Source organism: Lynx rufus, unplaced genomic scaffold (assembly GCF_022079265.1).
Source record: "Lynx rufus isolate CCGP_SWC_20201006 ecotype Redwood Valley unplaced genomic scaffold, mLynRuf1.p SCAF_9, whole genome shotgun sequence".
Classification (NCBI taxonomy): Eukaryota; Metazoa; Chordata; class Mammalia; order Carnivora; family Felidae; genus Lynx; species Lynx rufus.
In genome coordinates this window covers 67,817,234-68,105,591 of record NW_025814897.1, presented here as the reverse complement: position 1 = coordinate 68,105,591, position 288,358 = coordinate 67,817,234, and the positions used below count along the sequence as shown (strand labels likewise).

General features: G+C 47.4%; 1 protein-coding gene across 1 annotated transcript; it reads left to right on the top strand.

The window, feature by feature from the left end:
• Positions 1 to 62,209: 62,209 nt before the first annotated feature.
• On the top strand, positions 62,210 to 241,304 carry GALNT18 (polypeptide N-acetylgalactosaminyltransferase 18). Its single transcript, XM_047071201.1, has 10 exons — positions 62,210 to 62,377; positions 80,299 to 80,465; positions 138,792 to 138,975; positions 140,489 to 140,686; positions 145,293 to 145,407; positions 179,522 to 179,707; positions 187,860 to 187,997; positions 193,604 to 193,699; positions 224,977 to 225,141; positions 240,914 to 241,304. Exons 1-10 carry the CDS (start codon positions 62,283 to 62,285, stop codon positions 241,058 to 241,060), a joined length of 1,491 nt encoding a protein of 496 aa, XP_046927157.1. The 5' UTR covers positions 62,210 to 62,282; the 3' UTR covers positions 241,061 to 241,304.
• Positions 241,305 to 288,358: the final 47,054 nt, after the last annotated feature.

Genomic DNA, 288,358 nt, shown 5'->3' with positions numbered 1-288,358 from the left:
TTTTCTGGACCCTGTAGATATTTTCTTGATTACCTGCCTTGCTTCCCTTAGTGTTTTCTTTACTTTACTCTTGCTGATAATATATTCTGACATGTTGAAGGTCTGTAAACTACCACTCCCATTGACTTACAGTTTTGGTACATTGTTCCTGGAAGTTGTCCCCTCTCACAGTGTCTAAGAGAGCTAGGCTGCCATGTCATACTTTTACCAGTAGGTGTCACTAGTATCAACTTAAAAATTCTCTGATGCTTCAGGATCTAGACAATATATCAGTAATTTACCTTAATTAATTCTGTGAGCTAAAATTCAATTAATACACTTATTTAAAACCAAAGAATATTTTTAGAGAAATTGCAATTAATATATGTCACACCCATAGTTAACACCAGGGGATAAGTGTAGCTTCTGTGTAGGACACAGAGTTCTTTTGCCCGCATAGTGTGCATGCACGCAACAGCATTATTACTTACTATTACTACTACTGTTGGTTATTTCTACTTTTACTACTACTGACTATCCGTTACATGCCAGATACTGTATTAGGTACTTTACAATTATGTATGTAATTCTCAGAAAAATCCTATGAAGTGAATGGTGTTCATTTATGTTTTATAAGTATAGAGACTGAGGCTCAAAGAAGGTAAGTAATTTGCCACAAACACATAGCTGGAGGCAAATGCGGAACCAGGTTTTAAACCTTACCAGTCTGACTGTAAAGCCTGTGCTGTTTTCAAGTTTTGGTGATCCCAATATGTTCACCCTTGCAGGGAAACTTGGCATTTGTACTGTTGATCACTAAATAAGACAGGAAGGGCTTTCATTAAAGGATGTTTAGGCAGTTATAGAAGATAGAGGACACATTTGGGGACAGTCCTAGAAGTGGTTATCTACTTGATACTTACAGGTCATAAACAGGGATGGGGGTCCGGGTGTACAATCTGGAAGTGTTAAGGAATGGGAACCGGCTTAGAGTCTGCTGGGGGAAAGATCAGAATTCTGCCCTGCACAACAGCTGAGTTTGCACTTTGTGAATTCTGTGTTTTTGCTTTTTAACCATTCTGGCCATTATTAATTATCCTCAGGGGGTTCTGTCCATATGTGACCTGAGAGCAAAGGAGAGGAGAAGGTCAGGGGGTAGTCGTACATGAAGAGATTCCTCTCTGTCACCTCTTATTGGAAACTCCTCGTCATTTGGTCCTAATCCATGTACAATATTTAAACTCCCAAATCTGCTCTCCTGGATTACAATGTTCTTGTTATCCAAATCTCTCAGTAGGCAATAAACACTGAACTTTTCCTTGGAACATAAGGTCCCCAAACACACCTTTGTTCTCCTCTCACCCATCAGTTCCATTATGATCTCGTTTCTACCCCCTTCCCAACTGACACTACTCTAGAAATATCTCTGTAATCTCTACTTCCTTCATCTCTGCATTACTAGTAGCTACTGCTAAAAGTGTGGGTATGATCAGAGCTGGAAGCAGGAGGATTGGTTGAAAGTTAATTTAAGAAATAGTTAGGCTCTCCAGTCTCCTCTTTTACTCTATGGGTTCAGGTAAATCAATGCTGCACCCCCCCCAAAAAAAAATTTTGACAGGAGACTGGAAATTTATTCTTTTAGCAGAGTAAAACAGATGTTGTATGCTGATGGACATCTGACACAGAGTGAGCTACCGTACTAAAAACAACAGGGTTAATTGAAAGCCTGTGTCACACTGAATGTGGAGACTTCTCCAGCCATTGTCTTCCTCTTGGTTCCTAGAACAGTGACAGCCATATTTTTATACTCTAGAGAGGTGATAAGATTCTTCTTTGGGGAACCTGATCAGCCTTTGAAAAATTCTAAAGATCAGTAATCGGTGTTTTTACTAAAAATGGCCCAGCCAAATTACTGTGAGGCCATAGTCACAAAACCCCCTACACAGAGTCTCCAGTGAACCTTTTATTGCCACCCCCTAAAATAAGAGATGGTCAAAGATCACCAGACATCCAAGATGATTGGCAGAGAAACAATATGGAAGACAGAGACATAAAACAAATGAGAAAAAAAACAATCTAATGGAAACAGAAAATCCAGGGAAAAGAAGTTTTAAAAATTGTTAGATATCCTCAGAGAGATAAGAGTAGAAATTGCATTCAGGAAGAAGATCCTTTCTAAGAAAGAAAGGTCACAATCAGAGCCCTTAGGAATTAACAAGGTGTTAGCAAAAATGAAACACCTGGTGAATTTGTTGGCAGGTAAAATTGAGGTAGTCTTTTAGAAAGTAGAGAGAAAATAAAAAAGATATGGAAAGTAAGAGAAAATGCAAGTCTATTAGAGCATCAGTTCTAGAGGCCCAATATCCAAATAATAGGTGTTCCAGATAGAAAGCAGAGACAGACAGTAAGGGAGAAAATCATCAAAGAAATAACTCAAGACAATTTTCTGTAATTTTCCTGAAGTACTTATCAGGACAGAAAGGACCCACTGAGTGCTTCTCATCATGAATGAAAATAAACCCACATCAAGGCATATGAAAGTGAATTTTCCGAACACTGTGGACAAAGTGAGGCTCTTGTAAGCTAACATACAGAAAAAAAGAGTAAGAATCTCAGTGGCCTAAGATTCCTCAAAAGCAGTGTTGGAAACTAGAAGAAAATAGAGCAATACCTTTAACATTTTGAGTGAAAATGCTTTTCCAACTTGGAAGTCTATACCCACCTAAACTATTAAGTCTGGCTGTGGAATAAAGTTATTTGCATAAATGTGCATCTGGAGATGGGCGGGAGAGGAGGTGGAGTATGTTTGTGAGAGTTATACCTTTATCTTCTATTAGGGAAAGTCAATAGACCATGCTTCAAACTGAAGAAAAAAAAGGAAGAAGTAACATAAGCATGTTACAGAGAGACAGGCAGTACATGCTTGGAGAGAAGGCTGGGGGAGTTGAACACAGTTCAACTTAGGGGAGTAGGAGATGTTGGGAGCTGGGTGTGGAACAAGGATACTCCCCCCAGGAAGGCGACTTCCTATGAGGTTTGTAGAAGCAGTTCACCCTTCAATCTTTGTGCATGAATAGGAGAAACTGAATGTTTTGGGGGAGCAGTTGAAGCAGAAGAGGAATAAGAGGAAGAGAAGCATGAGGAAGAAGAAAAAGAAGAAGAAAAAAAGGAAAGAACATTGAGGCTAGTGGTTGGAAGACTGACTCAGTTCAGGCTTTTTCTTTGAAACTCAGCTTCCCGACTGATAAGGTGGGGGAACTATATCTTCGTTGGTGGGCTTTTGTGAGAATTAAATATTCTGGTATAAAGTAAGTCTTTAATACATGTTTATTTCAATGACTTCTATTGTTTTGAATATATGAGAGACTTGAAAATGTAGAAATTCTGAGTGATGGAAAAATTCATCCATCTACACATCATTGTCCATCAAATACGAGTGTCCATATGGTCCTGAATAACAATGCCAAGGCAGCCAGCCTTGGACCACAGGCCATTTTTACCCCTGTTTGTTTACATTTTCAGTTCCCCAGTGTATGGGGAACAGCCTCTGAGAAGGAGATGCTTTCTCAAAGGTGCCCTTTCCTTTGGAAGCATCCCTGACAGGTTGTGTCCCATATGTCTCCTTGCCCGAGACACCTAGTGTGGAAGATGTAGAAGCAAAAGCATGGCTAGGAAGGGACCACGCAGGGTAGTCTGACTGTCTGAATGAGGACCAGCAGGCCATTTGATATGACTGGCTCTCCATCTTCCTCTGCAGCCAGAAACCTCCAAAGACACCAGGGTATACCTGCCAGCATTCTAGCCTGGTCTGCCTTGGGTCTTCTGAGCATTTTCTTGCCCACTGACCAGATGCTTCATCCACTTGGTATCTGGAAACAGCACGGTCTTGAGAGTTTCTTCATATATCTTCATTTTCATAACACAGTTCTTTCTCCTAGTTCATTTTTAATTAATCTAAGACAAATGTCCCTCTTTCTACCAGAAAATAACAATGACAGGAATCAATAGTGCTGGCTGATGCATGGTCAGCGCTGCTCCAGAAAGCCTGAGACTGAGACAGCCATTCTCTTCCTGTAAGCTTTCTGGGAGTCACATCCTACTCCAAATGCCTGAACCACTAATTGGCCAATGATCGTCATTGCTTTCTTGGTGTCTCCTTGGAGCTATTTGGGGAAATAGTCATCCGGACAAGGTTTAGACAGAGGGTTCAGCATCCATGCCTGATCATCCTGAGTCTAAAGTCATCTCACTGTAGGAAAAATATCCCACATATGTACTGAACCCACATTAGATATTTTGTTGTGGCAGCTTTTCTTTCACAAAATGCATGAATGATATAGACCAGGGGTCAATAGCAAATCCATGTGGGGTTTTATAGGGTGTGTGTATGTGTGTGTGTGTTGCTTGTACATTTTTTATATTCACTTGCTAGAACTGCTGCGTGCTGGAGCTCTGGGACACAGATCATTTGAAATCAATAGATAAACCCTAAACTTTATTTCAGCTGGTAGCTTCTATCTTCTCACTCAGCTGAGTCTTCCATCACTGAAGCTTCCAAGGACTAAATCAGCCAGATGGTTCTGGGCATTACAAGTTGCTGCAGGATGAGTGGAGGAGGCTTCAATAATCCATAATTTTGTCCCCAAAAGCTGAGCCAGCTTTAAACACTGCCAACTTGCACTGATAAGGAAGGCCGCAGCGGGATGACTCCCTTTTGGGGTATGTGAAGTTGGATGGCTGACTTCTCTGACTCTGAGTTACATCAGTAAGGCCTGGGCTAGAGTGTCTGCCATGGACAAGAGCCAGATCTGACACAGTGGGAAGGAAATGTAGATAGAACTTAAAGACATTAGAAGAAGGAAAGAGAGATGATACTCTAGATTCGTGAAGGAGGAGGCAAGAGTTTCTAGGAGGGAGGGAGTGTGGTATTTAATCAGAATGAGGACTGTGGAATCTGGTGAGGAGGAAGGTAATGGAAAGCTTAGAGAGAACAGTTTCAGCGGAATGTCTGAAGCCAGACTGTATGGCATTTGTGAGGCAGTGGAAGCTGTCGTGTGCAACCCAGGATGATGCCAAATCCTATTGCTAGTAGTGATTGCCTCGAGTTCTTTGTGGAGCAGGATCGTGAGGTTGTTCCTGGGTGAATCTAGGAGGAGTGCTATGATTGATTTCTAAATATCTGTTGTAGGCATAGGAGCGGTCAGTGTTGGCCTGCATGACACATATGTACCATCCTTAGCAGAGGTTAGATGTTGTAGGAGTTGTACCTCACCACTATTCCCTGAACATGGCCTGCCCTTCTTTTGTCTTCCTGCTTTTATTCAGGGTGGATGTTCATGATCTCTCACAACAAGCCCATGACTAATTCCAGCAGACACTGGCTGTAAACGACCAGTTGCCCATGCTCATGCATCCCACCAAGTATCAGCTCTGTTGTTATTCGTGTTGTTTACTCAACCTGCAGAATGCTTTCCTTGTGTTGATCTCATGAACCCCACTCATTCTTCAAGCCCTCTTCAAATGTCATCTCCTCCATGTAGTATTTCCAATAAACTTTGATCCTTTTTCTATGTTCCCAAGGTACTTGTTATATATCTGAATTATAACACTTACAACACTTTAGTATTTCAGTTGTTTATGTGCCTATATCTTCCTTCAGCCTAGAAGCTACTTGTAGGAAGAAGTGGTACCTGATTAAATTCTGAGTCATCAAAGGCAAGCAGAATGCCCAGTACATAATTGGCACTCGGTAAATCACTCCCTTGCCTAGAATTAGAGTGTAGGCTTTCATTAAATGTTTGATGACGTCATTTATTTGTGGTTGGTTTTCATTTTCTTTTTTTTAAAATTTTTTTTTTTCAACGTTTATTTATTTTTGGGACAGAGAGAGACAGAGCATGAACGGGGGAGGGGCAGAGAGAGAGGGAGACACAGAATCGGAAACAGGCTCCAGGCTCTGAGCCATCAGCCCAGAGCCTGACGCGGGGCTCGAACTCACGGACCGCGAGATCGTGACCTGGCTGAAGTCGGACGCTTAACCAACTGCGCCACCCAGGCGCCCTTCATTTTCTTTTTAATAAGGAAAATGTGAATATGTTTGAAGGCAGAACAAAAATGCCTGGTACTTGACAGAACTTCAGTGAATCAGGATTGGGCCCAAGGCTGTCCCATCCAGATGAACAAAATGACCCAGGAAAGAGGCATCTGATCTAACCTTCCTTCTAAAACCACATCACCATTCTCCCTGCCCTGACCCTGTTGAATATGGCTCTCCATTTGCTGAGATGTGTTGATTATTGATGGATCTGATGTCATCATTCATTGACTCAACACATACTTACTGAGTACCTACTGTGCACAAGCACTAGAGGCACATGCCCTGACCCTCAGGGGCTCATTGGAAAAATAAAACTATGTCGAGGCAAGGCTTCATGATAGAAAAGGAAACCTTTTCATTGTTTGCCTTTCATATGCTTGACCTATGTGAAAGCAGGACAGGAGAGTGAAGAACCCAGTACAAATAATTTTCTTTAAAGATAATGCCAAAGTAGTAAAACAAGCAAAATGAATGTATGCTGCTAAAATTCAGCAACCCAGCTACCCTGGGCTGTAGCGGTGGGAAGGGGGAGCAGGATATCTGGAGCGCTGGTGATGATCTTGCTCTGGGCGATGGTTATCTGGAGGTGCTCAGCTTGTGACAATTCATCAGGAGGCACTCCTCTGTGAGGTGCACTTCTGTATGGGCATCAGACATCAACCAAAAAAGGGCAAAAGATGATGCCTGGAAATTAAGTTGTAAGTGTTGCAGAAAGTAGTGAGGTTTTCTCAAAATAGTTTTGACTCAAAATTAGGAAATCCTTTCTACCGAAATCACTCACAGATGAACTCAGCTTTTCAGGGGACTGGAGACTGAGTTTATTGGCTGCTGTACCCATGGTGCCCTGCACAGGGCCTGGGCTGAGTAGGCCAAAACTGTGTCTTTGTGAAATGATGGGATGGGTGAATGCCTGCAGCTGCTAGCTTCTCTGCAAGGCTTCAAGAAGTCTGACCGGAAATTGCAGTGGAGATGGGCACCCTGATGGATTTGCTTCAGGATGATGAGAGCAGCAGCTCTTCTTAAGAAACTACAGTGTGTCAGGTCATTTACGTGTGTCCTCCCCAGGCTTCCTACCAGTCCCCCTTAACCTGGAGGAAACAGAGGCTTGAAGGAGAAATGATTTATCCAAAGCCACGCAGCTCCAGAGTCTCCTGCTTTCTCATATAGCACATTACGTCTGATACCTTCAAAGTCTAGTCCCAATCCTGGCCTTCTACAGTTCTAGAGTCTGCCTGCTTCCTTAGAGGTGGTGTTGAGAAGAGAAACCTGTTTTCTTCTGCACAAAGGTGGAAGTGAGGCTGTCAGTGGGTGGGGGCCAGGACCTCCTTTTCATGAGGTGTTTTCCTGGCCCATGCATTGCAAACATTTTGATGGGGACTGGAGTCTAGACCAACAGGGTGCTCGTGGGTTAGACCCGACACCCAAGACTGAGTGACTCTGCTTCTGTCTTAAATGTGCCTCTTGGGCTGAAATATCTGCTTCCTTCAGAGAGAGGGACTGAAGCTGGGGAGAAATTCAGCTTGTGAATTTCTCTGAGACTATGCTGCGCCCCTTATGACTGGCAACTTATTACAAATGTCACAACTTATTTGCAGCTGGAAGGATAATTTAGCAAGCTCTGTGTCTGCCAAATAAGGATGTTTGCGTTTCATACCAAGCATCCTGTTCATGTGCTAACAGAAGCGTTCAGAAGAGTAAGCCTCGATCAAACAAACAAATGATTAACCTTAAAAACAGACACATAAACAGAACCACAATGGATGAATTATGCAGCAGGCTGTCCCTGCTGCTGACACCAGCTCACATCTGGTTTCTCTGCTCAGGCTGTTCCTATAAATGACTTTCCTTTCTTTGCTCCCTTCCTGGCTCCCTCTACCTGTTTTCCTTTACACAGAAGCCAGCAGAGCATGTCACAGGCCTCCCCGTCTGTGCTCCCAAGCAGTCCTTTTCCGGAGGGGCTCAGGGACCAAGGCTTCTCAAAGGCCACACATGCTCCCGCCTGCCCATTCAGCCAGTGGGATGGCCCGGGAACACTCCAGGCAGACACAGGGGCCTTTTACCCCACCTTGTGGAGCCAAGTCAGTCCACAGAAGAAAGGAGAGTCAGGTACTGTTGGTTTAAGCTTGTTTGCAAGGGACCCCAGGAGCACATAAATCATGCAAGCCTCACCTTGCCTTAGAGAGACATCTTATTTATACGGTCTGAGTCTGGCTTTATGAGGTGCTAAGCTGAGCTCAGGGGAGGGTACTTTATCCTCAGACAGGCTCTCCACTCAGAACAGTGGGTGTGTTTTTGCAGAACTTCCTGCTTTGGGCTCAAAAGGCATTTGGAAAGACTCCTCTTGGCTCTTTGCAGCTGAGAGCCTCCTGGTTTGCGGCTCCCACAGAGGATCTGGCAAGGATCTGCAGCATATGGGGGAAAGTGAGGCAGCGGGCAAGGGAGCAAGATCTTGGGAGCGAGATCTGGGGCCTTGTTGGTGTGCATTTGCTCCTACCTTCCCCGGACTAGAGAGTCTGTAAGTTGAGAAAAGGACAGGCATCTTAGCAACTCGGGAGTCCGGGATCCAGAAACACAAAGCAAAACCTCATCTGTTCTGCCCTGTGGAATTTGGAAATTATGATGGCTAATACCAACAATAGGGGCCAAGGTTTGTCCCAGGGCTTCCAGCTCTCAAAGCACTTTCCCCTGTGTTCTCTCACACACTCAGGCAAGGTATAAACAGGCCTTACCAAATACAGGAATAAGAAATAAGTAGCTTCACTTTGGGCTGTCTCTGTGGAAGATGCATTATATAATATAGGCAGATTGTGTCTTGGAATAGTTTGTTCATGAAAGAGTAACATACAAAAAAAGTACTGTGCTTCGGAAACTCAATGAATCATCTCTGAAGCCTTAATAAAGAGAGAGTGAATAATAGAATAATATTAGCTTTTCCCACTTTATCAAGTGGGTATTTTCACCATTTAAAATGAGGCTGGTCAGATTCAAGATTCTATGAGATTTAAACATCTGTTTCTCTTGCTTACTTTTTCATTCTCATCGATGTCTTGGTTGAATAGTTACAGGGCCGGAAAAATAATAACATTGAATTTTTTTTTTAATGTAGACCATTAGAGTGCCGCACACACCAGAGTCCTAGCCCAGTACGTGCTGAATAATTGACTGAAGGAATGAATTCTGACTTTTACCTTCTGCATATGAGATTGCTGTCAAGTCTTGGAGAAACGGTGCACCCTGGGCCCAACTGGATGGTCATTTTTTTTTTGGTCCCTGCTCATAGGTCCCTCTCATGGCATTACCCATGCCCAGCCTTCCTGTCTGAGCTCAGCTTCCTCAGAGCTGCTTTTCTGTCCAGTTTCCAAGCTGAGGTCGGTGTTGCACAGAGGCCTCTGCTCCAGTCAGCTAACAAATCTGTCCTTTGTACATCCCTGCTGTGTGCCTGGCTTCCAGCTAGACACAGCTCTGCGGGAAGAACAGAGAGATAGGAGGTGCCAGGCACTTTGTTTGGCACTTTTCCTTCTCCATCTCTATGGGAGATGCAAGGGAAGGAGATCCTGGCCCTTCCCTGATGCTATGCACTGTCCAGAAAGAGGAGTGGAGAGAGGAAGAGGTGGGGAATGAATGTTTGCTGATCCCCGCTCTGTACTGGGCTTTGGACAAGTTTCTTGATGCTGGCATTTGGGCTGAATCATTCTTTGTCATGGGGGCTGCTCTGATCGTTGTTGGATGATTACTAGTTTTACTAGCATCCCTGGCTTCTGGCTTTTACTCACTGGTGCTGGTAGTATGCCTCCCTCCGTCCCCACCACATGTGACAACCAAAGTTGTGTGCAGACATTGCCACTGGTTTAGGTACCAGGCCTGTATTAGCTCATATAAGCCTCAACAGTCCACAAGGCAGGTGTTACTAGCATCATTCTATACGTGAGGAAATGAAGCCTTGGAGAGGTTAAGACACGTACCTAAAGCCATACAAAGGGGATTTGAAACCCACGTCTGCCCACCGGTGTCAGAGATCCTGGGAGGCCAGCCTCTTGCAAGTTCTTTGTAGTGGGTACCTCTGTCCAGATTTCTGCTTTTCTAGGACCCTGAACTGTGACTTTTCTTCCTGTAGACCCGCGGCATCCTCATCCTGGCTTTGAGATCCTACTTGGCAGTTGCCAGTTAAGTCTTTTTGTAGAAGAGAATAAGACGAGAACAAATGTGGTGAATATGTCAAGTTTTGACAATGCTCAGCCTTTCTTTTGGCTTTTGTGTCCTTTCTCCTGAACCCTTTTCTGTCTCTGTCTCTCTAGGTCAGAGTCTTAATCTCTCTGATAACTTGGAGTGGTGGAGTCCTTTCGGTTTGGGGGCTGTTGAGAGCTAACTGCTGCCATCACTGGAAGGGTTCCATCTGTCTGAAGCTGCCACCAGGACTTTACCAGTACCTGGTGTTGGAGTACCCTCTTCCCATATACATTCCCCACTCCCTGTAAACCCTCTCTCCCAACAATTTCATGTGCTGTGTGAGTACTAAATTGGGGCAGTAGAGGTCTGTGTCTCTCTGGGTATCACAATGGGGACTCTGGGTCAGATCAGACATTGGGTCACAAGGCTATAAGGCGTGGCTGTGGGAACCATGCAGAACAAGGATGGACACAGGATAGGCCATGTGGTGGGCTGTGCTTCTTGGAGGTCAGGGCTGGAATGGTGCAGAAACCCAGGTGGATAAGGGCCGGCAGAGGGAACACAGGCAGCAGAGGGCAGAGTAAGAAGACCACAGTCCAGGGAAGACAGCCTCCAGGAGGGAGGTGAGTGATGTAGCCATCACCACAGAAGAGATATGCTGATGAGGCTGCATCTGTTCCAGGATGGGGTCCTGAGCCCAGAGGTGAAGGAGATAGGCTACAGCCTGCAGCCAGGAGCGAGAGAGCAGTGGGGGAGGCCAGACTGATGAGGAAAGGCTTTATTTCTGATTAACTTGCAAAGCAGAGAGCTGGACAGTGACATAAATGAAGATTTGGTCCTGTTGAAAGCTCATGGACTTGACACCCTGCCAGCTCATGGAGATGCTGACTGCATTGGGTGACTTTGTGGGCCAGAGGAAGGAATGTAGTATTGGGACGGGGACCTGGGGCTAAACTTAGGGGAACACAATCACACAGTCATAAAGGTGGGCACCTTCACACCTGCCTTGCAGAGCAAACATGAGGGCAAGAGGTACCATGTAAGTTGCTGGCATAGAACAGGAGCACTAGAAATGGTAACTGTCAGCACTATCCTTTGACTCCGCCAGGATCACAATTTACTCTCTGCTTCTGTGAAGTATTATTTATGATGGTGTCAAAACTTGAAAGATATGGGAAATTGTTAAGAGGAATATTAACAGCCTACCAGAGAAAACATTTTGGCATATTTCCATTTAATCTTCCTTGACGACAACTATAATCATTGCTATTGACAAGTTCTTATACTATAATGCAATCTCTTTTAACCCATCTCTACTTAACCAACTCAAATTCACCAATGTCCTCCATTGTCTTCCTTCTGTAATACCCACTGACTGAGGGCCACGACCTGCTGGACATTCACAGCACACAGGGACCCATACTATTCCTATGAACATTGCCCCCACCATTTTGGTAAATGCTTACTAAGGGTCAAAGAGCTGCATTTTCACCCAGTCCTTCTTATGCTGGCTGAATGTGTTATTATAAGAACATAATTTAATTAGAGATTAAGTGAACCAGTGAAATATGGGTGAAAAGAGAGTCATTTGTTAAGGAAACCAAGCTGCAAGCATTGAATGGTTTGATAAGAGTCAGTCGATGTAGGCTGTTAGCTTAGTTGTGGGCAGGGCAACTGATGAAAGTTAGGAAAAATTTGTACATAATTCTATAAGAATTTTGCACTCAGATTGTTTCGTATGTGAGGTTAAGTTCCTTCTCCATTCTAAAGCCAAATCTGGGAACCACAGATGATATATAAAAGGCATGAGCTCTCAAAAAAAGGAACACAGAGATTTCGAACTCCAACCTGGAGACCTGTCTCAAGTAGAGGCCTTAGTTCTACATCAATAGACTAGCCAGAAATGTTTCAAGTTGAAATAGTGTCTAAAGTTTGTATAGTATATATGTACAATATTAGTGACCCCTATTTCATTCAGATTTTTTGGATTAACAGATTGGCTCATCCTGATAATACCAGATAAGAGAGTCATAACTTGAAATACTGTGTTTTGATGTGCCAAACCTTCTGAAAAACTCTAAATATATAACTGTCTCATTTAATTCTTACAAGAACCCTTAGGGGGTATTCTTTAATCCAGCAAAAATTTATTAAGCTGCTGTTTTGTGCTGAACACTGTCCCAGGTGCTGGAGGTATAGGTGCAGAAAGGCCAGGTGTCTGCTCTCATGGAGCTTGTGTGTATGTGTTGGAGGAGGAGACGCAGAACATGAATAATAAACAAGATAACTTTAAGTAATAAGTACTATAAGGGAAACAAAACACAAAGTTATGATAAGAGTGGCTGGCGAGGGAGCAGTTAGGGGTGATCAAGGAGGACCTCTCTGTGGCAGGCAACAAATGAGCTGGGACTTGAATGACACGAAGAGTGTGGTCCTGGGGTCTCAGCATTCTTGACTGAGGAAGCAGGAAGTGCAAAGATCCTGAGGTGAGAATGAGCCCTCAAGAAGGAAGCCCAGTGCTTCTGGAACATGGTGAGTGAGAGGAAGGGTGGGATGAACAGTAGCAGTGAAGTCCCTACAGACCAGAGTGAATAATTTGAATATTATACTAAGTGATAAGGGAAACTATTGTTGAGTTTTAAGTGTGGGAGTGATGTGATCTGATTTATGTTTTTAAAAGTTCACTGTGGCTACTGTGGCTGATGGATTGCTGGGTGCAAGGGGACTGGTATGGGAGTGGTTAAACTAGCTAGGAGGCCATTACAGAGATCCAGGACAGAAATAGAGTGTAGACCATCACAGTGAGAACAACAGAGTCAGAGAGGTAGACAGAGTCAGGATAATATGGGATCTGCACAAGGAAGCTCAGTGTCTTCTCCAGGCCACTCCACAGGGCCCTCCCTCCCCCCAGGTACAGTCTTTCCTTCTTCCCACCCTCGTTATAATAACCTTTCATCTACTCCTCTGCAGTGTCTATCAGAACCCACAAAGAGATAGTAGGCTGCCTGTTCTTTAGAAAAGTGTAATTGATAAAGAGGAAAGCTCTTCCTACGTAAGAACGGTCTCCTATTTTGTTTTCCTGGCATGCCCATTATTGAAGTTGATAATGTACTGCTGGGTAAATTTGGGCTGGTGGCTAAACCCAGGAACTGCTGATTGGGCTCCTGTGAATCAGGCAAGAGTTGACTCTTCCTGTAATTGGATCCAGTTTGCAGTATTGTGCCATCTGGAGTGTTGCTGATGGATGGGGAGATCCCAGACTTCTTAGTGATGGATGAATCACAGGGGAGGGGCCTCCCATTTTCCAAGTGAAAGATGACTTTCTAGTAATAAGACAATGTCAGTAGGTAATCACAATTCTATTTCTGTTTTCTACCAACTCTTTTAAATAGGTGGAAAATGTTTGCAAAGACCCTTTCTCCCTATTCATTCATTCATTCATTCATTCATTCAGCAAACTTATAATGAGCTCACAGCTCTAATTCCTTGCTTTGTGTCCTTAGATAAGTTGTGTCCTTAGACTTGACTTTCCTGAGCCTCAGCTGTGAAACAAGGATACTGATAACACATACCTCTTAAGATTATGAAAATGTAATGAAAGAATGGATGTGATGCACTTTGCAAAGTGTCTGGCACATATTCAAGTTGGGGATCTTAGAGAAGGTGAAGGAGGGCTGGCTTGGGAGAAGCACATGCCCGTTTCTTGGTTAAAGCCTTTACTGATGACACTCTTTCTGCCCTGGAATATTTGTAGCAGAAGTTTCCAGTATTAAGGGACCTCTAGGAGCCTCTACTACATCTTATATAACCATGATTGCCCTAACTCAGGGATTCACAAGGACTTTAAGGCCCCTTCCTGGTACGTCTTCACATTTTTCTACTTAGCCTTTGTTTTACACCTTTGGAACACTAGTCCTTTGTACCTAGTACCTTTGTACCTAGCTTGGTCTCTGAGGTTTTCCACTTTGAGGGAAGCTGTTGTGCCTGAATTTCTTTCTTTCTTTTTTTTAAATATAAATTATTGTCAAGTTGGTTTCCATATAACACCCAGTGCTCATTCCAACAGGTGCCCTCCTCCATGCCCATCACTCACTTTCCCCTCTCCCCTACCCCCCATCAAACCTCAGTTTGTTCTCAGTCCCTAAGAGTCTCTTATGGTTTGCCTTTCTCCCTCTCGGTAACTTTTTTCCCCCTTCCCCTCCCCCATGGTCTTCTGTTAAGTTTCTCAATATCTACCTATGAGTGAAAGAAAACATACGGTATCTGTCTTTCTCTGACTGACTTATTTCATTTAGCATAATACCCTCCAGTTCCATCCACATTGCTGCAAATGGCCAGATTTCATTCTTTCTCATTGCCAAGTAGTATTCCATTGTATATATTAACCACATCTTCTTTATCCATTCGTCTATCATGACTACACTTCATTCTCAGCTTCTGCTTATGTGCCTTTGCTCGTAATGAGTAAATGAATATGGCTGCTTAAGACTAGAGCTCATATGGTTTCCTCTGGAAGGCCTAGAGCCCTGTTTTTGCAGGTTCCTTCATTCCTTGAGTTGATGACTCTTGATGTGTGGCCAGTCCCACGAGACATACCCTCTCCAAAGGTTAAATTCATTTGAGGGAAGTTTGTATAGCAAACCCCCTGTTGGAGATTCACATTCATCAGTAGCATAGTCCAGTCTCCGAGAAGTACATCAGTAAGGAAACATATTTAATTTTATTTAACCCTCCATTCCTATTCACACTTTGGAAAACACAGCTCTTCATTTTATTTTGTTGGGTGACCTTAGGAATCAAAGTTGGAAATCTAAGCTTCCAAATCCCAACTCCAAGTGCTCAGTTCAGAACTTCAAGTTGCTAACAAAATTGCTAACCTGATTTCTTATACCTTTCTATTCATGTCTCTTGGGCTGGATCAGATTTTTTATTTAAGATGTAATTTCAGAGTTTATTGACACACTCCTCATCCTCCTTCCCTTGGCAAAACCAAGGGGCTCTTGAATATTCATGTTGGACTTCTCTGTTCATATACTCAAACCACAGAGTGTAAGATTGGCTTATAACTCCACATTACTGCATTTTCCTTTGGTGGAATTAGGCATCTGATTTGTGACATTCCCAGATGATCAGGGTTAGGGTTGTAAAATTAAAATACTTTCCCTCCCCTGAGCACATTAGTCTCACATCAGCTTTGAATAGTGGCACCATAGACTGGATTCATCTCTCTGACTTGGCCACAGTGGAAATGCCCCAAGATGCGGGGTGTGGATACTGACAGAACGGAAGAAGAACTGCTGTTAAATTTTACCCTGATCCCCTACAGAGTTAAAAACAAGAAAGACTGAAGCTGTATAGAAACTGGGAATGTGTGTGTGGTAGATGCCAGAGGGAAGAAAGGAAACTGGCAAATTGTATGAGGCATGACTCTGCATCTATCTCAGCCTAAAGGTGCCTCGTCTCATGTGGCCAAGTTGGGTCTGGGTGGTGGTTGGTGCTGTCGGGAAGATGGTGAGTTTTAGCTGAACTTTGTAGGGAACAAAGATGATTCCAGTTATCTTGGATGTGGTGATCCTGGGCATGCATGGTCCCTTGGAGTCAGTCATCCTTCTCAGACAAGGTAGCTAGTGACAAATACAGACTGCGGGAAACAGATTGTTAAGGCCACATGGGATCCTACACTGGAGGTGCTTATGAAGGGACTGAGTTCCTAGGCTCAAGCGTCTGGCTTATGCTTCCTCTTAATATGGTAAGTTCTGCTGGGAACTTGACTTTCATCTTCCTGCATTTAGATTCTACTCCCGGTACTTTATTCTTTTGTTTCCTCTTATTCCTGATGATGGTGATGATGACGGAGATGATAATGGTGGTATTTGATAGTAGTATTATGATACTGTGATTTACAATAAGAAATACATATTTGGTTTTAACTGTCCCCTCGTGGTACAGAGCTCCTAAAACTCTTGGAGTTTCCTAAGTGATGTGAAATATAAAGGTCTTTTATTATGTTAATAAGATGACTTTTGGAAAGCCCCTAGGTCAACTAGGGATAGGGAGTTGTCATCAGAGAAGCCGACCAAGTGATAATAGAGTTGGAACTTTCAGCCCCACCCACCCCAGACCTCCGTGGAGGAGAGACGGCCTGGAGATTGAGTTCAGTCACCAGTTGCCAGTGATTTAATCCATAATCATTGTATGGATTACATAATGCCTATGTAATGAAGCTTCCAAAATAACCCAACAGGACAAGGTCCAGAGAGCTTCTGGGTTGGGTAACATGTGAAGGTTTGGGGAGAGTGACATTCTCAGAGAGCATGGATCCTCTGAGCCCCCTCCCCATGCCTCCCCCTAAGCATCTGTTCCTAGCTGTTCCTGAGTTTATAATAGATTGGTAATCTAGTAAGGAAATGTGTCTCTGAGTTCTGTGACCTGCTGTAGCAAATTAATTGAACCCAGGGAGGAGTTTGTTGGAACCTCTAATCTATTTATAGCTGGTCCATCAGAATCACAGGTGACAACATGGACTTATGGTTGGTGTCTGAAGTTGGGGGCACTCATGTAGGATGGAGCCCTTAACTTACATGATCTGATGCTATCTCCAAGTAGGTAGTGTCAGAATTCTGTTGAGTTGTAGGACACCCAGCTGGTATCAGAGAATTGGTTGGTAGTGTGGAAAAAAACACATTCATTGTAAACATTTGTCAAGCATTTCCTGTATGCCAGGTACTCTGCCAGGTTCTCACAGCAGCCCTTGAAGATATTTATATTAACCCCATTTTATTGATGAGAAAATAGAGGCACAGGGAGGGTAAGTGACTTGACACCCGCGATCTGAACCTAGGCAGTCTTCTACTAGAGCTGGGCTCTGAACCCTTAGGATATGGCTTCTGGTCTGCTGCCACATGCTAGATGGGAGCAGGTTGGAGAAGGAAAGCAAGAAATTCCTACTTACCTTTCGGTTACAACTGGGAGACCCAGGGGTGGGTGTTCCTCATGTGCTGTCTTTGAAATAAACCTTGAGGTATAGACGTCATCATTTCCATTTTGTAAACAACAGCCATTTACTGAACACCACTGTGTGCTAGAAACTGACCTAGAAACCTTCAACATTATCCCTGATTCTTCTAACAATTTTTCAAGAGGACTAATATTATCTGCTTTTACAGATGAGAGAGTTGAGGCTTCTAGAGATTAAGCTATTTGCCGAGTATATGCAGTAGTGTTGAGCTATGTACACAACCATGAGTTTTTAATGAATGAGGAGTTACTGTTTCTTGACTGGTCTCTGGACTTAGGCTGTGAAAAGAAACCAAATAAAAGATCCATCCAGATGAGGAAAAGCCACCCTGTTGAGCCCCAAGAGGCTGGAAAGTCAGGGGAACGAGGTATCACCTCGTCACCTCGGGAGATTTAGAAAGCAGATTCATTACTGCTGTGTGCTTTTGTCTGTTGCTGGCTTGAGGCAGTTCTTCCCTCTGTTCTCAGCTCTCTTGGCTTTTGTGGTGCAGTTGTTGGTTCTAAAGGGGCAACTATGCCTGTGAGACTGTGAGATGAATCAACAAGTGACCCAGAAGGTGGCATCCGGTGTCCACTCCTTTCTGTGTGCCCTACAGCCAGACACTAAGCTGGCAGGACATCCGTGCAGATATGTTGGATTACATGCTTGGTCCTGACACCCAGATGATGCCTGGTGTTACTAGAGCACCGGGATACAATTTGGAGTGATTGTCTCTTGCTATGAAGGACTATTCCACCCCCCTCCATTAACTCATTAATTTTGGTTGAGCCAATAAAACTCATCATACAATATTCATTTTAGATTTTAAAAATCAAATTTTGAGTCAATGCTAAATGGATCATAGGTATTCTTTCCTTCTGTGAGAAATGAGCGTTTCATTACCGATTCCATCTATTTGAATTGCCTGTAACGGGCAGGATTTGTTCCTTGGACTCAGCGTGGCTGTGGATACCCAGAGAGTCTGTCTTGTTTGTGGAGGGGAGGGGGGCCTTGGAAGGTCCCTTCTTCATTTGCTTGTGTGGCTGTAGTGTAGAGGCTCCAGCTGACATGCTGGGGCCCTCCACTCTGCTGCCCTGGCACTCTGCTGTCAGCCTTCCCAGGGCACAGATTCCGGGGTGAGAGGGGGAAGTGAAATTGTGTTGAATGATTAAATGAATATGCATCAGAAGATACCCAGCAAGTGCTTTGAATCATAGAGATTATCAGCGGACACTGCACATAGCCATATGAAAACCAAATCCATCGGGAGGTTTTAGATCTGCTTTGGGAAACGCAGAGAAATGGCTCAGCGGGAAGGGCTCCTGCAGCCTGCTGTTTGCTCCTTTGAGTGAATCAATCGGCTTTTTAAAACCCAGGCTTTAATTGGTTATGCCCAGGGAGAGGGTTTTCGATACATCCCCCATCTGGCAGGACTAATTGTTCTTTGCGTTCAGTGAATAGATCGGTGCCCTGAGCCTGGGAAGGAGGCCTAGAAGGTGTTCGTGCCTATAAATGTCATTGCTCATGGCTGTTTGATGATAGTGAGTCTTTTCTGCCATCTGACTCTTGCAAATGATTTCTAGGATATATCTTATATCTGAACAGCTGCCACAGAGCTCCTGGGATGACAAAGAGCTGAGGTGCCCTTGTATGGCCAGAACATCTGATGGAGAGCCACCTGGCATCACAGGCCTGCCTTCTGACCTGCCTGGTGATAATGGCCCTATGAGAACCAAAGAAATAAGCAAGGTGGACAACCTCTCTCTGGACATCTGCTAGGCTCCCACATCTGGCCTCTGTGGGTGCTCCTCCCTGACTCAGTGGAAACTCTACCTATGCCCCCTTGTTACCCATGTCCCCAGTATCTGCCAGAGCCCACCTTTAGGGTTTGGGTATTGACGTCCAGTGAAGATGGCTCTGCCAGAATGATAATGCTATTTGGATGCCTTACCCAATTTTGGATACACCAGATAGACCCTCCAGCAGCCCATGTTGAGCTGTCTCAGTTTCCTTGAGAACTAGTACAATATAGCATGATTTGGAAAGACAATAAGTCAAAGGCCTTATAAAACTTCTTGGTGTGTCTGCTGCGAAGGACCTTCAGGGCAGGGCTGCCCCTGACACACAAGTCAGAGATGATCCCACAGAGGGCTTGCATTCCCTCATAACTCTGGCCACACGATCAACCATTCTGGAAACAGCAGTACCTATGCATGCAGGTCCCTGGACTGTGCTGAAATGCTCCATCACTGAGCCCCCATCCATTGGTTAACTTGTTCAGATGTTTAATATTTATTATAGCAGGTATATGTTACATATGAGCATTAAAATACATATTACGTAGATATTTAATTACTAGCATCCCTATGAGGTGAGCCACATTGTGAGGCAATATTGAGTAGTGGCTGGGACCCCTGGGGCTAGAACCAGACCATGTGTATTCAAATCCCAGTTCTGCTCACCATCAGCTCTGTGACCTTGGGCATGTTGCTTAATATAACCTTTCTATGCCTCAGTTTCCTATCTATATAATAGGATAATACCTACTTCATAGAGTTGTTATAAAGAATAAGTGTTAACACATATAATGCTTGTTGAACAGGGCCTGGCACTTAGTTAATTCCTATACGAGTGTTCGCTATTATTATTGTTATCATCGTCTTACAAATGAAAAGTCTGAAGTACAGAGAAACTAAGAACATTCCTTAAGTCACCAGTGTTTACATGGAAGTTCCAGCATTAAAACCAGCTCTGGATGGAATTGGTTGCATCTTCTCTCTAGGGAGAGACCTGCCACAGGGATTCCATATTCATGTGGGTTCTGTGGACAGTGGGGGAGACAAGTGGACATTTGTCTCCTCATGAAATACTCTTGTCTACATCTCTTGCCCACGCTGTTATCTAAGTGAGGTTCAGCTGAGATGAATACGTTTCAACTTTCTGCATTTGAATCTCCTTCTATTACCATATCCTTGAGACGTACCCCCACCCCAAGTCAAAGGATGGAACTTCAGGGGTCCTACATCTCTTGCTCACCTATTTGCTAACAGTGGCCTCTTTCCACCCATGTGCAAATACCTGCTCATTTCATTTTCATTAACAATGCTCCCACATTTATTTGGCTGGGGGATCAAATAAGATAAATACCATAAAACTCAGGGCACGGCATATAGTGAGTGCTCACTAAATGTTAGCTACTGCTACTATTGTTATAATTGCCAAGTCTTCTTCTTTCCAAGTTTGGGGCATATTTCACTTTGCCTACATAACATAGCAGTGGGTTCTTATTTTTCCCCACTTCTAGGGCAAACCAATCCTCCCTTCTTTCCTTTCTTTATATCCCCAAGGAGAAGCACCAATGTGGGTCAAGGGTGAGGGCATGTTTGGGCTTTGGGGCCTGCAATGGAGCATCCTTTGTGAAGAGCAAAGAAGTTAAAGCTCTTACCTCTTAGGGTGGACTGTCTTTGGTCTTCACTCTGCAGCTTCTTTCTGGGGAGCATGGCCTTTTAGGAATCCACCTGATGGTCTGGACCCAGAGTTGTCTCCCACTTGGAAGTGACCCTCTCACCCTAAGAAGGATGCCAGTTGGGTCCAAGAGAAGGGATGCCTGGGCTAAATGGACCAGACTAGCTCTACTGTGCAGCCCAGGGCCAGGAGTTCACGTATGATTTGGGACCAAATACAAAAATTTCCAAGATTTATTGAGGATTTATGATGTGCCAGGTATTGCTTCCTGGATCTTCCACATAATCCTTTGTGGGAGGAAGAATGATGGTGCCCAGAGATATTCACATCCTAATCCTCAGAATCTGTAAATATGGTCTATTACATAGCATGAGGGAGTTCATTTTGCTAATCAATTTACCTTGAGATGGATTGTCCTGGATTACCTGGGTGGGCCCAATGTAAACACAGGTCTTTATAAGTGAAAGGGAGAGGCACAATAGAGTTTTTCAATGTGAGAAGTACTCAACTCACCCTTTCTGACTCTAAGGATGGAGGAAGAGAACCATGAGTCAAGGAATGGGCGCAGCTTATAGAAGTTGGAAAAAAGCAAGAAAATGGATTCTCTCTAGAGCCTCCAGGAGGATCATGGCTCTGCTGACACCTGTTTAGCCCAGTAAGACCCATTTCAGATTTTTGACCTCCAGTATAGTAAGACAATAAATTAGTGTCATTTGACATCACTATATTTGTGGTAATTTGTTCCAGCAGCAATAAGAAACTAATGTACCCTATATAATGGTATAATTATTATCTCTCTTTTATAGATGAGGGTCCTGAAGTTTAGAAAGGGTAAACTTGTGCATTGTCACAGATAGTAAGGCTTAGGGCTAGGACCTATGGCCAGATATTTGATTCCAGAGCCTGGGCTCATCACCATTATATTATCCTGCTGCCTGACCCCAGATATCATATAGAGCATGATCATTTTTATCATCTTTGTGTACTTTTCTTTCAGGAATTTGCACTGGGGGCAGGGGGTGGCCATGGAAATTGGGATTCAACTCTTGGCTGCTTCTTTATCTCTTTGCTTTGGAAACATGAGCTTTATGTACGGTAGAAAGGAGGATGGAGGCCTGGCTTGCAGAGGTGCTGGATGGCCTGGCCCACTCCAGTCCCGGCTGCAGCTCTTGCATTTGTGTGATAGGGTTTCTGGACAAGGATCTGGGTTTGCTCTGCCCTTGTTAGCAATCAGTGTGTGGACACCTTCAAGCTTAGCCACTGATGTAACACTATGTGGGGACTCACATGAGGGGAGAGGAAAAATAATTTTGATTTGTACCCAAAATGGTTGGAAGGATAAATGAGTATTTCCAATGGATCGAACCTTTACATACTTACTAGATATAATTTGTATTAGCATTTCCTGAAGCCAAATAATATTCATGCGATATAAAACTCTTTTTACAATAATGCTGTGAAGAGAATCTTTCACAGGAGGAAGGATGTGGAGTGGTTTTTAAATAGGGGGTAGAGAAGATAAAGAGCATTTATTGACTATTTACTGTGAATAAAAGCACAACAGAGAGTAGCTTAAGGGAGCAAAAGACAAGAAGGTTGAAGAAGAATGGAAAGAAGTGGGGATGTGTGAGCTGGGGTGGGCAGACAGGTATGAGGAGGGCCAAGGCAGCTACCAGCAAGGTGCCCCCAGTAGCGCTGTCCTGTCCTTGTGGCCAGTAGCTATGTGTGGCTGTTGAACACTTGATACGTAAAGTCCAAATTGAGATGTGCTCCAAGCATGAAATATACAACCAAGTCAAAGATTTCAAATGGAAACAATAATTTAAAAATAACTCATTCATCATTTTTAGGTTGATTGTATAGTGAAATGATATTTTAGGTATGTTGGTTTAAATAAAATACTTATTAAAATTATCTTATAAAATAAAATAAAATAAAATAAAATAAAATAACTTATGACTTTTTTGCTATTTTTAATGGGGATACTAGAACATTTAAAATTACACATGTGACTTGCATTCTATTGGTATCAGACGGGGCTGGCCTCATGGGTAGAAGTGGAACCTATGGCATAATATGCTAGGGAGGCAATTTGACCTTGTTGAAAGAAAGAGCTTCTAATCAATGGCCATGACTAAAGAAGAGAGGCAGGGACACCCCATCATAAGTAGTAGGTAAGCAGAAATAGAGGCCAAAACCTTCTTCACAAGGCCTTTGTGGGATTGCTGCTTTGAGATCAGGGATAGACCAGGTCACTCTCAGAGTTCTTCTGATGTGTAAAGAACTGTGAGTGTGTTAGTGGATTTTTGTGTAGTAATCACATTTTCCCCGTTTTATTGTTTGTACTTTTCTGGCTATTCTGTCTGGCCTTGAGAAAACACAGCAGTATTCTTTCAAAAGTCTAGAGTAGGCAAGGGTCTTTGTTCAAGGATGTTTCCTCCATGCTCCTGAGGCCTTTGGGGCCCTGTCAATGTCAATGGCAGACCCTAAGTAACTTGGTTCAGAGCAGAAACTGTGTGCCTCAGAAGGGCATCCTGCCCTAGGACAGCTGCCCAGTCACCAGTGAACTCCTGCAGGGGCACAGCTTGGGGAATTTTCATTCCCTGAAAGTCTGCCCTGCCCATCCCTCTGTGGCCCAGGGGATGTGCACATTTCTGGAGCAGCAGAAGGGCTGGTGTGAGATCCCCAGAGGCTGGGCTCTCTGTTGTCCCTGCCCAGCCCAAGAGGTCTGTGACATTTGCCAAGCCAGTGATCAGTATAAGCTACTCCTAGCAGCAAGGAGAAACTTGAAACCCTGTAGAGAAGAAATGTTTGTAGGCTTTGGAGCAGAACTCATCTGCGTGATACTCTAATTACACATTGGAGACTAGCACAACACTCCCCACATTCATTTGATTGCATGTCCTTGGAAGGAATACTCTTGCATTTCTCTACAAACAGGCTACTGCTCTGGCTTCCTGCCAGCTTAGACTGGCTTTGCCCTGGGTGTTCCTCTACCTCAGGCCATTGGGCCATCAGGGCTGCCTAGAATCATACCACCTGAGCCAGGCAGGATGGGGGACTCTACTGTCCTCTCGGGGCAAGGAGTGGCACACAAGAAAGCTCCTGTATTCTAGGACAGCAGAGGATATGCAAGCACTTCACATGTATTATGTTATCTGATCCTTCCAACCACCTAATGGGGTGTGTATGTATATGTGTGTGTGTCCGACACACACAGATTTGTCCCATTTCAGAGTCCCAAATATTGCCTACCTTAATCTATCATTTCAGAGACTTAGTGAAACCAAGGAGGTCAGAGCCCGTGGAATCTCCAGATAGAGGTAGTAAAGACAGAGTGGGAAGAAGGAGAAGAAGGTAGAGAAGAAAGTGATATGCTCATTCATTTATTCACTCATTTGTTCATTATGTTTTGGCCTTTGGTAGGTCAGATACTGAAATTAGTAAAGACAAGCTCCTGCCCTGGAGAAGCTCATGGAGTAACAGACAGTTGTGCCGAGTGGAACTGTGGGCAGTCTTCACGTGGTTCTTTAGGGTACAGACTAGAAAACACTGGGTTCTTCCACAGGGAGCCTATGCATAGAGGAGGAGGCATTTGACTTAGACTTTAGGAGGAATCATGCATTCAGTACAGAGGGAACCACATGAGGAAAGGCCCAGAGGTTGGGGGTACATTGGCTTATTGGGGGGTGATGACTGGTCATTCCCTGGGTAGGACTGTAGTGGTAGGATGAGGATGGATTAGGAGGGGCCTTGGCTGTTATAGCAGGTCTTGTGGTAGGGTGTGGCAGGACCATTCCTTCTTCCCTTCATTTACTTATTCAACTACCTTTACATATTGGTATCCACCATTGTTAGCAGATAGGGGGTCTTGGCTGGGTTAGGATGGGGCCATCAGCTTGAACAAAGGCATCTCAGGACTGTTGTTTCCCACTCAGTTGGATTTGAGGAACCTGATATCAGAGCACAGTCCCAGGAACCAAAACCATGCTGAAATTCAGAGAAAAGGCAGGGACTCCTGTTGGCTGTCAGACATATCTCCATGGAGGGAGTGGAGATTTATTGAGTGTTAAATGTCAGTATCGATGTAATAAAGATGGTGCACTGTAAGTAATAAGCACTTTCCAGGTGAGGAACCATTTTCAATAAGTTGTCAACCTGTCTGATACTATGAATTATTTTTTTTAAAAAGGAGAAGACGATGAAGAAACCCCACTTGGAGTTATTTAACTTTCAGATAAGTTCCTCAGCTCTGTCCCTTCTTGACAGGACCATCAGTGTCCTGTGGTACCCAAGGGCCTTGGCGTTTGCACACACTTCATCTCTTAAAAAAACATCCTGATATTCTTCTTGTTTTCTTTCCGGTGATGAGGACAGACTTGATGGGGAATAGATTTGTGACCTTCAGAGGGCCTTGTGACAGGCAGAGAATTTTCAGGAAATGAATAGAGGAGAAAAGGAAGGCAAGAAGGGCAGGGGGAGGTGCACGACACCTGGGATAGTCAAAGCATCTGACAAATGTGGTCAGGTGTTAGCTGGGACTCACTCAACTCTCCCATCATTCCAGATAATTTCACAGCCCCTGGAAGTACAGTCCTCTGTGTAGATTCCTGCTCATTCCCATGAGTTAAGACTGCCCCTGCATCCTGGGTTCCCAACTTTCCATGGGCTACCTATGAGATGTGCTCACTGTGCTCATAGTCAGTGTGTTTTACAAAGAGAATTCATAAAAGGCTCAGGTGCACAGTAGGCCTTCTCTAAACAGATTTAGTAGGACAGCAGCTTTAATTGGCTTCAGGATCCTAGAATACCTGGAAGCCTTAAAACATGTGCTGGCCATTCTACCTCACAGGGTTTCATCACCCACCTTTCATCCCAGGCTCACATCATCTTGTTGGCCTGGTACTTACTGTCCTCCCTTTTCTTTTCCTTTTCAGGAGCAAACTCCCAGTTCTTAACCCTGGTCTCTGAAGTCCAGTTCCTTCTCTCCTCTGACACCTGGGTCACAGCTGGTACCCTGGTCTTCAGGGGAGACTGTAGGTGCTAATCTTTCACATTCCACCCAGCACTCCTCAGATTGGTTTTCTAAGACTTTCCTCTCTAGGAATTCTGCTGTTGGCCCTAACATAGTAAACATTTGTTAATTCTATGGTGTCTTATGACAGGCTCGCCTTGAGATTAGCATAGCGGTCACATGTTACTGATGCCAAGGTCTTATTTTGAGTGGTGTTCCCAAGGGCCCTGCATAGCTGCTCAGTTTCTCCTCACCCCTCATGGTCCCAGCCCCTCTCCCCTTTGCCAGAGTTGCTAAGGGCCTGTCCTAATCCCTTGGATTCTTGTTCTTGTGAGTTGCATGACATTAAACATACTTTGTCTTGTGCCCATTCCATTATTTGAAGGCAGCAGAGAGATGCTGGGGTGCTTTATTAATATTTCACTTAGTTATTTTTGAAGTGAAGCAAATTGCTCAGAATTAGCCTGGATTCCCAGTGGTCAGCAGAAAGTCTGTTGCATTTTGCAGGAGCTCTGCAAAATGTCCTTAGAGATGGCAGGCTCAGATGGTCATCTTGACTCCAGCATTTAGCTGCTCTCTGACTTTGGACAATTTTTTTTAAAACACTCTGAGCTTCTGATTCCTTATTTGTGAAAAGCCAATAATAATGGTTAGCTCACTGAACTCTTGGGAAGATTAAGTGAGAAAATGTGTATAAAAAAACTTAAAGCTCCTACCGAAAAACCATTAGAACTGATAAATGAGTTCAATGAAATTGCAGGATACAAAATTAATATACAGAAATATGTTGTATTTCTATACACTAATAACAAAGTAACAGACAAATTAAGAAAATGGCCCCATTTACAGTTTCACCAAAGAGAATAAAATACCTAGGAATTAATTTAACCAAGAAGATGAAAGACCTGTACTCTGAAAACTATAAGACACTGATGAAAGAAATTGAAGATGACACAAACAAATGGAAAGATATACCATGCTCATGGATTGGAGGAATTGATGTCATTAAAATATCTATACTACTCAAAGTAATCTACAGATTGTAATCCCTATCAAAATACCAATAGCATTTTCCACAGAACTACAACAAATAATTCTAAAATTTGTATGCAGTCACAAACGACCTCAAATAGCCAAACAATCTTGAGAAAAAAACAAAGCTGGGGGTACCACAATCCCAGATTTCAAGATACATTTCAAAGCTGTAATAATCAAAACAGTATGGTATTGGCACAAAAATAGATACATAAACCAATGAAATGGGATAGAAAACCCAGAAATAAACTCCTGCTTATATAGTCAATTAATCTACAGCAAATAAGGCAAGAGTATACAATGAGGAAAAGACAGTCTTTTGTATAAATGGCATTTGGAAAACTGGAAAGCTATATGCAAAAGACTGAAACTGGACCACTTTCTTACACCACACACACACACACACACACACACACACACACACACATCCCTCAAAATGGATTAAAGACCTACATGTGAAACCTGAAACCATAAAACTCCTCAAAAAAAACATAGGCAGTAATCTCTTAAACATCAGCCTTAGCAACATATTTATAGATATGTCTCTTGAGGCAAGGGAAACCAAAGCAAAAATAAACTCTTGAAAATACACCAAAATAAAAAGCTTTTTCCCACTAAAAGAAACCATCAATAAAACAAAAAGACAACCTGGTGAATGTGACAAGATATTTGCCAATGATATATTTGATAAGGGGTTAATATCAACATATATAAAGAACTTGCACAACTCAAAACCAAAAAAAAAAAATACAAATAATTTGATTAAAAAATGGGTAGAGGACCTGAATAGACATTTTTCTAAGGAAGACATACAGGTAGCCAACAAACACATGAAAAAAATGCACAATATCATTAATCATCAGGGAAATGCAAATCAAAACCATAATGAGATATCACCTTACCCCAGTAAGGATGGCTCATATAAAAAAGACAAGAAATAACAAGTATTGGCAAGGATCTGGAGAAAGGGAACCCCTTGTACACTGTTGGTGGGAATGTAAATTTGTACAGCCACTGTAGAAAACAGTCTGGAGGTTCCACAAAAATTAAAAATAGAAATTCTACATGATCCAATAATTCCACTACTGGATATTTACTCAAAGAATACAAAAAAAAAACTAATATGAAAAGATATATGCCTCCCTATGTTTATTGTAGCATTATTTACAATAACCAGGACATGGAAGCAACCCAAGTGTCCACTGATAGATGAATGGAAGAAGATAGATGAATGGATGACTGTGTGTGTGTGTGTGTGTGTGATGGATTATATATATTTAATGGATATATTTAATATATATAGACATGTATAATGGAGGTATATAATACATATATATAATGGAATATTATTGAGCCATAGAAAAAAATAATGAAATCTTGCCTTTTGCAACAACATGGATAGACCTACAGGGCATTATGCTAAGGGAAATAAGTCAGACAAAGGCAAATACTGTATGACTTCACTTATATGTAGAATCTAAAAAAACTAAACAAATGAGCAAACAAACAAAATAAATAGACTCTTTTTTTTTTTTCAACGTTTATTTATTTTTGGGACAGAGAGAGACAGAGCATGAACGGGGGAGGGGCAGAGAGAGAGGGAGACACAGAATCGGAAACAGGCTCCAGGCTCTGAGCCGTCAGCCCAGAGCCTGACGCGGGGCTCGAACTCCCGGACCGCAAGATCGTGACCTGGCTGAAGTCGGATGCTTAACCAACTGCGCCACCCAGGCGCCCCAATAAATAGACTCTTAAATACAGAGAACAAACTGGTGGTTGCCAGAGGGGAGGTGGTGGGGGAATGGGCAAAACAGATGAAGGGGGACTAAGAGGTACAAACTTGCAGTTATAAAATAAATAAAATGAAAAGTACAGTGTAAGGAATATAGTCCTACTCCTGTAATAACATAGTATAGTGACAAATAGTGACTACTCTTACCCTGGTGAGCATTAAGTAATGTACAGAATTGTTGAATCAATATATTGTACACCTGAAACCAATGTAACATTGCATGTTGCTTATTTTTAAAAATAAGAAAATGTGTGGAGAGTTCCTGGCACAGAGTAGATACGGTTTCCTTGGGGTGAGGGTTACACACTGGACCCAACCTGTCCAATGATGGCTGCTTTGCTCTGGGCCTTCATTTCAAACGGCATCCGCCCACACATAGTTCACATCTTCTCTTTTAGAGCTAGATTAATCATCCCTCCAAAAACACAGGGGAAAGAGCCTAAATACAAACTCGCCTACAGTTATTGAGCTCATTATTTATTGAAGAAACTTTGGTACATCTTGAAGTCACGACCCTGATCCACTTGCCCTCCTGCAACTCATTAGCACCACCAAGGACTGGCTTTAGTGCCTTCTGCCTTTTAGAGTCTTGCCTCAATTGAGAGGGAAAGTGTGTATGTTTCAGAATGGCCGTATGGGGTTGGTACTCTGATCTTTCCCAAGCCCTCTACAGGCCTTCACTCCCAGGAGCTCTGTGTGACAGGCCAGGAGAAGGCTAGGGGCACATTCTCAGTCTTCTCCAGAATGAGCAGGCAATTTTACACTCAGAAAAATGTCCAGTGGACATTGTGTTTTCTTCAACCAAGATGTTTTAAGTGTTTTTGTGAGCAGTTGGTTATATAAAGGTGGCCACACAGCTCCAAGTGTGATGGGAGAGACAGAAAAAGTCAACAACCTGCACAGTTTGACGAAGGTCCTGCTAGGACTGAGGGCAGAGTCTATGGGAAACCAGAGGGTGGTTTCTTACAGCCTGGGGGGTCAGGGCAGCTTCCTGGAAGCTGAATTTTAGAGGATAATTTAGCCAAACCAAGAATGGGGCTGGGAAAAGGAGGGCACTGTGGGCAAAGGGAGTAGCAAGAGCAAAGGCAAGGAAACAAGCCTCTCAGGCACAACGGTGGGCATCAGATTGGATGGATGGGGAAGTAGCCAGGATTTTGGACTGGCAAACCTATAAGCCACTCATGGTTCAAAGAAGAGAACTCTGAGCCATTGGAGTGAATTTTCACAAAGGCTTCTCAGATTTAATGTGCATGTGAAACCCATGGGGGGTTGTTAAAAATGCAGATTATGCTTATAGAGTCTGAATTTCTAACAAGCTTCTAGATGATGCTCATGCTGCTGGTCCACACTTTGAATAGCACACTTTGCATACCCATGGCAGGCAGGATGGGCTCTGTGTGTATGACCTGGGAAGGTTTTATTCCTCATTTCCTATGACTATGCACAAATGGCAAGTGGAAGTTTGGCTTCCACAGCAGCCTTCAACCAATGACTGACAGGAGATGGTGTATAAATATCCCGGTTCTCTCTCCTCATGGGGAAGCTAAGTCGGAAGTGTGTGTGCTATATGAAGATTCCCTAGCAGGATTCAGCCCTAGTCAATGCAGTACTGGTGGGATAAAGCATTCTTTATTGGCTGCCTTCCCATCCTTGTCTCACTTTTCTCCCTTACTAGGATTTTCCTCACCTTCAACTCACATGTAAATGCTTGTCCCAGAGTTGGCTCTTGGGAGAACCTAAACTAAGGCAGTGGAGAAGAAGGGGTCTATGTTTGGAAGGAACAATAGCATGAGTGAAGCACAGAGGTGTGGGAGCACTTAGAGAACTTTGTACTATGCTGTAGCTGGGACGAGGGAGTGGCAAAGACTATCCCTTCTCAAGGGAACTTGAGGAAGGGGGCTGCTTTGGGAGATCCAACTACTCTCTTGGTCCTGAGCTTGCTCACCTAGCTCATATATGTAGCTGCCCAGACCCATGGAGAGCCTGCCACTGTGATCCCTTTGGAATATCCCTCTGGAAGCAATTTGAACAAATTCCATTAGATTGGGAGGTCAGTGCTGAGGAGCGGTGGAATATTACCTGGGTTGTGTCCTTCAAAGGAGGGCTCTCCCATCATGTGAGTTTGCCCAGTGCTATAATTATGCTTTGCTCTTGGAGGTTCCCAGTGTATATCAGAGACCTGAGAAGTCCTGAGTCAGGAATCTTTTTCACTTAAGCGGGACTAACCAGCATTTCCCATAGTTATTTGACCATGGATCTCTATTTCACAGCACTTAATCACTCTGCACAGAATGAAGGTTCTGCAGAGCATGCTGTGGGAAGTGCTGATACAAGATGAGAGGATACATCTGGATAGTCAGGAAAGATTCTGGAGGGCCAAAGCTAGTCTACCAATGTTAGTCTCCTGCTGTCAGTGAGCCCCAGCAGCAATAGTGGCCACTGCATTCTGCAATCAGATCACAATGCCATGTGGTGACCAAAAACTACCCACAGCCTCTCTCTGCCAGAAACTAGAAGCAGAGTATCCAATACATTCATAATGTGCTTCATAGACAGTTGTAGCTTAGAAGGCAGCATGAGAGAGGGGAGAGGCCACTAGCTGGAACTAATTCAGACTCTTAGGCCGATGGAAGATGGATAAGCAACTAACAATGAACAGACAAGAATATCCTGGACCATTATCAGAGGGGTAAAACCTGGAATGAGATAAGCAAAAAGAACCAATAACAGAGGCTGAGCCTGAGCTATGGAGTATGACCAAAAGAGAGAGAGCTCTTCTCTTCACTTATATGTGGCCATCATCCTGACTTATTCTGGGAAGTTATGTTTCAGACCGAAGGTTATTGAATAAAAGAAAGTTGAAGCCCAAGATAGTTAAGGTAACAAAGAACTGTATTTCCCTACCTGGATCTGAAAACCCAAGAGGTGGCTTTGCTATCTCCCATCTGTCTTCTCCAGCCTCCTACTGGGGCAGTGGCTTTGCTCCTTTCTCCTCACCTTCTCCTGTCTTCTTGCCCCCTCCTGGGCCAGGGAGGTGAGCATCTAGGTAACTTACCTATCCGCAGGGCAACTGGAGTTTAGAAACAGTGATAGGAGACACAACTGTTTTAAATGAGTTCAGGTTTCTGGCCTGGGTCCCACTAGATGAGGCTTCACAGAAGGTGAATTTTCAAAAGAGGACATGAGTCCTCCAGGCATGAGCTTCAGGGTGTGGTGGGGAGTTGGACTGGGACCGAAAACCACAGATAAATAAATGTCCTAAAATTTTCACACTGGGCAGAAGGTCAGCTTTGCAAACTATGGGTTAGTGAGCTTAATGTTGTCCTCAGAAACCACTAGAATGAATCAGTATTTTTTTTAAAATTTTTTTAACGTTTATTTATTTTTGAGACAGAGAGAGACAGAGCATGAACAGGGGAGGGGCAGAGAGAGAGGGAGACACAGAATCTGAAACAGGCTCCAGGCTCTGAGCTGTCAGCACAGAGCCCGATGCGGGGCTTGAACTCACAGACTGTGAGATCATGACCTGAGCCGAAGTCGGACGCTTAACTGACCAAGCCACCCAGGTGCCCCTGAATCAGTATTTTTAAAATTATTTTGAATTCTATCAAAGTAGTTTTATACATAGTTAAAAACCTCAAGTAGTACTTATAATAAAATAAAATAGTTCTGTACTTCATCAGTCATCTTCCTACCCTTGACCTCCAAAGGCATTCCATTTAACATTTTTAGCTGTTTCTTCTCAAAACTGCCACCATATTACTCAATGACATGCTTATATCACTATGTCATGATTCATCAATATTAGCCAATATATAATGATTTCCCATTATTCCTTCTACTCTCCACCTCTTCCAAACATACATGTTGTCTCTCCTAATCCTCACACTTTGGGTAAAAACAATAGACAGTGTTTACATTATGTACTGTGAAAATATGTGTCAGTGTTAAGTGGACTTCCACGATGGAAACTTTTGTTTTTCCTAGTTGAATCAGCAGCCAGTTAGGAACACAAATCACTAAGCATTTTAAGCAGAAGAGAATGAATTTAAGGAATTCGTTACACAGGTAATGGAAGAGCTGGGAAGCCAAACAGGGGAAGTTGGTGCAATGAGAAATTTGCAATAGCCAGAAGCTGCTGCCATGTGTAAGGGTGAGGGTGTGGTCAATCTTTCTGGAGCCCAGAATACAAGGGTCACGGGGCAAAAGGTAGAACTGTGGTGGGCCTATCCAGATGGGATCAAAGCCATGGAAGAGGTGCACCTCAGTGGGAGATGCCACACGAAGCAGAGAGAGAGAGGGAGAGAAATACCCTGGTTTCTCCATCTCCCTTCACTGCCTACCATTGGCCACATGCAGACAGAAGCCAAGTGAGAAATGCAGCTTGAAGGCATCAGCCCCCCAGTGTCCTTCCTAACTCCCATGCTACAGAACAGGTCAGAGGAGAGCAAGGAATGGATGGCAAAAAGGAAAATACCAGACACACTAAGATGCTCTTTTTATAAAAAATAATTATGTAAGTATTTAGCATTGATTTTTTTTCTTTGTGCTCTATCACATCTGTTTCACACCGTTAGTATTACTTTCCAAATGTTTGAATATATCACATAATCCATCAGTTTCGTTTTGTTTCCTGGAGCGCTTGATCCTTCTGTTCCAGCCAGGGCTGTTTGCTTATGGCCTACCTCAGTGCTGCCACCTGAGGCTTCAGGGCATCTTCATGTCAGGGAGTCCCTCATCCTCGGTCCTGAGCTGAATCCCCTGTGTTAACCCCACGGCTTCCTCTTCCTTGGTTTGCTCCCTGTTTGTGGAGTGTGTCTTCCAGTAGCTTCCCAAGAATGAGGCCATGGGAAATAAATATTTTACTTATGCATGTCTGAAAATGTCTTTATATTGTACTCACATTTGATTGACAGGTTAGCTGGCTTTAGAACTCTAGCTTGAAAACAATTTTTCCTTGGGATTTTTGATGGTGCTGATTCATTGAGTTGTAACTGCCAGTGTTGTTTTTGAGATCTGGTGCAATCCCAAGTTTTTGCTTTTTTACATATGACCTGTTTTTTCTCTTTGGATGCTTTTAGGATCTTCTAGGTATCCCCAGATTTTCCTTGCAGATTGAGACAAACAACCCCAAATATAGATTTGTTTTGCTAAGAACATAAAGCTACCCCCTCCACAGTGAGGAAAATATCAAGACCAAATGGGATTGAACCTTTCAGCTTAGATAGAGCACAATGTCCCCAAGGGATCAGTTCCTAATTGTAGGACTTTCTGGCAGAATTAGCCATCAACCATAGATGATCAAATGAGTCCTATCCTGCTGCTCTGACTTGGTATATCTGGTACTTTGGATAAGTACTTTGGACCCCTGAGGTGTAATTATAGGAGTATCTTTATTTTGGTATCACTGTCCTTTTAAATGTACTCAATGGGGATGAGTCTTTCCCTGCCAGGGAGTGAAAATTCAAACAAGACCAGGATTTTCTTTTTCATTAATGGGCAAGAATAAGTTGTATGATTAATTTAAACCAAAACACAGTCTCAATTCAGTTATTAAGAGGGCCTGCTGCTATATAATCAGTAAAATTTCAAACTCTATTTGATGTTAATTCTCCTCCAAAGGCTCTGCCATCCAAGGAGGGGAGTGTGGCCCTGCTTTATACTTTCCTTTCTTCTCATTTCCCATTTGCTAGCTGTGTTTTCTCACCATTCTAGCAAGTAGGAGATGGGAAAGGCATGGGGATGGCTCTTACTTGGCTGATCCTGCCCTAAGATGGCTTTGTGCCTTGTGGGTCTGGCAGACATGGAAGGCGACTCTCTATTAGAATTTTTGTGAGTTTTCTGGAGGCTTCCCTGCTGGGACAGGTACTATAACTACCTTGACAGAAGCAGGGCCTCAGCTTTAACTGGCTACTCCCAATCCTTCCACAGTTTCTGACCCCCACAGTGCTTTGAAGGATCCCTTGTCCTGGTAGGCTGCCGCAGGAGGTCTATTAAAATGATGGCACACTAACATTTCCACCTAGGATTCCATGTCTGTGTACCATTGTCCTGCCATTGCAGGGGGCTTTAGTGGCTGCTTTAGCTTTCTCAGCCATAAGTCAGACTCCTGTGTACCCCGGCTTTGGGGAACACATATCAATTCTGTAGGTGGCTTCCACTGATGCTTCTGCCATTAAGCTTGGAGTGGGAGATAGGTCATCCAACCTCTCCTCTCAGGGGAGTCCCCAGCTCAGAAATCATCTTCACAAATCCTCTCCTTAAAGTCTTTAATAAACCAGTCCTTTATCCTCTCAATCTGGGTGAATTGCTAATCAATTTCCAATTACCCTCTTTAAAGTTTCATTTCCCGGTCTGAGAACTCACTGTATGCATCAGGTATCCATCGCATCTTGGTGCCTGGTGAAAATTCCCAGCTTAGCATTCTTGTTACATGAGCATCTTTAAGAGTCAGCCTTCCCCTTGTACCTGTGTCACACTGTGCCGAAGTTGTTATGAAATAGCCATCTTGAATATCTAGATACCTCTGAAGAAAAAGGCAGTGGGAGGCTGGAAATTTAATTCCTTCAGAGAGTTTCCTGAAAAAAGGACATTCCAATTAGTGAGCTGATAGCACAGTCTTGTCACTGGAGCTGTCGATAGTAGAGCAAGAGTGCTGGGTGATGTTTACGAGCCTATAAAGGAGGATGCCACAGCACCTCCAGAGTCATAGGAAACATGTTTTATTTGCGTATTTATTGTCTTTAATTTTATAGGCTATGGGAGAAATTTCTCCCTTCTGAATGTGTCCAATTAGCTCTGTTCACCCAAGAGGAATCACATTCCCTGGTTTTGAGTATTACTCAATAACCACAGAAGAAAACAAAGAAAGAGAACAGAAATATATATCCCTGAACAGTTGCAGGTCCTATTAAGTCAGCTATTACAAGGGCAAGGGTCTGGAATCCCAGGGGAACATGACTCTGAGGGCCACCTCTCCATGCTGCTATTGATGTTTAGATGACTCTAATTCCACTGCTACTCATGAGAACGTTGGCACTGAGCTAGAGTTATCAGCTGATATGGGGGAAGGACTGAGTTAATTGATTTTATTATTATTATTTTTTAGTGTTTATTTTTGAGACAGAGAGAGAGAGAGAGCAAGCAGGGGAGAGGGAGATATAGAATCTGAAGCAGTGAGCTAATTGATTTCTGATTTTCATGGAGCTGGCTGGCAGATATGAAGCAAACATATGATTCTTGAACTATATGTTGAGAGATGACAGTCTCTGGAGGACAAGAAGGGAAGGCTGAACATAGAAGTCGCTTTCAGGTTCTCCAGTCCATATTTCTATCATTATGGGCCATCTCCCTGTACAGGAAAGAGATTCCTGAGCTTAGAGAATGAGATGGGCCATGAATACCATGGCTCCTCAACTCTGTTCCTGGATTCGATGCTTGTTGTTTTCCCTTGCATAGACAGTGGACTCAGGGTCTGCATAGTTTGGAGTTGTATAGAATTGAGATGCCCATGTGTCAGGTTAATGTGGATCCAGAATGCCATTCAGGATTTCACTTGATGTGCCCTACAGAAGGGCAGTTGGGGCTGGGAGATTCAGACTGGCACTTTTCCAGTGTCCTAATGTAACTCTGCCCAAGGCTCAGCATCTTCTGAAATACAATAAATAAATGTTGGGCAGGTACAACAACAGTCTGCATGGTTCCTCTCAGTCTGGCTAGCAGTATTGTTAAGTGTCCTGCTGAGAGCATAAGCACAGGATCGGGTAGCTTCTGGCCAAGTTTTGAAGACTTTGTTTTAAAGTATGCTTTTTGATTTTAACATTCATTATGACTAAAAGGCACAAAACTCAATTTGGGGTCTCGGGAGTTGAAACTCTAAACTCTTAGGATGTCAGAAGCCATGCTCTCAGCTTCTCACCCTGCTGTTTTAATGACGTTAATGATTGTTTTTCCACCGAGCACCTACCTGTGATCTTCATAAAAAAAATGAAATAAATGGCTCACGTGGAGATTTAAAAAGATATCACGGTGGAAAGTGGATGTTAACAGGCTCTAGAAATATGATAATTATCAACTATGTGAGATGCAGTGACTACAATATGATAACGAGATGTATTATGCAGGTAGAAAGCACCCAGAGAAATGACACAAACTAGAATTATAAGAAAAAAGAAAACGGAGATCTTGTTTGGTTATTCTGTTTGTTGTGATAAAAAATGGAACGGGAGAAAGTTGAAATCTACATGCTATTTAGTAGTCCCTTTATATTGTTTGGTGAATGGGTGCAACATCTTTTCCCTGGAAGGGGGATCTCACACACACACACACACACACACACAGTGCATTTAAGGTGTCCACCCTGAAGCCTTGTTCCTACTCAGCAACTCTTTCTGTGGTTGGGAGCCTCCCATTTCCTGATCTTCAGTGTTTGTTGTGAATGAATGAATCCGTCCTTACTTCACTTTGAAGCCAGGTGTTTGTACTTCAACATGTATCTGAAATCCAGCTACCCTTTTCTGTCTTCACCTACCAGCCTCATCCAAGCCACTTCTTGCCTGAACTACTCAATAGCTCTTCACTGGCCTCCTCGCATCCATTGTTGGAGCAGAACAGACTTTTTAATGTACTAATCCGAACATGGTGCTCCTCTGCTCAAGCCCTTCAGTTCTTCCCTTGCTGTTAGAACATTACCCCCACTCCTTATGACAGCTTCCGGGTGCCTGTGGGATCCATCCCTCGCTTCCAATCCCACTGGTCTTGTTTTAGCTCTTTGGACCCACTGAGTGCTTTCTGGCCACAAGAGTTTCATGCTTGCTGTCCTCTTTGCCCTGTGGCTGGCATATTCTCATCTTTCTGATACCAGCTCAAATGTGTCCTCAGAATGACCAGTGCTGACTGTGCTATCTGAAGTAGGGATGACCACCCCGCTAGTTTTCTCTTTACTAGGCTGCTAAGTTTATTCTCTTTGCAACAGTTGCCATAGTCTGCAGGGACCTGCTTTGTTGGATTATTTTACTTCATGTCTGTCTCCATCAATAGAACATAGGCTGCATAGGCACTCTTGTCTAGCAAGTTCAGTTTCAGCCTCAGCATTGGGCACCTGGCATAACCAAGTGAATGGCTTGGTAGTGAACTCACTCCCCTCTTCCCCCAAACACACACACACACACACACACACACACACACACACACACACTTGGGCTGTGTGGAAAGACAGCCCTGATGCTGTTGTCCCTGGAGACTCAGAGATGGTGCTCAGGATGCGGGAAGTGAGGCTCACATATTTCACTCTGCAGACTGCCACCTTCAGGCCTGAAGTCCTCAGGCTTTCTAAATGCTAAATATAAAGAATTAATCAGATCTTACATCTCTGGTGAGTAACTGAGACACCTTTATATTGAAATGCAGATTTCTCCATTGAAAAGCAAATCTTTCATTCCAACCCTCTGAATAAGACTGGGTTTGTATTTATAAAGTAAGTTATATACAAGAGCATAATCTGGGCCCAGAGCACTTTCATGTGATTGCTCAATAAATACATTTTTACTCATCCAACCTCTTGCCTCAGACTATTTTGCACTGAGATAGTTAAATAAGTGACAGTAGCCCTATTGAGTTCCACTTAATTTTATTCCATAATGTTCTGTGTGGTTCCAGGCATTTTCTGGTTCTGTGTGTCCCAGAGATGGGTTGAGAGTGCCTTGTTTGGGGCCAACTGGGTTTTGGGCTTGTAACAGGAGAAGAGGCCCCAAATAGGGGAAGGTGAGCAGGTAGGTGACATGGTCGGCAGCCTGCCCCCTGCTTACTGTATCACTTTTGTTTCTTCATCTATGAAACGGGATAGAAACTCTTACCCCCTTGGGGTTATTCTGAAGATGATATAATGAACATGAAAATACTTAGCACACTGTCTGGCACATAATTGGGGTTTTTATATACATAGCATAGCTGAATTCAATTTAACTATACATCTTTATTAGTTTCATCCCTCCAACCAGACTCAGTTATAAGAATATATATCTGCGCTCTACTCCGTGCATTCAGTAGGAGCTCAGTAAGTACTTAAAGTGTAATCTGTCATTGTTTTCTCATTATAGAACTGATAATCATCATCAAATGAGCAACCCAGGAATAACTGCTAGTATTTTAGTGCCTCTCCCTTTTCTGAATAGGCCCACCTTGAACTGACTTCAGTTGGATTTACTGGGGACAGAGAAGGGCAGCCCCAAGAAATACATCAGCCCAGAGAGAGAAAAAGGGGGAGATTGCCCCTAAAGCACCCCCACTCCTATGCAAACCCTCTTCCCTTCTACCGGGGGCCTGCCCTGAGCCAGAGCCTGACAGCTGGGCTTTGGCATGGGGCCCCATGGATCCTCTCTCTGCTCCAGCCAGGCGGTGCAGAGCAGTGGGAAACATGGCCCATATCCAGACAGCAGAGCCCTGTCCTCCCATCAGATCCAGATGCTATCAGCTGCTCCTAATGTAGGATAGATCACCCATTCTTTCCCTGCTGTACATGCGAAAGCAGCCTACTTGTCTTGCAAGCAAACCTCAAATAAAGCATAGATTGCTTCCTTCAGTGGGTTTCTGCTGAGACCACTGTTGTTCTTATTGCTTAGCCATCGCCCCTGCACTTTCTGGGCTCTCTTAGCTACGCCCTTCATGATTCCCGGACAACTGTGTTGCTAATGGAGGGAGTCAGGCTGCAAAGCTATTTTATTTGTCAAACGGCCATCCCGTCAGGGCCAGAGCAGTGCAGGACCTCAAGAGGCCAATGGGCCATGTGTCAAGCAGAGCCATAAGAAAAGTATCCCAGAGTTTGGCTTCTGGTTATTTATTTTCTTGCTTGGTATCCCCAAGCAGGCTACTGACTCAGTAGCCTTATTCCTCAAGCCTCAGTTTCCTTATTCATTATGGTTCTACAAGGGCTCTCCTTTTATGGGTCAAGCCCTGTGCTATGGATGTTATAAACATCATTTCACTTCGGCTCAAAATATGATGGCAGAGCCATCAGAGAGTAAAAGGAAAGGGGGATCTGAGAGAGGGACAGGGAGTCACAACAAGAAAAAGCTTGCCTGGGATTAATGTTGCCACCCTTGTCACCGGCACCATGATAAGCAGCCAATCACCATCTTCCTATCATGATGGCATGAAGAAGAAAGTCCCAGAATGATGCCATGTCAGAATTGGGCCAGTCCTACCTGCCTCACTGCTTGACAGATGAGAAAATGAGACCCAAAGTGGGATGTGACTTATATGAGTACTGTTGATCTGCTCTTTCATTCATTCTTACATTCATTCATTTATTCATCAAGAATCTGGTGTGCTTTTATCATGTCTAAGCCCCATGCTGTGTTTTGGGGATGCAGACATGCCTTTGAGGGCACAGCCCTGCCCTCAGTGAACCATTGGAACCATGAGAGGGGTAGAGAGCCAACGGTAGGGATGGATATGGAGAAGGCAGACAGTGTAGACTTCTATTACAAGAAGACTGGAATGGAAGAAAGGGGAGAAATGGGGGGATAGGACGAGGGGAACCCAGGTAAGGTTGTATTAGATGGACACAGGGGTCACATCATCACATGGATGATGTAAGGAGGATGAAGATACAGGCAGGAGGATGATGTCCCATGTGCAGGGGCTCTTGGGTGCAGATGAAGAGGAATCAGGAAGTCATTTGGAGGGACATTTGACTCCCAGGCAAAGATTTTTAGGATGGGAACACAGAAGAAGAAAGAACCCCACAGAGCACAGAAGTTGTGTCCTGGGGCCACAGGTGGTTGGAGGCCAAGGATGTGCCACAGGCCCTCCATAGCAGCTGCAGGTCATTCCTGCCTGCCCTTCAGGTGTGGGGACAGGTCTTGTGGGCATGCTGCTGTATGCCAAGTGTAGGGCTCACAGTGGCAGGAAGAAGTTCTCTAGAGGAAGGAAAGGGTCTGAGAATCTGCCAAGGGACCTAGCTAACAGGGTCTGAAGGGGTCTTTCAGTCAATTCCCTGTGAGTGCCAATATCTCAGGCAGCCAAGGAATCATATAAAAATCAAAAGGTCAAAGTTTTGCCAATGAATACTCATCCTGTCACTGTCCCTGAGCCTAGACCAGAGGAATGGTGGGGTCTATCGGGTGGTCACTTAAGCCAGCCAACTGTGTGGAGGACAGTGCTTTCCTCACATCCTAATGACAGGTGTCTTCCCATCTTCTGAGAAGCTGAAAGTTCCCACTGATGGGCCAGGACAGAAACATGAGTCAGAAGCTAGCCACCAAGACACAGACCCAGTGTGCAGCAGAGTTTAAAGGAGAAAGCGAGTTGTTGGGAGATCAAGGAATGCTCCCCAAAGGACAAGATCTGGACCTTGATCGACCCTGTTCCCTGTGCCTGCCTTAGAGATTGGAATTGGTCCCTGCAAAAGATATGATCGAGACAACACATTCAGTAGGCTTGCCTCTGGGGCATTCCTCCTAGTCCTGCTGGTTAACTAAACTGAGCTTTTAGATGAGCTGTGAATGGATCTTTGAGTTCCTTGGTTGTCTGTAGAACCAGATCCCTCAGGTGTTGTTGGGGAAGGGACGCTCACTGTTGCAGTGGGCTGCTGTCCCACTAGCTAGGCTGAAGGGTCACACCTGCCACTCCAGCACATTCTAGATGTGCTGATAATAAAACTGGAGCAAACGCAGCGTTCAACACATATGCAAACCCTTTGTGGCAGAGGGTAAACGTAATTATCACGTCCATCTCAGAGGTGAGGAGGCCGAGGCTCAGAGAGGTTAGGAGTGCAAGGTCATACAGCTCATAGAGGGCAGACCAGGCACTTGTGCTTGGGAATTGGCTTCTCAGCCCGAGTCTTTCTGTGTTTTGTGCTGCCGTTGTTCCACATAGCCACAGTGACCTTAGTTGTACCACTACTATATAACACTGATTGGATGCTTACCACGTCTCAGGCACTGACAGCGCTTTACATGAAATATTTCATGTACTCTTCCCAGCTCTTAGGAAGTAGGGATTCTTTTTCTCCCCGTTTTACAGCCAAGTAAGCTGGGAGCTACAAGAGATTCAGGAACTTGCTCAAAGTCCACAGGTTGTAGTTGTGGAGCCCTAGCCCTGTTGCTGATGGCTGAGTGGTGTGTGGAACCGGATCTCTCAGGGGCTGGTGGGGAAGTACTGCCTGTCCTCTCCGGCCCCCAGGAACAGTCTGGGCCACTGGTGAAGGGGAAGCTGCAGAGGGAAGAGGTGTAGCCTGCATGTTGCCTTGAGGCATTGAACCGCTGATAATGAGGGACAGGTTTTCAGAGCTGTCCTGAATGCCTTTCATCTGCTGCCTCTGTGAAGTCCCTAGGAACAGTCTGGGACCATGGTTTGGGGCCTTCATTAGCTCTGCACTGTCTGAGATATTCACAAAGGCAAGAAAGCAGATGGATTCCTTTGTGTTCATAGCAACTCCGACTGCTTTTCCTGGCTCCTCAGATCCAAAAAATAAAATCCTCAGAGCTGGCTTATTCACAGTGACGTAAAAAGTGCTTAGTTCTGCTGGCCTGTCTCAAGAGGCGGCCGTTGTGCCTGACACGCTCCCTCCCAAACCCTGGCTTCAGCTGTAGGATCATTCATCTGTGCTGCCAGCCTGCCGGGCAGCCCAGTGTAGAATGGTGATACACTGTCAATACACCTGTCTACCTGTCTATCTCATAGTAGCGTGAGGTCGCTGAAGGCAGGGAGCCTGTTGGCTTCATCTTGGTTACCCCTCCTGCAGTAGTAGTTCGGAGACTTTCCCCATCACAACACCCGTGGAATCTGCCACATGCCATCAGTAATAGCTGCTCACTAAGCCAGGGGTTCTTGAAGTGGAGAAGGGCCCTTTGATTTCTGGGGATCCTATTTGAAAAAGCCCCCAGTCCTGAGAATCCTGCCTACAGGTGACTCAGGAAGTGGAACTCAGTGAAAAGCCTGTGAGGCCCTCCATCCTCTAACCTTGCTTTTATTCTGCAGCAACCTCCCTACAGCCTAGCCTCACTGCCCTGTTTCTCAAAGTGTGTTCTGGGGAACGCTGTGTCAGAAACACCCAAAGACTTTGTGGCATAGAGAAAAGACTCAGAATCTTAAAACGAGACTTGGCCATTTCTAAAACTGCATGGTAGGCAGGAAGGAGAATTGGGCCCATCAGCCAGGGGCTGAGGACCACCTCAGCCCAGGTCCTTGACAGACTTTTTTTTCTTCTCTATGAGTATATCAAAGAGCCTTCCATCATTTGCCTTGGGGAGAAGGGACCTTGTGATACTCACATTGGGAAAATGAGATATCATGAATGCCCAAATAGACCTGTAGTCATCAGTTATGAAACTTCTAAAACGCTATTTGAAGGAGGTTATGATAATATACTACTACATCTGAGAGAAGGCATAGTGCTTGTCCAATAAAACATTGATGGTATACAAAGGGATTATGCTATTGGTTCAGGGGATAAAACTTAAGGGTTGCTTGTTATTTGAGGTTTGCAATGGTTTGGATTGACATAAAGTCCTTGTTGATTAATGGGTAGCTAATTTCTTATGCCTATCTCAGAACTTCTGCTCCAGAATCTCTGGGGATGGGCCATCTTGGGGTGCATCTGTGTTTTACCAGACTTTCCAGATGGATTCTTGTGTATACATTGAATTTTGTAAATTATTTCCCCAACCTAGTGATTCTAAATCTTGGATGCACATTGGAATCACTTGGGGAGATAAAGAAGGCAATAAAGAACAACAAAAACAAAATACAAAAAACAAACCCAAAAAACAAATAAACTAAAACCTGGTTGCTATCTCCAGATATTCTGAGTTTATCAGTCTAGGGTAGAGCGTAGGCATCAGTAGGCTCATTGTTTTTTTGTTCCCAGATGGCTTTAATGTGCCATGAGGGCTGGGAGCTTGGGGTAAGCCATAGCCTCGGGGACGGTGCCTGTCTGTGCCCTACATGTGTAAGCATGTAAGAGCATGTGCAGGTGTATCTCTTGGGCTGACTCCAACCCTTGGAGACATTTATGGTCAGCTGGTACCTGGGATCAGTCCAGGACATGGAGTGGTTCCCTTCAAATGCCTCTGTCTGGACATCAGATTGGCATGGCAGCCTCTGCTGTGTAGGGAGAAGTTTTCTGAGAGCCCCCAAGAATACTCTGGCCTCTGCTGTCTGGCTCTGGGTCAGAAAATCCTGTCTGAAGGAGCAGAAGGCAGCAGCTATGGCCAGAACCAGCAGTTCTGGGACCGGCCCTGATTATCAAGTGGTAGGTGATCTCCCTTAGGGCAGCAGCACTTAATGTGGCAGGTGCTACAGAGCCACAAACTTGACACTCAGCATTGGCTTCTGCGTATCAGTGAAATAGCCAACAGAGCCTTCCTCTCTTCCCCACCATGGATACAGGTAGCATACATGGCTGGTGGGCACACACAGGGATACCTGTCTTCTCTCCATCAAGAGCTTTTTGCCTCCTGGGCCCCAGGTTAGGAAGATGCTCTTCTCCAAATACACAGTTCCTGTTCAGAGATGATCAATTTATTTCCTATCTTTTATTAATCAAAGACACATGTAGCTGTTAAGCAAGGCTTCTGACTTTCAGTAGAGGAGACTTTTTCTACCCCGAGTCTTCTAGAAATCTAACCCATAATCAAGAAATTGGGCCCCTTCATTGATCTGTATGTATCCTTATTGCTGGGCCTTTTGGGAATAGTTTGAAGGCTGGGGAATACTACCCAGGTCTTACCTCCTGTCCTGTGTCCCTCTCACTCTCACTTCTGCCCCAATTTTGTCTTTCTGTGTCATCTTCAGTAAGTCTCTGAACCTTCCTGATGGAATGAATGACTTGGCCTCATTCTATCCCCTGGGAGATGACATAGATGAACTCACCAGCTTGTGGGGTTTAAATCATTTTTTATTGAGCCACTGACCCTTCCTTTAAAGGGTTTATATACTATATCTAGTATATAAATGGACTAAATCATAGCTGCTGTGGGAAAGGGGGAGAGGGGGACTTCAGACCTCCCACACCCCCAATCATGGTCCACCCTCCCCTAGGGGTCCCACAAAAGCCATTGTCCTACCTATTTTCAGTGGTGAGCACCTTTTCTCCATCTGTGGGGGACGTCTATATCAAGATCTTGGGACAGTTGGGTTAGATGGCATTTATACTTTGAAAAAGTATATTTCAAATGCCCATTGCTTTTATTTGTTTTCAGTTTGGATATTTAATTATTTTATTTCAAATTTCAAGTAGTATGAAAGGAGGGTTGGGATTTTAATGCTTATGAAAAGGGGGCATTGATTTATAAAAGGTTGCAATCCATTGACCTAGATCAGTGTTTTTCACAATGTCGGTCCCAACCCATTAGTAGGTCATGGAATCAATTTCGTAGGTCATGACCAGCATTCCTTCTTGATAGAATATCATAGAATAAAATAGAACATGGCAGAACTAGTCACACATGGTAAGGCTACAGACAGTTTTATGAACTGTGGTTTCCCTTATGTATATCTGCCTGTGTGTCCTAGCGTGACGTGACAAATGGTTCTCACTATGAGTTAGGATCGGGAGAGACCAAGAGCTGGTCTGGATGGATGTGCTCTGCGGTTCTTTCAGCCTCTGACTTGACCTCACATCTATTTGGGAACCTTCTGACCACTGGGCTCTGTGGTGAGCTGGTGACCATGCAGGGAGATGAGGGCTCAGGAAGGCAAGGCTGCTGGGCAGGGCGCACCCCTCCCCCGGGAGAGCCCAGCACCAGGCACACGGGCAGCCGTAACATTCCTCTTACCAGGCCCTGGCAGAGGTGAGGAGATAACATGGGACTGACCTTGCCCAAGTCCATGGTCCAGGGAGCTAACCATGGTATATCTTGTACAAGGAGAGAGACATGGGTATGTGAGGGAGTCTAGAGGCCTCCCCTTGATTACTCCCTGCTCAGTCTCATGCTCTGGGATGCCTTGGTTTCTGTGATTGCCAACATGTCATGGCCACTGGGTTATGACTCTCAGGAGTAGAGGGCAGCCTGGAGGGTCAGACTCCAAGCTGTAGGAATCTTTGGTGTTTCCCTACAGACTAACTTCCCTGTAGGGTGGGAATCTTTATTTCCTTGACCTGGTTTTCACAGTGTGACCAGCCTGGCAGGAGAAGTTGCTACCTGTTCACCCAACTCCCCAGCCAAGGGGTAATCTGTCTGTATGCAGAGGCCCTCACATTATGGCACTAAGCTGCACTATGCAACGTGACTTTCCTGATTTTTCTTCCTCCCCTGACCTTAGCAGGACTGGGGTAGAGAGCCAGGAGCAGAGACAGACATTTCTTGGGGATCCCAAAGCCCTTCATCCTAGGGTCCTGGGGGGCTCTGGGTCCCCTCCTTCCTTTTAGGGAGGATATAGGAGCCTTGTGTTCTCAGTTACCCTGTGAAGCAGACACTGGTGGGGAAGACACAGAAGTGATAAGCAGCCACCTCAACAACTCCCCCCCCCCTGCAACTACTTCTGTTTACAATTTTATCCCTAACACTCATCAGAGTATCTGACCCATAACAATAGTAGCAATTGCCAATGATTATGTAGGACATAGAATGCAGGAGATTTTGTTATTAATTTACTCAGTCCTCATAATAGCCCCACAAAGAGGCAGATATTATGATTGTCCCTGATTTTCTACATTAGGCAGCTGAGGTGCAGAGAGGTTAAGTGATTTGCACGAGGTCACACAGCTCGTAAGTGGGGAAACTACGTTCCAGACTCTGGCAGTGTGACTCAGGATTCTTATACTTCACCTAGCTAGGTTGGTTGTCTCTCTGCACACCTGCATCTTGATACATAATTAGTTGAATAAGTGAATTAGCTTTCATTCATAACTCCAAATGCATAGTTTAATTTTTGCCTCTCTGTGGGTACTCAGAAAAGGTAGGGTAAGCTAATGTATCTTTTCCAGTGTGTTAGTACCTGCCAGGGAGCTTCTGTTTGAGCCACCCACCCAGAAGAAAGGGCATTAGAACTAAAAGCATTTCTTTTCTGAAGAGAAGGACGTACTCATGAGCCCATGAGAGGCTGTGCATCTGAGTGCCCTCTCTGGTCACCCACCAACCTCGAGGCATGGCACTGAGGTGGAACTTCAGGGCCATACAGTCTCTGAGCAGAATTCTCACCCTCAGATCTGAGCCTGGGAGACTTGGGTCTTCCAGGAAGGCTGCCTTGCCCCCTCATGATCCTTTCTGGGGCATAGGAACGAGCTTTATCTTGCATTTTGAAAATCCCTCAGTAGGGCAAACACTCCTGATTATGAAGTGCCCTGAAGAGATTTCAGACCCTGTGGGTCATCCTGAGACCCACTGAAGTGGCCTTGTCTGACCTTGTGCATGAGGTGTGAGTGTGGATGCTATCCAAAGCCATGGCTGACAGAACCAAATAAGCATGGGACCCCTATTCCCTGTGCCCTGGACATGCTGAGTTTCTTTGTCCAGAGTCTTTGCTTATTTGGTCTGGCTGAATGCCGAGCTCACCTCTTTCCTTTGCCTCTTGCGCCCATACAGCACAACTGGGTTGATAAATTAACAATTTGCCAGATGGAAAGGACTAATTTTTCCCGCTATCAGAATCATAGACTGACTTTTTTTTTTTTTTTTGCACACGTTCCACTGGACACATGCTGCATTCATAATACAGAGCATTGAGACATCATAAAGGTTTCACATCTTTCATGTGATAAATATTTTTACCGTCATGCTCGAGAAATGGATTTTGTTTGAAAATGGCCTATTTCCTTTGATGGCTTCTTTGACATGGATTCAAAGCCTTTCTGGGTCCTGCAGGAGCTGGGGTTTGGGAGGGCTGACATGTTAACTTTTTCGAAGGACAAATCCACTTCTCTTCATTGAAATACAGGCACAGCCGCCAGGGCTGGCAGATTTATGGCCGAGGATGGTAACAAAAAGATGTCCGGCGAGCCAACAGCTGCTAGGAGTGATGGGGCACACAGCCCGGGGACCTCCGAAGCCCGGGCACCCAGGAGCCTGTGAGCAGACCGAGCCCCACAATGCCCTAGCTTCTCAGATCCCTCTCCACTGTAAATTGCAATTAAGGATTCAGATGGAGGCTATTTAACCAGAGTGGAGCCCCATAATATTTCTTCTGGAAAGTTTGTTTTTACAAGTGTTCTCTTGTCTTTGAAATGACATTATTTTTAATGGTCTTGCTATATGTGGTGAGCGGCCCCTTAGGACTAGAGGAATCTGTTTTCAGGATAGGCCTTGTGGGCTGCTGTGACCTTCTGTGACTGTGTGTGTGTGTGTAGCTGTGTGTGTGCCCACATGTGAGGATACAGCCAGTGATAACTGAGCAAACCAGGAACACTGTCCTCCTCTGGAAGCCTGGTTTAATAATCCCTGGATCTTGTGATTAATATCCTCTCCCTCCACACCTGCAGAGCACCTCTTAGCTTTTTGCTCGCCTGACATATGGGTTCCAGGTGCTTCTGTAGGTCTGGATCCAGGCACCAGCGTTGGTGAGGGGTCTCTGTAGGGGGGGTTCACTGGTTTGCCCAAGCCTCAGGCTGTAGGCCTTGGCTGCCTCCAACATGCTGGAAATACTTGGTTGTCCAGCAAGTTGCCTTTTCCCGGAGCTATTTGGCAGAATCCTCATGGGTGTTAGAGGGAGCACTGAGCAGGGAATGAGGGCATTCAGGGGTTTTGCCTCCTTTTCCAGTCTAAGAATCAGCTGCTGCCTATCATTGTGACCTCGGGCAAGTCATTTAACCTCTCTGGACTTGATTTATAAGACAACAGAGTTGAACTAGAGGTAGAAGTGTTCCCTTGACCATTCTAAGTGGAAGCTTCCAGTCCCTGTGTGAGCTAGAATCTGCCACCTGAAGCACCCTAGAATTTTAAGACTCGAGATCATCTTGTCCCACCCCCCTCGCATTTGCCCAGGAGAAAGCTGAGGCCTAAAGAGAAGGGGGCGGGGCTTGCCCATTCACGGAGGGCATGAGCCACAGAGCCAGACCATAAGAAAGCCTGGGACTCCAGTCACCTCTACAGCCCGGTTCTTAGAGAACCGTGCCCCATCCCCCCCAACCAGCAGCCTCAGCATCCCCTGGGAATCTGTTAGAAACGTACATTTTCAGGTTCTACCCCACACAAACCTGCTGCTTTAGAAAGTCCTAGGGTGGGGGCCCCATGATGATCTTGTGGTTTAACAAGCCCTGTGGATGTGTCTGATGCTCACTAACATTTGCGAGCCACTGCATTCCAGCATGTGGCCTGCTGGTCTAAGACCAGAAGAAAGACTGCAAGCCTGCAGGCTTCTGTGGAGAACCTGAGACTAGAGAGAAAAGAGTAGAGTAATATTATGGAGGGAGGTATGTGTACTCTTCCCGGCTTCCTTCCCACTGCAGGTTCCCCAAGGCAAGGACCTCTGTGCGACCCATCCCAGAACCTAGGAGGCACAGCTATGCAGGCATCCGGCTGGTTGGGCTGATCCGGGCCGTCCTGGCACAAAGAGCCCCATTTCCTCCCTGCCGAGCCCAGCTATTCCCATCGCTACAGGAGAAGCATGCCACTTTAACATCATCAGGGTCAGCCAGCTAGTTCATTCCAAGAAATTGATGTGTGGAAACACTGTGTTTTATGTGTGAACAGTGAGGTGTATATTTAGAAGTCCGGGTGCTCGGCTCCAGGCTGTCAACTCTCAGGGAAAAAAAAAAATGATGGTATGTGCTTCAGAGTTCATTATATCTCCTAGGCAGAATCCTAGGTTTAAAGGGTTGTTTTAAAGTAGCACATAATGGCACCTATAAATCCTGGTTCCTAAGATACACACATTTGTCACTCCTTAAAGTGAGTTTTTCACATGTGCTTTATATGGTTGGCTTGGAGCATAAAGACTCGGACCTTTAATGGAAGCTTTCATTCTGCATAATTTCTAATCACGTCCACTTCCATTTCCATGAGTGTGTGCGCACACGCTGAGCTCCGGCTGCCCCTACCTGCCCGGCCCTCTCAGCGGTGAGCTCAGCCACACCTAGGCCCAGACCCCAGCCTGTGCAGGACGGGCAGGGCACTAGAGAAGGTGTGGGATCTGTCTGGCTGTGGGAGGCCATCATACAGTATCTGGAATGGCCTCCCAGAGTCAGACGAATTCCCGTTCCTTGCCTGACACGTCAGACCAGAGAGAAATAATGGTGCTTCTCCCTAGACCGCCCCCAGATCATTCCGTAGTTCTTTGCTAGGACTTGCCATCTTCCTGAATCCTAGCCCACTTGTCTGGGCTGCCTTCTCCAGCCATTGCCAGCCCCTCCCAACACATGGGGTCTGATTTCTCTATCCCCAGCTTTGCCCAGCGTCCAGTTTGCAGGGACTTGAACATCCCAGACCATAACTGCCTTCTGTCTTTCCCAGCCGGGGCTGAATTAGGCCTCACTCAGCCCCAGCCAGGTGGGCTAGGGTTGTGACCCATGAGGCAGATACCAGGGGCTCAGAGGAGCTAGAGAGGCGTATCAAAGCCAGCTTCATGGAGGCAGAAGCTCTTGGCCAGCAGACAGAGCCTAGCTGACACCACCCAGCTTACTAGGTGCTAGGCACTGTTCTGAGTGCTTGACACAGATTTATTCCTACTTTCCTCACTACAACCGTATGAAGCAGTATTGTTATCCTCATTTCCAAGTGAGGAAACAGAGGCTCAGAGCAGTTAAGACCCATCCATCCAGTAGATGGGGCAGCCAGGAGCCATGGTGGCTTTGCTACCACTACCCCAGGGTTTGGCAAACTGCAGTCCACAGGCCAAATCTGACCTGCTGCCTGCTTTTATAAACAGTTATCTTGGAACACAGCTACATCCACTCATTTACGTGGTGCCCAGTGCTGCTTTCTCCCTGCAACAGCAGAGTTGAGTGGTGGAGACTGAGACCACCTGACCTGCAAGCCTAAACTATTTATTGCTGGTCCTTTACAGAAAAAAGTTTGTCAACCCCTGCTTTACATCATATTGCCATCCAGGACTCCCATGAAATTGAAAGCAGATTATTCTGTGCATGTGTCAGTGTGTATTTTCTGGGGAGTGGTCACAGTCTTCATCAGATTCTCAGATGAGAACCACCCCCCTCCACACACACACAAACACAATAGACCTGCAACTTTAGGGGGTTTTGAAAGGCAGAATTTGGGGGTAGCCAAATGCCAATTCCTAGTCCAAAGCACAGCAGTGGAAGGCAAGACCAGTGATCAGGAGCCAGTTGGAAACCAGGATAGTTCAATCAGAGCCAGCGGAAAGAGACAGAGGCAGAACGGTGATTGCCTCAGTGCCTGCCTTGTGCTGTCTGGGGCTGTCCTTTGTTGTCCATTAGCTGGTGTATGAGGGAGGCAGGGCCATGCTGGCTTCAAGGTCAGGGATGACGCCCCTGCACAGTTCATGGCCACCGGCTACCCTCATGTGCACCTGCTCCTTTGGAGAACCTGGCTGTCAGTCCTGCCCTGATAGCACCTGTCATATCCCTGCATGCAGTCTCACTGGAATGTCAGGGGTGAGAGAGCGCTGTGCTGAGGTCAGCGCTAGCACATGGTTGGTGCTCAACAAATGTTAGTTGTCATTCCTTTGCCTCCCTACAACCCTGAGGGCAAAGTATCAGAATCTCCTTTCTATTGATGGCAAAACCCGCAATGATGGAGCTCTTATTGGGGTAAGCAGAATAACAACCATCCCCCCCCCAAAAGGTGTGCACGTGACAATCTCTGGAATCTGTGAATCTGTTACCTTACATGGCAGTGGGGAATTGAGGTTGCAGATGGAATTGAGGTTGTTAATACGCTGACTTCAAAATAGGGAGAGCATCCTAGATTATCCAAGTGGGTCCAGTGTCATCTCAGAGTCCTTAGAAGTGGAAAGGGGATCAGAAGAGAAAGTCAGGGTGACGCCGTGTGAAAAGGACTGAAGCCACTCATGTTGGCAATGGCCATCAAGTAAGAGGGCCTTGGGCCAAGGAATACAGGCAGCCACTAGAAGCTGGAAAGGATTCAAAGATTCAAGGATCCAGGGAAATGGATTCTCCTTTAGAACATTCAGAAAGGAAAGCAGCCTTGTCAACACCCTGATTTTATCTTAGAGAAAAATTTGTGATCATTTGTTATAGCAGCACTAGCAAACTAATCCGGAATGCAGTTCCTTAGACCACTCAGCCACCCTGACAACAGGAAATGAATCTGCTTACCAGGCATCTGAAGGTTTGCTAAACACTTTACTGACCTTCACCGCCACACTTAATCTTTACAGTGATCTAGAGGTAGATAACATTATCCCCATTAGACAGATGAGCAAGCTCAGGCTCAGAAAGTTTCAAGAGCTGGACGGAGGTCACCCAGATAGTCAAGGGCAGAGCTGAGTCCAGAGCCCCTACAGGAAGCCACCCTTGCAGACAGGCCTTGGCCCTGCCTTGTTATGAGGCGTTCTGTAGAAGTCTCTCTCTTTCCCCACAACACCCGTTGGGTGTCAGAGGAAGCTCTCCCGGATTTGCCTTTGCCACAATGAATAAAGTCATTGCGCAGAGGATTTAATGGTGTCAGACTTGAGACTGTCAGGGCTCCTTTCTTTTGATTAGCTCCAAGCTTTTTCTTGTCAGATTCCACTTCTTTCTCTTAGCAGTTCTGAGGATCCCTGGGAGAGAAAGCCTAATTGTGAGGGCTGCTGGCAAAAGACCTTTAGCTCATGTTCTAATGCACCTCCAGAAGCACGGAAGAGGGGAAATACCTTATGCAGAATACTTTATTTCCTTATTATTAGGACTCTTAGCATATCAAAGGGTGTTTTAAAAAGTCTGAGAATTTTCCCTTGGGAGCCCAAGAAGAGGCACACTGTCTTGACATTTCGAGGATAAGAAAAGCACCACGATGATGGGCTTAAAGTTCTCCTTTTTCTCCCAAATAAAACCCAAACACTGGGTCCATCTTACAGGAGAGAAAGGGGACCCACAGTGTAGCAGATTTGTCCAGTGTGGGAGTTGAGGGTCGGCCGAGGCCTCCTGCCTCTACTTCCCACAAGCTCTCTGTGCTTCCCTGTGGCTGGGACTGGGCACAGAGGCTGGCTTTGAACCTCAGAGCTGGGTGTTGGAAGGAGAGGGAGGGGAGACACGTATCCCAGGCTGTGGAGACAGCACAGGGTGTCAGTTCAGGGTTAAATCCTTCCCTGTGTGGTGAAGCGAAGCCGACCTCAGCAGTAGTACCCGGATGGCGGGCCTTGATGGAAACAGCCTGAGCTGCTCTGGCGAGGCCCAAGCACGAGGCTCTTTAGTAGGAATAATGGTGACTTCTCACCAGCGGGAAGCCAGCAGGCAGGAGTTTCCTGAAAGCCGACAAGGGAAGTGCACATTTTTGGATATCCAGTTGCCCTTTTCTTTTTAGCCCCAAATAAAACATGCAGCAAAGCATCTCAAGAGTAAAAGAAAATCTTTCTAAAAATCATTGAATTGTACATTTGAGGTGGGTGAATTTTGTGTTCTATAAATTACCCCCCAGTAAAGATGTGGGAAAAAATGAGTCAATGGAGTGAAAGGAAAGGAAATATCCTTTAAGAATTCTTATCTGGGATAGTGAGCAATGCCCCCTCCATTATTTAATGCTTAGCCTTCATGCTTCCAAAAGCTGACTTCACTGTGGTTCTACATAGCAGCTTGACAGACTGTCCCCATTTCACAGGAGAAGGGGATGGGGCTCGAGGGGCCAGGCTGACAGTCTTGTCCGAGAGAGTGAATAACAACCCCAGGACTGGGGAGAAGGGGGCCCCAGAACATACCGGGAGGAGGACCAGGAGACAGGTCCATCTGGGTCTGTCCCCTGGAGAGACCTTATACACAGGTTCTGGTGCCCACCGCAGGCAGTCACCTGGGACCCGGGCTTGCCTGTCTGTCCCACTTCCCGCTGCCTCCTCATCACTGCATTCTGGATCGTATCACCAAACACCCCAAGCTTTGGCTTTGAGCCTGGCCTGAGGGCGGAAACAGAAATAGCAGTGGCTATAGGACTGGCTGCAGGGCAGAAGCAAAGGCCCCCTCCTTACACACCCTCAAAGCCTTCTGAACTCGGCCTGAAATAGGAATGAATGTATAGTAAAGTGAGTAAACCCACAAGAAACAAGAAGGCTCCCCTGCTTTCCTAGAGGTGCCCAAACTGAGGCACCAGAAGCAAAGCTGCCCCTTCCAAAGAGCACATGGCTGAACATGGGCCACGGGCCAGGGGTGCTAAGTGATGGGAGCTGAGTCCTGGGTGCCTCTCTCTGTCCGCTCGGCAGAGCTTGACCTGTACTGCCGCCCAGTCCTGAGGTGGGAGCCCCAAATCACTTTGTCCTCCAGCGGAAACTGTGCAGTGTGTCCCCTTCGATTGCTAGTTTAGGATTCATCCGAAAATCCGAGAGCCGAGATGGTCTTGGGTTCCTGCTCAGGGGACGTCTGGGCCAGAGCCTCTCCTGCAGCTTCTCCAAATTGCTAGCGGCCCCTCACTAACGTGCACAGCGGGAGGCCGCTAAATGGCTCCGCTTCAGAAGACGGGGTGGCCTGGAATGGGGGCCTGGAGAGGACAGGCAGTCAGAAGCGGATGGGCTGGGCAGCATTACGATGTTTATTTCACGCCCAAACCCATTTTCTTGCCGCTCCATTGTGCAGAGCAAAAGCCGCGGGGCAGGTCCTCATTTGGGCTGCTCACCGAAGCAGCCGCTCTTGCGCAGGTATCCTTCCTGTTTCCAGCATCAGGGGCTGCACGAGCCACGAGAGCCTTGGCAGAGTCTCCAGATGTGCCCTCGTGCCTGGCGGGTGCACCCGTGCACGACCCTCAGAGCTGCGGCTTTTGTTGCTTTAATTGCTCAAAGCCTCGCATGCTGCTTTCCTGCCCCACTTCCCTCCTGTCTCTGTGAATTAGCATAGAGGCTGTCAGGACATGTATCTGTAATTCTCCGTTCTCATCAGTGGGCTGCACATGGGGCATATCTGAGACCATAAGGTGGCATTTCCCGATGCCCCAGGTGATCACTGGTAGAACTTTCTGGAAAACAGGTCATGCACAATGAGAACTGGGCATTCACATGGAGAAACAGATGAGCTGAGTGAAAGGTCTCTGGAAACCCATAATTCATATTCACAGGGGCCCCCTAGGAAGGGTCTGGAGCAAGTGATAGTCAAAACATACCCAACCAGCTAGGGCACAGGCACTAGCCATTTTGCATGAATGCTGGCCACAGTGTGGAGCAAGGTCCTGGGACTGCTGGCCAGACCAGGCATACACCTGTGGTTGCTGGCTGGTGGAGAGACCTGGAACATTCCAAGAAAAGAGCCAGGGCGGCAGGGGTAGCAAGGCCACCTGGAGGGACTCTGGGCAGCAGCTTTTTACCAGCCCTGTGGAAGTATTTCAGTAGTTTAATGCTGCAGTGGACCCGAGCAGACCAACTGAAAGTCTCCCGGGGCCTGAAGTTTCTACAATCTTCAAGCCATTGTGTCTCGCTCCCAACATGGAGGTAGGCTGGGGATACGTCTCTGGGCTGCAGTTTCCTCTTATCTATGATGGGGAGGGTAGGCCCTACATCACACAGCCTCTGTGATGGCCTGGCCTCACCACCTGGCAGGGGCAGGACAGTGGAACTGGGGTAAGGTGTACAGGGGCAAAGGGTTTGCAGTAGACACCCTAGATTGGCATGCGGTACCCTCTTCATTGGACCTCACATAATGCACTTTGCCCCTCGGCACAGTACCTTTGGTGATGGTTAGTATGTTGGGCTTTGGCATACATGCTGGTAGGTTTATAATCTATTTCCAAATGTTATGTGTGGCCAATCCTGGCCTTTAAGACTTGCAGTTTCCTTTATGGTTCTTCCATACATCCTGCTGTCCCAGGCCTACTGAGGCTCCCAGCAGCTTGGCTTCTTCTTCTCCAGTTTCAGCTGTGGGTAGCCATCTGTCCAGAGGCCTTGAGCCCCACACTGTGCTCTCTCCCGCTTCTGCATCCTTGTTCCTGTTGGTCCTGCCCTTGGGGTTCCCTTCCCCAGAGAGAGCTTATGAATCTCACTTGTTCTTCATGTCTAACTCAAGCATCGCCTCCTCTAGGAAGCCTTCCTTGCACACCCCCCTTCCGTCTTCAGTGACCCAGTGGCTGAGCACTGATCACATTCTCTATATGTCTGGCTTTTCCCTAGACTGGCTGCTGCATGGGGATAGGCACCAAGTCTGAGAAGTCTTTATATTTCCAATGCCCAGCAATAGGCCTGGCGCAGCATAAACTTGCTTCAATATTTGTTGATTATCTGATAAGAAGAGTTGACGCCCTCTAGGGCAGAGCTGACAGTGACTCCCAAGGCCCGGCAATGAAAGAGGTGCAGCCTTTATCCCCTTGGGATCAAGCTGACTGACAGCAGTTCCCAGATGCTGGCCAAGGAGAGCATTCTTGGAATGAGAAGGATTGGTTGTTCCCTGGGCCCCAAGGTGGTGGGGGGGGCCTACAAAGGGAAAGGCTGGTTCCTCTAAGAAATGTCAAGGAGGAGTAAGTCAGCCCTTTTCCTCAGTGTCAAAAATGTCATGCTTTACACAGACCCATCAAATGTGCCTTTTCTCTTCAAAAGGTGCAGGGATTAGTGACCTTGAGTTTGGTGGCAGGGATTTCTGTAGCAAGCACCTTAGAGACTGAGCCGGAGATGAGGTCAGGAGGAAGGCTGACAGCCACACGTCTACAGGAACTTTGGGGAAGGTTGGGGACACCTGACTCAGAGAGCTCAGGCTCTCTGAAGCTCTTGCGGTTTGGGTCAGACACTCCCCGAAGGCATCTTAGGTTAGTTTCCTGAAGACTCTGTCTTACCACCTCATTGTCCTCTGCACCAGGGTTTCTGTGACTTTGGAGTCTTCATGTGGTCTTTCCAATGCTGAGCTCTTCCAGGTGAGAGCAGAAAGAGGAAGAGGGAAGAAACCGACACAGCTTTCCCTCCCTCCTTCCTTATTTCTCTACTCCCCATGTTTTTGGGGGCAATTCCTCTGTGCACGGTCTGTCAGGTAATTCCCTGATATAAGAGATTTACCAGAGTCCTGGGACAAAGGGTGAGGTCTGTCTACCAATGACCACATTCCTTGGAATTCCCCAAGAGGCTGCTAAGAGCATAATCTCAAATGGCTTTGCATAAGTGAGCTAGGTAGGAAATTAACTGCACGCAAGTAGAATTTGCTTGCCCTTTACTGGCGTCACACTCCTGCTTGCTGACACAAGACTCCAGTCCCCTTTCAATCCCCTCTGAGGATTTGGGGAGTCCCTGGTGGATAGGGGGCTTACTGACTCCTCTTCTGACCTATTGCTACTGCCCCATTCATTCATTTTCCTGATATTCATTGAGCACCTGTTAGAACAGGCACTGTTCTAAGCACTGGGGGCTCCTCAGAGAACGGAGCAAGTCCCTGACTTTGTGGAGCTCACATTTGAGTCAGGAAAGACAAACAACTAGCAAGACAAATAGAAAAAGTCCTGTAGTGGGTGTGGAGGAAACACTGAAATTGAATGTTTAGAAAAGGCTTTGCTGAGAAAATGACTTCTGAGTAAAGACGGAAAGGAAGTGGGGGCGGGGGGTTAGTCGTAAGGGTATAGAAGGAAGTGCAAGAGCAAAGGCCCTGAGGTGAGATATGCTGAGTGAGTCTTGCGAGGGGCCAAGGGGCTGGTGTGGCTGGACTAGAGAAGACAGGGGAGCAGTGGTAGGGGATGAGCTCTGGAGGCCCTCAGGTTTTGATCCCAGGGAGCCTTGTAGGGCCTTGTTAGTGTTAGTTGGGACTCAGTCTTTCATGCCGAGGAGATAGTTGGCCATTGGAGGGTACTGCGCAGAGAGGGCGTATAGCATGGTAGTGTTTCCCCCAGCCTGTGGGTCTGCTCATGCCCTGTAGGGGGCTCCCCTCCTGCCCGTGCCACAGAGCTCATAGTGCAGGAAGGTGGGAGAATGTCTCCCTGCCTCTGAGTTACACGGGTGCCTATCGGGTCCTATGTGTGGCTGTCTGAGGAAATGGCCTATGTGTTCCCTGTCAGCCCCCTCTCCCTAGGACCCAGACAAGCACCAGCACTGGGAGAGGAATGAACTAGGATTACAGAGTTTGTGCTGTACTCAGAACCCTCTAAACTCTGGCTCTGCCACCAGGCTGAGTTCACTGTGCCCCACTGAGTCTCTGCCTTGAATGAGCTCCCCTTGGGGAGCTCTCAGCTGTCTGGATATATACTTCTTCTGAGTCACCCCTCAGTTGGTCAGGTGTGCCCAAGGAGGTCTAGACCCCAGTAGGAAATGTTATACTCCAGTATAGCCCAAGTCTGCTCCTAAGAGGAGCATTCTGGGCTGACAGACAGCCCTTGGTCTGGCCCATCACCAGATGTGTCCAGATGCCCCGGACCCTGGTCCTAACCTGGGCACCACCCTGAAGCCTCCTTGCCCATCACAACACCATGTCAAAGATGGTCCTCCTTTGCTGAGGACCATGTAGGACTGTTTTCTTACTGGAAAGATAAAGGAGTTGGGTCTAGGACCAGTTAAGGGCAGGCCACTTGTCAGTGGACATGGAAACGCTTCATCTAGGGTCTAGACAGTAACTACATCTTTCAGAGCTGGGGATCTCAGGGCAGGGCCATTTATCTCCCCCATCTGAACTCAAGAGGTGTTGTCAGAAAAGCACCCTAGTGGGGCCATGGGGCTTTGTGGTTCCTTAGTAGCTAACCTTTATGGAGCTAACATTTATCATGTGCCAGGCACTGTGCTAAGCTCCTTACATGGAACATCTCATTGAGTATGCACACGTGTCCTATGAAAAGGTCACTGTTATGATCAATGACACTTTCTGGATGAGGAAACTAAGGTGCAGATAAGCTAGTCTAACTGGTAAATGGTAGATCTGGAGTGTCCCCAGGATTCTGACACTACTTTTTTTTTTTTTTATTTGAGAGCGAGAGTGGGCATAAGTGGGGGAGACAGGTGGGGGGGGGAGAGAGACAGAGAAACAGAGAGAAAGACAGAGAGAGAGGGAGAGAGAGAGAGAGAATCTTAAATAGGTTCCACACTCAGCATGGAGCCCAATTTTTAGAGGCTCGATCCTACGATCCTGGGATCATGACCTGAGCTGAAATCAAGAGTCAGACATTCAACCAACTGAGCCACCCAGCAACCAGTACCCTTAACCAGTCTTTGGATGTCTGGTATAAGATGTAGAGCACACATTTTCTTGAGGGACAAGATAGTTGAGAATTTTCGACTTTTTAGGCCACATGGGCTCTGTTGCATGTACTCAACTCTGCCCTTGTAGCTCTAAAGCAGCCGTAGATAATATGTAAGCACATGGATGAGACTGTGTTCCAACAAAGCATTATTTACAGAATAGGTGGTGTGTCAGCTTTGGCCCTCAGACTGTAGTTTGTCATTCGTGATATAGAGGGAAGAAAGTGAGGTTTGGAGGGAGCCAGACCTTCTTCAATGCCCCTGACCAACTGGATGACCTTGGATTGGTCATTTCACCTTTTCATCTTTGGTTTCCTCATGTCGAACGAATAACTAACCCTACAGGCTACTGTTCAACAAACTTATTCTATCTTTTAAAAAGTTTTGGGGCGCCTGGGTGGCTCAGTCGGTTAAGCGGCTGACTTCGGCTCAGGTCATGATCTCACGGTCTGTGAGTTCAAGCCCCGTGTCAGGCTCTGTGCTGACAGCTCAGAGCCTGGAGCCTGTTTCAGATTCTGTGTCTCCCTCTCTCTGACCTTCCCCCATTCATGCTCTGTCTCTCTCTGTCTCAAAAATAAATAAACGTTAAAAAAAATATTTAAAAAGTTTCATTTATTTATATTTTGAGAGAGAGTGGTGGAAGGGCAGGGGGTGGGGGGGGTGGGGGTAGGCGGAGAGACTCCCAAGCAGACTCTGCACTGTCAGCTCAGAGCCCGATGCAGGGCTTGAACTCACAAACCATCAGATCATGACCCTAGCTGAAACCAAGAGTCAGATGCTTAACCGACTGAGCCAGTCAGGCACCTCAACTAACTTATTTTAAAATGGTATATTGAGCCCCTCACAAGAGCTGTGTACCATGCTGGGGGCGCAGCAGGGAATAAGACAGATGTCAGCCTGCCCTCGTGGAGGGCACACCCATGAGCAAGACAGAGATCACCTTGGGTAAAGACATGGTAAAGACGGTGCTTGGCTCTGGGCAGGAATTCAACGAAGAGGACTTCCTGCTGCTGCCGTGCCCCCCCCACTGGCTTATCATTCGAGACCCACTGCTCTCCAGTTCGTTGTGGTTTATACCCATGCCGAGCAAAAAGACAGGGGCGTGTGGTGGAACCGAGGACTTTAATATGTTTATAATACATTTTTATGCAATGCAGGTCTAATTGTGAATCATAATTTTTTCATTAACTGATCTCATTTTACTTGGTAATATCCATTTAGGTATGTGAGAGCAGTAAAACTCCATTTCTTTTAAATATCATATGATTCAGTTGGCTCACTGGTTTAGGTTTTTACTACCCCAACATTCCACATGAACGAGTCTTACATCTTTTTAGGGATGGCGAGGACCTTGACGATCGATCATGTAAACCCTGTGCTTCCCTTCACTTATGCCTTGTAGGGGAGAGCAAGTGGGCCCTGAGTTCTGGCATGGAACTTGCAGTGGCCACCACAAGTACTAAAAACGCTTGCTCTGTCACAGAAATGCACACGCAGTTCGCATTTTACTCCTTATTAGATCCTAATCTGCTTTGGGTACCTGAGTTTCCTTCCGTGTCTTGAAGGAAAATTGGCGTGCCACATTTGTCTTTGGAACGCATGTGTGTCCCGGCCCATTGCCACGTAGAAGGTGTATGGTGTAGCAGTTAGGACCACCGCCTAGAGAGACAGCCTTCTCAGGACTGACCCTCCACTACTTTGCCTCCTTGTGAGTGAATCAGGGCAAGTTTCTCATCCTCCCCAGGCCTCACTTTCATTACCTGTGAAGTCGAAACAATAATAGTTCCCACCACGCAGGGCGCGATGAGTTGATGTGGCAAAAACGTTCACAGCAGAGCCTGACTCATGGAAAGCACTCAGTGGGGACTAGCCATGATGGTTATCCCAGGAGATTCATGTACCTCCGGTTTGGGGTATGTCTGAGCTTTCCCCCCAAGAGGCGGTGATAGTAAGAACTGTGGTCTGCAGCTCTGAGCTCCTCAACCTCGAAGACTCTGCATTCTTAGACCTTCACCTGTGCCCAGCCTGTGCCTTTAAGTTATCCAACAGAGGTGTTTCATACACCTACTGGCTTCATACAGATGGCTGAGGGGGCATTGGCAAAAGTCCCAAGCCTGCCTGGATGGCTGACAGGTCATTAGTAAGTATCCCAGGCCTGCCTCTTCTGTCCCCAACCTATTTCTGCTTCCTTCTGGTCTCTGTCTCGTTTCCAGACTCCCAGCACCATCTCTCACTTATATCATGTTTATGAGCATGGAGGGCATTGTCCAGTGGGCTTGGCATCTCTGTCCAATTGCTCTGATATCTGACCTTGACTAAATGACCCTTAGAATAAATTCCCAAGTCTTGACCCACCAGCCTATGTCGTGGAAAGACCTACCTTTTGCCCCCATAAAAGAAAGATTTAAATGCCCTGCCAGGCTCCCCTTGCTATGTGTTACGCTGGTTACCAATTATTGTGTACTTTTTCTGAGACATATGCTGGCCGAAGTGCTGTATATACTTTATTGTATGTAATCCTCTCAGATCCTGTGGGGACGGACATGGGTAGATATTAGTATGCCTGCATTACAAATGGGGCAGTCGAGGTACAGAGACATTGAGTGTTTGCTTGAGGCCATGTAGCCAGTGAATGGTGCAGCGGGAATTTCTTTGAATCCATATCTGTGTGAATCCAAAGCTTCTGCTCTTATAGGTAATAATGTCCTCTTCATTTTCTTAGAAAGTTCCAGGGAAACCATGAGCTCTCCTTATCCTAGTGTGGGGGCTGCCCCTACAAAGTCTACCAGGGGTCCAATGAGCAGTGCCAACAATGCATGGGTGACTGGGGATTTTTTGGGCTGTCCTCTGTGCCAGTGATTCCCTATTTGGTAGACACAGGCTGGAAGCAGCAGGAGGCAGTCTGGCTGGAGGTCCTTGGAGCCACGTGAATGGCACTTGGTGGGGCCAGGCAACTCATATCAGACCAGACAGCGGACAGGGAGGTGGGCTGGCAAGAGCTGGAAAGGGGAGCAGAACCTCAGCTGGAGGGCCTGGGTGTGGGGCCAGCCCAGGACCAGCAGGGAGTGGGGTTGCAATCTTGGGAAAGAGAAGTGGAAACCCACTTTGAGGGCTAAGGCTAGAATCTCTGGTGGGGAGGCCGACTGGAAAGGAGGGAGTTCTCACTTGAAGCCATGGGGCATCTGGATCACATCCCTCAGCTTCTCGGTAGACCCTGTAGGATGTATTTCTGTATCCCTTGTGCCTAGTGGTTGTTGGATGAATGAATGGATGAGTGGGTGGATAAATGAGTTTGGGGAAGCATGACGATTGCCGTCTGTCCTCCCCACAGCTCCCAAATACGGGGATAAGATTGTTGTATGCAAGGTGATGGTGAGGAAGGGAAAGGGGTTGTCATGGCATTTGCAGGGGTGCACTCTGACCCACTGTCTCCTTGTCCCTTCTTTCTCCAGAGGCTCCCGCCAAGCCCGAGGAGGCAGAGGCTGAGCCCTTCACAGACTCCTCTCTGTTTGCACACTGGGGCCAGGAGCTCAGCCCTGAAGGCCGGCGCATGGCCCTGAAGCAGTTCCAGTACTACGGCTACAACGCCTACCTCAGTGACCGTCTGCCCCTCGACCGGCCTCTGCCTGACCTCAGACCCAGTGGGTGAGCAGAGTCAGTGGCTGGGCCCTTTTTGACCTGCCTGTGGGGAGACGGGGTCGCCACAGTGCTGGGGATAGAGTCAGGACAGGGCCTTGGGGCTCCTGGGTCCCTCTCCCGCAGGGTCTGTGCCCTCAGCCTCCATTGGCAACTCACTCTCCCCCTCCCTCAGCCTCAGTTTCTCCATCTGCTAAGCAGGGGAAGCTTCTTTCATGAGGCGTTGAGGATTAATAACCTAATTTACTCCCTATGGGCTTTAGAATCATCCAGTATTCTTGTTAATAAGTCATTTTAACCCAATTAGTTGCATTTTTATGAACAATTATTTTTTTCCTATAAATTAGTATTTTAAAGTCTATCCATCTTCCAGGGCTAACAAGTCATTATGCCCGACGCAGAAGTCTGTCTTGACTTCTCTCTTTGTCACAGAAGACATTCCTTTAAGGTTCAGTTAGAGTTTTTATTACTCCTAATTATTAAAAGTGTGGGCACGTACCACAGCTGAGAAAATCTCATTAACTTTTGTGAGCTCCCCCCCATGCCTTCTTTTCCCCTCTTTCTCCTTATTTTTAAAATTTTCTTAAAGTTGCAAACCACAGTGAGCTTGTATCTGGGGTTTTTAGGAAAAATCTTGCTGCTGGGTTTGGAGGCTATGTTTTTCCAGGGAGGAAAGTTCAGTTCAGTTCCACAGACATTTATTGAGCACCTACTGTGTACTGTATAATTGAGTATGGTTTTTCCCTGGCCCAAGGAGAACCTGATTGGGTTCAAGGGCTGAAAGAGCAGCTGAGGATCTACAAGGGGCTAGAAGAGTATATATTCACATAAAGGATCGTTACTGAGCACTTCTTATGTATCAGCATAGTCTAGGCCCAGGGATAGTTCAGTGAACAAAACAGACAGGAATCCTTGCCCTCACAGAGCTTGCATTTCTAGATGGGCAGGGACACATAATAAAATAGGGGCGCCTGGGTGGCTCTATGGGTTGAGCATCCAAGTCTTGATTTTGGCTCAGGTCATGATCTCATGGTTGTGGGATTGAGCCCCAGCATGGATCCTACTTGAGAGTCTCTACCTCTGCCCCTCTCCCCTGTTTGTTCTCCCTCTCTCTCTCTCTCTCTCTCTCTCTCTCTCTCAAATAAAATAAAATAAAATAAAATAAAATAAATTTTTTTAAAGTAAAATATGTACCATGTTAGATGGTAGCAAATGTCATGAAGAAATAGAAAGTTGAAGACAGAGATAGGGATTTCCTGGAATAGAAGGAGGTGTTGAGTTTTTAGTGAGGTGGAGAGAAAGACTTCACTAACAAGGTGACATGTGAGCAAACATCCAGAAGAGATGAGGAAGCAAGCCATGCGGATACCTGGGCAAAAACTTTCTATGTAGAGCAAGTGCAAAGGTCCTGAGGTAGGAGAAGTGTGCTTGGCATGTTTGAAAAAGAAAAAAGAGGCCCATGTGGCTGGACCAGAGCAAGCATGAAGGCAGTAATTGGAGATGAGGGCAGAGGGGCAACAGGAAGCAGATCAAGTAGGTTAGTGGTTCTCAAACTTGGCTACATATTCAACTCATAGGGAGCTTTAAAATAATCTTGATGGGGCACCTGGGTGGCTCAGTTGGTTAAGCATCTGACTTCGGCTCAGGTCATGATCTTGTAGTCTGTGAGTTCGAGCCCCGCGTCGGGCTCTGTGCTGACATCTCAGAGCCTGGAGCCTGCTTCGGATTCTGTGTCTCCCCCTCTCTCTGCCCCTCCCATGCTCATGCTCTCTCTCTCTGACTCTCAATAATAAATAAACGTTAAAATAAATAAATAAATAAATAATCAATCTTGATGCCAGGGCCACACCCTAGACCAGTTAAAGAGTTTCCAGAAGTGACACTCTATCTGTATTGCTTAGAACTTTCATGTGATTCCAGTATACAGCCCAGGCTGAGAATTGCCAGGGAAGGGCTTTGCAGGCTGCTGCAAGGGGTGTACCTTTCACTCTGTGAGATGGGGATCCAAGGGCTTGAGCAGACTAGTAATATGCTCTGATTGTCATTTTTAAAGGCCCCTGTGGCTGCTGTGCTGAGAACAGACTGAAAGGGCCAGGGAGAAAGCAGGGAGTCCAGTTAGGAGGCTTCTGCATAGCCAGGTGAGACGCGATGGTGGCTTGGACCATGATGGCAGTGGGCAGGTGTTGGGATGGGGTTGGATTCTGGGAATATCCTGAAGGTGATTTTATCTCCGCGCCACAAGGTCTCAGCCCTCTGGGAGTGCTGCAGGCACCGTGCCTGGGGCTGCGGAGAAGTAGGTCTGATGTGGGCAGAACCTAGATGCTCTGGAAGAAGAGTCCTCAAGAGGAGTCAGGGCCCCAGGACTTCTGCAGGGGCCTTGGCCTTGATCTTGGCAGCACAGGAGCTGCAGACTTTTTGCAGCCAGCTCTGATGCAAAACTCAGGCCTAGCTCAATGCACGTTTGTTCTACGTTAAAAAGGAAATCAGAAGGAAGCTAAGGAAGGAAAGGGTAGATCTTACAGACTGCAACATGACCATAACAATTAACAGTATTTACATAGGGCTCGACTTGTTGAGAATGCCCTTCCCTGTTGTGGATGGGAACCTGTTGTGGATGCCAACCTGAAGTGGATGGAGGTAGGGAAGGAACTGGCATATTCTTCCCATTCAGGGTTGAGGAAACTGAGGAACAGAAAGTGTAATGAGTGTTATGTCTGAGGTCACACAGTTGGATAAGTAGTTGAGCTGAAACTGTGTATCCAGATGCCAAATCCTGGTCTTTGATGGTAGCCCGCAGCTGTCTTGTTAAGAGCCAACCGATGCCGGAGCCCCTAACCCTTCATTGAGAGAGGTGCCCTGTTGCTGTTCCTTCCTATTTCCATGGGAGAGAAACAGGAAGTTGGGGGGGGGGATGGACAGAGGCCACATGGCCATCCCTTGCAAGCATGCTCTGGAAGAGGCACGTTTTGGGGGCCAGTCCAGCCTGGATTTCCGGACTTTGCTGAGAAACGATCTTTGAAGGACTCCAGGTGGGCAGAATTCTGAGCCATTGGAAAGGAGCAATAGTCCCAACAGAAAGACCTTCCCTGTGCACAAAGCTACAGTTTATGGAGTTTCCACACCTCCCCTGTTGGGCACGGTGACTCTTTATAGAGGAAAAATGGAATCCCTGATAAAAGGTAGCGCTGAGCCTTCTGAGTGCGCCCCCAGCAGTCCTCTCTGCAGTGGCTTTAAGAATGCAGTTCCTCTTTATGCGTCTGCTTGGAGGGGCTCTATCAGAGCCCGTGCCAGACACACGCCAAAGACCCAAGAGCTGTTGGGGGACCACTCAAAACAAGGGTGTGCTTAGGTAAAAGTGCCCCTCTTTGTTAACTTCCCTAAAACCATTCCTGCCTTGTAACAAGGTCATCGCTTAGCTTATCCTGTTTAACTCCGTTTGGAAACATTTGTTTCACTGTCTTTACTATCATCCTATTTCAAATTACATTGGCAAACATTTATATAGCTTGAGCCATGTTTGCAGGGATGCGTCTGGCACTTTTATTTATGTTAACTGTTTGACTCCTCGCAGTAACCTTCTGGAGTAGGTACTTGTCCAGGAAGCACACGGTGTTCTTTGCTCTCCTGCTCACAATACTTCTGACACCAGATGTGTCAGGTTTTTCCACACCAGCTGATTCTGTGACACCAGCTGGAGGCCCTACAATTCCATCCCGTTCTGGCACTATCTACCTCCGGTAGTCAGTCCTACAGGTTATGGGCTCAGTCCCATGACGCTGCCCTCACTTCAGAGGCCAATCACAAGTGTCAGGTTATCACCTATGCCTCTGAACGACTGGCTATAAAGTGAGGTTCCCATGACCCATCCTTGAATTCAGGAACTTGCCTGCAATTACACAGAACTCAGGGAAATACTTACATGTAGTGGTTGATTGTGAAGCATATAATACAGGATATGGATGAACTGTCTGATGAGGAGGTATATAGAGTGGGGCCTGGGAGGGTTCCCGGCACAGGAGCTTCTGTCTCTGTGGGCTTGGGGTGCATCATCCTCCTGGAATGTGGATGTGTTCACCAACCTGGAAGCTCTCTGAAACCCATACTTTATGAGGCTTCATCATGCAGGCATGATCGATTATTAACTCATTTTCCAGCACATCTTCTCTCTTCAGAGGATTGTGTGGGGAGGTTAGACTGAAAGTTTCAAACTTCTAATTATGGTTTGGTCTTTCTGGTGACCAGCCCTCATTCGGGGCCCATCAAGAGTCACCTCATTAGATCAAAAGATGCTCCTATTGACAAACCGTAAGAGACTCTTAAATACAGGGAACAAACTGAGGGTTGATGGGGGGGAGGGTGGGGTTGAGGGGAAAATGGGTGATGGGCATTGAGGAGGGCACTTGTTGGGATGAGCACTGGGTGTTGTATGTAAGTGATGAACCACGGGAATATACCCCAAAAGCCAAGAGCACACTTTACAGATTGTATGTTAGCCAATTTGACAATAAATTATATTTAAAAAAAAAAAAAAAGATGCTCTTATCACCCAGGAAACTCCAAGGGATTTAGGAGCTCTGTCAGATACTACTTTCAGTCAGGAAATGACAAAGTGTTTAGGATCTCCATGTCAGGAACTGGGCTCAAAGACCAAATATTAGCAGAAACCAGGGGTAGAGACCAATATATATATTTCTTATTATTTGACAGTATTATTATTAGTTTCTATTTTACCGAAGAGGAAACTGAGGCATGAAGAGATAAAATCTGCTCGTGGTCACTAGTGGCAGGGCTGGGGACCGAACCCAGGGTTTGTGTTTGTAACTGCCACCAGACTTACTGCCTTGAGGTGTCAACCTGTGACATTCTCTTGGGAGTGAGGACTGCTTTAAAGTATGTGGCACTGGGCTGATCAGTTCGTCTGAGTCAGGAAAGTCTTCTCTAAGTGTTGGAAAATCTGTTTTGGTGAGCATACAATCTATCATCAAGGTAGAGAACAATGCCGTTGTTACAGGTAATGTTGGGATTGGAGGTAGGGTGGGTGGGGCAGCGGCAGCATCTGGAGAGGAAGCACCATGCTAGGGACAGTCTCCAGAAGAATCAGGCCAGGTGGGTGTTGCTTCATTCTCAGTGCCTTTGTCCCCTCCTCCTGTTTGCCCGTGGGGACTTCTGCCCCTGGAGGTGTGCTTGGATTTCACACTCTGCTCTTTGTCCTTCCTCTTGGGTTTGCTCTTCTAAGTCCTAACCCTGACGTTATGCTTGGCTTCATTCCTGGACCAGAAAGTGGGTGTTCCGAATCCTGCCCCACCCACTCTTCCATCATCTCTGGCTGGTCCCTTATTTTGTCTCCTTTCTTGGTGCTGCAGGAGGTAATCTGACCCATTTTTCCATCTGGCTCAAAGGACCATACTATACTCAGTGCCTTATACACAGCAGAAGGAACAAAGTCCAGCCAGCGTGTTGCTAGGCTTCATTAATGTATTCATCCAACAAACGTTTATTGAGCTCCAAGTGTGTGTCAGGTACCCAGTAAAGCATCAGACAGAAACTTCAAGGAGCTAACACTGTAGCGGGAATCCAGATGGAAGGTGGTAGGAGAGCAGGACAGGTGATCAGAAAGCTTGCTGACCATCTCCTGGCCTCCCTGAAGAGGAGTCATTCCTACACGTTTGTAGTAAGTCAGGGGCTGGACTTGATGGCCCACGGAAGCCCTGTTCTTCTGTGTAGCAGGGAGGCAGGACCCAGAGAAGCATCTGCAAGGAGCTTCCCTTTAGGATCTGTGACGGCCCTCCCCTGGAAAAGGAAGGACATGGGAACCGGAAGTGTGGCAGTTTTGTTAGTCTCATCTGGGCAGAGGAAGGATGATTTTCCTCTGGGCTCCAGGACAGTTGGCTTTGAGGGAAATCGAAATGCCATTCATTCTGTCTTCATTGTTGTAACAAGAGCAGAGTAGGCCCTTGGCCATCCAGGTAAGAAGACCCAGGAGAAACAGGGCCTTGGCATCCTCCTCTGGTGGTCCTCCTAGACCTCACCCCGTGAGGGTCCTTTGCTGGATCTGGGCAGGGCTATGCCTTCTTGCTTTCTGGGTTGGAGAGACACCCAGGCCTCAGGATTGAAGGGAAGAAAGGCTGCATCCCACCCAGGCTGGACTTTGCCCCATCCCTTACATCCCCAGGGGCAAGCTCCAAACGTTCCTCTGGCTTTCTCTGTATGCTCCTGCCCCACAGTGCTCACCCTCCTCCTCCTTGTCTGTAGGCTCCAAAATAACCTATGAGGGGCAAAAAGAGAGAAGGGAAAAAACAAGTCTTATTGGGGTGTGGACTACATAGGAATATGCATTTGTCAAAACTCATCAAGTTCACTTAAGATCTGTGAATTTTGCTGCATGTAGATGAAGTATCAATTTTTTGGAAAATGAGGGTATAAGAAAGAGATCAGGGAAATCTTTGCCTGAGGGTTGGAGGGGATGGAGGTGGCATCTTTGGGGAGCCACTGAGAAGATGGGTTGTGATTGTGGGGAAGGAGGATCATGGGGGTTGGAGCCACTCGCCAGCTCAGGGCAGGAAAGTAAGGGCGGGCCCCCACCCCAGTGACAGTGGGTCAAGCAGATGGCATATGGGAGACCATAGTTCCAAAACAATAGGGGCACATCTCATCCTTTTATGCAGGCAGTGGTTGTTATTTCTGAACAGGAGCCAGGAAAGTGTAAGGGATGAGTACCTGATCTGGTGGGCATGTGGATGTGGGCAAGAGAGAGGGAGCTCTGGGTGTCAAGCTTCAAGGCTTGAAGTTGCCATGGCAACCCTATGGCCTACCTCCAAGGTAGTTCAAGGCAGAGCCTCTGGCAGGTACTGCTTCTGGCCTCTTGCTGGTTGATCGTGAGAGACTCCTGAGTCTGTCAGTGATGATGTCACCCTTCTCTCCAATGTCCCCCTAGGTCTTAGTCCCTCCCTCCCAGGAATAGTGTGGACTGACTTTTGGGTTGACTGGTGGGCTCAAGCTTGAGGCCAAGGCATGAGGGGATGATTAAAGGGAGTTAAGACTATTTTCTGCAACCCCAGGAGGGAACAACTGGGACAGATAGGTGCATGGGTGCATACACACACACACACACACACACACACAGCCCTAGTCCTGACCTGGAGAGATCCTGTATGAACATCCAAGTAGAAAGGATCAGGATGGGATTATAACAGAGAGAGAATGCAGCATGGAGCCAGGGGGCTCAGTCCACCTAGGAGCAGTTAGCAAGGTGGCTGTGGGTGTTGCTGCTGTCACTGGGGTGTGGCCACAGGTTTGCATGTATGGATCGGAGGGCTGTAGGGTTCTCATGGAGCAAACTCTAGATACACATCTGAGATCTCTGGACTTTGGGGGCCAGCAGGCCTGGCTTCATGGGTGTGTGAAGTAAACAGAATAATGGTCTCCCAAAGACACCCATGTCCTAATCCCTGGAACTGTTGACTATAGTATGGCACATGGCAATGGAGAATTAAGGTTGCAGATGGAATTAAGGTTGTTCTCGGCTGATTTTAAAATAAAGAGATTATCTTGGCTTATCTGGATGGGCCCAGTGTAATCACAGGGCGCTCAAAAGTGGAAGAGAGAGGCAGAAGAGTCAGAGCCAGGGGGATGGCAGCGTGACAAGGATTCCACCAGCTGTTGCTGCCCTTGAAGATGGAAAAGAGCCATAAGCCAAGGCATGCAGGCAGCCTTTAGATACTGGAAAAGGCAGGAAAACAGATTATCGCTGTGAGCCTCAAAAAAGGAACGCAGTCCTGTCAACACTGTGATGTTAGCCCTGTGAGACCCACATCAGACTTCTGACCTCCAGAACTATAAGATAATAAATGCGTGTTGTTCTAAGCCACCACATCTGTAGTGCTTTCTTCCAGCAGCAATATTCGCATTTAGGAAACTCCTGTGTGTGCAGCCTCTGCACAGGATCCCAAGAAGGCTGGAAAGGCTCTGTGCTTGGTTTAATGCTCTACCGTTACTGTGTTAAAATTCTGAATAACTTCTGAATACCACCAGCTTTTCTTTTTTCACTGGGACCCCCATATTATGTAGCTGGTCCTGGCGGACAAGGGGGAGGGCTCTAGGGGGAGCAGCTGGGATCATATTTGCTAGACCATGTGTGAGTTTCTACCCAGGGGCTGCTGATTTTCACCAAGAGCACCACTTGCCCCCTTCCTGGGTGCCAGGTGCTGTGCAAACTGCTTAACATTCATGTTCTAATTTAACTTGATCCTTACATCTCTAGGAGGTAATTACTATTATTTCTATTTTATTTAGGAGAATACGGAGTATTTGCAAAGGTAAGAAATGTATTGAAGTTCCCATGGGTGGTATGCGGCAGAACCAGTATTTTTACCTGGGTCTTGTGTCTTTAGGACACTGCCTCAGCACCCTGGCCCTCCTCTGCCCCAGTGAGTTTTTCTAGTTTGGGATCTTAGCTCTATGGAGGTGACCCAGAGATCCTCCATGAGGGCTGCCTCAGGACAAGGAGGGAACACCCTTAGTAATGATTCTGCTAGCACCCTGGAGATGTTAAGCACACACAGTTGGGGGGAAAATACTCTTTTACTAACGCACTCGGCGAAAACAGTTCCAGTTCTTCGTGTTAGGCTCCTTATGGGCCAACAGTATCCTGTGGGCTATTCTTAAAGATAATATAATCTTGAGCTATATTAATAGAAATATACTGTCTTAAAAAGGGGAGGTGATAGTTTTGTCTGTTTTGCCACTCAGATCACAACTGCATAACTGGATTTTAAGGGATATAGAGAAAGAAGAGGATGTTCAGAGGAGAACAAGCCAAGAGAGGAAGTGGGTAACATGACAAACAGATGCAGTTTCTGCTTAGATTATAGAGTGCTGTTACGAGATGGTTGACCTCCAGCAAGTTCTCCAGCCTCTCTATGCCTGAGTTTCCTATATGCAAGCTAGAGATAGTAATACAGAGGTTGAATGGAGAGCTCTCAGAACACTGCCTGACCCATAGTCGCTGCTATTTAATTTTTTGTTCCTTGTATCATCTGGGTCTTTGATCTGTAAAAGAGATGGCTTGGGGGACATGACCGTGACTTTAACTACCTGGAGTCCTGCCGTGTGGACAAGGAGCCACGTGGACCAGGCCATCAGCCCCAGCACTAGATGAGAGGAGGGCCAGGCAGATCACATAGAGGGATTTCACCCCAGCTCCAGAGTTCTGGGTATCAGAGGCCCAGGGCCAGCTTTGCTGGAGAGCAGAGATGCCCCATCTTCCTTTTCCTGACTTAAGGGGCTCACCTTCCCCTACCCCACGTTCTCCTTGCCATGGGCCTGACCTGTTTACCAACAGACTCACCACATGGAGACGCTCCGTCTTCTCCACCAGAGCCAGCCTGCTTGTTCTCTGGGCAGCTGTCCATGTAGCCCCCAGGAGTCTATTTTCCCTGGGTTTCCAGTAAGATGTTTTTAGGAACAAATGGTTTCCTGCTTCCTCTACAGGTGTTTACATTTCAAATGACTCTTTTCCCTCTTGTCCTACTTACAATCAACATTTGATATTAGCAGATCCTTTCTCGAAATTGTATAATCACCTGAAAAACATTTGTAGAAGTTCTCCCTCTGGACTAAAGCTGGACACTCTGATGATCACATCTCCTTGGTAGTTGACCTGTCCGTGGTTTCTGTGCCAAAATCTGCACCCTGACCAGATGGGTCTATTTCTCTTGCCTTGCAGACTGGTAAAGCTCTCAGTTCTCAGGTGTCTGCTGTCTCTTCCACAGCTGGGCCAGATGTGGTATCTTGCCAGGTCCCAGAAGCCTCTGGGTATCCCCACCCTGCCTGCCTCCATTTACCCCTTTGGCTTTTTGGAGGATGAGAGAAACTAGATAACAAACGGATGAAGTTTCTGCTTAGGTTATAGAGTGATGTTTGAAACTTGGGTTCCAAGGCCAGGTCTCTCATTTACAAACTGGTTGACCTCCAGCAAGTTACCAGCCTCTCTGTGCCTTCCTTGTAAAAGAACACGTTTGTGTTGTTTTAAGGCCCCAAGTTTACAATGATTTTTTACAGCAACTCTGTTAGTGTTAGGAAACTCATGCAGTCAGGGAGTGAATGTTTGACTCAGTGACTCCTATTCTGTCAGCTCATGGTAGAATTCCCACCCACAGGGCTTTCATGGGTCTGAATTAATTCTACTCTTCATCATTCAAATATTTATTTATTTATTTGTTCATTGAGCCAGATGCTCAATAGTTTCTTCTCTGTGCTGACCATTGTGTGAGGCAGTAGGGATACTGGTGAGTAAAGCAGGTGTGGTCTTACACTTATGCCGTTTAATTTTTTTTTTTAATTTTCTCTTAATTTTAGAGAGAGAGCATGAGCAGGGAAGAGGGGCTGTGTGTGTGTGGGAGAGAAAGAGAGAGAGAGACTGAACCTTAAGCAGGCTCCACACTCAGCACAGAGCCCAACATGGTACTCAATCCCATGACCTTAGGATCATGACCTGAGCCAAAATCAAGAGTCAGGAATTCAACCAAGTGAGCCATCCAGGTGCCCTGACCTCATATGGTTTATAGTCCAGCAGAGACACTGCTGTTTGTTAAACAATCACAGAAAAACACATTGCAATAGCAAATAAGTGGCATGCAAGAAAAGTGAAGGATGCTGGGAGAATCATGGGACATCCAATCCCAGCCCAGGAGTCATACTTGTTCTCTCTTTACTAGGTCTTGTGTGCTCTCTCAGAGCAAGGAACTGAACTCACTCAGCAACCACAGAGGGCTGGGATTCTTTGTGGGTTGATGTTCACACATAGTCATGTAATCATACAATTCGAAGCCATGTGTTCAGGTATGGAAGAGGGCAGTATAGTTGGAGACATCATGGACGAGCTCAAGTCTGCATCCTCCTGGCTCATTGTTAGAGTTCTGTGTCTCTAGTGGTGACCGTCTGTGTCTCCAGCTCACTGACAGTGTCCTATTCCAACTCCATCATTCCCGCTGCCCCAGACTCCTGCCTCCTGCCTTCTTGGGGTATCTCACATTCAACCTCCCCATGAGAAAGAGCTTGATAGGGTTGCTGGTCCTTCTTCAGGATTGCCAGATCTGGCTACACAGAGTCTTGAGTGAGGCTGCTGTATATGCTGACAGCCAGGCTGTTGGTAGCTACTTGGGGCTCAGGAATAGGTCTCTGCTCTCATCAGTTATGAGCCAAGTGATGAAGCCACAGGACAGAAGACCCAGACACCCTTATACAAGGAGTCACTGGGATTGTTTATCCCAATGGGAACAATGCAACAGGAAGAATTTAGGCTTCGGGTGCCCAGCAGTGTTTATATTTGCCCCCATCATCCTACTAGACATACTACACCCGTTCCATCTTTCATCAGAGCTGGCAGCCTGGAGTAACTTATGTTTTGTGCCCCCACCCCCAATCAAGTATCTGGGTCATCACAACACCATTGTTTTGCCAGATGCATCTCTGGGTGAGAGTGAGAAGGAAGATACAGACCCTAGTTTAACAGGGATTATGAGTACAGGCTTTGGAGACAAATGAGGCCAGGTTTAAGCCCTGGAAAATAACTTACTGTCTTAGCCCTAGTTCTCTCATCTATAAAATGGGGATAGATATGTTTACCATATTGGATTGTAAGAAGGAATAAATGGGGGCGGGCAGGGGGAGAGTAAAAATATCCCTACATCTCTTAGCATGGTTTATGACAAATCATGAGCACTCAGAAAATGGAAATTATTACTATTATAATTTCCAAATATTCTACATGGGGTCCATGGGCAGTGGGGGTGGCAAGCTCCATGCAGTCTCTTAGCTACAGAGGTCATGGAGATATAGATGCCAGAGAGAGTAAAAGTCTTGACTGTCCTCATGCTCAGTGAGAATCCCTACATTGACCTATCTTTAGGTTTCATTAAGTCCAGCAGACTGGACGCTGGCAAGCCTGGGAGACTATCTAATCTGGAAAGGTCTAGAAGATGCCAACAGTGTACCCAAGTAAGGCCAGAGGATGATCAAGCAATTCCTGTGGGTGCAGGTGGGAGGGGGGAAGCTGGGGCAAGGACACTGACAGCCTCAAAGGGCCAAGAAAGCAGTGTCCCAAGGTTTATGTTCTAGGTGGTTAATGGTATCTCTGAACCCTCGTGTGCTGACCATGGCTGCAGGGAGGGCTGCTTGGGAGAATCCTGGGAAGGAAGAGGGGCTGGGGACCCTTGGGTACCTAGGTGTGTCATCTTCTCACTGCTTGGTCCAAGAAGGTCTCTTCCCCACTCCCAGAACCCTAGCATGGTGGACCTGGTTACCCCTTGCACTGGCAGCAGCATCAGCAAACATTTGACTTTGACCTTTATTCTGGAAGAAGTCTACCCACTCTCTCACCCTCGGTCAAGCAGCCTCTTTGAATTATCACCAGATGGACTGGGAGCTTGAAGGTTTGCCGAGGTCATAGGGAGGGGAGAATCTACTGATGCCACATGTAGGCAGGAAATCCACTGATGCCACATACAGGCATCTGGCTGCTGTCCTGGGCAGCGCCCGGCCGCCAGGAGCCTAGGTTGGCCCTGCTTACTTGGCCACTGTCCCTCACAGGCAACAGTGGCACTGAAGCTCTTGATATAAATGTGCCTTATGAGCAGCTCACAACAGTCTCAGGGAGCTCAGCCGAGAGGCCCTTACTTAGCTGTTCCCACCCCGCATCGCCGTCTGTGTGCAGAGATCGATAAAGTTGAGTTTATCATGACCATCAATTCCGGCTTATTAGACAGCCCTAGTACTCGCTCTCAGAAATGCCTTGTTTTTATCTCTAGTGGAAAATGGCTCGACTTTGAACAAGAATAAAAGTAAAAAGGGAACTTTTATGGCTTAATTTTATGGAGAATATGCCTCTTCTCAAAATGAGTAAGGAGCAGGTCTCGTACAGTCAGGCTTTCTCCAGAAGCATCAGGAGAGAAAGGCCGGTTAGGCCTGTGTGGCTCCTCTGACTCTCATGTCCTCTGGTCCTTCTCTGGGGAGGTGAGCGGGTGGGGAGCAGGCTCTGGGGGGCAGAGGGTGTGAGGGCCAGACCCTGGAGGATAGAAGTGCTGGGCTGGGGTCTGGAACAATTCTCTTCCACAGCAGTTCTTGAATGTGTATTCCTTTTGAAAGCCTTGGGCTGCCCTGGGCAGGCAGGCTTCTGTCCTGTGTTCGGCAGTGATGATGGTGAGTGTGACCGGCAGGTATGTGGACCTCTTGCCTAGCGTGCTCTTCTGCCTCCTTCTTTATGCCTCCTTCTCCAGCAATGCGAGTTCTGCTTCAGCGTCGAGATGACAATAGGAACCATGACTGTGTGCCGGTGTCTGTGTGTTGGGCACTTTGAAAGGGCAGCGTCAGTGTATTCGGCGGATGCTGACTGAGTGCCTGCCGCGGGCCAGGCACTGTGCTGGGCAGTGGGAGCGCAGTCGTGAGTGAGCAAGCTCTGTTCCTGCCCCCAAGAAGGTTAGGGACACTGTCGTCTACTCATCGGGCAACCTACTGTCCCTCCTTGCTTGGGACTTTCAGGGCTGAAACTGGGAAAATCCTGGGCAAACTGGGACATTTGGCCACCTTGTGTAATCAAGATGGCAGTAAGGGGATGTTTCTTGTGGCATTTAGTGGTGGCCAAATCCAGGTGCTGGATGGGAGGGCGGGGAGGTTTGCAAACTCTTTCCTCAACGAGGTGTCTTCTTTTCACCACATGGGAGGTAGAAGATGCCGAATTTTATAGGGAAAGACACCTAGGTGATCATTTCTTCTGCCACCCTCATTCTAGGATGGGACATACAGAGAAGTGAAGTGGCCCACCCATGGTCACGTGGCAGCTTGGGGCGGAGCTCGGCCTGGGTGGCTTCATCCACCCTCTAACACTCTTTCCCTAAAAACGGGCCCATCTTGTCTTTCTTTTCTTTTCTTTTTTTAAAATTTTTAACACTTTTTATTTATTTTTGAGAGAGAGAGACAGACACAGACAGAGCAGGAGTGGGTGAAGGGCAGAGAAAGAGGGAGACACAGAATCTGAAACAGGCTCCAGGCTCTGAGCTGTCAGCATAGAGTCCGACGCGGGGCTCGAACTCACGGACTGTGAGATCATGACCTGAGCTGAAGCTGGATGTTTCACTGACTGAGCCACCCAGGTGCCCCTCACCTTGTCTTTCTTATCCTGCCCACCCTTCCCCCCTCTCTGCTCAGCCACATCCATATTTGGGGTTAGGTTCAAATAAACTGAAGTGTAAGGGAGCTTGCCTCCAGGTGTAGAGAGAGAGGCCAGGGCAAGGCAGCTGTTGCTGGAGGGACCCTGAGCGGCTCCCAAGAGAGAAAAGGAGGAAGGATTTAAGGAGGTCAGGACGTTTGGCCTGGAGGGATCACTTAATTACAGTACAAAGAAACTTAGAACTGCTGGAGACAGAATGTGAGGAACTGGGGCCATAAGTTTGGGGGAGGAAGGACCCCGCTGGTGGAGAGAGTCCCTGACTCTCTGACCCAGGGAGGAGGTTTGCAGAAAAAAAGGAACCCGCTGGGGTCAGTGGCATGCATATAAAATGTCGGCCTTCTATAAAATAAACAGCCCTGTTAGCTCTGTTTAATTCCAAAAACCTACTGTGTGGGCAGACTCTGGTTTAAGGGTAGAAGATAGCTCAGCAGCAAAATACAGCCCTGGTTCTTGGGGGGCTTGGTTATAGTGGGGGAGGCAGACAATAAACACACACCATTATGATGTATTGCACTAGGTGTTCCATTCAGAAGGGCCTGCGTAGAAAAACCTTATATTCAAAGGAGTCTTTCACGTGGAAATGGTGATCAGAGTTTAGCTTGTAAAAGAAAACATTTCCATTCTGCTTATGGAAAGGCCATCAGGAGTTGACCCATAGCCCTGGGGGTTCAAACCGTCTAGTGGGCCTGGCTGATACTGGGAGAAATTCAACTTGGTCTCCTTGGGAGGGGGTAAATGGGGAAGGGAAGAAGGGAAGGGAGTAGAGGGTTGTTAACCCGCGGCTCAGGAAAACCCCTACGAACCACCTGGATCTCTGGTTAGTGGGGCTCTGAGGAGCCCTCTGGAGAAGTGCTACCAGACACAGGGTCACAGTCTGCACGGCTGGTGGGGTTAGTGGGAAGGATTGCCAACATGTACCACTGTACCCACCTTACTGGGAGCTGTGCACTGCACTTCATAAAAAACCAATGATACAAAGTCACGTGCCAGCAGTTTGGCCATGTATTGTATTATTTTTTAAATGCAGTCAGTGAGTGGGTTGTATCTTGATGCTTTTGTCAGTTTTCATGTCTACGGAAAGGTCAGCTGCTGGTCTTGATAGATATAAATAGGCTCTAGCCAGAGACGCCTGGGTGGCTCAGTCAGTTGAGCATCCAACTCTTGGTTTCAGCTCTGGTCGTGATCTCGCGGTTGTGAGATCGAGCCCCGCGTTGGACTCTGTGCTGGGTATGGAGCCTGCTTTGGATCCTCTCTCTCCCTCTTTCTCTGCCCCTCCCCCACACGCATGCGTGTACCCTCCTTCTCTCTCTCTCAAAGTAAATATATAAACACTGAAAAAAAAAAGAGCACTAGCTAGAGGAATGGACTTTTGGCCACAAACTTTCTGATGGCTGTTCGAAAAATCATTTTCACAACAAGAAAAAATTTTTTTGGAAAGGGTCTTGATGAGCTTAAGGAGGCCTTCCAGTCTTTGTCCTTCATTAAAGTCCCTCCCTCTACCTCCCCACCCCCTTCATCCCTTCACTGCACTTCCATGAGCCAGTTGCTTTTCTCCGGTCACAGCACTATTCCCTCAGCCCCACCAGGCCTTTGCACGACTTGCTTTTTCATACCATTTAAGAGTGTAACTAAATCTGTCCTCCTCCCAGAGCCCTCTTCTGACGACTCCTTCTGGAACAGCTGCCAAGGCATCACGCTGTCCTCTTACCCTGCTTTACTTTTCATCTCAGTACTTATATGAAATTATATCATTTGTTTGCTTCCATGTTGACCTGTTTCCCCTGTCAAAGTGTAAGTGCCGTGAGGACAGGTACTTTGTCCTTGTCCTGCTGTGCCCTTATTGCCTACAATAGTACCTGCTTCATGGAAGAAGCTCAATAAATATTTATTCCATTAAATACAAGAATGAATGCCTTCTACAATGCAAGTCTGTTAACCTGGTGGTTTTATTAACATTTTAAGTATGAAAATAACATAGACACAAAGATGGGGACAAAACATAAGAGCCTCTTAAATACAGAGAACACACTGAGGATTGCTGGAGGGGGGTGGGGGAGGGGGAGGGTCCAAATGGGTTAAAGGGCATCAAGGAAGACACTTGTTGGGTTGGGCACTGGGTGTTATACATAGGGGATGACTCGCTGGAATCTACTCCTGAAATCATTATTGCACTGTATGCTAACTAACTTGGATGTAAATTAAAAAATAAATAAAATAAAATAAGATCAAATAAAATAAAATAAAATAAAATAAATTGTAAGTATGAAACAGATTTGGGAAGAGGCTCAACTCTTTTCCTTCCCCCACCTCTCTTTGGTGAGAGAGAAGGAGAGCTGGAAATAGAATGGGAGAAGTTTCTGTAAATTTCTGGTAACCATAGAGACGGTGATTTTAGTTTATTAATCTCCTGCTCTTAAGCAGGCTGGGGCCCCACGGTGATTTCTCCAAATTGCTCAGCCCTGGTTATCCTGCAGCCTTCCTCATTAAGGAAAAACAGGCCCATTCCTATCCTGCAGCACTTTAATTGCCAACAAGCAGAAGCTCTGTACCATTATGCTCATTATTGCATGTTCTAACCTGGTTGCACCTCCCACTTTGGAGCCATACACCATGGTCACCAGCCCTGAACCCCTGGAGCCTCCAGTGGCAGGTGGTGGGAGTAGACAGCCTCCTCTCTGAGCCCAGGGCCTATAATTGCTGCTCTTTCCTTTTGTTCAACTGTCCTGAAGACAGGAGTCCATGCCTTCTGGAATAATGTTTCGTTTCAGCCCGAGCATGGCACCCACCATGGTTTCTTGCCCATAAAGGTGATGCTTACAGTACTTCTGTGTTCCTCTCCCTACTGGGAATAGCATGTAGACTTTTAAGATTATGCTCCAAGTCGTTTGGGAAAGAGACCTCCAAATGACTTCAGGGTTTCAGGACAGCTCGGGGGGGGAATGAGACAGTTAGAGGTAGTCTCTCCAGCAACCATCTTTCCCTGAGGGAAAAACCAGGTATAGATGTCAGAAGACCATAGTGTGATTCTATCTTGGCAGCTGATTCATGGTGGGGACTCAATCTCTCTGAGCCTTAGTGACCTCCTCTGTGAAATGAGACGAGACCTGTCATTCTGTCCCTCATTTGTGTAGAGACTCTGACTGTAGCTTCAACCTGGTCTGGAGTCTGGTTCCTGGTGATGAATGAGAGGTAGGAGAGGCCCAGGCAGTATGCCTTCTGCAGTGAGACAGAGTGGATTCTGGCAGAAATCACTGGAAGGGCACATCTTTTTCTCCCAAAGAAGATCATCTAAGGTCTGCTCTTACCTAGATGTTGGCTGCCATTTTGAAAAAACAAAGACTTTCCGATGGTTGCATTTTCTATCCTATTGGGTTTAGAAAGATTGAGCCATTCTTCTAACAAACACTCGGTGACTACCTGCTGTGTTCCAGGTACTACACTGGGTGTTTACGGCACAACTATTCAGCTGGGATGATTATTGACAAATCCAGACTCTGTTGTGGTACAAATCCATTTTAATGGTTGTGAGCCTGTCTGTTATATATTTAGGGCTTGTATTAAGTATCAAAGAAGAGGCCCTGGGAAGAATCTGGACTCCTGAGCCCTCCAGCAAAGCTGGAGCCAAGACATGGGGTGGGTCAGTACCTGGGGTGCCCCGCATCTGAGTCACAGACAGATCTAAGAGCCTGGCTTTTCTTCTTTGTAGGTGCCGCAACCTCTCCTTCCCCGATAGCCTGCCAGAGGTGAGCATCGTGTTCATATTTGTCAACGAAGCACTCTCAGTGCTACTGCGCTCCATCCACTCAGCCATTGAACGCACACCTCCACACCTGCTCAAGGAGATCATCCTGGTGGATGACAACAGCAGCAACGGTGAGTGCCTAAACTCCCTTGAGCCCTGCACCCTGCTCTGTGCCTGACATCTCAGCAGAGGGCTGAGCCTCTGTTGGGGGGGCGGTTCTCATTTTTTAAGGCTCTCTACGACTGCTCCTTCAATGAGATGTTGCTTCAGAGATGAGAGATTCTTTTTTTTTTTTTTTTATGAAGTTTATTGACAAATTGGTTTCCATACAACACCCAGTGCTCATCCCAAAAGGTGCCCTCCCAGAGATGAGAGATTCTTGATGGTCACGGCTCTGGAAGGTTCACTCCATAGGTGTACCCTCTCTGCATCTTGAAGGGGCCTGGTTCCTAAGCTTTTCCTCATTGGCTGTCCACTCTCTCCTCTAACATTCTAGTGCAGTGTAGGATAAAGACCCCTGACCCCCACCCCCACCACATGCACAGTGAACATTGCACCACGTGCACAGTGACTCTTTTCTGTGAAGCATCATTTCAGTTTGTGATATCCCTTGGCCTCTTCCTGGAAGATTGTTGGTGTTGTCTTAGCAGTGGTGGTGATGATAGCAGAGGTGTTGATGGTGCTGGGTGTGGTGCTGGTTTGCAGTGGTCTCGATGGTGGGGCTGGTAGTGGGCATGTAACACGGTGGCAGCAACAGAGCTGTAAAAAGTCTGTCCTCTTTGCTGGATGCCCTGCTCCCTGTTCCATCCGGCCTTCGCAAAGCCTCGGGTGGCCCACAAACACTTGTTGAAGCCCTTACCCCTTCTCTCTCCCCTTCTCCAGCCATGCTACCAGCTACCTCTTTCCCTTGGGGCACTTTCTGGGGCCTCTGATACCTACATATACCAACCACCCCATAACATTTTCCAAACTTAGAGACCAGGTACTGAGATGGTTTTAAAACCAGTGCTCTTGATAGGATGATTAATATGGATGTGCTTTGGATAATGCACAATACTAAATACTAGACTGCTAGGGCACGAGATCAGAGAGTCACTGAGCCTGTGTTATCTTTAGTGCTTTCTCTGGTGTCAGGTAGTAAATTTTCCAGTGAATCGTTGCTATAATGAGAAATTCAGATGGGCAATTTGTGTTTTGTTATCAATTAAAGCTGAAACATATCAGATAATTGAAATATATTTAATCTCAATAAGCAAATTTTCTTTTTCATTTTATCACCATGTAGTAAGAAGTGTAGAGCAGCGCTGTGAAGCGGATTTTAGAGCTTTCTGAAGGGCAGTGCTTATGGATCACTTGACTCTAATTGTTCCGTGGTTGTAAAGGGAGGAAAAGACATCAGAGAGTGGTAGCAAACAGGCAGCATAGTTTTAAAGGTGATTGTTAATGCAGGAGACAGGAAGGGGCCCGGCCTCTGCTTCTCACGGCTACTTGCTATTATCTGGCCTGTGTCCATGGAACGGATGCCTGAGCAAGTGGAGAACAGCTTGACTAGCCCACCCGTGCACCCTACCTTGCCGCACCCAGGCCTGCTGGCCCCTCTCCTCTTACATGTGAGAAGGTAAGGGATGAATGAGCCATCCTTTCAAGGGTGAGGACATCCCCCAGTCACGAGGCATCCTGAGGCTCTGTTGTGCTATAGAGGTGGGTATGAGGATCAAAGGCAAGATACTGGCCAGAGAGATATTATGAAGGAAGCATCTTCCGGATCTCTTGACTAATAGGCTATGGGCAGATGAACCAAAGGAGGGCTAGTGAATTATGGCTCAGTTTCAAGCCAGGGTGGCTCTGAGGATGATGGTGCCTTCCCAGGAGAGGGAAGAGGAGGAGCGAAGCTTTCAAACCCTGAGCTCTAGGGAGTATTATGCTGATGGGAAAGTTAAGAATCGTGACTGTGGTGGTAGTTACCCAAAGCTACATGTGACAAAATTGCACAGAACTATATACCCACGCCCAAATGGGTACACATCTTACTGGAGAGATCTGAAAAGCTCCGCGGATGGGGGCAACATCATATCACAGTGTGATATTGGACTGTAGTTATGTAAGATGTTAACGTTGCGGGAGGCCGGGTGAAGGTGTGTGGAACCTCCTTGTACATTTCTGTGTACTTTCCTGTGTTATCTGTAATTACTTCAAAATATAAAGGCTAAAAGAAACATCTCTCTCAGAAGATTCTAATTCAGTAAGTTTGAGGTGGTATCTGGCCATCTCTGTTTTAAAAAGCATTCTTGGGATGCCTGGGGGACTCAGTTAAGCATCTGATTCTTGGGTTCAGTTCAGATCATGATATAGTTCATGAGTTCAAGCCCCGAGTCTGGCTTTGTGCTGACAGAGCAGAGCCTGCTTGGGATTCTCTCTCTGTCTCTCTCTCTGCCCCTCCCCTGCTATGTGCACACACGCTCTGTCTCTAAGTAAATAAACATTTAAAATAAAAATAAAAAAGTAAAAAGCATTCTTTTTTTTTTTTTAATTTTTTTTCAACGTTTATTTATTTTTGGGACAGAGAAAGACAGGGCATGAACGGGGGAGGGGCAGAGAGAGAGGGAGACACAGAATCGGAAACAGGTTCCAGGCTCTGAGCCATCAGCCCAGAGCCTGACGTGGGGCTCGAACTCACGGACCGCGAGATCGTGGCCTGGCTGAAGTCGGACGCTTAACCGACTGCGCCACCCAGGCGCCCCAGTAAAAAGCATTCTTAATGGCTGTGTTGCATAGCTCTGGTTGAGAACCTCTGGTTTAATGAGTAAGATGTAGCTTTGCTCTTGTACACATGAGTTCCAGTCCATGATGTGAAGGGAACGAACTCTGAAGTCTCGAGACATGGGCTGTAGGGTCCTCTCCACCATTGGATGAGTGACCATGACGTCTCAGAATCTTCATTTCTTCCTTTGTAAAATGGGAATAATAATCGTCCCCGTTTGCTTCACCTGCCTGACACAGTCAAGCGAATGACCAAATTGAAGGCCATCAGTGTTTACCCCTACCCACCCCGCCCCCGCATTCCCAGGAGACTGCCACATAGCTCGCCAACTACACAGCTGGAGCTCCAGAGAGGGAACCGTGGGAACGTGAATTTGGAGTCTTATGCACGGAATAATTGAAGCCACTGCCTGGGAGGAGATGGTGGCAAAGAAAAGAGGGAAGAATAAAAATAGAAGCTTGAGAGAATACTGAGCGTGACACATTAAAGAGTCAGGAGGAAGAGGGTTAGCTGGTGAGAGACGGAACGGGAAAGGGCAGGAGAAATCTGGAGGATGACGGATTCCTTGGACAGAGAGAATTCCAGAAGTGAGAGTCATTTATTTGAATGAACCCACAGACAGGTGGGAGGACGCAGAGTCTGGGAAGAAGCCTCCGTATTTGGAAGGTGCAGCAGGAAGCTTTAGGAAAGTATTGGGGATGGGGGCTATGGAAGCCATTTAAAGATGAAGAGCAGACAGGGAGGTAGCTTTTCTCTGTCAGGGATTTTGGCTGCAAGAGAGAATCAGATTCTAATGATTCTGGAGCAATGTTTCTCACTCACACACACTTACACACACTTACACAAATTTTTACCATAATCTATAGTAAGAAATACGTGCACATCATGACCCAGGATGACACACATACTCACACTCATACAATAGCACACGCTATTGAAACAAAACTTTTAAGAAACAATAGTTAGCCTTCTAATGTGTGAAGCACGGTGATATTTTCTATTATAGTCTGGTTTATGTTATTCAGTTGTATTGCACTGTATGGTATGGTATAGTATGGTATGGTGTGGTATGGTATGGTATTGTATTGTATTGTATTGTATTGTATTGTATTGTATTGTATTGTATTGTATTTCTTTTTTTGAAAGGCAGGTTGTTCTCAAGACCCTGACTCCACATTAGAATTGCTCGGGGAGCTTTTACACAATCTGGGTGGCCATCTCTTGGCTCTGGTAATTCCATTGGTCTGGGGAGGGGGGGGGTTGCCTGTGGTCTTTGAGGCCAAGGTGTGGAACAAGGCCTCTGAAGGGGGAGGAGAGGAGGGGATCCCGGGCACAGAAGTGAGGGCTGCCTCTGGGAAGAAAGGGCCCATCTCTGTACCACTCAGGAGAAGCAGATGGGTGAATAGGGAGATAGCTGGAGGCAATGAGGGGTACAAGAAGGGGTTCCAGGAGGCTGGCAGAGTAATAGTGCTCAGTCCCAGTATCCTATAGCTTGCAAGACCTTGGTTGGGTGGGGAGCATGTTGGGAAGGGGACTGGTGGCAGCTGGGGTTGCCCTGTGTGGAATGGGGCAGGGAGGCGATCCGGAATGGGTCTCCTCAAGACCAGTCTGAGCTGAGATGTCAAGAAGGGCAGAAAAAACCCTGGAGACTGTGGCCCTTGAAAGAGGTGAGCCATCATGCTTAGCAAAGGGCTTAAGGACCCTTCAGACCAGACCAGCCCGACTTGGGGGAAGGTGGCTAGGATGATATCCTCCTGCTCAGGCTCCATTTGGGGCCTGCTTCTCTTGGGCATCATCTCGCTCAGCACAGAGCGAGATGTTTATTTCATGTCAGGCCAAGTCAGTACAGTTCCACAGATGTTTATGGGGCACCCAGCCTGGGCCAAGGGCATGACGGGAATCTAGCCCCTGACATCAGAGAGTCCTGCAAATAAATAAAAGGATATGAAACCTAATAGGACTCCTGTTTCTGGTCTCAGGTCTGCCACTTCCTGGCCATGGGTCCTTGCCTTGGTTTTATGTGCCCTGTGGGGATTTCAGGCCCTGCCCTGCCTGCCCCATAGTCACCAAGGATAATGACAATGGAAGTGAGTGACAGTGAGGTAATGGCAGTGAAAGGGCCATGTAAGCTGCAAGGTGTGAAGGGTGCCCCCAGGGTGAGTCTAAATGACAATAACAACAACTTCAACAACAGTAATAATAACAGCTGATGTGTAACCACTACTTAAAGGCAACTCTTGCTTTTCTCTCCCTCCTGAAACAGTATGCTCTGGTGGGAAGAACGCAGAAATGGGCCTTCGGCCAGCTTTTCAGTTCCAGCTCTTTCTAGCTTCTTCCTGGCTACGTGCTCTTGACCTCTGTGAACCCTATTTTTCTTATCTGTAAAACTGGGACGTGGAATTCCTACCTCAGGGGTTGTTCAGAGGCTTGAATGCGATAAGGCATGATGGAAGGGGCATCTGTGTTTGCAACTCTAAATGAAGCGGGAGTATAGAGCCTTCGGGACATCTCCCCAGGCAGTGTCACACATGCGTGTGCTGGTACCTCGTGTCCCCCAAACCCCTCCTCCACAGGCATTTCTTTTGCCTTTTTTTAAAAATTGGTTTCAAGAGTAGAATTTAGTGATTCATCGCTTACATATACCACCCAGGGCTCATCCCAACAAGTGCCCTCCTTAATGCCCATCACCCGTCTAGCCCATCCCCCCGTCCCCCACCTCCCCTCCAGCAACCCTCAGTTTGTTCTCTATAGTTGAGAGTCTGAAGGCATTTTTGTTTGGGGTCAGGCTTGTGTTTCCACAAACACAGGAAAGGGACCGTCAATGACCGCCTTCTTCATCCAAGCCTCTCTAGATCTTTAGCTCTCTCCCTCAGAAGCCAAGGGCTGGAGGCTCTGCAGATGGTCCTTGTATGAGAGTCTGAGTCCCTGTTTTCTGCCTCCTTAGCAATATCCCAAACAAGCTCCACTCTTTCAGGGGGCGGCTCCTGTGTAGGATGTGGTCATTCTACTAATGTGGTCTCAGACTTTAGTATTTGAGCTTGATGAAAAATACAGAGATTCGTGCCAGGCGCATTCTTGCCTCAGGACATTTGCACTTGCAGCTCCCTTCACTTGGAAGTCCTTTACTGCCCCACAGCTTCTTCTTTTGCCTCTTTAGGCCTTTGCTCAAATCTTTAAAATAGCACCCTGGTTAAAGTGGCAGCCCTTACCCCTGTCACTCCTCATCCCTTCCTCGCTTCTTTTCTTCCACAGCACCTGTTACTACATCTGTTATACTGTACTCACTTGGTTACCTTCCTTTATTTATTTGTACGTTCTCACTCCACCCGTCTGTAAGTTCCATGAAGACAGGGACTTGGGGTTCGTTCATTGCTCTGTCTCCAGTGCCCAGAATAGTGCCTGGTACTTGCAGGGATGTACTAAATAGTGATTGAATGAATCAGTGAATTTTGATTCTGTAGGTCTGGGGCAAGGCTTGGAATCTGCATTTTAGTAAACTTTCCAGAGCATTCTCATGCAGTGGGACATTCTCTGGGAATCACTGTTCTAACTGTTGTCCCTCATCTGTACTGCAGCTGAGGACCTTGGGACGACAGGCATTTAAGCTCCCCCAGAGCAAGCCTCAGGCAGCAGGCACTGCTGGGTGGAGTGTTTCTTCCCCCGGTGGGGCCTTTGGGACCTCCCTGCTGCATCCCAGGGAGATGACGTGAATGGCGGGCAGCATGCAGAGCTTCTCTTGCTGTTACCCCCAACCTGGCCTGAACTCAGGTCCTATGCACAGAGTCAGATGGCTGACCCCAAGCCTCCTCCCTTCAATGTTACCCAATGTCTGCAGGCATTCCTGCCAGGGTAGGCCATGCCCTACCTGCCCTGTAGCTCTGAGACAATGTCTCCCCTCCCTGGCTCCTCATCCTGTTATCTCAAGAAATGGTGGGAACACGGCTGTGAGCCTCCTGGTTTTAATTACCATGCTCTCAGTGAATCCCAATAGGCCAATGTCTTTATCTGGGACTGAATGATTTAACCTTTATGGACCTCCAGAGGGAGGGAAGCACCAGCATTTGCAACTGATAGAATCATCCCTGCCTTTGATTCTTGGCATTCACCTGTTTGTTCGTTCACTTCATTCACTCATTCATTCATTCATTCATTCCCCCAACAGGTTTTTGATGGCCACTACTTTGTGCTAGTACTTTAGCACACAGCTAAGCATTTGCCTCTCCCCCATTGTGAGCTCATTCATGTGACACAGGTATTCCAGTGCCTGGCACAGGACAGGTGCTCAATGAACATGAGCCTTTTCAGGTCCCCTCACCGGCTGTCCCAGAGTCACCATATTCCACAATCCAGCCACGTCCACTTCCAAAACCATTTCCTTTTCTGCACTTTATGTGTTTCCTTTTTTAACTCGTGTCCTCTTTTTGATAAACTTAAAAATCATACACCCTTCTTTTCATGCTATTTGAAATTTTAAAATGAATCTGACTGTTGTGACTAAAAGCATATCAAAGCAATGGCAATATCAAATATTCTTTTAAGAATACCATTCCCTGAGGTGCCGGGGTGGCTCAGTCAGCTAAACATCCGACTTCAGCTCAGGTCATGATCTCATGGTTTGTGGGTTTGAGCCCTGCATTGGGCTGTGTGCTGACAGCTCGGAGCCGGGAGCCAGCCAGCTTCAGATTCTGTGTCTCTGTCTCTCTCTGCCCCTTCCCCATTCATGCTGGCGCTCTCTCTCTCTCTCTCTCTCTCTCTCAAAATAAATATTAAAAAAAAAAAAAAGAATACCATTCCCTGGAGGTCTCAGTCTGCTCTTGGTTGGCAGTGACTTGGCCAACCTCACCCAGCCTGATGTGTGTCCTCTTCTGCCCTCCAACAACAGAATGGCCAGTTGCCAGAACCTCACACCCTTGAAGCTGGATGGTCTCTCTCCTGGGTGATGCATACCTTTCGCTCATGGATGCAGCCTTCTCACTGGTCACGTTTGCTCGAAATCTTCAACAAATGTTGGCAGGATGAGTCATAGAACCAGGCAGCCTCCACAGACAGGGTAAATGGGGCTGTCCCTCCCCCACCATGCTGTTGGAGAGACAGACAGAAGACCAGGCAAACCCCACCTGGCTCTTGGGAGGAAACTGAGGACCTGTGTAGGACAGAGACTTGCCAGGGCCCTATAGTATGTGGGTGACAGAGCTGAGGTAGGACCTCGGGTCCTCTGACTCTCATGAGGGCTCTCTCCTCCACCCCATGCTGTGTCCCCACGTGGCCCCGGTGTTCAGTCTTCCTGCTGTCTGCACTCTATATGGCTATGGAAGCCCAGCCAAGGCCAGGCAGGTTTGGTTTCATTATGGTGCTCCGGGCCATTTGCCCTGCTTAGCCCTCTTCTGAGAATGACTGTCCTCCCACAGCCCACCCCCTCCACCCAAATCAAGCTTCAGGGACCGTTCAGGTGGTAGTGCTTCCAGAAAGCCCTCCATCACTCTGCACTCTGCCTGCCAGCTGGATCAGGAAGTTCACCTTAGCACTCACACAGGCTCTGACTGCCTCCCTCACATACTATTTTTACTGGCTATTTACTCATGAAATTAGAGTGAGAAATTTAGCACAGGTTAGCCAGGGTGACCAGTGTTAGACAGGGTGCCACTCATCTCAGTGTCCCACCAACTAGCCCAGTGCTCAGCACATAGTAGTCACTCAATAAAACTGGTTACAAAAGGACATTCACAATCCCTTAGGGAAGTAGGTGTGGTTACCATCTCTGTTTCCGTAGAGGAGGAAGCTAAGTCTCAGATGAAAATAAAAAGTGACCACGGCCCAAGGTCATAGCCAAGCCATGGTTAGATGGGGATTCAAACCCAGATCCCCTGGTCCTGGAACCCATGTCTCTCTACTCGTCACACTGCTAGGAGGCCGGGGGCTTTTCTTTTATTTTTTTGGAGGAGTGAGACTATTTAATTTAGAAATAAGCTTTGGACAGCCTCCTAATCAGAAGGGAGCCTATGAGTCCACTCTTGGAGAGAAAGACCATCATGGAGGTAAGGCCCCCATGTGGGGCGGGAACAGCATGAGAACTGGCACCAGGAGCTGGTCTTGTGCTCAGCTATGTAGACATAGGTTCCTTCGTGTCTGATTTTCCCCTGACAGCAGCCCACCCCATTACTTCTTGCGGAGGGTAGATCAAATCCAGGATGACCCCCTAGCCCCATGCTAAATAAAATGGTAGACCTGTGTCCCAGAGTCTCGCATGGATTAGCCTCCCCCAGACCCCTCCCAGGTACAGGTCCTGGATCTACCTCAGTGAAGGGCAGCTGGCAGATGTGGACATGAGTGGTTCCTCAGGCTGTGTTCCATGCCCCCGGCTAGACCACTGCTCAGTGGGCTGCCTCTGCCCAGGACTGGGCTTTGACCCTCACTTCTCCAGGCATGGGCCTCTGACCAGAGTGACTCCCAGTGCTTCTGGGTAGATGAAGTCCGAATCAGGCAGCACCAGCACAGTGAGCACTTAACATGTGCCAGAGCCTTTTCTAAGGATTTTTTTTATAAATTAATCAGTGCTGTATGATAATGGTAAGAACCATTACGATATCATTCTATATAATAAGGAAATAGGCACAGAGGAGCTAAGGAACTTATCCAAAGTCACACAGACATAGGATTTGAACCCAGGCTGTCTGGCTTCTGAGCTGACTCCCTCGACCATTAAACAGGCTGCCTCTCATGCACTGTGGATCTCAGACTCCAAAAGAATTAATGGAATTTTGGCCTCATTCTTTGGAGAGAGAATGGCATTGGGCAACAGGGCCAGCAAAAGAGGCGAAGAAGGAACTTAAGAGAAGGGAGTGGCTGTCTCCTCAGCTGGAGCTTTGCCCGGGTTCAGTAGGAAGGAGACGTGTTGCATGGAGGCGGCTAGGCTTGTGTCGGGACTGAGAGGAAACTGAAGAGCCGTGCTCAGGTCATCTCGTGAGAGGGGCAGCTTCCTATTTCATTTGAAACGGAGAGAACCTGGCGTGTCTATGTGCGCACGTGTGTGAGTGAGTGGCTGTGACCCGGTGAACGTGCGCTGATGCGGTGTGAACGTGTGTGAGCAATGTGTGCACGCACAGGTGCACCTGGTGTCTTACTCCATTTGGGTGGCTTTTACACCATGTACCGTGTTTTGTACCAAAATACCATAGACTGGGCGACATTTGTTTCCCATGTTCTGGAGGCTGGAAGTTCAAGATCAAGGTGCTGGCAGATTCAGTGTCTGAGGAAAGCCTGCTTCCTGGCTTATAGATGGCTGCCTTCTGGCTTGTCCTCACATGGCCTTTCCCTGCTGCCTGTGTGTGGACAGAATGCAAGTCCTGGCGTCTTTTCTTATAAGGGGGCACTAATCCCATCATGCGGCTCTACACTCATGACCTTATCTAACCCTGATTACCTCGCAAAGGCCCCACCTCCAAATACTATAATGTTGGGGATTAGGACTTGACCGTATGGATCTGGGGGGGTGTGCAGATTCAGTCCATCACACTGGGCTTCTGTGAGCAGTGGCGGGGGAGGGGGGAGTGGCAAGACCCACAGATAGTGGCTGAGCCACTTCCACCACTACCTGGAGCCACCTTCACGATCGTGATGAGTGACAAGTCATTGCACAACTGTGAGTCACTGTTATTTTTTTTTTTATATATGAAATTTATTGACAAATTGGTTTCCATACAACACCCAGTGCTCATCCCAAAAGGTGCCCTCCTCAATACCCATCACCCACCCTCCCCTCCCTCCCACCCCCCATCAACCCTCAGTTTGTTCTCAGTTTTTAACATTCTCTTATGCTTTGGCTCTCTCCCACTCTAACCTCTTTTTTTTTTTTTTCCTTCCCCTCCCCCATGGGTTCCTGTTAAGTTTCTCAGGATCCACATAAGAGTGAAACCATATGGTATCTGTCTTTCTCTGTATGGCTTATTTCACTTAGCATCACACTCTCCAGTTCCATCCACGTTGCTACAAAAGGCCATATTTCATTTTTTCTCATTGCCACATAGTATTCCATTGTGTATATATACCACAATTTCTTTATCCATTCATCAGTTGATGGACATTTAGGCTCTTTCCATAATTTGGCTATTGTTGAGAGTGCTGCTATGAACATTGGGGTACAAGTGCCCCTATGCATCAGTACTCCTGTATCCCTTGGATAAATTCCTAGCAGTGCTATTGCTGGGTCATAGGGTAGGTCTCACTGTTATTTTTAATCGGTGGTAAGAAAATCACAGAGTAGTGACGAAGTAGAATCAGAACTCCCAGATTGCTTGCCACCAGCTGCCGGGTCCCCCTCCACCCCCTGCGGAGACCCCATCATCCCTTGGCCCAGAGGCTGCCTAATCATTGTTTAATGTTTCAAAGATGCTGTCCTACACAAGAGATACTCATTCCAAGCTGTAAAAATACCAACAGCTTTGCATGCAGCTGGAATAATTGCAAAAATAAAAAAAAGCAGAGGAAAAGAATGGTCTGACAGTATTGTGCTTTATGGAGCTTAAAGAATCCCATATAGCTAATCTAATTACAACCAAGGCTCAGGCAGCTTAAAGGTGTTTATACAGCCAGGCACATGGGCTGTCGGCCCACTCAGCTGAAGGCTTCTTGTCACCACCACCCCCATGCCTCTGACTGGTGTGACTAGAATAGCCCACCCATAAGACTGGGAGCAGGCACCCAGGAACCTCAAGATGGAGGCAGCCTCATACTGAATTCTGCAGAGGTCCTGGAGGCTCTCACATTTACCCCGTGCTGCCTGGGCTGCTCTGCCTGCCACACTGTTCGCCCCCAGACTGAGGCTTACTCTTGGCCAGACTATACGGATTCCTGTGCTCAGGCGTTGTCCAGCCCTCTCCCACGGAAATCGTATGACTTGTGAGCTCCTGGCTGCTCTGGGTAGTGAATGCCCACCCCTCCCTGCCCGACTCAAGCCCTGATCAACGCCCACCCCTCCCTGCCCGACTCAAGCCCTGATCCTAGGACTGGGACGTGCTTCGGCCAGTGGCCATGGTGGTGGAAAGGAATCGGGTAAATATTTCTGGCCGTTTCAGTTGTGTCTGTTTCTGATTGATCCTTGTAGAGCCACCACATGTGGTTTTGCGGGCTATGCCCTTGACCAGGGCACCCAGACAAGGGGCAAGTGGGGGGTTTAAATCTAGCCCATGATCTCCGTTCGCTAAGCCATGCATCCTGATATGAGTCTGTGTCAGAAATGCCTTTTCAAACTGGGAGTCTGAGGGGGAATACTTTTCTGTGATGCACATCAAAGGGCCATGTGCTAATAGCCCAGCCAGCGCTGACTCTGCGGAGAATAACAGCAGTGTCTTCTTCCCATGGTGGACGGCATGGCCGTAACAGAGCTGCTGCAGCCTGGGGGTGTCCCCCGCACCTGCTGCCCTCCACACCCCAGCCTTCCTTAACTTCCTCTGAGTTGGTCCTACACTGGACCTTCTGCCTCTGTGCTCTACCAGTCTGCCGTTCCCTCCTAGGATGGAGCCCTTACCCCCTGAGCTGGGCTCTGGCTCCCATCTAGCCTGGCCAACCCTCCTATTTGAGAGGCTTGACCCTGCTCTTGGTACCCTCTGGCTGGGACCCTGCTCCACTAGTCTGATCCACCTGCCTTCCCCTAACATGGGGGCTGAGCATCCTTAGTGATGCCTGGATGTGCCGAGCCCCTGCTGACACCACCTCCTGGACAAGCCCCAGAGCTCAGTCAGTTTCTCCAGCTCCAGTTCTGCCTGTTGCCATCTTCTTCTCTGTCCTCACCAGCCACTCTGCCAGGGTCCCAGCATGCCACTCTGCCAAGTCTACCTGGGTCTCACAGTAGTGTGGGTAGCACATCACTCGTCCTGGGCCCCTTTGCTGATAAAGGAAGCTGACTTAGGGAATCAGAAACTCCCCAACATATTTCCCTGCCTCCCAAGAAGAGCCCCCAGGAGGGCAAAGAACATGCCCTCCTTAGCTCAGGAGCTCCCTGTAAGCAGTCTGTAGCAGGGGGACTTTGGACCATTTTGCTTTACAGACGAGACAAGATGACCAGCATTTGATTAACAGAGCCAGCAGGAACCAAATACAGGAAAGCCTTCTTCAAGCGGTCAGCCGTATGACCATCTGTTGAGGGAGAATTTCCTGGAGTTGGAGCACTGAGCGAGTATGGGAGGAGATCAGGAGCGGTCTCTTCTGCCCCCAGGTGAGGGGCCCTGCTGCCACAGCTGGGAGCCCAGCTGTCTCTGGGAAAGGCCAGGGTCACACTACCCCAGCCCGCAGTGCGGCCCACAGGAGATGTCTCCTTGTCCAGCCTATCTCGCTCAGCAGCTTGTAAAGACAGACCAGTACTGACGGTGTAGGTACCGTGAATGCAGGCACTACGGCCAAGCTGAGATCATCCCTCTGCTTTCACAAACACTTAAAACCACTGCTGATAATAAGTCTTTGGAGTCCGGAATGCCTCCTAGTGAGACTGATTTTCTGAAAGGCAGCCCCAGACCACACAGCAATCCAGGTGTCCTCCAGCAACACCAGGAAAGAAAAGGGAGCGTGTGGACAAGAGTTAGAGCTTGTGGCCACCCCAGCTGCGGTCCAGATATGTCCTGTGTGGTACTTCAGAGCCCCCAGGAGGCTGGTGCTGCTATGGTTTGATGTGATAGTGGAAGGTTCTATGGGAGACACCATTGGGGTGGGGGGGGGTGTGCGGTAGAAGCCAGTGCAGATGAAAACAGCAGGTGTGGACCTGCCTACACTGCACATCACTAGAAATCTGCTCTTATTGTGATTGGGGGGAGAGATTTTTTTTTTTTTAACCAGGGCTCTACTCTACACCTAAGGGCCCTAAATTGGGAACAAGTTCTTTTTTTTTTTTTTTTTTTTTCAGGGACTGCCTCACGTATCTGCTCAGGTCCACAGGGACTTCTGCCTTTGGAGTTTCTGCAGCCATTGACATGCATTCATTCAACAAATGGAGAAGCAGGTTCCATGCTTTTTGCTGGGGAGGCAGGGGTGAACCAGGTGTGGCTCTTGCCTCTGACAAGCTTTAGTCAAGTAGACAGACTCTACAGCCCCCCTTTGGCACAGATGTAGAGATGAGATGAGATGTAGAGATGCCTCATTTCTACTCGTTTTTAGACGCTTATGCCTTGGGAGTTCAAGATGTAAGTAGAATTGTAGGGAGGGAAGCTCTGGAATAGAAAACAACCCCAGGTTTGTCAGATCAGTGAGCAGGAAGGTTTCGTTCGAACCACCACTAATAGAAGGCTACGTTTACTAGACAGCCCCAAGGCTGACTCTTGACTCATTCTGTGCTGCTGAAGCAGGGCGTTGATTTTAGTCTAACCAAAGAGGGCAGGGCCTGGCAAAGGAGACATGTGGCTCCCTTTGTTTTCCCGTCCCTGGTCCCCATACTGTGACTTCCATTCCTTCCCCTGCCGCCCTGCCGGAGGTAGTTCTCCACTCAGCACCCGACCTAGGAACAGGGTGGGTGACCTAGCTCACTTTGTGGGTTGCTCTCCTTGCTAGATGGGCTTCTCTAGTGGGGCATTGGGCAACTTGAAGCAGGCAACCCTAAAATGTAGTGCAAGCCCCTCACTTTACTAGAGGGACAAAAGATCCAGAGAGGGTATGTGAGTTTCCCAGTGGCACACAGCTAGAGAGCAACCCTGCTCCAGCGCTTTGCTGTCTGCACTCATTCATCCAGCAAACATGCACAGAGTGTGTTCTCATTTGTCAGGCATCACACTCAGCACCAGTGATGCAACAATGGGTCGAAACAGTTTCTGTTTCCAGAGAGCTCACAGCCCAGTGCAGATGATATACCATAAACAAATAGCCGTTACACACAATGTGGTGGTAAGTGCCACCAGCCACAGGTGACAGGAGAGAGTGCTGAGGAGCCCCAGGGAGAGGTCAAGGTCATTCTGGGAGGACTTCCTGGAAGAGCTGGCATTTGAGCTGGGCCTTGGAGGTTGAATGGGATTTGGATAATGGATTTGAGAGTGGAGAAAAAGACAGAACTTGCCTCTGTTTTTGTGTCTTTCTAATAGACTTTAGGGAAGGAGTCAGAACGATCATGTATTGGGCACCTACTGTGTTCCAGGCACTGTGCTGCACACTTTTACACACTGTCTTAATTTTTCTGGTATCTCTCTTCATCTTACAGATGAGGAAGCAGACTCGGAAGTAACTTAGCCCTGAATGGAGGCTTCTTCTTTGATTCCTTCTTCTCTCTTCCCCAGGAGGCCTCCCCCAGTGCCTTGTGCCCCACAATAAATGTGATGATTGAACGAAAATGGGCACAGAGAGATGGGAATAGCGAGTTTGCAAAGTCATAGGGAAGGCATCATCCCCCTTCCTTGGACAGAGTGTGGCTGAGCACACAGCTATTTAGGATTTCTGTCATCAGAATAAATGTCTTCCCATGCATTTAATTTATACCCACCCCCAGGCTGGTATAATCTTAGCCTAAGTGAATACTAACAAGAACTTTCCCTTTTTCCAAGCATCTTTGATGTGTTACTTCATTTAACCCTACGACCAACCATGTGAGCTGGGTATTATTATTATCAAGCCCATTTCACAGACAAGAACACAGAGGCTCAGAAAAGTTACCAGTTGCATAGCTAGGAATGGAAGAAACAGCATTTGGGCCCGAGTTGGATCTGGCTGCAGAGCCTGAGCCCTTAACCTTGTGATATTCAGGTGTCCTAGACTCAGTTACCTACCGAGGCTAGATAGATAAGGTGAAAGGTAGAGGTGAGAAAATGAGGACTGGCGGGTCTGCGGTGAACAAGAGAAGGAGTCCCCGCTCAGCCAGAAGGGACCCCACCTCTTCCTAGCCTGCAAGACCGGCCGGCTTGTTTCAAGCTGGAGATCACACTTTTACATCTGGTGGGCCAAACGAGCCACGTGGGCAGGCCAGATACAGTCCTGGGCTTTCTAAGCACAGCCTATGTCGTGCTGGCTCCCAGTGTAAGATGTAGAAGCTTCTCTGGAGAAGCTGTGTATCTCACACAGCCTTGGTGGAAACTTCTCCCTCTTGTCCCCTCCCCCTCTCATGCTGGCTGCTTTCCCACATCTCAGAAAGCAGCCAGTCCACTCAGGCTGAATGAGCCCCTCCTCCGTGCAGCTTCCCTTCATCGTGGGCAGTTGGAGAACTCGACAAGGCACAGGCCATGCGTGCACTTTTAGTTCCACTGATTCAGGGAGGCCCTTCTGGGCTGATCGGCCTTTCAAAAAAGCACACAGTCAGGCAGTTGAGGTATGGATTTTGTGTGCCTGGGTGGTGGACTTGGAGGCTGTCCTTGAGACATCCCTGAGTCTTGAGACCTTGCAACTTGCATCAGGCACCCTGGACCGGGCCAGTAGTGGGGGAGGGGAGGGGCCAGTGGCCAGGAAAGCTGCAGAGGAGGCAGATAGTTTGAGAGTCACTTAGAGCAGCCACATGTCCCTCAGCAGGACATCTCTCAGGGGCAGGAGGTCGGGGAGGGGTAGGGGAGGACAGCAGGAGCTCAGGCCTTCACATGGGCTGACTCAGCCTGCAGGTGCCTATGACTTGGACATACCACAGCTCACCGGGACTCACCCTGGCTGGCCTAATTCTCTCCCCATTTCCTGCACTGACTGTGACCCACAACGCTGAGGGATGGTCCCAGAGTGTGTTTGTGGTGCTTGTGGTTGAAAATGGGGTCGCTGCCATCTAGGAGTGAATAACCACATCATTTCAAAGCCAAATAAGACCCGGGGGGAAAAAAATCCTAGGCCTCATGTTTCTCTCATCTGGGGAAAGAAAGGTGAATTGGAACTTCATGAGCCCAACTCTTTAAACCCTTTCTCACCCAGTAAATTTGATGGGGTGACAGAAATGAATTAGAAATTAGATCAGGGCTCAGCATTTACATGGGTTCCAAGCCAAATGGAAATTAAAAAGAGTATCTCCAGCAGAGTTAATGGTGAAGGCAAGGCTTCCTGCATATATGACTTGGCAGAGTGTTCCGACCTGGGTCTCGGGGGAATTGATGGAAGGATCCTGTTGACGAGATCAGGAGGTGGAGAGAGGGTTCTCTACCCAGATACGGGGAAGGAATTAACTTGTCACCAGTTGACACTCAACTGATGTGACAGAAAATACCACCAATGCGAGGCAGATTTTAATGCCAGGCCGCCCAGTGGCCACATTGACTCCCCCATATCTTCCCTGAGGTGCTTAGACATTGAAGAAAGGAATATTTTCCCCTACATTGAGGGAGGTTTCTAGCTAAGTCCAGTGGACGGGGTGTGTCTGCAAGCTTGTCTGTGTTGTCAAATTCCATTTGGTTTAAACATGAGAACTAATGCAGAGAATCAAGGAAAACAGAGTTGTTTGCTGAGTGTTCCTGACCAGGGCCGCTCAGGCATGAGGCTGAGGTATTACCTAAAGTGATTGTATTTTCTCTGAAAAGAATATTCAAGGTTGTTTAATCTTTCTGGAGTGAGTTTCCATAGTCTTAGGTACTCAACTGCTCTCCTCTAGACCTGCACACTCCGTAGTCCTACAATACGTCAGCCCAGCGGTGGGTGATATGCCTGTTCGCAACTCCTCAATGTTGCATGGCTGGAAAATCCAGTCCTATCCTTCCACTTTCCACTGGGGCTCCTATGTTATGCCAGGTGTATCAATGGGAGAGGGAGGGGAGGAAGGAGGGAGAGACAGAGAGGGAAAGACAGGAAGAGGTATGGATAAGTAGGTGGGTAGATGGATGAATGGGTGGATGGATGGATGGATAGATGGATTCAATCTTTTCCATTCCATGACATAGGTATTTTATGTCCATTTGAAAGATGAAGGAATTGAGAGTCAGAAGCAGTAGTGAATCACCCAAGTTCCCAAAATTTCTCACTGCAAGATGGTGGTAAAGCTGGGGCTTGAACCCATGTTTCCCAGCTTGAATGTGTCTGTCTTTTCCTTTGTCTGTATTGTCCACTAGGCCTTTTTTTTTTTCCAACGTTTATTTATTTTTTTGGGGGACAGAGAGAGACAGAGCATGAACGGGGGAGGGGCAGAGAGAGAGGGAGACACAGAATCGGAAACAGGCTCCAGGCTCTGAGCCATCAGCCCAGAGCCTGACGCGGGGCTCGAACTCACGGACCGCAAGATCGTGACCTGGCTGAAGTCGGACGCTTAACCGACTGCGCCACCCAGGTGCCCCTGCCTTTTTTTTTTTTTTTTTTAACTGCCTGCCTTATATCTAAAGATGGAGTCACATAGGCCTGGACCAGTCATATAGGCTGCTTACACAAATAGATGGTCAGAAAGAGGTCCATTTTTTTTTTTCCATTCAGCAAATATGTAGTGATCACTGTGTTGGCAGAATTCCAAGATGGAGCCCCAAGACTCCTGGCCCCCGGTATATACTTCTTCTAGTTATTCAAACATTAACCTGCCTACCACTATGAAGGGTCTTTGCTGATGTAGTAAAAGTTCCCAATCACTTGGGCCTGACCTAATCACATGAGCTTTTTAAAAGCAGAGTTTCTTCTGGTCAGACGCAGAAAGGTGAGTCACAGACATATGCTGTCAAGGTCTGAAAAAAAAGCAAACATCCATGCTGTGAACTGCCGGTGGGGGCCACAAGGCGGGGAACTGCAGGTGGCCTCTGCTTGCCGAGAGTGGCCCCAGCTGACAGCTAGCAGGAAGACCGGGACTTTGCTCCTACAACTCCAGGAAATGAATTGTGCCAACAATTAGTAAAGTTAGAAGAGGACCCTGGGTCCCAGGTATGAGCTACAGTCCTGGCTGACATCTTGATTTCAGCCCAATGACACCCTGAGTGGAGAATCCAGCCTTGTCATACCTGAGTTTATAACCTCCAGAAACTATGAGATAATAAATTTGTGTTGTCCTAAGCTGCTAAATTCACGCTGTTTGTTACGCAGCAACAGACTACTAAAGTAGTCACCTACAGTATGTTGGCCACTGTGCTAATTGCTGGGAATATGAGACTGGCATGGCCCCTGCCTTCACAGGGCTCACAGTCTGGTGTGAGAGATAGATGAGAAACACATCAAATGATTACAGTGTGATAAATGCCATAAAATATATAAACAGGATGATGTGAAATAAATCCAAGGTAGAAGGGCTTTGCTCCAAGATGAGATGTTAGAGAGGCCTCTGGCCTGAGCACTAATGAATGAAAAGGAGTTAGCCAACCTGAAGAGCCATGGAAAAGTGTTCTAGGCAGAGGGAACAACACATGCAAAGGCCCTGAGGTGGGAGAGAGCCTGACATATTCTCAGAGTCAGAAGAAGGCCAGTATGTCTGGAACGTGGCAAGGAAGGAAGAAGAGGGCTTGAGATAATGTTGAGGAATAGGGCAGGGGCTTCATCACATAGTACCCTGTGGAAGAGAATTCTCAGTACAGTAGGCAACATTGGGGAATTTTAGATGCGGAGAGGTGTGGTCTGACCATCCTTTCTGGAGGATCTGTCTGGCTGGTCTGGAGTGAGTAGTTTCCATATGGGTAAAAGTAGAAGCAGGGAAGTCATTTGGGAGACTATTGGAATACTTCACTCAAGAGATGATGGTGGTCTGGACTATGGTGGCTGGCGGGAGGGAGAAGCAGCTGGATTTGAGATACATTTGGATCTGCTGGTGATTGGATGTAGGGGAAAGGAAAGAATTGGAGATGAAACTTGGGTTCCCAGCTTGAGTAATGGGGTGAGTGACCGTGCCATTTACTGAGACAGGAGGCACAAGCTTGGGGGAAGAACAGGTTTAGGGAGTAAGACCAGAGTGAAGTTTTAGATGTGATGAATGTGAGATGCTTGTGAGATGTCTAAGAGGAGATGTCAAGTAGCTGTTTGGACAGATAGGCCCTGCTGAGCAGGGGTGACGCCCAGGCCCAAGGAGGGGTCAGGACCAGGCAGCCTGGCTTGGTGGCAGCTCCCTGATCATTTCGTTGAAGAAAGGCAGAATACTTGGGTCTACACAGCAAGGCTTTGAAGACCAGGGACCTGGACTTCTGGTGTAGTCTTCCTTCCTAGACTCCCCCACCCCCTGCTCACATGCTGAGTAGCTCCAACATGAAGCTGACATCTCAGCAAGTTACTTCAGTTGTTCTGGGCTAGTAGTAAGGTGCATTAAGCACCAAATTATATAAACTTGAAATTGCAGTCTAATGTTGTTAAGGGGCCTGAGGGAGCCTGGGAAGAATGAGCGTGCTCAAGGAATCATCTCTAGGATGATCAAATCCCTGATTAGAATCACCTCCCGAGATCAGCTGGCCTCTAGAGAAAGCGGAGAGCGCCTCTGAATCCTAATGGGGTGTCGGCACTCTGGTAAGACGTTTGGCCAGGCTTGCCACCTCCTTCCCCAGGGCTCCTCAGTGCAGAAGGGTCTGGTGTGGAAAGAGTTCCCGCAGGGATCCTGACCTTTGGGCTCAGGTGTGTAGCCACACCCTACAGGGGACCTGCACCGTGTGTGGCAGATCTGGCTCTGGCTGCTCCAGCTTTGCCTTGGAGGGGCTCTTCCCCCAGAAACAGACCCAGAAACATGGATTCAAGAGCATGTAGTTTATTGAGAAAGATACACGGGTAGGGTGGGGAGTTAAGACGAGGTGAGGGAAGCAGCAGTAAGAGTATGCTAGCAGGACAGGCACCACTGCAGGCAGGCGGCGCTTAAACCCAGGGGGAAATCCTGGGAAAGGGGGTAAAATACGTGCCTCAGGACGATCATCCCCGAGAGGTGAGGGAGCCGGGGTATTTGTATACCAGCTCCCTTCAGTCATTGGTTCAGTGCTGCTCTCAAGGGTTGTTAATTCCGAGCACTTCAGACTGACGTGTGCTGGGGCAGAGCGGCCTTCTGTGGCTCTAAGCAAAGCCCTTGGGCAGATGTTCTGGGAGTTAAGTGTGGTGGTGGAGAGAGGGGCACTGAGAAAGGGTGAGGCGCCAACGAAATGGGTGAAGCATCCAAGGTTCACGAGGCACGTGTTTTAGATACTTGTAAAAACTGCATTTCCAAAAAGCTACGGTACTGACTCTGTCCAAATCTCTGCAGGCCAAGTTGTAAGGCATGCTGGAGCATCTGCAGCAGGGTGAGACTATCCCTCCAGGTCAAGAAAAACCAGGGTTAGAACCTCTCCTGCCCCATGAAGTCCCATCTGCAGCCCACAGGCAGAGCTCTCAGTGCCTCAAGACCTGGGGCCACATGTTCTCTGTATCTCTGTCTAGTGGGTCCTTCTGACAGACAGAGCACCTGCCAGACTTAGGGTTATAGAGACTCACTCAAGCTAGGGGGGGGGGGGGGTCAGAGACCCACAGCTTCAGCAGGTTTAAAGCACAATCCAGCCAGGGATGGGAGAATCAGGGCAAGATGCAGTCTCTGGGAAAGACTGGTATATTCTAGGGGGGCCAGGCCTTAGCCAAGAAGGGTGTCAGGTCAGTGCTGAGAAGGAGACACAGAAAACTGAGGTAGAGCCACACTTGTGAGGTCTGGGGCTGTGTCAGGGAAGTGGGAAGGAGGCCACAGCTTGACTGGCAGCAGGCATTGAGGGCATTCCCTCAGCATCCCAGATATCAGGCTGGAGACTTAGTGTTGTGGACACTGTTGGTCCCCCGCCCAGGATGGACTGTCACAGGCCAGTCCATCTGTCCCCCAGGTGCCATTTGTGTTGGTGTCCAGAAGCTCAGAGCTGTACCCTCCTCAGTGGAATTGCCCTCTCTGGTGAGAGCTGCCTCACCCAGAAATGCCTGGGACATTGTGCCCCTCCTGCGGGGATGGGCCAGAACTAATGCCAGATCGAGATGGGTGTTTCAAACCCCACCGCTTGCCCCAAGATGGGATAAGCCTGAGGTGCCATTCACGCTCCCTGTGGAGCAGACTGAGCCTAGAGGTCAGCTGAACTCATATCGTTGCCCTGCTCCCTTCCCTGCCCTGCTTCTCTCCTCCCCTACAAGGAGAGCTCGGCCTCAGTTAAGCCATTTCCTCAAGAACCCCCATCGCAGGCTGAGCTCTCAGAGAACCTGACCTAAGACTGCCAATGTGTGAGATGTGGTAGCAGTAGCAGGCTGAGTGGGTAAGAAGTTGGCTAGAGAAGGATGAACAGCGCTCCCAGGGTGCCTGGGACTGTAGGATTTCCCACACTAAACTGGGATCCCTCTGAGCAAACCAGGATGGTAGATCGTCCTCTCGATCAGTGTCTCAGTTAGAATGGATTGAGTTCCTTCCCCGTGTGAGCCCAGAGCTGTGCTTGATTCAGCAGGGACTAAAAAGAAAAAAAAATGTGACTTCCGTGAAATTCAACTAAGCAAGGGTTTATTTCTAGAAACCATTCCCTCTTTTGCAAGGATTTTACTTCTAGTATATTCGAGTCACTCCCTGTGGGTAGATATCTGGGGGGTCGGGGGGAGGGGGCAGAAAAAGGAACCGGAAGTTGGGACAAAGAAAAGGGAATAAGGCAAAAGACAGAATGGGTGAAGAGGTTTTGGCAACGTGACCTTGGGAGAGATGAAGGATATTGAGACAAAAAAAAAAAAAAAAAAAGCCCAAGCTCTCCACTACAGGCAGGCTTTTTTTGGAGGAATAGACAGGAAGAATGCCATTTCCAACATGTCTTGGCCGGAAGCTGCCAAGGAGAGTCTGGGCTGCCCGGCTCCTGTGTATACTGGGGAGGGCGTGACAGAGACCCTCTCGGCTAAATAAGGGTCACTGGGGCCTTTTCATGTAAAGCCTCCAGTGCGGCTGCATTCTTGGAGCAGTGGCAAGACAGGCGGCAGGAGCCACGAGCCCTGGGATTGGATGGACAGTGATACTTGACTGGAACTCCAGACACAGGGGCAAACGCCTCTCGGTGTGCACGTTGTCTGCAACAAAGCAGAGCAAACTGTGTGTGTGTGTCATTGAAAACTGCCAAGGAGAGCGATCTGAAAAAAAGTTTTCGCGAACTAAGTTTGGTAAATGGAAATTAATGACACAGGGCCGGTGAGTCCTCATTTAATAAGATATGTAAAAACACCACGGATGCTCTCTTTCTTTCATTTTCAGGCTTTATTATTTGGGTATAATGGAGGTAGACGTGTGAGTTAGGGCTTTCTTAGGTTCACCTCTGAGCCCCCTCCTCCATCCTGTGTTTTCCATACAGATCTTCAGTCTCCAGACTGCAAGCTCAGATGGCAGGGCCCTGGCGGGAAGCAGGTGGCACTATCAAACTAGATAATTGGAGGAGAGTTTAATAATAGAGACAATTTACAGAGGTGGTATCAGGGTGTGGGGAAACCGTGGGGATAGAGCAAGGCCCCCAGGGCTGGAAACAGCAGGGATCCCTCCCACCCCAGCCCGGAAGGGCCGAAAACACAGGCAACTGGAACCAGATGGCGCTGAAGGGTCCCTGAAAGGAGCTGACCTTTTGGTTCCTGGGGGGACCGACCCCACAGGGAGGTGCTGGGGGGATAAACCCCTTCCCCCTGATCTCCCACTGTCAGGATAAAGGTTGTGGCTGGATGTCTTCCCCACAGGTCAGCCTCCTGGGGCACAGACAGGGTAGAGAAAGGTGGGGCACGGGTGGATGGTACCCAGCACGCCACATAGTGCACTAGCTAACAGTGCTTCAGGACAGAGTCCTCATGACGCAGGTGGTTTGGTTTAACTTCTTGCTCTGGTGGAATTTAAGGGTTCGTGGTGCACTTGTCAGCAGGTGTTAGTCCTTGTTTGTAGGAGGGATCCAGGTGACGTCAGACAAGGAAAGAGAACGAATGCTCATCAGATGTCAGCACCAGAGATTCACAGAGCAGGAGGACACCAGGACCTAGTCAAGAGCCCTTATGTTTCAGATGAGGAACTGAGGCCCAGAGAGGGCAAGTGCCTTGTGCAGGGTCACACAGTGATTTAGGGACAAAGCTAGAACCCATGGCAGTGTTGAATAAAATTCCAGGCATGGTGAGGTGACTGACTGTAAACTGAGAGTCCTGCATGGAGCCGCCTTTGGGGGCAGGGAGAAAGCAGAGCTGGGGCGGCGTGGGGAGGGGGCGTGCAGAGGTAATAGGAGTCTCACTCTGGGGGGTGCTGGGGTCCCCCAGAGGGCCTTGTCAGGCACACAAAGGCCAGGCCAAGGTAGAGATGGAGAGCTGATGGGGCCCAGGAATGTGGCTAGGTGGTGTCTGAGCTTTTTCTAGGCCTTGCCCTATAGCTAGACCAGCTGCTCTGGTCCTGCAACCTGCTAAGCTTGCCCTGGAGAAGGCAGGGGTTATAGATGGCGTTTGAGGAAACCAAGCTCCTGGAACCTAGAGACTGATGAAGCTCTGTTCCAAGGAGGCAAAGCTGCCCTGGGAGCTTGGGAGAAGAGCATTCTGGCTTCACCTCCCTGAGCCAACAGCTGGGAGGGGGCAAGCTGGAGCCAGAGAGCTGCCAGCCTTGCTGCCCATGCCTCAGCAATGGAGTGAGGTTTGTTGGTAGTGGGGGGTGGGGGGGGATGATGCTTTTGCTTTCATCCTGTGGTACCAGGGCTATTTTAAGTTAGAGACATCTTTTTCCCTAAAAATCTGTATTGATTCCTCAGTGCTGCACCATGAGGCCAAAAATGGCAGGCTTGATGATTAGAATATAAATTTGTTTGTGGGACATTGCTGACCTAGACCTGACCATCTAGGTTTGTGTGTCTGCCCTGAGAACAGTCTAGGAATCCAGCCTGTAATTGACCAAAATCAGGTTGTTCCCTCTTAGAGCACTACTATAAGCCAGGCCCTGTGCCACTTTCTTCATTACCTGTGCCTAGCCCTGGTCCTCAAGGAGCTCATGGTCACCGAGTGAAGATAGGGGTTTGAGACACCATATAAACCACTTTGGGCCCATTAGGAACTGTTCGCACATCAGAGCAGTGCTAGAACATAGCAAAATTAGGCTTTCCTCCCTTGTGCCTAGGACATGGGCATGGGTGTCTCACCAGCCACCTACACAGGGTGTGGGGGGACAGACTGTCTTCATTTTTTCAAGATAGTTTTGTTTAACCGGGAGAGTTAGGAATCACAATGGGTGACCCCAAAGAAGTGATGACTCTCAGAAAGAGAATCTTACTCGGTGTTCCTATGGCTGTTTCCATCTGGATCACCTCCTTCTGGAACCTTCTCCACATAGGTCTTGGGTGCAATATGATCTGTCCATTGAGGTGAACAATCCTCTAGGACACATGATAGATAGATACTTTCAAGTTCTTTGCCTGGTTCTCCATGTATTTTTGCACATTTTCTCTGACCAGCTAGATGATAAACCCCTTAGGGGGAGGGCCATGGGTGTATTTGCTCGAGTCGTGAATGGCTGAGGGTGGGCCTCCGCCTAATACACCTAAAGGACAATTGGCACTTCCTGCCCAGCCTCCTTCTCTCTCTCCTCTGGAGCCAGCTTTGGCTTCCAGATTTTCGCTCATGCTGCTCACATTCCCTGGGGGATTTGGTCCCTTTTCCTTTAGCCTACTAAACCTCTGTTTGGACGTGTTCTTTCTTCCACTCTGCCCTCCTCCTAGGTTTATTAAGTTCGTGGCCAAATAAAGCTACGTGCTTCCCTTGTCCCGTAGTGTTCTCTGACTGTGTCTGGATAATAGCGGTCACCGGAAATATCTCCTCTCAGGTCCCATAAATCATCTTGCAGCACTGGCTGCCTACATCACGCAGCTGACTTTGAGAAAGCTCTGCAGTGCTATTTCTGAATAATAATAAATGGAGCTGAAGCCCAGTGGCCTTTGCTATTTATCTCTGGTTCTGCAGAGCGGAGATGTATGTGCGGAAGGGGTGTAGGTTATGTCTCCGGGGTGGTGACTCTCTCGGGGGAAGGCAGCTTCCCTAATTGCCTCTTCATTGTACAAGTTGCCTGGTCTGTTTTCTCAAGGGACAATTTGCTGATTTGAGTGGAGGATGCTTTCAGCTATTCAGCTCCAGCCCTTTGCTTGGTCTCTCAGAAAGCCACAGAAGTACAGAGTAGGGATGGTTGCTGGCTGGATGCCTGGATGCTAGCCCTTAAAGCCATTCCCTGTCCTCCACAGCCAGCCCCAAACATTGCCATCCTCTGGCGCTCCTTCCCTTTAGAGCCTGGGCCTGGACATCCTGCCTCGGCCCACTGAGTGTATAGCATCCCAACCTGCTCCAGTTCCTGTGTTGGGAGTCTGTTGGCTCACACCCACGTAGATGCAGCTCGTCGGCACTGAGCTTCCTTCTGATTAGGTTCTTCCTATAGTGATGCTGTTGGAGGCTGTCCTGGGCCAGTCCCCTCCTAGTCCAACCTGAACCCAGGACCCTCCCTTCAGTACAAATCCCCCATGGATAATAGTACTCCTGGGTTCACCCTCCAGGGAAGGACCTGAAGACCCACACCCATGGGGACAAGGCCCTTGGCTTTGCAAAAGGGAGTGACGGGAACACCACTGGCCAAGGAGATGACTGTGACCTATGTTTTGACAACTCTCATGTCCTTTCTCTTCTGTTGGCTTTTATCTTGGGCACCTACTACCATGAGCTCTAATTTTCATATTTGTTTTGGTGGTTATCATACTAGAGTATGACTTTGGCCATGTTCTGAAATTATTTTGGAATCCTGACCCAACTTTTATTATTTTATAAGCCTATGGTCACCTTACATTCAGTTTCGCCTTTATTGTACCACAGCAACACCTGGAACCATCCCCACCTCTCAACCAGGTTGAAACAGCATATAGATATTGAGCCATTTCTGTAAGTAGCTTTGGAGGTAGAGATCGGGCTGGAAATACCAATGTTTTGTGATGTTTATCAGCCATAAGTGTACTTGGTATAAAAAAATTAGCCCTATGGAGACAGAATATTTCAACGCTTACCTGCAATTTGGTATTGTCCCAAGATTCCAGCATGGAAAAATCAGAAAAGGCATAATAAATCACTGATTCCAGGGGGTGGGAGGGAGGGAAAAGTGGGTGATGGGCATTGAGGAGGGCACATGTTGGGTGAGCACTGGGTGTTGTGTGGAAACCAATTTGACAATAAATTTCATATTTAAAACATTTTAATAAATAAATAGATAAATAAATAAATAAATAAATAAATAAGAGAGAAAAATACAAAAAAAAAAAATCACCGATTCCAGTTGTTACGATAGACACACTGTGGGAGCTGCAGACATCACGACAATTACTCTCCTACTTAATGAAGGAGGGGTCTTTACCGCACACCCAGCAGCTGCTAATCCAGCCTGGATGCGTGGCCATTGTAGGTACTCAGTCAGTAGTGGCTATTATTTTAAGAATGAATGACCTATTCATTTCTTTAATTGATGTGATTTTTGTTAAAATGATAGCATAAGTTACATAGTTATCCACAATAAGAAAGTCAGCTATACTATGGGGAAACATTTACCCACTCATGGCCATTGGGACTTTCATATCTCTCTAATGGAAATCTCTATGGGATGAGATACTAGGCTTCTGGTCTGGCAGGACTGTTGATGCCCTGCTCATTGTAAAGACCACATCAAAGGAGCTCAAAATCAGGTTAGGACTAGTGCATCCGTAAAGCTGCTTGGACAGAGAAAGACAGATAAGCAGGAGTCCAAGCCATAGGATGAAAGAGACACACACCCAGTTAGATAAAAGTCATATTTCTTCCTTGCCAAACAGAACTCTTATCCATCACTACTTAATACTGACTTTTTTTCACTCTTGGGAAATGTTAACTTTCTCTCCCCGTTCTAGTAGCTTCTAGGCATTTAAAAGAGATTTTCCAGCTCATAGATTGGGTCAAAGGAGCCCTCATAGGGCTTCCACTTATACTCTCCATTCATTGCTTCCCTCTTATTTTCCTAAGGAAAAAATATCCTTTCCTGTTCTGAGACGACGGAGGCTTGACCCCTAACAAAGAGCCCTCTTACTTCCATGTGGCTCTTGCTGCTCTAAATCCTAAAAAGTCATGGTATGTGTCTAGAGGAGGAAGAAACCCTAAACCAAGAAACCCCACCCCACCCCTGTCAGTGAAAACCTCTTTGACCCTCTTCTTGTTTACCTTCCCGCCCAAAGTCCAGTCATTTCAAATTCACTTTGAAGATTTGACTGGTCTCTGCTTAGGAGACAGCCATAGTCTTAGTTTTGTCCTGAGAACATTTGAATACGACTGGAACAAAACCAGATGATTTTTAAACAATGATGCAGCTATTTCCTCTGTGTCTCCTTCATAGCCTAGAAAACGAAGACAAAGGAAGGGATGGGGGAAAAAAGATAGTCCCTTATATCCACCTTGCCCTAACCCTCCTCCCTTGACCCAGCACAGAGCAGGCAGGAAATAGAGTGATGGCCAGTGCCTTCAGCCAAGTCCCCTGACTGAGGACACAAAAGCAACAAGTAACCAAGTCAGGATGTTTCCCATTAAAACTTGTCTAAGGAACAAGACAATGTCTGAGCCACTTGAAGTGTACTGGTGTGGGGAGGGTGAGGTAGGAAGGACAAACACAACATGGCAAAGCAGTTCTGTGGCTTAGAGTCTGTTCCCCAGCTACTGGTGAGACCCTTCCACCCTCTGCCTCTGAAACAAGCTGAGGGCTGAGAGGAGAGTCAGGGTCTGGCCAAGGGCTGGGTTAGGTGAGGTGTGCCTGGGGCATATTCTACTGTGTTTTTTTTCCTATTGTGTTCAAGTTGAGGCCAGAGTGGTGGTACAGTCATGTCTGGTGGAGTTGCCAAGGTGTGGTCGGGGTAGGAGTTTGGGGGAATAGCCGGGGACCAGAGGAGATCAAGGTCAAGGTGAAGTCAGAGTTGGATTGAGTTTAGAGTTGAGATAAGGCAGTCATACTTGATTGAGAATAGGGCTGTGGGCAGCAGAGTTTGAGAAGAACTAGGTTAGGTTTAGTGGAAATGATGGTTCTACAGGGTCAGACTCTCCTCAATTCTCTAACACTGCTCCCCTGGGTGCTCTTTGACCCTTAACTCCTTCAGGGCCCAAGGCTCATGCCAAGCTCTGGGTGTTTCAGCTCCTGCTCTTGTCCCTCCTACCCTCCTATATTTCATGGGTATTAGCTATTTCCCCAGGGAGGGCCCAAGAATAAAAGCAGCTGAGTTGAATCCAGCTAATACAGCCACTTCTCCTGCCCATGTGCAGATGGATAGTGTGGGTAGAGGCATGGGCACTGAAGTGCAGGGTTCCCTTGGGGGATCCCGTGATCGAGGACATCCCCATTTCCCGGAGCAGGGATAATTGGCTCCGTGTTGTGCATGTGTGCACTCTTCTTGACACTCACTCCTTTCCAGAAGGAAAAAAAACCCATCTCGTGGGGAGCCCATGAGAAATGGGAGCGCTCTCCTCCTGCTGCCAGGCAAGTGGCAGGGCACTAGCTAATCATTTGCCTGGTGCCTCTGGGCACAGATACCTTGGAATAGCCAGGCTGTCCAGAAGTAACTCCAAATGTCATTTCCTGGATCCTGCTCATTGCACAATACTCCCAGCACCCTCGGCAACTGGGCAGAAAGATGATGAACAGTCTCACCCTCTACAGCAGCCTGCGAGCCTTGTGCCCACCAGACCACAGGCCATCAGTACTCTTTCCTGCGCCTGGCCGGGGTGACAGTCGGTACAGCCATCAGCAGAGACCACACGCCACTGAGACATTAACGCAGGCACCACTCACAGTGAGATGAGACTGCTGTCGGCTGGGTGAGGGGCCTGCCTCAGCACTGGCTGGAATCAAAGCCTGTCTCTACTTGCGCAGAGGGTGGGGGAGGAGGAGGTATAAACCTGGATTAAGACCTCAGGTAGGGACTTCCAGAGGGAAGAAGATGTGACCTGACTTCTCAGGGACCAGGGCTTGCACATGAGGGTGGTTGAAATACTCAGTAATATTCAGCTTCCAGAAGGGAAGACCCAGAATATTCAAAGCAGCTTCATGGACCAAAAGGGCTGGCTTGTAGCAGAGCTCTCCACAGCAAAACTCGGGACCAGTGGCTACAAGTTATAGCAGGATAGGCTTCTTCCCTACTTGAGGAAGCAGTTTCTCTCAGCCAGAGCCATTCAATGGGAGAATGAGCTGTCTGGGAAGGTATTGAGTTTCCCATGACAGGACATGGTCTAGCTGAGCAGAAACAACATATCAGAAATGTGGCGTCCAGGAGTCTGGCAGTGGTGAAGAATTCCATCAGCTGACTGTCAAAGGCTTTCCTGTGGGATGCTCTGAGAAGGAGGTCTCAAGTGCAAGGTCACGTGCTTGACTATATACAATACTTGGCTTTCTGCATACCTGTCTACGGTCCAGGCCCCTGCTTTTTGCCCTCTGTCCTATCATCTCCTCCATACCATGTTTGAGCATTAGCATCCCTTCTGCCCTACAGAGAATATGATTCATTCTAAATGACCACCTTTCTTTCCTGGTTCTGAGGATCACTTTCCTCAGGGGAATGCCTGGGGCAGAGAAGAGAGAAGCACCCACCTCCCAGAGCTGTGCTCACTCCAAAGAGAAACAAGCATCACACTACCCCAAAAGGCACTACAAGGCTTCTTGTCAGATGCCAATGGCACTACAGGAGGCCTTCATATCTTCCCATTTCCCTCCCACCTCCTCTGTTCCTGCCTGTAGCTGCAGGACAGGTAGGTCAGCATGCCACATTTCAGGCTTGGAAAAGAATTGAGACTTAGTTCCCCCAAAGAGTTTTTGGGGTACTGGGACTATCCTTGAAAAGGAGGACTTAGGCCCTGAGATAAGGCCATGTGAAATCCTTCTCAGTGAGAGCTGGGGCTGATGTCCTCAATCTCCCAAGACTCCACGCACCAAGCAGAGGCACCTTGACAAAAGGAGCTCATTATTTTGCTTTCCGCTGCTGCAGAGTTCCGCTCAGTGAGGCAGCCGATCAGAGGAAGCCGCCTACCATCAAAGCCTGGTTCAATGAGATACAAGCGGTGTATGATTCAAGACAAACTGTCATCACGGATTAAAACATGTCTACGCCCCCAATGACAATAGTTATTTTTTCTGAGAATATTGAACGTGTTGCTTACATTTCAGAGATGATGGGGAAAGAAATCTAATTCCACTGGGCTGGATCACTTAAAGGGCAATCTACATTCTATAAACACACTGAAGAGTAGTGTTCCCAAGGTGATATAAAATAAACCATGATTGCATGATTCTTCTGTTGCCTTACATTTAATTTCCAGCCTTTCAAGCCTAATTCTTCTTTACATGGAAAATTCCATGCCAGCCACCTATGAAAACTTCTAATTTACTCAACGTATAAGCCCATTCCATACCTTCCTCTGACTATTCCTCTCACTAGAAGGATATTCTCACCTTTATCAACCTGGCAAACTTCTGTTCATCCCTTAAAGCCCACTGAGATGCCACATCTTCTGTAAAAACCCTCCTTACTCTAAGAGTAGCTGTTGGAAGTCCCTGAGCTATTTTCACTTGCCTCTGGGATAGCACTCACCATTTAGAATGGAGTCTACTTGTCTGTTACCATATCTGTGTCCCAGTGGGCTGGAAACTCCTTGAGACCAAGGGCTATGTCTCTTCAGTTCTTAGGATAGTGCCTGGCCACAGTACATTCTCAGACTTTGCTTAGTCTGTTTTATCTACTGTATGCAATGCAGACTGGCCCCTATCGTTTACTACTTTATTTTTTTGTAATTTTTTAAATGTTTATTCATTATTGAGAGAGAGCGTGCACACACACACACGTGGGGAAGGGACAAAGAGAGAGGGACACACAGAATCTGAAGCAGGTTCCAGGCTCTGAGCTGTCACCACAGAGCCCTACATGGGGCTCGAACCCACGAGCCGTGAGATCATGACCTGACTAAAGTCAGATGCTTAACTGACTGAGCCATCCAGGTGCCCCTTTTTTTACTACTTTATTTTTTTTATAATTTTTTTTAATGTTTATTTATTTTTGAGAGAGAGACAGAGCATGAGTGGTGGAGGAGCAGAGAGAGAGGGAGACACAGAATCAGAAGCAGGCTCTAGGCTCCAAGCTGTCAGCACAGAGCCTGATGCAAGGCTCTAACTCACAAACTGTAAGATCACGACCTGATCCGAAGTTGGACACTCAACCAACTGAGCCACCCGGGCACCCCTCGTTTACTACTTTAAATGGTAATTTTAGACTTGTAAAAGTGAAACATTTGATCAGAAGAACAGAAAGAGCTATTCTCTAGTTGAGGGAGCCTGGAATTCTTATTCCTAGGTGCGTTTTAACCAGAATATTTAAGGGGAGCCTGGAGTGGATCCCCTTTGACGTCCTCCCGAATGACAAAAGGCAGCACAGCTGGGACTGAGGCCTAAGGCTTTAGGACAGAGCGTGGGCTCAGGCCAGCTCAACCATGCCACCCAGCACCAAACTCTGCAGGGACCTCATCAGAGCTAAAGTCACACAATAGCCCAAATCCTCTCTTTGCTCCCTTGCAAAAGCATAAAGGATCCCATGTGTTTGCCACATTCAGGAGGCTGATCTGAATTTGTTTATTTGTTCATTTCTCTTTGGGAAAGGAGATAAGTTTTCTGTACTCCAAGTTCCCAGGCCTGGAGTTTCTGAGGCCAAACACATCACAATGTCTTGATTCTCTTCTGGGTTGCGCAGGCTCTGGAAACACCCTTTTTCCTGATTGTGAGAGCTTCGGAGACCTGTAGTGCATCAGATTGAGATGCTTTTAGAAAGCCAGACTAGTCTGCCTGCTCTTTACTTCCCATGAACTTAATTTCAGCAATCTAAGAGTGTGTGTGTGTGTGTGTGTGTGTGTGTGAATGCGTGCGCACATGCATGTGTGGGTGTGTATTAAACTGGCTCCATGGAGGAATGTGGACAGCTCTCTAATCCTGGAAATGATCTCTTGAGTGTGTTGATAGAAGCCATAGAAAAAATTCGTCTGATATGGGTGAGCGTCAGGCAGTCCCTCCTAGAGATAGGAGTGAACCATTTGTTCTTTTCAAAAAGCCTTTCCAGGTCAAGTTCTCTATGCTAAGTTCAGTGCTAGGCACTGTAGCCATAGCTGAACAGGCTGTGGGCACGGCCCTCAAAGAGCTTAGTATCTAGTGGGGAGATAGACTAGGACACACTGCGGCTCCAGGGGAAGGTTATCTAACTTAGTCTTTGGGACTCAGAACAGGAAAGGACTTTCTGAGACCTGAAATTAGGAGTCATACAAGCAAAATGTGAAGAAGGAGTTTAAGCTTACTGGGAAAACTTTAAACGGCCTGAAAGCTTTGGTCTGTGGGAATTCTGGGACTTTACTAGTCATCTGTAAGACAAGTGCAGCCACCCACTTCCAGTCTGTGTGTCTTCCCATCTCCCAGAATACACCCCATTGCTGGAAGGATCTTGCCAAAGGAAAGCTCTGATCACATTATGCCCCTGTTGAAAACTGTTTCCTATCTCCCCTATTACTTGACAGCCTAAAGCCAGGTGGCCTGGCCTCAGCTCACTACTGCCCTCCTGTGTCCTGTATCCAAGAACTACCTGCATTCCTGCCCCAGCCTACCTTCAGCCATTAAAGAGAGGGGCACTTAGCCCCACTCAGGCACTGAAGCCAGTTCTGTTCCCAGTTTGGGAAAGTTGTTGAAAGCTCTTTACCAGTAACTTGGTGGCATATACTCACAACAAAGTTCCAATAGACAGGAACTAGTAAGAAATAGAACAAGAGCTGGATACCTATTCCATGACTATCCAGCCAGTGTCAAGTAAGGATTAGTCTGGTGACAGCACAGATTTTCCAGGTGACCTCAAAGCCAGGAGTGAGAAGCATATTAAGGAATGGAAATGGGATCCCAGGCTGAAGACTGAGAACTCTCCCCAGGTACTGAATATAGTGAGTCCTCAGTCTGCTTCCAGGGAGCCATCATTATGAGCTTGAGTTCTTCCCTTCCTCCCTTTCCCATTTCACCTTAATGAAGCAAGGACTCTGGGATGAGTTGGAGCATGACAGCAGCAAGTGATTCCAACTTGTGTGTTGGATGTTGGCCTTTGTGACTGAGTTTTCCATGTGACCAAGCCCCTGGCCCCCAGTCCAGGTAGATAGGCCATGCCCCCTGCTGGACAGTCTTCTGTTTGCATTTTCAGCTGATGGCTGGCTGTCAACCTTCCAGGATGGGATCCATGCCATACCCACCTTAGGTACCACCTGCAACCTTAGCTGTGCCTCCCTGATGCTGACCACTGGCTGGGACCTTCAGTCCTTCACTGGCTGCCAGGCTCCCCTAAGGCTACATGTGCCTGGTCCATCTTCTTCCTCTCTGCTCCTAGGACTTTCCCCACCCACTTATCTGAGGCTAGTGGGCATATCTCACCTCAACTGCTGTCCCTTCCCATATGAGCTGCCTCATGACCAACACATACATTTTGCCTCCCACTTCCTGTCTTGGTGCACTTGGCATTTGGGGGACAGGTACACAGCTTCCAATTTCGTGTCTGTCAAATTCCACGTTGTTGGATTTGAGCTATCATTGCCTCTTGTTAAAGTGTTTTTGGATGTGTTACCACTCTCCCCCACCATCTTATCAGTCACAAATTTTGAGACCTTCTCTATCTAAGCTATCAAGAAAAAATATATGTAGGATGGAACTAAAGGAAGAGCTTTTTGCTGGCTGCTAGAAACCCCTTTGTTGTTGATGCTGAGCCATAAAGCAATCCCTTTGGACACAGTCATTCAGTAAGTAACTATTTTTCTTGATTATATAAGCATCTAGTTCAAATATTTTAAGCATCCAGTCCAAATGTTTCAAAATGGTGGCTTTCTGGCAATGTTTTGTTTGGTCTACACATTATTTTTTAAAATCTAAACTCATGTTAAACTTCAGGAGGTTTCTCACCAAAATATCTATATTTCTGGAAAAAGTACTTAATAACAATCAGCTGAAATGGAGTGGCAGCTGTCTTTGTTACAGAGGCACGTGCTGTCTGGTTTGGTATAGTTCCTGATTACTTTACTCATTTATGTTTTGAGTTTACAACCTTCCTAAAGGATACCAAGGGGGACTTTGTGTAACAATCATTGTCTTAGTTATCTATTACTGTCTAACAAATCACCCCATACTTATCAGACTAAAACAACAAACATTTATTATTGCACACAATCTTTGAGGGTCAAGAATCCAGGAGTGTCTTGGCTGGATGGTTCTGGATCATGAGACTGTAGTCAAGATGTTGGCTGGGGCTGCCATCATTTGAAGGCTTGACTGGGGTGGAGGACCTACATGGATCTTTTTTGATGGCATGGCAGCTAGTTTCCCTCAGAGTAAGTGATCCAAGAGAGAATGACCAAGCTGTAATGTTTCTTATGACCTAGTTACAGAAGTGACACACTTCTACTTCTGCCTTATTCTGTTCACTGGGAGCAGGTCGCTAAGTACAGCCCACATTCAGGAGGAAAGGAATTGAGCTCCATTTCATGAAGAGTAATATCAAAGCCCTTGTGAATGCTTTTTTTTTTTTTTTGGCAGTTTGTATTAAGACTTTAAAAATTTTTTTTTTAATTTTTAAATTTTCTTTAAATCCAAGTTAGTTAACATAGAGTTTAATAACGATTTCAGGAGTAGAATTTAGTGATTCATCACTTATATACAACACACAGTTCATTTTGAAACCATCAACAATCATTACATTAGGTAATGCAGGTAAAACTTATAACGCTATGTACTTAATGCCTAATAAGTGCTCAATAACTGTTACTTAAAATAATAGTAATAATAGGTAACCCTGAGTATTTGGTACCTACCAGACATTCTTCTAAAAGCTTTATGTGCATTACCTCTTAAACTCACAACAACTGTATATTACATTATTTATTATTATTATTATTCTCATTTTACATCTTAGAGCACATGCACAGTGAGGTAAAACAAATAACCCAAGTTCACACACTAGTGAACGAGGACATGGGATTCAAATCCTACTAGTGTTCATTTAACTGTTATACTACACTAAATTTCAAAATTCTGTATTGTTACTGTTTATAGTTATTATTGGCATATTATTGTTATTGTTGTTATTATTATTGTCATCATCATCATCATCATTAGTTACATGTTTCCCTGACCTACAGCACTAATAAGCCTGTTAAGGAAAGAAGTGTGATCCATTTACTGATTTGTTCTAATAAAATCTTTGTTGAGCCCCAGGCCTCACCATTTCATGCTGTAGGTACTCAAAACCCACCCCTTTCCAATCTTGCTCCTTGCTCTTTGGATAAAGATGAACCTCTTAAACATGACTTACAGAGCCCCTTCTTCAGGGCTTGCCCCTCCCTCTCTCTCACTCCATCTTACTCCTTCCCACCCTGTGCCCTCCACCCTGGCTGCAGGGGCTTCAGCTAATCTTAAGCACCATACTCTTTCCATTTTCAACATATTTGCCCATGTTAGGCTTATGTGCCTGGTATATCTTTCTTCCTCTCTTAAAAAAGAAATTGTGCCTGTGCTTGGTATTAAATCCTATTGCCTGTACTATGAATAATCCTGTTCCTTTTCTTGAGTTTATAGTGGTTTTCCAGCCCCTTTCTTCGTATTAGTTCAGTGATACAATGTCCAGTGGATCTCAGTGCCCTGAGTTCATGGTTTTCTCAACCACAGACTGGACTGACTAGTGACAATTGGGCACTCTCTTCACATCCATTTTTAGCAGAGTAGTTAAATGCCCAGCACTGAGGTCTGACTGCCTGGGTTCCATCTTTGTTCTGCCATTTATAAGCAGGTAACTTATCCTGATACCTCTGTACTTTAGTTTTCTTATCTTTAAAATAGGAGGAATATGGGCGCCTGGGTGGCTTGGTCGGTTAAGTGTCTGACTTCGGCTCAGGTCATGATCTCACGGTCCGTGAGTTCGAGCCCCGCATCAGGCTCTGTGGTGACAGCTCAGAGCCTGGAGCCTGTTTCAGATTCTGTGTCTCCCTCTCTCTCTGCCCCTCCCCCGTTCATGCTCTGTCTCTCTCTGTATCAAAAATAAATAAACGTTAAAAAAATTTTTAAATAAGAGGAATAATTTAAAAGAAACTTTCCTGGGGCACCTGGGTGGCTCAGTAAGTAAGTTGGGCATCCAACTTCAGCTCAGGTCATGAGCCCACAGTTTGTGAGTTTGAGCCCCACGTCTGGCTCTGTGCTGACAGCTCAGAGCTGGGAGCCTGCTTCGGATTCTGTGTCTCCCTCTCTCTCTAACCATCTCCCACGTGTGCTCTGTATCTCTCTCTCAAAAATAAAAAATAAACATTAAAAAAAAGCTTTCCTGTAAGCTTATGGTGAGGAGTAAATAAATTAGGTGTGGAAAGTGCTCAGGAAGTGCTTATTGGCCTACAGTCAGTGTTTCTTGTAGTGATTATCGTACCCCCTTCCTCCACTTCAGCCAGCTGCCCAGTGAGCTCAGGCACAACTAGCACCAGGATGGGGATGCCCAGGTCAGAGGTCAGTCCTCTGAGATCCTATGATCCTCTAAGATTTAGAGAGAAGGCAGTGGATATGGAAGGAACTCACTTTGCAGAAAGACATGTAGAGATTTCAATCCAGCCTCTGCTCCTGATTAAGTATGCAGTCTTGGACCTGTCGTTTAACACCTCAGTTTTCTCATCTATAAAACGCAAATACCAATAGCTCCTCTCAGGATTGTTTTGAAGATTAAATAATGCCTGTAATGCGTGGAGCACTTGAGTGCAGGAACATAGCAGTTATTTAATAAATGTTAATTTCCTTTTTCTTCCCTTCAAATCGAGCATTACTCTCGCGGGCATAGGGGCAATTGCAGAATGGAAGCCAAGGAGCTGTGCTTTCTCTTCGGCATTTCCTACAATGTGCCTTTGGCCCCCATCATGGGCCCCTTCTTACTCATCTTCTTAATTCCGTTCTTACAGGACCCAGTCAGCTGCAATTTTGAATCTCCTTTCTATTTTCTCTACATGACCTTTTAAAAATATGAGCCTCCTTGAGAGTTCCCCAGGGTCTGATTTTTCTGGGTTTTCTCCCATGTTACTCCTGTTTGGGACCATTGCTGGTTACACAAGCAGAATTTTGGTTCTGAGGGCCTCCTTCTAAAGCCTGTAATCCGTGAAATTACGGTTTTCTTTCCCATCCACTTTTCGAAATCTGTCTACTAAAGCCTGGGCTTTGGGTATACCTGGCCTGTCTTTCTCTAACAGGCCCTGTGAGACCATATGGACATTTTCCCCAAGATTCCTGCATTTCACCAGTTCTTCATGGTTGATGGGAACTGATAAGCCCAGAATAGCAAAGGGTCTTTTTTTAACTATAGCTCCCCCACCATGTATCAAGCCCTGTCACAGCACTAGAAATCAGTAGAGAGAAAAGGCCCATGCCTATATAGATAATATATTTTAGCTGCAGATACAGACATCAAGAGAACCAAATAAGGATTAATATGATTTTTAGACACTTAAAAATCCTTGCAGAAAAATAAGACAGGTAGGTGATATAACATGTAGGGATGGAAGGGAGTGGATTGGAGGAGTGGATGAGATGGTCAGGGAGAGCCTTATCTGAGGTTGTGATAGTTAACAGAAACTGATCCGAGAGAGTGAGTCCTGCAAAGATTAGGAGATCTTTGAGGTAGGAAGTACAATTGCAAAGGCGCAAGGGCTGAGGAAAAAGTGTATTTTAGTCAGAGCCCGTGGAATCCTAGAAGAACCATGAATGGCTATTGGGGACCTGGGCAAAGGGTGTCTGTGTGTTTGCATGTGTGCATGTGTGTGTGTGTGTGTGTGTGAATGCATTTTTTTTAGGGGAAAAGACCTGTAGGTTTCATTAGACTCTCTGAGATCTCTGAGCTGTACGAAGGGTAATGACCATGGCAACCTTCCTTCCAGCCATCAGGGGAGGGAACTGTTAGCTCCACAAGTCGCCAAGCATCCTGCTTTGACTGGAGTGGAAGCCTTCCCTTTGGCATCTGGACAGCAGGACCCTCCCTATGCAGTTTACCTCCCTACCAATCCTGCCCTCTGGGCCAGAAAGAGCCTCCCTCTTGATCCATTGGGTCAGAGCACCAATGGCAGATTAGAGATCCAGTTCTCACCTCCATTCTTCTCCCCCTTAGCCTCACCAAGTGCTTGCACCCTTGGATGAGGGGGTGCCAGGCAGGAGTTAACCCTTCCTGCCCCAGCAGTGCTGTTCACGCAAACTCAAGTCACCCGCGAATCTTCGTGATACCCATGGGATCACCCTGTGCCTGGCTTCCAGCCTGGAGTCAGCTTTGCTTGTAGCTCCTGCTGTCAAGACTGCTGCCTAGACTTCTGAGGAGTAAAGTTCTGTCTTCAGCTCCCAGATCCACAGTTTCCTCATCTGACTCATGCTCCCTCCCACACGTGCTTTCTCTCTCCACCACTCCACCATCCGCACTGTTCTCCATAGCAACTGGTTCACAGATGGATTTCTTCTCTGCTGTGCCTAATCCCTAAGCAAACTCCCTCTTCCCTACCCTCTTCACAAAATGTCGCCTGCTTGATTCAGCTTTTGTGGATTCCAGGCCAGTATCAAGAAAGCCAGACACCGCTTGTGAACACCATTGGCGGATCCAGCTGATATCCTGCCAGTTCTTTGCTCTTTCGAAGTCAGTGGGAAAAAAGCAATAAAAGTACCACTCAGCCATCTGACCTCCTCAGTGTCCCGCCAGACTTTAAAGATGTGTCTCTCTTTCTATGTGGGGTTGTTCAGCCCCAGGTGGTTAACAGCAGAGGGAAGTGGCCACAGCTGGGTGAGGCTCAGATGCAGTGACACCTCTCCCGCCAGGCTGTGTCCCCACAGCAGTAAGCAGCGATGTCCTCCTTGTACCCACTAGTGCTCTGGAATTTGTAGTCAGTCGACATTTGAATCGGGATTAAGGTCAACATACTATGCTTATAGAGCTGGCTTTCCCATCACATTTACCCAGAATTCTGGAACTTCTTTTCCCCCCCACATGGCTTGTTTCTTCACTCAGAGTTTGGTTCCCTCTGTTCAGATCAGTTTGTACTCTCTCCATCCTTCCTTTCTTCTCCTTTTCTTTATGTCATTGTCTCTACTCTATAGGGAGATACCTACTCAGAAGCTGATTTTTAGATTCCTTCCCCTTCCCCCCAAGTGTAGTGACCACTTACACTTGCCATGCATCCAGCTGGGTGTTGCTTCAGGCAGGAAGACTCAAAGCTCTGAGGTTCCTCAAGGTGCCTCCTTGCCTTTCTGCTAGTCACTGGGTCCCAGTCTGCCCATCTCATGGGATCATTGTGAAGGTTAAATGAGATAGTGTAGATGAAGTGCCCAGCCCGTAGTAGGTGCTCAGACAGGCTAAATCCCTTCTTTCTGCTTCCCCTGGAGCCATCTCCCCCATTTATGGTAGACACACTCACTTCACTCTGCCCAGGCTTTCCTCTGTAGCTCTCTCGGCCAGGTGGCACTGTGAGCCAATCACAGAGGCACAGAAACCCCATCTGTACCCAGGGTTCTTCCTGTGGGACCTTGCCAGACCCACATTGGCAGGGACTGAATCTTATCTGAGGATGGGTATCTGGTATTGTGTCCTCCATGGTTTTGTTGAATGAGTCAATGAATGATTCAAAAAAGATGACAAAAAGCCCAGATTCTGAGACTAACACAGGCTGTCGCTATAGGGCTGATTTAATGTGCTGCGTTCTCTCCAGAAGACTGGGTACCATGTCAGGTCCTGCTTGGGGGCCAGGCTGGCCATGCACCTGGGTGACCCATGAGTTGTTTCCATGGTGAAGATCAGGTCTGGCTGCTTTAACTCTGAATTATCTGGGAGACTGAGGAACCTATTACATGCCAGGCATAGTCAGGGAGTGGTCAGGACAGGCTTGAGTGATCCTGGCAGAGAATCAGACCCAGTCTCTGCACCTTCCCTAGTAATGGCTATCCGTGTCCTACTGGCTCAAGCAATGGTGCTGGCCCCTGTTAGAGCCCTAAGACAGGCCTGATTGAGGCTTGGAGCCAGATGAAGAATACATAACCTTTATGGGGGGGGAAAGCAAAATCAAAACCTCACTTACTTGGGTTTCTAGAATGGGGCAATTCTTTTTGCTACTACAGTACATTTTTAAAGTTTTTTTGTTTTTGTTTTTGAGGGTTTTTTTTGTTTGTTTTTTGTTTTTCGTTTTTTTGTTTTTTTTGCCCCTCCCGGCAGAGAGAGAGGATTAGAGAGAATCCTATGCCAACTCCAGTCCCGGTTGGGGGGGTGGGGGGCAACACGGGGCTCGATCCCACAACCATGAGATCACCACCTGAGCCAAAATCAAGAGCCAGATGCTCAACTGACTGAGCCACCCAGGCGCCCCACATTTTTAAATTAACAAATGGATGAAAGGCACTTCCTGACATTTCAGCTCATCTTTCAGAGACTTCTAGTGGGGAGGACTCCAAATAAAGCTTCCTTATGACTTCCTAATACTTTTCGGCCCTTGCAATCTTCCCACCACACATATCCAGCATCCTCCCCCCTCATTCAGTCTGCACCCCACATTCTGCGTAGCCCACTCTCAGCAGGCCTGCCACTTCCCAGACACGTCATGAGTGTTCATGCCTCTCGGCCTTTATGCATGCTGTGTTTTTCTACCTGGGACGCTTTTTTCTGTCTCCTTTACCTTCCTAGCAAAGCCCCCTCATCCATCCATTTGAGACAAACTCAAATATCCTCCTTTAAAGCTTATGCCATCCTGTACTATATTATCACAGCACCATTTAGAACATATTTCAATGCACTAAAATGATCTGCTTAATTATTTCCTCCCACTCCATTGTGAGAGTCTTCAGGACGGAACCCTGACTTACTCCATATGCCCAGCTCTGAGCACCGGTCCTGCCACATGCTGAGTTCTCAGGGAAAATCTGCCAGTCGAACACATGAATGAAGGAAGCACAAATGGGGACACGGAGTGCGGAAGAGCAATGTTTTCAATCTCGAGGGCATATTGATCAGGGAGGTAATATTTCTTGGGTTTTCTGAGGTCTCACTAAAGAAGCATGATGATATATGTTGCTAAAATAGAGGGGTTCTGAAAAAAATCAATAATCCCGAAAGGTCTGGCCAAAAAATATGCCAGCGGGCTTGCTAGCTGGGCAGGGTACAGACTTCAGAAGACGGCTCCTCGGCAAGATGATTCACCCCTGTCCTGGAGTCTCTGGCCAGCAGTTGGAATACCTGCGCTTATCTGCATCCTGCATTGTGATAGCATCTCCAGGCCCCACGGCTCCACCTTTGGAAGCTTTAAGGGAAGAGGAAAGCCCATGCAGGGTGGTCAGGGAAGTTGACGTAGCCTGGGCTGGAGCCCAAGACCTGGCCGATGTTATCAGTCCATGTTGAGATGATGCTGGCAAGGGGCTCTCCTTAGTCTTAGGCTCTAAATTTAAAAAAAATAATCATTGATGCTTCCAGCAGTTGTTTCTTTTTATCTACACTTGGGATCCACCGCAGGCCTCCACAGACTCAAGCATTTAGTGAGTTTTATCCGACACCTTCGCACCCAGGAGCATGAGCCATGATCCACCCAGAGTCCATGCCTGGATTTGAGTCTCCCTCAACCCCGACTTCTCCCAGCCCCTCTAGAACCTAAAGCATGGATATAAGAGGTTTTTGACTTGGAGGGGTCAGTGCTGGCCCTCCCCTTTTCTGCTCCCATCTCTGCTTAGTTTCATGGTTGAAGCTGGGCATCCCTAGGCTAAGAGGGCATGGGAGGGATGTGTGGGGACTAGCCCTATCTTCCAGAGGGGCTGTCTGCTCAGTGTGTGTCTGGACGTACCCTGCTAAGGGATGTGCTCTGCCTCACTTTACTTCTCAGGCCAGGGCCTTTTCCTAAACCCCAGCCCCTTGCTTAGGCCCACCCATAGGCCTAATACTTTGCCCGCATTCCTCCTGAGATCCACAACTGTGTCTCTGGCTTCCCAAATGCCAGCAGCCTCCCCCTCTGTATTGGATAGATGACATCACTGCCCCTCTGTGGTTAATGTTACCCTTGCTTAGGGACCATAGCTGCTAGGTCCCCTCTCCCGTCCTTGTGCGTGCCTCACTCTGCTTGCTTTTTCCACATAGCACAAACTCAATGTCTGACATCATATAGTATACACCCATTTATGTATCTATGTATCGCCTTACTGGTCTTTGAGCTCCTTGAGGGAAGGGAGCTTGGTTTTACTCTCTGAGCAGTGATTGGCACAGAGAGACATTCAGTAGTATTTGAATAGGTGAGTGCCCAGGCAACATGATGTGTCTCCCTTGAGCCAGAGTTCACCATGTCCTGTGAAAGGTCCATGTCCTACAGTACCTGAGTCAGACAGCAGTGGTTTGGATCCAGGCTTTACCACTAGCAGTGTGATATTGGGCTCAGCTATAAAGTGAGGTCCATAATGGTTCTCTCCTCCTAGGTCATGGGCGTGGGGACTTAGTGTGGTCAGTTGCAGAAAGGGCTTAATATGGTGCCTGGGGCATATGTATAACACCCAAGAAATCTGAGCTCTAAAAATGTTTCCAGACACCATGGCCAAGATGGGGGGTGGGCTGAGGGAGTGTGGCCCACGTGGCTTTCGCTGACCCCAAGGAAGCAGCAGATGCTTGTAAGGAAGCCCGGTATGCAGCAAGAAGGCCACTTAGGGAAAGGGTGACACGTTTCCCATTGTTACTTCATTTACCCTCTTGGGAACTGGGCCTTCAGAGGTTCTCAGGAAGGTCAGAAGTGAACTTGAGGAGGGGAGCTGACAAAGCCTGTCTTCCGACCTGCCCCAGGCCTGTGGGGTTGAGTCTGGCCCTGCCATTCATGAGCTCTATGACTTCAGGAAAGAGTCTTAGTGTCCTCAGCCTCCATTTCCTTATGTTAACAATGGCCACACTCCTACTTAACGTGCGGGCTCCCATGAGGATTGAGTGGGACAATGCACGTGAAACAAGCCCAGTGAACCCACGTGTCCACCGTGCATCAGGAACCACATGCTGAAACTTCAGAAAGTAGGTTCTAGACAAAGAGTGACTTTTTAATTCCTATGTGATTGTGAGGTCTAACAGCAGCACCACGGGGTTTTTCTGGGTATTTTCCAGAAGGATCCTCAAACCTTAGTCTAAGGTCTTCTGTTCCAGGTGCTATTCAGCCAACCAACAACCCTCCCCTAATGGCCAGGCTCTGGCTGGACTCTGGATACAAGGATGAGGAAGACCCTATCTCCTTCCTCAAGGAGCTCATAGCCAGGTGGGACATTCAGTACGTTAGCCCCATAAAGGAGACAGGGCCAAAGGGCTGAGAGAATTGAAGAGAAAGAGTCCCAAACTCTTCCTGGAGAGGTTTAAATCTTGGTCATTAGAAAGCATTGAGCCAGGACAGCATTTATTCATTCATTCATTCTTGTAAACATATTTATTAAAACAAAACAGGGGCGCCCAGGTGGCTCAGTCGGTTAAGCATCCAACAGTTGATTTAGGCTCAGGTCACGATCTCACAGTTTGTGAGATCGAGCCCCGTGTCGGGCTCTGCACAGACAGTGGAGCCTGCTTGGGATTCTCTCTCTCCCTCCCTCCCTGCCCCTCCCCTGCTCTCCCTCTCTCTCTCAAAATAAATAAATAAACATTAAAACAAAACAAAACAAACGAACACCAAAGTATGCCTACCATGTGCCAGGCACAGTGAGTGCCTAAAGCCAGGACCATGTAGCAGAGCAGTGGGTGCGGCCACAGCTCTGGCCTAACCACTTGGGAGTGCACAGCTGACTTCCCATTGCCCGCACCTGCAGCTCTTCACCTGGGGGCTTTCTCCAAAGCCAGGGAAGGTTTCTCTGCCATGCACAGAGCAGGCTGGGTGGGCTGGGAACCAATGCTCCCCCAGAGCAGCCCTCAACAGTGCCTGCTGGGGGTTGGTATATGAATACCCGGGCCTCTTCTTCCTAGCTTCGTTATGTTCATTTTTAAAATGGGCCTAAGAGCAGAAAAGGTCCCTGCCTCCCAGGGGTGCTGTGAATGAGAGCAGAGATGGGAGAGCCTTCCTTTAGGTTTTCGTCTGCTTTAAATTGCAAAGTGAGACTGAAGGGCCAGCACAGAGCCATCAGGTGCTTGTTCAATACACCCTCCCACCGTTACTCCCGAAGGCGAGAAATGTGTTAAGAACGTGGACTCTAGGGCTAGACTGCCGAACCCGCCATGTTGGCTCTACCACTTGCTAACCATTTGAACTTGGACAGATTACCCTGTTTATGCCTCAGTTTTTCATCCATACATTGGGTTATCAGTAGTACTTACCTAATAGAGTTTCTCTGAGGGTTAAGTGACTTAATACACGTAAAGCTCTTAGGAGTCCTGGCACACAGGAATGTCCTCATAAGGGGCTGTTCAGTTAGTGGATGACAGGCTAGGATAGGAAGGGGGTTGAGGATCAAATATGAAGTGGCCCCCGAGGAGAAGCAGCAGTGCCCTGGGCCTGGGGAAGCCTCAGGGCAATTTGCTGTAGGCTGGGCTTTCCCAAATAATGGAGGGGAGCCTGCTTCTAGGCCAGGAACCTTCCTTTGAAAGGGAGGAAGGGAAGGGCCCCTGAGGGGCTCGATTAGTTAAGTGTCCAACTCTTGATTTTGGCTCAGAGTCGTGATCTCACATTTCACGAGATCAAGCCCCCCATCGGGCTCTGTGCTGACAGCATGGAGCCTGCTTGGGATTCTCTCTCTGCCTCTTCCCTGCTCATGCTCACTTGCACGTGCTCTCTCTCTCAAAACAAATAAACATTAAAAAAAAAAAAAAGGATGGGAACAAAGGAGTTCAGACTAATGAGCATACAAGAACACCACTCATTAAGTGCTTACAGCATGTCAGGCATTGTCTCACAGAACCCTCGAGCCACTGCAAGAAGTAGATAACATCCTTCCCATCTCAAAGATGAGGCAATTGAGGCTCAGAGAGGTTAAGTCCCACGCCCAAAGTCACACAGCTGATAGATGGCCACAACTCGGAATTAAACTGTAGTTTCTCTCTCTTCTGAGTCCCTGCTCTTTGTGCTCCCTGTGACATCTTTTTATAAAGAAACAAAAACCCAAGGGCTGAGAGCAGAGCACTTGGGGTCTGCCTTGTCATGCACCCCTTCATGGGATTCTTCCCTTTGAGAAAAGATTGCCCAAAGATGTTCAGTGAGCTGAGGAAAATAACACCCAGCTTCCTGATCTGACAAGCACCGACAGTGGATAGGCTGTAAATATGCGTGCAAAGCCCACTGGGTCTCCTGGGTCATGAATCAGCCAGGCTGAGGCTGCTGGTCACACAGCCTAAGCAACGGTGATTTGCAGAAGCGCAGAGCTGACTTACAACCTTTGGGAGCCTTAGCTCTCCCCCTGGAGGACACTCAGGGCTGTGCCGCAGGACTTGGACCTCGAGGCCTGTCGTTGGTCCTCACTGGTGTCCTGGAACACATCAGTGTTTTCAGCGCCCTGTGTCTGTGTTCCAAGGAGAAAAAAAATCCCTCCTTTCCCCTAGCCTTTCCTCTAGTTGGAGAGCTGCAGATCAAGGAAGACTTCCAAAAGAGTCTCATCTGGGCCAGATGGGGCAGGAGGAATGTTCCAGGGAGAGGAAGCAGTTAATGCAAAGGTACTGTGGCCCCACTGAGTTTGGCGTGTTTGGGAATGTGACTTGAGTGTAGAGCCTTATGGAGGCTAAGCAAGTGGGAACCAGGACCTTCATTCAACCCTGCAGGCCAACAGCGATGGGGCTGGAGTAGGGGCCTGGGGGGAGGCTGTTCCTCTGGCATTTATAGAAGCTTAGACTTCCAAGGTCTCAGGATCATGGGTGTCAGTATCCAAGAATCACAGACTTTAGAGATCTCAGACTCTTGAAATTTGGGACTCCTCACAAGCTCTTGTGCTCTCCGTCTTGAGATTTTGGATCAGGTTTCTGAGTTGGGCAGCACTCAGAAATCTTCAAGTCTTGCACAAAAGGAGAATTTAGTACCAGAATTCCAGTTGGCCTCTGGCTTAACTGCCAATGGCAACCGGACGTTCCCAAATGCCCACACTGGACCTGGCCCCTCTGGAATCTCCTTTGTGTGCTGGGACACCAGCAGGGCCTGTTCCCGGCTCAGATTTAACCTGCTGTTACAGGCTGGATGCCAGCATTTCCTGGGGCTTTGAGGTCTTGGTGGTTCCCTCCCCTGAAGTTCACAGCAACGGCCCTGCCCAGTGCTCCTGAGCGGTGGGGTGGGGTGGGGTGGGGGTGGGGGGTGCTGGGGCTGGAACAGTGGCCAATCCACTCTGCCTGGGTGCAGCTGACATTAATCACCCATCATGGCATTTTTAATAAGTCCTGGGATTCCTGCTGAAAATCATCCTAGGAGCAGGAATATTTTATGCCCTGAAAGTAATATCATAGCATTTGGGCCACTGCCCCACCTTTACTTTATGTGAGTTTCCATCTCCACAGCCCCAGGCAAGCTGGCTCTTGTCCAAGGTCATTTAGTCTGCGAAGACAACTGATTTCTATTAGTCCATTATTCTTGTTTTCATCCTCTGAATTACTCATGGTGGATGAATAGAGAATTGGTGGAACAGAGTGCCTGTAGCTCAGGCCCCTGGCAGCGGGGAGGCGGGGAGAAAGAGCTGGATTCTCTTCCCGGTCATGCTGTTACCAGCTGTGCGACCTTGGGCAAGTCTGAGGGTGTCTGGAGCAAAGAGGGTGCGAGCATTCAGAAGCACCCCCCCTTGGAACTGGAGGGTGCTACAGCATGGACCAGTACCCCATGGTGAACACCCAGATTGGTTCAGGCAGCCTTCTGTCCTTGGCCCTTTACTGTGTTTCCCAGCACAATTGTGCCTGAATAGTGCCCGATTGTGAATTCCAAAGGTGAGTAAGGTGTGCTCTAGGAAAGTCAAACCCAGGCCCTCTCCCCTCATTTGTTGGTCTTGCTTGCTCAGGGATTTTTATCCCAGAGAAATTGGATTTGTGTGTGAATACTCTACCAACTCTCCAGTCAAAAGGAAGCTGAGTTGGGCAGTCTAATCCCTTCCCTTGGGCACTAAGGATACACAGTAGTGAGAAGAGGATATTTTCTTTCCGAATTGAATCAGCGATCACAGAACGCTATTGAGGGAGGCCTGAGGCGTGTGGCTCCTTTGGTTGGCTGTGGGGCAGAGTAGCAAACAGCAGTCATTAGAGGCAGACTGATTGGAGTTTGAACTCCCCTGCTCATGCCCTACCATCTGTGTCGTTAGGGGCACGTCACTGAAAGTCTGTTCCTTGAGTTTTCTCTTGTGTCATTTGAAGATAATCACGTGTGGGATTAAGAACATGGTTTGCATCCCCGTCCCACCGGCTTCCAGCCCTGGGACACTGAGCAAATCCCTCCACCTCTGTGTGCTCAGAGTGCCTAATGCATGGACTGTGGGTATAATACGTCACACCTCAAGTAGGGATCATAGTTGTCGAGAGTACAGAATGGGAAATATACGAAGTGGATTTGGAACAGTACTTGGCACGTGGTGAGCTCTAAATAAACATTAGCTATAAATGTCATTGTTTGTAGGGTGGTAGTGAGATTTCAATTAGATGAGTATCTTGAATAATGTACAGTACTTCATACATGCTGAATATATAATTGCTGGGTGAAAGAATGAAGACCGGGATGGGTAGATGTAAAGCACCGAGCCCATCATACATTAAACTGGGAGACGCACCCACAGAACTGCAGCCTTTCTGGCTGGGCATTTGAACCAGTGATCTGGGGCTGACCTGGGTTATCGCCAGCTGATCGTGTACACCCTTCCCCAACGCTGCATGCACAACTCTCCCCAATTCAGGGTCAATGGCATCGCTAAGAGCTTGAAATCAGCTATGGTGTTTATACCACAGATGCTGGAAAATGTTACAAATCCAGTTTTTGGGGGGTTTTTTTGGATTTAAAAATTTTTGTTTATTTATTTTGAAAGAGCATGCAAACACATGAGGACAGGAGGGGCAGAGAGGGAATCCCCAGCAGGCTGTGTGCTGTTTTTGTTTGCTATTGTTGAGACAGAAAGAGAGAGAGAGAAAGATGAAGGGAGGGAGTCGGGGGGGGGAGTGTGGGGGGGGCAGCATTGATTTGCACCCAACACATTCTTGACTGGCCAGGGGACCATTTTTTACACCTGGCACCGCCATCTTCAGAAAGCAGTTCTGACCACTTTATTGCAGCACACAGGATCTTTGGGAAAATAAGTCATTTTGGAGCAGATAAGAAAGTGTTAGTGGATGTTGAAAGCCTGGCTTTGGAGACCCCACTAAGTGAGGAATGCATATTTTTTGTGGGTTTGGTGGTTACTAATGCCTGGCTATGACATGAAAGAATACACCCAGAAACAGATGGTTGGGTCTTTTGGGTGGTAATCCTGGGGATTTCTGTAACTTGCCAAGACTGAATTAATGCTTGGAGCCTCCCAGGAAGATTGTGACACTAAGGCTGGACCCTCCAGCTGTATTTTAAATGCCATATGTGGGTCTCCGAGGTGGAGCCTTTCCCCAAGTCCCGAGTAAGGAGAACCATTTAAGGCCATTCCAAATCTACTTCAGTAGCAATTGACTTTGAAGAAGTACGGCAATTAAAGGAGCTGGACAGAAATTCAGCTAAGTGTAGTGGACAGAGGAAGAAGAAATGCATGCAAGAATTTGTAAGCTGCCCAGAATGTGAAGGCTTGTCCGAAGGATCTTAAAGAGACAGGAAGGCATAAAGCAAGGCTGCTAGGCTCTATTTTAGGATCACCGCTGTCCAAGCCCGGCTCACCATCATTCATCAGCAGGCCTCTCTGGATTCTTTGTGGGGGTGGGGATAGGGGTGGGGCAGCATCTATACTTCTTTTTTAGCTCTTTAGATAAGCAGATGATCAGCTAGGTTTGACAACGATGGCATCCCAATGAATAATCTCTCTTTTAAAATGTGTTGACATATCATTTGTGTTTCGATGGCCCTAAATGGCTTTAGAGGAAAGTCGCTTAATCTTGATCTGAGGAAGACCAGCTACTGTTCGCTCTTGGAAGAATAAACAGAAATGTGCTGTGCTTTTAATCTTTAAATTAGCACTATTGGAGACTAGCAATTATTAGCACTTCTCAGCGGGGGTGTGCACGCTCCCCTCCCAGGCACTGGAGTGGGGGTAGCTACTCCCATGTAGGCTGGGTTTCGGGGACAGCACTGAGCTAGGGAGGAAGGCAGGGCTGGCTCATGTGAACCTGTGGGGCTGGGCAAGAGGGACAAAAGGCAGTGCCCTCTGCAAAGGGCAGCTGGGGAACTTCAGGGGACAGTCCAACGCATGAGATCGAAAGATGGACACACAGAGAAATGAAAACCAACTGGGCAATGAAGGGCCTGTCACTGAAGGTCCCAACATGGAGCCCAGGGGTTTGGAAAAATGAAGAGGGAATTATCTGGGCAGGTACTGGGGGAGCCTTTCTCAGACAGAGTCTGAAGCCTTCTGTGAAGGGCTGGAGCCACACACATTGCAGAGAAGGCTCCTTTTCCCCCCTGTAACAAAACCGGTCTTATTTCGGTTGTTATCAGGCTCAGCTGCCCATCAGAATCTCACTGGGAGCTTGTATGAAATTCACAGTCTCTGGTCCCTGATATACCAAATCAGACTCTGCATAGCGTGGTACCCTGGAGCCTGGGTTTCTACCAAGCTGATTTTTTTTTTAATGTTTATTTTTGAGACAGAGAGAGACAGCATGAACAGGGGAGGGGCAGAGAGAGAGGGAGACACATAATCTGAAACAGGCACCAGGCTGTCAGCACAGAGCCTGATGGGGGGCTTGAACTCACAGACCGTGAGATCATGACCTGAGCCGAAGTCGGGTGCTTAACCGACTGAGCCACCCAGGTGCCCCTCTACCAAGCTGATTCTTGCACAGGCCAGTTTTTATCCTAGAGAGGCAGTATGGAGAGTAAAGAGCATGAACTCTGGGTACAGCTCGGTCAGACTGAAATGCCGGACTTCACCATGTACTGCCTGGGTCACACTGTGCCTTCATTTCCTTGTCTTCAAAATAGAACATTAATAGTAACCACGTCATAGGGTTGTCAAAAGGCTTAAATGAGATAATATATGCTAAGTGTCAAATGCCTGGTACATCATTATTACTATTATTTCCTTTATTGAACATTAGCCAGTTAATGCAGAGATACAGGGGTAGAGGAACTTAAGTCATCATACATATATACATACATCCACATCATATACATTGGGCAAGGGTTGAAAATTCATATGCTGGTGGGGACCATAGTGTCATGGAGAATGTATGGCTTCTTAGTTTGGGTTCCCACAGAAGCAGACGCTGAAACAGGCATTGGGGTTGAGTCATTTGTCATATAGATGACCTCAGGAAACCGTGAGGAGAGAGTGTGGTGTGAGGGCAGAGAGAAAAGTCAACACCGCGGACTTCACAAACAAGCTACCGCTATGGCCTCAGGCCCAATCCCACTGGGAACCACCCAGAGACTGTACAACCTGCCTCAGCTTTGTCTCACCTGGGGGTGAGGAAGCAGGGAGGGACTCATTTCCTAAGGCTGCTGTATCAAAGCAGGGTCAGTCTCAGTGGCCTAAACAACAGAAATTGTCTCAGTTCCGGAAGCTGGATGTGCAAGATCAAGGCGTCCACAGGGCTGTGATGATGGCAAATCTGTTCCATGTCTCTCCCTTACCTTCTAGGGTTTCCCGGCAGTCTTTGGTGCTCCCTGACTCAGAGATGAATCACTCCAATCTATGGCTTTGTCATCACATGGCATTCTCCCTGTGTGTCTCTGTCTTCATATGGCCATCTTCGTGTAAAGACACCCATCATATTGGATTCGGGTCTCCCCTAGTCCAGTATAACCGGATCTTAGCTAGTTACTTCTGCAATGACCCTATTTCCAAATAAAGCCATATACTAAGGTATTGGTGGGTAGGACTTCAACATATGAATGGGGGTGGAGGGAGGACGCAATTCACCCCATAACAGATATTCATCCCCTGAGTCCTACCCCTAACAGATTGAGAGCTATGTCTGTAGATAGGCTGAGTACAGGTGGCCAGAGAAAGCCCTCAGGCAGAGAGAGGATGGTCAGCAGTGTGTCTGGGAAGGTGGGTGCCAAGGAAATGCGGGCAGGAGCATTCAACCATCCATAGTCGGGAGCATTAGGCCGCTTCTGAGTGTGCACCCTGTGAGGACTACTCAGACGGCACCCACGAAGGTGGCCAGTGGACAACACCCGTCACAGAACCCTTCTAAAGCGGCAGTTCCAGCCCAACTCCAGTTAGCACCCAGCAGGAGTGCTTTGCAGGCCAAAGGAATACGTCTCTGAGCAGATGCAGCCCTGGGAACGCTAGTTTTGAAAACTTTGCAGGAGTCCGGGCTCAGATTTCCACGGTGAGGCCTCCTCCATCATTGAGAGCCACATGAGGTTTCTCAGAGTTGGCACCGTTGACATTTTGAACTGGATAATTCTTTCTTGCACAGGGCTGCCCTGTGCCCGGTAGGATATTTAGCAGATCCACGCCCAGGAGCACCCTCCCAGTTGGGACACTCAAAACCATCTCCAGACATTGCCAGATATCTCCTCACGGGGGTGGGAGTGTAACAAAATCGCTCCCCATTGAGAACCACTGGGCTATAGGAAAGTAACAGCAGGGAGATCTTGTAGCTTCAGCCCGTGCCTCTCTGACTTGCCACCAACTGCACCAGGAACTGCTTCTCAGGCCCAGAAGGCCTGTCCTTTAAGAGGCTTTGGTGTCTGTGAGCCCTGAATCCATTTCTGAGATTCTTTTTCAAAAATCTCAACCTTTTTCTCCCTCCTTCTCTCTCTGCCTGTTCCCTCCCTCTGTCTTTCTTCCTCTCCATCCCTCTCTCTCTCCCTGTCTCTCCCCTGCTGTCTCTACCTCCTCCCCCTACTCTCTGTCTCCCAATGAAGTAGATTGCATGCCTTTTTCATCCAGCAGAATGGAAGTTCCATAAGGACTATCTGGTTCACAGCTCTTGCCACAGCAGCTAGTGAGAGCTCGGTATTTGCCAAATGAATGGGTGGGTGGCTCTCCCGTCACTCCTACTTCCCCCAAACCTAGGACAGACATGGAAAGTGGTCATCTGAGCATCGAGGGTAGGATGAGGACCACGTTCCTCCTGGGCAAGGCTGGACAGGCCGTTTTGCAAAGATGCCTATGCAGCTGCCCTCTGAAGAGCGAAGGCCCGTTGGGCATCAATTTCCTGATCATTTATTTTCCTTTATGCCAGAGATAAAGAGTATCTCATTAGGTGTTCAAATCAGATTAACAGCCATTAGTACCAGACTTCTTCTGCTCAGCCTGCATTTTGTTTCTTTTGGGATGACCCTGTGAAGCTAATTGCTTTTTACAAGAACAGCACAGGGGCATATACAGGGAGGGAAGAAAGGGCTCTGTTTGACCAGGCTGGTGAAGTCCACATTTTTATGTGGCTTGCAAGTCTGAAGGAGGGAGAGCAAGCAAGCAGGCTGTACTCAGCAGGGCCCTGAGGGGAGGCACCACATGGGGATGGTGGAGAGTGGCCCGTGCCCTCCCCAGAGGGGATGGCATTTGATGAGCATGGCTTCCAGGAGTGCTGACTCACAGAGGTCGTTCAGATGTCAACAGAGTAGGGATTTGCAGGCAGCAGGGGAGGGCTGGAGGAGCAACAGAAGAGGGATGACACCTGGCCCCATGCAGGGTGCAGATTGTATTTCTCTGTCCATGCTGGCTATCGACAACTCCACCATTGATTCTAAATCTGGCAAAGTCGCAGAGAGCAGATTCCCCACCTCGTCTTTGCCCAACACATTAAAACAAACGTGACCTACAGCCTCCCCCTTCTTTCCATAATTATGCTCCTGCCCTGCTCTACCAAGATACTTTGTTAAAAGTTATTTGTAGATATTTCAAGAAATAGTTAAAGGTAGCTCACACGGGGGGGGGGGGGGGAAGTAAAATAATGCAGACTTTAGAAGTTGAAAATCAAATCTTTTGCAAAGGTAGAGAAGCAAGAATGCTGAACCCTGTGATTAGGCATTAGATTTTTTTCTCTGAGCCTCCTGGCAGCCTTGGCAAAAAGGTAACTATGCGGGGTTATGTATTTGTGTGTAGGTATAAAGAAAATATATTTTTTGAACTAAGTTCTGAGAGGCATTTGTCATATACATATCATATATTACATATAATATATAATAGGCAGTATCTTGGGCGATGGTTTCCTAGCAAACGCAGAAGTGCTTTTGAGATCGTTCTTTCTCTCTTTGGCAACGTAAAAGTTGAAGGAAAACATGAATACCTAATTAGGTAAAGACACTTTGCAAAGACTATGAGCCAATATTGTCTGGAGTATTTCAGGACTGTTTTGATTTTTGATAGCAGCTGTTTGGTCAGGACTAAGGGAATGCTCTCTTCTAATCAGTAGCCAATGTTTGGGATGCAATGGGCTGAGAACAGAATTTCCCTCTAGCTAGTCCACCAGAAACTTTTATCCTACTTCCGTTAACAGGGCGCAGAGGCACGAAGGGGCCAGCAGCTCCTACAAGAAGCAAAGCCTTCTTGTCTCTTGCTGCCACCTTCTAAGTGGCTCTTCTCTGTGTGTGTCTGGCTCTTCACATTTCCTGTGCATCAGGAGTTCACAATCTTACCCGAACCTCAGCACCACACCAGAATAACAGAGCCTGTTTTGTTAGCCTCTGTGTATAACAAACCATCCCAGAAGTAAGTGGCTTAAAACAGCAACCATTCACTGGCTCTCAGTTCTGCAACAAGGCAGCTTGTCTCTGTTCTATGGGGTGTCAGCTGGGTTCCCCCCAACCCCGCGTTTGCAATCAGCAGAAGGATCCGAGATGGCCTCACTCACTGTCTGGGCCTTGGTGGGGTAGCCTAAATTAATGGGGGCTCACTGGGCCTCTCAAGCTCAAGGAGGCTGTCTCAGGCTTCCTTACTTAAGGCAGCCAGACAAAACAATGAAAGTTCAAGCTGCAAGGCCTCCGGAGGCCTAGGCCCGCCACCAGCTCACATCCCTCCCCCCTGCATCCTCTTGCCCCATGGTCAGCCCGGATTCAGCCTGTGAGATGGCTACACAAGGACGTGAATTCAGGAAGGGGGGATTCATGGAGGATCACGGGGTGGCAGTCATCCACAGCCCCATCCCATCAATAAATCCAACAACAGTAGGCAGTGGTTCTCAGCCAAGGGGTGGGGAGGGACAGAAGGGGACAGGTATGTCCTCCCTGGGGGTGGAGAAGGGTGTCATTTGGTACTAGCTCTGTTCTCACTCCAAGTTCCTGGACTCAGCCCTTAACTGCCATTATCAAAAGCCCAAATACCAGGCTTTATGAGTTCTACTTAAAAATTTCGAAAAGGATATATGAGAGGTGGACCTTTGAAGAGATGGAACAGTCAGTGTTTCAAGAGGCCTCCTGGCAGCCACGCTTGAAGACCTTGTAAGCACGGGGCACATTGAGCTATGCCGCTCTATGGCCAACTTCCTGATACTTGCGGACGGCGGCATCCCCAGGCCTCCCCAGCCAGCTGTGTGGTTGGAGATCTCGAGGTCATTTTCACATCAGCTAAAGTGAGAGATACGGCATGTGAATGGCAGCCTGAAAGTCAGCTGAATTTTCTCCAGGATGGAATGAGAACACCTGACCGACCAGCCTCATTGGCCCTAACTCCGCACAAGGGTCACTCTGTGTAAAAGGATGAGTCGAATGACAATAAAGGCCATATGCTAATCACTCTTGCAGAAGCAGGGAAGCTGGAGGGCTTGATAAAGCCATTGGATAACAGAATCAGGGAAGAACATACTCTGACTTCAGAGAAATGGTGTAAATCTTTAAAAAGATGGAATAAAATCAGACTAAACATAAGATCCTAATGGTTTGGCTCAGAGCATGCATACACACACACACACACACACACACACACACACACACACACACATGTACACACACATGCATGCATCCACTTGTGTATGCATCTGTGAAGAAACGGGATGAAGGAAGCCTGACTTAGCAGCAACATGTGAAAAGGATGTGTCATTGTCTGTTCCCAAGAAGCTCAATTTGAGTCAAAAGTAGGCCAAAATTAATGAGACTTTCAACTATATGAATAGGGGTATAGATTCTAGAATAAAGGAGGTGATTAGTTCATTCTATTCTGTATAGCCCAATTTACTCCATAAGTATTAGGCCAATTTCTAGGTGCATAATTTAAGTGTTAAAGAAAAACTAACAGATTTAGAGGAAAGCTGAGCATGATAAAAGAACCTGAACTCACCAGACGTGAGGAAGTATACAGAGGCACTGAAGACATTTGACCTAGAGAAATCCTCAGCAAGGACTTAAGGATGGCCTTTTACTCCAAGTGGTTGTCATGTGGAAAAGGGCTTTGATTCACTCCCCTTTGGCCCCTAAGTAAATCTTGAACCAGTGAGTGAAAGGTAGAAGCACCCTGGCATTTGGGGGGCAAAAGGAAGAAGAACAACATTGGATATTTAGAATGGCCCAGTAAGGAATGGACTGTGCGTTTCTGGTCACTGCAGGGGCTGGATGATCACTCATCAGGATAGACAGAGGCGATTCAAATCTTAGATGGGTAATTGGTTCAAAAGGAACATTAAAATCCTGTGCAACTAACTCTGAGGTCTTGGGATTCATGGGGATTTGCCCAAGGTCACAGAGCAAGCTGATAGCTGTGTAGAACCTGCGTTTCCTGCCTCCCTTTAAGCATTTCTGCCTCTGATGCCCAGTTTCCTCACTTCCATGACGATCACTCAAGCAGGGATGCCTAGGGATGACATCCTACCCATCCAGCCAGCCCTGTTTGTTTGGCCACCATCATGTGTAAAAAGATCTGAAATCGATGTCTATAGGAGGGCACACCAGTTCTGGCAGTAGCCGGCATGCCCCGAGGCCTGCCCTGACCATGAGGTCCCTGCACGTGTTCCCATCTCCTGCTTGGCCGCCAGGGCTTTGCTGCTTATGGACTTCTAACCTAGATTCAGGGCAGAGCAGGAAGAGGTGGTCCTGGACCAGAGCACATGAAGAAGGATTTGCGGCTCCTTCTTCTCTTAAAACTCCCAATGTGATGGACCCGAGGAAGGAGGGAAAGGAGCTTTTTTCTTTTTTTTTTTTTTTTAAGCATCTACAATATGCTGTGCATTTTTCTCACATGTCAATCCCATTTAATCCTCATAACAACTGTCTTAGTTTCCTAGAGCTGCTGTATGAATACCACAAACTGGGAGGCTTGGAACAATAGAAATTTATTGTCTCACAGTTCTGGAGTCCAAAACCAAGTCCAAATCGAGCAGGGCCATGCCCCCTCTGAAGGTGATAGAGAGGGATCTGTTCCAGGCCTCTCTCCTAGCTTCTGGTGCCCTCAGATGGTCCTTGGCTTGTAGGTAACCATCTTCTCTTTATGTCTCCTTACTTATCTTCCTTCTTTGCATCTGTCTCTCTGTCCAAATTTCCTCCTTTTATAAGAACACCAGTCGTGGGACTAATGATCTTGACTCGGTTAAATCTGCAAAGACCCTGCTTCCAAATAAGGTTATATTCTAAGGTACTAGAGGCTAGGCTTCAGCGTATCTTTTTGCTGATCCCTAACAGTCCACCTTGTGGTTCCCCAAAATCCGTGTCCTTACCACACGCGAAATACATCCACCGCCATCCACTACATCCTCACAGACATCAACAACTCGTTGAGGAACAGGCCTAGGATCATAACGCTCCTACCTGGAAAGCAGACTTAAACTGCATCATTGCTGCCTCCAAATACCACCCTCTTTCCACTACACAGGGCTGCTGCTCTGGGGCACGCCTGCCAGGCGCCAGGCACTGTGCTGGCCGCCTCCTGCCCTTTTCTCACGGCAGGCTGCTTGTCTGGCAGGACCCCAGACTGGGCACCAAGGGACACAGAGCTCCTGCTGTCCTCTGATGAGGACGAGGCTCAGCCCAATGGGTCTATCCCACGGCGTGGGCAGGCTGCGCAGGTAGGAGGAGGACTCCTGCCAGGGCGGTCCTGGAGAACACAGGCAAAGGGTGGAAATCGAGTGCTGGGGAGGTGCAGCGATGGCAGGTGGGAGAATGCAGCCCACTAGGGTCATTTTGGGAAAAGGAGTGTCACAGGCTGTTGCCTAAACTGCTGTGGAAAACCCAACGAGCGTGGCTGCCGTGCCGTCTCTGGCTGAGGGGCGAGGGGACCGCAGGACCCATTTACATTTACGAAGTAGCAGGGGAATCAGATGCTTAGCCAGGCACCAGCAGGCGGCAAACCAATGCCAACTGCTCACAGGGCATAATGCCTGGTCGTCCACTTCCCGGAAGGATGGAGATCCAGGCAGGAACGGGTCCCGGGCTGTAATCTTCGCAGATGGAAGCTTTCTTTGGGCATTAGGGGAGAACCAGTGGAGGGCACTGAGGAAGAAAGAGGCCACTGAGCTGATGAGAAGAATACGGCTTTTGAAGTCATTAGACCCGGCTTGAAACCAGCCTGTGCCACTCGCAAGCTGCAAGGCATTGGACAAATTGAGAAACCCTTCTGAGCCCCATTTTCCCGTGGGCTTGTAGTGAAGATTAAATAGACAGTATGTGTGAAGCATGTGACCCTGTGCAAGTTGCCAGGCTCAATAAAAATTGTTTTCGCCTCTATTTTTCCCTTCAAAGCTGAGCGGCCCTGGCCATCCTGGGGAACATTAAGGAGACCTGGGGAGGGAAATGGACCCTCCAGCCTCTCACCTAAAAGGGTGAATGTTTTCATTGCCCCTCCCCACCTCATGCTAACGATGCATTTTCTCCCTTCCAGAGGAGCTGAAGGAGAAGCTGACGGAGTACGTAGACAAGGTGAATGGCCAGAAGCCAGGCTTCATCAAGGTCGTGCGCCACAGCAAGCAGGAAGGCCTCATCCGCTCCAGAGTCAGCGGCTGGAGGGTGGCCACCGCTCCCGTAGTGGCACTCTTTGATGCCCATGTGGAGTTCAATGTGGGCTGGTAAGTGCCCATCAGGAGAGGAGGAGAAGTCCCAGTGTGGTCCAGGGCTTTGGCGCAAATGAGTGCAAAGCATGCTGGGATCTCAGTCCTAGTGCGGGAAAGGAGAGAATTCTTGAAACAGATGAGGTCTGGATGTGTGACTGACACAGGCCACCAGGCTGGCCCTTCAGGGTGGGGGAGAGTCAGGGGCCAACAGGTCAATACACAGTGTCTAAAGGGTATGGTGACATCAGGTGTGACTCTGGCTAGTGTCTTCCTCTAGGAGACGGGATCTGGGAGAGGGTAAATACTAAGGGCAAGGCTTAGAATTCCAGCCCAGCTCAGGACAGGGCTGCAACTGCTGGGCAAGGGACAGCTGGACCAGACATGAAGCAGACAGTGGTGAGAAGGGGCTAAGGTAGCTTGATGTTATCACGGGTGGCCTGGGCTCCCCCAAATGCCAACCCAGACGTAGCATAGAATCTCAGATTCTTCCTATTGGTGAAACTGTGTCTTAGAAAACCTTTCTTTCTCTGGTCAGGGCTGCTGAGGTGCTGTGTGGGGCAAGAGAAAAGGCATATGGACTCAGTGGCTGCAGCCAATCAGGGATAGGACATTGACATCCCTGCAGGGCCAGCGGGGGTGTGCTGTGGCTGGCCCACTGTGTGTGGCTTAGTAGAGACCCAGGGTGAGGAGGGCCCTTTAGCAGGAAGGAGCTGCCGGGCATGCACGCAGCATGACTACATTTGGGCATACTTTTATATAACAGGCCCAAATTAAGGCTGCAATGAAGCTGTTTTTTATAGTTGAAGTCCCTGCTTGCCATTTGTGACTATTTAAAAAGCATTTTCACTGGATTTATGGCCAGAAGAGGAGAGGGACACTTACTATTTCAAGCTGATTTGAATAAACAATTACGCAACAAATGCATTATTAATAAGAAGCTCATCATTCCTGTCTGCAAACACTTTATGTGCCTGGTGCCCATGGGGGCCTCCTGGCTGCCTGGAAGTCCTACCCCCCACCTCTCCTTGGGCAGTGGAGGGCGTGTGGGATGGGGTGGAAGGACTGAAGCAGCATCAAGTAAGTTTCTTCTCACCTCCATGCTTCTGCCACTGTCATCTGCCTTTTCCTCCTGGTTGATACACTGAATTTTAGCAAAATCAAAGCCTGAGTTGAAAGCTTCCCATAGAACCTCGGATCTCCTCCTCTCTTCTTTCTTGGGTCTTGATTTTTTTTTTTCTAGTAGAAAAAGGGAAAGCAAACAGACACAAGTATCTAAGGCACGAAGAATCTCTCAGCTCAGCCCCAGACAAGCTGCAGGAGTGCCCAGGCCTCTTGCCAACCCACAAGTCTAGGGAGAGGGGTGGAGGTTAAATAGGGACTCCTTCCCTGGGGGCAGAACAGCGCTCCTGGAGCAGATGGCCAGGCGTTTTGTTCATTTTCCTGCAGGGGTGGGGGGAGGAAGGAGCTCTAGGGGTCACCAGCTGGACACCTTGGAAGCAGTTACCGTCCTTCCCCTCCTCTCGCTCAGGGCTGAACCTGTGCTCACGCGCATAAAGGAGAACCGGAAGCGGATCATCTCCCCCTCCTTTGACAACATCAAATATGACAACTTTGAGATAGAAGAGTACCCGCTGGCCGCCCAGGGCTTTGACTGGGAGCTGTGGTGTCGTTACCTGAACCCCCCCAAGGCCTGGTGGAAGCTGGAGAATTCGACCGCCCCAATCAGGTAAAGCATCCTTCCCTGCAGCTCTCTCTGCCTTGTCTTCCAGGCAGGGACTCGCCTCCCAGCTCAAACTTGTTCCCCAAACTCCAGCCCCACTGTGGGATGATGGGGTGGGGGGTGGGGCCGGAAGGGAATTACAGATGAGCCCTTCCAAAAGAACTATGGCACCAGCATCCATTCAGAGGCTCAGAGTTATTCATTTGCACACATGGTGATGGGACACCCGCCGGGTACCAGCTGCGGTGCCTGGTGCTGGGGATCCAGAGGGATTAAGACTCAGTTCCTGCCCCCAAAAGCCTGAAGTCTAGTGAAGACAGACAAAATAATTGGAAGAACAAATTGTTGCTGGAGGAAACTGCATGGAAAGTGGGGAAAATCTTTTTCAGAGACTAACGTTTGCACTTGTTTTTAAGTGCATAGAGGAGATTGCCAGCTGGAGCAGGGACCTTCGTATGTGAAGAAGCAGAGTGAGTTTGTGGACACAGAGGAGGTTGAAAGGGACCTTTGGGAGGAGGACCATGAGGAGGCAGCCTCAGGCAATGAGGCTGGAGGGGCAGAGAGGCAAGACCAGACCTCACAGCGCCTTGTATGCCTTGCTGATATTCGAGTTAATCCCGTAGGACTCAGTCAAAAGTGGCTTCAAACTGCATTTTAAAGATTCTGAACTCTTTCTGCCTTTGCCACTGCCTTCACAGACACCCAAATGACTCCACTGTGCAGCCTCTGTTCCATGGGTCAGGACTCCTGAAACAGCCACCCCACCAGCCCTTATTTCTGTCTGGTTAATCACAGATCAGGTGCCTTTATGCTCTCTGCAAAGTCCTGCTCGTTAAACACACAGATGGCACCAGAGGTGGCCTAGGGGACAATTCTTGGAATGAAAGAGGAGATTAGAAACTGATGTTGCTTTGTATTACATGAGGGAGAAAGATTATGAAAAATTTAATTGAAAGTGGGTGGTTAATATCTGAGATCACATCTTTTCTTGCCAGAAAACAAACCATAGTCCTATTTATAACAAGGTGAAAGAGAACCACATAGCTTTCCTGCAGTTACCCCTGTTACCCACCTGTTAGCCCCCGCCACAATTTTGTGTTGTTAAATATATGTTTGGAGGTCACTGTGTGCAAGGGTCTCTTACACACACAGTCTCATTTGCTCCTCATTATAACCTTTTGACAGCTCGTTGGGTCATCCCTGTTTCACAAGATGAGGACAGTCCATAAGATGGACAAAGGAGAATGTCCCTGCCACACAGGCTGTGGGCAGTGGAGCCAGGATCCAAACCTAGGTTGGCTAGATTCCACATCTAGTTGTCATCCACATAGATTCCCACTGTTGAGCTCATAACTGCCATGGTTGAATTCTGCCCCTCGGTGAGCTGAATGCTACTGGAAGGAAGTATACTGTCATACAAGGAGTGTTCTTGCAGAAGACTGCACTGATATTCGCTGCTTTGTTCTGCTCATCTTGAAATGTGTCAACCTGGTCATAGTAAACCTAATTCTAGGTCCTTGACAAAGAATAGGATCTCAAAGTTTTCATTACCTAACTTTTGTCAAAAACTTGGCTGAGAGAAAATTATATTCATGGAAGGTTTTTGGAAGAACAATACTGACTTAATCCTAGATGAATAGAACCTCATAGAAAACTGTGAGCTATACAAATATACCTTGCCCACTTTGGCTCCTGTTTCCTTGGAGCTGTACATCAGTGCTTTGTCCATATGACGTAAGCTATCAAAAGAGCCCAGAGGTATCTTCTATTGCATTCTAAAGTGACGTTTTTGAGATGGTTGTTCACTATGTCCCAGAGTGACCTCTAAGAATACTGACATGAGAAATTTATTTCAAACTGACTGCTAGTCAAAGAAAATCTTATTATCCTCAAGGAATTAGTGTGATATTTTCACATGGGAGCAGTACTTCTTATTCCTAAGACATGTTTGTTCATTTTCACGTTGGCTTCCAGGAAGCTCAGTGTCAGTTTTGTGGGTCTACTTTAATTTTTTTATTTATTTATTTTTGAGAGAGAGACAGAAAGAGTGAGTGAGGGAGGGTCAGAGAGAGAGGAAGAGAATCCCAAGCAGGCTCTGCTGCCAGCATGGAACCCGATGTGGGGCTCGAACCCACAAACCGTGAGATCATGACCTGAGCCAAAACTAAGAGTCGGACGCTTAACCAACTGAGCCACTCAGGTGCCCCCGTGGGTCTACTTTAAAACCTGTGAAGGAGGACCTAACACTGTACATGCATCCTGACTGGCTCCTAATTTGTTGTGAACTCTTGGTCTTTTCAGACATTTATGTATTTTGTATTTCAATGTATTGGACATTTTTTTCGTAAGCTCTTTCTGATCTTTTTTGGGAATGAAGTAAGGTAGAAATCAATAACCCTTCCAGGCTGATTGGGTCTACTTTATACCCTAGCTAGTTAATAAGTAATAGACTGCCTGAGGTGGCCTGTGCTCATTCCACAGTAATTGTTTTAGATTCTGCTGTTTCCCTGAGTGGGTTTGGCCAAATGGGGAAGGCTCCTTCCTGCAGGTCTTGGAGCACCATGTGGAAATACTCAACATTTCAGGAACGTCAAGGAAAAGGTTGAGACCTCACTCTGCTCACTCTCCTGGACTGATGTTTTTAAATCACCAGGAATTCACGGAGGGGATTCTCTTCATTGTGCAAGTGCATCTTTTTAAATGATTTTTAAAGTAACAATTCTGTCCCACAAGTTTTCAAGGTTTTACATTATTTAATTTAATCCTTATGAGGTTCTAGTTGATTCTATTTCATGGATATGGAATCGGAGGCTCAGAGAGGCTAGGGAACTTTTCTCAGTGACACACAGCCAGGAGGGAATTTTTCCCATAGCATGCACCTCCAAGGCCAGGGTCAAAGCATCCTCCACTACAGCAGGATCTCCGCCTGCTTTAGGAGTAGTGGATTGAAGTAGATTGTCCTCCCTGGCTTCCTGTGGTCTGTGGAAGGTGAGCCCATCCAGAACAAAATGCTGTGATTTAAAAGGAGGGGGGCCAGGGACCCGAAGGCACCAGTCCCTGCCTGAGCAGCCTCCTGCATCAACACTGTCTAAAGAAATGGCCTGCAAAATAGCTGTTTCTCCACCTTGATGAGTTTCCAATTTCAAAGATGGGTCCATTTGCATGTGACTGACAGTTTTCTCATCACTGAGGATTCATCATTTCTCTTTTTCTTTCTCTTCCCCTCCAAATCCTTCAGCCACCAGCTGATAAGATGCTATATACAAGGGCTAGAAATGGTAGCAGTGTGCAGTGGAACAATTCAAAGTCATTTGTGTAAGCTAATGCTGTCAGCAGAGAGGCAGTCCACATGTGCTCATGCTGATTCTCCTAATACGAATCACTCCTAGCAAAGTCCTGTGCTTCAGTGAGTGCCTTTACACGGCCTATGAACCCTGAGCCCACACTGTCACTAAGGAAAGACCTTCCAGCTCCTGGACCAATTGGCTCAGGCCTAAGACCCAATTGCTGAGGCCTAAGACCCAGGCCATGTACTAACCCCTACCTGTTGGTTATCTCCCTCCAGTGTCCCACAGGCACCTTCAGATCTGTTTTCCCAGTAGGGAATGCTTCTTCCTTCTGAAGCCAGCTTCTCCATGGCCCACATCGATGGGTGGTCCCCACTCCACCATCATGCAAACCACAAAGCCAGCAGGCATCCAGAGTCCTCCCACCCTCTCTCTCTCTCACACCCGTTCACCTGTTTCTAAGTTCTGTTGATTTACATTAACATGTGTCCTTAAACTGTCTGTCCATTCCTGATACGCTGGTCAAGGGCCTCATCATTTCTCACAGGACATAGCAACAAGCTTCCCAACTGGATTCCTCAGTTTTCACCCAATCACCCCACAGCTGCTGCAGAATTCCTTTTAAAGCACAGATCTGTTTGTTCTCCATATTTAAGAGTCTGGGGTGGGTTTTTTTGTTTGTTTTTGTTTTTTCGGGGGGGGGCTCTCTTTTCTTAGTTCTTTTGTTTCTTAAATTCCATGTATGAGTGAAATCATATGGTATCTGTCTTTCTCTGGTTGACTTATTTCTGCTCCTACCAAAGTCGGATTAAAATTCCTCACTGACACTCCTCTACCTCCAGATAAAATGCAAATCATTTACCGTGCTGTCCAAAGCCCCAGGTAATCTTTCTAAGTGAACCAAGGTTAACACGCAGGACCCAAGTTGGGGAAGGGTGAGGGAGGTAGCATGGGTACCCAGGTAGAAACAGAGACTGGTTGTGCAGCTCAGAGCTCAGGCATCGGGGAAGCTACAAAAGCAGACATGCAGCCTGGGCCCGCAGACTGAGTACACGGTCTCTGGGCTAACACACCATGCAAGTGCCACCTGGAATGATGGCAGGCCCCGAGGTGGGGAGCTACCCACGGCCACCTTGAGGAAACAGCCTCTCTACAGCCTCTGGTGAAGGTGGGCGTGGGAGGGGCCCGCAGAGAACAAGGCCCACTCCAGCTCAGCAGCAAAAGAAGGAAGAGGAACAGATCCTTCTGGTAGGAAGGCACCACCGCTCTGACTCCTCTGGCAGCCCCTCTGCTAACTGCTGGCCCATCTCTCCTCACCCCTGTAGGAGCCCTGCCCTCATTGGCTGCTTTATTGTGGACCGGCAGTACTTCCAGGAGATCGGCTTACTGGACGAGGGCATGGAGGTCTACGGAGGCGAGAATGTCGAGCTGGGGATCAGGGTAAGCAAGGTTTCTCACCCAGAGAGTTTGGCTCAGCTCCCCAAAAGGTGAATGAGCCTAGGAGGTGGAGAAATGGGGCTCCAGGTTGCTGACTGTCTAGTCCTTAACCTTACTTCGTGTGTGTGATCAGAGCTGCTTGCGGACGGGATAGAGACACAAGAGGGGACCTATAGAATTTGCAGGAAGAAAAGGACTTCAGAAACTGCTTTGGCTAGGGCCAGGGACATGGGAGAATAGAGCTCCCAACTATGGGAACAACCTCTTTGTTAAAACCGAACATAGGCTCCTCAGGGCTGAGCAGAAGTGTGCTCCAGGAAGAGACCTGCATGCATCAAGGGGTGGCTGTACCAGAATGACCCTTAGAGTCACCTCCCCTTGGAATTTCTCACTCTCATATTCTCTGCCTCCTCCACAGCAGTCCAGAGAACTTTCCTAAAGACTTTATCAAGAGAGAGCTCCAGGGAAATAAAACTCATGGGCTATAAAGAGCAAAACACAGCCAGGCTCACTCCATTCTGTTTTCTGATGTCACTATGTGCTGGTCAGACACTCAGACCTATTCAGACCACTCTTCAGAGGTAGCCACCATCCTTCCCCGAAATAGAGGGTCTTTTGCAGCTATTGACACATGGTGTGAATGCACAATAGGCATCATTTTAATTTCTCATCCCACGGGAACATTTCCTAGGCTCCGGCTCTTTTTCCTGGGCCCATGAAAAGATAACTCCAAAATGATACCTCCCCCATCATGTCTGAGGGACACATTCGGCGTCCTGGTGGTTGGCAAGAATGTAATAATGGAGACAATGAAGGACCTCATCCTAGAGGGAAGCCCACCTTTCTGTCTAGGCCGTGGTCCTACCCTCACAAAAGAAAAACAATATTCAAGCTGTGGCTTATCCCTACAGTGGTCCCCATTGTCCTCTCCATGGACATTGTAATTGAAGCAGCCTGACACATCCATGTGGGACAGCCCTTGGAGAGGACCTTGTATCTGCTGGAGTTCATGGCCATCATCCAAGATATTCCTCATCACTGCCAGCTCCATGCAAACCACCCCAGCATCCAGCTCATTCCTACTAATGACCCACTTTTGGCCTTGTGGCTTCAGTGTCTGTATTTCCAGTTCTCAGTCAGGACTCCAGCTTAGACACACCCTCCTCTTACCTCTAACTTCCTTAGTCCTCCCACCCCACTGGGCAAGTCATCTGACCCTGAACAGACCTTGCCCTGCCCTGAAGGGAGACTGGGCATCTCTGCTGAGCATCTCACAACATCTACAATGGTCTGACCAGCACTGTGTGGGCTTGACTTACTGCCCAGCCTTAATCCTAAGGCTCTGACGACTGGCAGCAGGAGCAGCCTATCTGCAGCTGAGCTTAGAAAACACTTCTAGACACTTGAATTCACTGAAATCCAGAGAGATTGCTTTGAAGGCAGTCAAAATGCATGGGCTTCGTAGGGAGCTAATATATTCATAGAGGACAGCGCCTGCGTTATCACCCTCCCTCCTCCAGCTCTCCCTACATCAGTCGTTTATTCACCATTTGTGTCCTCACCATCTCAGTTCCGCACCACTCCTAAATAAATGGTCGTCCCCAAACATACTATTTTTCACAAGGAGCTGCTGCCAGGAATTGGCGGAGCAGGTGGGGCCCCCTCCAGTATGTGTGCTCTCCTGGTAGAGATGCTTGAGGACTCAGAGAGGAAGTAGATGTGTGAGATCTTCCCAGAGACTGAGCTCACACGTATGTGGGACAGTCGTGGGGTGGTGGGAGGCTTCTGGCTTTTCCTCGCCCAGATTATAAAGCTGTTCTGGAGTGTGGGCTTGGGTGAGGCTTTCAAAAAGTGTTTAAATTACGGGGGTTTGTGTTCAGGGTGTAAAACGTTGCCTGGCTTTTCTTCTTCTCCGTCTCTTCCCTCCCACGTGACAGAGACAAAATGTCATTGTAGTTAAAGGAAAAGTGTTTTTAAAAGCACGGACTGGGGGCACCTGGGTGGCTCAGTCGGTTAAGCGTCCTACTTCACCTCGGGTCACGATCTCACGGTTCGTGAGTTCGAGCCCCACGTCGGGCTCTGTGCTGACAGCTCAGAGCCTGGAGCGTGTTTCAGATTCTGTGTCTCCCTCTCTCTGACCCTCCCCTGTTCATGCTCTGTCTCTCTCTGTCTCAAAAATAAACATTAAAAAAATAATAATAAAAATAAAAATAAAATAAATAAATAAATAAAAAATAAAAGCACGGACTGAACGGCCTGTTGGCCGACAGAGCTGAGAACAGAAGGAGAAGCTAGTTCATTTGAATTCCAGTTACCCACCCCCCGCCACCGCCAAAATGATTTTAATGTTTTGTGTGGTTATTAGTGTCTTCCTTTCATGTATTAGGAGTTCGCATCCCAGTGCCTCACTTTCATCATCTGGGATCTCCACAGGAGTGTTTGTAAAAAGGAGAGATATTGCTTTTCTCATTTCTTTGATTCAAAGGCAACATATTCAAAGTCCTTGCCCATTTGGAACACAGAAAGAGTTGTTTGCACAATTATTCGCTACCTGCTCTGGCACCTAACCATGCCATCCATCTATATCCCTAAAAAGTAGTTGTTATTATAATACCCCTTTTATTCAGATGAGAAAATTGTGAGATTAAAGAGTTTACATGTGTTCTCAAAGTCATATAGCTTAGAAGAGGTAGAGAAAAGATTTAACCCCAGATCTTTATGATTAGAAATCCTAGATAGATATTCCATAGTGAGGGAGGCCTGGGTAGCTCAACTGGTTAAGCGTCCAATTCTTGATTTCAGCTTAGGTCATGATCTCATGGTTCGTAAGATCAAGCCCCACGTCAGGCTCTGTGCTGAGCTGAGTGTGGAGCCTGCTTAAGATTCTCTCTCTCCCTCACTCTCTGCCCCTTCCCCATTCGTCCATGCATGATCGCTCTCTCTCAAAATAAATTTTTTTAAAAGATATACCACAGTGATCTAGGGATAAAAGTCTTTTGAGCATACCCCCAAAAGTATTACAGTGTCCATGCAGTAATTTCCTTCTACTCTATTCAGTCATATCTACTGAATGTAAAGCCTTTTTCTTTTTTTGTATTTGTTTCCAATAATCCCCCCTTTTTTTCTGATTTCTAATTCCACAACTCAGTGGGGAAAAAAAAGAAGGGAGTTACTATGGGCAAGCAGATGAAAACAAGCAATAAGAGCTGACACAGAATAAAAGGCAGAAAGATTGTATAGGCGATGGCTATAAAGATGCTAAAGTATAAGTAGAAAGCATTCAAGAAGTGGTAAGGAATTAAGAAATTGTTAGAGACGCTTATAAATTCAATGGACTCCCCTCAAAAATATGTTGAAGTTCTAACCCTCTGTACCTGTGAATATTATCTCATTTGGAAATAGGTCTTTGCCAATGTAATCAGGTGAACATGAGGTCATACTGGGTTTTGGTGGCCCTAATCCAATACGACTGGTGTTTTTGGAAGGGATATTTGGACACAGATAGGCACAGAGGGAGGATGACCATGTGAAGATGGAAGCACGGATTGGAGTAATGTCAGGGAATCCCTGGGGCCACCAGAAGCTGGAAGAGGCAAGGAAGGATCCTGTCCTAAGGCTTTGGAGAGAGTATGGCCCTGTTAATGCCTGTTTTCAGACTTCTAGCCTCCAGAGCTATGAGAGAATAAATCTGTGGTTTTAGGAGATCCAACTTGTGCTTTGTTATAACACAAGGAAATTAAAGTGTGAGTGAAAATAGGTAGGAACCTAGAGAAAGTCTGCATCTACTATATTTGAAGAACCTGGTGACTTTAGGTTTATGATTTCTCAATTTCACAGAGTACAGAGGACATTATACAAAGCCTAAGGGTTTCCCAGCTTGAAGAGTCTAATAAAATAATCCCCCAGCCCCAACCTCACCTCCCATAAAACTGGTCACTCCAAAGGCCTATTAGCTCAGTATAAAGATGAGCTAGAAATACTCCCATCCTCACCCCCAGTGATAGAGTGAAAATTGCCTATCTCAATTTTCTGCTGGGAAGAGAGGAAGAATTCTCCTCTGTGAGTTTCTTCCTTGGATTTATAATATAAAATCAAAATACTTCATGATCCAGAAAAATCTCAAGAGTAGAATTTAACTTAAAGTTGTTGGAAGTTCTTAAGCATCTGCAAAAATGTATACAAACCCTCTCTGGGGAAAGACCCTTTTAACCCAGGCCATAAAACTTCCCACAGCCAGAGTTTCAAGGAATAGGAGGTCATCTTTTTTAAAAAACCACAAACGAACAAGGGGAAAAGAAAGCGCCAAGAGCAAACACCAGCAAAAGCATTGGCCAGCCAAATTTGTTCTATAAAATCTTCAAGTATTGACTCTATCAGACTCAGAGTATGAAACAAGTTGTATACTAGTTTTAAATAAATTGGAAATTGGAGATATAAATAAGAAGAAAGAGACTATGAACAAGACTCATCATATTGGGATAAAAATAGAATTTTAAACATAAATATAAAAATGGAAATTAAAAGTTTAATGGGTGGATTAAATCATGCAGATGGATATTATTAAAGGAAAAAATAGTAAACTGGGAAATATACCTAAAACGATTATTCAAAATCATCCCAGGAATACAAAGAAGAAAATATGAAAAAAAAAAAAGATTGAAAGACAGGTAGAATTGAGGGGAAAGATCTAATATCTTAGAATTCCAGAAGGAGATAATAAAAAGTGAGGATTAGGCAAAAGCAATTATTTTAAGAGATAATGACTAAAAATGTACCCAAGCTGGTGAAAGACACCAGCCCTCAGATTCAGGAAGTTGGCCTGTCCAAAGTAAGATAAATACAAATATATCCACACTTAGACATGTCATAGTGAATGCCAGAAACAAAGAGATCTGTTAGCAGCCAGAGAAAAAAGATAGACTACTGAAAAATTAATGATAATTAGAGTAACAGTTGACTTTTCAGTGGCAATAATGGAATCCAGAAGACGAGATAATATCTTAAATATTCTGAAAGAAAATAATTGTGTCTTTTATATATATAAAGGAAAGTCATTTTATGAAACACAAAAACTGTAAGAGTTTGCCACTAATAGATCCTCACTAAAATAAATTACAAAGGATATACTTCAAGTGTAAGGAACATGACCCCAGAAGGAAATTTGAGGTGAAAGAAGAATACTTAGCTCAAAAAGTAGAAAATATATGAGGAAATATAAAGACACGTTGATGGTAAGTAACACTATAGTAATGTTTTATGGGATTATTAAAACTACAATGTGTGATGACAATTGCCAATAAATTGGGAGGGGGTGATTGTAATGAAAGTGTTGTCAAGTGCCTATATGTTAATGAGGGTGGAAGGGATATTAGTTGACTTTCACTTTTGATGAAGTGAGCACATTAAAATTTCTAGGGAAGCCATGAGAATCACAGATAAAGAAAGTATAACTTCCAAAGAAGTAAAGGGGACAAATGAAATATGAAAATGGTAAGAAGGGGAGAAATAGAAAGGATGAGAAAACATAGATGGTAGAAATAAATCCAAATATATGAGTAAATACAGTAAGTTTACGTGGACTAAGTTAAATGACAAACATTTTAAAATTAGATTTTTTAAGTTATCTGTGGCTATTTATAAGAAACATGTCTGAAATGTAATAATATAGAAAGGTTAAATCTAAATGGATGGAAAAATTCATGACAGGCAAATGCCAATGAAAAGAAAGTTGCTATAGTTATATTAATATTAGAAAAAATACTATTACAACATGTTTTAGTACAAATAAAGGTTTCTACAATGTACAGTTCATCAGAATATATAACAATTATAAGCTTTTATGTACCTAATTTCACAACCTTGATTTATATAAAGTAAAAGTTGACGGAATTACAAGGAGACATCGACAGCTCCAGTAATGTAGTGGAATACATTTCTCCAAGGAACTGATAGACCAACACAATAGTTTGAATCTAATGGGCATCTAGAGAACACTGCATCTAACAATTACAAGATTCAACAAATTTCAAGGATTAACATTATATAGAACATGTTCTCTGACTACAATGGAATTCAATTAGAAACCCACAACTAAAAGGTATAGACAAAAGCCATATTTTTGGAAATGATGAAACATTTCTAAACGCATAGGTCATAAAAGAAATTATACTGGAAATTTGAGAATATTTTAAACTGAGTATACCAAATATGCTACATTTTACATTATATTAAATACAGCTAAAACAGCACTTAAGTTGTAAATTAAAACAGTATGGTATTGGCATAAAATTAGACACATAAGTCAATGGAACAAAATGGAGAGCCCAGAAATAAACTCACACATATATGGTCAATTAACTTACAACAAAGGAGCCAAGAATACACAACAGGGATAGGACAGTCTCCTCAATAAATGGTATTGGGAAAACTGGGCAGCCACATGCAAAAATTGGACCACTTTCTTACACCATACACAAAAAATAATTCAAAATGGTTTAAAGACTTGAATGTTAGACCTGAAACCATAAAACCCATAGAAAATGTAGATAGTAAGCTCCTTAACATAAATCTTGGTGATGATTTTTGAATCTGACACGAAAAGTAAAAGCATAAAAAGCAGAAATAAACAAGTGCAACTATACCAAACTCAAAAGAGTCAGCACAGGAAAGGAAACCCATCAACAAAATGAAGTCAACCTACTGAATGGGAGAAAATATTTGCCAATCATATAACTGATAAGAGATTAATATCTAAGATATATAAAGAATCCATGCAATGTGGTAGCAAAAGAACCCAAACAATCCTGTTTAAAAATAGGCAGAATATCTAAATAAACATCTTTCTAAAGAAGATATACAGATGGCCAACGGGTACATGAAAAGATGCTCAACAACACTAATCATCAGGGAAATGTAAATCAAGACCACAATAAGATATCACCTCACACCTGTTAGAATGGCTATTATCAAAACGACAAGAGATAACAAGTGTTGGCAAGGATATGGAGGAAAGAGAAGAGTCTTTGTAATGACCAAAAGCACAATGACTTGGATCTCTTCTAGGGCCAAACATCCAGGCAGATCCCTGGGTTTAGAGCACAAAAATGTACAACAGAATTACTGGTGCTTAATAACAGGTCTGAGTCATAAAGAAAAGCCTAAATTGTATTCAGAATACAACAGGCACTCTGTTCAATACAACAGAAAGAGCATACACATGTTTAAAAATTTCTTTAGAAAATGTAAAGCCAGTTAAATTTCTAATATTGGAAGAGACAGTTCCTCAGTTATGTGAAATTGACATAGGGAAACATCTGGAAGCCTAGCCTGTTTATTATTCTTTGAAACTAAATTTTTTTTAAATGTTTATTTATTTTGAGAGACAGAAACAGAGACAGTGTGTGAATGAGAGAGAGAGGGATTGAGAATCTCAAGCAGGCTCCACACTGTCAGCGCAGAGCCTGACATGGGACATAATAACATGAACTGTGAGATCATGACCTGAACTGAAATCTGGAGTCCAATGTTTAATGGACTGAGACACCCAGGTGCCCCTGAAATTAAATTCTTCAATGTAAGTAACAGCTATCTCCACCTTTCTGGGATGGAAACCATAGAAGTAGGAAAGGCAGAGAAATAATGCTACCACAACTATGCCAATTCCCTTCTGAGTGTCCAGGGCAGAGGCAATCTGAGGAAAGAGAGCTCTCCTCTCCATCTTGCCCTAGCTGTAGACGACTGTACTGGATTGAGCTCCCTGGAACGTAGCACAGAGAGTCTTCCAGATAGGACTATGTTGGACACCCACTTAGACATACTTGCCAGTCACCAATTCCTTATCTGGATGTCTAAGCTTTCCTCACTTTGGGTTTCTTATTGGCATTTTAGACTCTCATCTTAGAATATTCATTATTGTCATTCTCTTTAAAATATGGTCTACTATTGTAATGCCTGTTGAACAGCTTTTTCATCCTCTAGGCTAACCGACCTCTTACCACCTGCTCCAAAGCCGGGATCATTGCCTTTATTCCGTCTGAGCCAGATTACCCAAACCCTCGTGACAGCCTTGCCTCTTTTAACTACTCTTGCTTAACCTCATCTTAAGGTCTAGCTGAGTGTAGCATCTCTCCCTATGAATTATTCTGCCTCTTCTCCCTGTGTAATTGAGCAAAATCTAGGACAATAAGAGGTCCAGTGGACTGACTCCATTTGTTGGCCTTGGGATCACCAAGGAATCGATCAAGGTCCTCCTTATCTGGGTATCCTTATTTATTAGCTTAATAAAACAGAAATTTGCATTGGAGATTTCTCAGTACTTCAGACAGTGCCTTTATTCTATTTCTGTGACATCTTTTTATTGCCCTTGTCTATCAGTTTTCATGCTTACTTTTAAACCTTCTTTCTTAGCCAAGAAGAATCTAGTATCTCTCTATACCCTAAGAAAATGCCAATGGCTATTCCACAGGGCATGTGGGATGAACACAAGCAAAGAAGGTTATAGACACAGCATAGTCACCAGGTTTCAAAAATTCCTTAGTCCCTGGACTAGGTTCATCTCTGGCTTCTATAATCAACTAAGAAACAATGGCAATGCCTTTGCTATGTATTTTCAAAATTCTTTCCCTATAATTATCCTATTTACTGAACACAGCAATTGAGTGTTATTGGCAAGCCACATGATATTTTTCAAGTGCTGTAAGATTAGGGGCTCCTGGGTGGCTCAGTTGGTTAAGTGTCTCTCTCTTGATTTCGGCTCAGGTCATGATCTCATGGTCATTCGATCAAGCCCCGTGTCAGCCTCCATGCTGAGCATGGAGCCTGTTAAGATTTTCTCTCTCCCTCTCCTTCTGCCTTTCTCCAACTTGTATGCACATGAGCTCTCTCTCTCTCAAAATAAATAAATGAAAGTGTTATAAGATTGAAAATATTTATGTTGGTCAAAAAAGTAAATTCTTATACTATCTCTTTATCATAATCATTATTTAACAAAGATAGCAAAAAAAATCAATTTAAGTACTTTGTAAACTGTAAAAGGCTCTATACAAAACTTACAATTGCATTATACATGTAGATATATATGTTACATTAATATGCTACCATACAGTTTATTTAGTGCTTTATTTTTTAAAAACATGCTTTAATTTATGTTATATAGTCCTACTGAGCTATTTATTTGGATAACACTCAAGAATCTAGGTCTTAAGCAAAGAAAACTGAATCAGGCTAACTTAAAGAGAAATGGAATTTATTGGAGGGTCATTGGATATCTCAAAGAATTAATAAGAACTCTATAGATGCAGATTCAGAAAACAAGAAAAAACCAAGAGAGACTAGACAGCAGGAACCATAGCCAAAACCAGCTGGTAAGAATAGTATATTTAGGACTGACTCTACTGCCATGACTAGGTGGCCCTGCCACTGGATACTGGGCACCATTGCTTGGGTCTTGGTGACATTTACCAAGATTCAAAGTCCTTAGTGAGAGCATACAGTTGGCTAAACCTAGATTATATGCTCATGCTTCCAAGGACAGGGGCAGATCATATATGCCTCCTTTCAGCTTCCTTAGGCTCAAGAACTACATATGATGTGGTCCCTTATATAGCAAGGGAATTTAGAACCTGAGTTCAAAAGTCCTCAACAGCAAGTCTTCTGATATCTAGGGTACTGTGCTGCATGTTACAGATAGTTTATCAGAAATGGGATCTAAAGCAAAAACAAAAACACCTCTTTATTATGGACAGTTTCAAACATATGCAAAAATAGAATGGTATAATAAATTGCCATGCAGCCATCACCCTGTTTCAATGGTGTCAGTGCACAGATAATTTGGTTTTAATCTCTACTCTTATGCAATCCTCCCCCAGCTTGTTATTTTCAACCAAATCCAAGAGATTGTATCATCAAAAATATTTCAATATGCATCTAAAATAGATAAGGACTTTTTAAAGAATACTATTTTCAGTCCTAAAGGTGTTGAAAAGAATTCCCTAATACCATCAAGTATTATTGGTGTTCAAATTTCCTTCATTGTCTCATTTTTTGTTTTTCAAAAAATATCATTTGCGTGAATTAAAATTCAGTTGTTTAATATGTCCTTTAAGTGTCTATTAATCTACTGAATTTCTCTCTCCATCTTTTTCCCCCTTGTAGTTTATTTTTAAAGAGATCAGGTCATTTGTCCTATACAGACTCCCACAGTCCAGATTTTCCCGATTGAATCCCCCTGGTGTCATTTAGCATGTCCTTCCACCCTGTATATTTCTTCTAAATTGGTAGTTAGATCTGGGGATGTAGGTTCAGTTTTGTAGCAAAAATATGTCATAGGCAGTATGTGTGTGCTTCCATCATGAGGTACAGAACGTCTAGTGGTCTCCCCATTTGTGATGTTAGCACTCTTTGCTGAATGTTGCCTGGATCCAGTAATTCATTAGAGGTTGCAAAACGGTGATATTTTTATTTTTTCCTTCCTCATTTAATACCTGGAATAACTATATATACATATACATATATATATATATGTATATGTATATATAACATAGTTATATATAGTTATTTATATATACATATTCATAGTTATATAAAAATATATAATGTAATTGTATTTGAGTATAGTTGACATACAATGCTACATTGGTTTCAGGTATACCACATAGTGATTCAACAAATTTACACATTATGTTGTGTTCACCACAGCATAGCTACCATCTGTCCTGACACACCACTGTTACAATATCATTGACTATATTCCTTATGCTGTGCCTTTTATTCTTGTGATTTATATAAAGAGACGTTTATAATCATCCACTTTTTGGTTGCCTAGAAATATGATAAAGTTCATTTGGAAAAATCAGAATTTTATAACAGCTTTCAAAATAATGATTTAATTCTGTACCATCTTCCAAAGGGAACCAATTATTCCTTTTTAGTATTATTATGAACTTACAGATTTAAGTTTTGATGTATTTTAATTTATTACGTTTAATATCCCTACTGATTTGCATATTTTCACCTTTGGCCTTTGAGAGCCTCTGACATTGGTTCCTGAGTCCCTTTGTTTCTTTAATGGCTTCCCTGCCATCAAGATGTTCCAGGTTCATCTATACATTTCCTATTCCAGACCTATAACCAGCCATTTCCCTAAGGAGCCCAGCTTTCTTTTAATGAGAAATGGTACTTGAAATCACAATCTGGGCACTAGAGGTGCTCATTGCTACTGGGTTGGTTCATGTTTCTAGGTCTTTTAAGTAGTCAGAGCTAGAAGTTATTTTTGTAGAGATAAAATTTTCTAGGCATTCATTATGATCTTTCTGATTCAAATGTAGGACTACTGAGTTTTTACTTCACCTTATCAATCTTTCCTCTTTATTTCCTTTCTCCCATGTCAAAAATTTTTATTCTTAATGACACCAACACAATTACTTATTTATTTTATTCCCCAGTATGCACACAACTGTCTCAGAATACTAATAACAACCCTATCACCCTCAATATGATTGCTAGAAACAGTCTAAATTTTTGACCTTTCTGTTGTTTATATTCCACAAGAGATCTACAGTCAAATTACTGTGATTTGAAGTCATCTAGAATAGTTCCCCTCTGTGTTATTATTCCCAACCTAATAAACAGGTTCATTTCTTTCATTTCACTTTTGATTTTTAGGAATTGTTCATATTTAATTTTTTATAATTATGTAAATACTTATATAATCTCAAAGTCAAATCCACAAAAATCAAGTATATTCAGAAAAGTCTGCCTTTTATCACTGTCCTCTCCATCTTGTGTTCTTACTACCTCTAACATAAACATTTTGTTTGTTCATTTTACTTTACACATCAAAAACATCTAAGGAAACACATGTATATATTCACATCTCCTCATTCTTAGATAAATGGTAGTACACTGTCTACACTTTTCAGTACTGTATTTTTAAATATATATGTATATTTTTTCTGAAGATCATTTTTTTTTAATTTTTTTTTCCAACGTTTATTTATTTTTAAGACAGAGAGAGACAGAGCATGAACGGGGGAGGGGCAGAGAGAGAGGGAGACACAGAATCGGAAGCAGGCTCCAGGCTCTGAGCCATCAGCCCAGAGCCTGACGCGGGGCTCGAACTCCCGGACCACGAGATCGTGACCTGGCTGAAGTCAGACGCTTAACCGACTGTGCCACCCAGGCGCCCCTGAAGATCATTTTATAATAGAATAGAGAGATTATTCCTTATTGCTTTTTTATAGCTACATAGTACTCCAATGCATGCAATGCTCCATAGTCATTTCTGCCACTTTCCTTTTGAGGGCATAGTGCTATAATTCATAGTCTTGTGCATGCATTTTTTTCATATTTTACTGGGTTATCGTGTGAACAGATTCCTGAAAGCATAATTGTGAGGTCAAAGGGCAAATGTGTATGTAATTTTGCTAGGCTATCATCAAATATCCCTCCAGAGGGGTAGTACTTTTTCCGCCAGGAACAATGAAGAGTTCCTTGGAGTCAACCAACAAAGTATGTTGTGGACTATTTGGGTTTTTGCCAATCTTCCAGATGAGAAATGGCTTTCAGAGTAGTTTCAATTTGCATTTCTCTTATTAAGAGCTAAGTTGAACAGCTTTTCATATGATTAAAACCATTTGCATTTTTTTCTGTGAGCTTTTCATATCTTTGGCCTATTTTCCTATAGGATTGTTAGTCTTTTCTCTATTTTTAGAACTTCTTTACACATTAAGGATGTTAATAGTCTGCCTATCATATAAATTGCCAATAATTTCTCCCTGTTCGTTACTTGTCTTTTGATTTTGTTTCTGGCGTTTTGTTTTTGTTTGTTTTTGTGTGTGTGTGTGTGTGTGTGTGTGTGTGTGTGTGTGTGTGCTTGTTTTGTTGTTGTTGCTGCCATGCAAAGCCTTTTTTCCTTTCTTTTCTTATCTTTTTTTTTTTAAATGTAAGCAAACGTATCTTTTTCCTTCTTGCTTTCAGAGTTTAGTCATAGGAAAACTTACCCACTATCAGATCATAAGGAAATTCATCTATGTTTTCTTCCAATATTTGTGTAACTGTATTTTTCACAATTTTTTCATTTCTTTTTTTTTTAATTATTTAAACCCTAGTTAGTTAACAGTACAATATGTTTCAGGAGTAGAATTCAGTAGATTCTTCACTTACATACAATACCCAGTGCTCATCACAACAAGTGCCCTCCTTAATCCCCATCACCCATCTAGCCCATCTCCTACCCGCCTCCCTCCCATCAACCCTCAGTTTGTTCTCTGTCATTAAGAGTCTCTTGTGGTTTGTTTCCCTTTCTCCTCTTCCCCCCACTTGTCATATGTTCATCTGTTTTGTTTCTTAAATTCCACAAATGAGTGAAATCATATCGTATTTGTCTTTCCCTGATTGACTTACTTCGCTTAGCGTGATACACTCTAGCTCCATCCATGTCATTGCAAATGGTTTAATCTGATTCATTTAGAACTGATATTGATGTATGGTGTGAGGAATGGACCCAAGTGTCTTAGTTCTCAACATGGTCAACCAGTTATTCTAATACCTTCTATTTAAAATGCCATCTTTTCCTCACTGGTTTGCAGTAGTACCTTTATCAAACATTCAGTTGCCACATATATTTGAATCTGTTTCTGGATTTTATGTTCTATTTCCATTGATTTATTGGTATATTTATGTACTGATATCACAGAGTTTCAATTATATATAGACTTTGTATTATGTCTGTAAGTCTAACCTTAAAAATGTTTTAAGTTATGTTTGTGAGTTGGATTCTGGCTTACCAACTGTGTGTTATGGGGATCTTGGATTCAAAGGGGAAGATCCTTAAGAGACAAACAATGTCATCATTCCTTCTTTCCTGAACAGACTTTAAAATGCTCGCTATCAGGATTTATGGCTACTTAACTTTCATATTGATGCTTAGAACCTAGTATGTGCTCAATGAACAGGTTTTGAAATTGAAGGACAGACAAATATGAGAGAATATATTCTATATAACTGAAAAGGTCAGAACTATGACCTCCTGAGGTGGGGTAGAAGTTGTAAGGACATTATCAATTCAATATAAGAAACCAGGATTAGAGTCACTTAAAAAAAAGGGGAGCAATGCCTAATAGAATAATGAGCTCCTTATAATATGACATGAACATCACCACCTGTTGGTATCACTGTAAAGATAGATGGGATTTATGACCATAATACTAGTGTTAATAGTGATGCAGCAATAACTATATGTGAGCCATTGTCCTAAGTGATTTATGTGTATTAACTCCTTTAATCCTTGCAGCAACCTTGAGATGCAAATATTACTATTCTCCCCACTTACAGGTGGATACACTGAAGCACAGAGCAGGGATGTAACTTGCCCTAGGTTACATGACTGATAAATGGAAAAACAGATTTGAGCCCAAGAAGAATGGCTTCAGTAGCCATTATGCCTTATGTAGGTAGGCACTGTCTAGTAGCCTTCAGTGAGAAATCTGACACAATTTCTCTCAAATTTCTTGTAGGTTAATTTTTTGTTTTTTATTCATTCATGCATTCACTCTTCATACATCCACTTGCCAGGTGCTGGGAAACTAGAGGTGAATGGCACAGACCCTGCCTTTGAGTGGCTCTCAGTCTAGCAGTAAAGACAAACCCATCTTACCATTTTCTAAGTACTAGTCTTATAGAAAATTATAGGAAGTGTCTTCTCTAAAGAAGACATCCGGATGGCCAACAGGCACATGAAAAGATGTTCAGCGTCGCTCCTTATCAGGGAAATACAAATCAAAACCACACTCAGGTATCACCTCACGCCAGTCAGAGTGGCCAAAATGAACAAATCAGGAGACTATAGATGCTGGAGAGGATGTGGAGAAACGGGAACCCTCTTGCACTGTTGGTGGGAATGCAAATTGGTGCAGCCGCTCTGGAAAGCAGTGTGGAGGTTCCTCAGAAAATTAAAAATAGACCTACCCTATGACCCAGCAATAGCACTGCTAGGAATCTACCCAAGGGATACAGGAGTACTGATGCATAGGGGCACTTGTACCCCAATGTTCATAGCAGCACTCTCAACAATAGCCAAATTATGGAAAGAGCCTAAATGTCCATCAACTGATGAATGGATAAAGAAATTGTGGTTTATATACACAATGGAATACTACGTGGCAATGAGAAAAAATGAAATATGGCCTTTTGTAGCAACGTGGATGGAACTGGAGAGTGTGATGCTAAGTGAAATAAGCCATACAGAGAAAGACAGATACCATATGGTTTCACTCTTATGTGGATCCTGAGAAACTTAACAGGAACCCATGGGGGAGGGGAAGGAGAAGAAAAAAAAAAAAAAAAAAAAGGACGTTAGAGTGGGAGAGAGCCAAAGCATAAGAGACTGTTAAAACCTGAGAACAAACTGAGGGTTGATGGGGGGTGGGAGGGAGGGGCGGGTGGGTGATGGGTATTGAGGAGGGCACCTTTTGGGATGAGCACTGGGTGTTGTATGGAAACCAATTTGTCAATAAACTTCATATAAAAAAAAAAAGAAAATAAAACAAAACTAAAATAAAAACCTAAAAAATAAAAAAACTAAAATGAAAAACTAAAACTAAAGTAAAATGGACACAGACAACAGCAACGTGTTGAACTGGCCGATTTATTGTAGTAAACGTGGCATTATATTCGCTAGTGATTTCCTTGTAACATACATCATCTATGTTTTTCTAACATTACCTAACTTTGAAAATGTTCCTATGTGTAATCAACCTTTAAGAAATAACATGGAGATTTTCCCCTAAAAAAAAAAAAAAAAAAAAAAGAAAATTATAGGAAGTGTCATGAACTTAAACAGGATGCGTTGACTCCTTCCTCCATTTTGACTCCAAGGACTTCTGTGTTCTTTGATCCACAATGGTAACTATACTAAGTATACAACCCAGAAAACCTGATCACTCTGTCTTGTGATATTCTTTTTTTTTTTTTTTTTTTGTGAGAGAGTGAGAGAACGCTGAGCATGTATGAGCTGGGGAGAGAGGGAGAGGGAGAGAGAGAGAATCTTAAGCAGGTGCCACACCCAGCATGGAGCCTGATCCAGGGCTCCAACTGCAAAATCATGACCTGAAATGAAATCAAGAGTCAGACACTTAACTGAGTGAGCTACCCTGGTGCCCCTGTCTTGTGATAATCCTAAAATTATTTTTTTAAACAAAAAATATAAACTATTATTCTTTTGCCAAACCATGAGTAAAGTTAATCAACACAAAGATAATCAACACAAACTGAATATGGTAAAAAATTTAAAAACTAAAAAATGGATTGAAGAAATAAGTATTAACATAATTCATATCTGCAAAATTTGATTCAAGAAAACCAAACTTGGTTGAAATAACGATGACAAATGAAAACCCTGTGACAGATTGTAAAATGTGATGTGTATAATAAAAAAAAAAGTACTGATATTCATATGTCAGTTATTAAATCAATGCAAAAAAAATTAATCCCAATGAAAATAATTCTGGAAAAAATAAAACTGGAAAATGAGTATAAAAGGAAATATATTTTAATCATATCAAAAATTAACCAAGAGGATTAAATTGCTTTAGTGACATTTATTCCAAAAAATACCTTCTGGATAAAAATTCATTATGGTGAACATACTCCGCATTAAAGTACTAAGTAAGGCACACCTGTCTCAGAATCAAAACGGCAAGGATGAAAGATCTTGCGTGTGTAACAGTAGCACCCAGGAGTGAGCGACCCCTCTCCCTGTGGGAGCTAGGTGAGGCTTCGCAGTGGAGGCATTTATGCGGGACCCCAGAGAAAGGGTGTGCGTTTTCAGGCAGGGAAGGCGACTATGGGTGTTACAGAGAATGGGGGTGACATGTACAGTGACAGCGGGGAAAACACATGACCCCGGCTGACCCCTCAGGCTGGGAAGTAGGGGTCTGTAACCAGGCACGGGGCCGAAATGGAGAGTCAGAGACGGGGAAGACAGAGCTATCCCATGGAGAGAAAAATTGGTCATTTATTGGCAGTCCAGAAGGCCATCCAAAATGTCCAGCATTTTCCTTGGTGACTCAAGTGAAAGGAAAAAAATGTGCTTATGGCGGACGACCTGGAGCTGAGAGGTTTCACACAAACATTTCCTTGGTTACCAACATCGCCTTCTAGTTCTGGAACATCTACGATTTGGTTGGTGACATAAACTCTTGGGCAACAGGAGAAAGTTATGATTTCCTAAAGCAGATCCAGGTTCCACAGCTGGTAGGAGTAGTTGCTACCAATATGCAGGATGGTGATGATACTAATAATGAGAACTTCCATTTATTATATGCGATTGGCTCATCACTCTGTATATATTATCTCATTAATTTTTGTACGAGCCGCGTGAGGTCTGCATGCTTATCCCCATTCTGTGAATTAGGGAACCTGGAGGTAACAGGATAAGATATCTCCCCGAATCACTCAAGCTTAGAACTAGCCTGAGTGGCTTCAAGACCTTCTCATTGTATCATGATGCTTATCCGCCTCTGCCTTCAGGATTCAGCCATGGCATACATTTTAATTTCCGCACTTGGCCAGCTTTGGAAAATGGTACTGCTTTGGAAAATGACCACAGTACTGTTCTAGGGCTTGATGACATAGCCCAAATCCCTGATGGGTGACGGGCCCTGGGTCAGAAAGTACTACACAATGTCTTTACTGGAGGTCACAGCAGACTTCTAAACTGGAGGGGTGACAGAGACAAGAACTGAGCCAATAGCTAGAGTCCAGAGAGTCAGAAAAGGAGTATATGGAGGAGCTGCCAAATGAGAGGAACCAGAAAACAGACAGGAAGTCAGAAATCTGTGTTCAGGAAGCCGGAGACACGGAGGAGGAAGAGAGAGCAAAGAACGGTCTGTCTGTAGCAACTGCCTAGAACAGGCATCACCATTATTTGAGACTTTTACAAAATAGATCTTTGGTTAAAGGGCCACAGACGTCACCAAAATTACCAGTGACAGAGGTCTGGGTGGGCTAATGGGTGCTTGCTAAGCCTACTGTGCTGAAGCATATGACAGACTATATGGTTCTCCCCGGAGGCCATGCCTCAGAGGTCTCAGTAATCTCAGCTCACTGCTAACATCAGGGCTGTTCTCACCCAGCCACAAGGAGGATGTTAAAAAACACAGGCCCCCACAGTTTCAAGTAAATCAACTCATCTGCCAGCACAGCCAGAGAGACTTGAGAAGGAAGAGAAAGGGTGTGGGCACCAGAATTCCCTGCTCAGCTGAGAAGGTCTCAGGAAACCGCCAGATGCAACATCTCATAGAAAAGCTGTGCATAGATTCTCTTACCTCCCATCCCTGGAGACCGAGAAAATGAAACACCTTAAATTGGATTTTTCTCTGGTTACTTCTAAACATTATGGCTGATCTAAGCCAGCTGGAGCTAGAGTTCAGAATAATCTGAGAACTTGGAATCACACATCCACGTGCACGTGTGTGTGTGTGCGCGCGCGTGTGCATGCGCATGCACTTGGGGTGAGGCAGTGAACCCTGCCACTGTTTTATATCATTTTGTCATGAATTGGAATCTGCTTTGGCATTGTCCTTCAGCCACTGTCACGGGGTAAAGCCTTTAGAAGGCTGACAGTTGTCAGTGGAATAAGAATTCATCCGTGCAGTCTTCTGAGGCCAAGGACTTCAAAAGACACCAAACACAGGTTTCCACTTTGCAGGCTTTTATACTTCCTAACGGAATTTTCCCAGTGACTCAAAGCTTTAGCTAAGGCACTGTCCACATGTTCCCTTAGCACTGTGTTGGATGCTAATAATAGTTTGAGTGATAGTTGGAGGTCAAGACCTAGCCTTTCCTGATCTTTATAAATGAGTTATTAAAAGTCTGACAAAGATGGCATTGAGCTGTGAAGCCAAGATGATGGGAGATTTGGGGGTACCATTTGCTAGGAAAGGGGCATTTCGGACAGAGAATTGGTTTAAAGGGGAAAATGGGGCATGTTTGATATTGTAAATAACAAAGGAAACAACCAAAAAGCTTGCGTTATTCATGCGTCTATCCATTCATACAGTGAGCATTTCTTATGCCATTTGTGTTATGTGCTTGGTGGTAGGGTACAGGCAAATGGAGTGCCTGGATCCTGACTTCAACAGGAAGCCAGCACTGTGTAAAACAGAAGGCTTGGAGGGGAGATGGGGCTCAGGTGCCCTCTGTGTGCCCACTCAAGGCAAGAGGATGGAGGAGCCCAGTGATGATGAAGTCTGAACTGAAACGAGATTTTGGAATTGACCACGGGCATTGAGTAGGGGGTGGGTGACAGGGTGGTGCCCACAGTTACAGAGAGGAATCAGCCAGATAGAGAAAAGCTGGATTGGTGGAAAATAAGAGATGTCAGGGGAAGACGGTGTTTCAGGAGTGCCATAGCTAAGCTAAGAGGAATACTAATGACAATAGCTGCTGTCTTTTGAACACTTCATTTGCGCTTCGTACACTTATTTAATACTAGACACTGTGCTGTGCTAAGTGCTAGGTACACAGAGATGAGCAGGGTAGCCTAGGCCTCACCACCATAGCACCTCCATTCTAGTGAATTTTGTGCTGTCATTTACGCCTCCTGAGAACCATGAGAGGCTAGAATTATTATCCTCCTTTTACAGAAGAGAACACAGAAGCTTAGAGCGGTTGAGTCACCTGCCTAGGTCCCACAGGGAAAGGGTGGTGGAGCTTGGATTTGAACATGGTTCTGTCTGATGCCAATGCCTCTAAGCCCCCATCTTGTACTAAGAGAATGTGAGCAGAGAAAGGGCATATGGATGCAGCTGGAAGGCGGCCTTTGAGGGGACAGGTGGAGTCAAGGGTGGCTATAGGAGACAGACTTCAAAGGGCTAGGGAGGGAGTGGATGGAAACTGATAAGAGGCAGGGAGGCTAGAGATTTTATGTGACCATGAATGGAGGGAGAGGGTAACCTAGTGTTTGCACGTAGGCAGAAGCCAAGCGCCAGCGCCCTGGGACAGTATGGACTTGACCTCAGGAGAGTGGTTGAAATTTTCATTTCCTTCTAGGCGGTTGGCTATATCTAGCCCTGCTGTGCTGGAATGTGTGCCACCAGGTGTGGCCTCCTGGAACCCATGGGGCCTGAAATGTCCAGGGCCCTTGAGGTCTGAGCAACCTGGGGCCTATGAGGCCTAAACCCCAGGATTTGGGGTCTCCCTTGCTTGCAATGTGCATACATGAGGGAAGCTTAGTACACCGTGCAGCCCAGAACCAGTGACTCTGCCATGCCCAGTGGCCAGACGGCATCTGAAAATATAGAGAAGAAGGCGTCTTTGCCATAGCACGTTATCTTTAGCACACCAGCCATGAGTGACTCTGCAATTACAAACCAGCCGCTGAACAGACGCAGTTTAACAGTACATTGTAAAAGTTTTACGGTTAGTAACGATAAGTGCAAAATTAATCCCTAAAGAACAAAGCAATTAAAAAAGTACATAATGAAGCAATTAGCTAGAAATGGTGGGGAGCAAGAAAGGGAGAACGCCCACGGACAATTTTACTCTGGAAGGGACTTCACACTTACGTTTTTTTAATCGCGTTCGATGAGGGAGCCGTAGAAGAGTGAGATTCATAAGATGCATAGAAAAGGTAGCAATTGATAAAGGGTTTTGAGATTTAAACTGAAGGAAATTTTTACCTTCTTAAAAAGTTGGGACCAAGGAGGAAAAGAGCTATAAAGGCCGTTATTGGGATAATTAATGAAATTTTATTATAGGTTGTGGATTAGATAAATAGTAATGTATCAGTGTTTAATTTCCTGGTATGGGGGAAAAAGAAAAATAAAAGAGAAAAAAAAAAAAAAAAAAAAACCCTGGGAGCCAGCAACGTATGTTAAATCTCCGGAGAGTCATTCGTTCCTGCCCCCCCAACCCCCCGCCTGTTCTTTTCTGTGTTTTGTTTTTGTTTTTGTTTTTGTTTTAGCCCAGTCTCTGTGCAATTTTGTATCAGACCCTGGAAGGTAGGCTTGCTGCCACCATTACATTGTAGCTCGACTTTTCCAGGAAGGGACCATCAGCTGAGACCAAACTCAGTCCCTCAGAATGACAGATAGCAAGTGAGCCGGGGCTCCTCCTCCTCCTCCCGCTCCCCCTCCTCTTTGTCCTCCTCTTCCAGACACTGTTGTGTTTTGATGAGACCTGATCTTCATAAATCTGCAATTGCAGAAGGGGAATTCAGAGACATCTACTCCCATTACAAATGCTCTTTACTTTGTAAAGCGATGCAAGAGGCAGGATACAGATAAGTATCCAGTGCTTGTGAGTGACTCTTTACAGAAATTACCCTTACACACAAGTTTTGCTATCAAGCAAAACTTCCCGAACATAAAGTCAGTCCTGAAGACAGAGTTAACCCCTGGTGTAAACTACCCCAGGAAACATTTACTCCCATAGATCCTGACTCTAAGTGTGTGCTGTCTGTCTAGCTGTGGAAAGTTCAAGGGACCGGCCCCGGTCCCTGTCCTTGCTTGCTGCAGGACCCGGCAGGTGCTGGAACCGCGGATGTGCTGTGCCCCCACGGCATTCATTATGCCTGCTTCGGATGCTGCTCGTCAGTGACTTGTGTAATTTTCTGCACTGGATTGTAGCGATGGAAAGAAATCCTGAAGTAGGGGAGAGAAAACATGAATCATGATTTCAAGAGAGTTGCTTTTCTTGGATTTCAGCATTTCTGAAATCAAGTCGTGCCCTATGAGCTTAGCATATATAAATAAATAATAAATATCTAAGTAAATTACAATTTATCCCAACCAGAACAGTTTTGAGAATGAAAGTACTACCAGCAATTACACTGGAACAACAGGTAAAAACCAATATTATCAGGGGCAAACCAGGACATATGGTCACTCGACTTATACTTTGATGTGTGCATTTAATGCAGTTCTCTCCTTTCACGTCGCTAGGTGGCTGTTGTAGGTGTCATTGGGCCTACAATGTTTGACATTGGACATACAGTGTTTGAAAATAAGCACAGCCCCTTCCCTCTTAGAGCTAATGGCATAATAGCACAGACAGCTGATAAAAGAGAACACAGAATAAATATACAGTTACAAATTTCAGGAAGTGCTATTCTATTAATCAACTTGGGCTGCTATAACAGAATACCAAGGTGGCTTCAACAATGCAAATTTATTTTTTCGCTATTCTGGAAGCTAGAAGTCTGAGATCAGGACTCCTGCATGGTCAGGTTCTGGTAAGACTTCGCTTCCTGACTTGTAAACGACCACCTTCTCACTGTGTCCTTACATGGTACAGAGAGTGTTCTAATGTCTCTTTGTCCTCTTATAAGGATACCAGTTCTGTCTGATCAGGGTTCCACCCTTATGACCTCATTTAACTTAATCACCTCCTTAAAAGGCTCTATTCCAATATAATCACATGGGGGAGTTAGGGCTTCAGGATATGAATTTGATGGAGTGGGACACAATTCTGTCCCTAGCAAGTGCTATGGCAAAAAAACACAGAATGTAAGTTCCACAAAGTCAGGAATTTTGTATGTATTTTTCAGTGACAAAATGCCCATCTCGTACAACAGTGCCTGGCACAGAGTGGGTAGTCAATAAATGATTGTTGAATTGAACTAAAGCAGAGAAGGGACATGATCTGATTCATAGTTGTAGAACGATTGCAGGGCAACAAGGATTGAAGGAAAGAGACTTTAGGAGGCTGTTGATAGGGTTGTCTACACAAAGATAATAGTGGCTTAGACCAGGCTGTTGACTCTGCAGATTGAGAGGTGTGATTAACCTTAAGCTATACTTAGGAGGTAGAACTGACTGTTGGTGTATTATTGGTCCTGGAGGGGAGAAAGAGGATGGGATTACAGATGGATTATGTCATTATTGATGTAGGTTTTAGGCTTGGGCTATTAGTTGGATGAGGGGAAGACTAGGGGATGACGGGGAGGCAGGGAAGGAAATCGACAACTTGGTTTTGCACAAGGCAAGCTTGTGACGCCTCAGAGATACACAAGTGGAGGTAACATGTAGGCAGTGGGATATATAAATCTCGAGCACAGAGGGACGTAGCTCATTTGATTGTCACAACAACTGTTTTTTTCAGTGTGTCATTTTTGTCTCCATTTCACAGACAAGGAAATTGAATGTTAGAAGGTGAAATGAGTTGCCTAAAGTCGCCAGTCCAGCAAATGAGAAGTGTGGGATTTGACACCAACACTGTTTAACCCCTGAGCCTGGCCTCTGAACCACAGTGACCCCCTGTCTCTCAAGAGGCCTAGGTCTTGGGTACATTTCCTAATCTGCTTCTAAGTTATCACGTGACCTTGAGCCTCACTTTGCTCGCCTGGGAAATGATGGGCTCCTTCAGTTCTATACTGCAATGCCGATCTCCTTTGTAAATCCCATTTTTAATGTGAGTTTGCCATAGGTACCTTTCAGAGATGATGCCCAAGCTGACAATTCATTTTGACACGCATGAAAAGGGCAAATCTCTTTAAGCAAAGACCCAGCACACCAGCTTTTTAAATCTGAATTCCAATGGAGCAAGAGGAAGGTTGCTTAGAACAAATACCATTTCTGAGTGAGAGAATGTTCAGCATCTCAGATTCCTTTTTATTATCTGAATAGTATTCCTCAAGGGTCCCACTGAGCCAACTGTGAGGGTGATGCTTGAGCCAGACACATAGCTTCCTCTAAGGTCTGTGCCCAGGGTCTGCCAAACTTTCCCACCTATGCCATCTCATATGTCACTGAGTCATATGGCCACCAATATGCTGGGGATAGGGAGGTAGTGATGACACAGTGTATCCTTCCTTCCAGTGGTTCCTGGTTACCCTGCATTTCAGAAAGGACCCCCCCTAACTTACCATGGGCTATATTCTTCAGACACTAGTCCAAAGAGTCGTCCTTTGGGCCAGTGTCACCCTTTTGAGGGGGCATCTGATATGGACAGTCAATTTGAATTTGATTGGGACATGCTAATGAGCCATTCATATGTGTAGGATTTGTTTCTGATTAGATTAAGCTTCTCAGAGAGGAAAGAAACAGCCACTGATTAAAGACATAAAAAAGGAAACACTTTAAATGAGTAAGTGGCTCATCTTCATATAGCAAAGTATAAATTAAACATAGTCCAGGGGCTCAGCTTTGAATAGCAGCTGGATAGAGTGGGATTTTCTGAATATGTCCACAAGGAGAAGATGCTCACAGCAATTCAAAGGGACTTAACGCACCAGAGAGGGCACTGAGCACTCTGGAGTAAATGGATGGGCCAAGTTATCTGATAAAAATGACTCTCAGACTAGTAATGAGAAGAGTTTTATTTGGATTTTAGAAAATTGCTCCCCGAGTCCCCGTGACATTCAAGCTTATTATTATTCTCTGGAAGCATCCATGATGGTAATGGGGCCAGAGATCTTAGCTCAAAACAAAGACTTGATTAGAGTAGACAGCACACGTGTCAATGGGACCCTGATTTGGAACTTAGTCAATACTTCTTTCTCAGAGCTTGAGGGGTTCTATAGTTTGGGCTCTATAGAAATGCCTGGATTGGAATTAGCCTGGCTTGTCTGCCATGCCTGGGAAGCTGTAAGGGTCAGCCCTGTCAAGACGGTGTTGCCTGACCAAGGCTGGGGTGCAGCTCCAGCCCCAGACTCACCTGGCCGGCTCCAGAATTAGCGGAGCCACCACAGGGCTGCTGTCTAGCGGTCTGAGGAACTCTGGACTGTGTGTGACCGCAAACCCCCAACCTTTTCCTTTTCCACCCTGCTGGCTTCTTAGCTTTTTGACCTCTGTTCTTGTTCTGAACATGAAGCAGACTCTCACCTACAGCCTGTTATGCGAAGGTCCGACACCCTGCCTGCCTGTGGTAGCTAGCTCCCTCTCCCGCTCCTTGGGACTAGACCCACTGTACCCTTGGCCTCTGGTGGCGTCATGTTTGGAATGCACTTATCACCTGCAGTTGGGAAGTTGTTGCCTTCTGAATAGTCTCTCCCAACTCCTGGGACTTTCTGCTACGAAGTCCCACTCAGTAGACTGAACCCCTGATTATCGGTATTGCAGGAGCCGAGCCTCTCTGGTCACTTTGCCTCTTTGGCAGCTTGTATTCATCAGGGAGGTGATCAAAAGCTGCACCAGTAGCCCCCAAACCACAGAGGCTTAACCCAGGACGAGTTTGTTTGCTGCTCACATCGGTCTCCTGAGAGGTGGGAGTCTGTCCTGGGCAGCCAGTCTCTACGTGGTGACTCAGGTAGCTTCCTTTGGGGGGTTACCCATCTTTGAACCTCAGGGTCATCCTGCTTTAAACATCCAGCAGATTGGGAGGGAGGGAGGTAGACGTGTTCATGGACTTCCCACATGGGATACTTAGTGCCCTTGGCCAGGAAGTGGCAGCTATTTATTTCATTGGGCACAGCTATTCACATGGTCCCTCCTGACAGCAAGGGAGGATGGGAGATGTAAAGGAGCACAGACATATTAGTGAGCAGTACGAGTCTACCACACCCTTGAAGACCACCCTACTCCCGTCTCAGCTTTGCCAGCCTCCGTATGTTCAGGCCCGGCTCCTTCCATTTTGTCATGAATCCAACCTAGCTTGAGTGTGGGCAATATTAACCAGGACTGTTAGCTAGAAGGAGACCTGAAGTAACCATGAATAAACTCTACTTGGTTGGAACCATTAAAAGATGCCTTCTGATCTCAATTTGCAAAGCAATCCTCGTGAAATTTCCCATGAGGAAGTGAACTCCCATGGCCCCAATCTTAATAGAGCAGTGGCGTCTGAGGAAAAGCAGAGTCCCCTGTGGATGATGGGTTAGTTTGCTGAGCTTGGGGCCATGGCGGCCCCCGGGTTTCCTGTAGGGAAGCAGCTATCTCAGCAAATCTCAAGACCCTGCAAAACAGCCTTTTAACTTTTTCTTCATGAAAAGCTTCCAGACATTCCAGCCCAGCTGGTCTCTTTTTGGAATTCTGCCAGATGGATCCTCCTGCTGCTTTCTGATAGTTATGAAGACTCCCTTTCACACAGGGAAAGTGCTTCAAGTGCTTCTTAGGGTTGACCCCAAATCAGACCCCTTCAGGGACACCTTCCAAGAAAAAGCATCATTTTTTCCCCCAAGCATCAATTCTGTCCAGAGGACTCTGTGGCAGTGTTTTGACAAGAAGAGGGCTTGGGGAAACTGTATCCCCAGGGAGTGTTTTTCCATGGGGTCCGGTGGAAGAATAAGCATGGACTTTAAAAATGTTTTCTTACACTCTAAAATAATGCAATATCAACCCTTGTGATCCTGGAAGAGCACCAAGTAAAGTGCACTGGGGATAATTCAGAAGTCAGGCCAGGTTCTTGATCCTGCGTTCATGCAGGAACGATTTATCAAGCACCTATCATGGAGGCCCAAGGGATTCCCTCATGAGAGCTAGGTGGCCTTGGGTCTTCTCTCACAGTCTGGTAGTGCAGATCTGTAAACAGGAAGGGCTCCAGCTCACTGAAAGTCAAGGAGTTACAAACTGAAGCTCCAGTGAGAGCGAATTCCACACCCATCGGCAAGAATTAAAACGTTGGACAGAACCAAATGTTGGCGAGATTGCAAAGCAACAGGAGTGCTCATCTGCGCTGTGGGAGCAGAGCTTGGTGTACTCGCTTTGGAAGATTTTCACCTTCCTGGGGAAAGTCGAATGTGTATATAACCTGTGCCTCAGAAATTCCACCACAGTGTAAATACGTGGAGAGGCGCCTGCTCTTGGGCACCAAGAGACGTGCATAAGAATGTTCCAAGGAGCGCTCCTCATTATACTGGAAACAACCAGACTGTCGACCAACAAGAGAATGCATAAGTAAACTGCTGTATATTTATACAGTGGAACACCATGGTGATGAAAATAAATGAAGCAAGAAGCAGGTTGCAGAATGCAGACGATATGCTTTCATTTATGTAGCATTCAAAAACAGATAAAACCAAATATAGATAGTTTAGGTTGATGGCAAGGAAATTAACAAAATTCAGGATAATGGGTTACCTTTGGGAGGAAGGAAGAGCACAGAGTTTTCTGAGTTACTGCTAATGTACTGTTTTGTAAGCAGGGTGCTAGGTAAATAGATTTTCCTTATATTATGTGTCTTTAAACTGTACATTTGCACACAGCTATTGTAAGTGCTGTGCAAGAGGAAGTATAGGTAATATGGCAATGAGTAGCAGAGGTATTTAAGCAAATTTAGGACAGCCAGGAAATGTAGGTAGGAATCACTAGGCAAGTAAATGTATTGCTGCGGGCAGGGGGAGGGGAGGAAAATTCCAGTAAAGGGAATGGTATGGGGTGCAGGGCAGGAATCCGAGACTAGGAATCCTAGGTCTATCCTACGAACTAAGAGAAGTTGATGTAACAGGAGAGCAGAGCATGAAACTTGAAGCTGCAGCAAACAGAAAGGACCAGGTCTCAGAGGTCTTGCAAATCATGTTAAGGAATATGGTCTTTTCTCTGGAGACTAAAAGTTGCAAGTATGGGAGTGAGGTGCATTTTGGAGGGAGTTTGGCACCATGTTTTACATTGTCCCCATCCTGGCTCCTCTTCTGCCTCATGCCCTTGACCTCAGTTTGCTGGTGGCTTCTGGCGTTTGTCTTAGCTTTGCCCAGACTTGACCCCTCTTCCCTTCTTACTCCCATGCAGGACCAGGCCTAGGGCCAAGGTGAGCCAAGTGCCCAGGGTGCAGAATGGAAAGACGCCTGAAGAATAGGGGCCCTGCACAGCCCTGGTCAGTGTCTTGGTTTGCCTGCATTTCTGACCCTACAACCACCCTGGAAATTAGTTTCTCATCTTCTGCCAGCTATTCTCAGGCCTCAGCCTCAACCTCCATCCTCCTTGTCTTTCTTCCCCGAGCCTGCCTGGTTTGGCTTTCTACTCTGGTTGCTGCATTTCACAGCCAAGTTAGGAGAAACAGTTACACATAAAAAAGATAATTAACAACATGAGCCAAGAAATACGGACCACAGGAGCGGTACAAATCATGTGTTTCAGGAGTTTGGAGGAACTGGGCCAGGCTGGCTTTGGATGGATGGAGAGCAGGAAGGAGGCTTTTTATGCTAAAGGAATAGGGGGAACATTTTGCCAAGAGCAAAGAGCTCATTAAAAGTCATGTGGAGATAAAAGCTGGACAGGATTTGGGGTCCTGTGGTCTAGGTCTATGGAGTACAAGGCTGAGATGCCACCACCCCCAATCCCTTGCCTCCAGGAAGCATCACTAATAAAACTGTGGCACACTTTTCCGTTGAGCCCGGGGAATCCTTCTCAGAAGGATTCAGAGCCTCAGAATCCTCAACACGGTGCTTCAGAAGGACATTAACAAGCAAATGCATTTATCATGGAAGTATTATTTGCTCTCCTTGACATAGACTGCAGAGTGATCATGAGTCTGAGTGGGAGAAATGGTCAAGCTGTATCCTGTCACCTCCCTCCAGTGTCTCTCTATTTTACAACTTTGGATTTACGACTCTGCCAGTCATGTCTCAAAATACTGGGCATCATTTGAGGTACTGGCAAGAAAACGTAGACTCACAAAATGCAAGTAGAAGGGATCTATCACATCACTGAGTTCCGTTCCTCCATTTGGCAGCTAGGAGAAACTTGAGGCCTGGGAGGGAAACAGCCTTGTTTATAGAAGTGGCAAACAGAACATAAACTCAAATCCTTTGACCCTGACCTTTTAGCAGCAGCTCCCAGCCTGGAAGGGGAAAGGGAACCTGACCTTTCCCTAAGAACCCACTACATGCCTGTCTTTGCTAGTGGCAGCTTTTCATACAGCATCTCTTTTAAACCTGCCAGGGTATCATAATCCCCAATAAAAAGGCAACTGACACCCAAAGACGGGTTCAGGTCAAAGGCTAATGGGCAACAGAGGCAGGATGGAAACCCTCTTCCATCAGCCCCCAAGACCCGCCTTCCCAGATGGTTCCCAGGTGGATGCTCCATCTTTCTGGAAACACTAACAGGATTAGGGCTCTCTGGGAAGGGCTGGTGGTGAGTGAGACTTCATGCTGCTTAACTGTTGTTTACCATCTACTTCCGGTTCTTGGTCCCACCTGAGGGCAAGCCCAGCATCTCCTCTGTGGGTGTTTGCAAACACTGGCCAGGCCGAGGGCTTTCTCCACACTAGTTCGTCGTTGCACAAGATGAAGCCGCCTGCTTTCCACCACACTCATTTGATGCCTTGCCAGGTTTTACAACGTTCATTTACGCTCTGCAGCCAAAGTGACTCTCTTCAGTTACAGCAGTGTGCACTTAAATGTCAGAACGTCGCTGAAAAACTGCTTGGGTCTGAAGGAAGTCATTGTGTTCAGTCAAATCTGGCCACATTTTATGTTTATGGCCTTTATTAGGGGAGTTAAAACCACTTCTCCATAGTTAGTGAAAGCCCAGGACTCGGAGATTGCTGGAATCACTCATTGAAATAACAGTTTATGTTATTGAATGTATACCATATGCCTGGTGCTGGTGAATACAACATGATCCTTGTCTTCCTGGAGCTTATAGTCTAGCAGGGAGCAGGGAGCAGGGGACAGACTTGAATAAACACATAAGTGGGAGTATTATGAATAAGTGTTCCCAAGAAAAAGGGTGGGGCACTGTAAGTATTCTGAGGGGATCTAATGGGCAGGTCAAAGAAGGTAATATTTGAGCTGGGTAACAGTGGGGGGGGAGGGATTTATCCCAGAAAGATGGAGTAGCAGGTGCGAGGGCACAGAGACAGGAAGAAACTTGGTGTGGTCAAGAACTATATTTCCCAGGGCCCATCCAGAAGCCACAAGATCTAGCCTACATCCAGGGCTGACATGTGTCAAGTATCCCCAGAAGCTGTGGGACTGAGCACGTGTCTCACTTGTGATAACAAGTTGGGGTCACATGCACCCTATTGTAAAAACCAAGCTCTCCATCTTGTAGTTGCTTCCTGTGCCCTGTGACCTCATCTGCCTTCTTGGTTACTGACCCTTGACCTTCACTTCTCAGCCATGTCTTTGGTACCCACCTCTCCTGCCCTCTCTCCTCTTGGCACCCTCACCCCATGGAACTTGCAAGGCTAAGCCATCACTGTGTCCCACACCTTTACCGTCCATCCAGTGGCCCTGCTTCTCTGGCACAATCATTTCCTGTCTGTGGGTCTTTCTACCTCACACCAGCTGTGACATGTCCCAGATGCAGCTCCCCTTCCTCATTTCCTCACCCCTGCCTTCCCCCACACCAAGCTTCCATGGAAGTTTTATGATATCATTTTCCAGAAGGTCCAAATGCCAGTGATTTTCCTTCCTATCCTTTGTCTACCCTCCATGAGAGGGTCTCCAAGATCAGCTGTGGGTCAGACCTTTGAGAGTCTCTCTGTGTCAAGTCATTGGTCAGCAGAGCCACTTACCACCTGGGGATCAGAGATCATGGGCTTCCTCTTGTGTATTTCATTGTCATTGGGCAGGGTCCAGAAGCAGCAGGGTAAACATGCCAAATCCACATCTTCTGCTCCAATGCCCAGAGACTGCTAGGAACCCACAGGCTGCATTCAAGACAGATGCCGTCACCCCCTCTATAGATGAATTCCTTTGCAGAGAAGGTAGGAGAGTGGGAGTGACTTCTAGATTAACAAGTGCTCCTAGTCTCTAAGGAGGAGCCTGATTCACCCTACTGCACTGGGCCAGGCACTCTGGAAGTCAGCCTCTCTCTTCTCTGTTGGGCTTTAGCCAGACGTGGGAGTCCTCTACAGTCATTTTTTCCCCCGAAGGTGGATGTTCAGGAAGAGCCAAATAGCAGCGATGATAAGGTTATTATAAAATAATAATGTGTGCACGTTGAGGGCTTACTGCAGGGCTTCCTGAGCCCACAGCCCTGTGCAGGAACAACCTATTATGCGTGTTGCATAGACAAGAGGTTAAGTGGCCCACAGTCACCCGTCAGCAGGCATGCAGTGGGGACAGAATGAGCCCAGATGTCCTGCCCCTACCTCCTTGACTGCCATCCATGCGGTGCTCAGACTGAAGCACCAGGGTTGAACATGATGAATCGGCACATCCCCCTCTTCTCCTGGGCGAAATTGAGGCTTGGGAGAAGTGACCTGCCCAAGGTGGAATTGCAGCAGGTGGCAGAGGCAAAATGTTTGAATTTAGTTCTCGCTGGCTCCAAAGCTGTGCTTTCAAACACTATGTCCTCCCACTGGCCCAGCCACTCCAACTCTGCTGGAAACCCATGATCTGTCCAGGCACCATTTAGCACATGTCTAAAGGAGAGCTTTGGCAGGGGTGGGGTATATAATTGTATGTGCAGAAATCCAGAGATGGGAGGACAAACATGCATGCTGGGAGATGTAGAACATGTCAGTATGGCTGTGGCATAGAGCATATGGGGGAGCCAGCACTAGGCTGGAGGGACAGGCAGGGCAGGGCTGGGCCCCAGGAGGCCTCACGGCCTCAGGGCCATGCTGGGAAATGTGTGGTGCGGGGGATGTGATCCACCCTACACTTTAAAAGGATCACTCTGGCCGCAGGGAGGCGAAGAGGCTGGAGGAGGAAGGCAGGAGGGAGATCGGTTGTTTGGAGGCTGTTCCAGAGTTCAAGTGAGACATGACAGTGGTCTAGACAAGGGCCGTGGTCAAAGAAAAGGAAAACAGGAGTGGATTCGAGAGTCCAACAGTGAGTTCACACTGTTCCTCTTACCGTGCGTTTAGAGGGCATAGGAGGTACAGCTGCCACCCTTGTGATCAGAACCACAGCAGAGGCACCCACTCTAAAGCGAAATGGTGAAGCGACTCTTTGAGAAACAGGTCTTGTAATAAAAGAGCTTTGTTACAAATCATGTTCTGTGTTGTGTTGCTGAAATATACCAAGTAATAGCCTCCGTTCCGGTTGCAAAAGAATAATTACCCTGACTCTCTGTGTTGTCAGTAACATGTTCACAGTATTCATAGGCTTTCATTGCAAATCTCAGCAAAGTGAATTGGAAATCAGCACGAGCCCCAGAATGTACGGGTCATGGAAATGAAGGTGCACAGCCTGAGGCCTTCCATGGCTTCCTCTCTTGCCTAAGCTTCAGTGGAGGTCAGACAGATCCTTTTCTCTTCAGTACCAGCCGTGTGGCCTTGGACAAGGGACAGCCTTTGGTCTCAGTTTCCCCATTTGGAATTGGAGACAATAACCACTGTAACACAGGGTTATTCTAAAGATCCTGCTGAATATAATTTGTTTAGTAAGAGCTGAGCTGATGACATGATTATGTGCCAGGCATATTCCTAAGCACTTTGTATATAATCACTTTAATCTCCTCGGGAACCTCATGAAAGAGGTACTATTTTAATCCCCATTTGAGAGGAGGAAACTGAAACACAATGAGATTGAGTGTACGACGTACCCAAGGTCACACAGCTAGCATGAAACAGAGCCAGGATTTGAACCCAAGCAGTCTGGTTCCAAAACCTCTGTTCATAACCACTACACTATACTACCTACCCACATACACAGTCCAGTGCCTGGTACATGGTGGACCCTCAGTGCGAATGCTTGTGTCTTTTCCATTGGCCATAAATTATATACTGAAGGCAAGACAAGTTCAGAGAGTGGAAAGGCGATCAGTTGCCTTCCAACTCTGACAGTCTGTAGGGACCAACTGTTGTGAAACAGACGGGTGGAACAGAAGGCATTCTCTTCCTGACACACACACAGAGTAACTTAGTGAAATCCAAAGTTGACCTTATAGAACACTTATCTTGATGAACAATGAGAAATGTATAGAATTTTCCAATCATTGTATTGTACACCTGAACCTAATACAACGCTGTATGTTAACTATACTCAAAAAAAAAAAAAAAAAAAAAAGAAAAGGAAAAACAAAGTTGACCTTATCTTAGATGCAGACCTATCCTTGATGGATACAGGTTATAAGTGTGAACATTATTTACCAAATTATCTGGTTGACAGTATCTGACAGGTGATCACTGCTATCCACCAAGAAATAATGATTATTTTCCCTCAGAAGCCTCATTCATCAGCTCTGGCCAGGTATTTCGGATTCATCCCACATTTATTAAGCATCAATCATATAGTGATTGAGTGATTAAGTATCATCATCCATATATTGATTCAACAAGTACTTACTAAGTACCTGTATGTACCAGGCCTGTGTTAGTGCTAGGGATGAGAAATGAAGGAGACAGGAGTTCTTTCCATCTAGGAACATGAAGTGAGGGAAGGAGGCTGACAGGTAAGCAGGAAGTTGCGATATCAAGAGCTTGGGGACCAGAGGAGGGAGAAATTGGCTCTGCCCCCAAAATTGAGCAAAGACTCTACAACAGAGAAGTCATGTGGTCAGGATCTTGAGAGATTACATTTTTTCAGCTGGAGAAGGAGTAGCATTCTACAATGACAGAAAGATGTGCACGTTCCAGAACATTGGAAGTTCAGAGTGGCTGCAACATTTGTGGCAAGACCTCCAAGACACTGTCCTTCGGCACTCAGAAGAGAAGATCATTTTTCTTTATTTTTTGAAGTCAAATTGCATCTGATTCAAGCTCCTAGTCACTGAGGTCAGCGAGAAGTTTCACATGATTGCCTTCTTTGTATCTCCCTCTCTCTTGGGTTCTATTAGAACTCAGGGCCCAGGAAAAGACGGACCAGGAGAAGGGCAACAGGCTCACTCCCTCTGGTGATCACTAATCTCTGTCCGGCCCATGTGGTCCATTTTAGGACGATACCTCTTCTGGGAGTCTCTACTGGTTCCTCTAGGTCAAGCATTGCTGCAGACACCATTATGAAGATTTTTGTTAACTTCTCTGTCAGGGGCTAGGAGAACCCAGATCATTGGTCACACAATGTCTAGTCTCTTCTTTGCAGGAATGGAAGGGATGGAAAAAGAAGGTGCATTCTTTGCTGGTAAATCCACAGCAACAAGAAACAAGACACAAAATAATGACTCAATAACCTTCCTGCTATAGGAGTAGAAATAAGGTAGAGCTCACCCCCTCTGTAGACAGTAGTCTGGAGAGACAAGATGAAGAGAGCTGGAGTTGTTCATGCTCAGATTGAATGGTCACCTAAGGCCTACTTTAGTGGCTCAGAGTCAGGTCTGGGCACTGGTGAGTGACTCTGTGTCTTCTACAGGTGTGGCAGTGTGGCGGGAGCGTGGAAGTCCTGCCTTGTTCTCGGATTGCCCACATTGAGCGAGCCCACAAGCCCTACACCGAGGACCTCACAGCACATGTCCGCAGGAATGCCCTCAGGGTGGCTGAAGTCTGGATGGATGAATTTAAAAGCCATGTCTACATGGCATGGAACATACCCCAAGAGGTAGGAAGCCCCTGTGGGGATGGGGTTTTGGGGAGGGTTGGTCGGAAAAAAACATTAAAACACAAAAAATATGGGACTAACCCCTTTTCCTATAGATCAGGCAGAGTCTTATTATCCATGGTAGAGTAGACTCTCAGCCCCAAAAGATACTACATGTGGGAGAAAAGAGGCGGACTGTGAGGCACTAAGCCATGTCTTATCCCCACCCCTGTCCCTGGTCAGCATGCTTAAAGAAAGACTTCTTCTCTCCTGACCTCAGTTATCCTCATTTTAAATGAGAACATCGGACTGGGTGGCTCCAACTTTACTTCATGTCTAGGTCCTCAGCCTCTCTGCTATACAAATATACCAGCAATTACCAAAATTCACCAAAGTGCCCTTTAATCTCCCTGTAGACTGTATTTAGGCTTCTCCATCGAACCTGTGACCAGAGCAATAGGAATGTCCATATGCCTTTGGGATTTCTGGAACCACATGCATGAGGAGGGGATACACTCTCACAGGACCCTCAGGAGGAGAAGGGAACTGTTCTGGATGGTTTCTAATCATCACAGAATCTCATCATTGCCTGCCACTGTCCTCTATCCCTCTTATCACCTACATTTAAGAAATGCCAGAGAAAAAGCAATGTTTCTCTAGTAGATTGGTTCTGCCTTGTCATGTGTCACATGGAAATGACCTTGGACCACTGAGTTGGGAGAACCCCAACAGATGCCAGCCACGGGATCCCAACCTGCTTACCAGCCTGTCTGCCTGGAGATCATTGGTTATGTTGCACTATGTGAGATAGCCGTTGACTGCATGACCTCCTTCTTTCCCCTTGGGAATCCTTTAAAAAGCTTCAGTTCTCTCTTCCTAATAGAGAAATGGTTGATTTTTGCCTAACATTTCCATGTGAAGGTCCTGTTCCCTGATCTCTCCACCCAGCTAATGTTGCTCTGGTGGAGTGATTGAAGGTTACCTGGACCATGGGCAGGAGCTTTTAGGCAGCCCCCATCACCTCCACTATCATGGGGGGTGGGGTGGGGTGGGGTGGGGTGGGGTGGGGTGGGGTTGGGATGTGTACTCCCACGACCAGTGACATTTCACCAGTAGGGAGAAGAGGAGCCAAGAAGTACCAGCCAGAGTGTGAGCAACCTTAATGAACCAGCCCCAGGATTGCATCCCTGACAGTGGGAGTGTTTCTAGGGAAACAGCAGTGCCTTCTAGACCCATCTGTGGCTGTGGGAGTTGGATCACAGTATTCTTGGGAGCATGCTGAGCCCCACTGTGGGTGTCCTCTGATAGCAAAATGTTAAGAACACTTGGAAAGTCCCCCAGGAACTTAGCAGTGAAGTATCATAGATCCGTAGTCTCTTAGAGTCCTGTCCACACTCCTGCCCCCTTCTCTCTGTACCCCAAAGCTGCAATCTTTTAGCCCTCTCCCCTCATAGTGGCTGATAGATGTTGAAGTAGATAGTAAATCCAGTGAATGGCAGAGAACCAAGAGAGAAAAGTAACTGGAAAATGATGAAACTCAGTGTGTGTCTGTGACTTCTCAGAGGGTAGTTCAAACCCGGTCAAATGGGTAGGATGAGAGGGAAGTGAACTCAAGAAAGGCAGATAAGGGGCTCCTAGGTGGCTCAGTCAGTTAAGCATTCGACTTCAGCTCAGATCATGATCTCACAGTTCATGAGTTAGAGCCCCACATCAGGTTCTATGCTGACAGCTCAGATCCTGGAGCCCAATTCAAATTCTGTGTCTCCCTCTCTCTCTCTCTCTCTCTCGCTCTCAAAAATAAACATTAAATTTTTTTTTAATAAAAAAGGGAAGGCAGATGAGCAGTGGGAGTGTCCAGGATAAAGCCTCAGATGGAGAAGGTGGTCAGTGTGTTTTCTAAAAGTCTATCTCTTGACCCCCACTATTCCCTGCTTTGTCCAGACTCCATCTCCTGCCTCTTCTGAGACTTCTGGAAAGAGTCAACACTTTCCCCCTCCATTCACTTCTCAAGTCACATCCCAGTATTGCCCCCAAACTGCTTTTGACAAAGCATCTTAACTGCTTAATGGACATTTTAAAGTCTTTAGCCTCCAGGATCCCACCTTTTCCTTGAAATTCTGTACTTGCTTGGCTCCTTGATTCCACACCCCAGGATATCCCCCCCTCCTCTCTGATTGCTCCTAATTTCCTGTGGGCAATGCTTACCTCTGGATGCTTAAGTGCACCCAGGCATCCACCCTTGGCCAACCACTCTCATTTTACTCCCTGGTGGTCCCATCTATTCCTGGGTCCTCCTACCATCTATCCATTGACGACTTCCTAACTAATACCTCTAGCCCTGACTTCTGCCTTTAGCTTCAGACCTGTGGCTGCACGTCGATCTCCTGAGTGCTCCCTCAGGCACTTTAGACTGGATCTGCCAAAAATGGAGAACATCTTTTCCCCCCAAAGCTGCTCCTGTTCTCCCTCCCATTACAGTTGAGGATACCACCATCTTCCCAGATCTATGAGCTTGAAACACGTCTTCCTCTGATCCTCCTTTCCCTTAAGCCCCATTCCCAATCCATCACTGAACTCTTCTGTCCATTCCTACCCACCTCACGTCTGAGTTCAGGTCTTGTCTTTTCCTGCACAAGAGCCTCTGGTTTCCCTGGCTCGAGACTTACCCCCTCAAATCTATCCTCCACACTACCCAAAGTTATATTTAAAAAATAAAAATAAAAACACACACACACACACACACAGTGGGGCGCCTGGGTGGCGCTCAGTCAGTTAGGTGTCCGACTTCAGTTCAGGTCATTATCTCACGGTTCATGGGTTGGAGTCCCGCGCCGGGCTCTGTGCTGACAGCTCAGAGCCTGGAGCCTTCTTTGGATTCTGTGTCTCCCTCTCTCTACCCCCTCCCCTACTTGTACTCTGTCTCTCTATCTCGCTCAAAAATAATAAAACATTAAAATTTTTTTTTTTTTAAAACTCACAGTGACCACATCATTGCCCTGCTTAAAATCTTGAACAGACTCTCCACTGTGCACCAGATCAGGCATAAACCCCTCTGCCCACCCATAACCCCCTGCCCCCACTCTGTATTATAGTTTCCGTAGGCTGCAGGACAGTGAGAGCTCCAGAGTTGCCCATCTATTCCATGCTATTTCTTCTCTCTGTATGTTTGCTCATTTTGTCCTCTCTGCTTGGAACTCCCTACCCTCTGCCTCTCCCCCAGCATCCACCCTTACCGATTTCCCTCCATCCTAGTAGACTCAGTTCCAGCGACCCCTCCTCTAGAAAGTCAGCCTCAGCTAGAGAAAGTGCCCCCTTTGCATGTATGTCTGTGTCATTGAATCACTATCCTGTGAAAGAATGTTCTATTGTGTAAAAGTCTCTCTCTCTCTCTCTCTCTCTCTCTCTCTCTCTCTCTCTCTCTCTCTCTCTCTCCCCCCTCCCCCAGGGGCTCTCAAATCTGGCTGAACATTAAAATCCCTTGTGCTCCAGCCCCAGAGATTATGACTTAATTGGTTTGGAAGGGGACCAGGGATCATTTTTTGGAAAGCTCTTCAGGGATTCTAATATCCATCCAGGCTGAGAGCCACTGCATTAGACCACAGGCTTCCTGGGGACAGATTGTATCCTTCATTTTTGTGTCACCATGCCTAGCGCAAGCCAGGGCACATGATCAGAGCTCAGGGAAACCTCGCCGATGCTTATTAACAAATGGATCTGCTGGCAGTGTGTGTAATTCCTTTCTCCCTCGGTCAGTGGCTCCTAAAAGCAGATCTGCAGACCAGCTGATTAATTCTGGGTCTCATCCTCAGAGATTGTGATGAGTAAGTATGTAGTGGTCCCAGAACCTGTTCAGAGCTCTCTGGGTGCCGGTTTGGAGCTGCCAGATTTGAGTAATACTAGATTAACTAATCCTGCTAGTCTTTAATTCACCTTGAGTGTCACCTCCTCCAGGAGGCCTTCTCTGATTGCTCCCCTTTCCCTCCTCACCATCTTGGCTGCCCCACACAGTGAGATGGACTAAGGGCTCCTTCCTCTTCTGCTCTCCCTCAGCACCCTGGTTGCTTCTGTGCTTCACACTGTGTACAGAGTCTGTTTACTTGTCTGGGCCTTCCTTTCAAGCACAGTCTGTGCCTTCTTCCTCTTTGGATGCACAGTGCTTAGGACAGCACCTGGCATGTACTAAAGATGAGCTGAAGGGGCACCTGGGTGGCTCAGTCGGTTGAGCGTCCGACTTCAGCTCAGGTCATGATCTCGCGGTCTGGGAGTTCGAGCCCCGCATCGGGCTCTGTGCCGACAGCTCAGAGCCTGGAGCCTGCTTCCGATTCTGTGTCTCCCTCTCTCTCTGCCCCTCCCCCACTCATGCTCTGTTTCTGTCAAAAATAAACATTAAAAAAATTTTTTTTAAGATGAGCTGAAAAAGAAAGAGGGAGGAAGTGTGGATGCCACATGCCCCACGTGCCTTCCCCAAGAGTTTTCTCGGCTGCCCTTGCTGTGGTGCTATATCAAGACCTTCTGCTCAACCACAGCATATCTGTTACCTGTTTACTTAACCTTTTGCCTCCAGCATCCCAGCTGCAGGTAGAGAGTCAGACCCCACAACCCTGCCCAGTGGCTGCCTTGAAAATTAAATAAGTTCATGTACATAAAGGCTCTGATGGGTGCTCGGCAAGTAGAAAAAGCACCAGATAAGTCTTGCCTCTCGGTGTGGGTGGTCTTGCCTCTGCCTTCTGCATTCCCACCCCAGCTTTCAAATGCCCTTGCAGGGCATTTATCCTGCCCGGTCGCCTTCTATGCCAAGTCCTCCCCCTGCCGTGCACCAGCCAGGTCCGCCAGCTCTATGACCTGCTTCCTTTCCACGTTCAGTCCCAAGCTTTGGGATGGCCAGAGGAGCTGCCAGCTCGGGCATCCTTTCTACTTTGATTGAAAATCAGTTTGTTTATCAACATACAGGAAGTCAGCCTGCAGCAAAGCATCAACATTCTCTTACACCAGGTTAGGGAACTCTAGCCACCTCCCACCCCCCCCCCCCCGCCCCGCTGCCTTCTCTTGCCCAAAGACAGGTTGAGTGCCAGGGATGACTCACCTGGTGCACAAGTGATGGCCCTTCTCTAGGTTTGGCTACAAGATGTTGTGTATGTGGCTGCACACCCGGGCGGAAATACTGGCCAGCTTTTTGTGTGGCTGGGTGTATTTGTTTCCAAGGGCCACCATCACAAATTACCACAAATTGAGTGGCTTTAAACAACAGAAATTACTCTCTCACAATTCTGGAGGCCAGAAGCCCCAAATCAAGGTGACGACAGTGCCGTGCTCCCTCCAAAAGCTCTAGGGGAGGATACTTCGTCTTCTCCAGCTTTTGGTGGCTCCTGGCATATTCCTCGTCTCATAAATGTACCACTCCAGTCTCTCCCTCTGTCTCTATGACTCTGTGTGTTCAATGCCACCCCCCTCCTATCTCTTATAAAGATACTGGCCATTGCATTTAGAGCTTACCCTAAATCCAGAATGATTTCATCTGCAGATCTCTAATGAATTCTGTCTGCAATGATCCTATTGCCAAATAAGATCACATTTGGAGGTTCTGGGTAGACACGAATTTTACAGGGGACTCTATTCAATCCACTAAGTATTTGGCAAAGGGGGCGATACATTTATTGTTTTCTAATAATAAGGGTCAAGCTGACCTTCTCTGAGAAAGTTTGCTTATTTCTCAATTTCTTCCCCCAATCTGAAAACAGTTTGATGCAATTTATAGTAAATACACTGTACAGACGTCCTGAACCATTAAAATGGAAAGACAGAAGTCAACTAACAAATACGAAGGGGAAAGGGGCATGATATCCAGAAATGTAAGCAGAGCAAAGCTCTGATTCTTGAATCTTCTAGAAGTAGAAATGAGCCTCTGATGGGTATTTCTCCCACCTTGGATTAGATAAGGAGGGAGACCAACTTTCCCTTGATCCTGAATGTAAAAAGAAAGTTCTCCTGTGGGAACCCAGAATTTTAGGAAAGCACGGGGGCCTTCTAGAGACAGATTCTTCCAGTGGCTCCCCGCAAATGCTGAGACACATTGTTAATTTGTCAGATGAAGGCGATGATAGCATGAAGGGGAAGGCCTGGGTCCTAGCAAATACCTTTGTGATATCAGGATAAGGGGCAGAGAAGTTTAAAGAGCTAAGGCTTAACAGATCCCTTGGGGTGGGGCTGGGGCTGGGGCTGGGGCTGGGGCTGGGGCTGGGGCTGGGGCTGGGGCGAGTGGCAGGTTACATTTATTGCCAGCTTTTATCTGTAATACTTCATAAATATTTTCTCAACCTAGTTTTCATCAATACAGTCCAGGCTCAGCGGTAGGTCCAGGGCACAGAGATTAGTCTAACATGTTTCCTGGATCCAGCAGAGAAAGGCCAAGTAGCAGTTGCTGGAAAGTTCTCTGGGCAGGAGCCGAGGAATAGGCAAATTACAGATGAGGTCATCTAGAAGTACTCAGAAGACATTGCCCCTTAGCAGTCTAGAACTTAAACTGCAGGCTGTAGTAGGTTCACATTTTTATGTTACCTAAATTCTGGTGGGAAAAATAAATGTATTTCTTCTGTATCTACACTCTCTTGTTACTCAGGCCTCCATGGTCGAATACCAAATACTTCTCCTGATCATGTGCAGATTCGTGCAGCAGCCATCTTTGTGATTTTTCTCAGACATTTCAAACTCAAACTCTGTTCATTTCATGATCTTCCCAAGCCCAGTAACTTGATCCCCAGAGCTGTTGCTAGAAGCAGGAGGTTCACATAGCCAGCACACAAGTCAGTGCCAGTGGGAGAGAGCTGTTATTTCCCTGTCTTCCTCTCTCCCTACTCTGGGCTTACGAAATACCACGTGCCCTCTCTGGTACCCTGGCTCCGTGGTGTCATCCTCTAAGATGTCACAGAGTCTCCACCTGATCCCCAGCTAGAGAGACTCCTCACCATCTTCTGCTGTGACATCAACTCTTTCTCAGCTGATTCTGTGCCCTGTTCCACGGCCGGTGTTCAGGCCCAGGGACTCAGTGTTCTCCCCTTTGCTCTGAGACCACAAGGAATATGGGGGCCTCTCTCTAAATCAAGGACACATCCATGTCTCCATTACCACTTCTTGCCTGCTATACCTTGATGGCTCAGAGGCCACCACTCTGATATACCTGGGAAGTGAGAGACACAACTACTGTCTACACTAAGACCCCCAAGCTAAGAGAGGGTCTGCTTCTCCCACAAGGACCTGGTCTTAGGAGGCAGAGGGCAGGCTCTTCTAGATGCATAGCATAGGTTAAAAATGCGAACTCCTGACCTGGGTTGATTGGGTGCAACTCTCAGCTCCACCATTTATCAGCTGTAGGACTTTGGGCAAGAGGTCATTGAACCTCTCTTTGTCTCAACTCATCTATAAAACAGTGCTACCCTATAGGTTTAAGTGGGCCACTATACATGCATATAAACTTCTGTGCAGGTTTCATGCAGGACAGAACCTACCACATTGCGAGCATTGCAAAGACTTTTCTGCCGCAGTTATTAGGAATAGTATTTGAATTAGTACTATTCCACCTTCCACTTTTTCCCTCCCTCCCTCTTTCCCCCCACAGCTCAGAACTTCTCATCTTCTAGCATGAGGTAGAAAAAGCTGTACTCCAACTGTGTGCTCCAGCTCCTTCCACCTACACCTAGACCACAGGTTTTTTTGTTCCATTTATTTTTTTTAATGTTTATTTATTTTTGAGAGAGACAGAGAGAGAGAGAGAGACTGAGCATGAGCGGGGGAAGGGCAGAGAGAGAGGGAGACACAGAGTCCGAAGCAGGCTCCAGGCTCTGAGCTGTCAGCACAGAGCCCGACATGGGGCTCGAACCCACAAGCCGTGAGATCATGACCTGAGCTGAAGTCAGACACTTAACCGACTGCGCCACTCAGGCCCCCCTTGTTCTATTTATTTTCAAAGGCTTTTGGTGACAGTCCCCATCAGTGCTGACCTCACGTTTCAGTGCCCACATGGGGACAGTCATGGGGCTAAGGACATGTGGGGAAATGAAGGAGTTAAGGTCCCACGTCCGCCCTTCACTAGGCAGTCTCCAGGAACATTGGCTGGGAGGTCTGGGGAGAAGCCATGTCCTGGTGGTGGCTGTATCTCTGCATTTGCACATCCGTGCAGGACTCTGGAATCGACATTGGGGACATCACCGCAAGGAAGGCCCTGAGAAAACAGCTGCAGTGCAAGACCTTCCGATGGTACCTGGTCAGCGTGTACCCGGAGATGAGGATGTACTCGGACATCATTGCCTATGGAGTGGTAAGGACCTGCCCCTTGGGGTTCACTCAGACACAGAGAGCAAGGCCAGAGAGAGGTATAGAGTCAGGGGAGAGCCTGACTCCACGGGACCTCTGGTAGACCAGCGGGCAAAAGGCAGCTTTTGGTTTCATAGACAACCTCTCTGTTCCCTTGAGAGGTGCTTAGTCTCTCCTCTGGAGCCTCAAGCAATTTAGCTCTAGCCTCAAACCTGCATGTGCTACTTAATAAAACAAAACCCTGCAGTTAGGTTAAGATTGCAAGGTAACATACCAATCACCCACTGTTCCCCAAGCAACGGGTGCCTGAGGTTCTAGTGACCAGCCTGTATGCCTCCCCCACCGAAGGGGCTTATGCTTTCCACTCACACGCACAGCCTCTAGGAAAGGAGTTCTGGAACACAACCTTCTTGAGTTCACTGTATTTGGGGGGAGGCGCCAACCCCCTGTTGTTTGGCACAGAGCAGTTACCCTTATGGAGGGCAGAGCACAGGGTTTGGATGCAGACAGATGTGGTTCGGATCCAAACCAATCTTGACCAAGCTGCTTCTCAGTCAAGTGTCTTAACATCTATGGGCCTCAGTTTCTCCCTATGTTAAATGGGGCAAAATAATGCTGTACTCCTAGAATAGAAAAATGTCTCAGCTATATAAATATATATCCTGATGATTTGTATTTTCTAAGGTTAAAATACTTTTAATATGGTAAATTCTACCATTATCCCAATGTTCCCAGGACGATTCAACTCTTAAAGTGTTTTCAATGATACCTGATTGATTTTTTTGATATCTCATCTGGTCTTTGATTCCTGAACACATAGAGCTTTTCTGCTGACAGCTATAAGCCCCCAAAACTACAAAGATTTCTCACCACCTTGTTCCAGGGTGGGGGGTGACAAAAAGGCAAAGTGACCTTCCCATGTTCACATAGGTCATTAACACAGAACTGAGTCTAAAACATCATCTTTTTTTCTTAATTCTTTTTAATCTTTATTTATTTTGAGAGAGAGACGGAGTGTGATCAGGGGAGGAGCCAAGAGAGGGGGAGACACAGAATCAAATGCAGGCTCCAGGCCCTGAGCTGTCAGCACAGAGCCCAAAGCGGGGCTCGAACTCAGGAATGGTGAGATCACGGCTTGAGCTGAAGTTGGATGCTTAACCGACTGAGCCACCCAGGCACCCCCTCAAACATCAGCTTCTGATAGCACTCTGCTCCCTCTCTTTGGAGAGAATCCCCGCAGACCTTTTTGATATTCTAGGATGAAACTCAGAGGAAGAACTGTGACCTCCCCTCCGATAAGCTGTGGTCAAAACTGAGTTGAAGGCCTGCCTCAGCAGGAATATAATGGGCGTAGCATCTGCTTGGGTTGGGGTGAGAGGAAAATGCTTGCTGAGGATTGGCCTCCATGTTCTCAGTGGGCCTCCCAACTCTGACATCCTAGGATGCTATAAGACACAGAGCCAGGATCCCAGGAATCCTGTCCCCCAATGAGACTTTTGTTGTCCAGCAGACCAACCTATAGGAGGGAGTCAGATCCTCCCACAAGAGTTTCCATGGCATGGTTGACGTGTCCTGAGGAAATCACTCAGTGGCCCCTTGCGTCTCCATTTCTCAGGCTGGTGTAATTTGGGTGCCAGAAAACTCACCTGAAGCTTCAGATCCTCTTGTTCCCATGGAAACACACCAGACTATGAAGTACCTATCAACCCCATCTATCTCCCTAGGGCCATATTGAGGACACAGCTGTTACTGGTCCCCCTGCACTCTGCCCATAGCAAGTTGTATATGATGCTTGGCCATGGTTGGACCCAATCCAAAAGGGAGGGTTATGCTACTGTGGCTCTGGAGAAACTATTGGCCCCAAACCCCTGTGAGCTAGGGCCAGCTTCTGGATTCATGTTCTCACCAAGCTGTCAGCTATAGCTGAACAGTATCAGCCAAACAGTATTAACTACAGTGGGAAAGCAACAGTGGAGGTTTGTGTATACGGCCATTGCAGTACTGGGCCTTACCAAAAGCATTCTTGTCTTCCAAGCAAAAGGGTCTCATCCTAATGAAATGTACAGCAGACTTACCATGTAGCCCTCACCACCACACCCAGAAACCTTTCGTTGATCAAATAGTAAATGGCATATACAGGGTTGAGATATGGATCTGAGTCCTTAGTTAGAGCTGCTTTTACTCTGGTGTGCTGAAAATCCATTCTCTCATCATCCCAAAGGACTGAGCAGTGCTAACCATCCCTAGGGCTAGCAGAGGTCTCTGACCCCCACCCCCACATGTTCATCTGCCAGCCCCTGCTCAGGGAGCCCAGCCAGCCTCCCCTCCCTTCTGGCTCCTCCACAGCCTGGGCTCTGACAGAGTAGAGACACGCTGGCTTGTCAAGGAGCATAATTAACTCTTAATGGGGGCAACAGGGTGAAGATGGGCAAAGCAGGATGCAGCCACAAGAGGATTTGCTGAGGCTGAATCATTCTTCCTGGTGATTATTTTTATTCTGAAATGCAGAGATGTCTTCTTGGGGGTAAAGCTTCTTCTTACTTTTTCCGTGCTAACTTACGCCAAACTACACATTGCTCAGGTCAAATAACCTCCTGGAACTCTCAGTGGGCCTAGGTCAAGTCTATAACCCAGCCCATTAATCCACTCACAGGTCCCTTTAATGACTGCCACAGGCAGAAGGGCCTCTGGGCCCCATTGTGTGGGAACGGGTTTCCCCCGATGGTGGAGCTCCATGTCCAAGAGGCGGGGTCTTTGGATTCATCCCAGCTCTAGTGTGGACAGCGAAGATGGAACAGCATCTGGAAACAGACACACCCAGCTTCTGAACGTTAGCTTTGACACTTACTCTGTGTGATCTTGACAGGTTATAAAACCTTAAAAGTTATAGTTACACCATCTGAGGGGGCAGTTTTCAGTCTCAGGATTGTCGCCAGCTGCATGAGGAAAAGAACTTTACACTTGTCCACCTGCCAGTGTTGTTCATTTGGGAATGCCATCCATTTGTTCATTTTCTTCACTCATTCATTCATTCCACATGGATTTACTGTCTGCTATGGGCCAGGACTGGCCCGTGTCACAGACCATGAGAAAGACATAGCCCCAGCCTACTCAGACAGGGGAGAAAGGCACGTGAAGAAGCAGTAAGAACACAGCACACCAAGTGCTACAGTAAGAGAAATGGAGATGATGATGAAGCATAGGGCCATGACCTTACACCCAGATGTGGGTCAGGAAACACTTCCAGAGCAACAGAGAAGCTGAGAGCAGAAGGAAGAAGAGGACTTCGTATGACAAAATGAAGGCAAAAGTAGAGGTGACATGGGGAAGAGCCCATGCAATGGAAATGGCATCACAGACGACGAGGTGAGGCAGACCTTCTATGCCACTGTTCCTCACCCTTAAAAGAGATCATATTACCTGGCTGCATTGCTCTGAGGATTAGGGGAGATAACACATGGAAAGCACTTCACATGGTAGCTGGCACATAGATGCAGCCATGAAAGCTAGTTTCCCTGAATGGCTCTCAGGAAGGTTATAGCCGTAATAATAGTAGCTAACAATTATTACACATTTGCTATTTACCAGGCTCCATGCTATGTACTCATAGGTAGTGTCTCATTTAACCCTCATAACAACCCTGTGAGGTAGGCACTATTATTATCCCTATTTTAGAGAGGAGAAAACAGACAAGAAGGAGTAAATGTTCTTTGTCCAAGACCACACAGCTGGAGCCAGGATTCCATCCCAGCCTGTCTCTCCCAATAGCATCAACAGACCACCTGCTTAATGGGGGAGGAATGACACAGAGCTGGGGGCACTTTATCAAAAGCCACCACCTACCTCCTCACCCAGGGGATAGCTTTGAGAACCTAGCAGAAAGCCAAGTCTGACATCAGGGCTCCATGGATCTTTTGCTTTTGCTTTGTGACAGCTGTTAGCGGGTCTCACTAATGGATTACAGTTCTCAGCTTTAGATGTGACACCCACCTCTCTGTAGGCTGTGGGAGAAGTCCAGAGAGTGTTTACGTATGCTGCCTCACACAGGCAAGCCAAATAGTTCTTCTATAAACGAGGATTTGCTACATAGATGTTTCTGGAGCCTCTGCCTAGGGAGCTGGCACACATTTATATTTCTTCAGAACTTCCAAACTGCAAGTTTGGTATTGAGATGCCTTTGCCTGGTAGAGGAGAGGAAGCTCAAGAGAAAAGAATTGGACTCTGTTCCTTGTCCCCTGTCAAGAACAGGGGATTCACAGAGCACACACGTGCCTCTGGTTGTTGCATTTTGCACCCCTAATTGGGTCCATTGCCTTCCTGCCACAAGTTGTCAAGACCATGAAAATTCAGCCACCATCAGCCTCTGGCCTCCTTGGCTAGATGCCCCACCTGTGTAGTCCATTGCCCTGGTCTTCCCTGAATTCCAACATCCCTCTTCCGTTCTAAGCAGAGTGCTTCGGTTGCTAACAAGAGCTATGTATCAGCTAGCTCAAGTTGAGGTGGCTAACGATACCACAAACTCTAATGGGCACAGAAAGTAAAGTGCAGCTGGACATGGGCACCTGAGCCCAGAAGCCACTAAAGCCATAGCAGGGGCAGAACTTCTCTAATCCTGTCTCATGCTTCATTTCTTCCTTGGCCACATTGGATCTCTCAGCTTACATATGGCCCGATAGATCCCCCATACCCAATCTAAATGGCTTCACAATTCTTGTGGCCACCACCCATTGACCACACTGACTCTCTCATCTAGAGTTCTAGGACAGAGTAAGAGGATGATGAGATGCTTACATTCCAGAAGGAGAAGGATGGAGAATAGAGAAAGAAATAGAATTATTAACTCATTCTAAACTGCTTGTTGGTGCCCACCATGGTCTACTCAGCTATAGCTGGTGAGCAGGGCCATGTGGACCATAACCTGTCCTCTCCAGGGACTGGAAGTAGACATATGCCAGAAAGGAACATTGAATATTGGCTTTCTTACCAGACATGGTAAGACACTGGTCCATGGTACCCAGGCACTGGTTCTATTGATTGCTATGTGCCTGTAGGTGAGGATAAGAGATACCTCTCTCTTCCCCTACTCCCATCCTGGACCCCTTATCCACCTGTCTGACCTCCACTCTGGAGATTCATCATCTGGGCACCACGGGGGCCAAGCCAGCCCCTGTTGGATCTGCAGGAGGCAGAAAGGACCCAGAGGACATCTCAGGTCTGAAGGCAGCTAACATATTGCCCACTTTGCCCAACCTTCCAGAGCAAAGACTTCTAACCAAGGACTATTGAAAGCCGTGGTGCCACCCCTATGGAAATAGACAGGGTAAAGAAACTGGCACCATCTTGTGCATGTGTGAATATCTTTTATTTCTACCTGGACTGTCACAGTTTAACAACACAAAAATGCTTCTCCTTCACAGGAGGCTGGTTTTCCCTCAGCACCTTCATGCAAGGCAAAAGCTGGTGGTTATTGCTCTCCAGAGTATTCAAGGGGCCGTGGGGCGATTATGGACATGGGACTTGTCTCAGTGGAATGCTGGCTTCTCCTGACTTAATGCATTTGTTTCTCTGTTCCTTTCTCCTTGGTGTGGCTACCTTTCCTCTGGTGTCCAGCTGCAGAACTCTCTGAAGACCGATTTGTGTCTTGATCAGGGTCCAGACACAGAGAACGTTCCCATCGTGTACATCTGCCATGGGATGACACCGCAGGTGAGTTCCCTGAGAGAGGCTCCTGTTGGGGGTGTACACATGTATGTCCAGTGTGGAGAAGGATAGCTAAAGTCATGTTGTGGCTACTGTAGGCCCAGAGGCTTCCAGGGCTCTTCAATAAGAGTATGCTCATGAGTAGAAGAGGAGAGTCATGCCTGCCTTGCCTGGAAGGAGGTGGGGGGCGGGGAGCAGAAGCTGGGATGCCTGGATCCCCTGGGGTGGGGAGCAAGGAAAGGGATAAATTTCTAAAGAGGAACGCCTGCCTTATTGGAGAAACTATGGGTAAATCTCAGTCCTCGCTCTGGCAGCCATGCCCTTCCCTAGCAGGTGGGAACCCAAGGTCCCCCCAAGCTCCCTGACATCTCAGAATCTCTTCACAGTGCCATTTCATGGCCTCTGGGCTCTGCCCTTTAGTAGATCACAGCTGGAGCCAAGATCTGTAGCCAGGAGAACTTTTCTAGCTCTCAGGACCTTCTCCTGGTGGAGAATGAGGGGAAGCTACCAGGGAAATAACTTATCCTAGGAAAAATTAGCCAGTCATAGCCTAGGCTCCAGATATCCAAAGAGGGTGCTGAAACACAGGCAAGAGAAATGGCTTATTCAATAGAGTACAACGGACAGCCATTTTTCCACGGATGCCACAGACTGACCTGTTCTGACACTTTGAGTTTACTTATCTTACCTCCAGAAGGGCACGATGATTTTTTTTTAAAAAGATGGTATAGAAGATGTGTATATTTGTGCAATTATAACTGAGTGTTTAAAAGAGTGGTTACCCACCTAAACATACAACTGAAGGCTATCACGATTTGTGTGTGCTGAGACTTAGAGCAACTATCCACTGTGACCTCCACCTGCTCGTCCTTTATGGGGGCCAAGCTGCTGTGACATCACTGACTGGTCAGTTGTAAGTCAGCAGATCACACTCTCCCCATACCACACAGTATAGCAGCTCATTCCTCATTCTTACAATGCTGCGATATTTTTCATAGATGACTATTTTTATGTAAAATTTTTATTGACGCGCAACATACGTACAGAAAGTAGCCAATTGTAAGTGTACAGATTAGTGAGTTTTCAGAGCAAATGCACCAACATAACCAGCCCCTAGATTAAAAAAAAAAAGAGCATTATTGCCTGATTCTGAATTTTATATAAATAGGATCCTAGGGTGTATGCTTTCTCATGTTGGCTTCTGTCTTTCCTCATCATATTTGTAAAGTTCCTCCATGCTGCTACATGTAGCTGTAATTTTCATTACTGTGTAATTTTCCATTTTATGAATATACAGTATTGCCTATATATTTATGGCTGATGGACACCTGGGAAATTGCCAGTTTGAGAGTATCATGAATACTGCTGCTATGAACATCCTTGTTCAGGTCTTTTGGTGCACATTTGGACTCATTTCTTTTGGATTTATACCTGAGTCAAATCACTGAATCATAGGGTTGATGTGTGTTTACTTTTAGCAGACAATGCCTGCATTGGTTGGCTGGGGCTGCTGTAACAAAATGTCACGGGAATTTATTTTCTCACAGTTCTGGTGGCTGGGAAGTTCAAGATCAAAGTGCTGGCTGATGTGGTTTCTGGTGAGGGCTCTTTCTGACTTGCTGATGGTTACCTTCTCTGTGTCCTCACACAGAAGGAAGAGAAAGAATGAGAGAGCTCTCTGGTGTCTCTTCTTGAAGGGACACTAATCCCATTAGATCAGGGCTTGACCCTTATGACCCCATTTAACCTCAAAGATTTGGAAAATTCTCATCCTGTCCATATGGCATGTTCTGAAGAGAACCCTGAGTGTGACTGAACACTGATTAGGAGACCATGGTAGGACTCGTGGACTCAATCGGCTATCACAGCAGCAGAAGCCATAAATAGAGATGAGCTTATACCAGCAGAGACACTGGCAGCCTCCACTGAAGAGAGGACAGAATGAAGGCAGGCTGATGGGTTTCTTAGATTTCACAAGGCAGGAGCATAGAGCTGTTCATCTGTCAACATGCACTATTCCTCAAGAGAAGAAAGATGCTAAAGGCCAGACCCACCAACAGACCCAGGGGCAAGGCTGTCACCTCAAAGGGCAGGCCTACCTCTCTGGTTTCAGTGGTCCAGGATGACCCTTCCCAGGACCTCAGGGGTAGGGTCAAAGCAATGAGTGGCTTGGGCAGGGCCACCCCAGAGGTCCAAAGGGTCAGGCAACTCCACAGAGCCATAGGGTGATGCCACCCCAGTGGGCCTGGAGGGAAGAGCATCAAGACAAAGAGGATTGTTCTCAAGCCTTGAGATTAAATGGAATTAGCCTTGCTGGGTTTTGGACTCATTTGGGATCCATCACCTCTTCCTTCCAATTTCCCCCTTCTGGAACACACTTGTCTAACCAGTGTTTGCCCAGCCACCATATTTTAGAAGCACATAACTTCTCTGATATCACAGTTTCTCAGCTGGGGAGAAGTTTTGCCTTGGAATAAATCACACTTTGAGCTTCATGCCCATCTGATTTCGATGATACTTTGATGACATTTGGACTCTAGAGTTGATGCTGGAATGACTTAAGATTTCAGGGGCTGTTGGGGTGAAACAAATGCATTGTGCTTGGGAGAAGGAAATTAACTTGGGGGGGCAGGGGAAGAATGCTATGGACTGAATTGTGTCACCCCCAAATTCATATGTTGAATCACTAACCCTGACTGTATTTGGAGCAAGGAAGCAATTAAGGTTAAATAAGGTTATAAAGGTAGATCCCTGATCTTATAGAATTAGTGTCCTTGTAAGAAGAGGCACTACAAAATTTCTCTCTCTCTCTTCATCTTTGTCTCTGCCATGTGACAACACAGCAAGAAGGTGGTTAGCAAGCTAGCAAGGGAGCTCTCCCTGGAACCTGAAGGCACCAGCACTTAGGTCTTGGACTTCCCAGCCTTCAAAACTGTGGGAAAATGACTTTCTGTTATTTAAGCCACCCAGCCTGTGATACTTTGTGGTGGCAACCCAAGCCAACCCAATACACTGTCAAACAGATTTCCAAATTAATTAGTTCAATTTTCACTCGTGCCAACCATGTTATCTAGTTGTTCCACATCCTTGCCAACACTTGGTATTACCTGTCTTTTTAAATTATAGACATTGTGGCAGGTGTATAGTATCACACCATGGTTTTAATTTGCATTTCTCTGATCGTTAATGCAGTTGGACACTGGAGTTTTCAGCTCAGAAATTCCCCCAGGTTATTCTTGAGTATGGGCCAACGTGGCCAGGTCACAAGTAGTTTTGTCTTTTTGTCAATTCCTCGTCTGCTTTTTAATACATGCAGTCCAGGAGACAATGAAGGAACTTGCTTTTAACAAGTCTACGTGGAAATCTGCAGGATTGTTGCTTATCTGGATCATTGGACAAATGTTGAGTGTTTTCTCTGTGGGATAGCAGATGTCAGTTTGGGCAAAGGCTGCCAGTCTACTAGCTGCTGCTGGTTCAATATAGGGCAGTCTGTGTTGTGGCTAAGAGCATGGATTATGGAATCAGGTCGTGTGGAATCAAATATCAGCTTCAATGCTCTCTAGTTGTCACATTTTTAAATGGGCAAGTTTTTAAAGGTGGGCCTATTGTATTTTTGTAAAATGTGGATTCATAGTGGTATATACCATCAAGGTTGTTGTAAAGATTTAACACATGTATTTAAAATAGTGTCTGGTAGGGGCACCTGGATGGCTCAGTCGGTTGGGTGGCCGACTACAGTTCAGGTCATGATCTCACGGTCTGTGAGTTTGAGCACCTCATCGGGTTCTGTGCTGGGAGCTCAGAGCCTGGAGCCTGCTTCAGATTCTGTGTCTCCCTCTCTCTCTGCCCCTTCCCTGCTTGCTCTCTCTCGCTCTCTCTCAAAGATAATAAACATTAAAAAATGTTTTAAATAGTGTATGGTATATAGTAAGCACTCAATAAATATTAGATGTTAATGTCGCAATAGTGCTATACTATTACTATTGCTTTTGCTTATTAAGCCTTGCTCAGTATAAATACCTTCAAGATTCTAACTCCAGCCCACACTGGACTGACTTTCCTTGGCCTCATGGGCCATGTGCTATGGATTCCTGCCCTGGTAAAAGCCTACCCCTAGACTAATGGAGCATCACTGAGTTTCTGTGGCAGCAAAAATACAGTGGAATAATGGAAAGGGGGGCTTCGGGAATCCGGAGTTCTAGGCTTGGTCTTGCCACACATTTGTAATGTCACCTTAACCCTCTCTGAGCCTTTGTTTTATCCTTTTATTGAGACATGATTGTACACTGAAGTACATATATCTGAAGTGTTCAGTTCAGTGAATTTCCATATTTGCAGGCAACCACGTAGGCAGAATCCAGATTGAGCCTGTCATCCCACTGGGCTTTCCTCATTCCTCCTCTTGGTCAATACTCTACACCCAAAGGTAATGGCGATTCTGATCCCTAGCACCACTGATTCGTCTCATCTGGGCCTGTCTTCTGTGCAAATGAGGAAGCTGTGCTGGCCAGCTGTAGGCCCAGCTCTACCAGCTCTATCTACTTACCTTCAATTCCTTCGTTCTGAAATTTAGTTGGCCTGAGAAGCTGTGAGTTTGTGCTGGGCTTGCCAGGAAGGCTGGGAGCTGCCTTCCCTCGGTGCTTTATGAATCAACTCCTTCATGGAGATATGCAGCAAGTCTTAAAGACTTGGGTCCCCCTCCCCATTCCTGTACTAGGCTGTACAGGGAGCACAGGGTCCCAGTTGCCTTCTCCCACCAGGCCCACAGGGGAGGTGCACAGTTGTTAGTGCCCAGAGATAAGGAGGCTGGAGACTAACCTCAGATCAAACACATTTCCCAGAACAGGGTGATAGGTAACCTGCCATGGCGGGAACTTGTTGAGTCTGGCCTGCCCTGTGGCCCAAGAGGATGGGTTCATCCTGGAGATGGGCTATGTGTCCTTGGTAGAGTTCCTCCATCCACCAGACATAGAAGCAGGTGCACAGGATAAGCAGTGGGTGACAAGGCAGGGCTTCTGACTGGCAAGCCTTCCCAAAGGTATACACTAGCCCTTAAAAACTTCACTGGCTCCTGGGGGGTGGGGCAGGGCGGGTTGGATGGGGAGGAGCAAAGGAGAGGCTTAGGGCTATCACCTTAGTATGCGGTCAGGGTACACCTCATGAGGGGACTGGACAAATATAGAGCCTGAATCTCTTAGACTTGGTCCAAATCACACCCTTGATATATATTTCCAGGGACATTCCCCCCACACACACTGACAGCTCTTGGAAAAATCTCGTTACCATGGCCACAGAGGCCACAGAGGCCAGGGAAGTTCACTTATGCACAGATGAGACTGCCACATACAACTGTGCAGGTGGTACACTGCACAACTCCAGGGGAGGGATGTGGCACCTCACATTGTTGTCTGGGGAGTAGAGATCAGCCCAAAGTTACAGTCTTTCTAGACTCTGCTAGGAGTTCCTTCCTTGATAGGAAGCTTGAAAATGCTGAAAAGCAAACGATGAGGCAATATATAGTGGTCAAGAACCAGACTGTCTGGGTTCGAATCCCAGTCAGACCACATACCAATTGGGTTCCTTGAATAGGTGGCAAAATTTCCTTGTGCCTCAATTTTCTCACCTTTAGAATAGAGATTATAGCAGTACCTACCTTCAGGGTTATTATAAGAATTAAATCAATCAATGCACATAAAGCACTGAGACCACAAACCTGGTACACAGTCATTGCTTACTAGATATTGGCTCTTATTATTACAAGATTGGTAAAGAAACTCAAGACTGTGTCCTTGAGAACGGGAATTGTTTAGCCTGGAGAGGAACAGATCTAAGAGAGACATGAAAATGTCCAAAATTATAAAAGGCACATATTTTTGGCTGAGTATACAGAAACTCTTCCCAGTCATTGGCTCTGATGATACTGTGACCTCTCCATCATCAGAAGTGTCCAAGTCAACTCTGGTGGACTCCAGGGGCATTATGAAAGGTTCCTATATCATGTAGGTGCTTAAGCTAAGAAATCCCTAAGGGCACTCCCACCCTAGAATTGTATGACCTTTTAATTCATTACATTTTTTTTCTTCTGAAATCAGTGAGAGTCCAACATGTACCAGGTCATGTTCTTGGCCCTGGGAAACAGTCATGAGCCAGATGGAAGTCACTGCCCTCATTAAGTCCCCATTCTAGGGCTGGAGACAGACTGTTCTATATTTTTTAATCCTCAAGTCTTCACCACAGCCAGGGCTTGAACTCTTCTCTCTCCTAAGAATTACACATGTGGCCAGAGTTGAGCCGTGTGGCTTGGATTTCAGCCAAGCACGGCCAAGAATGGTGAAGGAAGAAAAAGGTCAAGAAGGCAGGACAGCAAGATGATCCAGTTTATCCTGCTGACCCGGAGAGTCATTTCCCTTTCTCATTTCCTTCTTTCAGATTTCTAACTTATTCCATTTGGGGTTTTAAAACCAGAAAGAATCTGTATCAGTCAGGTAATAAACAATCCTCAAACCTCATTGCCATTAATCAAACAAGTTTATTTTGTCAATTCAAAAAAGTAAAACATGATTCTTAAAATCAAAATGAACATGTGACAAAAACTTATTTAATTCCTTAATCAGGGAGCCAATAAGAAGGTCAAGCAATTCTGGAGAGCATTTGAGGAACTCAGGATCTCTAGGCATTTTCTAAAAAAGAAGGTTAGAATAAGATTGCTAGATTAGATACAAAAGCAGTCAATGTCCTATAGGGAAATAAAATCGTAGCCTTTAGTGTGATCTTTACTAGACAAATCTGGAAGTTACCATTTAACTTCCTAGTGTTTGGCTACCAGTCAAAAAGTAAATAACAAAGTCAAACACAGGTACATTCTCCTGGAAAATTGCATACCCTTAGGTGGGCTTGTTCATGCCCCAGTAGGATATTGAAAGGACAGACCATTTCCTCTCCCGTTTTGCCTTATTTCCAGGTTTTAGACATTTCTCTTACTCTGTTCACAAAGCTGGCTAAAGGCAGAGTGCCTCTTCAGGCCATTAGTGACATCCCTTGTGGATGCGCTGTCTGACCACGTGGTCTTTCCCCTAGATTATTTCCTAAGGCAGTCATCACAGTGGACCACGGCCTGGGTGGCTTAAACAACAGAAGTATATCGTCTCACAGTTCTGGAAGCTAGAAGTCCAAGACCAAGGTGTTGGCAGAGATGTGCTCCCTCTGAAGGCACCAGGAAAGGATCTGTTTCGGGCCTCTCTCCTAGCTTCTGGTAGTTCTTGGCTACCAAGAACTCTATTTGTGGTAGCATACCACCTTCGTGTGGTGTTCTCCCAGGTCTCTGTCCCTTGTCGTAAGGATGCCAGCCATACTGGATTAGGGGCCACCCTACTCCCGTGTGACCTCATCCTGACTTAACTAGTTACATCTGCAATGACTATTTCCAAAGAAGGTCCCATTCTGCGATACGGGGGGGGTGGGGGATTAGGACTTCAACATACGAACTTTTGAGGTACACAGTTCCACCCACAACCCCCCCTCAAAGGGGAAGTGTGTGCCTGGAACTCTGATTTTCATGCCTCAGATGAAAAATGCCTCACCTTACTTCCTCTCACGTCTGATTCACCAGAGCCAGTCACACAGCCCTGCCAGCTAACTACCGAGGGTGTGGGAAGCTAGGGTGTTCTGCGTGCCCAGGAAGCCGGTCTCTGCCACAGAAACTTAGATATTTGCTAAATCACTTCCACCTCTGACAAATAAGAAAACAGGAAAATGATATGAGCAGGCTAGCCTGAGCCCGTATGTACTGCAGGTCACTGACAAACACAGGGCTAGGAAGGGGGCATGTATTTTGGCTTCCAGTTTCTCCTCCAGCTTCGATCATTCGTTCTTCAAACATAGGAGACAGGTTGCGTTTCAGGAAGTCCCCATAGTTTGGAAAGTTTTGTTTTCCTTGAAAAACCAATTTAGTCTAGTGATAGGAACGGTAACATAGAGCAACTTCTAGTGGGGACACGGTGAGCTGGAAAGAGGGACTGGGTTCACATCCGTGTTTAAACCCTGTGAGAGATTCTGCTTCCGTGTTTTTTAAAAAGTTTACTCTGATATAGTTGTGATGTTCTCAGCTCTGGGTAGGAGAAAGCATAGTGTAACTAATCAAATTAGTGAGGTGAAGCTGCTGGGAAGCATGCTAATTGGTTAATGAGTAAACGTAACCATTTTATTTAAATTAGCAGCAAGTTTCAAGCTATCCTCAAAATAACTGAGAATATTAGCCCTAATTAGTGTAACAGCCTGGAAAATTTCTTCTGCTGGGAAAAATACAACAATAGGGTCTCCCCAGACTCCGTATTTAGTCGATCACTCCTTCACTCATTCATTCATTTGCTCATTCAAGAAACATGCACGGAGCATTACACTTTATGCCACGAATTGGGAGTGGCAAAGGCACTTTGCCCAGGCCCCACATCTGGAGGGGTCCCAGTGCAGACAGGAAGCCAGGCACTGGGATCGTCACAGTTCATACGATGCAGCCTGCCGCCCCGATCACCTTCTCATCAGCCCGTCAAAGGATGGATAGCACAGGACAGGGTCTGGGGGCTTCTCCTGTTCTTTGCTGCCTCCATCTTCTAGGCTACAAAAGGCCCAGGGAAAACAGTGCGTTTCCTACAGGAATGTGAATTCCTGGCTGTAGAAGAAAGATGAAAGGATCTTTAACTCCCTCTAAAGCTTTGGAAATACTTACACCGACACGTTGTGCTTCAGGAAGTGCTTTTTGACTCAGAAATATAAAGATTAGAGTTTAAACAAGTATTCTATTTTTACCCAGAGACAGCTTTCACGTTAGATTGGGTAGTAGGTTTCATAAAAGAAAAGTGTGGAATTCTAGATGGACTTTGGTGCCTTTGCGTTTTTAGATTTTTTTGGAATTTCTTCTTCATTTTTTAAAATTCTAACTTGGCTGTACGTGCATACACACGTGCCACTCCCCATGTGGGGCTGTAACGGAGCCAGGTCTCCCGCCCTGGCGGGCGCTCCTGGGGGACATTAGAGGCCTCTCATGGACTGTGCACACATCCCCCAGATCTCCCAAGTAACACCTCAGAGACAACTGAAGAGTCTTACTTTGCGCGGCAAGAATTTAAATCACCAGCCGCTTCTCTGTGACCTTTGGAAGGTTTCTCCACTTCTCTATGATTTTTATTTATCAGTACATCAGAATGGCTGAGCACTGAATGGCTGTGAGGTTTTGAAAAGCTTTCTTGAGTTTACCCCCTGGCTCTGCTAGGATCAAAGTGCGCCCCGCGCACCTCCCAGTGTGTGGCTTTGCTGCCCAGGTACCAGCTGACAAATGTTGGCACAGTGCCCTAACTGGGTTCCAGTTTGAGGGGAGCCTCAACCAGCCTTGCAACTTAGGCAGACGCCTCCAGGTCTGCATGATGCAGGGCCTCATCAGAGGTTTATTGGCCCCTGAGCTGTGGCATCTCATATTCCAGGGCCGTCATTTCCACAGGAGGCAGAATAAGTGGTACTTCTGGCGGAATGACTGGTGACATTCTGATGGCCTGTGCATGACAGCTTCTGACCCCGTGCATAGAACATGCCTGCAGGTGCTAGATCACACCCGAGGGTGGCCTCTCCGAGTGTGCAAAAGTGGGATACTCAAGGCTGGGATGGGGAGGGCTGGCATCTGCAGTCATCCCCAGCCACCCCACCCGGACCCTGAACCCCCAGGGCTGGAGTGGCTCCCTTCATCCTTACAGCCCTAGAAGCATCCATGGAGAGCTGGTGTCTAATGTATCCTTCCTGCATCCCGGGGCTCAAGAACTCACTGCACTCTATCTGCTCCTCAGTGAGGAGTGAATGCATGGTTTTCAATCCAGCCTGCGATCTCATTTCTTCCATACAGCCCTACTAAAGGACAGTAACTAGCCAGTCCTGGGCTGTGTGGGGGCTACTTGGGCGTGAATCCTGACTCTGCACTTAGAAGTTGTGTCACCTGGGACAGGATACTTAATTTCTCTTTACCTGGAATGTCTAACTAGAAACCTAGTTCACAGTAAAAACTACTTAACTATAGGAGGTTATGTTACTAGTTTGATTAATACACGTTGTATTTATATATATGTATTTCTATATAAAAGACATCATATATATGTGATTGCTATGTATTAGTCTCCCTAGATACCTTCCAGGTGTCATTTCATCTTAAAGCCCCATTGCCACCTTATTCCCACTTCAAAGATGTTGGCTCAAAGACATAAAGATGTACCCAAGTCCCCACCACAGTGAGTGGTAGATGCAGGCCCCTAGGGCCCAGAACACGATGGTAGGTGCAATTATATCACACCTCTCCCGGGGCAGAGGAAGAGGCTTGAACCTGGGAAGGGCATGCTGACCACCGGTGCTGCTTTCTTTCCTGGTACTGCCTCTCTTGGGCTCTAGATGCTTCCCCAGGGCACAGACCCATCACAAGGCTCCATCGCAGATAACCTTAGGTGGGTCCAGGGGCTATCAGCCTGGAGCTTGTCCCCACGCTGGGTGGGGGAGCGCAGCCGGTTTGGCACCTGCTTTCGGAAACCACCCATCTCCGTTTCCCTTTTGGCGGTTGCACTCGGAGCCCGAAGCATCAGCTCAGGGTGGGGGTGCGGGCACACAGTGGGGCACCGCCGGGGATGTTCATGCACAGATGTTGGCGCCGCACAGAGGGATGGTGAACTCTGCAGTGCTCCTAAGCTTCGGTGCTAAAACAAACAAACAAACAAAAAAAAGGAGCCGCTTGATTTGTTATTCATTCCACGTGATAGGTTCTTCACTTCATGTCCAGACTCCACAGTTAGAGTGGTAAACAGCGAGTTTTGCATGACTTTATTAGGCTCCCACAGGCCGGGAAGCAGCAGTCATTAGCAGCACCACGGTGGGCCAACACAGAGGAAAACAGTACTGGCTCACCACCCGGAGAGAGGCTGAACCTCCCCCCCTCCACTCTCCAGCCTTTGGAGAGCTTTGCTTCTTAGGCTTCTAGCTTGGGGACAGGTCGCTGAACCAGCATCAGAGCCGCTGAACTTAGATCCCACCTTGGACCTGGCTCTGTGCTGACAAATCCCTTCACCGCCCCCCAACCCCTCTCTTCAGCTTCCTGATCCGTCAAATGGGGCGGATTTAAATGAAGGAGCACACCCATATGTGCCTCACTCCAAGCCTGGCACAGGACCCTGCTCAGTAAGGTGGGTTTCCTATTCTAATTAGGGCAGTGTCCCCACACTTTTGAGAGCTCACTAGTCTGCCTAGAGATAATATCGACAACAGCTTACCTTTGTTTACTGCTCCTCGGCATCTTTCTAAATGCTCTGTGTGCATAATCTCAGCTAACGCCCTCAGCAGCCCTGGGAAGTAGGTTCTGTTGTTACCCCATTTGTACAGTGGAGAAAACAAGCCTCCAGGCAGTAATGTAACTTGTTCAGGGTCATGGGATTCCCAGCTGGTGGCATTTATTGGCACAGATGCCAAGCCGATGCCCAGAGCCATGCCTGAGGACTGCTTCCCTATTTTCATCAACTGTGGCCTCTGCTCTCAGGGAGTTCTCTGGGCAGACAGGACAAGAAGCCGCCACAGTTTGGTGCTGCCCCTTGGAGGGGTTCAGAGTGTCCTTGCAGGATGAATAAAGGCTGCCATGACCCTATAGGGGTGGGAGGTTTTAACCTACCACCAGGCCTGCTCTTCTTCTTAGGATCTAAAGGAAAAGGGAGTCTGATTTGCAGTTTCCTCCCTGAAGGGACTTATGGCAGGTTCCTGAGACTAGGCTGAAGGCGATTGGCAAACACTAGCCAGCTGGCACTGCCCTTCCCCATCCGCCCTGGGCTCTGACCCAGAATGCAGGTGGGTTATAGCCTTCTCTTGACTCATGAGGACTCCCTACATGTGCCTCCTGCCTTTGGGGTTCCCTCTTCCTCCCCATTGGAAGACATCTAGTCTCAGCATTCCAGGAGCAAAGCGTCAATCCACTTCTCCCCCGTTCTTACCCTTCAGATCTCAGCCAAAGTCCACTTCTGCAGACCACCCTATCCTAGGTGTTCTCACTAGTTACTCTCAAATCTCAGCAACCATCTGATTGCTTCACAGCTCCTGTAGTATCTGGACGCATGTGATCCTAATCACAGTGGGCGCTTAGTCGTCAGTTTGTCTCCTTGTAAAACAGACTTATGCTCTACCACTAGATCACAAGCTCCTTGAGGGCAGGCACTTGCTTGTCCCTCTAGTGAATCCCTTGAGCCTAGCACACTGCCTGGCACAGAGCAGGTGCTCAGCGCGCCTCCACTTAGTAAATGACTCGGTTCATAAAGTTGGATTTTTGGGTAATTGAAGGTAGTCTTCCTTAACAAAGACCTCCTAGCAGCCTGCCCAGCCGCACTGGCTTTGCCACTTACCAGCCTTCACCCGAAGCCTGATTCTTCTGTAAAATGGAGTTACAGACATCCATCTGATAGAGGTTTTGTGAGGATTAGATGGAGAAATACATAAGGCTCTCAGCCCGACGCCTGGTACACTGTAAATCCGCAGTCGCTATATAGCAGTTGCTGTTTTTGTTAGTAATACAAGTTATTAATAGTCAAGATAAGATCTGGCAGGCTCAGTATCGCTTTTTAGACCCACTATCTTTTTGTGGGGACCTACAGACAGGAGCTTGAGAGATATACGCACACCCCCACTGAAATGGAAGCCAGATCCGGGGCATTTTTCTTGATGAGGTCCAGTTGTTGTGGGTGCAGGTTGGGCAGGAGTGGGGAAGGAGAGCCCGGCCATCAAGGCCTCCCCTGCCACCATGCTTGCTGGCACACAGAGGCAGCCTGCCTTCCCTTTCGACTCAACCTTCAGGCAAGAGAGCTTTCTCCCATTGACCGTGCAGGACATTCAGCCTCGCTGGACTCTGATCAACCAGCAGTAGCATCAGTGTGGACCCGAACACCTCCGGGCATTTCCCCGTGCCCTGGAGGAGGGTGGTACCAACCCCTGGCTGAGAATGTGATAAGGAACATAGGAAACGAGGCTCCAGGACTAGGATATGGCTGGTGGCATGGAGTGGGGACGTGTGAGTGGTGTTTAGATCAGGGCAGCTTGTGGACATGCTGGCCTATTTCAAGAAATTTTCTAAGGAGATGTGTTCAGAATGTATTATGGGCATAAATGGGTTCTTCTATTTGATTTTTTCCAACTAACTCCATTGTCACCACACAGCCTTTGTCCCTGCTGCTTTTTCTGAAATCTGTTCATCGCTGTGCATTAGTCTGCCAGCGTAGAGCGTTAGTGGAGTCCTTGAGGTTAGCACTGTGTTAATATACTAGGAATTTCAGCAGAGCTGGGCCCTCTAAATCAATCACCAGAACAGCTTTATTTTTTTTTTCTTGCTCAAAAATACACTATTAAATGCAGGAACACGTGTGGGAGTGGAGGTTGACTTGGGTGAAGGACACGCTTAAAAGGAAAATTTCATAACATTTTTTTTCTGCAGGAAAAAGGCCTTGCTGGTCTTAATTCTTGTAGAACTGAGCTACAGAACACATTTATGTCTCTGCAGTATCTTTAGCTCCTCAGAATATCCTGAGCTGCTCAGAAGTCACTCAGTCATATTTGCCTGGGGTGTTATAGGTGTTTAACAAATATATATTAAATAAAGAAATAATTGAATCCATGGAAAATTAAAGCCTTTTAAGTGATGATCATAAAGGGGACTGAGCTGGGATTTACCTTCTTGGTTCCTCTGGGGGAAGAGGGGGGGGTTCTAGAGTGGCAAGGTTTGAGCTGGTACCTACCGGTGAAGAATGAGGACGGTTGATGCCATAGGAGCATTTCAGCCCTCACAGCTAGGTGGTCATGATATGTCCAGGAGGATATGGTGGGTAGAGGGCTTCATCCAGGGACGCAAGTGAGGACCAGGAGCAAGTGTAAACTCCTTTCCCCTTCAGTTTGCTATGAAGGGATGGACAGAAAAAGAAGCTGGCTACCAAGAGGGGTGAGATGTTGAGAGAACATATGTATTCTGATTTGCTTTTTAAGGGAAGCAAGATGGGAGCATGTCTGAGGCTGAGAGGAGGAAGTCCATAGAGAAAGAGGGCTCATATGGGGAGAGAATGAAGCAACATTCTTGGGTGGGGAAAGAGCAAGGACAGGAGAGGATGGGGTCCAAGGCCAGTGGGCTGGCCCTGGACTTCAAGGGTAGGATGGACATTTGTCCAAGAGGAATGAGTTTGCAGGCTGTCTTGCAAGTCAAGCATGGGGGCTCTGCTTGTATTCGAGAGTAGAGAAGGTATAGAAACCCCACGGAGGGGGGTGGCTCAGAGGCACACCAGAAGGCCTAGCGTGGAGGGCGGTGTGCAGGGGCCCAGCTGAGGTTGAAGACCATGAGTCTGTGGAGGGTCTCATGTGCCCTGTGCCATGATTTTTCGTTGGTGTGCCCAGTATCCTGGGAGAGGGTGTGGAGAAGGCGAATCAGCTGCAGAGGTGGGGCTCACAGGGTGTCAAAGGCGGAAGGAATAAGGAACGAAAGACTGGAAGGTGCTGGCAAGGGGATAGTTGAAGGAATGTGGGTGCAGCCTTTCAGGAATGTGGAGAAGCTGGGAGGGAAATGAAGGTAGGGGAGGAAAGGAAAAAAAAAAAAAAAGGGTTCTTGTTCCAAAGGTGTCAGATTGATGAGCAGGCATTCGGGAAGTGAGAGAATGAGTAATCAAGATGACAGGTGGTTGGGGGAACGTAGGGCAGAGGAGGGGAAGATCTCAGGGGACAACAGTTCCAGGCACTGAGAGCCAGGGTCTCCGGGTGTGAGTGACTGAAGCGCAGTACAGGTGGCCCTCCCCGTGGCTGAGGTCCCAGTGCAGGTGGGGCCATTCATCATCTGAGGAGCTGCCCAGTGGGATGGCAGCGGCGGGAGGGTAGCAGAGGACTGCCTGGGAAGCACTTGGGTGAGAAGCACAAAGCGGGCAGCGCATAAGTGGGGTCTGACGGCTGAGGCCTAAGGAGGGGAGGTTTCTGTACGGGATGGAGGGCTGGGGTGGAGAAGGGGCGCTGCTGCAGGGAGAGGAGACTGCCAGCTCCACCTCGTGTCCCTGATGGGAGAAGCAGCAGAGTCAAAGCCCACAAGAGTAGCATTATCCTTTGGGAAAAGCCATGTGTGGGTAGAGAAAGGATAAGTCCTTTTTGGCTGGAAAGGACTGTCCTTGAAAGATACTGGGTGTTCTGTAGGCATTTGGGGAAGGTTTAAGAGTCAGGGGGAAGCAAAGGAAGATTGGCCAAGAAAGAAGCACAGAGCATATTAGGGGTTGAGAGAGGATGAGAAAGCCCCACAAAGACACCAAAAGTTAAACCAGATGTTTAAGAGGGTGGCTGGAAGGAAAGGGACGGCAGAATCAGATTGGGGAGCCCCATCTCCTTGTATGCAGCTACTGCAGTCACCTTGGGCCCCACAAAGTACCCTCCCCTAAGGCTCTCATAGTGAACGAACCCCATCCCGGTCACATCAGCCCAGGATCAGCAGAGCTTCCTGGAGCTTTCCCCTCTGCCACTGGAAGGGATCAGAGTCCCAGCTGCCAAGGAGAAAAAGGGCTGAGTCATGGTGACCTGGAGAGGTCAGGGAGGACTTCCTGGAGGAGGAGCCGCACCTGGACCTCAGACAAAGTGTAGGATGTGCACAAACAAAAGCAGAGCAGGAAGAGCACTTCAGGAGTGGGGGCCGCAGGTGGGAAGGGGTAGAATGGAACCTTCCTTTCCTCCTTTAGTAAGAAGCAGGGTATTGTAGTGCTTGGGAGCTGAGTTTGGGGGCCAGGTGACCTGAGTCCAGTTACCAGCTTTGCTACTTGCTCTGCATTCATTTACCTCCGTCTAATTCAGTTTTCACACCTAAAAAAGGAGATGATAATATTCCACTTATCCAGGGTTATTTTGAGGATGGAAGAAGTATCTGTGAAGCATTTAGCTTCACTGACATAGAGGTCATTAAATAATATCATTAGTATAATTATTTTCATTAATCAGGAGGAAAAAGTAACAGCAATTTGCTGAGTACCTACACTCTGTGCCATATATTTAACAAACATGCCTGTGAAAGGAGCTACCTGTATCATTTTTGCTGCCTAGAAAACTACCCCCCAAAATTTAGTGGCTGAAGATACATCCATTTAAGAGCACCTGGTTGGCTTAGTCGGTTGAATGTCTAACTCTTGATTCCAGCCCAGGTCATGATTATGAGACGGAGCCTGCATCGGGCTCTGTGCCAAGCATGGAGCTTGCTTAAGATTCTCTCCCTCCGCCCCTCTCCTGCTTGTACATGGCACACATATGTGTACATGGCACACAATACTCTCAAAAAATAAAAATTTAAACTAAAAGATACATCCATCTATTTAGCTCAAGACTCTGAAGGTCAACAATTTGAGCTGGGTGGGGTGGGGTGGGCTGGCCCTGCCTTCTGATGGTTTCAACTGGGCTCAATCAGGCATCTGTGGCCAAATGCTGGTCAGCTAGTTGAGTCGGCCTCCAGAGGTTGGCTGACTGTCAGCTGGAAGGAGGGAGTGTCTGGAGCATGTGTGTTTCATCATCCAAAAGGATGATCCAGGCTGCTTCACATGATGGCAGTGACAGGGGTTTCTAAGAGCACCAAGAAAGGGCAAGCATCCCTGTAGGAGTCTCTGCTTGCATCACATTTGCTGTGAAAATTTTGTCATTGCCCAAAGTAAGTCACAAGGCCAAGCCCAGCCTCACAGGGCAGAGTCTGCATGCAAGAATGGGGAAAACTGTGGCCATTCTAATATAGAACAATGGCTTTTCAAATTCACTGTTATTTCATTCATTTGCTCATTTATCCAAAAATATTGAGCACCTGTCTTGAGGTGTAGTGAGAAAAGAAATCTCCCCCCAAATGGCCTCAGTTTCCTAATACCTTATCATAGTGCAATCTATCTGGCACTGCTGTCTGAGGTCTGTAACATCCAGTAAAGACGTGAGCTGGACCTTTGTTCCCCAGTAAAGTAGGACATACTCTTCTCAGGGCAGAGGGAGGTAGAGATGCAGATAGTGTTGGATCAGGCACAAGAGAGATTTACATTTGCAAATCAGAATCAGGCACCAAGATTTCATCCACATGAGCTCTATATCTCTGAGCGGACTTCTTCTCCCTACTGGGTCTTAATGGGCAGGTTTTGTTTCCATGCTCTGTCCCCCGTCTTCCTGATCACGGAGATTGCTGGTGAGTCCAGACCATCATTGACTTCACGTGTTAAAATCTCGGTCAAACACACACATACACTCTCTCTTCCCCGCTTCTTCCCCCAACCCCTCCTCCCTGGGAATATTCTAAACTCTTAATTCAGTGCAGGATAACCGTTGTGGTGTGCCATCAAATGATTGAGCTCTCTGCCCCTCCACCCCCATCACTGCTCATGGGTCCAGGTAAGAATTAGGTGTGGCACAGATGGTGTCCTGGGAGCAAATATTGAGAATCTTGTCCTAGAGAGGGAGAATCCCATTCTGTCTAAACTATTAATCCACAAGGTTATATGGAAGGTGTTGTTCAAGGTGCTGGTCTAAAATGGAACAGAGAGCTTAGAGGAGTCTGAGTGACATGAAATAGGTACCAGGGAGGAAGCCTGGATGATTTCTCACCTAGAGTTCAAGGTCCCTGGAATAGTTTATTAACACATTCAATCAGCTAATGTTTTGAGTATAGGTCATATATCAAACAGCAGTTTGGACAATAGATACAATAATGAGCAAGACCAGCATGGTTCCTACCCTCGGGAAACTGGTAACCCAATGGGAGAGAGGTTACAAAACATTACTAATGGCTAACACTAACCAGTGCTCAGTCCATACAATTCCCCCAACAACTCTGTGCGACAGGTACCGTTATTATCGCCTGCTTTTACAGATGAGTAAATTGAAAGAATGAATGGGCCAAATACATGGTCTGTAGTCACACAGCTAGTGAACAATGAGAGGGGGCACTCAAATTAGGCAGTTCCGATCCAGAGTCAATCTTTCTTGAGTCAACTCCTTCCCCTCCCTCCACTAGATCAAGTTTTCTTGGTATCTATTTTGAACGTTTATTTATTTTGGGGACAGAGAGAGACAGAGCATGAACGGGGGAGGGGCAGAGAGAGAGGGAGACACAGAATCGGAAACAGGCTCCAGGCTCTGAGCCATCAGCCCAGAGCCCGACGCGGGGCTCGAACTCCCGGACCGCGAGATCGTGACCTGGCTGAAGTCGGACACTTAACCGACTGCGCCACCCAGGCGCCCCGCTTGGTATCTATTTTGAAGTCCTTTGTTGTTTGAAGATCCTGCATCACATTCTGTGATTCTATTTTTGTGTGATTATTTGGTGAGGGAGCATAGCACAATCGTCGTGTTGGTCAGTTTGGGCTTCGTTATGCTCCAGTAACACATGACCTCGAAATCCCAGTGGCTTACAATAACAAACATTTCTCGGTCGTGCTACATGTCCAAGTCTTTGCTGACCTGATCTCCTTTTGCAGCCTTGTCAAAAGCAGCCAATAGGAACACAGGCATGTTCTTCATCAAAAGCACAGTGCAAGTTACTACAGGCAACAGTTATAACAGATGTCTCACCCCTGCATAAAAGAGGATGCCATCTTTCCAGATTCCGGGGATGGTTCCTCACTGCCCACTTTCTGGCCCCAAAGTCAGTGTCCCATATTTTAGAGTTTCGTAGCACCCCTCATATAGTATCAATTTATCATTCAGCTTAGGCTGCTGGTCCCCAAATCTCAGTGACTTACAAGAAATGCTTATTTCCTCCTCATGCTCTATGGTCATCATGATTTAGCTCCAGCTGTGTCACCTCTCCTTTTTCTGGGACCGAAGCAGCAGCCCCCATCTGGGATGCTGTCAGTCCAATGGCAGAGAGTGAGGAGAGATGTGGTAGATCACGATTGCTCTTAAAGCTTTTGATTGGAAATGGAGCATGTCTCTCCCACTCCCATTCGTTAAAGGCATGTGGCCAATTCTGACACTAACAATGCAGGGACATGTAATAGCTCTGTCGGGAGGGGAACACAGGAGGAGTTTCATAGGACAAAGCAGTGAGTCAATCTGTTCAAGTGGTTGAAGAGCATGCATTGACCGTCACCAGCTGATAGCGAATTGGCAGACGGTTGTGTTTTGGAAATGAAGAATGCCAGGGCATTTTCCTAAGTGCACATGATATGCTCCATTTTAGCTGTTTGTCAGTGGGTAGACACAGCTTGTATCAGACAAGCAGATACAGCTATGAAGGACTCTGAGCAGTACCTTCCAAAATAGGGACCAAAACGGGACCCAACAGTCAGCAGGTGTTTGAAATTTCTTGAAGATAGCGAATGTCCCAATGAACAAACGAGCTGTTTGCTCATGCAAGGGGAGGGAGTTATTATCAACAGCAACAACTGAAACAAATGTGGGCAGCTTTGGTTAAAAATGAAGGGTGGGTGCAATTATAGAAAACCTGGGTAATTCACCGCATAGACTCAAAAGGAAGTTTGACCGGGGTAGGGGTGGCAGGAATGGGGACAGCTCCAGGGGCCTCAGCAGCAAGAGTTTATGGATCCATGTCTTAGCCACAGAGCTGCCTCATCTGTGTCTCTCCAGCTCATTGTAGGCCGAGTGCGATGACCCCCGCTCCCCTCCCACCTCTTCACAACTGCCTGCCCCAGTCCCTGGCCCTGCACCCTCTCAGCTTGTTGTGAAATGCACAGGCAGAGAGCGGGAGGAGCGAGGGAGGGGAAGCAGCAGGACCCGGATGAGCAGCTAAGGCCCAGGTCGGGGCAATTAGCAAGCACTGCTCCCCAGACACAGGAGGCTGCAGAAAAAGACGGCTCAGGCAGTGATCCCAGTCCAGGGCACCTGTTCCTAGTCTCATCCTGGGCCACGCCAATCTTATTTTCCTATAACTTGGGCTTCCTCTGAAATTCTCAGCTTCTCTTATACTTACATGATAGGTAGTATTCAGATGCTCAGCCCACTCCTAGGTGCTTACTAAGGCTATGTGAACCTCCGGGCCCACTAGCTTTTCACCCACTAAAGAAAGCATACTGGCATGCACATGAGGGGGATCTTTATCTTGTTAAAAAAAAGAAAAACATAAATTCATGAACTTCAGTAATTATTAAAACACGTGCCTTGCTTTATAATAAATGAATAAAACATGTACACACATGCCCCTTACATTCACCCAGTAGCTAAAGACCACTGTGATTTGATCCTTTTGGTTCATCCCCTTTGGGGTTCTTGAAAGGTCTCCTGGGTATTCTAGATTAATCAAGACTCTTAGTTGCAAATGACAAAGACCCAACACTCAGATGCAAAAAAGTTTTTATCTCCTGTAACAGACAAGTCCACGTCTGTCTCCAACTTCAGGCAGGGCTGGATCCAGGAGCAGGAATGAAGCTTGCTGTACTCTTCCCTTCCCTTCCCCTCCTCCTCCTCTTCTCTCCCTCCTGCCTGCCCCTCCTCCTATTTTGGCTATGGTTCCCTTCATATGTAACCTTAGTCTCCCCTATTTTCAAGGGGAAGGGACTTCCCTGATTTACCTGAGGAAAAAAAGCAACAGTAGCTCGGGGCCTAGAGCCTTCCAGCATGATCCCACAAATAGAAAATCTGAGGGAGGACTTTTAAATTTTTTTTCAACGTTTTTTATTTATTTTTGGGACAGAGAGAGACAGAGCATGAACGGGGGAGGGGCAGAGAGAGAGGGAGACACAGAATCGGAAACAGGCTCCAGGCTCCGAGCCATCAGCCCAGAGCCTGACGCGGGGCTCGAACTCACGGACCGCAAGATCGTGACCTGGCTGAAGTCGGACGCTTAACCGACTGCGCCACCCAGGCGCCCCGTGAGGGAGGACTTTTATTGGCCCAGACTGATCAACATGTCCATTCTAGAACCAGGGCAATGGAGTACCCTGACCAGCCAATTGAAATAGGCCTACCATTATGGTCTGAGTGAGGCAAAATGCTGTTGCAAGATAGCAGATAAAGTTCTCAGCATCAAGAATCCTGTAGCGGCCTCCTCCGGTTTGTCTCTGCTCTCACTGGTAATCCATTCCTGCTAGGTTTCCATGTGGGAAGCCCAGGATGACCCCTGCTGCCTGGCTCTCTCCTGGGACAGAGGGGCTGACAGGGGAAACACTGAGGCCAGGCAACACCAGGAGCTCAGAATGACACAGGAAGAGAAGGCAGAGAGCTAGGTGAGGGGTTCAGGTTGCTGACTGGGTTGACTGGTCTGCAAACAGCCTCATAGACCATGGTGGAGAGATGGCTGCCCCTTCCCCACCCCTGTGGGTACAAGGCCCAGAATGAGACACACAAGCTGTGAATCTAAGTCAAACTTTCCAAGCCCAGCAATCGTGCTGAGCAGCTGTTTGCCTGGCTGTCCTGCTCAGGTGCACAGTGGGGGGCAGAAAACGGGCATTGTTTAGTCGTCTCTACTCAGTCTGATGTTCCAACACAACACCCTAGTCCAAAGCTTGCTTTTCTCCCCACGGCCCCATGAGCGACCTCCTCCAAACAAGCCTGCAGAGGTGGCCGGGTCACCTCTACCCCAGCTCACTTTCCGGGCACCCTGGATGGAAGTGACCCAAACCACTCTGAGGATTCCTCATAGGCGCTCACAAGTGGAGGGACAGTTAACCTGAAGTCAGAGCTCACATGTGCTGTCTGAACTCTTCAGCCCGAGCTGCTCGTCTGGCCTTCTCTCCCCACCCCCGTAGGGACCCCTCTTTCACCCAACATGGCAAGGTAGTGCCGAGCCTCTGACTTGGCTTGTCCTGTCCCTTCTGACAGCAGTCCCTCACCCCGGTCATTTGTCTGGGAAAACTACTCTCTCCTCGGCTCTTCTCCAAACTCCTCACTCACCAACTAGCCCCAGACGGAGTAAATCACTCCAGCTCTGGCCCCTCCGGCACTTTGACCTGCTCTTACTCTGCTCTAAGCCTGGCCACGAGGCTATTCTCTTCCCTTCACAGCAGGCCTGTCTCCCCACCAGGCTCCCCGAGGGAGGGTGCATGTGTTTTTCTCCCCTGTTTCCCCATTGCCCGTCTCAGGCCACACGCTAGTGGGCACGAAGGCGTATTTGCTAACTAAACTAGATCGATGTGCTGAGTGCCGGTTATACACCTCCCCACACACACCTGGGAGACTCACATGCTTAGCCCCACCTGTTCCCCTCCACCAGGGAAATGGGCTAACAAGGAGGGGGAGGGGAGGCCTTGAGCTAGGGACCTTGCTTTCCACACTTGTGCTCCTTCACAGCTATGGCAAACAATGTTTATATAGGTTTTCATTCCCTTGATGTACCTGGTTCTGTGCTTAGTGAACACGAGATCATTTTGGAAATGACTCCCCTTCACTGCTGATTTAGCATCAGTGCCCCGCAGCCCTCAGCACTGTAACTAACCTCTGTGTCGAGGGGTTAATGACTAGTAACCAAACCCTTAAATCAGCCTGCCCTATCTGCAGAGGGGCCAGCAGCTCATTCTCGGTAAAGAGGACAAACAGCCCATTTCCAGCACACATTACAGATGTCAGAGTCACTACTCTAAATTGAGATTTAATAAAGCAAGCCTCTACTCCCTCTCTGCCCCTCCCCCTGCTCCCTGCCTGCTGTTTCCATGAATTCTTACCCACAGATCCACTGGTCAGGTAGGCTCAAGATGGGGGTGGGGGGGCAGAGAGGAGGGGGTTGGGGCAGGGCAGCTGGAAGCAGTCCCTTCCCTGTGTCTCCTCCTAAGAAGAGCTCCATCCTTCCTGCCTTGTTCTGTGCCCCGCAGGCCCTGTGGCCAGACTGGGGGCCATCAGTATCATAATCCTCACAGTCGCATTTTACAGGTCAGGAAACTGAGGCTTAGAGTGGTTTCCCAGCTACAAAGGGAGGGTGGAGATGCTGAGTGAAGACGCGGGTCCACCTGACTCTCCCACGTGACCACCTTCACCTGAACCAAGCCATTCTCAAATGTTCACACACAGACTCATGTGGAGGGCTTGTTAAAATACAGACTCCTGGGCCCCGCTCAGAGTTTGATTCAGCAGGTCCGGGGTTGGGCTCAAAATGTGCATTTCTATCAAGTTCCCAGATGATGCTAGGACCACACTTTGGGAACTATGGTCCTCAACAGTGGTGCTTCCTACCACCTTGGCCACCCACATCAGTCTTGGAAACCATGCCCCTGAAGATGGGGATCCCCGTTGGTCCCACAATGAGAGGCTTGGAATCCAGGCGGTCATAAGTGCTGTCCCCATGTTTCCTCCCTAGGCTGCCCCAAAATGTCCTTCATACAGCTAGTTTCAACCCCGGCTACACATTGGAATCACCTGGAACACCCCGCATGCCTAGGTCTCACCTGCTAAAACTGATTTATCCTTTTCCTTATTGAGAGAGAGAGAGCGCGAGCATGCACGTATGCACACGAACAAGGAAGGTCAGAGAGAATTTTAAGTACCCTTCACGTTCACAGAGCAGAGCTCAAACCCAAACTCAGATCACAAGCTGACCTGAAACCAAGTGTCAAATACTTAAGATTTGAGATACCCAGGTGCCCCTAATTTGTATATTTTTAAGTTTCATATTTGAGAGACAGAGCATGTGTGTGCATACTCACACACTAGCGGGGAAGGGCAGAGAGAGAGGGAGATAGAATTCCAAGCAGGCTCCACCTTCAGAACAGAGCTCAAAGCCAAACTGTGAGATCATGACCTGAGCTGAAACTGAGAGTCAAGTACTTAATGACTGAGCCACGCAAGCGCCCCTGAATTTTTAAGTTTTATATTTATATATATTTTTTTTTTAATTTGAGAGAGAGAGAGAGAGAGAGAGAGAACACACACATGAGCAGGGAAGGGCAGAGAGAGAGAGGGAGAGAGAATTTCAAGAAGGCTCCATGCTCACAGAGCAGAGCTCAGACCCACAAACTAGGAGATCATGACCTGAGCTGAAACCAAGAGTCGAATACTTAACTGAGCCACCCAGGCTCCTGGATTTACACTTTAAGTTTTATGTATTTTGAGAGCAAGCAAGAGAGAGTGCTCAAACACAGCAGGGAAGGGCAGAGAGAGGGAAGAGAATTTCAGGCAGGCTCCCTACTTACAGAGCAGAGCTCAAATCCACAAACTGTGAGATTGTGACCTGACCCGAAACCAAGAGCCAAATACTTAACCACTGAGCCACCCAGGCACCCCGCATTTATACTTTTTAAGTTTTATGTATTTTTTGAGAGAGAGAGCATGAACAAGCGAGAGCACTCACACACGAGCAGGGAAGGGCAGAGAGAGAAGGAGAGAATTTCAAGCAGGCTCCGAGCTTGCAGAGCTCAAACCCACAAACTGTGAGAGCGTGACCTGACCTGAAACTAAGAGCCGACTATTTAACCAACCGAGCCACCCAGGCGCCCCAGATTTATACTTTTCAAAGCTCCCCAGGTGATTCTACTGTGCAAGGTAGAGGGCAATGCCTTAGCTTGATTACATTTAGGAGTATGTCGCTTTGATCCCTCTATCCTCCCCCATTTCATTTGCTCACAGATCTTTCTCTTCTTCCAAAGCCCAGCACCCATCCTCTCCTCTAAGAAGCCCACCATGCAGTAGCCCCAGAGATTGGCTCTCCCTTTAGTGATCTTTACCAACAGCCTTCCTCCCCGCCCCTGCCATTTTGACTCTTTGTAATTGCACCATTGTTTGTAATTTTCCACCCCGAGACTTTCACTCCCCTGGTGTGTCCCCCCACCCCCACAGAGAGCTGGTCTCTTAAGTCTTTGTTGGGCAGCAACAATCCTCCAGGGTACATACAGATATCCTGCAAGTATCTAAAGAAATGACCACAAAGACCCTGCTTCACCCTCGGTCATTTTTCCCATGAAAGCACCCTGCAAATAAAGTTTTCTCCCTGTGGTACGTTCTAGAACCTCTTGTAAAGAGTGTCCCACAATGACTGCCTTCCATCCCCTCACCACCCTCTAGGCTGAGGGAGTTTTCAGCCAAATACCACCACTGCTGCCCCGTGTCTTTCAATGTCTCTACCTTACCTTATTTTTTAAGGGCAGCCACTCAGTAGGCCCGGCAGTGTTGCCAAGGAAACATCACTTAATGAAGGAAATAAAGCTGCTCAAAATCCATCTGGCCTTTGTTTGGAAGGGAGCTGGGACTTCTGTTGCACCTTGAAACGATATTATTAAGTCATTTAACAAACCCCATTTTGCTCCATGTTCCTGACTTGCCTGGGAGACCCTCGTCCCTCTCCCGCTGCCCGTCTTGGCCTCTGCTCTGGGGAGGCCCTGCTGAGGGCTGGGGGAGACGAGACCATCTGGGGTGGCCCACCCGAGAGTGGGGTGAAGGCATTGAATTGCCAAGGTCTCTGCCTTCCCCAGGAGCCTCCCCCAGGCAGGGGGGAGAGAGCACCTGCCTGCCTTTGCCTCTGGCAAAGTGTTTACAGCCTCTTAGCCTCAGTTTCCTTATCCTTACAACTGGAAGGTGACCGCAGATACGGAAAGTACCCTGCAGAGGGCCAGGCATATAGGTGCACAAAAGTATGTTTCTTCTTTTCTCCCACCTGCCTTCCGGAGAAGTTTCGGCCGCCAGTGGTAGTTTCTGTCAGGGAGCCACCCGTTTAATAGGGGTGGAGGGCAGATCTTATAAAAGGCCATAGCTCAGTCTCTGGCACAGGCAGGTCCCACCTCCATGCCTGCCGGGTAGGGAAGGGATGCTAAGGACAGCTGACAGGGGTCAGGGTGGGAGCCCTTGCTTGTCCAGGAGATACAGTGACAGAGCAAGACGGACCTCCAGCTCTGGGGGTGTTTGCCTGGCCTTGGCTCTGTGGCCCCGAGGGCAGGAGTGTGCACCCAATGGGCTCCCTGGCTGGCTGGACTGCTTCGCTATTAGTCATGACTCCTGCCCCTGGCCTGAGGGAGAGGCAAATGCCACTGGTGTGAGCCCCAAGACACAGATGTGTCTGTTCTGTCACCCTGCATGTGCTTTCTCCCTTTTCCTTCCAAGCATCAGAAGGAAGTGCCTGTTCCATAATTTTGGAAAGAGCTAAATGTCCACCAATTGATGAATGGATAAAGAAGTTTGGGTTTATATATACAATGGGATACTACTTGGCAATAGGAAAGAATGCAATATGGCCTTTTGTAGCAACGTGGATGGAACTGGAGAGTGTGATGCTAAGTGAAATAAGTCATACAGAGAAAGACGCCATATGTTTTCACTCTTCTGTGGATCCTGAGAAACTCAACAGAAGACCATGGGGGAGGGGAAGGGGGAAAAAAAGTTAGGGTGGGGGAGGCAAACCATAAGAGACTCTTAAATACTGAGAACAAACTGAGGGTTGATGGGGGGTGGGAGGGAGGGGAAAGTGGGTGATGGGCATTGAGGAGGGCACCTGTTGGGATGAGCACTGGGTGTTGTATGAAAAACCAATTTGACAATAAATTTCATATTAAAAACAAAAAAAGAAGGAAGTGCCGGCTCAGGTTTGAAGGCCTGCCTCAGGCCTCATGGGGCTGCTTGAAGAATGAGCGGAGTCAGTAGTTTGCAGCTGGGGAGTAGCCAAGGGGTCAGACTATTGTTTCTATGCCCCCGGGGTTTGTAAAACATCCCTGGGCAGGATGAGCTCCCCCTCTGCTGCTGACTGGGGAGTTACTGGAGGAATGTGGCTAAGCACTTTGTTTTTGTTTTTGTTTTCAATATATGAAGTTTATTGTCAAATTAGTTTCCATACAACACCCAGTGCTCATCCCAAAATGGCTAAGCGCTTTGTACCTTCTTGTACCACAGGCGCCACCAGCCCTCCTCTGCTTCCTCAGTGCAGGCTCGCATAGATCACAGGGGAAGCTTCCCAAGCCAGCCTCCTGGCCTCTCCCCCTTGGGCCGGCTGCTAGAGCTGCCCTGACCCAAGGGAGGTAGGTAGGCGAGCTGCTAGAGCTGCCTGACCCAAGGGAGGTAGGTAGGCGAGCTGCTAGAGCTGCCCTGACCCAAGGGAGGTAGGTAGGCGAGCTGCTAGAGCTGCCCTGACCCAAGGGAGGTAGGTAGGCGAGCGAGGTAAAAAGTCACAGGTGTGGCTCTGGCGTCAGACTGCTTCAGTTTGAATCTCAGCTACTGCTCTCCACCTGTGGGACTTTTACTTAATTTCCCGTGCCTCAGTTTCCTCATCTACAAGATGGGGACGACAGCGGCGCCCTCCTCAGAGTTGTTTCAGGATTCAGTGGGATAAAGCATGCAAATGATTTTGAGTCTGGCACAGAGTAGGAGCTACAAACATCTCAGCTTCGTTATTAGCCACCTAAGGCGGGGGTTTTCAACAGCAGCATTCTTGCGCATCCGGGGTCGGGTCATTCTTCGCTGTGGGGGGCTGTTGGGTACGGGGTAGGATGTCGAGCAGCGAGTGTCCCTGACCTCTACCGCCTGGATGCCAGTAGCAGCATCCCTCCCCCGTTCTCATGACAACCACAGATGTCCCCAGACATCGCCAGATATGCCCTGGTCGGCAAAATCACCCCTCCCTGAGAACCACGGTTCTAGGTCCTTGCTTGCTTAAAGCTTCCGGGCTCCCCGTTATTCAGAAAGTGTAGTGGTGCTTCCTGGGCCTGCTGGTACCAAGAGTGGGGCATCTTGTACGAAACTGGTGCCCCTCCTTTGTGTTCAGGCCGTTTACCGATTCAGTCCACTGCTGGCTGGACTTCTGAGGTGCCCAAGGGACCACTTGAGAGCGTCCTCCGCCGAATCTCTCTCTCTGTTCTGCAAGCTTCATGGTGACACCACTCAAGATGCACTTTGGTGTTTGCTTTTAAATAACAACTGTCTGTCCCTGTTATGATTCTCCCAGACTCCGGAGCAATAAACAGCTCCAGTGACAGCTGTGCCAGATAGGAACCGCACGCGTGCCTCTCCAAGCGTCTCCCCCAAGCACTTCAGAGCAGCTAAGTGAATAAAACTGATTTCAGCTATTACCTGCACAGCCGCTTGTGTCTCTACAACCTGCCCCGGAGACCAGAGTCAGGCCCTGGTGACAGCGATGAAAGAAGGATGGCAGTCACTAGCTTCCTAGCTGTCCTTGTCAGGCAGCCCACACTGCCGAGCCTCGGGAAATCTGGGTCCCGGTAAACAGGGTGACTGAGAGCTACACTCTGTCCTGAGGAGAGAGCGTGGGGCATTCAACCCAACGTCATGAGCAGCTCTGCACTTTTTGGAGAGAGGCTCAGGTGGCAGGCTGAGAGGCCCCATGCTTTTGCATATTCGTGGAAGGCTTTCAGGAGGTGGTGTTTTTATTTCTATTTTCAAAGGAGCGAGAGTTGGGTTAGGTGAATGGAGGAAGCACAGACAATGCTCATTTTAGTGTGATTAGAGCCATTATTTCCTGAAATGTTAGTTTCCCCACCTTGGCTCTTGGATCATCCAGGACAGGGACCATAGCTTTCTCATCTCTATTATCCTCAGATCTCAACTTAGAGATTGTTGTTGGACAGACAGATGAATGGATGGATGGTGGATGGATGGAGGAATGAGATGTCTACTAGCATCTATTTAAATTCGTAAATCTGACCAGTCATCATATTCTCCCTCACCTCCAATAAACTGGAAGCCACAGCAGGTCATTGGCTTTCCTTAGTGGTGAACTGGAAATCCAGACCACCCACTGGAGGGTCTCTCACTCAATATGGGTTCTGAATAGGACCCTCTTGCCCCTGTGTTCTGGTCACATGTCCACACTGGAGCCAGGCCTTCTACATTTGGCCTCTGCTCAGAACTTTGGTCGCCTCTATTATGGGAAGAATCAGTCATCTCATTAGTTAAATGCCTATTTCCATGGATTCCCAAATCTGATAACTTGTAAGATGATTTGAGAGAGTGCATCCTTCCTGTAATGAGTGTCTTCTCTTTGTCTCTCCAGATCCACTCTCCATCCTTTCCTTCTACTCTAGGACTCTGACTTTATGGAATGTTTCAGTGGGCTCCCATGTTCTTTGGCTTCCAGCAGGGTTCTGCCAATGGGCTGACCCAGCAGAAGAACCAAGTGAGGAGGGGGGAGAGTAAAGTTGGGTTATTTATTCACCACCACTCATCAAACCCCTCCCTCCCTGAAGCCTTCTTCCAAGTCAACCCTCTCTAGATGACTTTTACAGATTCTGGTAACTTCTCTCTTCTCTCATCCCTTGGGGTCTAGGAGTGGTAATAGCGCCATGTTATTATTCTCAGGGAACTGTACTATCCCTATGGTTGCCTTACATCCTACCCACATCATTGAGACTTGTGCCTTTATTATACCCTCTTTGGATTCCCCCACCTTGAGTGTGCCATCTGTTTCCAGTTAGAGCCTTGACTGATACACTGGCCTGAGGATCTTCTTATGTCTGAAGGGTGATCCTACCTGCCTCTCCATGCCCTCCTTGGACTTCCAAAGGTCAGAAAGAACATGCCCCCAAGGACCACTCCTTACCTACCTTCCCTGCACTGCCCTTCTCACCCCACAATCCCTTTTATGTCCCACACTCATGTGTAAAAGTCCCTCTTCTAATGATGTCGGGTGCCTGGGTGGCTCAGTCAGTTAAGTGTCTGACTTCAGCTCAGGTCATGATCTCGTGGTTCATAGGTTCGAGCCCTGCTACTTCAGATTCTGTGTCTCCCCCTCTCTCTGCCCTTCCCCCGCCTGTGCTCTTAAAAATAAACATTAAAATATATACATAATATACATATATAATACATTAATATATATAATATATATATAAGTCCCTCTTCTACTAAAACAAGAAATGCTTTATATTCTCATTTGGAATTAATCAAAAATATTTACCAGTAAGAATGTTTTAATATATGAAGATAACAAGAGGGCTCACCCTGAACTCTAACCTAAAGCAAAGAAATGTAGTATCTCAATTTGCCCCTGGGGCCTAATCTTAAGTGGGGGTGTTCATTTCTTTAGTAATATGAAGAGAAAAACTCACAGAACCTTATGACTTCTCCCTCAGAGCCCTTTTCTTTGGAACCATGACTGAAGGTTGAGGGAAGAGACTGGAAACTTGGAAGGCCAAGGGTCTTGTGGCTTTCTTCTAGACCAGAGCCAGTAAACTACAGCCCATGGCACAGCCCTTATTTTTGTAATTGAAGCATTCTCCTAACAGCCATTCATTCACATATTGTCTGTGGCTGTGTTCATGCTACAATGGCAGAGTTGAGTTTTCAGACTGTATGGCCTTCTGTGCAGAAAAGAGTTAACACAGTAGGGCTGACTGCTGTCCTTTGAAGGGCCTGCTTGGAACTTGGATTTCAGGAGGTTCCCACCATCCCCAGATCTATAAGAGTGATTCACTATGCCTAACCAGACTGTACAAGCAATGTACAGTTTGTGCTAACACATGCTTTCCTTCTGGGAATCTGGAATTTTGGTATGTGCCAGGCAGAGGCTGTGTATGTGACCAGCTCTGATAAAAAAAGCCCAGCTGAGTCTCTAAGAACTTTCCAGGTAGAAAACATCTCGCACGTGTTGTCTCAGCTCCTTGCTGGGGGAATTAAGTGTATCCTTGTGACTACTTGGAGAGTACCTTTGGAAACTTCTACCTGGTTTCCCCCAGGCTTTGCCCCAGGTGCCTTTTCCCTTTGCCAATATGATTTGTATCCTTTTGCTAAAATAATTCACAGCTGTGAGTACAAATATGTGCTGAGTCTTGTAAGCCCTATCAAATCTTCAAACCTGGGAGTGGTCTTCAGGACCTCCCAACACACTGCAAAGCCAAAATTAATTGCCACCTGGCCCTTTAAGAAAAAGTTTGCCAATCCTTGGTCTACACAGTCTTAGTCTAGATGGAAATTATGTTTTATAGGACTCTGAACTCCCTAAGGCATGGCACAGGTCTTTTCTCTTTATCTACTGGCCAACCACAGTATCTTGCACAAGATATTTATGGAGGGAGGAAGTCAGCAAGCCTGCAAATAATGGATTCAAGCCATGCTTTTTAAACTGTGGGTGGTGAAATCTATTTGAAAGGTTATGACCAATGCTTTTCACTGAAAGAATAGAATAGAAAATATCAGATTGCATTGCATATGGTAAGAATAAGTTTTATTTCCTGAAAATTTTGTTTCAGTTACACATGTGGACCAGATACTATCCTGGATCGTGATGTTAAAGGGTTTCCTCTTCTTGCCCTTTGCAGTAGAAAATAACTTGAAGACCGCTGGACTGTGCTCTCTTTGCTAGCTGCCAGGGAGAATCCCCACTGGCCGCCCCCCATCTCTCTGGCCACTGCATTTTAACCACATTCTTCCCCCACCCCCAGAACGTGTACTACACGAGCAGTCAGCAGATCCACGTGGGCATCCTGAGCCCCACGGTCGACGATGATGACAACCGGTGCCTGGTGGATGTCAACAGTCGGCCACGGCTCATCGAGTGCAGTTATGCCAAAGCCAAGAGAATGAAGCTTCACTGGCAGTTCTCTCAGGTAACAGCCCCAGAGCCCCCATGAAGGGCAGCAGGAAAGCAGAGTGGGGAGAAGGTCTAAGGGACCAGGGAGCATGTGGGAGGAGACAAGGAGGAAAGGGACATGGTGGCAACAGGGAGGCTGGGACTCCCGGGATTTACTGGGCACTGACTATGTGCCAGACATTTTATGTACATTAGCTTATTGGCTCCTGATATTGGCGCTAAAAGGGGAATTGTCGTGGTTGTTATTGTTGTTTTATTATCATTTTGTTTAATTTGTAGATACATGGAGATAGGCTCAGAGAGGGAAGTCATGTGCCCAAAGTCACACAGTAAGGATCAGGGCTGGCAGTTAGATTTAGGCCTCTCTGTCTTTAAACTCTCACATTTCCTCTCCACACGCCCTATCTCCTGGGATGAAGCCCAGTGTCCCAGGTGTAGACAGTGCCGAGGCACCTCTGGTCTGTGCCCTGCTCTGCCTTCCTCCCAGAATGGGCTCACTCTAGGGGAGGAGGCTTCCTCAAAGGGCAGTGTGTACAATGGTGAACAGGAAGCATTCCCGTATTAAGCCTCCATCAGTTCTGAGGCCCATATTTGACTCCCAGCTCTCCATTAGCCCAGTTACAAAATGATGTCCAAGGATCAAGATGCCCAGTTGGGATGGCCCACCATGATTCAGCTTTGAAGAGGACCTGGGCCTCAGCCCAGAGGCTCCCAGCCCCCAGGATTCCACTAAGTTAGGGCCAGTTTTCCCCCATAGGTAGGGACACCCACCTCCCAGGCAGTGCAGCGGAAGTGTTCAGAACAGGAAGTGAGGGGGCCCATGGGCTTCTAAGGCATCAGAGGACTGTATATGGTAGAAGCTTCCAGGGAAGTCAGAAAGGGAATAGGTGTATTCGTGGGACCGAGTAGAAGAGACCCTGACTCAGCCTCCCAGCAAGCTGCTGCCGCCCTGGGGAGGAGGAAGCTGGTGGGCACTGGAAGGGACTGGCAGTTACTCTCCCCGTGGTGGTGGGGGGGGGGCAAGGGGGGGCAGGGCAGGTCCTGGCTGCATCATATTCTACGGGTAGGGGAACCTTTGATCCGTGATCTGGGTATGTGCATCCAGAGGACTGAGTTGGGTCCTGAATGAGTGAGGAAGGTCAATACTGAGTTCGAAACAAGGCCATAGATTTAAGGGCTACTCGGAAAGCAGGAGCCAGAGTCCAGACAAGGGCTTTGTGACCCCCCAGGAAAGCAGATGGCTGGGGAGCAGCACAGGGAGCCAAATGGGACCACTTCCAAGGGCAGGTGGGAGATGTGTGGGGCAGCTCCGAGTCCCGGCTGGGCCTGCATAATGTATGGGGCTCCATGAGAGGGAATATGGTGCACCAGGACTGGTGGCTCCTGCCGTGCTCCTCCCTGTGTGGTGAACTGTAATAGTCTGTCCCAGTAAGAATGGCAGCCAGCCTTCATACAGTGCTTACTCTGTGCCAGAACTTCTAAGCACGGGGCGTGTATTCACTTATTTATTCCTCCAAACAGCTGCATGTAGGTACCATGAGGAAAATGAGACACAAAGACAGTAAATAACATGCCCAACGTGTTCATGTTGGGTACTATCTGCGAACTATTTCAGGTTCTCCTTTTTACTTAGTAGTGGCCACCGGGAAGAAGGTCAGGGCTGAGGTTTGAGAATACGGGGCACATCTTCCTCCCGCCTCCCTCTCTCTCACTGAAGCACTTTTTCTGACCCCACACTCTGCCCAGCGGTAACCTTTGTCACTGTCCCCTGCCAGGTGTCTAGCCCTGAGTGACACGGGATGGGGCTGTATTTCTCCTCAGGCAGAGAGAGGGCTGGAGGCATGTGGTCAGGGAGGAAGGCTGGGTGTGTGCTTGCTGGCTGGTGTTTCCCAGCTCAGGCTAGGTGCAAAATCGGCCTGCAGACTGGAGGCAACAGAGGGAAATGGACACATATCCCTGTGGAGGTGAGTGGGGCTGACTTTGCTGGGGTGAAGTGGACATCATACCATCTAGGGAGGCTGGGCAGGGGCTCACATCAGGCCATTCTCTGCTGCCTTCAGCCAAGCCTGCTGGGCCCGTGAGCTCAGCTTCCTCCTGGGAATGTTGAAGAAACTGTCCAGGAAGATGGCGGGTAGGGAGCCAGACCAGGGCTGCTGGCTTTTCAGAAGAGACAGCACTTAGCTTGAACCTTGAAGAATGTGTAGGAGTGTGCTCCATATGAAGATAGTGAAGGGCATGCCAGGGAAAGGGAACAGCATGTGCAGAAGCCGTGAAGCATCAAACCCCGGCTATGTTCAGAGAGCTGCGGATAGTCAGGGGTGGTGGGGCCTGGACGGCATGGGGGGCAGGGAGTAGCTGCACATGAGCCTGGACTTGAGCCTGTGGGCAGGAAGATGTGCGGCAGGGGACTGGCATGTGTAGGTGTGGGCTTTTGAATGCCCCTGTGGCAGAGATTGTGAGGCTGAATGGGAAGGGGAGCTTCTAGAAGGGGGAGAGAGGCAGGAAGAAGAGCCAGCAGGAGGCAGAAATGCAGTCTGAACATTTAGCTGTTCCCTCCTCCCTCTCCTCTGTGAGTGGCCCCAGGGTCCTTATGGCCCTGCCTGGCCACCAAGCTCTCCTTTCAGGGCAAGGTCTGAGGCTGAACCGAGATGCCCAGCTTCTGGTGGTTGTGGGTCAGGCAGATTGACACGTGTGGCCGGGAGTCCTCTAATAGTTGAACATGCTGCTTCAACTCACGGGGAGGAGGGAAAGCGGCCCCGGGCAGCCCCAGAATAGCCCCTGGAGGTCATGGCCCAGCCACACACCTGCCACGCTGGAGACTTGGTGTCACCAGGATATGAGTGTTGTTGAACTAAAGTGAGCTCCCTGGCCTCTTTGGAAGCCTTGCTCCTCCGAGGAGGTCCGGAACCACCAGGGACACAGAGCTCCTCAGCTCTGCTGCGTCTAACCTCATGAAGTGCAGTGTTCATAAACATAGCAACTCCATCCCAATTGGGACAAAACGAGATGAAGTCACCTGGCCAAGATCATAGGGCCTGAAGGATGGAGCCGGAGTTCAAACAGGCTGGTTGCATCCAAACACAGGCTGCTTCATATCCCAGCCCCACACACAGGCACCTCCGCCTGTTTCCAACCCTCATAGACATGCCCCAAGGTCTCAGGCTGAAGTGACTCATCTCTCCATCTCCAGTCCCAGATGCCTGGGTGCCCCTGGCTGGCCTTCGTCTCATCTGTCCATCCCTGACCGGGGCAGAGAAAGGAACATCCCCCCCTAAAATGGACATACTCAAGGCAAAGACACCCCCAAATCTAGCTCTTTCCTTTTCTCATCTCAGCACATGGCCTTGAACAGGCAGCCCCATGTGGTTCCTACTTGAAAGGACACAGTGACCGGCAAAGCAGGCCATATTGGAATGTGGAATCCTGGAGCCTGGGCAATTTTCAGCCACTTACATATATATCTAATTAACTCCCAGGGTGGTTTGGCAGTCACATCTTTGATCTTTCTACCAAGGGGAACTGTTTGGAAATAATATTTTTAAATCCCTCATTTGCAAACCCAGAGCAGCCACTCTTACCTGATATTTAAAGATTAACATATGTGAATTTTTTGTTTAATGCAAAATGATTGATGTTTATCAAGCAACCGGAATCTGTCCACAAGCTCTCGCTGGTTAGGAACTACTGTTGACAAGGCCAGAGGAGGCTGGAAGCCTCTTACGTGATTAAATCGTGTTCTTGGGCTACTTTTCTTGCAACAGGTTTTAATCTTTGCAAATTACATGGGTATCCTACCAACTAGAATGATCTGGTGCAGAAGTTGGGCTGAAAGGAGTTTTTACTGGTGCATCTCCAATCTCCTTTCCGGTTTCACATTCTGCATTATTTACTCTCCTGAGGGCTGCATTTAAACTCCACAGACACTCAGGCTGAATTAATTTCAAAATAATCCAGCACGATTCTCTCAGGTTCTCCTACAAAGAAGATAGGCATTTGCATATCTTAGTGTTCCATCTCATACCCTGATTTTCTGTTTAACAAATAAAATGCCTTTCTTCTATCCCCTGCAAGCACTTCTGCATTTCTGATGCTTCAGGATGAATCAGGACAGCATTAGATACTGACACTGAGAAACCACATTTGATGAAACATCTCTTGGCAACACTGATGTACAGGGGGCTCTGATGAGCAATTTTCTGATGATGAACATTCTTTCCTTCAGTTATTCATCAAACATTTATTGAGCATGGGGGTTGGGCAGGAGGGATGCAGATATGAAACAGAGCCAGCCTCTGCCCTGGAGGAGCTCATGAGCATATAAACACGTAATAAAATGCATGACGAGACCAGAAATGAGGGATGTATGATGTTCTGGGACCCTGGGGTGACGGGCTCAAGGATGGCTTCACATTCGAGACTTGTTTGATCTGGATCTTGAAAGTTGTAGGACAGTTCCCAGGTGTAAAAAGGGAGAACATCCCATGTAGAGGCTCAGCCTGGGCAAAGGCAAGAAAAAACATAGTATGTCTGAAGAATGCAAATCCAGTGTTGTTATGGGTGGAATTTGGAACCTCCAAAGAGGCATGAGAGAGCTCAGACATAAGGGTCAGTTTGGGTGCAGATAGTGGTGATCGGTGAAAGCCAGGCCAACAAGTTGGACTTCACCTTAAAAGCAGAGGGAGGAACCGGAGGAAGTTTTAAGCAGTGGATTGCCACGATGGGGTCTGAACCCCTCTGGTAGCAGAGTTCAGGGTGGATTAGAAAAAAAGAGACATGGAAGCAAATTAGGGGGCTGTTCCATCATTCCCATGAGAGATGGGGTAGACTCAATCGCCATGAGGGCGTGGGTCCAGGCAGCTGGGCGGGGGGGGTGGGGAGGATGAGGGGGGATTTTGAGAGACACTGCATCAGTCTGTTGGAAGTAGTGATGGATGAAAAGGAGGGAATTGTGAAGGAGTATTATTAACCCAGGACCACTCTAGGCTCTGGGTTTCTGTCTGAAGAACAGGGCAGCCAGAGTTGTCCCTCTCAAGTGACGCACCTGTCTCTAGACAGCCAGCATTTCCCACATCAGCACATGAAGAAATTTTGTGAACACGGGAAATAGTAGTCATTGCCTTCTGTGATTCTCTAGCTTGTGACTCCTCCTGGTTTAAAGACTCTCCTAAAGTGTTACCTATAAATTATAGGACTTTCAGTCTTCTGAGAGTACCCTACATACTGAGATTTGGGGGGATTCTGGGATTTGGTGATGAAAGGTTAGTGAAAGAGGCATTTAGTCAATGAGCCCCATGCCAATAGAAGGAGAGGGAGTACACAAATATCAAGTTGCTACAGAGAACTTTGTGGCCAGACCTGCCAAGTGACACGATAGACTGCCTCTCCATGGTAATGAGATGCCACTCTTCCGCCATTACCATTATTGTGAATGGTTACACAAAGGCTGCATCCCTCTCTTTAAGATATTCTTACAGGGATTCTTGCCACATGATGTGTGTCTTCTAAGGTCCAACTTCCTTAAATTCTACCTATCTATTTGAATGCATGGTTGAAGGAATTGCAGGCTGTTGGGCCAGAAAGACCAGAAGCACCTTAGCTCTGCCTTCTCAAAGCTGAAGGGCTGCCCTACCCGCAAGAAAGCAGTCTTGTCCTATTGGCTCTGAGGGAAGACTGGAGAGTCCGGGACGATTTATAGAGCAGCTTTCTCCTAGTCCGAGTTGTCCAGACATGAGGTTGGCAGTTCAGGGAAGAGCCAGGGGCTCCGGGGACCATGCAGCAGGCCATCTAAGGCTCTGCAGCTCTCAGTGGATTTGCACTGGATGGCCTGCCAAACCCGAAATTCTGTAATTCTAAGCTAAATTTAGACAGCAAGCCCTGAGGAGGGCTTCCCCACCTGGAAGGTTCCCTGGGCCTGCCTCAATAAAAAGCACCACAAGTTTGAAAATGAGCCGAACTCCTTGCACAACATCCATCTTCATCCCACTGTGTGCAACTGTTTTTCCATTATGTCACTCCACACTCCTCTCATCCATCAACCGATACACAGGAGGGCACGACTATCTTACACTTCCAACATCTCTAGCACCTCATGGAAAACGAGACAGAGGAGCCACCCAACGTGCTGTTAATCAAATGAAGCAGTTATTTTTTTTTTTTTTTTTCAGAAATTCACAAAAACTAACCAGAGGCCTCCTGTGCGCCAGGTCTTGAGCTAGGTCTGTGGGAGACTGTAAGACGAACAAAAGTTTACCACTGATGACTCCCCTTACACACATGCGTGCACACTGCAAAAGGACATTTCAGCATAATAGTCAAAGCACCCTGCTTAGCTGGAGAAATCCCTAGTTCCTACAAATAACACTTTTAGGTGGTGGTGTTTCCTAACTGTGTTATGTGGGATACTCTAAATTATACGGTAAATATGTACCTCTTCCTATAACTTCAGATTTGAAGGAAGGGGGTGGAAATGCTTTATACTAAAACAAATATGCATACTAGGTAGAGCAGGGTGAACACAAATTTGTATGAATTTTTAAAAATTTTTTAGTATGTATTTATTTTTGATATAACACAAGTGTGGGAGGAGAAGAGAGAGAGGGAGACACAGAATCTGAAGCAGGCTCCAGGCTCTGAGCTGTCAGCACAGAGCCCTACGCGGGGCTCGAACCCACAGACCATGAGATCATGACCTGAGCTGAAGTCAGTTGCCCAACCGACTGAGCCACCCAGGAGCCCCGTATGAATATTTTTTAAAACAGGAGGCTTTGACGAAATGTCAGGGTATCCAGACTATATCTCATGCTGCTCTCATACTGTGGGGGTTGCCGTCACTCCCCTTGGCTGTTGAGTCCTTTGATGGAAACATTAGCAAGGTCCATCTGGGGGTCCAAGAACACATAGATCAGCATTCCCACTGGTAGGCTGTCCCCACACCTGAGCCCCTATGCTTGCCTCGTTCTCTGCAAAGCATTTATGCATTTTCCACATGAGGGACATCACGGATAACAACAGAGATGTCTATTAATGCCAGGAGAGAAGAAATTTTCGAGAGTATGAGGAGACTGCCCGGAAGAGAGCTGAGTGTAGAGCCAAGCCTGCCTGTCCAGGATAATTGGCTCTGATTTGTGGGGTATAATTTGATAATTTGATGCAAGATGAGTAACCCACTCAAAAAAGAACCTATTTGCAGAGCACATTTCCCAGGGAGCACGGCTAATTCTGCCAAAGAATTTCCCCACACTCAAGGAGGAGGAGTCCTTGACTTTCTCCCATTCCAATTCCCAGTCGCTGTCAGGAAGTCCGACTTCAGGAACCTTTTGTACTGAAAAGACTATAATCTGGTATTTCATTATGGCTCTGGAATAAAACACCTTTTCATTCCCGTGTCGTATGAAGGGGCAAATGTAGAACTGTCCAGTTTTGATGGATTAACAAAGCCTTGCGTAGGCCCTGGAAGTTTGTGATGTTTAGTTTATGGCAGTCAGCATGCCCCACCCCTGCTCATCCCACAGAGATCAGGAGCCAGGAGCAGGTGTGATGGCTCAGACCCCCACTACTCAGACCGAAGAAGATTTTAAAAATTATTTACCGAATTTACATGGTGATTCCTATGTGCCAGATAGTATTGTAACTGCCTTACAAATATTACTTAACTCCCCCCAACAATGCTAGTAGGTACTTTAATTATCCTCATTTTACAGATGAGGAAACTGAGGCACAGAGAGACTAATTTGTCCAAGAACAAATCTAGGAATTTTGCCTCTGGGATCTATGCTTTAAACCACCATACCATGGCGCCTTTCTTTGTCTTGCTTCTAGAAAACCAGTGAATGGCTGCAGTGGGAGTTTGGGGCTAGGGTCTCCCTGCCAACCAGTCACTGGCGTGTGTGAACTGGCTGGATTCCTGCCACCTCAGCGAACTCCTTCCAGCCACCCTGCTATCTCCACAACCCACTTTCACCCTTTTTTTTTTTTTTCGCACTTGAGATTGCCATTACCCCATCTTTGGTCCAGTGGACCTTCAGAGCAAATCCCAGGCAGACTCTCACTCAGGCACTGGTGAGTCTCCTTTAAAAAAGATAAATGCCAGAGTACTTCTTGAATAAATCTAGTGTTGAATATTCATAATACATAAAGACCACTTTCCTCTATGAAAAGACTTAATCTCAGAGTTTCTTTACTAGTGCTAACATCCCACCCATGCTTTGAAGTATTTGATTACTAATCATTAACTATTTAACCTGGAAACTCCCAAGCCCACTGTGCTTAAAGCCCAAGACGCACTGGGCCATTTGGCCGTGGAAAATTAATTAGAAAGGAAAGTGGAACGAGAGCTTTGAAATAAGCAGAGAAGACTTCGGAATACATGAGTCACTCCACACAACCTCCTCTAAACGCTTTGGTGGTAAACATGAGACCAGCCTGAGCTCAGCCCAGAGGCTCCAGAGGTCACAAGTGCAAGTGACAAGCTAGGCCCAGCCCTTCCTTGAGACTGTGACAGCTTGTTTGTGGTAGCCAGCAGCCCCCGGGAACCTAACAAGGCATTTTCTGGGCCCCATCACAGGCCCAGAAGTGATCTGTGATAAGCGAGCCCTCCGGGGACTCTGCCTAATCTGTTTACCCAGCCTACACCCTCAGGAGGAACTGGGCTAGTTAGGAAACCTCTAGCTGCCACAGGCACATAGTTGGGGAAACTGAAGCAGAGGGTACGCGCATGCTGCGTGATCTGGGGTCAGCTACACAGTGGACCACGGCTCCACCAGCCCCACTCTACACATCATCAGTGCCCCATGGCAAGACACAAATCTGAGTGCCCCACAGCTCTCCGGGCCTTCTGCAAATGAGAAGCCTAAGGCCCAGGGCAGCTGAGCTGCTGACCCAGGGTCTGGTGGGAAGAGCCAGAGGCAAGGCCAGGAGCAGAGCCCCTCTTTCTTTGCTTCCGCCCACACCGCCTCTCTTGCCCTTCCAAGTGACTACTCCAGAGAGGCCCAGAAGGAGCCAGAGCTAGGCTGGGGGCTGGGAATGCACCTCCAGGAATTATTATTAGCCTTCTTAATTCTATACATTGAGCTTTCGATTTTTTGTAATGCTCTTTCCATATTTACTTCAGTTTCCATTCCAATTAAGCTCTCTGTGTGCTGCGGCATCTCTCCTGCCAGGTTTAATTGCCCTTATTTAAATTCTTTAATTAAAAGTATTGTGTGTTTCCAGATCCTGTTGGTGTATGTATTACACAAATAATTTCGATGACTGGACTGGTAAACCAAGGAACTGTGCTCTCCATAGACGGCGGGGCTGGCCAGGGGATCTGTATCAAGCCCCAGCCCTTCAGAGCCCAGGGCCCGGCCCAGGGGCTGCTGGATGGGCCTGGGCTGTGAGGACAAGAGACTGCAAACAGGCATCCTTGCTTCCTTCCTTCCTCCAACACTCCATGCCTCACACAGCAGCCAGAGTGGCCCGGTTAGCATGTCAGTCCGACCCTGCAATGGCCCTGTTACCAGATTAAAAGCCAAAGTCCATTCAGTGGCTGTGAGTCCTCACTGAGTCCTCACAGAACCTGCCCCTACCTCACCTCTTGGGCCTTAACTCCTCCTACCCCACGCCCGCGCTGCCCAACGGCCTCCACGCTGGTCTTTGTGCTGTTCTGAACACACCAGGCCTCTGCTGGTGCGAGAGCCTTGCTCTGGGGCATAGGACTACCCCCAGATCCCACGTAGGCCACCTTCTCTCCCCCTTTGTGTCTTCACTCAACTCTCCCCTTCTTGTTGACGATCACCCTGGCCACCTCTTTCTTCTGCCTGCCTCCCGCCGGCCCCACTCTCTTACCTGGTTTGTCTGAGGCCGTTCAGGCTAGAACACAAAGACCATCGACTGAGTGGCTTACACAACAAACATTTATTTCTCACAGTTCTGAAGCCTGGGAGGTCCAAGATCAAGGTGCCAGCAGATAGTGTCTGCTGAGAACCCTCTTCCTGGGTTGCAGGTGTTCCCTTTCTCACTGCGTCCTCACATGGCAGAGGGAGACGGGCATCTCTCTTGCGTCTCTTCTTAAAAGGGCACTAATCCAATTCATGAGGGCTCCACCCTCATGACCTAATTACCTTCCAGAGGCCCCACCTCCAAATATCATCACAGTGGGGAGTAGGATTTCAGTATGAATTTTAAGGGCTCGCATTCAGTCCGTTTTTGTGCACGGCCTGATCACTCTCTAACACACCACAGAACTGACTGTTTGCTCCCCCTCCTGGAATATAGTCTCAGTCTTTGTCTACAGAAAAAGATCTGTTCCTGTTTAGTCACTCCTGAATCTCCATGGCCTAGAGTTACACAGTAACTGGCACACAGTAGGTACTAAATATCTGATGGATGGATGAATAGATGGATGAATCATGAGTCTGCAGCGAGCCCTCAAAAGAACTAGCCCAAACTGGCTCCGCAGAGCCCCTGAAGCCCACGAAGGTGACCTTCCTCCGCCCCAGACATCGAGGCACCCGCAGAACTCAGTCTAGTCCGCTGCCTCGAGACAGGCATGGGGTGGGAGAGATGACGTGGTGGGCCTAGTCACACATGCTAGTGAGGAACAGTGAATGGGGCAGGGGCCCCCAGCCTGTCTCTACCGTTTACTGACCACGTGACCCTGGGCCCGTGTCCCAACGTTTCTGAGCCCTAGTCTCCAGTTCTATACAATGCGGACAATTACCATCTCCACCCCTCAGGGTTATCATGAGGAATACGTGCGACTGGGCATGTGGAGCATTTGACACAGTGCTGGGAGCCTGGGAAATCAGTGGCAACCGCTGTTAGTTCCATCTCAGTGCAGAGCCTGCAGGGAGGGGTACGGAGAGTCACAGCACCAGACTGCTCCCCAGGGTGTGCTGAGCTCACCAGGGAAGGATGGACCGCAGGAAAGGAAGGCTCCTTTGCAACTGTGGTGGATGGAATCTGTCCAGAGAGGGTGAGAGCCTAGAGATTATTCACTGAGAGCGGCTGGGGTCCGCGAAGGAGGACAGGAGGGAGGCAGCACCCGTGGCCAGTGCTAGCTCCCTCACCAAAGTGGCCTGCCTCCTCCTCCTCTAGCCCAGATATGTTCCCAAGACATTGACCAGGGCTGTTCAGCGAGGCCTCCACACGGGCCTTACTCTTCTGCTCTAGAAGATTCTCCTCTTGGAGCCTCTAGGGAGGAAGCTCTCCTTGACTGCCTGCTTCACCCTCCCTGACAGGCCCTGATGCTCTCACTGAGGTTGTGTCTCCTTCACAGCACTGCTCTTGGCCTCGCTCTGTTTCTTCCACATCCTTCCCAGAGGCCACACTGGCTGCTTCTGCCCCAGGGTCACGACACTTCCTGTCTCCAGGGTCCTGAGGGCCAGGATGGGGTCTGGGAAATGTCACATTTGAGTCTCTGAAGGAATGCTTTCCTTCTCAGAGACACTCCTCCCTCTCTTGGGCTTGGCAAGGCGCCCCTGTGAAAGGCTTAGAATGTGCCTGAGTGGTAGCAGGAAAGGAGAGACCGCGCCTTCTCTGTTTTGGACAAGTTTCCCCAAGTTTATTGATCCAGGGTTGACGGAAGCAGCCCAGCCACTGGCACACAGGCCCGGGCCAGCCCCTGAGGAGATTCTGAGAAGCCCATCTTCAGCAGAGTGAATGGGCACTTGCTCTGGTCCCTTTTCTGCCTGTTGTGCAATTTTTCCGGAGCCCTCATCCTGATACACACTCGTTGGTTGTTTTATAGCTGATGGAAGGGTTTCCCGTTCCTCCTTCTCTCATCCTCCAGTAGTCAGGACAGAAATTACCATCTGGTCCTAGACACAATGGAACCAGAGTGGAGAGCAGCTCACCCAGGGCCACCAGCTAACAACCAGGAAGGAAGCATCGTAGGTCAGCACCGCCCCTTCCCATCTCACTGCCAGAAAGGCCGGCAGAGCTCATGAATTAGTGAGTGGGGCTGGTCTCATTCGCACCCTGCCTGAGCTCCACTCCTAGCGACATGGGTCTGGCACGCCGCCAGCTGACGGAGTGTTGGAGGGTCAGGGGAGCCTGGCCACACATCTGCCAAAGAAGCAGCAGTGACACAGCCCAACCCGGATGTGGGCGACAGGTGCGCTCAGGCCACGGCAACAGAAATGGCAGAAACCTGTGCCTGGCAGAGCCATGGGCTGGCCTTGCTTGGAGCAGGTGTCACAAGGGATGTCTCTGGGTCTGCAAGTCCAGCTTTTGAGGGACAGAATGGGGTCCCACAGCTGCCAAGTGGACTACTTGAAGCTATCAACCTGTCGTCAGCCCAGGAGCATGGCGTGGCCACCGAAAGCACTGATTCATTGGCTGTGTTGAAGGAGTCTGTTGTCCAGTGGAAATGAGGTGGTGGCCCTCTGCTTGGCAGTCAGTTCTGAGTGACACAGAATAACTGGAGTTTGTCCAAAGGAGAGCAGGCGGGTTGGAAAAATTATACAAAATTGTTGCTCAGTTCCTTGTGGAAGTTTAAACTAGAAAGGCATGGAACTCGGGGGACATGAGCCCTACCTTCCCCTATTGGAAGGGAAAGGGTGGAGAAGCAGGAGCAGACCCACATGTGGGAGCCTCAGGGGGACAGTCTGGGGCCCGTTGCTGAATGCCTCCACGACAAGGATTTGAGTTGAATGCTCCTGGGCAGAGCAGCATGGGAAAGAAAGTGCTGGTTCAGGAGGCTACGTGAGTCACCCCTGGAGGAGGCCCAGCAAAGCTGGAGGCCCCAGGCCGAAGTAGAGGTCACCCAGGTTGCTGATTAGAGCAAGAGGGTTGGCCTTCAGAGTGAACTCCACATGCGGACTGCAGGGTCCTTTCTCAGCCCTTGTCTCACTGCCACTTGTTCCTCTGCCCCCTCAGGGCCTGAGTCAGCCGGTGTCTCTCTGGGTGAGTGATGAGCTTGCTGTTTGGGTTTCCTCTTTGCACTGGTGTCTCTCTGCTCTTGGGTGCAATGAGTCACGGCTCTCCTCAGGCGCACAGCAGGAGAGACCTGCTTTCTTCCCTTGAATATTCCAGAAGAAATTTGCTGGGCCATCTTCCACCCACTGGAAATTGGGAATTCTCTTCCTCCTCCCCAACACACGCACAGACAGACCCCCGATCCCCTTTGCCATCCAGTCTCTCACTACCTGCCTCCTTCACCCACTGTTCAAAGTCGCTTCTGAGGGAGCTGCATTTTTTTTGTCTTAATTGTTTAATTGAAGAATAGCACACATACATACAGAAACATGCACAAAATGTAAATGTTCAACTCAGTGGTTTAAAGCAAAGCAAACACCTGTATTGCCACCAGCCAGGTCAGGAAATAGCATACCATCAGCATCCCAGGAGCTCCTCTCTTGCCTCCTGTCAATCATTTTTCCTCTTCCCCCTCCTTAAAGATAACCCCCATCCTGGCTCTAACACCATGGTCCTATTTTGCCTGTTTGGGGGGGTGTATATAAGTGGAATTATATATGTGTTCTTTATCTGGCTTCTTCTGCTAACATGATATTTGTTAGGTTTATTCATATTGAGTGGAGCTCTAGTTTGTATATTTGTGATGCTGTACAATATTCCGTTATGTGACTAACCACAAGTTATTTATCCATTCTACTATCGATGGGCACTTGGGTTGTTTCCAGATTGGAGCTTTTACAAATCATGTTGAAGAAAGCACTCAGGTGCTTGTCTCTGGTGCACGCATTTGTGCTAGGTACAGACCTAGTGTGGGAGTGTTGGGTCTCGGAGATGCGTGTGTCCAACCGCGGTAAATACTGCCAGTTTCCTAGGTCGCCATGAGAACTGAGTCTTCATGTTCTCTGAGATGTCAGTCATCACCATGGGGATAGTGGTAGCTGACTGGGGATGACCCCTTTCAGAAGAAGTTTGCGGTCTCCTCTCCCAGCATGCTGTTCACTGGAATGGGCATGGGATGTAGCTGGGGGTGGGCTGCAGTCATAAGAGGCAGGGGCCTCCCTCCCCCTGCTGCCAGGCCTGCTCAGGGCCACTCCAGAGTGAAACACCTGTGAAACACAGCAGCCCTGTCTGGAGACCCATCCCTCCTCACCTATGCAGGTCATGACCGCCAACATTTACTGATCATCTGTTATGTACCAGGCTTTTGGCTGGATGCTGAGGGCACAGAAATTGATAAGACATAGAGCTGTCAGTATGGGGGGTGGGGGGGAGAAAAGTAAACTAGTAATTCCGCTACCGTTCAATCATGCTGGGCGAATAGAGAAAACACGGTGGAAACACGGGTGAATGGCACCTCGCTAGCTGGGTGGCCTGGAGGAGAAGAGGTGGGAGGGGCTGAGGTAAGAGATAAGGAGGCTTCTGGAAGAAATGGAGCAGGAGCTTAGCCTTGAAACGTGACTGTGCCTTGGCCTGCTACGGAAGCATGGAGAAGGACCCCCAGCACAGGACACGGCTTGCTTGATGTCTAGGAACCCTGATAATACAGAAATCTTTACACAACTGCAGGAAGTTTGGTGTGGCTGCACAAAAGGTGTGGGGGCTGAGGGAGGAGATGAGGCCATGAAGGCCTGTGCTAAGGAACTTGGGCTCTGTCCTCTAGGCCAAACGTACATTTCAGAGACATCACTGTTCCCTGCCTCTGGAGGTCAGAGGGGCGTCAGCTAGGAGGCTGATGCAGTTGTCCAGGGGACAGAAGATGGTGGCCTGGACACAGGCAGGGTTGTGATGTGATAGCAATAAGGGGACAGTCACCAGGCAAGAGGGATGTGGAATTGGCAGGACTTAGTGCTTAATCAGATGCTGGGGAGAAGGCAGAGATGTCAGCGAGAATGCCCAGGTCTCCCACACGAATGCCTGGCTATTGCTTTTGGGGGAAATTATTTATGGAAAATATTTATAACTGAGGTGGTAAACACAAGAGGAGTAGATTCTGGGGAGAAGGTGAGTTTGAACACCTACTCAAGTGCCATTAAGCTACAAAGAGTGCACTTATAAGGACCACCACCTACCCCAAGCAATTCCGCCTGCAGAATTGGTATAACTCCAAGATACTCAAATAGTCCGGGCTGATGCTCAGACTTACAGCCAGCAGCCTCGGAGTGTCTGAGCTCTGCAAGGGCCTCACTAAAATAAAAACTTACTGGGCTCCTCTTTGCTGCCATGGGGCTGCTCTGGGGAGCAGCACCTCTCTTCCTTCAAGAGCTTTGGGCATAAACTGAGTGTGCATGACTACAGAACATTCTAGAACATCAGTAGCATGGGGGAAAACCATGCATGCCCAGGGCTGAGGGAGCCCAGTGGCCTAGGAGACATATCCAGGAGCCTGAGTTTGGTGGAGACCAACACTGATGACTCTAGAGGTCCACTTGGGTACATGGACCCTAAAAGCAGGAAGTCCTGGGCCTCTGGTGGTGGTCAAATTCACGCCAGTCATGGGGAGGGGAGTCCCAAGGAACTAGACTTTTCAGAGCAGGACCCCAGCCCATGCCTATGGGGACCAGGGTCTGGCCCCCAGGGTGGGAGCTATGGGAGCACACCAGCATGCCACACCCCAGCAAGTGGATGGAAGTTGGGGCAGGGTGTCTCCATCCTAATGAAGAACTAGGGCCCTGTGAAGAAAACCAAGGCACATGTTCGGTCTCAGGGAGGAGACCAACACATCAGAGAAGGGCAGCCTGAGGCTGCATGGGAATGCTGGCCCCCACACCTCCCGTAGCCTCTCTGGACCCCAGGCATCTGGACCCACCGATAACTCTAGGCCTGAGGTCCCCCCCCCAGATTCCCCTGTTTCGTCTATAGCCTCTGACTCCACTCTCTGCCCCGGCTCCCAGGGAGGCCCCATCCAGAACCGCAAGTCCAAGCGCTGTCTGGAGCTGCAGGAGAACAGCGACTCGGAGTTTGGCTTCCAGCTGGTGCTGCAGAGGTGCTCAGGCCAGCACTGGAGCATCACCAACGTCCTGAGGAGCCTGGCGTCCTGACCCTGCTGGGAGCCGCCCCCGCCTGTCCCTTTGCTACTGTGTAGCACCTGCTGCAATGCTGCCTGCTGTCTGGGGGGTTGTTTGAGTCTGGGGGAACCAGGTTAGCGGGACCCCCCCAAAAGAGCTTTTTATTTCCTATTCAATTTTCATGGAGTTTATAGAAAGGTGCCGAATGGTGGGTGATGGTATAATATCATAAACTATTTTGCAACTGTAAATAGGGGACAAATGGAAAATATTTATAACTGACAATAAAATACTATTGATTAAGAAAAGGGCTTTTGCAGTCATTTGGTGCTCAGTGGAGCTGCCTGCCTGGTTCCTCTGAACTTGGAGTTCTTATAGCCCACTTTCTTTGTGAGGCCCAGGGTGGCGAGTGGGGCACTGTGACCTCACAGTCACCTCCAGAGAGAAGGCTCCTTCTGCCTCTCCCACAGCAGATGCATCCTTTGGAGACAGCATTCCTGAAGAAAGCAGGGTTTCTGCTGGCCCTCGAGCGTCAGCTGCTGAGCTTTAGGCTTCAGGCCACACTGCCCCATCTTGATATCACCTTCCTCACCTCCCAAAGCGGTCCATCGCCCCGGCCCTCAGCAGTGACCCTGGCCTACAGCAAATGCCTCCTTCCAGTTGCTAAGATGGTTCGGCTCCTTCCATGAGTCACGGTGTATTTGTTTCCTGGGGCTGTCATAACAAAGTGCCACTGACTGGCTGGCTTAAACAGAAATTCATTCTGTCCCAGTTCTGGAGGCTGGGAGTACAAAATCAAAGATGGGCAGAGTTGGGCCCTTCCCAGTGCTGTGAGAGGATCTGTTTCAGGTCTCTCTTCTAGCTTCTGATAGCCTCAAACATTCCTCAGCTTGTAGGTGGCCATGTGCTTCCTGTGTCCCTCTGTGTGTCTGCCTCAGGGTCCACATTTCTCATTTTTACAAGGACACCAGTGATATTGGATTAGGGCCCACATTGTGACCTTGTTTTAACTTGATTACCTCTGTGAAGACTATATTTCCAAATAAGGTCATATTCTGAGGTACTGAGGGGAGAGGACTTCTTGTCTGAGGTACTGAGGGGTAGGGACACAATTGAACCCATAACACATGGCTCTTTCAGTTATGGCTCCACGTCACCCCTCTGGGCCCAGCCTCAGGAGACCAGTGGCCCTCAGAGTAGAACCATCCTTCTTGGAGCCTCTTACTCAATCCTCTGTACCTCCAATAGCTTCCGGCTGAATGGTTCTTGTCCCAATCCAAAGTAGGCCTTCCTCAGGTTGAAGGCTCCTGTTTTTAGTTTGAAGGACACCCCAACCCCACCTCCAGCACCACCTCCAACCCTCTCGCTCGTAGCAGAGCAGTAGTGAGTGTCAGGCTGTAGGACCGAGGCAGGAGAGGAAACCCTTCCTGGACAGATTTCAGCCCCACCCACCCTCTCAAGTTCTCTGGGACCTCCTTCCCAGGGGCCTCCAGTCCCAACACCTGCTTGTTGGGGATCAATAATCTATAGGTGAAACACTGGTGATCATAGAGACACCCCTGTGCCTCAGGGACCCCCAAGGAAGAGGAGCCTCTCATCTTGGCCATCTGGCACACCAAGACACCCGCATGCACAGGCTTCACCCTAGAGGGCCACTAGGACTTCCCAGGCTGCCACCATAGCCGCCCCCCCCCCACCTAGGGTTACACTGCTTTCCCACCACAGACCAGAGAGGATACCCAGACATTGGCCAGGCGGCTCTCACCTGATGGCTCCCACCCAGGAGGTGGACACGGGAAGCAAGACCCTCAAGAGGGAATTGTAGGCACTGCCTTTGCCATATCCCGGAAGCCAGGGCCTCAATATGGCTTCCCCCACACTTACTCCTCTACCTCATTCTGACAAACTCCTCCGAGCCCTGCAACCCAGCCACACTTCCCAAGTCCCCTCCATTCTAGTCTCATCTACCCACCTGGTGCTTCACCTCTCAGCACCAATTGCTGTTCTTCATCATCACCCCCACACACTCGCCTGCCAGTGGCCCCCAAGTCTGGTCCCCAGACCAGCGGCATCGGCGTCATCTGAGGACTTACTAGAAGGGCGGTTCTCGAGCCCCACCTGGAAATCCTGAATCAGAAACAGTCAGGGTTTTAACAAATGGTCCAGGAATTCTGATTCCCTGCTGAAGTCTGAGACCCCTGCTCGGTCCCCGCCAGGATCCCTTCCCTTGTACCCTTCCTCCTGCTCTCTCCCAGGCCTCCCACCCCAGCTACATCCATCACGTGCTCCCCTACACCTGGCGGCCTCTACTTGAAGCCACAATCACGGACGCCCCGCATCTACCCACACCCGCACCTCCACAAGCCTGCACCCCATCCCTGCTGTAGGGCAGAGGGACCAGGGGTGTGGACTCTGAGTCAGCCTCAGCTATTGGCTGGATGGTCTCAGGCAGCTACTAAACCTCTCCATCTCTGTTTCCTCTCCTTAAAAAATAAGAATGTCTTCTGTGGGGTTGTTATGAAAATTTAACGAGTGGGAATCTATGTAAAACACTAAGAACAGCGACAGGTACATGGTAAGTGCCATCAAGTCGTAACTACTATTATTTTATCCACTGACATCCTAACACCCAGCCGCCGTCATGGATATCCACACCTTGACACCAGTCGACGCCCATACTTCACCAGGCCTGTTGGCTTCCGTGGCCCGTCCAGCCTGTGCCAGCATCTACACCGTCAGTCTCACCTGCCTAGAGGTGCTTGCCCTCACCCAAACCCACGCTTTTACAAACTCCGCACATCCCTGTCCTATCAAAGGCACCCTGCCTTCAGCCACTCCCAACATCTACACTCTAAGAAGCAAACCCCAGAATAGAGCTCTCCCCTTTGAGCTAATCCGGGGGCAGTGAAAACAGGGCGATAGGGGGCAGCTCCTCCCTGAGCCCAGATGCCCAGGCCCTGGTGGGAGAATTGGCTCTGAGATAATCCCTGAGGGCCCTGGCCCCCAAAGAGTGAGGGCCACATGGCCAGTCCAGGCTCACTTGGGTCTCAGAGGGATAAAAGTGAGACACACAAGGTCACACGTCTCCAAAGCAGAGGGGCTGGTGAGTGTGGGGCAGAGGCAGAAGGGGAGAATGTAAAGGAAGGAGGCCAAGGGCACTCGGCCACATCCAGCCTCAGCTGGCTACTTTTCCCTGATGTTGGTGCAAGCTAACTAGCAGCTGTCTGGGGGCTCTCTGAACGCCCTGGAGTGAGATCATTATTTTCTTAATGGTTTGCACATCCGACGACTTGGTAGAAACAGGAAACGGTCTTCCCTGATACCATCAAGGGCTCTTTTAGCAGGTGTCTAAGACCTCCAGGACAGCGAGCCCCGTAGCCTGGTTCCACAGCTCAGCCCCAGCCCTCGCCTGCCGGTACCCAGGCTCCCACCCGCTCCGAGAAGTGAAGGGAGAAGATGGGCCCCTCACTCCCGACCGGAAGTGGACACGATTGTTTGCAGAGACAATGGCAGAAGCCAGCGACCTGGCCGTATCCTGGCTGGCCCCAAAGGTCACTTGCCAGGGGGTCACAGACCTGCAGCTCCCGCAGCTTCCTGTGTCTCTGTCTGAGGCCCTTCTGTGGCCACAGGCACATGCTCGGGCCTGCGTGTGGGCAGACCGAAGTACTGAGGGGGTTGGGCCTCAGGAACAAGCCCGTCCATGAGGGATGGGCCTCCTCACCCTTCAGGAACACACATGTGAGGCCTCACCACCCCCCCACAGTCCCCCCATAGGACTGAGCCCCAGTAACCCACCTTAATGCGCACTTTACTGGCATTCCTTCCTCCCTATCTCCCCGCCCTCCAGCTCCCTCCCTGTTGTGCCCCAGTCACCTCCCACATGCCAGTCTTTGGGTATGCTCCGGGAGAAGCTGCTCAGGGCCACTCCTGCATCACAGTCTCACGCCCGTGACACAGGGCCACCCAGACACCGGGACGCCCAAATCCACATCTATATCCTGAGCTCCAGGCCCAATCTCCGGCTGCTGATGGGCCCTGGGCGTCTGGGTGGGTGTCCCTCAGACAATGCTGATGTGACAAGCAGAGAACCAACCCATTGCCCCTCTCCCAGGGCCGCTCTAGTGACCTCCACCAGGTGCTCATGCCAGAGACCTCCTCTCGTCCCTCATGCCCCCACTGCTCACATCTTGCTTCATCGCTCGCATGGGCCCCACCACGCCACCTCAGCAGCCCTCCTCCCTGCAACGGTGATAGTGATCTTCCTGAAATGCTATGTCATCAGTTTTTCCCCTGGCCTAAAACTGTCGCCTGGGTCTCACCGAAGATGGTAAATGAGTAGCTCGGGCGCCAGCCTCAGACTTTCCTCCTTCAGTGAGTCCAGGAACTGAGTTTCGGAAACGCCCAGGTCAGGGGTGGGCTGTGGGTGTGAGAGGGCCTAGCTTCCTGGCTGTCACATGCTCTGGATGCCTGTGGCCCTAACCCACCCTCTAGGGATGTTGGTGACCTGTATCTTCTTTCTTTTTTTTCAAGAAGTTTTTCTTGGAGTGAGTATGAGTTTTCCAGAACTTCTGTAACAGTGCCACACACTGGGTGGCTCAAACAACAGAAACGTGTTGTCTCTCAGTCTGGAGTCCAGAAGTCCGAGATCAAGCTGTCAGCAGGGTTGACTCCTCTGAGGGCTGTGATGGAAGGTTGTGTCCAGGCCTCTCTCCTTGGCTTACAATTAACCATCTTTTCCCTGCGCCTTTGCACTGTCTTCCCTGTGTGTATGACTCGGTTTCCAAATTTCTTCCTCTTTTTTAAAACAAAATTTTTTTTAACGTTTATTTATTATTGAAAGACAGAGAGAGTCAGAGCGGGAGCAGGGGGAAGGAAGAGGGAGAGGGAGACACAGAATCTGAAGCAGGCTCCAGGCTCTGAGCTGTCAGCACAGAGCCCGACGCGGGGCTCGAACTCACAAACCGTGAGATCATGACCTGAGCTGAAGTCGGAGGCTTAACTGACTAAGCCAGCCAGGTGCCCCCTCCAGTCATATTGGATTAGGACCCATCCTAATGTCCTCATTTTAATTTCACTGCTTCTGTAAAGACCCCATCTCCAAGTAAGGTCACTTCTGAGGGGACTTCCAGGACTTCAACATAAGGATTTTGGGGGGAAACACCACTCAGCCCATAAAAGGGAGCAGAAGAGGGGTGGTGAAGAGCATACTCCAGGCTCCGGGGGACTGCCTACACTCATACCCACCTTGCCTGGCAAGTCCTGCCTGTTGGGGGCACCCCAGTTGTCCTGGTGTCCCCAGGGAAGAGAGTGGGCACTGAGCAGGTGACAGGGAGTTTGTGCATGCAGACCTGAGAAGTTTATCATTGTCCTCTGTATCCACACCCCTTTTGAGGAAAACTGTCCCAGCCACAGCCCTAGCTGTGACCCCCCCTGGTACCATGACCATGCTGTCTTCCTCCACGGGGAGTCAAGTTGACCCAAGGGAAGTGTCCATAGGCTGGCCAGTAATCAATGACTTAACACAGAAAGATGAACGGGGTCAATCAAATTCTGCTTGCACATTTGCACTATGACACACATAAAGAATCAACCAGAGGTGCCTGGGTGGCTCAGTTGATTGAACGTCCGACTTCGGCTCAGGTCATGATCTCACAGCTCGTGAGTTCGAGCCCCGCATCAGGCTCTGTGCTGACAGCCCGGAATCTGGAGACTGCTTGGGATTCTGTGTCTCCCTCTCTCCCTGCCCCTAACCCACTCGCATTCTGTCTGTCTCTCTCAAAAATAAATAAACATTTAAAAATATTTTAAGGGGCGCCTGGGTGGCTTGGTCGGTTGAGCGTCCGACTTCGGCTCAGGTCATGATCTCATGGTCCATGAGTTCGAGCCCCGCGTCGGGCTCTGTGCTGACAGCTCGGAGCCTGGAGCCTGTTTCAGATTCTGTGTCTCCCTCTCTCTCTGCCTCTCCCCTGTTCATACTCTGTCTCTCTCTGTCTCAAAAATAAATAAACGTTAAAAAAAAAAAAAAATTTAAAAATATTTTAAAAAAATCAACCAGTTAGTGAAGAAGCCATGGCCATACGTAGAGACATGCCATAGGGTAGATTGGGGCCCCAGGAGGACCGACCAAGCCACAGCCTCGTGCATGCTGAGGTCACGAGGGGAAACCACAGCTGAGCAGAGCAGAGAAAGGAGCTGATGAGCAGAGGCAGCAGACCCACCGTGAGGAAGGCGTAGCATGTGGCCATGACACAGACGAAGACCAGAGACAGCCTTAGAGCTGCCCGCATTTCCTCCTCATTCCAGACCCCACCCATCCACATCCTGCCAATTCGCCTTTTCCCAGAGTTGGCTGAGCGGGTCCCTCCCCTTTACAGCCAACAAGACTGACCGGAGCAGGACGTAAAGATTTTGGACACCAAAACCTGCTCATTCCCAGACCCTCACACGTGTGTGAACATGCACAGCATACCTACAACTACTGCGCACACGTGCAGCAGAGGGACATCATCTGCACCTTCTATGTAAACGCATGCCCAGGCTCACACAGCCCCTCACGTGCACACGTGTGTGCACTCACATGCAGCGGTCACATAGATACATGCGTGGACACACACACACACACACACGCACACACTGACTCCAAAGAGAAGAGCTATTTCTGCCCACTCCCCAAAGATCTTTTGGGCTGCTGTCACTTAACACCATTTAACATTGTTCTTGTGAAGCAGAGGAAATCCGAGTTCTTCCGTCCTCACCATTTCTTCCTAATTCCAGGTAAGAGATACCAGGTAGTTCCGAGGCAAGATGGAGAGACTCTCTGGCCTTAAGAGTCTGTGTTTGTTTGCTTTCCTTGTGATGACAACCATCTAAATAGCCCAGGAAAGCAAACATGGACAGAGCCACCCAAAAATGTATCCTTCCTCAGCCATGCTCTTTCTCCTGACTTCAGCCAAAGAGGAGGGAGGGGAATGTAATAGATGCATTGGCCCACATCCAGCCCCTGACCCCACAAGACCCTCAGGTCCCGCTGCCCCGCCCTCTGGCCTCAGCCCATCTCTCCCCACGGAGAGATTAGTTCCATGCTCTTGTGTCTTGAAATTCTTAATAATTTCTGAACAAGGAGCCCCGTACTTTTATTTTGTACCTGGCCCGGCAAATTATACTGCAGATCCTGCCTGTGACACAGCATTTTTTTTTTAAGAAAACACCCAGAATCTAGCCCATGACACAGAACCTTTTCCTAAAAGGAGCTGCTTCTGATGAGAGAGGCACCTGAGCCAGGACTCTGGGCCCTGTGCCCCTCTCTGCCCCTTCCCGCTCCTCTTCTAGAGGTGCTGCCACTCTCACATCAGCCCCTAGGGGGTGCTGTGCTCCCTTTGTGCTCAGAAGTGTGGGCCCAGATCCCATCCCTGGGTTCCGTGGTAAGGCTCGCCAGGATTTCTGTGAGGGATCCAACTGCCAACAGGAGTTCCAAGGAAATGACCCCATACCAAGGAGCGGTGCGAGAGTTACTTTCCCCAAAAACTTTCTGCTCCCCTTCGATGTCCTACTCACACTTTTCCACAGGCCTGGTCCGTCTTCAGCTCCTGACCACAGAAATGCCCCTGGCATAATCTGACCCGTTTCCCTACTCGGACAAAAGGACCCTTCAGATGATGCCCCCGGAGGTTAACTGAAGAGGGTTTCAGGAGAATGACAGCAGTCTTCAGAGGTGTGGGCAGGGTAGGGGGAAGCACCCCCAGACAGCAAAAGTGGACGCTGTTCCTACTCTTCTAGCTAAAGGGACTAAGAGCAGGGGGCTTCCAACCCTCACTGATGCTGCTATGGGAGTGGGTTGCCCAGCAGGACGGACAGCCACAGCCTGAGGGCCCCCCACTGTAGAGCCCGCAGCCCAGCAGGGAGGGAGCCTTTGGGGGACAGGGGGAAGGCTTAGGGCAAATGCCTCCACTTCTTCCCCATTGCCCCCCTGCTGTCAGATATTCTACCAGAGCCTCGCATTGGCCAAACCCAACTGGAGGCAGAGGGCAGAAAAACCACTGATGCGGTCCACACAGCAGGCCAGGGAAGAGCCAAGAGGGAGAATAACCAGCACACTCACGCTCAGCCTCACCCTGGTCTGGATGTCCCAGGCCGCCTACTGGCCCTCTCGCCTCACCAGCTCACCCCCTTCCCCCAGTCTCTGGATGCCTCCTGCCCTGAAACTGACCACACCTCGTACTTTCCCACTTAAGTATTCCTTCACTGATGTGAAAGAGAAGGGAGAGAGGTCTTCCCACCTACAGCTGGAGTCTCTCAAGGATCTTGCCTCCTCCTGTCCACTTCCTCTAGGGTCATCGAAACTCAGGCATCCTTCAGGGTCACCTGAGTGGCTCAGTCCATTAAGCGTCCAGCTCTTGACTTCGGCTCCGTTTATGATCTCACAGTTGCGGGATCCAGCCCCGCATCGAGCTCTGCACTGACATTGTAGAAACTGCTTGGGATTCTCTCTCTCCCTCTCTCTGCCTCTCCCCTATTCATGCTCACTTTCTCCTTCTCTTTCAAAATAAATAAACTTAGGGGTGCCTGGGTGGCTCAGTCGGTTAAGCATCCGACTTCGGCTCAGGTCATGATCTCACCGTCCGTGGGTTTGAGCCCTGCGTCGGGCTCTGTGCTGACAGCTCAGAGCCTGGAGCCTATTTCCGATTCTGTGTCTCCCTCTCTCTCTGCCCCTCCCCCGTTCATGCTCTGTGTCTCTCTGTCTCAAAAATAAATAAAACATTAAAAAAAATTTTTTTTTAAAAAGAAAGAAAAAAACAAAATAAATAAACTTAAGAGAAATGAAAGAAAGAAAGAAAGAAAGAAAGAAAGAAAGAAAGAAAGAAAGAAGAAAGAGAAAGAAACTCAGGTCTTCTTCAATAGCCTCAGCCCCTCCTGACCAGCATGTGAGGGAGCTGACCTCACTGCCCTAGAAGAGCCTAGGATGGGCTTTGACCTTGTAGCCCTGGACTAGCAAAGAGATCCCATCCATTTGAGGGTATTTGGTTGGCCACAGCTTCCTAGAGTGATGTGTTGGGAAAGACTCTGGCTCTGGCTTCCATAGGCAAGGGTACCAGACTGGGTGAGCAGGGGAGAGGATAGGAATGCATAGGCGCCCCGCATTTGGCCTTTCCGCCCTGCCCATCCACCCCCTCCGTTGTGCTCCTCCAGAAGTCTGATTCCCAGCCGGGGCCTCTCCGTGACCCTCGGCCCACTGGGATGGTGCTCTGCAGCCTCTTGTTGGCTGGGCTGCTGCTACTAGAGGCCACCTACTCATGGGGGCTCTGCTCTGTCCCATCAACCCAAACCCCTGCTCGTCGCTGTCACCTGCCCAAACCACGTGGACCCTCCAGCTGCGCTGTGGCATTGGCCTTTGCTGTAGGCACACCTTCCCCAGCCTTTCCCCTTTTGGGCTCTGGCACCCTCTGCGTCCCTGCCAGGGAAGGGGCCCAAAGTTCAGCATGTCTGCTCACCTCCACCATGCCTGGACCACGCCGGGTGTCTGGGGGAAAGGCCCAGGCCAGGAAGGTCCTAAAAATGATCATAACAAATGTCGATTATTTCTAACACCCGCCACCGAGGCAAGTACTTTCCATTTATTTTCTCATTTAACGTTCATTATAGTCTCACCAAGCAGTGCTATCATGATTACCCCCAGTTTACAGTGAAGAAAACTGAGGCACACAAAGGCCAAGTCATTCTATAAGGACGTATAACTAGTAAGAGACAGAGGTTGGATTTGAACCCAAGGAGGCTGACTGCAGAGCCTGACCCCCTAGCCTCTACTATGCTGTCTGTCTCCTTTGGCCACCTTTGGCAACACTGCAGTAACCTTATGCTCCAAGCTTCCACGACACCAGGGTGCCCCAGCCTGAGGCTCTACCTGGACCGAAAGAACAAACACAACTAACATCCATAAGAGCACCAAACCTGCCCCGGACCCATGCTGGTGCCTTGCCAACTCACTTAAACTCTTGGTGCCCTACAAGTTAGTTCCCATTACCAGCATCATTTTATAGATGAAGACATCAAGACGTAGGAGTGAACTAGCCTGCCCAAGGTCATACAGATAGGAAGTGGCAGTAGCCAGAATTTGAACCCAGGCCCCCTGCTGCCTGAGCCACTGTGCCACACTGCCTTCCAGCCTCCTGGCTGCCTTCATGTGACACAGAATCCACAGGACATGCCAAGGCCCCCAGAAGCCAGCATCCCCCCAGGCTCTACACGCTGCCAAGGCTGTGCAGACCGCCCCCCTGTTTCAATTCCCTGGCGAGCCTGACCTTCTGAACGTGACCACAGCAAGAGTGTGATTAATGAGCCAATTATTTCTGTGGAAGACATCGTGCAAAATAAATAGCCCATTTCCCTTCAATTTACTGTTTTAATAAATAAATAGCACTCCATGCTCTGGTTTTGTTTATTGCTGCTCATACCTGAAAGTTTGTGATGAATCTTCATGTTGTTCATTTCCAAAATTAATCAGATCTGCCCGATGACTTTGAAATATAGGACTGCATTTGTCCTTCGATGTCAACAGCAAGACAGGCAGGAGGGGCTGCAGGGAAAGGCAGTCTGGAGGAAGGGAGAGCAGTGGGTAGGATGCTCAGAGCCCTGAACCGGTAGTTGTGGAGGCCCAAGTACCCACACATGAGAAGTGTGGCCAGGGAGGCTGACTGTATCTTGGTGATTGATGGTTCAAGGAAAACCAAAGGACAAGGGCATAGGAGGGGAAGAAACTTCTTTCTCCACTTTAAACTTGGGCAGGGGTGCCTGTCTCAGTCCATTAAGCGTCCAGCTCTTGATTTCGGCTCAGTTCATGATCTCTCTGATCATGATCGGGCTCTGAGCTGACAGTGTAAAGCCTGCTTTGGATTCTCTCTCTCCCTCTCTCTTTGCTCCTCCCCCACTCACTCCATCTCTCAAAATAAATAAACTATAAAAAAATAAAAATAAAAAAATAAACTTGGACAAGCTGGCCAAACCGAGGACACTGAATAAGAACAGTATGTCCGTCTAAACCTCACCAAGTGGGCCAAACTCAAATAGGCCTTTACCTCCTTCCCAGGGGTGACAAGGGATTGCAAAGTCATGCATTCAGCAGGCTGTCTTTTGTAGATCCCTGGGTACAGGCAGAGAGCGAAAGGGCAGGAGGCCAGGTGTCTTCTGTGGGGCACTCACCAGCTGAAGGGAAGTCTTAGGTAGGGTGTTAGGCCATCAGAGTTTAATGTAACCAGAAGTAAAAGAAATCCAACAATGGGATGTTTCTGATGCGCGTTTATAGCCTACATATCCATCTTGACATCCATCTTAAGTTTCACAATAGCCCACAAGGTAAATATTAAGTCCCCATTTTACAGATGAGGAAAGGTAGTGGCTCAGCTAGGATCAAGAACTTCCCCAATGTCCCAGAACTAGTAAGAGGGAATGAAATAGCTCAGATTCATATCTACTTCTTCAGACTCCAAGACCAATTTTACTATTGTTTCTCATGTAGACATGGGGTGTGTGTGTGTGTGTGTGTGTGTGTGTGTGTGCGCGCGCGCGCGTGTGGCCTGCCTGAGACAGCCAGAGAACGCCACAGAAAAGAGGTGGTGATTTATAATCTGGGGTTTGTTACGTGAGTAGGAATTTTCTGGAAAAGGCAAGAGAAAGACATGTCAGCAAGAAAGAAGAAAAGGGAGGAGAGAAAAATGATCAATCCTGAAGAATGACTGGATTTGAAGAGTAAGAGAGAGAGGAGAGACTGCCCTTCATCTGCCTCTCTTGGGAGTGAAGGGATCTGTCTCATCTCTGCCCTCAAGTCTTCCCTTGGCTCTCACCTCCCTAACCTCTAGGACAAAGCCCACTCCTCCAGCAAAGACGAAATAGCAGGCTGACTTCTTGTGATTCTCCATGCCTCCATGGCCCAAGGCAGTCAGGGGGACCAGACCTCTCTGCCCGGCTAGAGCAAAGGGGAATCGCTGATATAGGAGGAAGCCATGTTTTCCATTTACACACGCTTTACGAAACTTTCTCGTAGTCCAGGGGAAACACACAAATATAAAAACTAGGCCTTTGTAGGGTCTCCACAACCAACTCCCTTCTCCAGGGAAAAGCTCAGCTCAGAGCCTTGGCTTCTAGGCCTCAGGTCTGCATCCTGGGAGGGTATCTCCTTCTTCAGTCTGTGCAAAGAGATATGGCATGGAGTCCCCACTTGGAATGTCTAGCATTAAAATTTTTTTTAAACGTTTATTCATTCTTGAGAGACAGAGAGTGAGTGGGGGAGAGGAGGAGAGAGAGGGAGACACAGAATCTGAAGCAGAGAATCTGAAGCAGGCTCCAGGCTCCAAGCTGTCAGCACAGAGCCTGACAGGGGGCTCTAACTCACCCACTGTGAGATCATGACCTGAGCTGAAGTCAGATGCTTAACCGACTGATCCACCTGGGCGCCCCTGGAATGTCCAGCATTTAAAACAAGACCATGCCCTACACCTCGACTATCACTGAAGCCCCCTTACCTGTCTCCCCCCCCTAACCTCCCACACTAATGCTTCTCAGCATGTGATCCACCCTAGCCCTACCCCCACCCCAATTTGAATTACTAGGGTGTTTGCAAAATGCAGATCTGGGACCACCTTGCTCACCCAGCTAATGCATTTGTGCTAGTCCTTGGGGATTCATCTTAAAATCCGTCTCCTCTGAGAGTGGTCCCCGAGCCTCCAGGACCAGGCTAGTGCCCCTCTCCCTTGCACTGTGATTGGCCATGGACTTGTGCCCATGTCCAGCCTGACTGTGGGTACTTGATTTTTTTGTATCCCTAGCTCCTAGCACTGTGCCTGATATGTACACATGTATTCATTCATTCATTCATTCATCCATCTGTCCAACACATGTGTATCAATCATCTGCTGGGTGCTGTCCTCATTCCCTGCTGTCCCCATCCCCTGGGATCTGTCCCCATCCATATGCTACGGATATGATAGGGAATACAAAGAGACACAGTCACTACCCTCATAGACCTTACAATCTGGTGGAAATATTAATCGAGTAATTAAACAAATACTAATCGAGTAATTAAACCAACAATGTAAAATTGCAACTGTAGCAAGTGCTAAGAAGAGGACATACGGAATTCTGACAGAACAAAAGGCGGATTAACCTAGTCAGGGAAATAAAAGATGCCAAGGACATGACATTTGAGATGTTATGTATGTTGTGAAGGATTAACCGGAGGATAGAGGAATGTCCTTCCATTCTGGGAGAACAGCCCATAAAGAGGCAGGTAGAAGGGCCTCTAAGGAGCTCACGCAGGAGGAGCCGAAAGAGTGAAGGGGTGGAAAATGAGGGTAGATGGTAAAAGACAGGTGGTACCGTACTCACTGCAGGGCCTGCATGAGTTTGCTTAAAGATGGGACCTGTATCCTCAGAGTGAGGAAGTCACTGAAGAGTTTTGAGCAGGTGACACGATCAGAGTTGTGTTTGGCTACTAAGTGGAGTTGATTGGAAGAAAGGAAGCTCTTCCATGGAGAGATCAAGTAGGAGGTGGAGTGATGGTACCTTGGACGAGAGTCATGGCAGTGAAGATGAAAAGAAGAATAAATTCCAGAGACCTATAACAGGTGAAGTAGACAGATCACGGCAGTGGCTTGAATATGGAGTCTGAGGAAGAGAGAGAGTTGAGGGTGGAAAGATTCACTGGTATGAAGAATGCTTCAAGAGGACCAGTTTTGGAAGCAAGATCCTGAACTCAGTCTCAAACCTATTGGGCTTGAGAGCCCTTCAAGCTTTCCAGAAGGAGATGTCAGAAGAATCTGACAATCTGACAGCAGGATATGTGGGTGTGGAGCATGCACACGGCAGGGGATTAATACTGTGTCCTAAATTGATGTTCCCAGCTCCTCTCTCCTCTCCCATATCTTTTCATCAAGAGATAATGATGGTTCTTAGAAAATTTAGAAATAGACATGACTCACCTAGGATAGAAGCTGTGGAATGAGAAGTCTCTATAAACCCAAGTCATTACCGACTGCCAGGTGTACAGAATTTTACAGCTCACACGGGGCTCTAATTCATTTGAGCTTCACAATAACCTGAGATTATTACCTCCATTTGAGGTTACATGGTTTGTCCTGAGGAATCATGGATTGAATCAAGTGTAAACTATTGTCTTATTATCATCTGTCTTCTGAAAGAATTGGAAGAGCAAAAAGCATCCTTGTGAGACGTGTGAATTCAATCCACCTTACGTATATCTTTGAGCACAAATTGAAAAGACAAGGAAGGTCCTACAAAGACACATGTAAAAGTCCTTGCCCTTGAGGACACCATAGCCCAGGGAACAAGAGTCCCAGTTGATTAGAATATATGAAACGATGTGGCGAATGCCGTATAAGCCCCGTTCAAATAAAGTTTCTCTGATTTTAAACATAGCAAATGTCTAGTATAAGCAAATACATAATGTAGAACATAAAAAGGGAAAGAGAAATTACCCAAGATCCACCCAGAGGGAACCATATCACTACTTTGTTTAATTTTGGTATGTGCTTATATTGGACTTTTGGTTACTTAAGTCAAGAAATTGCCTTGTATGTGTAAGCTGGTTTTAGTTGAAGTTTCTGTCATTTGTAATCAAAAGAATCTTGATTAACAAGGTTATTTTGAGAATTGAATCAATTACAGTATACAAAATATTTAACACAGTACCTAGAATATAGAAAGTGCAGATAGTCCCTGGCTGACGATGGCTTCACTTACGATTTTTCAACTTGACCGTGGTGCAAAAGCAATGCCCCATAAGTAGAAACCATACTGGAAATTTGGAACTGTGCTAGTTTCCTGAACTAGCGATATGTGGCACGCTCCTCTCCTGTGATGCTGGGTAGTGGTGGCAGGCCACGGCACCCCGTCAGCCACGCCATCACAAGGGTAAGCAACTGACACACAGCCGTTCTGTCCCCACACACCCATTCTGATTTCCATGGTACAGTATTCAGTAAACTGCATGAGATATTCAACACTTAATTGTGAAATAGGCTTTGTATGAGATGAGTTTTGCCCAGATGTAGGCCAGTGTCAGTGTTCTGAGCACATTTAAAGGATGCTAGTCTAGAGGTGCCTGGGTGGCTCAGTCGGTTAAGTGTCCGACTTCGGCTCAGGTCACGATGTTTCAGATTCTGTGTCTCCCTCTCTCTCTGACCCTCCCCCGTTCATGCTCTGTCTCTCTCTGTCTCAAAAATAAATAAACGTTAACAAAATTTTAAAGGATGCTAGTCTAGGGGCGCCTGGGTGGCTCAGTCAGTTGAGCAGCTGACTTCAGCTCAGGTCATGATCTCACAGCTCGTGAGTTCGAGCCCCTTTGGGCTGACAGCTCGGAGCCTGGAGCCTGCTTCGGATTCTGTGTCTCCCTCTCTCTCTCTGCACCTCCCCTACTCACTCGCTCTCTCTCTCTTTCTCAAAAATAACTAAACATTATATTAAAAAAATTGAAGAGCTTCCTGGAAAAAAACTAATCCTAAGGGAAGGGGAATCCAAGCTTGTAAGATTCAGTAAGAAAGGCTTAGTCAGCAGGACAAGGGACAATTCAGGGGACAGCCTGGCGTTTGCCAGTCAGAACTGTCTCCTGGTTCAGCCTCATTGTAAGACCAGGTGCCTGCTCTGTGGAGGCGGGGGGCGGGCATGTGTCGGGGGGATGAGAACAACAGGGGAGGCTGGAAGTAAAAGCCAGAAGCCCTGACTTCACCCTGTGCTCACTCTTCAGGCTGACTGCTAACATGGCTCAGCGCAGGAAGGAGAGAGAGATGGTTTCTCCTGTAACAGATCACAGGAAACTGTCACTTTGAGTCAACCCATGCTGAAAGGTCAGTCAGGACCGCTTTGCTCCGAGGGGCCCAAGAGCTCAAATAAACAAGCTTAGTGTCTTTAAAACATCATTCCCGAGCATTCAACACAAGCTCTGGGGGAGAAAATGAAATACAGGTTCTGCCTCAGGAATGAATCAGCTAAAGAAAACAAGTATGTATGTAAGTATTTATTTATCACTCCTAAAAGTACACCAGTAGCATCTGTGGTTTGCTCGTATGAAGCTAATGGATCCTCATAAAATTTTCACCATAATTTTGAGCTCATAAGCCCCATCTGTGACGCTACTGAGTTAACCAGTAGCTCTGTGGCATGCTGAGAATTGCCATTTGAGAAAGAACTAAACGTCTTTGAGCTGACACTTTTATAATTTTTTATCTTCCATGCTGGTCTGCACGGGAGCAAAGGCTGTCTGTCATGAAGCCAGCTTCAACGTTAGAAAACTTTGCAGGAGACGTTCTTACTGACTCCTTCTCTCCCAGTGGAACCAGCGCTCGCCTAGCTCATCCCTGAGACCTGGTCCCAGCACCACGTGGAGGAGGCAAAAGAAACAGACTTGAGCTCCAGCTTATCTGAATCAGCTTTTACCTGTTCTCCTCAATTCTCTCCTGAACCAGCAGCAAGAGCATTCAAGTCTCAGCTCGGGTTGATTTTCTCAGCTCCAAATGTTGCTCTGATATAAAGCAATTTTCCTTCTATGAAAAGCCAAACTTCATCCCCGAATTCCCTGAATTCCTTGCATAAGCCCCTCGTTTCAACCCGGACTGAATTGTTGCGTCTCAGAATGTGGACAGCCCTGAGCGCAGCTAAGTTCTCTTGCATTTCATTTTCAGAGGATAATAGTGTGGGCAGTAGTTAAGAGTATGGGTCAAAGAAATTATAACAGTGTATGTATACAACCAGAGGACAATACTTTTGATGCTCTGTTGTTAGTAGCATACATATTAAGGCTTGTTATGTCTTCTTAGAGAATTGACATCTTTATTATTATGTAATGCCCCTCTTTGTCCCTGGTAACTTTTCTTGGTCTGAAGTCTGCTCTGTCTGCAATTTGTACATGTTAGCATGTTAGCATGTATATCTTTGCCTATCCATTTACTTTCAATCCATACATCTTTTTAAAAAAAAATTTTTTTAATGTGTATTTATTTTTGAGAGCGAGAGAGAGAGAGAGCAAGCAGGGGAGGGGCAGAGGGGGAAGGAGACATAGAATCTGAAGTAGGGTCCAGGCTCTGAGCTGTCATCACAGAGCCCGATGCAGGGCTCAAACTCACGAACCACCAGATCATGACCTGAGCCAAAGTCGGATACTTAACCAACTGAGCTACCCAAGCACCCCAATCCATACATCTTTATATTGGAAGCATCACTGCAGCGTGTTTTTGCGTGTCTGCTCTTGTGACCTCATGAAACCGACTCAATCAGCCTCCCCATCCCTGCAGGTGCTTTGCCTCAAACAGGTACCCAAGGACCCCGTGTTTCACGGTGTGCCGGTGTCTCTACCCTTTGCTGGTCCTTGTGAAGTGCAGCCTGAGGAACCTTGGAAGCAGCTGTCCTAGGTACTAGATATGACCCTTGAGTTCTGGACTGAGTTCTGGACAGAGTTCCATCTGCCCCTTCAGCACACCAGCTGCCTCAGGCCCCACCTGCCATCCCCAAAGCGCAAGGCCACACATGAGATGACACTACCAGCAGGTGCAGACAGGGCCTCCCCGGTGTGCAGTCAGCTCTGACTGGGCGGGAGGCCCTGCCAGACTGGGGGTTTCTCATCCGTCATCATGGCTGTACTGTTGGTGCATCTTCAAACTGTAGCTCCTCTAAATGAAGAGATGGCCATTTAGCTGCAATACACAAACCCAATTTGGGAACCCACATGATGTGGCTCTGGTCTCATTGGCAGGAATTATGGCACTTGAATCCATCACAACCTGCAGAATAAGTGAAATTGTCGACACAGAGAAATGTGTTTGAAAACATGGTGTGATCTATGGTTAAAGCCTACGGATTCTGCATCCACCTCAGAAATATTCTACTTCCAGAGCAATTTCTTCACTAACTAGCTGTCTCTTGAATGGACCGTATGTCTTTTTCATTACTGTGTCAGCCCTCCTCCATTGTCAGCAGTTCCCAGCTGCTGGGCGCGTTGATCCCCATCCAAAGGCCCAGACCTGCCCAGGTCCTGGGGCCATGATTCACGGAGGCTCTTTAGGCCCGCTCTATGTGCATATCTTGGTCCCTGCTGCAAACTCCCACCCCAGTGATTTTGAGTGGGCCTTACCTTGTTAACCACACTGTGCCCTGCTACCTGCCAGCTACCTGGCATGTGGACTTCTGGGCACCACTTCCCTGGGTTCCCCATCATTGTGTTACATTGGGATTCATTAGTTCATGCAGCCATCCATGTATTCAGTGAATAACTACAGAGCATCTGCTAACGCCACATGCTTTCCTGTGCCCTCGAGACACGGTGGTGAACAAGGGGACCTGATTCCCCCTCTCTCAGAGGTTCTGGGCTAGGACAGCCACATACGGCCAACACAAGGCAAGCATGACATTCTCAGTTCCTTCACATGTAGACAGGGGTAAAGAAATAAAGGCTTGTGGGTCTGGTAACCTTCAGCCACAGTCGAGGGAAGCTGCTGCCACTGGGAACTCAGGGTGAACCCGGGTCTCCTGTGACTTGTGCCCACAGCTACTTACATGTCTCTGGCATGAAACCCATCACACTACATGGCTACCCTTGTTAAATATTTGGTCTGTCCCTACCCCTGGCAGACAGTCTCAGGAGATGGAGGTGGTGTCTGTATCACTTCTATCTCTATCATTCTCTCCAGAGTGGGGACAACTATTGCACTTTCTGCCTCCCTTTGGTTGTGGTCTCTCCCCTGGGTGGGTGCTCTTGTTTCATCCACTTCAGGCCACAGGAAGAGACAGATACTTGCACCCTGATCAGGGTCTGGCTTACCAGACTTCCGCAATTAATTTTCTGAGTCCAGATCCATGAGATCCTTTTTTTTTTCTTTTTAATGTTTACTTGTTTATTTTGAGACAGAGAGAGAGAGACACAGACAGAGAGAGAACATGTGTACATGGCGTGTGTGCAGGGATGGGGCAGAGAGAATCCCAAGCAGGCTCTGCGCTGTGAGCACAGAGCCCCACGTGGAGCTTGACACCCCCTAACTGTGAGATCAGGACCTGAGCCACGATTGAGAGTCAGACGCTTAACCAACTGAGCCACCCAGGCACCCCCTTCCGGGAGATATTTGCATGTGTGATTGGACCAAACATTGTGACTATGCCAGCCCACAATCCCTGGGTTATCGGCACATAGCCCCTTCCAATGCTGGGCTCCTCCACTTAGTTCTCTGCTACCTACCCCCGTGGCCACTTCCGCTGTCTTGGCAGCATCTGTCCATACCCGCTTCTGGACCTATGGGAGGTGTAGTCACAGCTACCCCCGGGGATAGACACCACTATGGTGCCAGGCTCAGAACACTGGTCCAGAGGCAGGTGAGGCTGGCCCCTGCCCAAGGCAAGTCCCAAGATTTACAATAGTGCCGTTTACCTTTTGAAAGACAGAGGATGAGACTTTCTTTGTAACACATTTGGAGTGTGCCAGAGGCATGGCAAAGCCAAAAGCCCTTAAAGAGTCATGCAAGGGCTCCACCGGTTAAGTGTCCAACTCTTGGTTTCGGCCCAGGTCACGATCTCACGTTTTCTGAGTTTGAGCCCCACGTTGGGTTCTGTGCGGACCGTGCAGAGCCTGCTTGGGATTCTCTCTCTCCCTCTCTCTCTGCCCCTCTTCTGCTCGCTCTTTCTCTCTCAAAATAAATAAAAAGTCATGGAATATCTAGGTGGAAGGTTGCTTCGGAGCCAATATCAGTTCCTATAATAATGGACTCTGGAGAAGGCATTTGATAAGCAAGATGCCTAACAACAAAAATAGTAGCTGATGCCAGGCACTTAACTCCTAGCTTACATATATTAGCTCCTTGAAGTCTCAACAAACCTACCATGTCAGCATTATTATTATTATGCCTATTTCCCTGGTGAGAAAACTGAGGTACACACGACCAATAGAAAGAACCTCATACTCACCAGAGTTTGCCATTATTTGTAGTAAGAAAGGCATCTAGAAGATAGAAATATCAGATTTCCACAACGAAACTGAGAAGGACGCGGTCTCCGGGCCCCAGCAGGATGTCGGATGAGGAGGGACAGGAGAACTCGGGAATGAGACGTGACTATTTCTGAAATGTATGTGTTTTTAGCTACATTGTACGCTCTTCCTCCCCTCTCAGAAAGAGGCTCTACAGCTGATCGAAGCAGTGTTCCCAGCCCTGGCTGCACATTGAGAATCACCAGGGGAGATTTTTAAAATTCCGACGCCCAGACCAATGGAATCAGAATCTCTGGGGGTAGACGCAGCCGTCAGCATGAGTTAAAGCCCCCACTGATTTAAAGTGATGCTTGATCCCTTCCGTGGAAAGCTTTATGGCTTGAAGCGAAGGTGAATGTGGCCATGGAAATCCTGATCAGCAAATGTGAGTAGCTAATCACAAGTCACCTCTTCTGGAGTGCGAGCCACCTGGGAAAGAAGGCACAGACAACACACCGATAAGAAGTGTGTGGTGACAACGGGGCCCCAGGGCACCTGACCCCCAGCCTGTCAAGCATGACAGAATGGAAGCATGGCTCGAAAACCTCAAAGGCAATATTTGCAGGTAGGAAGCTGAAGGTGTTTGAGCCACAGAGAGGTGAAGCAATTTGAAAGACCACGGATGCTGCTGACGAGGTAAATGCTTCTGTGGGCAGAACAGAAACCCTGCAAACGACGCACAGCTACTGGGGCAGGCAGCTTGCTGGTACCTGGTGTTAGAGAATATTCTCCCCGTGGCTGCATCGTCCCACATCACAGCCCCTTGGCCATAGCGCGCACGCCTGAAGTCTGATGCCAGAGCAGAAAATAAAAACCCTTTGAAGCAGAAATTCCTGGGTTTGAAATCTTTCTTGACACGCCCTAGCTCTAACTACCCCTCCGAGATTTTGCTTCTTTATCTGGAAAAGGGGATCATTAATTCATTTAACAAGTATCTTTTGAGCACCTGCCATATTCCAGGCATTGTTGTAGATCAGGGGATACAGGAGGAAACAACACAGATGAAAACTCTTATTTTCTTGGAGTTCATAAGTTCTTTGGGGGAAACAGACAGTAAACTAACAAACAAGTAAAATATATACCCTGTCAGAATGTGATAAGTGCTGGGAGGTCATACAAAGCAGGGAAAGGATATAAGGAAGCTGGGGGATGAGGGATGCAATTTTATAGGATGGTCTTCTCCCTGAGAAGATGACATCTGAGCAACAACCTGGATGAGAGCAGGGAGCAAGCCAGATGGAAATCTGAAAACCAGGTGTTTGAGGCAGAGGGAGAGGCAAGTGCAAAGGCCCTGAGACAGGAATGTGCCCTGTGTGCTGTGCTCTGGCATGACCTTATCTACCATCTAGGGGAGTGTGTGTGTATATACACGTGTGTGTGCATCTGTGTATATATGTGCATATAATTTGGGGAAAGCATGAAAATAACTTGGGAATCCCCCAACAGAGTTGAGTAACTTGAGAACCATCCATCCCAAAGGAGAGGCTGTCACCTCTTCTGAATGGCAAAAATGAGCTATTTGTAGCCCAGTTGGTGACCTTTATGAGTTAACCCAGGCCCCCACAAGAACCAAAGTTCCCTTGCATTAATGAAAGGGGTCGCTGTTTGATAAAGGGATGAGGTCAAAACTTCCAACCAAGAGAAATGTCCTTTCCTCAAATGAGTCTGTGCCAGGTTGCCTCTGACAAAAAAGTAGCACACCCATGGAGAGGGGTACTTGCTTCCCAGATGAGCCTGTGAGAAAGGCAGCCAGAGCCCCTTGCAGGGGAGAGAGGGAAGGAGACTGTGACACCATCCCGTAGACACCCTTACCACTTCCTCCCAGGGATAGCAGAACCACCATTATCAGCTGAAAGGAAGCCTAAAGCACTCTGGTTTACAAAACCTAAAGGATCTGAGGGGCGGAATCTCATCTTCTTGTGAAGAGCCAAGGATGAAGACAAACCCCAATGGAGTTGAGAGGGTCCCAGGTGGAACCAAGACAGAGGTCTGAAGCTGTACGGGCTGCTTCTCTGAAATGCTTCCCTTGTGTGCACAGGGAATGATCACAGTAAGTTACAAACTCTCCTCCTCTCACAGGACACTGCTCTTCTGAGATGTACCTGGCCCTTCAGTAAAACCTTCCCACGCTTCCATCCTGATCCAGCCTGGCAAAGACTGGTGAGCCAAAGACCAGGGGAGGACACCTAACTGCTCCCCAACCATCTGGGGACGATTTGGGGGCAAGAGGGCTGGAAAGGCACTGTCCCCCGCTTTGTTAGTATGTGTGAGCTACGCTCCAGTAACAAGCAATCCCAGATCTCAGTGGTTTAACATAGCCTGATGTGTGACAAGTGACTCTCCTGGATACCTCCACCTCCAAGCAAGTGTTGAGGATTGAATTCCTTTCATCATGGGCCTCACCCAGTTGGAAAACTTTGCTTCCAACTAGTTGGAGGGGAAAAAAGGGAGAAAGTGTGGGCAAATGTACATACGTAGAGTTTTAAGGCCAGGACTGAAAGTGGCATATATTTGCCTACAACCCATAAGTTAGAACCCAGTCTGAGGTTGCAGACTGCAGGGGAGATTGTGAAATATGATATTCCTTTGTCCCCACGCTAGCATTGTCTATGCCACACCCCATTTGTGACTACTGGGCAAAAGTATTGCTAGTTAAAGCCAGTAGAAGAAGGACCTGAAGAAAAAAACCCTAGATTAGTTAGCACTGCTCCAAATGTGCACGACGTAATGAATTCCAGGCTCAAAGTCATAGTAAGGAGGCACGTTATCATACCTGAGGTCTGTCCCGATTATATTTTGTCTGGAATTTCAAAGGCTATGTGGGAGCTTTGGCTCAAGTGCTAATCTAAGATCATCCAAAAATAGCCTTCTCAGACCTGATATTCCATTAGCTCTTGGTCCAGAAAGCTACCTAGCCCAAACTTGGGAGCAACTAGAGGGAGTATATCCTAGAGAAGAAAGGTAGGTTTCAATTTACTCTGCATTTATGGCAGTAAATAGCCAAATCCTCAGAAAGTCAAGAACATATGTAGGCTTTTTGAGATTAACGAAATCTACCTCTACCTGATTCCTGCTTAGCCCAATCTAGTTCATCTTCACTACTGAAACTGATGCCTTTAACACTTGGTAGGAGCCTCTCATCCTAGAAAGACGCTGCTCTGGGGATTAGTCCCCCCACTCCACCCATGCCAAGAAATCCTCCAGCCTGAGCACACTATAGCTACCAGATTCTGGCTATAACTAGCAGAAGCAATCCCATAATGCTTAATCGTAGTGGCATCTCTGAAAGCCCTTGGGCAATACAAGATGAGTCCTGGAACCATCTCTCAGGGGAGAGAATGAGGGAAGAATGTATTTAGTGACTTCTATCTCCAACTGGCCAAAATTTCATCTTACGGGGGACTAACTCTCTTGCACTTTGGTATTTCCCCTTGTGGGATACAGAGTGGGGCTTTACACGGGCATCAACAGAGAACTCCCAGCATAGGAGGCACATGGTACATGCACATAGCCGAGGTGAGAAACTATCAAGATGTACCTGTGGGAAATCAGCCAACGCCCACGCAGAACCGGCCACTGCAACAAGAGAAAGGCAATGCTGAAAAGTGTTTGCATAAGAGCTTTTGATCCACAGGAACTCAATCAATGGTATCTATTGTTGTTATTATCATTGTGAGCTAGCTGCGTGCAGACACCAATCCTTAAACATGGATGGGCCTCTTTCCTAGAGTCTGGTGCTCTGAAATTTGACCTTGGGCCAGATACAAGCTGTCTCTTACAGACTTGGGCTGACTCATACCCCAACTTCAAGGGCCTACTCTAATTGGAAGCCCAGTGAACGCTAAGGGGGCTGGGGCTCCTGATGTTGCTATACTGAGCACCCCCCCCCCAAGAGACCAAGGGGGATTTCCAGTAAGATGAGCTCTGCCCTGCTACTCTGACAAGCTGTGTCAGACTTCCAGGAATTGTACTTGTGTAACTTTGTCTGAAGCAGCGTGGTTAAGAAATGCAATTAGCTGCTAAAAGCATAGATTGCAAGTGAGATGGTCCGATCCCTGGGAGACCATCAGTCAAGAAGTGGACAAAGGCATCCTTAGTCCACAGTGTTTATGCCTCTATTTCTTGATAGAGTTGGCTCATTTGCTCCCACTGTGGGCACAGCATGAAAATTTAACTCTAAAGAAATGGGCCCAAAATGGTGATTGAGGATATCATTGCCCGTCCTTACAGGACTCCATATATTTTGTTTGCTTGTTTTTGAGGGTAGCTGGTGATTAGACATAAGGGGAGAAAGTACAGGGAAGGAGTGAAGCTTGACATGATAAGCTCACTGTACTGCCAGGTACAGAGGGTTGGAAGATACCACCACACATCTGTGCCCTTGAGTCCTTGAGGCAAACGTGGTTGAAATGACCCATTGGGTGTCACGGTAATAGGGTGTGAGCATCACTCAGAGACTTAGGTTCAGGCTTTGCTGCCAGAGGGCAAGCAATGAAGCCCATGACCCACTGCCCACAGAAACATGCCTGCTGACCAGCAATTGTCCGTCTTGGCTTGAGTGGGTCCTAATATATACTGTCAGTGGTTATTGTGAGTGCAGTAGCTAGAGTTCTGGCTCAGGAATTTGCCTTTAAGTCCTGGCTGTGCCTTTACCAGATTTATTTGATCTCCTTGTGCCTTTGTCTTATCATATGTCAAATGGAAAGAATGATTATACATCTCTCATACAGAGCCTCTAACGAGAGGCTCAGCATCTTTTTGGAGGGATTATAGATCTCTCACAGTATAGTTATGAGATTTAAATAAGATAATATAGAGAGAGTGCATGAAAGAGTGGCTAGCATATGAAAGGCCCTCAAAAACATTAGCTATTATTATTGCTGACATTTATTGAGTTAGCTTATGGATATAACAATGACCTAGACAGTATGTTAGGTGTATAACACATTTATCCTATGATCTCTATAATATTAATATCCCGCTGAAGAAACTAAGATATAGAGAGGGACTTCTCCAAAGCCACCCAGCTGATATCTTCAGGAAGTTTCTTTTTTTTTTTTTTTTTACTTTTTTTTTAAGTTCATTTATTTACTTTAAGAGAGAAAGAAAGTGGGGGAGGGACAGAGAGAGGGTGAGAGAGAGAATCCCAAGCAGGCTCCAAACTGTCTGCCCAGAGCCCGATGCAGGGCTCAAAATCACAAACCATGAGATCATGACCTGAGCTGATATCAAGAGTTGGACACTCAACTGACTGAGCCACCCAGGCACCCCATCAAGAGGTTTCTTTTTGTTGTTTTTAATGTTGTATTTATTGGGGGGGGGGCAGAGAGAGGGAGACAGAGGATCTGAAGCAGACACTGACAGCAGAAAGCCCAATGTGGGGATCCAACTCACAAACTGTGAGATCATGACCTGAGCTGAAGTTGGACACTGAACCTACTGAGCCACGCAGGCACCCCATTCAGGAAGTTTTTTAAGCAAATATCTTTTCCTTGTCTGGATACCTGCTATATCCTGTGTAACATCTGCATGATGACACCTACTGTAAAGATCTGTTTACCACTTTGTCTTTCTCTAAGGCATTAGCAAACTATAGTCCTTGGGTAACCTTGGTTTTTTAAGTAAAGTTTTATTGGAACACAGTTGTGCCCATTTATTTCCATATTGCCTATGGTTGCTTTCATGCTACGATGGCAGAGTTGAGTAACTGCACAAGACCATATGGTCCACAAAGCTGAAAATATTTACTAGCTGGCCCTTTATAGAAAATGTTTGCTAACCCCTGAATTAGACTATGAGCTCCTTGAAGTAGGACTCACGTCTTCCATCTCTGACCCCCTCATCTTCCCTAAATACGTGCTGAGTGAGGGCTGAATGTGTGGCGGACAGAAGCTGAAGTGTCAGGATCTGAGCTCCACCTAGATCCTGGGAAGCCCCTCTGTGATGCTGTCACCTGCATTGGTCCTCACAGGTGACCCTGAGCCAGGGCCGACAGCAGGCCCCCACGTGATCACCCCAGCACCACTCACAGCCCCTCTAATGAGAGGCTCAGCATCTTCTTGGAAGGAAAGCCCTCTTAAATCCTCACTGGGAAATGGAAAAGATGCCACTGGAGATGCTTTGGAGAGCCATACCTCCACTCCTTTTTGCCTACTACTCCTGCCCCTGGCTTTGGTGCTGTGTCTTTTCTCAGAGCATGCATGAATTGAATCAGAATTCGCCCTCCTGCCTGAGGCAGGCTGTCCCACAGTGACCACTCCAGCCTGTTGTTGGAAAGCAACAACACACAAAAAAAATAGCTACCATTTATTGAACTCTGGCTCTGCCAGGCACAGGGCCATATATTTTATACAGTCAACACCAGTTCTTAGAACAGCACTGAGAGACAAAGTGGGTTTTATCATCCCCATTTAAAGATGAGGAAACTGAGCCTCCAGGAGGATGAAGCCATCTGCCCAAGGTCACATAACCAGTAAGTACTGGAGGTGAAATGAAAACCCACTATTTCCTCTGTTCTCATGCCCATGACCTGCTTCCCCAGGGACTGTAACCCAGCAACTGGAACAGTGCTGAAACTGCATTCCATGATCTTTGAATCAAGTATTTTAGCTGCATCCACATTAGCGATCCAGCCTGGTTCATGACACATGAGGGTGTCATTTATGAGTGATGCATTCACTGTTCACTTGCCCTGCACCAGGCTCTAGGCTGGATACTCCAAACACAGAGGTAGACAGCACAGCTTTACCTCTCAAGGGTATCACTGCTTAGTAAAGGAAAGGAGAGGGAGAAGCCAGAAACCAGCACCACAGGGACGCCACTGGGTTGGAGGGAGGCGGGGGGAGTGGGCGGGGCTCCGAGTGGGCGTGGATTCACGGTGGGCGGGGCTCTGGGGACTCCACCCACCTCCTTAGCTCTCCTTGACCTCTTACATACGTTGCGGTTCCATGTAAGAGTCCCTTTTGCCAAGTTTGAAAACTTCAGCCCAGAGAAATGAACAAAGCATGAAGAACAAAGTGCTGATGCCATCACCGTCTGAAAAACAGGCTTTTCCCAAAAATCACATTCTCTCAGAAGTTCATTGAGACCAACTCCTACATACATTCCTGGAGCGTTTTTCATCTGGGAGGACAATTAACCTTTGCAATTAGCTTCATCAACAGGAACTTAGTATCAAATATGTGGTCGCTTAGCAACAAGGAAGCAGCCGCCAGCGGGATTGCAGTGTCTTTGTTCCTGAGGTCTCATGGGGCTACAGGCTGAGGAAACGCCGAGCTGGATTTCCAGACTCTGCAAAGCTCTTTGCCCAAAAGTACTGACCACCCGAGACCCTGCTGTCTGTGACATCCGGGTCTGGCGAGCCTGACTGGGAACCCAGTCTCTCGGCAGTGATGGAGGAAGGAGAAGGCTCCAGCCTCCGGTGGGCTCATGGGCATCATCTGAGCCTCCAAGAAGGCCCGGCGAGGACGTGTTGGTCTGCTTCAGCCGTTAGAGCTCAGCTGCCTGGGAAGGCCAGGCATGCTGACTACCTGCTGCCCGGTCACGTGTCTTCTTTCTAATTGCCACAGGGCCCTCCTCATCTCCCGATTAAATCTCTTGCCCAGATGTACCCAGTAGGTGGAGCAGGATTTGGTCCCCAATCTCCCGCTCTTTCTGCATCCTGGCCTGCCAGGTTGTACTCCTTTCCTGGGCCTACGCTTCAATATTGTACCAGATGAGTCTCTCTGGTCCCTCCCAGCTTGGTGTGTCTACATCTTCCTTCCCAAACTCACACCAACTCAGAGGTCAACGTAGGCTTCCGAGGCATTGGCTTGGACCTCTCTGTTCCCTCACGTCCCTCGCCATGCTTCCCAGAAAGAAGAATCCTACTCCCTTCTGAGTCTCAGATTCCAAACCAAGAAGTGGTTAAGATTATGTGGGGAAAATAGCAAGGGCTTTCCAATCAGCAAACCTGGATTCAGATCCTGCCTCTACTATTTTCCAGCTGGGTCACTTGGGGGACGTAACCTCTCCATATTCCCTTCCTCTCATCTGTGAAGCACTGATAATAAGTACCTCAAAAGGATGCTGAGACAACTGTAGGGGAAGCCTGGCTTGGGATGGGTGCTCAAGAAACAAAAACACAAAACAAAAAAAGCAAAACAAAAACCACTCCCAGACTGCTTTAATTCCTCTGTCTTCCCCAGTTCCTGTGGGGAGCTCCAAGACTTTTGTCTCTACGTCATTTCCCTCAGAAGGACTTCCCATTCTAACGTGAACCAGAGAAGTTTTAGATCAGGTGACTGCCGAAGCCGTCTCAGAGTGTGTACTTACAAACCCAAACAAGTACCTTGAAGGAAACGTCCTCCTTTCCTACGGAGAGAAAAGTAATTTAAGGCAGAGAGATCTGGTTTGAATTCGGACTCCCTCAAACAACAGTTTTGTGACCTGGGCAGACGCTTCCCTTTGCTCAGCTTCTGTGTCATCCTCAAATGTCACACATGGAGGAACGCCATACTTCCTCGTGGGGTTCTGTGGGAACTAAATCCAAAAACTGATATGAGGGAGCCCATCCCAGGGCCTGGCCTGAGGCTCACAGGAGGTATTCGGGTGCCACTGCGGGGTCTGAAGACACTTGACAGACACTGTCCTTATCACGCCTGTTGTGAATGTCCTTTGAAATCCTTACTGTTTATTTTTACCAAATTAGGCATATCTACACTGTTTCGGCAGCAGCTTTAGGAAACCGCATACCTGCTTCTACCTTCGAATAAATACACAGAAAAAAGTGATTGCAGTCCCATTGCCTTTGGCTCTGGGAAAGTGCTGCATATGCATGAAATGGCAGCTCTTTGGGACTTCCAGACTGCCTGCCCTCCGCAGCGCTCCCGTATGCTAATCTCCCCGGTCTGCCCGGCCATCAGCTTGCCCGGTTTGAAATTTTGCTGGCCGTTCAGAATGTGCAAGAGTCTGCAAAACAAAGCTCATCAAGTTAAACAGTTACCCTATGACCCAGCAATTCCCCCCACCACAGGTATAGACCCAAGAGAATTGAAAGTATGTCCACACACAAACTTGTTCATGAATGTTCATAGCAGCATTATTCACAATGGCTAGAAAGTGCAAAAAAGAAAACCCCAAATGTCTGTTAATTAATGGATAAACAAAATGTGCTATACCCATATTATATTGGTTTCCTATTACTGCTGTAACAAATTACCAGAAATTTCCAAAACAATACAAATTTATTATCTTACTGTTCTGGAGGCTGAAAGCCCTTAACTGGTTTCACTGGCTAGAGGCAGGACTTGTGCCTTCTAGAGGTTATGAAGGAGGAATCTCTTTCCTTGCCTTTGGTGCTTCCAGTGGCCACTGGGTATTCCTTGGCTTGAAGCCCCTCCCTCCATCTTCAAAGAGCAACACGGCAATCCTGCTTTTATCCTTATCCTTATCATAATCCAGGATAATCTTCCCATCTCAAATCCTCAGTTAGTCACATCTGCAAAATCCCTTTTGCCATATAAGATCACATTCCAGGGATGGGCCACGGATGTCTTTGGGAGTCATTACTCAGCCTACTGTACAATAGAATATTATCCAGCCACGGAAAGGAATGATTTACTGATACATGCTACAACACGGATGAAACTGGAAACATCAGGCTAAGTGAAAAAGTGACACAGAAGGCCCCAAAATATCTGATTCCATTTATATAAAATGCCCAACATAAACAAACTAACGGAGACAAAAGTAGATTAGTGATTGCCAGGGGCTGGAGGGAGGGGCAATGGGAAGTGACTGCTAGTGGGTATATGTAGTTTCTTTTGGGGAGGGGAGTGGTAAAAATGTTCTGGAATCAGATAGTGGCTGGTGATGGTACAACTTTATGAATATACTAAAACCACTAAATTGTACACTTTAAAAGGATGAATTTATGATATGTGAATTATATCTCAATAAAAAATAAGTGCATTAGAAGAAACTTCATCATGCATCAACATTACCTATAAATAATAAAAGTGAAAATATACTTTTTAAATCAAATTGTGGTCTGAGTTGTATTTAAATAAAGTGCTTTCCACCAAATTGTTCAATGCAACTGTATGTCCCCCTGGGAGACAGTCTAGTGTGGTGGTTGAGGGGGGACCCTGGAATCAGGCTTGGTGCCCAAGTTCAAGCCCTGGCTCTGCCCCTTACTAGCTGTGTCACTGAGTCTCAGTTTTCTCATCTGCACAGTGGGGATAATACAAGTACTTGCTCTCAGAGTTGTAAGTATTCAATAAAATAATCCACGTAAAGCTCAGCACATAGTAAGTCCTCGACACACACAAGCTATTGCATTTGTTACCCCCACCTCTGCTCTGCCCAGCGGTGGGGAGAAGGAGTGAGATTCTGGCTGACCTAATGGGATCCAAACATCCTCTTTGAGTCTCAGGTTGTCAGTGGGAATTAGAAGGCATCAGAAAGCTTCTGGGGTGCCTGGGTGGCTCAGTTGGTTAAGCGTCCAACTCTTGGTTTCGGCTCAGGTCATGATCTTATGGTTCATGAGTCTGAGCCCCACATCAGGCTCCACGCTGGCAGTTCAGAGCCTGCTTTGGATTCTCTCTCTCCCTCTCTCTCTCTGCCCCTCCCCTGCTCACATTCTCTCTTTCTCAAAATATATATTTTTTTTTAAGTTAAAAAAAAAAGAGAAGGCATCAGGATGCTTCAAAGGGTAAAAAAAGAAATGAGCTGGTTGGGGGAAGCTTGGTATTCACCCATGCATGTATCCATTTAGTTGCTCATTCCTTCCGTCACTGTTGTTTACAGACACTGATTCAGAGCCGACTGCATGCATATCTGGCCCCATGATCCTGCCGGAGACAGACTCCCATGGAATGCACTATCACTGCAGAAGACAGCTAAAACTCAGGGCAATAAGATGTACCAGGCCCTGTGCTGGAAGTTTATACAGACCTCAGGGTGGGCAAGTGCATGGGGTGAGTGGATGAGAGGACAAAAAGGACAGAGTGGTTAGTCCTAAGGTGGCGAGGAGAGGCAAGGAAAGACTTCATAGAGGAGGTCTAGATACACCACTAGACTAGGCATTCTTGAGTGTGTGCTCACACATGTGTACATGCATGTGTGTCTGAGTGTGTGTACATAGGCAGTGGGTGACAGATAAAAGAGAGACAGGATAGAGTGCATAAGTAAAGAAGTTGCATTCTTGGCATGAGCAAACACCCAAAGATATGAGGCTGCCTGGATTTTTGAGGACGTATTGGTAGTTCCTGCAGGCAGTGGCTTGGCTGGAAAGAAGTCAGCTGTGCTAAGAGAAAGGCAACCAAAATAGTTTAGGGAGACAGGGAGTGAGCTGATTGGATTTGCTTTTAAGAAGGTCTTGCTGGGTGTGGTGTGAGAAAAGGCTGGAAACCACGGTTGGGAGACTGTGGCACTGATTAAGCTTTGGGTGCTGGGGACCTGAGCCCAGGCAGGGGTGGAGAAGGACAGGGAGGATCCATTCCCATCCCTACTGAACACCAGCATCCAGCCCTGCGTACAGACAGGCAGGCAAACGCTCGCTCCCCTAAAGGCACCGGCACCCCAAAACCACACCAGTGGACACATTGGAGGGTGTGATGATTACTTTCAGGTGTCAGCTTGGCTGGGCTACATCACCCAGTGGTTCAATCAAACACTGATCTAGGCGTGGCCCTGAAGGTATTTGTAGACGGGGTAAAAACTTCTACAATCAGCGGACTTGAAGTAAAGGCGATTACCCTCCATAATGTGGCTAGACCTCATTCAATCAGCTGAAGGCCTCACAAGCAAAAGTAGGTTTCCTGGAAAAGAAACCTGTTTCTCTGGAGAAAATGGACCAATACAAAGGTTGGTTACCCACTCCTTACAAGGCTCTAGAAACCAGACCTTCTCTGGAGTCCTGCCTGAAGTTGGTGGTGGCTTGTGCTGGTCCCAAGTGAGGAACGATCGCCAGTCACAGATCCCTGGTTGGGAGACACATGAGGCACTGGCCTCCTCCTCTCCTCAGCACATCCCCTCACCACACCGCCGCCTCCTGAGGCTCAGCCCACCCACCGACCACCCCAGGTCAGGAGGAGGTCCGGCTCGGCATCAGCAGCCTAGCACCGGGTCCTTCTGACCGTCTGCCACCTCTTCTCTAGCCAGTCCTCCCCTGTCCCTTGTAGCCAGGCTCCAACAATGGAGGTGCTGCTTCAGTTCCTGTCTGGTGTTTCAGAGGTTCTAGAACTAGAATCGAGCCTTGCTCCCCTTACCCCCCACCCCTTTGCCAGGCCCCAAGAGTCATGCCCCTGGTTTCCAGGATCTGTGACTGGGGTCCTGCTACCTTCTCAGAGGCACCCCTAACCCTGGGCTTCCCACTCAATGTCCACTGCCTAACCCATCACCAAGCATTTGACCATGTGTGAGTCCATCTTGCCGTGGGCCTTGGCCACCCTTGGGCTGGTGTGTCCCACCCTGACTGAGCCCTGGGCTGGGCCCAGGAGGGCATAGCCGCTGCCAGCCCCAGCTGACATGGCCACAGTCACAGCCATTAAGCAGCAGCCAGAGTTGTCCTAAAACAGCCCTCCTTGGGTGAAGGTCGATTTTATTTCCCACAGTGATTCCCAAATTTAATGTGCCTCTGAACCCCCTGGGGATCTTACAAAGCAGATTCGGATTCCATAGCTGGGGTTGAGAGTCTGCATGTATTTATTTTTTAAATGTTTGTTTATTTTGAGAGTGTGTGTGTGTGAGCACGCACGTGCTGGGGAGGGACAGAGAGAGAGGGAGAGAGAGAATCCCAAGCTGTTCCACACTGTCAGTGCAGAGCCTGACTCAGGACTCCACCTCACAAATCACGAGATCATGACCTGAGCCGAAAGCAAGAGTTGAACGCTTGACCGACTGAGCCAGCCAGGCGCCCCTGCATTAATAACAAGCTCCCCGGTGATGTCAGTTTTGCTGGCCCATGGGCCACACTTTGAATAGCAAAGCTCTGGAGCCGAAGTTCTCAGCACTGGCTACACATCATAATCACCTGGAGAGCTTTGAAAAATACTTAGCCCAGACTCTGCTTCAGATCAATTAGTCAGAAGCTGACTAGCAGAAGTGGGGGACAAGGGGCTGGGCATTGAAAAACAGCTTTGGAGTCTTGTTCATGTTAATTATTGACCAAGGACATACTGAGGGCCTGATTCTGCCCATGTCTCTACATTCGGGCCTGATCCTGCCCATGTCTCTACATTCAGCCCAGAAGCATCTGGGGTGGAGGCTTCCTTTGGTCCCAAAATGCCACACTGTGGAGGGGACAGGAGAGTGGGCGGTCACAGCAGCAGCTGCCACCCCCGCCCCTCCCTAGAGCTGCCGGCAGCTCCCCTGCCTTGATCTGCACCCCCTCCCACATTCCTGACACAGGCTGCTTCAGAGCCTGCAGAGACAGCTTGAGCAAGGAGCTGGGGTTGCAGAACCCTCCCACAACTCTCCAGCAGAGGCCGTGAGGGGCGGATGCTGCTCCCCAGTTGAGACTTCCTGACTCCCAGCCAAGTGTGTGTGGGCTCCCTGGACACCCAGCAGATGGCCTCTGTGCTGACTGTGCCCATGTCAGCTGGGGCTGGCAGCGGCTATGCCCTCCTGGGCCCAGCCCAGGGCTCAGTCAGGGTGGGACACACCAGCCCAAGGGTGGCCAAGGCCCACGGCAAGATGGACTCACACACGGTCAAATGCTTGGTGGTGGGTTAGGCAGTGGACATTGAGTGGGGAGCCCAGGGTTAGGGGTGCCTCTGAGAAGGTAGCAGGACCCCAGTCACAGACCCTGGAAACCAGGGGCATGACTCTTGGGGCCTGGCAAAGGGGTGGGGGGTAAGGGGAGCAAGGCTCGATTCTAGTTCTAGAACCTCTGAAACACCAGACAGGAACTGAAGCAGCACCTCCATTGTTGGAGCCTGGCTACAAGGGACAGGGGAGGACTGGCTAGAGAAGAGGTGGCAGACGGTCAGAAGGACCCGGTGCTAGGCTGCTGATGCCGAGCCGGACCTCCTCCTGACCTGGGGTGGTCGGTGGGTGGGCTGAGCCTCAGGAGGCGGCGGTGTGGTGAGGGGATGTGCTGAGGAGAGGAGGAGGCCAGTGCCTCATGTGTCTCCCAACCAGGGATCTGTGACTGGCGATCGTTCCTCACTTGGGACCAGCACAAGCCACCACCAACTTCAGGCAGGACTCCAGAGAAGGTCTGGATTCTAGAGCCTTGCTAAGTCTACCAAGCAGTGCCCAGAGTTGGGGGTCCAAATGGTAAGTGCACTATACCCCCGGTCTGAGGTCCACCCACCACTGTCAGCCAGGCTTCAGATCCACTAGCTCACAAATAATTATTCTTCAGAACAGAACCACTCACAGCGCCTGAGGGCACACATTTCTAAAGCTGTTTCCATACACAGGCATTGTCAGGTTGGCCTTGGACTAAGCACCTACCCTTAACAGAGCACTTCCTAAATGATAAGTACTTTACAAATACTGATGAGTTTAGTCATCCCATGACCCCAAATAAATTTTATTAGCCCCATTTCACACATGCAGACACTGGGGCTCAGGTTGAAGCTAAGAAGAGCCCAAGCTCATCCTGCTGGGGGGTGGCAGAGCTGTGAAGGGGACCCCAGGTGTCTGATTCCAAAACTCAGGACCTGTTCACAGGGCTGTCTGTATCATGCTTGCTTCATAAATAAAAACATGGATGGAACTTCAAAAACCAGACTCAGAAATGCCAATGGTCTCAGAAAACAACAACAAAACAGTAAATACAGTGCCATTCTCTGAGACCAGTAACCAGGGGGGAAAGGATTTTATATAAACACAAAAGTGCCTTTGGGAATACGAGCCCCATGCATTAACATAATGATTATTCCTCCCGCCTGGGCTCTAACTATATTTTTATTAGGATGCTTTACATATTCTTTAGCTTTTTTAAAATGCTAAACTGACTCTGAGTCCCCAAATGTGCCCAAAATCTAGGCAGTACATTTATAGGAAGTGAAAGCCCCCCACGAAAGAACTCCCACAGGCCTGAATTAGTGGTTTGTATTGTAAGGAGGTGAAAATCCACATCTCTCCCAGGAATGCCACTGACATAAAATTCAAACCAAACTAAATTTATGGAGGGAACTCAGCTTGAAGGCTCATCCAGTGGCCTGAATACTTACGATCACGCACTGTTCTAAGATCTGCACCAGGCCCCTCTGTTAAGGTTGCCTGCGGTCCAGACTCTGGAGAGTTTGGTGACTCCACCTGTGGCCAGGGGCAGAGGGAAGCTGGTGATGGGGATCAGGGATTTGAACTCAGTCAGTGACTGAATCTCCAGCTGGGGAGAGAAGCTGTGTATGAGATAAGGTTTCGTAAATTATTTTCTCTCTTCAAACTCAATGATTTGCAGAGTCACAGGGTCTCCCATTACTGGTTTCTTGTTATGATGTCCATAATTTACTTCCAAATACTTCAGCATAGAGAGGAACTCAATTTTCCAAGATGTTGCCCTAATTGAGAATCTACAGACCAGGGGTCATGAGCTAACATACACACTCAGGATGAAGTCCATATGTCAGAAGCGACCGGTGTAAGCACTTCTATTATTTTTTTTTCAACCAACAGCTAAGGCTCCGAAAATTAGCATGTTGCATGTCAGAAATGAGTTTTATTGCAGAAAATGGTAGCGTATTGGCTAGCAAGATGAATATCAGAAATGAGTTTGCATTGGTGGAATGAAAGGGGTTCAGATATGCGGTCTGGCTGAAAATAGTTTGGGGACAATACTCATCTTTGTGTGACAAGGACATAAGAATCCAAGGAGACCCGTGCCTTTCACCCCTGAAGCACAGTTCTGGGTCTGGTCATTGGTTTAGGAGGCTTTCTCGCCTTGTGATGTCGACCAGAATCATGGAATCCCCCGGATGGGATTTTGTCCTGTCTGCGTTGTCCTTTCGCACAAGGTGAGGTTGGATGTAATAGGATGGAGAGCGGGGACTTCGCGGAACTCACAGAACACGTTGTGAGAACTGTCTTATTGCCTGCCTGGCGAGTGAATAATTGTCCACCATGCAGTGGAATTGGGCCTGAAGCCCGCTTTCCTACATCACAGGCGTGAGATTGGGGGTGGGGGTGGGGGGCGGCTGCCAGTTCTTCCCACCTCAGGCTTCTTTGGCAGCTTCTTAAGATTGCTTGTGACCTGCTCCCCACTTCCTGAGTCTTTCTACAGGAGACAGAACCTCAGGGTATCTTTGTCCTTCATCAGATTCATCATCCTTGCGTCTAATTTGCTTTTAATTTTTTTCCTTGGGAGTGAGAGCTGGATCAGCCACAGACAGGATTTCAGAACAGCTCCTGGCGAGGGGTCATCTGATGAGAAGTGATTATGCTCTCATTGGCCAAGCAATTTATTGCCAACCAAATTCTTGTTGCCAGACGAATAAAGCTGGTGTTCATTCTACCCACTCAGGGTCCTAAATGACTTCTTAGAGCCGCCAGTGAGAATCAAAGGGCATTAAAGACAAGAGCTAGGGGGCACCTGGGCGGTTCAGTTGGTTAAGAGTCCGACCTCAGCTCAGGTCACGATCTCACAGTCTGTGGGTTTGAGCCCCGCATCAGGCTCTGTGCTGACAGCTCGGAGCCTGGAGCCTGCTTAGGATTCTGTGTCTCCCCCTCTCTCTGCTCCTCCCCTGCTTGTGCTCTGTCTCTGTCTCTCAAAGAACTCCCAAAGGAGTTCTCAAAATAAACAATAAAAAAATAATAATAATAAAAGACAAGTGCTGGGCAGAGTCTGCTCCACAGGCCATAGCCGAGGGGGGCCAGCCTCTCAGACACACAGGTGGACCTCTGCTTGCCCACCTCGTGGCATTCCATCCCTAGAACACTGGGAGGTCAAAGCTGAAGGGGCCCTCCAACTCATCCCACCCAACCCTCTCCTCATCAGAGGAGACAGCCCAGAGAGGTTTCGTGACTAACCCACGGTCACACAGTAGAGCTAGAAGGAGGGCTGTGGCTACTCCCAAACCACTCCTCAATTCAACTCAATAAACATTTATTTGTCAAAGGCTCAGGGAGTAACCAAGTTCCCCACACTTGGTGAGCTCGCACAGATGCAAATAAGCCTGACAAAAGGCAGAAAGTGGACGCACAGTGGTGAGTCATTCAGGAAGCTGAATGGTCCTTGGTCTTGTAAATGACCTGGAAGCTTCATGAGGGAGGCAGCGTCTGGCCTGGGCCTTGAGAGATGAGCAGAGTTTAGAGAGGAGGGAAGAGGGATAGAGGAGGGGCCCTGATGAGAGCTGCCCGAGACCTCTGAGGTTTGCAGTAGGAACACTCTGCTGGGCTCCAGTGGAATGTCCAGAGGCCCCCGCCAGCTCCCCAGGTGGGACCTTGCATGAAGTGAGAATTCCAGCTCCATCTCTGGGTCTGGATGGCTCCTGAGGGGGGGTTGATGCCCAGCTCACTTCCTTTCCTGGGAGTCCTTCTCTCTTGCCTCTTTCATCTCCTCTCCAGGCTCAATGGCTCCCCTAGAATCTCAGAGTCTCTGGGGCACCAGCTGGGTTCTCCTTGGAAAAGCCAATCTCTCAGGCTCCCATCTCCCCTCTTCCTAGCAGCAAACCAACCTCACTGAAGGTGTGCCCAGACCCCTCCGGCCCCCAGAGCACACTTCCCTCTCACTGTCTCATTTTCTCTTCACCACGACCCACTGGTATCCATCCTTCCCCCAACAGTGTAGGTGAAAACCTGAGGGTCCCAGGAACTCACCCAGACCCTCCTGCTGGTATGGGTGGGGCCCCCTCTCCAGACCCCATCCTGGGGCAGCAGATCTCAGACAGACCCGCAACTGATTCCTCAGCTCTGAATCCTGCCTCACCACTCACCAGCCCTGTGACTTGGGCAAATTACTCCACTGCTCTCTGCCTCAATTTCCACATCTGGAAAATGATAATAATAATAATGACATTTATCTTGTTTTGAGGATTAAATGTGTTAATACATACAAAGAATAGTGCCTGGCACATAGTAAGTATAGTGCAAGTAGTAGCTGTTATTAGCATTAACTGTGATCTAGGATTCCAGCAGATTCCTCCCATTAGATTACTTAGCATCCCCCTGTGCCCACAGGGGAGTTGCTCAACCTCTGTGCCCACAACAAGGCTGGCCCTCAAGACAACTGGCATTCTTCCTGAGTTTGTCTGGCTTTCTCCCATCCTTGGACCCCCTCTATTTCCCCCTCTACTCTCAACATTTCCTCACCATGAATCCCCTTCCCCACACCCACACCTAGTGGACAGGCTCCCCAAAGAGTCTATGTGAGGAAAAGACTCTCTTTGAATTCAAAGGCCTGGGTGGCTCAGTTGGTTAAGCGTCCCACTCTTGATTTTGGTTTAGGTTCCTGAGATGGAGCCCTGCGACAGACTCTACCCTGACAGCGTGGAGCCTGCCTGGGATTCTCTGTCTCTGTCTCTGTCTCTGTCTCTCTCTCTCTCCCTCTCCCTCTGCCCCGCCCCTCAAAATAAATACAAAAAAAATAAACATTAAAAAAAAAAAAGGTGTCCTTTACAATGGTGGCTTGAATGCTCAGTACAAAAAGAGTTGTCTCCTTTAAGAGCCCAGTTTTGAATGAAAAAGAAAGCTTTCCAGTGAGAAGCAGCTTTGAATCAACTTCCTGGCCACAGAAAAGGGATTATCAGCAGAAAACCATATCACCTACTTAATTGCAAAACCATCCCGAAGGCCAAAGTCTGGTCTGGGCTGAGTGGCAGCCTTGGGCCCTTATAGCTACTGCTTCCAAGATCTGCAGAAGACATCACAGTGCAGTAAAGGGGATCTTTGTGGGAGCGCTATTCTCTGATACTGGGGAATAACAGAGGTGACCTATCAAACCGGTGCTTGATTTGACCTGTTGTCCGTTAGAGCCATAATCTTTGGATGCCTAAGAATTACCTTAGGGAAATGGAAGAACCAAGAAAGGGCCAGTTCTGGAGCTCCTAAGTGGATCTGGCCATTAATATTGCCCCGGTGCTGAGCCAGCTTTGCCCAATGAGGGAAATAAAATACCACTTTGGATTTGCCTCAACCACCCCCTTTTGTGGGCTGATGACATGTTTTGTGGTGTGCAGGTGTGAAAGGAGCAGAAGCGCCTGATTGACAGTAGGGGCTTGGCAAATGCTTAATGAATGGATTTCCCCAAGGTTGATGATCCACTCATTTCCACTTAAGAACATTCAGGGATCTTCTCAGGGTTGCTGGTGGAGTGTGATTGGTTAAGGGCCTAAGCCACCTAAGTGCCCCCCTCCAGCAATGAAGGAAGGAGGATTCTTTAGAAAATTTTATCTCAAGCTTTTCAAGCAGAGATAGTCAAAGCTTAAATAGCTGAGCAGCAGCTTCTCCCTGATGTGTATCAGTGAATTGGAGCTTTTCAGAATCCCTGTGGAGCTCCAGGATGGTGGGAGGTATGGAGGGCAGGATCTTGCAAGGGCAGGTTTCCTGGGAGTGTTCGGGAATTCCTAAACACAACGGGAAAGGAAAAACCAAAAAACAGCCAACTCTTGCCCCACACCATCAGAAAAAGTGTCACATTTTATGGAGATTCAACTACCCCCCCTCAACACACATTATCTCAAGGCCAAGTCCTTCCAAGCCACTCAGTTCAGTAGCCCCCAAAGGGGAAAAGATTATTCTAACATAGAACCCCATCTTTCTCTTGGACTGTCGTCACCAGCCTTCTGCCAGGGTTACCTATGCTTCATCCAATCATCTTCTACACCATCATTAGAAACATGCTTCCAAGTCACAAATCTGGTTAAGTCAGTCTCCTTCTTATACAGCCCCAATAGCTCCCAGTTGTCTTCAAGGTAGAATAAGGATTCTTCAACCTGGCACTGGCCCCCCCACAAGGCATATGGTATGTTGAGATCCCTGACATGGCCCAGCATTCTCTAGAGGTGCCCTTGCATGGACCACAGCTTGCAGGAATCACAGCTTCTATAGTAGACCATATTGGTTATTAAATGCAATACTGTACAACCTTGGATGCAAGTAACTTGTTTTGTGAGCGTTCCATAAGACGAGCAAACATTCCTATTTCAAGTTGATAAATTTCAACTTGATAAATGAACTATGTCTTGCAATATGAGTAGTACAGTGATGCTGAATGTCACATGATCACAGCTGAGCCAATGGTTCTCTCTCTCTCTCTCTGCGAGATTGTGGAGGATTACCAATGCAATGTCACATTTCCATGAAATCCTCAAAAGGAGGCAAAAGCAAGTGTCATTGGATAGGTTCCTTGTTAAAGTTTCACGAAAAGAAAAAGATTCCATGGAGCCAATAGCTAGCAGTGATTCTGTTAGTGATAGTGAAAGTCATCCTACACAATAACCCTCTACTCTCATGTCTCGCTCACACCAGCCATGAAGGTTTTCAAAGGTAAGTGCAGGCTAATTTGTTTCTTTTTCTTTATATTTTATATTTTCTTTATTACTTTGTATTATATTACAGTATTGTAATCATTTTTATATGAATATTTTGGGGTTGTGGAGCAAATCATCTGACTTTCTGTTGTTTCTTATAGGGAAATTCACTTTGATATACAAGTGCTTTGGATTACAAGCATGTTTCTGGAATAGGCTATGCTCACAAACCAAGTTTTTACTGTATTTTGAATATTACTCCTGACTCAGTCAACAAGACTACCCTTATTTTTCACCATTTCCTTGTTTGCTTATTTGTTGAATGAATTAAAGGACATCCCAATAAGCAAAGCAATGAATGATATGTAACCTAGCATCTGTGACCTTGTCAGCATCGTGAAGGAAGGAAGCCCATGGGGGTATGTTGGTGAACAAATAAGGTGCCATCCACAATGACCACAGAGATGGTCACTTGGTCAGTGTCTTTCATAGGTGGGCTATACCCAGGCCAAGTTATCAGCCAGCCAAGTTCAGAATGTAGACTTCTTCAGTGCACCCCCAAATCTTCAATCTTTCAGGGTAAACACAGCTAAAAGACACTGATGCAAAGTAAGAATGCAACCTAACTATTCATAAAGGCGACTGGAATGCTACTATCCCTCGTCCAGGTATTTCACTTGATACCTTTGTGGTTGCAAGAGATAGAAATTCTAACTCAAAATGACTTAAGCACGAAAGAACTTTGTTTTCAAGGCTGAAAGTTCCAGAGGTAGGTCCAACTTCAGGCCCTGCTGGATTCAGGGCTCAAATGGTATCACTGGGACTCAATTTCTTCCTTTTTTGGGTTCTGTTTTGCACCACGTGGACTTCCATCTTAGGCTCCATATTGTTGCAAGATAGCTTCCTGCCCTCCAGGACCCCATCCTCTCAGCTTCCAGTCTAGCTGGCAGGAATAAGGATTCTCTTCTGGAAGCCCCAGTAAGCATCTCACTGCATCACCTGGGTTCTCATTAGGTCATGTAGCTGAATTCATCCCTTGTGGTCAGGACAGGAACATTATGTTCTGATTGCCTGAAGGCTACATATCACCTGGGGATCTGGGGGCGTTTCATCCTTATGCCAAGAGTTGGTGGATGAAAAAGAGGGAAATAGGATACGGGCACCACAATGCTCCTTGGAAAATCCAGCTGACGCCCACCATACCAGGATACTCTTTTAGAGCATTGAGGAGACCAAAACATTCTTCAGAGGCTTGCTTGCTTGTTGTGTCTGAATAAGACAAGAAGAATATTAGGAGGCAGAGAGAATTATTTCCACTAAGATCCACGAATTGTCCTCACCCCAAAACAGACCGGTCTCTAGGACAGAGCTGGGGCTAGACTACCACCCCTCCTCTCTGAAGCCCACTTTCTGTGTTGGACCCCTTCCCTTCTGCTGGCACATTCTGTCTTTATCCAGATGGGTTAACATCACTGATTCTCTCCCAAAGCTATCGGTGAGTCACCATGCCCAGCCTCACCCATCCCATATGGGTACAGGTGTTCTTGGCTTTGACTCATCCACCTTGACATAAATGAAGTGCATCTCCACAGTTCCTTCTACTTTTCTCAGTGCTGTCCTGACTTAGTGCTGTCAGCAGCCCAATGAAATGGCACCAGGTAGAGACCTCCATGCTTCTTTCTTAGGTGATGTGATGAAAGAAACGAGAGGGCAATCAACATGCCTGTGTCCATATGGCTAGATAGGGCCAAGCTACAAGCTCCCATAATGAACCCCCGCCCGTACTTGTTACATAAATGAAGCTGCCTGTGGAGGTCCGTAAGCAGGTAACAATCCAGTCTCTCTTCAACTCACCGCCAAAATGGAAGACTAGCCCTCGTAGTGGAGGTGAAGACACTCTTCTCTTAGCCATTCCAAACAATTTGCTGATACTTTCTCCTATCCTTGGCCCCTAAGCCAACCTCAGAGGCACTGCCCTTGTTATTCATAGGCTGGAGGGACAAGTCTTCTTGACGCTGGGGCAGGAGGGTGGGGGGAGCAGCTGTGTGACAATCGGTCCCCAAAGACTGCCACGGCTCCTATCTAGATGCAGTCAGTGCTCAGATAAGACAAGACAAATGGCAAACAACATTTGGACTGACAGGTGCCATTTATTAACGTGCTCTAGATCAATGGCATCCGAAATTAAAACGTTCTATATCTGTCACATGTCCTCAGCAGGCCCTCTGGCAGGGTAGAGATGCCAGCTACAGATTGGTGTGAGGGTAAGGACGTGGAGGAGGGGAAACTGTCAGCCTTGGGGCATGTGGCACTTCCCACCAGAGCCACAAGCAAGGCTCCCCAAACTGTGAAGGCTCTAGAAGCTTCTCAAATAAGTCAGAGGATTGGGAGATGGAAGTCCAGACAGTAAGACTCCACAGCTGGAGAGTCGAGGGGCACGTTCTTCAGAGTTTCCCAGAAGATCAGGTGTTGTCCTCGGCATGGGACTGAAACATCCAGGCCTCCATGCCTCCCATGGAGAAAACCAGCCCACAACGGGAAAAAGCCTGTTTTCTGGCCCCCTATGGGATCTGTGGCTGCCCCATCCCATATCCCTCCAGCAGCCCAAGTTCACTGGCAGTTGTGAAGACAGTCCTCAGGCCTCACCCCCTGCGCCCAGTCTCTTGTCTCTGCCTGTCTGGCTTCTCTTAGTGGCCCGCCACAACCATGAAGTGCAGTGAAGTTCATGCGAGAGGCTGGGGGGTGGCAGAGGGTAGAAAAGTGCCCCACCTCCTCGTTCTCCACTGGCACAATTCTGAGGCAAGGGCCACATGGTTTTTGGAAGGCCCCCAGGGGAATGCCCACAATGGTGACTCATTAATTAGCTCTTTGCCTTCTGTATCTAACTTTCCCCACTTCCTCCTGGCATCCAGGGATCACTTTCCGGATAAATAGTGTGCCCTTGCCTTCCAGGAATGCTTCTATGTTTGCTCTGTACCCTCTTCTCTTCCTCGGAGCCTCCCTAGGGTCATAGAGCTTTGCAAGCAGAGGACACAAAAAGGCCCATTCTTGCCTCTTGGCTCCACCCTGATTGACTACAAATCCCAGAACACTGTGGGCCCCTCTCCTGCCCTCACTCTCACCTTGGCCCCGGGCTTGCCAGTTGGCAGCCCAGCCACAGCTGGGGGTTTTCTCTAGATCTTCCTGGACCTGGTGGAGCCCCAGAATCTGTGTAGGCACAGCCAAATGATATGGCAGTAGAAACAAGGACGGTGCTTGGCTTCTAGCTATGGCATTAGCTATGTGGCTTTGAGGAAAGACACATAGCCTCTCTGAACCTCAGTTTCCCCATCTCTATAATTGGGAAAGTATCCAAACCCATCTCACATGGTCGTGGCTACAGTCAAACAGGGTAAATATACGTGAAACTCTTTGTAAACTCTAACATTTTCCACGGCTGGTATTCAGCTAGTACACACTAGAACAACTCTGTCGTTCAGGGCTGCTGTTGGCTCTGATTGGTTGGAACCTGTGCTACCCCTATTATTAAATATTTCACATATCACTTCTGACTAACACTATAACTACATGCACATCTTGTTTCTCCTGCTTGGCAGCAGCTGGCCATGCTCCCTGAATAGTAGAATCATAGCTCGTCTCTGAGGAGAGTCCTGGGGAGGGCCACGTTCCTCTGAGCTCCCCCCTAATCTGACTGTGCCAAGAAAAAATGTTGAATACCAGACACACAGGCATCCCCCAGATAGATCGATCCCGTTTCAAACATGCAAACACAGAGCACATTGTGCAAATATGCCACAAGGCTGGCTTTGAGGCCCCAGTCCGTTGCTAAGGAGTCCAGTAATTCATCCAGCCTAATTAAGCATGTTTACAGGGCTACATGTTCTCCTCCACCCATCCACAAAAAGGCCCTCAACCATGACTCGGTTAATTAATCAGAGGGCTGTGTGAGCGGGTGCTTGCTCGCTAGTAGAGAAAGGTTTCTTCAGGTCAGGTCTACATGATTCAAGCCCTGAACAATCCTGGGAGGTTGGGGAGGGCAACCTGGGGACAGGCCAGTCGGTGCTCAGGGTTGGGCACTGAGCGATATACCAACACCACTAACTGTGGCTGAATATTCAAAGTGAGGTAGGAAGAGGAGCAAAGGCCTTAATTAACATCTGTTTGCATATTCATTGTCAACTGTGAGGTATTTAAACCAAGCTCACCCATCACAGAGATCCATATCGTGACTGGCAGAAAAATGGTAAGATTTCTTAGTCCTGAGTTTCGCTTTGGAGTAGGGGAGACTGAATATTGCCTGGTGTGATACTCATTATCCAAAGTAGACTCCAGCTTAATTAAACTCGGCAGTGAGTATAAATACCCCCTCCACCACCCTGCTCCTTGTACCGGGAGTGAGTGTTGGAGCCGAGAACCAAGCTTCGTCTCACACCAAAGCCCACGCCCTTTCCCCTGAGCCACTGCCTTGTCCTGGTTTGGATGGTCCAGAATCCATTGTTCTGTGTCTCATGGGGTATGGGGAACCCTGGTTTAATTCTGACATTCTGGGTGGATCAAAGAATTCAGTGAACAAGTTGGGAGAGCACTGCTGGAGGAGCTCAGATACAGGGTCGTGGGTGACAGCAGGGAATCAGCAAGGGTCCCAGGAAAAAGCTTAGTTTCTGGGGAAGCTGCACAGGGATAGAATCCAGTCATGTCAGCTGGGGTTCAGGGTAGGGTTCTATAGTTGGCTAGACTACCAGGGTGGACCCTGAATCCAATGACCAGTGTCCTTACACGAGAAGGGGAGCTGAGACCCACAGAAGGTGAGGTGATGGCAGAGACAGAGATTGAAACACTGTTGTTCACAAGGCATGGGGCACCATGGACTGCCAGCAGCTACCAGAAGTGAGGACAAGAGACATCCATGTCCCTTAGAGCCTCCAGAAGGAACCAGCTCTGCCATTGTCTTGATTTTGGACTTCAGGCCTTCAGGACTGTGAGAGAATTATTTCTGTTGTCTTAAGCCAGCCAGTTTGTAGTAATTTGTCACAGCGGCCCTAGCAAACTACAGGCTCTATTCCTGCTAAGACTCTGGGACAAACCAGGAAATGCCCGCAGTCCTGTGACTGCAGGCTGAGGCTGGGCCTGGGCCTGAGAAGGAGAGCAGAGTCTCTCCCCAGCATGCACAGGCTGACCGTAGAAGCCCCAAAACTCCTCTCTTGACTTGAGGGAGTGGCTGGGGCTTCATGCCTTCCTGGTCCCCATGCAAGTGAAGTTCTTCATGATGCCTGTCAGAATGACTAAAATTAACAACACAAGAAACAACAGTTGTTGGCGAGGATGTGGAGAAAGGGAAACTTTCTTGCCCTGTTGGTGGAAATGCAAACCGGTGCAGCCACTCTGGAGAGCAGTATGGAGGTTCCTCAAAAAGTTAAAAACTACCTATGATCCAGTAATTGCACTACTAGGTATTTACTCAAATAACACAAAAAATGCCAATTCAAAGGGATATATGCACCCCAATGTTTATAGCAGCATTATCTACCGTAGCCAAACTATGGAGAAAGGCCAAGTGTCCATCGACTGATGAATGGATAAACAGGATGTGGTATATACATACAATAGAAAATTACTCAGCCATAAAAAAGAATGAAATCTTGGGGCGCCTGGGTGGCTCAGTAGGTTAAGCATCCGACTTCAGCTCAGGTCACGATCTCACAGTTGGTGAGTTCGAGCCCCGCGTCGGGTTCTGTGCTGACAGCTCAGAGCCTGGAGCCTGCTTCGGATTCTGTGTCTCCCTCGCTCCCTGCCCCTCCCCCACTAGCATTCTGTCTCTCAAAAATGAATAAATGTTAAAAAAAATATGTAATGAAATCTTGCCATTTGCAATGACGTGGATGGAGCTAGAGAGTATAATACTAAGTGAAATAAATCAGAGAAAGACAAATACCACATGACTTCACTCATATGTGGAATTTAGGAAACAAAGCCAACAAGCAAGGGGGGAAAAAGAAAGAGAGAGAGAGAGGCAAACCAAGAAACAGACTCAACTATAGAGAACAAACTGATGGTCACCAGAGGAGGGGGGGGGGTGGTGAGGGGTGAAACAGGTGATGGGGATTAAGGAGTGCACTTGTGATGAGCACGGGGTGATGTACGGAAGTGTTAAATCACTGTATTGTACACCTGAAACTAATATTACCCTGTATGTTAACGAACTGGAATTTAAAGAAAAACTTTAAAAAAAAAGTTCCTGGTTAAGTGGTTTGGTGCCCGCTGCTAAGCAGGGCTGGGGCAGGCAGAAACAGGCCCAGGGCCTGAAGTCCAGCAGTTCCAAAGATTTATGTGGCTCCCTGCAGCAGAAGTGTGGTCTGACAGGTGTGTGCGGGGAAGGTAGAGATGTACTCACCTGGTCCATCTTTATGAATTGACCATACATTTGAAAGAATGGATGTAGGGGGCTGGCTAGCTGTCACCCCACCGTCCCGGGCTGGGTTCGGCTTCTCTGATACAGAGCTCAAGGGTCCCCTTTATTTTCTCCTCCCCATACTACTTGCACTTTAGGGAAAGAGAGCCTGCCCTCGACCCACAGGGGCCCTGGCTGAGGGGCCTAGGTCAGGGGCCAGGGCTGAACATAGACAGGAACTCCTACCTGCAGCATCCTGGAGGCTGAAAAGCAGACAGCCTGGTGCATGAGTCCCAGAGAAAGCTGAGATCCAGATACCTGGAAGACAAAGCATAGACACCAAGTTCAAAGTCTCAAGACACAGAATCGAAATGTGGGTGTGAAGCCAAGGATTCAGAATGGAGCAAAATGGAGTTTGGAGAGAAAGCAGGCCAAGGATGAGCAAGGAGAGTTCAGGGTACCTGCCTTGCTGCTGTTGTGCTGGGGGCTGTGGCTCCCTTTCAAGGGATGGTGGGACCTCAGTGCATGCC

Bases quoted from the DNA above. Each gene is read 5' to 3' on its own strand.
- GALNT18 (XM_047071201.1), top strand. From the start codon at position 62,283: ATGGCCCTGAAGCAGTTCCAGTACTACGGCTACAACGCCTACCTCAGT. The intron at 80,466-138,791 runs GTGAGTGCCTAA...TCTCCCTTCCAG, and splicing joins GGATGACAACAGCAGCAACG to AGGAGCTGAAGGAGAAGCTG. The intron at 145,408-179,521 runs GTAAGCAAGGTT...TGTCTTCTACAG, and splicing joins ATGTCGAGCTGGGGATCAGG to GTGTGGCAGTGTGGCGGGAG.